Genomic DNA, 288,358 nt, shown 5'->3' on the forward strand with positions numbered 1-288,358 from the left:
AGAGGAATTGAAATGTTGATTGCATATGTTGACTGAATGGGCATAATTTCCACAGGCATACTACAAAATCTTGTGAAAAGCCTTTTAAAAGACTAAAAGCTATGAACAGCGTGAAAGAGTAAGTAGCCTTAAAGAGAGGGCAACTTCATATCAATGAAAATCTATAGCAATAAGCAGGGCCTTTTATCCAAAGCAGCTTATAGTAATGCAAGAATACAATGCAAGCAATTGAGGGTTAATGGCTTTGCTCAAGGGAACAACAGTGGCAGCTTGGCAGTGATGGGGCTGAACTGGCGACCTTCAGATTACTAGGCCGATACCTTAACTGATAAGCTACCACAGCCCCTAACAACTTCATATTAATTACCATAAGTTTGAAATACAATGTCCAGCAAGCTTATTGTCATGCATACACATACATTTGGCAAAAATAATCAATAGATTTTTTTTAAATAATACAAATTATATTGTTACCGCCCTAAAAACAGTGGAGGCGGTGCAACCACACATAAAAGGTAAATATGAACTAAACACATGTTTTTACTGAACCTAGTAGCATCGACATTGCAAAAATTGCTCTGTGGTTTGACCACCTGTGTAATCCAGACTAACACTCACTCACTTTCTTAACTGCTTATTCAATTAGGGTTGGGGAAGGGGGGGGGACTGGAGCCTATCCCAGCTTTTCAATGGGCGCAAGGCACACAGTAACACCCTGTACGGTGCGCACACACACACACACACACACCCATTCACCTATAGGGCAATTCAGTGTCTCCAGTTAACCTGACTGCGTGTTTTTGGACTGTGGGAGAAAACCGGAGCTCCCGAAGGAAACCCATGCACCGAGCCACCACCATGCCGCCCTCCAGACTAACAATGATTTTAAAGCATTATTTAAACTCAAATTTACAGCATAATAATTTTAAAGATTTTTAAATGTATATTAACTTCATTGAGAAAGAAATAGTGAAATCATGTTAGAGGTAGGCATAGAAGTAACCATTACAATTGTAACAGCAACAACTGCATTCTGTTATTTTAGGTAAATGCCTGCTGTGAGCACGTATTATTCAGTATTCCTCATCATTATTATGTCCAGGAAGACTTAACTGTGATAATGCAAAAATCTGTTTCAAATCAAACATGATTAAACACCCAGCCCATTATAATCAAGTCTAAATTCCTAAACCAGTTCACTTGAATAGTCATCAAAGACTCTTCAACCTCAAGAGAGGAAAGACACTAGGAAAATAAACTTTGATCTGTTGTATGTATTTCCACCATGTACATTTATCATATTTGCCATAAAATAAAGCAGAGTATTACAAGCACGATGTTAAAAGTTAATTTTACTGCCCCTGTGTGCCAGATGTAGGAAGCAAGAGGGTCGGAAGCCATGAGCAGTACGTGAAATCACTGTCAATTTTAAGGCCCTGCACAATAAAGCAAAATCATTTCTCTGCCAGGATCATTAGAGAGGTTATATGAAGTTACAAAGATGGATTAGCATAGTTCAAAGCACCAGTGATTTGTAAGCTGGTGGAAGCAAAATCCCCTTTGTAAAAAAATGATGGCTCTTGAACGGAGCACAGACTGGGAACAGAACAAAAATGACCTGTGGGCTGTCAGGGACAGGTCCTAAAAAACGTTCCTGCAGAACAAAGAGCATGCAACTGCCCGAGCACTGATAAAGCGTCCAGTCTCTGCTTCACGTTATAGTGTAAATCAGAAGCTAAGCGAGCAGCTTGAGGTGATGGATGCCTGGGCCATGCCCACATCCAGACAGGACTCTCATCTGTCACGGTGCAGGAGTGAGGGGGGGGTGACTTTCTCGCACGAGGGTCACATTCTGCCATGACAGACTGGCGCAGCCCAAACTAGATTTACGGCTCAAGCTGTGTTGTTCCTGCATGTATAAATATGCATGACTTGTTGATATTGCAAGGCTGCTCCAATGAAACTGACAAGGAAATGTTGGTTAAAGCAAGTGTATGATGAATATACAGCTAATCCCTATATCACAGCAGGAATCTCTCTACTTCTGCCATTAAAAACACCACACCGACTTCCCGTGCAGGCCAGGAAGGTAAGGGGGTACTCAAAGAGAAGGGGAATAAATATTTTGGTGTGAGGAGATGAAATATTAATCTGGAGGGACTCAGGTGTGACAGCTTGTATGAAGAAAACATCTGCAAGAAAACTAACTAGTGTAACATACAGTTTAGTTAATATACACTGATCAGCCATAACATTAAAACCACCTCCTTGTTTCTACACTTACTGTCCATTTTATCAGCTCCAATTACCATATAGAAGCACTTTGTAGCTATACAATTACTGACTGTAGTCCATCTGTTTCTCTACATACCTTTTTAGCCTGCTTTCACCCTGTTCTTCAATGGTCAGGACCCCCACAAAGCAGGTATTATTTAGGTGGTGGATCATTCTCAGCACTGCAGTGACAATGACATGGTGGTGGTGTGTTAGTGTGTGTTGTGCTGGTATGAGTGCATAAGACACAGCAGCACTGCTGGAGTTTTTAAATACTGTGTCCACTTACTGTCCACTCTATTAGACACTCCTACCTAGTTGGTTTACCTTGTAGATGTAAAGTCAGAGACAATCGCTCATCTATTGCTGCTGTTTGAGTTGGTCATCTTCTAGATCATCAGTGGTCACAGGATGCTGCCCACAGTGCGCTGTTGGCTGGATATTTTTGGTTGGTGGACTATTCTCAGTCCAGCAGTGACAGTGAGGTGTTTAAAAACTCCATCAGCGCTGCAGTGTCTTATCCACTCATACCAGCACAACACACACTAACACACCACCACCACCATGGCAGTGTCACTGCAGTGCTGAGAATGATCCACCACCTAAATAATACCTACTCTGTAGTGGTCCTGGGAGAGTCCTGACCATTGAAGAACAGCATGAAAGGGGGCTAACAAAGCATGCAGAGAAACAGATGGACTACAGTCAGTAATTGTAGAACTACAAAGCGCTTCTATATGGTAAGTGGAGCTAATTAAATGGACAGTGTGTGTAGAAACAAGGAGGTGGTTTTAATGTTATGGCTGATCGGTGTATATCTCTGCTTTGGTATAAAACAAATGTGTGTTTCCTTTCTAAAATATTAGATTATAACAAAATATAACTGCCCTGTGGTAGACTGACAATCGTCATTTTATTATTAGATATTTTTTCTCGATATAGATTTCCAATAATAAATTAATTTGCTTCTATTCCACTTAAATTTTGTATTGTTTAGTGTAGTAATATTATAGAATATAAAAATAATGTTAATGTAAAAAAATTAAATAAAACAGAAAAATACAAAATCGTTCAATTGTTATATGTTTTGGGTTTCCTGGCTGTAAAAGAAGCTTTTTTACTATAGCATGAGCCAAAATCCTATGATAGCTCAGATAAAAGGTAACCCAAATATGGTTGAGTTGAAAGGTTTTACTCAAACTACTACATTGCTGGGCTTAAAACACCCAACATGGGTTTCTGGATCATTATATGGCAATATAATTGGGCGAATGTTCTTTTAATGATGTTTTCTAAAACATTACCTATTTAACTTACCACCCAAACCCACTTACACTAACAGAGAATCCACAAAAGTTCTCCAAATGTGTCATTTACTTTTTTTTTTCCCTTGTTGTTTGGGTGAAGGGGGCTTCAAGCATTGCTTTTGGAGCAAATTATAAACAGAGCATGCAGAAAAAACCTTTTCTCTAATAACCACAATCTGGGCAAAGCAACTGAAAACTGTCTACACACTATCCACTCCACTCAAACCAAACATACAAACATAATTACAATTCCTTTAAATAATAGAAAGAGGAGAGGACAAAAGCTGTCTGTCATAACATTACAACAAATTGACAGCTGTGCTTAAAGTGAGGCCAAGCAATAGATTGCTGGAAGGAGGCAGAAATTCACTGGCCAGGGATCCCAGCTTAATCCAGTCCTCTTCCCTCTCACTCGCCTCTGTTTCTCTCTCTCTCTCTCTCTGGCACTGACCGAACTGTTTGCTGGTGGCAGCCGTTCAACAATGGCTAAAGGAGGGAACACTGTTCGGCCTCCGATGCCACGCTTTTTTAGCCCAGTAAAGGAGGGTGCTGAAATAACAAACAGAGCTGTGTTTGAGTACAAAGAACATGCTGACATTTATTTAGAGGAAACTCCCTTTTAGAAATTGGATGGGCCATTGGAGAAGTGTTTTTAACTTTTTTGCATGAATTCTTACCATAAAGAGGATTTAAAAGAGTATGTGTGAGGTACATGGTGATTCAAACTAGAAAACAAAAATTAATTAGAAAACATTAGAAAAAATAATAACAACAAATGCTGCTATAATCTCTGATTGTGTCAGAATAATATATAAAAAATGTTTTATTGTGCATTATTTGAAAAAAATAAATAAATCTGAGCAGCTTAACTGTTACATTTATGTGACTGTGTTTAGCTCTCCATGTAATTTTTAAACTCACAATGAAAGTAATTTCAAGATATAGTATATATAATATAATATAATATAATATAATATAATATAATGTAATGTAATATAATATAATATAATATAATATAATATAATATAATATAATATAATATAATAACATAATATAATATAATATAATATAACATTAACATTAACATTAACATAATGTAATATAATATAATATAACATGAACATAATATAACAAACAACATACATAAACATAATACAATATAATATTATTTAATAACATAACATCAACATAATATAATATAACATAAACATAATGTAACATAATAACATAACATAACATAACATAATATAATGTAATATAATATAACATAACAAACATAATATAATATAATATATTACATAACATAAACTAATATAACATAACGTAATATAATATCATATCACATAGCATAATATAATATAATATTACATAACATAAACTAATATAACATAACGTAATATAATATCATATCATATAGAATAATATAATATAATATAATATTACATAACATAAACTAATATAACATAACAAACATGATATAATATAATATAACATAACATAACATAATATCATATAATAAAATAACTCAGACATCTTATTTTTATTTTACACCCATGTTGGGTGGTTTACGTCTAGCATTGTAGTATTTTAGCCGCTCTGGTAAAAGCTTTTACATCAGCCCTTTTTGGGTTACTTTTAAACTGTGCTATCATTTGGTATATGAGGATTTTTTAAACTGTGTGGCTGATTCAGTATCCCTGGACCATGCTATAGTAAAAAAGAAACACAAAACATGTTACAATTAAATGATTTTATGTTTTTAACCTGTTCATTTTCATTTAATTTTTTTACATTAACATTATTTCAATGTTGTATAATATAACTACACTACAATAGAAAATTTAAGTGGAATTGAAGCAAGTCATTGACTGTTAAAAAAAACAGAAAACATATTTGGGAGATCTACATCATAAACTTAAGACATTTATCTAATAATGAAATGCTTGAAATGTAATGCAATAATGTAGTTTTTTTTAATCAGACACTGCACTGGTACAGCCAAAGTCCTAGCATCTATTTTTCTTAAATTTTTGGCTGTGTGTTTTCAGGCAGCATGGAGGGATGATCTTGCGGTGCCTCTTTAAGCTCTCAGTGTGGTGGCTGAAAGTGCTGCATCAGTGGATTGATCAGGTTTGACCGTTCGGGTCAGAGGCGGATCTAAAGGTTCTCCGGGTTCAGCCTTGTTAGGCAATAAAAACAGCGGGACCCAAAATCAGCACTAATACCCTCAAACACAGGCTGTCACTGCTTCTGATGTGAAAAAGAAAGCTGGAATCATTAACAAAATGAGCAACCTTGTTTGACCTGATTAAGAAATTCTAACATTATTCATTATTATTTGAGGTTATTGAGATTAATTAAACTCTCCATTTTAATATTAATTAAACTTTTCCATTTTAATATGAAAGTACATTACATAAAGTTTAACTTAATATAAATCTATAAATATTTTAAAATTGTTGAAAAATATTTTAACAATTAGATTTAGATTATTATTTAGATTATTTAGATTATTTAGACAATTTAGATTATTATTATTATTGAAAAAAATGCATTTTCATTGCATTTAATTCAACCTTTGGTTATATAAATTTTTTTTAAATTGTATGTTTGGAAAATACTTAAAAATCATTCTAAATTCAGATTCAGAGGGTCACGCCAAATAAAAAACAATGAGAGGTGATCTACCAGCAGATGCTACCCTTTCTCATTCAAAACACCCAAACAGCATGCTCTAATAGTAAGGTTGTGGGTGGTGATGAGTTTCAACTGAGATTAATGACTTTTACGCTCCTCTGAACTCACACTGACCCCACTGACACCCACAGTTTAGTAACCCTGAACAGACTTTAAATAAGGTTTGCTATTATACAATAATTCCCAACTTACAACTGGATCAATAGTACAATATTTTCCCAGTACAGTTTGTTTGTATGACGCATAGTGCACACATGAGACTTAATATAGGGTATTATCAGAATCCTTTAATTAAATGATTTTACTATTTACATATTAAGAATAAATACACATACATATCAATGTGATACAGAACATAAAGCTGAAATGTATAGTACGTAATTTACACAGATAATTTAATAATTGTAAACATTTTGCCAAGAAATATTCATTATAAAACAAGTATTACAACAAAACTGTTAACAGTAACAAAACAAAACAGTATTAAAATAAAACTGCTATAAACAATAACAAAACAAAATAGTATTAAAATAAAATTGTTATAAACAATAACAAAACAAAACAGTATTGCAATAAAACTGTTATAAACAATAACAAAACAAAACAGTATTGCAATAAAATTGTTATAAACCATAACAAAACAAAACAGTATTGCAATAAAATTGTTATAAACAATAACAAAACAAAACAGTATTGCAAAAATCAACCCATAATCACCATGGTGTTTATTCAGATAGTATAAAAAACAAGGCTATATTAAGTATTTTTAAAGATTATATCAAATAATAATAGAAAATAACTTGCAAACTAAAAGATATATTGCTAATGATATATTGCTATTAAAGATATTTATTACTATAAATTATAATAACTATAGTAACTATATAGTAACTATAGTAACTATTGTCTCTCTTCCTTATTACCCATGAACTTGATAAATATAATCAATACCATAGTAATACTTATAAAACTATTCACGCCATGTGAATGCTTTAATTATTTTATTGTTTATTTATTTGCAATTATAATAACATCATCCTTTACATGAATAACATGGATATTTTGCTTTTGATTTATATTAAAAGCTACAATTAAGAAATAAGATTAAATAAAAACAATGATCTAGTAGACTAGACTAGTCAGGTCCACCACTGTAGGGTTCACCACAACGCATCATTCTGGTTCATATACCTCACTTACAAGTGCACCTCCCAATAGCTGGACTGTTTCGACCATCCATCCCCCTGCCCTGCCCCCCAAAGACATTAGTCAATCAGATCTGTGCAGACAGCTGATCAACCAATAGCAAAGCTGAGATTTGAACCCTGGATCACCAGACATCAGCAGTAATGGTCATACCACTGCACCAGCTGAGCACACTTCTGAACAATATAGTATTCACAACAGACATGTATGCTTTTACCCAAGGGGACCTACAATTGTCTCTGAGTCAAGGGCCTCGTTCAGGGGCCCAACAGTAGCACTTGGCAGTGGTGGGGCTTGAAATACAATCTTCTGATTACTAGTGCAGTACATTAACCATAGCTACGACTGCTCTATATATGGGCAATATTGGCTGATAAACTATAATAGTGAAATCATTTAAATAAAAGGTAATACTATTAATTTTATTTTATGTTAAATAGTTTTTAATCAATACACATGCTGTAAAAAATGTTGAAAAGGTTACAAACACAGCAATGCATATAAGACACTATAAAAAGATCTAAATTTAATAATTCAGTAAGGCTACTATAACTTGAGTATATTTTGTATGTTTACATATAACATCATAATAATTTCTGATAGTAAATCTATAGTTTTAGGAGCTTTGGAGCTCTGGGGATTAGACTTCCCACCTATGATTTGTCTTCTATTTCTAGTACAATCAGCCACGTCTCTATGAATGGCTCGCCGATAATTTGTGTGATTACATTTTACGCTCAGCAGAATCATGTGATGAAGTCAAACAAAAGGACAGACCCCACAATCGGCTTGTTTGATCAGTTAGGGCTTTATGGATGCAATAAAGGCCCACCTCACTAAGCAGTAGCACAGCTGTAGGGCGCCAGACTGGCGAAGGCCTGCTGGGATTAAGATGTGATTGGGTGTGATCAGTTAACAGAATGGGTGATGAGGTCAATGACCTGATCAGCAATTGTCAATGGCCCTGAATACTGAACCTATACCCAGTGAAGTTCAGCACAAAGCTCTGACTCTATCTGCATTGGTCCCTGGGGTGCCATGCCACCGTCTCATCTCACCCAATAATATGAAACTAACGTCTCTCAATTGACACATGCATCTTTATGTTAGACAGCTGTCCTGCCTACCTGGTGTGCTGCTGAATGTGGGAATTAGTGGTGTATCCTCTGCAGGAGCACATCCCTGTGGTAGCTCATCCCAATCTCATTATGACTTTAAGACACGCATAATCACCAAAATCATTTTCACTTCAGAAGCAAATGAAATATTTACTTATTATCTTTTTGAATGCATCAGATTAGCTTGAGTAACAGGGTGAGGTGTGTATTTTGCATTTGAAGCTTATATACATATAAAAAATATTTCAAGGCAGCTAATAAAATCTAAAGTATGCATTATTGCATTCCAAACTGATCATATGTGAAGATGGGTAAAATAACATAATACAACAATAAATGATTTTGGTACTGGATTTTATGCCATACAATTAAAATAGGATTAGAATCATTACACTGCACATCATTTTAACCAGTAGGCTAGTAACCCTATTAAAAATATTAAATAAATATTAAACAAACTGTCCTTTTTTTAGTTTTTAGTATTTTTACAACCCCAATAAAAAAAAAAAAGTTGGGACAGTATAAAAAAATATATGAATTTAAAAATGTGGTTTTTTTTTAGATTTTGTATTCCATTTCATTCCATTACAGTATGAACCCAAAATATGATTTGTCAACTTAATTTAATTTGTTAATATACATTAATTACTGCATTCAGGCCTGCAACACATTCCAAAAAAAGTCAGGGGCAATTGCAAAAGCTATATTGTAAAAAAAAGAAATGTTTGTTTTGTTTAATTTAATTAATTAAATGAATTGTGAGACTTTAAAAGTATTTAGTCATAAAATATATTTTTAAAACATGTATAAAATACTAAATATAAAAGTAAAAAATAAAACAAAATTTTATACTATTACAAAATATGAGAAATATAGACTACTAAATACATTCTAGTAAGACCTAACATACCATTTTAAATGATGTAACTTTTTATTAAATCTGCTGCATATAGTTTTCTTTTATATAATAATAATAACAATAATAATAATAATAATAATAATAATGCATTTGTGTTATAGACAGGATTGATCCATGTTGATATATATTTAATTAAATATTTAATTATAAAATATGTATTTTTAATATTGTAGTATACATATATATGTATATTTAAATATGTATAAAATACTGTGTGTGTTCAAATATGTATAAAATACTACATATAAAAGTAAATAATAAAACTAAATTGTGTACCATTTAAAAAACTATGAAATATAGACTACTAAATACATTCTAGTAAGCCTTAACATTCCATTTTAAAGGATGTAACTTTTTATTAAACCTGCTGCATATAGTTTTCTGTTTTTGTATATACCATACAATTGGTACAATAATAATAATAATAATAATAACTTATTATTCTAACAGGGTTTTAGCATATTTGTGTTCTTGGACTGTTGTCTACTTAAACTAGAGTAGGGTAATGGAAGCACTTCTGTAAGTCGCTCGGGATAAGAGTGTCTGCTAAATGCCGAAAATGTAAATGTAATGTAAATGTAATAATAATAATAATAACAATAATAATGTATTCATGTTATAGAAAGGATTGATCCATGTTGTTATAATCAGTAAAGGTACAAAATCTTTATAATAATATGGGTGTTGTAAGCAATAACATGAAACAATGTAGCACTTTTACAAAAATGCAGTGCAATAAAATTAACAGCTATACAATCTGTCTATAGGGTAGATATATTGTAAATTCCCTCTGCAGTTTCTGGCTCACTGACTGCAGCAGACAGTATTTATGTGAAATATTGATTGCCATATTGTTTCCATCACAGTAAGGAGGGAAATCACTGTGGGTGCATCCTAACCAACTATCCTATATCTCATTGATGGGACTGTAAATCTTACTATGAGTGGCAGTTTCGACCTGTCAGCTTGAGTCGTGCTGCACCCCACCCTGCACTCTGATTCAGAAGTCAGTTGTGTGCATATACATGTGCTGTGTCTGTACTGTAATTAGAGCATGTGGTTTATGTTCCACACATGTGATGCATTTTTACTGGATTCTTCACTCAGGCCTGAAATTTCCTATGAATGATCTGTTTCCCTAACACGTTCATTTCCTGTGTATCTGCTTTCTGCTCTGCACTCAGATGAAGTAGTAAAAAACTCAAACTTATTGCTACGTCTATGAGTGGGTGAGGGGATTTGGTAAGGAAATTGTGGCCTGACCTAAATTTTCACAGGAGGAAGGAATTTAAATGACAGCGCAGAATGGAGAGACTCAGGCCTACGCAATGGAAGAAGTAATGCTAAACACTAGAGCAGCACCGCTGTAAAAAAATACATCTCTCTGTTACACAGTAAATAAACACTGTTTGAAATGAATTCATTCCAAACAGAATAAATGTCATTTTTTTGTGTTAAATCTAGGAAAACACAGTCTAAACTAAATACACTAAAACAAACAAACACACACACATACTGTATACACAGAGACAATTTAATATTGTACAGAAAATGGTTACATTTGGGCTGAATACATTTCAACCTATTTTGAGAAAACAAAACACCTAAGGTGAAAGTTTTTTTTTTCATTTGTACAAAATATTGTAAATATGCATTCATTGTATAATTGTACTAATAAATATGAAAGTAAATCTTGAACCTAAAAATAAAAGATTTTAAAATATAATAAGTTTGACTGACCTATAATAATAAGAAAAATAAATGCTATTATTGTCATTTTTTTTTAGAAGTAGTAGTAGTAACAGTAACAAATTATTGTTATTATTATTATTATTATTATTGTTGTTATTATTATTATTAATAATATTATTATTGTTATTATTATTGTTGTTATTACTGTTATTATTATTATTATTACTGTTATAATTATTATTGTTATTATTTTTTAGAATTACTAGTAGTAACAGTAACAAATTATTGTTATTATTATTGTTATTATTATTATTGTTATTATTATTGTTGTTGTTATTATTATTGTTATTATTATTATTGTTATTATTTTTTAGAAGTAGTAGTAGTAACCGTAACAAATTATTATTATTATCATTATTATTATTACTCCTAATAACAATAATTATAATAATAATTTGTATTATTGTTATTATTGTATTGTTGTTATTATTTTTAGAAGCAGTCTAGTACTCCTAATAATAATAATTATAATAATAATTTGTATTATTGTTATTATTGTATTGTTGTTATAATTTTTAGAAGCAGCAGTAGTAGAAGTAATAATATTTCCTATTATTATGATTGTTATTATTACTGTTGTTATTTTAGGAGTAATAATAACAATAATAATAATAGTAATTTGTAATTATTGTATTGTTGTTATTATTAGTGTTATTATTATTTTAGGAGTACAGGGCAATGTTCACATCCACAAGTTAACAAGATAAAATATAAAAAAGAAACTTTTTTTTATTTGTGTAGATATAAAATAATTATGATGTAATTTAGAGTAATAATATAATATTATTATGATAAAAATTACATTATTTATTGTCATTATTACTATTATTATTTCTCCTAAAAAATTATAAATATTATTACTATTATTATTATATTGTGAATTCTAAACATTGTTCTGTATAAGGCAAACATATGAGTTGGTTTGTGAAGACAATTTTACCGTTTGTTAAGGTTAATGTTGCCCCTCTGAAGCTAATGCTAATCTATTATATTTAAATATATATAATATTTTTTTTAATTTTATATAAAAATGTTTAAAGCGTAGAAGTACTAAGAGGTACTAGAGTATTTTACTTATTAAGTGTATACAGTACACTTGCAGAAAAAAGCAATATAGTTTATTCCAGAAGCAGCAACTATGCTAAGGGTGGGACTGAGTGGGTCTTGCGTGCAGTAGCTTGCATGTTCAGGACAAAAAAAGACAGCATGACATAAAATCCCTTACTTCCCAGCCTTTAAAAATGCACGAGCCACATGCACACAAAACCAAGAGAGGTAGATGTATAAATCATAAACCAAAAAGATTGGACACATCTATTAAATAAGGCAGAATACTGAAACACAGTGACAGAAAAACTTTTTTTGCTACTCACAAGTTCAGACAAGTGGAAAAACATGAAAATACTATTCTTTTAATATTAGTTCCCAAATTATAAATCTTACAATAGATTTACACACAAAATATGTGTATAAATATTTTTAATTTAAGATAGTATTCATTGCCCAATAAAACCCCCAAACATATAACTAATATTTTGTAATGTTTATGTGATTCTTTGCAGTTTAGTTCTTTGAAATAAAGTAAATAGAACATCTGTGGTAAACAATGTTAAAAAACCAAATCTTTTTTAAATATTTACATTTACTGTAATTTACAACTGAATAACATTTTTAAAAATGTGTAATTGTGTCATGTGCAAACATTACATCTGATATAAGCTGATATAGTTTTAAATAAAATTTTAAATTTTTTACAATTTAAAGCAACAAAAATTTTATTCCTACATTTCTATTGCTTAATTAAAATAAAACTAGCAAATTACAATTTAGGTTCTTTTATAAGACCTATAGTCCTTGTGTTAAGAAGAATATGTAACAAAATGTAATCCGTTTTTTAAAGTTATAAACACAGATCTAATGCATTGTAATATACAGTGAGGTAAAACAAGTATTTATCCATGTTTCCTTTTATTATTTAATTTACTTTTAGTGTACATATCAACTTCAAATTTTTTTGTGTCTTTTTACTGTGCACTTTTAAATATAAACAAATGTTTATTTTTTTAAGCATGAACAAAAGTAACTAAATTAATAAGTATTATATTTTCTTTGGGTTTTCAGGTATCAACAGCTTAATTCTCTGGTTCTCAGTCAGCTGCATTGTTATACAGCATTGTTGAACAAAAACCAAGCTATGAAGTTCAAGCAGCTGTATGTTGATCTAAGCAATAAAACAGTGACAAGGCATAGATCAAGTCAACAATATAAAATATGACCTAAAGCTTTAAGTGCTCCCAAAAACTTGTCGGCAGAATAGCAATTGTATCAAACAAAAAAAGAACCGCACATCATCTGACTATTGCCATCCTTCCTGTGAAACATGGTGTTTGAAATATTATGCCAAGGAGGTACTTCTCAGGAACAGGGAAACTGATCAGAACTGAGAGACGGATGAATGCAGCCAAACTCAGGAACATTAATTTCATCTTTCAACAGCCAAAATAACATTAGAGTGGTTTCTGGGCAAGTCTCTAAATGTCCTTGAATGACCCAGTCAAAGCCCAGACCTAAACTACATTGACACTCCAAAGACTTAAACTCCATTGAACATCTGTGAAGAGACCTGGAAATAGCAATTTACAAATGCTCAATATCTAATCTGACAGAGGTTGGATCTGCCATGAATAATGGAATAAACTGCCCAAATCCAGGTTTGGTCAAATACAAAGCATTTACAGATATACTGTATCTAAAAGGACTCGAGTCTGTGTTTGCTGCCTAAAGTCCTCTATGAAATACTGAATAAAGTGTCTGATTAATTTTGTGAATAAGAGTTTCCAGCTTTGATGTTTTTTAACATGTCTCTCACGCTCACTCATTTTCTTAACCGCTTATCCAATTAGGGTCGCGAGGGGATGCTGGAGCCTATCCTAGCTTTTCAATGGGCGAAAGGCACACAGTAACACCCTGGATGGGGCACCAGTCCATCGCAAGGCAGACACATATACACACACATACACACACCAATTCGCCTATAGGGCAATTCAGTGTCTCCAATTAACCTGACTGCATGTTTTTGGACTGTGGGAGGTAACGGAGCTCCCGGAGGAAACCCATGCAGACACAGGGAGAACATGCAAACTCTGCACAGAAAGGACCCAAACCGCCCCGCCTGGGGATCGAACCTGGGACCTTCTTGCTGTAAGGCAACAGTGCTACCCACCGAGCCACTGTGCCGCCCATTGATAAACATTCAAAATCAAATTTACAATTTAATAGTGTGCCAAAAGTCAAGGAGTCTAAATATTTTCTGAATCAAATGTATAAACAAAAAAGTGTTTAGGTGTCCAAACATGCAATAAAACCTTAAAAGAGACATGCAAAGTTGAATTGAAACACTTCTGTGCTGTTTGAGTTATGAAGGTCAGATAAAAATGACTTCTAGACTTTACATACTGGATGATAATTAAAATGTAAAACCAGGTGAATGTAATGCCAGGATAGTGCAGTATTGCTTTTATACCCTGGGAGAAAAATATTACTGCTTAGTCACCAAGTAGCTTAAAACTAAAGAATAAAAAATGATTTAAGCTGGTCTTTTCTGTACAGGTTTTAAATTTTCCTTTTCTGTTTGATCGGTACATGATACAAAATATTTAATAAATACTGTATGATCCATTTGATAATGCAGTGAAACAGTGGGGGGTTACACTTTAAAACACTCTTTACATTTAATGTGTTCACTCAGGTTGTCAACACACCCCACCCTTCTTTCTGTAAACACTAGTTTTGTAACAGCAGACTTCTGAATTACAGTAATCTGTAGCTCTATTGGTTATATACACAGTACAAGCATTTTACTCATAATGCAAGGCTGTAATCACAATATAGATTTGGAGGAGGGGGGACATGTCCAAATGTCTCAAATTGTCTCAACCCTATGTACTGATTGTATTAAATTATAAATAAACATATTCCACTCACTAGCTTTGTGTAATGTTAGGATCCGTCTGTGTTCCAGTCAGTTGTTAATATGGTAGGAATGTTTTAGTATACCTCCCTACAATCCCAGATTCAAATCGGGGCTCCAGTCTTGACATAATGGGTGCATGATTATGACCAAATTAATAAATAATAATTTCATGTCTAAAAGTACATCATTATGTCAAAAATATGTGAACACCTGACACTTAACCATCACTTTCCAAACCATTAAAATCAGTATATGTCAAGCATCTGTCTTTCTTTGCTGCTGTACCAGCCTGAACTCTTCTGGCTTTCCAGAGGAATTTGAAATATGACTGTAAAAATGTGTCTCTTCAGCCACAAAAGCAATAAAATAAGACACTACTGTAAAGTAGTAAGGCCTGACTCATAGTCTTTGTTCTAATTCCTCCCAAATGTGTTTGATTGGGGTTAGGATTGTGCATGTCAGTCAAGTTGATTAAAGCTTAAAGCTCTGTGAGCTATTTTATTATGAAGCGCTGTTTGCTCACACAATATTATTATGATATATAAGTAAAATTATTTAACCTAATAATCTTCTGCAAGGTCATTTAAAGCACTTACCAGTATTTTTTTAAATTAAACTAGTGTGGCCTACTGCTGGAAAATCATTTTTGTCCTTTAAAAGGCAACAAATAAATGCAATCAGGGTGTGGCTCTCCGTGCACAAGGCTGATCCACGTATGGACTCGCCTTGTGCAGGTGAAAAGATGCAGTCGGCTACTGCTTACGTGTCGGAGGGTGCATGTGTCAGTTCGCTCTCCACAATCGGGGCAGAGGTCAGCACCAGTAGATAGGAAGCATAATGCAGTTAGGTAACAATTGGACTCACTAAAAATCGGGAGAAAATGCAAAAAAAAAAAAGGGGGAGAAAAAAAGAAATGAAAATGTACATTTATGAATATTAAGTATATTCTGATGCCAAGGATGTTTGCATCTATTATAATTTACAACAGGGTAGAAAATCTTAAAAGGGACAACACTATCACCACATGTTAGTCCAAATGCATATTTTAAATAGTACACTTAAAGAAATGTGTCACTTTCTTGGAAAATACATATGTAACTTATACAGTGACGTACAGGTACAGTATATCAGTATTTTACATGTTGTAAGTAGCACTTCACAATCAAGCTCTTAAAGTTCACAATTTTTTCACTATTAAACACTTTTATCCATTACAGTCCTGGTTCCTAAAAAGTAGGAGGTGATGAAAAGTTCAGAGAGAAGCATTAGTTACCTTACAGAGCCACAAGCAGCCTAATTCCCTGCTTGAAGCCCTAAAAGAAATAACCAGTCAGAACTGGCCAACAAAGCCTGTGTATTTATACTGGAGGATCATATCGGTATATTCGTTACAGTCTGCCATTTTTTGTCAGTGCACAGCCTGGATCATCACATTAAAAGCCATGAAAAAATGTTTTATATAAACAGTAAGGGATATAGCACAGCCGGGAGAATAGCTCTGTTTAGATGACGCATCCACTCCAGCAGCAGATGTAGGTGGATTTGGCATAAGCTCTAAAGCAGTGGCAGAAATTGATTTGTCCTTATGAAACAACATGTAAACATTTATTTATATAACACATTTGACATGGAGACTTTGATGAGGTCGTGGAGAGGACACTCTGTTGTACATCTACTCAGCAACAAAGTTTAAATTCGCATCTCTGCATTTGAAGTTAAAGAACCTGTTCTTAAGCTGTTTGGAAAACATTACAAACCATTTAGGGCATTTCTTATTGTCTGGCTGTTTTTCCTGTGTGTGCTATAATTACATAATTCAGAATACAGAACTCCATATTGTGTACATTTCTATACATCAGCACCATGTCAGCCTGGAGCTGTTTCTCTCCATAACTAAAAATATGTCATGCTGGTGGAAATTAATGCAGTATAATAATCTCCAAAATCTACAGGACATACTATACATTTGTACAGCAATCACATGTATAAACTATAAGTTTCCACACTTTTTTAACCCTATTTATTAAGAATTTCAAAAACAACCAATGTTTTTGGTTGAGCATGTAGCCACTGATGCACCGCGGCTTTCACATCATCACATGAAAATCTTCTTCCCCTTAAAGCTTCTTTGAGCAGTTCAAAAAGGTTGAAATCAGATAAATCTAAACTATAAGCTCTCTCTCAGTAACTCAGTCATGACCAATTACTACTCCTCCTGTCCTCACCATTTCCACTGAAGATATAAAAGTGCGGAAACTTTTTGAAGATCCCTTGTACATAATAAATAATGCTATGAATTGATTATTGATTATATCCTTTGTATAAATTAAACTGCAATTTACCTTATCAACAGTACATTAAAAATAAATGTAGTCACACTAAAATTAAATATATTACCTCAATCCACTATTTCCTCTGCTGCTCCCGTTAGGGGTCGCCGGCGGATCGTGCTCCGCATTACTGATTTGGCACAGTTTTTATGCCGGATGCCCCTCCTGACACAACCCTCCCTGTTTATCCGGGCTTGGGACTGGCACTACAATGCACTGGTTTATGCACACGGAGGAAACCCACCCAGACACGGGGAGAACATGTAAACTCCGCACAGAAAGGACCCGGACCGCCCCACCTGGGGATCGAACCCAGGACCTTCTTGCTGTGAGGCAACAGTGCTACCCACTTAGCCACCGTGCCGCCCACCTCAATGCACTATAAATCCCAATTATTCTTCAACTATTCCCTGCCTTTTTCTTAGAGCTGTGATCCCAGGCTGAATCTGGTTTAGTTTTCTGCTGGTGCATGATGCCATTACACTTTATCTCTTCCTAGAAATTTAGCCAATGCCGCAGCACATTTCAGTTTGTTTGAGGGAACCGCCCTGGATGAACGAGCTGCTCCAGAGGTGACGTGACCGTGTGTTTCGAAGCAGGCCTCAAATTTAGTTGGTGGGGTTAAGTCTCGCTTGTGCATTACCTTCCATTGCTTAATCTGGTTTTCCTTTTTTCCTAATTTCAGAAAACGTGGTTGTCACAGGCAGTCTGAGAAGCTTGCCATATTTTTGGCAACCAGTTTTCATTTCTGCACTATCCCTGTTTCTGTACACTGTCTCCGGTGCAGGCTGCGAATGTTTTTGTGTGTGAGAGAAAAATTTTAATTTACACTAGAAGTATTAATAGTCTGTGAATGTGATAATACATGAAATAATAAACACCCCTATATACTTTCTACGGTGACCTTGTAGGACAGTGGAAGATTCCACCATTAACCAAGATTTCTTAGCTAGAACATAGGAATTGGTCTAAATCAGCTAAAATCAGGAAAATCAGCTAGAACTGGGTTTTGGACGTCATACAATGCAATTGACGCACTTCTTATCACATACACCATGTACACATCCAGTAACATTCTACTGTAGCAGTATTCTTGGAATATGACTACTGCCAATCATGCCCTAAGCATATGTATGTTTTCTAAGTAGTAATTGTTTATGTATTAATACTAATCATTTCCCTCACGTGTGTTTTATTTCTTACTTTTTACCACTTTTTGTTTGTTGCTTTTTAGCCACAGTATTGTTTGACCTTGGTTAGCATCCTGCAGATTGGTTCATTTTCAATTCTCGCAGGTGTGTGGCTACACTTGGTGCCTCAGTGGTGAAGTGCGACACTCCCCGTTACATATACATTCCAAATCAAACTGAATGTTTGAGAGGGGTTGTGCATCTTTGCTTAAAGTCAAGCTGGAAAAGTTGGCACACCTTTACACACGTATATTAACTTGTTTCTTGTTTAATCATCCAATAAATCCTATTACATTGCTGTGCAGTCCAAACCAAGATTAAGGTAATTCCTACTATTGTCGCATGTGCAGCCATTAGAACACTGGAGAGGCCATACATATTGGATTTTAGCTATCAAGGCCATACATATTGGATTCTAGATATTTTAATTGTCTAATTCTAAAGTAATGCTGGTGATCACGCATCCTTCTACTGCAGTTGCACTGCTCAGTCTGAAGCTAGGCAGCAGAGTAGGCATGAGGAGGTTAAAGGCTTTCCAGTTACTTCAAGCTCACCGGGAAAGAGGCTGGCAGAGGGAGCTTTCATCTCTTTCAGCTAAGTAAGGGGTGGGGAGGCAGGCAGCACTGCCAAGCATGGCTAATCCGAAAAGACAGTTCCTGCTTATTATAGAACTAGTGCAGATAATAAAATCTGAATCAAACTGGCCACTGAAAGCCACTAGAGAGTTTCTTACTGTTTAATTTTTAAAGCTATGGAAGCACTTGACACTAAGGTGGATCAAATATCTCCAGTTTGCGTGCAAATACTTGCTTAAGAAGGCAGTGGTTTTGCTAAGTGATAGAAACCCTCCAGGTATATAGCCCTACAGTGACAACTAATTACACTTTTCCATTTCTTGACCCCCTTTCCATACTGTCACAGTCACCCCATGTGGTCATGATTAGATTTCACAGAGACAAGCGCTATGACAAATTAATGTTTTAGCTGCAGTCAACTGGTACCGATCACGAAACCACCACAACATCAAAACAGACGGGAATACATCTGACATCACTGGGATTTCTGAGCTAAGCACAGCCATATAGCACTTACAGGCTGCGACTGAGGAAAAGCAGGTTTTAGCAATAGAAAGCTGCTTTTTTTAACCAGCTGCCTGCAATCTGTCCTTCCAAATATAAGTCGGATGCACGTTCTTTTCCTTTCCAAGGAGAAGTACGTCTTACCGGAGGAGTGGACAAATTATAAAACATTATGAGGGGCCCACCAGGCAATTAAATCTCAGCAAGTAGACATGCTTCCCCAGTCACATTTGGTTGCCTAAAGACATGATTAATTAGGCTACAGAAGGGTAGCTAGGGTGGTTTAACCCAGATCCATAAACTGCTACATGGATAATTAGGGGGGCAGATACAGACCGGTGTTAATTAGGGATGCTGTCACATTATTGTCACAGCAGTGGTCAAATAGAAAATCTGTTTTATATCAACTGAGGTTTTAAACCAATTTACAAAACATGAATTCTTAAAAAACGTAAGCAGTATTTTGCATTTACAGTAAGAATGGAAACGTGCTACGGTGACTGCTAGGATGTCTATTCGTCCAATTTTAGAGCGGACAAATTGTTTTTTTATCTCCCTGTTCACAGTCAGGCGCAATGCCTGAAAGGACACGTATTTGTTACCGGATGCTTGTAACGATGCTTGTAACGACCATAATTAATATGCTTGTAGTTGGCTTATGAGCATGTAAAAATAAATTACTTGTATTACGTTAATTAAAGTCACCACTTTCCATGAAGAACGTCCAGACCTGAAATGCTAGTTAATAACTAAGCCTTAATAACGCTGTCAACATGCCAAAACGAAAAACAACATACAGCTCTGAGTGGTCTTCTCACCGTTCTGTAATTTTAAAGATGAATTTCATGCTTTTTGTACTAAAGTATCACTCATAGACTCTAAGAGTGTGTTCAAAAACCTAGTGCGCTCTCTACATAGACAGCATTTTACGTCATTCTATGCGTGCTCCCGAGAAGTAGGCTGTTCGAAATCCTAGATGCCTTAATATCCTCTCTAGTAAGGTATCTTAAAATTTCAACAGTATTTTGAGTGGAGAACGAGGGAGCATCTGATGCTTCCTTAGCGATGGCAAAGGAAGGCAATCCCAGCATTCAGTGCGGCACGACATTTCTCACAAAAAAATAACAAATATGGCGGACAACGTGAAGCAAAGAATGGACTTATTTCAAATGGAAATAAATTATCATTAGTTTTTCATTTGTATAAATGTGTACAACTGTATTTATTTGCAAGTTCGGGCTTGTCAGGGACAGTTTCACCATTTTCGGTACACGGAGGGAGGTGTTATTTCACATGCTAGCGCGTTGTGCCACCTCATCCCATTGGTTCGAATGTTTTGGGTAGTGCGTTCAAATAACCTGACTTATAAGTCGATTACTTATTAGAATCCTCTCTCTTTAGATAGCTGCCTATGTGGACAGTAAGACAGCAAGGCAGCTCCCTAGGTTTTCGAACACACCCTATATGTGGTGAGCAGAACATTCATTAACATAGTAATTTTCTAGTTTATTTGGTTGCATTACAATTATATCAATTAAGGTTTTAATTTTGTGTGCTGTTGACAATATTTTGACTACCCCCTGTCATGCCCTCCTTTTTGGGGTTATGAAAGTGGCCACCCTTGTGACTGCACAAATCAAGAGTCAAAAACTGAAGCTCAAAATATGGAACATTACTTACTTACAAAACCAAGCAAAAATACTCTTAAGCAACATATTTTGTTTATTTAACCATTCACACTACATACATGATTTTTACACTGCTTGCTGATCACAACAAGTTCACTCAACCGACTCTTTCCACTGACTCAGTTGATTCTTTTTAACATTCAATCCCACACGGTCCCTAAGCAGTGCCCTTGTATTTTCTACACTAATCACGTGATATCAGCCTTCATTCAGAATACGCTGCAACGTCATCACGTAACAGACTCCTGTGCTTTCTAAAATAACAAGTGCAGCCATGTGTCATATTGTACATTTAATATGGGAATAAATGTGATTTTTATGGACATACAACATGTCTGTGTTGTGTTCACATTCTGTTATATTGTTGTGATGGTATATATATGTGGCGGTCGCCCCTCTATATCACGATACAAACCCGACAACGCCACCCCTTGGTTTAGACCTAGAGCAAAGGGGAGCTCTGACTTAATGAATGCACCGACACAGATTGAAAGTACATACAAAATGTCCTTTATTACAGTTTAGAATTTTACAAGTCACTGTCAGTTTATTACTTTAAAAGAGATAGCTAAAAGTTAATTGTCTACGGGTTGGTCAGGTATCAACGAAGTTGGGGGACTAACCCAAAACACTCGGCTTAACACACGTGCATAAGAGCAAATCAAAGGAATAAAATCTATTTGGGACATCCAAATCACAGACAAGCGTTACACGACAATATTAACCACTCTGTGAACACAGCACACAAATTAATAATGCAGTTTCCCCACACTGTAGCCCTGACCAAGACCGATTATAGTTAAATATTTTAATGTTAAAATACTAATTGGTTGGAGCAGAAACGAAAACAAAAGAAAGAAAAAAAACACTGAGAGAACAGCAGCTAGCACCCAATATACTGCCACCTTCCAGTCCTCTATGTTCCTGGTCCACAACTGATGGATGAGACCGTCCCCCTGGACTCGTCCGTAAACACGCACCCCAACGCAGTGCCGCGTGGCTCACAAAATGTGCCGTCTTCTCGAACACGCTACTCCTAGCTCCCTTAGCTTAGCAGCCAGCCGGTACAAACACTCCATGGACCCCAAAGGCGCCCGCCTAAATGCCTTCCCCGAATCCTTAGGGCGGCTACCCAATTACCTGTTCCGCCCCACAACAATTAGAGCTGCATTACACCTGCTACATATAATAAATAATTTCCCTCTGGATAAATAAAGTATCCATCTATCTATATACGAAATGCAGAAATGAGTGTATATTAACATAGAAAATAGAGTTGACTGGACAAAACATGAATTATCTTCGGTTCATACTATCTGCAATGAACTAAACTCAAAGTAAATGTAAGAAACACTGTTTTATTTACATTTTCTATACTCCCCCAACTTTTTCTGATTTAGGGTTATATATACGTGTATAAATAATCCATACCTCATGCTGCATCTCATGCATCTCATGATCAGCAAATGGTACAAGCAGAATTATGTCGGAGTTCAGTTTTGTGAGTGCTGTTAAACGTTTTATTAATCTTAGCTGAAATAATAATCTGCAAAACACGCGAAAAGATTGATGGGTAAATCACTGTGTGCAAGTGCTCGAATTCACTGTGTAGTCAACTTAACAGGGAACTACAAGGGTTTGTTCAGCTTTACCACAGTATTAAATGTATCACCAGTTCCCTATTTATTTGTTTGTATTGTTTTGTTATTAAAGCTCAGTTTTTATTAGCCTTGTTGCAAAGTATCGCCAACATTCTCTAGCTGCATGTCGAACCTTATCTTATATTATGTTTTTTCGTGTATGACCCTCTTTGTATTTTTTTACTTTGGACATCGCTCGTTTTGTGTATTGTACTGATATATATATTTTCCTCCTTGGCTATGTTTATGACTTTTCTCTTGAATCACCCTTACGCTGCTGTATTTGTGTCTACATTTAGTATTTTTATTAAAAAACTACTTAACTTATTCTGCAAGCGTCTGGTCCATCCATCAGTTCTGTTCTATCAGCTTTTGTCATTTTCCACACTAAACAACATAATTAAATCTTAAGCTTTCTAATGAGACAGAAAATAAATTGGAAGCAAGTTAATCATTTGGAATGTTTTAAAGCCCCCCTATAAAGACAAATTATTCAGAGAATTATAATTTAAAAGTAATTTACACACTTTTCTAGACACTGAGCAGAATAAATCAGTGGTACAAACAGACAATAAATGAATAAAAAGTACTGTATTAATTAGACATTAATTCCTTTCGAAATTTTAATTTCATTAGATTTAACCCTGATGTTCTTTTGGGGATGCCCTGAAACCCCAGAGCCTCTTTAACAGCTCACAAAATATCCTTCGTCCTTTTCTATCAGCTTAATACTTCATAAATGTTCCTTATTTTACCGAAACTGCAAATAAACAATATTTTTTACATTAATATTGTGTTCCAAACATCCCCTAATTTCTAAACTTCTGTTTGGGGTCTCAGGGACCCCAGCTAGAATACATGATTAAAGATTTTCATATGTTTTTAGTTTTTCTTTCTGGTGTTGAGGGTATAGCTGACTCTTACACACTTACAAAACCCTTTACAAAATCCCCCATCTCTCTCTTAGGTTAATTTGGATAATTAATTTGGTTAGTTTTACCCACACAACACATGGGGTCTTTGGGACCCCAAACAACAAGGCAGTAAAGTAATTGTCAACAGAACACAAGGGTTTAGTGAGTTAACATGCTCCATTAAAAGTTGCATTATAAACTTGTGCAAGCCATAGTTAATATTTACTTTGCAAAATTTGGAATTGATTCTTCATAACATCCAAATTATGTAAGTTAATTATTCTTTTATTTGCTTGTAGGCTCAGTTTGAGTGAAAAGTAACCTTCCACTTACCAACTGCTAAAGACAAAACTTTGTAAAAAGTGTAAAACCCATGTTTGTTATGGTAACTTAAGATGTTAGTGATTTTGTCTATTCTTTTACTAGGACTAAATCATCTAAAATCATACTTCCTTATTTAAAAATGCTTATGCATTTAAGTTATTTTATAAGTTGCTCCCTCAGACACATTTAAAGTCACTGACTGCTTTCATTTCACTGGCCAGTGGAATATAAGGAGAGCCTTTAACATGTATGGGGGGTTATGCTATGCTCTTTGTTTTGCTTTACAGCTTGTGCCTGCCCCTAAACCAGACATCGGGAGTGGCTGTTGCAGTGACAAGGAATTTCCTGAGTAAAAATAATCACATGTGATAAGAGGGGAAAATCAATAAGCTGTTAGCATACAGGAGATCTTTTGTGATGTAATGCATTTATTCTAAACTACATATAGCCTATGCTGGGATTTTGAGAATGGACAAATATTTGGTTTGTACAAATGAAAGGTGCAAAGGACAACAGATGGGCAATACAAATGATTCAGATTCAGTTGCTGATGCAGATCCTGTTGAAGTAGATCCAGGTGAGGAAGCTCCCACCACCAGTGACACAAGCTCTGCAAGCACTAGCAGTAAACCCACTACATCAATCAAAAGGTCTAGAAAAAAAGGTTAAGAACCACTGCTCTGAGGCTTTAAAACTTTTCTCAGTAGTGGCTGTAAAACAATGGACCAGGCCGGTGGCACCACCACTCGAGTCTGTGTGGTGCTGAGCTGTCTATCTTGTCCTCCTACCTGAATTGCTTTGCAACTGAAAATAAATTAAGATCAGTGCAGACAAAGAGGAACCCAAGCACATCCCACCTGTCACAGCCCTCTGTGCACACAAATCACTCTCAATCATTCCTCTCACTTACTCGCTTCCTGTTCCTTCCCAGCATCTGCTTAGTCATTAAAACAGTACGCAGTGTTGGAGAGTGAGTGACTTCAGGGCTCACTGCTGATAGTAAATGAAAAAAATAGGCCCTGTTAGGAGAGAATAATTGTGAAACTAATCAAGTCATTAAACAACAAGTCATAAAGAATCAAACACAAAACTATCAGGATTTAGGTGCAATCACACCACTAATCATACAGATGGTACTAATTATAAAGCAGATGAAAAAAACTAAACTGAACAGCTTAATTGTGTCTTGGCGTAATCGTGGTGGAGACCGCAATCTAACACATCAATCCAAAATATCCCATGTGTGTTCAATTTGGTTGAGATCTGGTAACTAGGGAGGCCATAACATATCAGTTACATCATGCTTAGACTCTGCTTAAACTATTGTGTGAATCCATGTGACATGTGGAAGGTAGCACTGTCATTCTGGAAGAGACCACTTCTGTCAGAGTAACTCCATTATTATGTTTAGGTGGTTAGTCAGAATAACTTTGTACTGATTTCCAGCGCCTTCGTCTTTAAGGAACATGTGTACACCAAAGCATATTCACATCTCTGATTTATCTAGTTTTTATTTTCTTTATTTTTATTTTGATCACCAGTCTGTAGTTTTTACATCTGGTAGACAGATATATTTTTGTACAGGGTGTCCCTTAATTCTGGACACATGGGAAATATCACTAACTATAAGTAACAATATGTTTACTAAAATACACACACATACATGTTGCATCACAAACAGTGAAAAACACATTAAAATGTTATTGATTAATATAAATAAAATGTTGTTTAAACATTTATTGGAATTTATTGAAAATGTGCATTTTGCCTCTGTGTCCACACTTTAAGGACACCCTGTATATTTGGTCCGTAAACTTTAAATGTTCAAAATCTGTGTAGCGGCGCCCAGGTGACACAGCTGGATATTCCGCTAGCACACCAGCGTCGAGATTCTGAACTCCTTGGTTCGAAACTCGGCGTTGCCACCAGTCAGCTGGGTGCCATCTAGCGGGCATAATTGGCAGTGTCTGGAGGGGGGGATGACCGGCATATGTGGGCGGGGTCTTTAAACGCTGTGTAAGGACCCTGATTGGCAGATAGAAGCTCCTGTGCAGAGTGCATGGGTGGAAAAGGGTTCTGTTAAGGGCTGCACTCGGGTCAGAGGAGGCGTGAGCAGCAATCCTCCTCAACTGCAAAAAATCGGGGATCCCCAGCAGCAGAAGGGAAATTGAGTACACTAAATTGAATAGAAAAATGGTAGAAAAACTCATAATATATATATTACATTATATATTATTGTATATATTATAAACCTGTGTAGCTAAGACAAAAATAAAGAGAATAGAATTTAGCTGGTCCATGTTTGTGTCTGAGGGTAGCATGGCAGCAAAACCGGCACCAGCGTTCTGGGGACCTGGGTTTAAACCTTGACTTGGTTAATGTCTGTGAGGGGTTTTTCCACCTCCCAAATACATGCAATATGGTAACTGGTTGTTCTAAATTACCCCTAGATAACAGTAAATGAATAGGTGGTGAAGTGTGTGGTGTCCTACATACGGAATGCTGTAGTAGCACACACATAATGCTTTAGCACATACAAAATAATCATGGACTTCCCAGGGATAGACGTCATCTTAATGGCAGCATGTGGCTCTCTAAAATCCAAATATATGCATCTGCATCAATGGTACCTTCACACACATGCACGTCACCTATGTTGTGGGCACTGATGCACCCCCATACAATGCAATATGGTAACTGGCTGTTCTAAATTACCCCTAGATGAGAGTAAATGAATAGGTGGTGAAGTGTATGGTGTCCTGCGATGGATTGCATTCCTGCCTTGCATTCAGCAATTCCGGGCGTCGTCTGACCCACTGCATAACCAGGATAAAGTGGTTATTAAAAATCAAACAATAAATGTCTCTTTGTGGCTGTGTACTTCAGTATAATTATCTGCATTCTCCAGCACTTATTCTTTGAGGTGCATGTGACAGATATTGCTGGGAAATGCTTTCTACTAAGAGGAAAATGCATATTATACGTTTAGATGCCAGACGGTATCTCACAGCAGGGTGCACGCTGCAAACTCTCTCACATCCTGGCAGTGATAATGAGTGTTGCTGCCAGGTGCGACAGCTATCTAAAATATGCACCTTAATGAGTGTCCTTGCCTTCTACCCATCCAAAGCTAGTGCAGACCCGGTTTCACTCCTCTGCAATCCTTCACGTACTTCCGGAGCTCTCATTTCAGAAGATGTGGACTCAATCAGATAGTCTAACAGTAAACTGACATCATTAAGTGGCAGAGGAGTTGCATGCCAGCGCCGCTGTGGAAGAAGAAAATTTGTACTGGTTAATTATAATACTGTAGAATTTTAGCTCATTAAATAAATCATATCACATGTGAAAGACAACAGAGGATGATGCAGCTGCAGGTTCTCATAGCTAAATGATGGCAGGGAAAGAGAGAAGACAAGTGCTTCAGTATGTAAAGATGTCCAACAGTAAGATAATTGCACATCGAAGATAAAAAAATAAGTGTGACTAAAATGTAAAATGTGAAGGAAGCATGCCACCTACAGTACTTAAAATGTGGACTGATCTTCATCCAAATCCAATCTTACACATTTAATCAAAACTCCAGCTACGTTTTAATCACTTGAACCTTTAATCAACTGATTTATGACCAGTTTAATTGCATTTTGTTGATATAAACTAATTTAACTTGCATTTTTTCCCAATTTTGCCCCCCAATCTAGTCGTATCCAATTACCCGATTGCATTACGCTTCCTCTCTACTGATGCTGATCTCCACTGCTGATTGAGGAGAGCGAGACTGACACACACCCCACTCTTTCAGTACATGTGAGATGAGCTTGGACCCAACTTAACAATGTTTCTGTATAGAATTGATGTACAGCTTTCTCTTTGTGTAATAGAGTTTTAGGCTGCATTTCTTGATGCAGTGGTAGACTGTGCTAAGTGACAACAATTTTCTGAAGTACTCCTGAGCCTCACTGAACTAGTACTCACTAAAACTGTCCCTGAAATGTAGGTGTCCCTGACATGTAGGTGGTATTTGGCAATCATAAGACATGTAGAAATGCTTCTTTTTGAAGAGCACCAGTTTCTCTGTAGTGTCACAGATTTCTTTTTTTATGCATTTTCTCCCCCTTTTCTCCCGATTTTTTTAGCACGTCCAATTTATACCCAATTGCGTTATGCTTCCTCTCCACTAGAGCTAACCCCCGCCCCAACTGAGGAGAGCAAGACTGTCACATGTCCCATACCCCAACACGTGCGCAGTAGCAGACTGCATCTTTTTATCTGCACGAGGCGAGTTCATTCATATGCGGATCAGCTTTGTGCACAGAGAGCTTTGTCCACACCCTGATCAAAGCATTATTTCTCAACTCTGTGCAGGCACCATCAACCAGCCAGCAGAGGTCATAATTACATCAGTTATAAGGAGTTCCCTATCCGCTTCCCACCCTGTATGAACAACAGCCAATCGTTGTTCATGTAGCCGCCCAGCCCAGCCAGATGGCAGAGCTGAGATTCGATACAATGTATTCGAAATCCCAGATCTGATGTGCTAGCGTGTTTTACCGCTGCCCCATCTGAGCGGCCCCAAAGTAAGATTTCTAGAGATTTTCTCAGGTCTTTTTACCTTCCTCAGCATTGCACATTTTTAGTTTTGTGTAATCTTTGCAAGATGCCGACTCACAGTAACAACAGTCTTGAATTCCCTCTAACTGTAGACTGTCTGTCTTATTGTGTATTAAAGAAATCTTTATCACAGACATAATCTTTAAAATGCTATAATTAAATAAATATAAGGCATTCACAAACATTTTACTTTTATTCTCAATTTTCAGCAGATAAGGCTTATTTTGTTTTATTATAGTTTAGCACTGCATCTTTTTGCTGTTCATGCTTGTCCATTTCAACATACATGTGATCACATCCACATGTTGGTCTGTTAGGAATTAAAATGATGAATAAATAAAGAAACGTCGATGCAGCTTGGCATGCCTGCAGTTCTACCTTTTACAATATTTGGAAAATTAAATAAGACTCAGAGGTCTTTCTTCCCACTGCTTCCTCCCATATAAACCCACAATTTCGAGATAACTGCAGTGCTTTCATGTCAGTCATGATCCGTATACAGTTCACCATCTCAGGCGGTCTGATAAGTGAATTATCCATCCTCAGATCCAGACCTTGATAACTACACAGGACCAGCACTCCAGGATATCATTTAGCTGAGCTAAACCACAAACTGGTGCATTACCTATCTGATCCCACCATCTCTGCTCTCAAGCACTAATAGCTGCAATAAGAGCGCCGTGCAGTAAGATTAGATTGTTTCAAGACACTATTTGGGGTAAACAAGACATTTCTACAATAATTAGTGATAAAAGGTCGTTTGATCTTAATTTAGGCCATACGTGTTCCATATTAAACTAGAACACAAAACAAGTATACGTTTTTCCTTCAGTAAATATATCAGTTAGTCATGAATTAGAACTTGCTGACACATGTGACACCATCCACCTCACTTTGTAGCTTAATGGTTAAGATATTGGACTAGTGATCAAAAGGTCACTGGTTCAAACCCCACCAAGTTGCCACTGTTTGGCCACTGAACAAAGTCCTTAACCCTCAACTGCTTGCATTGTATTCAGTTGTAAGTCGCTTCAGATAACAGTGTCTGCTAAACGCCATGGGGTGGCACAGTGACTCGGTCGGTATCACCGTCGCCTCACAGCAAGAAGGTCATGGGTTTGATTCCCACTGTTTGGCCACTGAACAAAATCCCTAACCCTCAATTGCTTGCATTGTATTCAGTGATTCCCAGGTCCTTTCTGTGTTTAGACTACATGTTCTTCCTTTGTCTGAGTGGGTTTCCTCCGGGAGCTCCGGTTTCCTCCCACAGTCCAAAGACATGCAATTGAGGTGAATTGGAGATACAAAATTGTCCATGACTGTGTTTCACATTAACCTTGAACTGATGAATCTTGTGTAACTACCTGTTCTGTCATGCATGTAACCAAAGTGTGTACAACATGACAATGATGTTAAAATTCTAATAAAATAAATAAATAAAATGCTGTTAATGTAAACAAGATCAATAAAAATCCTTCTATCTTGTATTTGTCCCTAATTTAGTAAACACGTGTAAAACTGACCATGAGCAGAGTTTTATTTACTGAAGCACAAGCTTAGATTAATGACTTGGTGCATATAGATTTGATCCACTCATCAGAAGCCATTTTAACATACTAGCAAAATTTTGTGTACACAGATGAGCCAAAACACCGGGACCACAACATTGGGTACTAGAACATTACCAGCAGATCCTTCGACTTTGCTACGTTGCCCGATGGATCGTCCTACAGTGCATCTTGGCACCATCTCTTCCACGGGTAATTGATAAACACATGCCACATCCACATGATCTTGGAGAAAGCAGGATCTGGACCAGTCAGTCTTTTTCCATTGCTCTCATGTCCAATGCAATGCCTGCATGCTCATTGTAAGTGCTTACAATAACAGACAGGAGCTGTCAAGGGCAGCTATTATGCAATCACTAAAAAGGAATTAGGATTCCATGCTATAAAGGAAAATTACTTATAACTTTCTACATCACTAATAATCTATGTTGTATGCAAACTGTATATGGGGTAGGCGGAGTGGTGAATTGGTGGGTAGAACTGTCGCCTCACAGCAAGAAGGTCCTGGGTTCGATTCCCAGGTGGAGCATTCTGGGTCCTTTCTGTGTGGAGTTTGCATGTTTTCTCTGTGTCTGTGTTTCCTCCCATAGTCTAAAGCCATGCAGTCAGGTCAGCTGGAGATGCTAAAAGTCCACTAGGTATGAGTGTGTGTAAGTGTGTATGTGTGTTTGCCCTTTGATGTACTGGTGACCTATTCAGTGCCTACCTTTACTCAGTAAATCAGACTCACCGCGACCCTAAATAGGATAAAGTGACATGAATAAATTAATGAATGCATTTGGGGTGCATTTTAGTTAGAAGAAGCTTGTTCAACAGTACACAGAGGAAGTCACACAGAGATAAAAGAGGACTGTATTTTTGTGGCAGTTCATGGCATTTCAAAGAGAGCACTAAAACGTGGGTTCAGTTCCCTGAGGACATCACACTCAGACCACAGAAAGCACATGACTCAGCTTTAGCTCAGCTGAAAACAATCACCACTAAGGTCACATGTAATTTAACTGCACTCCACTTAAACAGGTGACAGACTGGTCCTTAATTGATTCCTCTCTCGCTCTTAAATAATCAAAAGGATATCAGGTAAATGCGACTTGAATAATTAAAGAAATATACAGCTTCTGCTGAGACTCTGCAAGCTAACCTTTTTATTTTATCCACTCTGTCTTTATTTAAAGTGAATCGGATTACAGAAGGAGATGGAAGGAAATGTACACTCGTAGACTGAATTTTTTTTTAAAGATTAGTCTTAGTTTAAACAAACTGCACAGAAAAGAGGTGCTAGTGCTATCTGGTACTTAAAAAGAGCCCAACAGACAGCGATATGGGGTAAAATTAAAGCGTTATTAATTGCATAGGCAAATTAAAAGGACTCCGGAAAGTGACCTTTACTAATGTGAACGAGACCGGAGAAAAATATGTCTTAATCTCTTCAGCGGTACTTAGATAAATGTCAAGTATATCTATCACCTCAATTAAGCATACAGAGAACACTGTCAGAGACTAATTCCTCTCATGACAAGAGGCTGGCACTAAGAGGCTCTCACCTCTTTTCCTGTATATATGAGGAAGATGAACAGTGTGAAAGTAAATACAGCTTTTACTGTGTATTCAGTGCTACCTACTAAGAGCATGTAATTACAAAGCATGACCTAACAGAATAAAAAACTCCAAAAAGTCCAAAGCTTTAAATTCGCATTAATCCTTTAATAATAAAGCAGTCCTCTAACATATTGCAATCTGGGATATAGGGAAATCTGGGATGTTAACTAGTCATGTCAACACTGCAGGCGCTCGAATAGTGCAGCAGTAATATACACTAGCCCACTAGTGCTGGGCTCCAGGGTTTGAATCCCCAGCAGTGTCACTGGTCGGTCAGGTGTCTGTGGTGTGTTACTGGATTGTGCCCAGTGATTTCAGGGAAACTGGACACACTGAAATCCTGACCCAGATAAAGCAGTGGTTAAACAGACAATGAATGAATGAATAAATAATTGGCTTTTTTAAAAATAAAATTGCAATTTCATTTTCAAATCAAATGATTAAATTGATTTTACTAATAATCTTTATACAAGTAAAATATTGATTTTTTTAAATGCATTTTCTCCCCTTTTTCTCCCAACTTTTTTTTAGCGTATCCAATTACCCAATTGCGTTATGCTTTCTCTCCACTGATGCCGATCCCCGTCCCGATTGAGGAAAGCAAGTCTGGCACACGCCCCCTCCGACACGTGTGCAGTAGCCGACTGCATCTTTTCACCTGCACAAAGCAAGTTCATATGTGGATCAGCTTTGTGTACAGAGAACCACACCCTGATCAACGTATTAGTCCTCGATTCTGTTTAGGCACCATCAATCAGCCAGCAGAGGTCGTAATTGCATTGGTTATGAAGTCCCTATCCGGCCCTCACCCTGTATGAACAACAGCCAGTCGTTGTTCGTGTTGGCGCCCTGACCAGCCGGATGGCAGAGCTGAGTTTTGAACTGTTTTGAACCGAGTTCGAAATGTCAGCTCTGGTGTGCTAGCGTGTTTTTATCACTCCACCACCTGAGCACCTAAATCCTAATTTTTTTACAATTAATTATTTTGTTGTCATGTTCAAATTTGTCATGTTCAATTTCTTTTATCCCGTGAAACAGAATAAACAGCTGAAACAGCAGCCATTACAAATAATGCAAATAATACAGTATATTTAATTTAGATTTTATTGGTAAAATTGTAATTACAGATATTTCGACCTAGTAATTTTACTGGTCAAACACACACTGTAAACATCTATTTCTACTAATAATTTAACATTTTAGCAAAATATTTAGAAGAAACCTTGATTTCATGTCATGTCATGTGTGTCATCATAGCTTTGTGATGGTTGGCTGAACAGATGGGTCAGCTTTCTCCAATGACCTCTGTCTCATGTTGCTTGAGGGCGGCATGGTGGCTCAATGGGTAGCACTGTCACCTCACAGCAAGAAGGTCCTGGGTTTGATCCCCAGGTGGGGTGGTCTGGGTCCTTTCTATATGGAGTTTGCATGTTCTCCCCGTGTCTGTGTGGGTTTTCATCCGGGAGCTCCGGTTTCCTTCCAAAGACATGCAGTCAGGTTAATTGGAGATACTAAATTGTCCATGATTGTGTTTGACATTAAACTTGTGAACTGATGAATCTTGTGTAATGAGTAACTACCGTTTCTGTCATTAATGTAACCAAAGTGTAAGACATGACGTTAAAATCATAATAAATCATGTCGCTTGTAGCAGGCTAGCCCCTGATAATGCAATCCACGCCGTAATCTTGTCAATCTGGCTTATTCTTGGTCTTCTTCATCACAAGCCCTGTCACAACCCTGTCTTTAATGTTATCACATGCCCAAAGTAACATAATTTCTGAAACTAAATGTGGTTCAGTAGCTCATTTCTGCTCAGTTGTCATCATCACATTCAAAAATACTTCTGTAACACTTAACAAATTGAAATAAATGAAACTGATGAAACGAATAAAACAGCTTTCAGAGAGTTCATTTATCTACAAGAGGTCTTTCTCCGAGCGTTATAGTGAACATGTGTACCACATGCTTCGTTTCCTTTAGTTAAGTATATGCAGGCTAGGGTAAGTGACCCTGACTGGAACCAATGACGCCACATGTAGTCACTTGTCTAGAGAAAGCTTCGCATGACATGTCATTTGCACATTGCTTCTGAGATCAGTAATATAACTTCAAACTGTGCTGTATTAGAGGGTTTAGTAACTCTGGAAAGTGTCATGGATCTGTCATATTTTAGAACAGCACTGCTTAATTGAAAGAAGAGTGAGGGTTTGTTGGAAAGGAAAAGATCTACTGCCAGGAACTACTTGAGTAATGAGTAAATATGTACACAATAAATCCCAGTTTCATTCAGTCCATTCAGATGTAGTTAGATTTAGTCAGATTATTTGTAATTAGAACCAAAAGGTTCTCAGGCGGGGCAGCAGTGAAATGCACTGGCCCATAGTCACTGGGATCCGGGTTTGAGTCTCAGCAATGCTGTCTGCTATTCAGGCGTCTATACACACATGGTTTGCTATGTCTGGGAAAAAACTAGTGCCTAGCCATGCACTTGTTTTAAAATTTCAAATTTATTTAATAATTTAATTATCATAATTATAACGTCATGTTTTACACACTTTTGGTTGCATTCATGACTGGACAGGTAGTTACTGGTTACACAAGATTTATCAGTTCAAGGTTTTTTTATGCATTTTCCCCCCATTTTCCTCCGATTTAGCACAGTCAATTTGTCTTCCACTGCTGAGGGATACCCGATTGCATCCGAGGAGAGCACGTCGCTGTACATGCCTCTTCCGACACGTGCACAGCCCTCCTCTTCTCACCCCTGCATTCTGCACAGGCGTCTCTTCCATCAATCAGGGTCCTTACACATTGTATAAAGATCCCACCTCACACATAGTCCCCACCCTGCAGATATGATGGCTAGTTAGTATCTGCTGCAGGCACTGCCAGTTGTGCCTGCCAGATGACGCCCAGCCGACCGGTGGCAACGTCGAGTTAAATCTTCAATTTACCTCACTTGCATGTCTTTGAACTGTGAGAGGAAACTGGAGCTCCCAGAGGACGCAGACACGCAGACACAGGGAGAACAGAAAAACTTCACACCGAAAGGACCCAGACTGCTTCACCTGGAAATCGAACCCGGGACCTTCTTGCTGTGAGGCGACAGTACTACCCACCGAACCACCATGCTACCTGAAATATTACATAAAAGTGTCATTTGTGTATCTGTCACACAATAAACCAGCAAGACTGTGCTAAAAAATAACTACATAAAAGAATAAAATAAATAAATACAATTTGCTATCAAATATGCCTTGTATAGGCCGCTCAGGTGGTGCAGCGGTGAAAACACACGCTGGAACCAGAGCTGGGATCTCAAATACATCGTATCGAGTCTCAGCTCTGCCTGACGGCTGGGCTGAGCGGCCACATGAACAACGATTGTCCTGTTGTTCAGATATGGGTGAGATTAAGCCGGATAGGATCTCTCTCTCATAACTAATGCAATTACGACATCTGCTGGCTGATTGATGGCCCCTGCACAGAGATGAGAAAAGAGTGCTATCCGGGTGCGTCTCTCTGTACACAGTGCTGAGCTGCACTGCACTCATCAAAGTGTATGAGACAAGATGCATACGGCATGCTACCCACATGTCGGAGGGGGCGTGGGTTAGCTTTATTCTCCTCAATCAGAGCGGGGATCGGCATTGGTGGAGAGGAAGCATGACGCAATCGGGCAATTGGACACGCTAAAAAGGAAAAAAAAGGGGAGAAAATGCATAAAAACAAAAATAAAAAAAATATATATAAGACAATTGCAAAAGTGAAAAACTTTTTTGATGTAAATAAAGCCAGCCTACTAATCAAATTCTGAATATTGTGGTTTTAAATGTAAAAAAATTAAAAACCAAATATTTTTTCTACTGTGAATGTTACTGTATAGCCCTATTCAAATTATTACCTCCTATGTGACTTTCATCTTAATGACTCTGAGTGAGTCTATAACAAAAGACCCCAGCAAATGACTGCTTGTGCTCATATATTTCTTTATTTTTATCAGCACTTAGAAAACATCAGCCTCAACAGCACTTATGTTCAATGAACCTGATGTTAACTTAACTCCATCAAGGCAGCTTCATAAAATGCCAATCACTGCCTTTAGAGTCTTGATTTTGCATCAAGCCTGAGGCTGATATTTTGATTACACTTAAACTATTAATGTCTTTAGATTTACGGACCCACTGAAAAGGGATGACTTTATTTTACAGAGTGATATATAGCAGCTGTAAATAATCTGTCTCGTAAGCCAGCATTCAAAGCATCCAAAGGTTCCTACAAGAGTAACTTCAGAACAACTGAAAACACAAAGGCTTTATTTATTTATTCATACACTTTGGCCACCTGAAGCTCCCTGTAAATAACTTTTACTTATATGTTTGTATTAATTTTCTGGTATGTAAATTTAATGTTATCTTCATAAATAGTTTAAAGCTACAATAGTGTTAGAACAGAATCCAGAAACCCGACACGTCTGAATGATGGATAGACGTCATTTTAGACGGTTTGCCTTAATTGCAAGCTCATAAAGTTACCTAAACACTGTCAATTACTCAAACTGGCTTGAGAGAGCAAAATGAAGATAAACAACCTCCTCCTGAGGAAAAAAAGTCATGCGAGCAAAGCGCTAATTAAACTGACAGTTAAGGTCACAGTGTAATCTACTCTGATTCATGGCCCATGTGGATTTATTGCTTTACATTTGCATTGATGCATTTGTGCTGACATTTGCAGATGCTTTTGTCTATACTAACTGTAATTGTGATGAAATTTAATTCAAGCAACAAACTTTAGGTTTAGGGCCTTGCTCAGGGGCCCAACACTTGCAGATTCTTTCAAATCAGATTTGGAGCCAACCCAAAAACAATTGAAATACACCCTGGACATTTACACATTGGCTCTGTTTTTATGCAAAGATTTTCCTCAATCCAACTAAATTCTTTCTGATTCTGATCTGATGAAGACTGAGGTGTTTTCGAGGGATGTTCAAAAAGTTTCTGCACTTTTATATCTTCGTTGGAAACGGTGAGGGTGGGAGGAGCAGTAATTGGTCGTGTCTGATAGACTGGGAGAGCTTATAGTCCAGATTTAGCACCATCTGATTTCCACCTTTTTGGACCACTCAAAGAAGCTTTAAGGGGAAGAAGATTTTCATGTGATGATGTGAAAGCAGCAGTGCATTAGAGGCTATGCGCTCAACCAAAAACATTTTTTGCTAATGGCATTAAAAAGTTGGTACGATGCTGAGAAAAATGCATATGAAGGTGACTGTGTTGAAAAGTGATGTGATTTGTTCTTTTAAAAAAAGATATAAACTTTTTGAAGAACCCTTGTACTCCACTCAGTCTGATAAAAATCTCAGTTTGCATTCACGCTACAAGTAATCGGATCCAAAATGGCGCACGTGTTGAGTATCGCTTAGTGTACATGTTACTTTGAGTATGTTACCTGTTTAAGTTTTTTAATGCATTTTCTCCCCCTTTTCTCCTGTCTTCTGCTGCTGGAAGATCCCTGATTACATTCCAGGAGGGTATATTGCTGCTCATGTACCCTCTGATGCGTGCGCAGTCCTAGCGAACCCCTTCTTTTCGCCCATGTTTCTGGACAGGCGCCTCTATCTGCTAACCAGGGTCTATACACAGCGGCACCCAGCAGACACGGTGGCCAATTTGTGTCTGCTGCAGGCACTGCCAATTGTGCCCGCTAGCCGACCGGTGGCAGAGCTGAGATTCAAACTGAGGTGTTCAGAAAGTTCACAGAATAAGGGCGGCGCGGTAGCCAAGTGGGTAGCACTGTCGCCTCACAGCAACAAGGTCCTGGGTTTGATCCCCATGTAATAGCTGTTAACTCTCTCACTAACCTTTTTTTTTAAGTTGCCAATCGACCTGCTGTTTGTTTTGGGAGGTAAGAAGAAAACCAAAGTGTCCAGAGGAAACGATTTAAACAGTGACTAAAAGAAAAAGATCAAACCCAGGTCCCAGCCGCTCAGGTGGCGCAGCGGTAAAAACACACGCTGTTCACCAGAGCGGAGATCTCGAATACATCGTATCGAATCTCAGCTCTGCCTGCCAGCTGAGGCTGAGTGGCCACATGAACAACGATTGGCCTGTTGTTCAGATAGGGGCGGGATTAAGCCGGATGGGGGACTCTCTCTCAGACTAGTGTGATTACGACCTCTGCTGGCTGGTTGGTGGCACCTGCACGGAGATGGGAAAGGAGTGCGGAAGAGGGAGTGGCTCTCCGTACACAGCGCTGTACTGCACTGCACTGCACTCATCAAGTGTAGGTGATAAGATGTTCGATTGCTGTGCACCTGTCGGAGGGGGCGTGGAGGTACCCAAGGTACCCACACCTCTAGCTGACATAAATTATTTTAAATACTAATTAATTTTTTTTTTTCATTTTTATCAACCGCTTTATCCTTGTCAGTGTCTGGTTTTACAGCGCAATACCCTGGCCAATCCATCACCACGCTTCAGCCAGCAGACATGCCCAATCATGTCTGTGTAGACACCCTGGTTTCCTTCCACATCCAAAAACACTGGTGGATTGACTTTTCCTAACAGCCCCTATGCGTGAGCGAGCATAAATGAGTAAACGTCTGGCTATTTTGTCCTAGTGCCTACCCAAACAATCTTTTAAATGAGCCCTTAGCACTCAGGTTTCATACCTCTAATATTAATCAACACTGCAAAAACATCTTCAGTAAATCATTTCTACCCAAAAGCTTCAATTCATCCATAAATTACCTGTGTGTTATTTTAGCCTGACTTCCGAATCAGATGGTACCAATTTTCTTTTCAACACTTGAAGGTAATTGTGTTGTACACCCTTTAGTCTTCGAATCCATTTTATTTTAATGTGTACAGTAAGAAATAATTGCACTTTTGAACCATGAATAATATTAAAGCAATGCTGCCGTTGCCAACTTAAATGTTTTAATTTTAGAACAGTTATTAACAACTATCAAAACAGCTATTATATATTATAAGTACTTAATAGATGTAGGTTAAGTTCTCTTATAACAAGTGCAGGAAAAAGAGGAAACAATATTTAATTAAATAAAAGCACATGTTTATTCTGTAATCATTATTACTATATTTGTCAACTCACAGACCAATTATAATTTAAAAAAATACATTTACATTTGCTAAAGACTTTTCATCAAACAGTTATTGCCTTACACAAAGCAGTGGTAGCTCAGCTGAAGGTACTGCACTTGTAATCAAAAGGTTGCTGGTTTAAGCCCCACCGCTGCTATGTTGCCACTGTTGGGCCCCTAAGCAAGGCCACTTAACCCTCAATTGCTTGAGTTGTATTCAGTCATAATTGTATATCACTTTGGGTAAAAGTTTCTGCTAAATGCTAACTGCTAAACAAGTATCATTTTTCTATAATTAATATAAATGGAGTTATTTTGCTTCTCTCCGGCTTTCTATTCAGACTCTTGTCTTCTTGCTCTAAAGTTTAGGTCTAGGTGCTTCAATTATAACATTGCAGCTTATCTGCTGATTCGACAGTCTGGGGAGGAAAGACCCATCTTCCAAATGGGACTAAAATAGGCCTGAAGAGCAGAACTGTTAGGGGCACAATCAAAACAGTACGAGAGCTGCCAACAGCCAAAAGAACCAAAGAAACTGCAAAAGTGCACTCATACCTCAATAGAAATTACCTGTTTTAACATTGTGTATGCTATCTTATGCATTGAATTGGGCGCTCAAATGGCGCAGCAGGAAAACATAATAGCACACCAGATCTCAAACTCTTTGGTTCAAATCTCAGCTCTGCCACCCGGTGCCTACTCGAACAATGATTGGCTGTTGTTTAAAGGGGGTGCTGAAGAGGATTCCTCATAACTGATGCAATTATGACCTCTGCTGGCTAATTGATGGTGCCTGCACAGAGTCGAGGGATAATGGGATCAGGGTGTGACTCCCTGTACACAAATTGCCTCGAGCAGGTCAGGGTTCTCATCAGTCATAGTGGAAGTCAACATTAGCAGAGAGAAAGTGTCTCTGTGGTGCAATCGGTTAGCACGTTCAGCTGTCAACTGAAAGGATGGTGGTTTGAGCCCAGCCAGAGATTATTTAAATTTTAGCACAGTGGTAGCCTAGTGGGTAGAGCTTTGGGATATGAATCGAAAGGTTGAGAGTTCGAATTCGGGCTTTGCCATGCTGCCACTGTTGGACCCTTGAGCAAGGCCCTTAACCCTCTCAGCTCCGACCCAGCTTCGATACGTGAATAATAATTGTTGTACTGTACACCTGTATATGTATATATGACAAATAATGGAATTCTATTTTATTCTAATGCAATCGGGTAACTGGATACGACTAGATTGGGAGGATAATTGGTGCATTTTGCCTGTAGTGGTTGCATTTACATTTGCTGCATTTAGCAGATGCTTTTATCCAAAGCGACTTAAGCAATTGAAGGTTAAGGGCCTTGCTCAGGGGCCAACAGTGTAAACTTGGCACTGGTGGGGCTCAAAGGAAATGGCCTTTCCCAAACTGTTGCCATATATTCTGAGGCATGTAATTAATTTTACATAATTGATTTGATACATCTGAAAGGAATGGGTGTGTGTGAAATATCTGGAATTCATAATTAGGGCTGGTGTTCCAATGGTATGTGGATTGGTTTAGCCGGATTGCTGCTAGATGTGACTGAGTGAGTGAAATGATGTGTGTGATACCCAGCAATAAATTGTTTCCCTGTCCAGGGTGGAGTCTCACCTTGTGCCTCATGTTTCTGGGTAGGCGCCATACCTGACAAGGGTGAAGTGATGATGATTACTGATGATGAATTAATGTTTTGTGAAGACTCCCAGTGTGTGGTAACTGTGGCTTTTGACTGACATGACTATTCTAAATGACTGTGTTTCTGTGTGAGGAAAAACATTTCAACGGGTAAAAAAAATGTGGATAAAAATGTTTATGGATGTGTTAACATGTATTGGCATTTGTTGCATCTGTTGATGTCTAATGACAAATACAGCAATAATTGAGTCTTTATTAATAATTTATTTATTAATGGTAAGAATTAGATTCACAGATTTGTAGAATACAGTAAAAAGGTGAATGTAGGGACATGGTTCGATTACGACAGATACATTCCTGGGTAGCTGCAGGCTCTACCCAGCCCAGCCAGGCTACACAGCTAGCAGCTGGTGCTGGCTAGGTCAAACCCAGTAGCCATCGATTTCCTTATTATCAAAGACTGATGACAGCAGGCTGCTTTTTACCAACACACAAACAACCAGCGGGAATCTCCAGGGAGACATGGGACATCTGATCAATGAATATATGACCTTCCTCTGTGTTCCGATTTCCTCCAGCACGACGCCCCATTTCCAGGCACGACGATGAGGGAACACCACACTGAAACCACACTGAAACCATTTGCTAACTGCTGGGAAAAGTTTGTAAATGTGGCAGAATCTAGCCGCTTCAAAAGCCACTGAGAAATTCAAGGACTCATGAGAATTATGCCTGAATTTCCTCTCTGAATAGGAGGAAGGACTACAGACAGTTCTGCAATGAATATCCCAGTTGGGAAATTGACTTCACTTCCATTCCTCTGTAAAATTTGAGCTTTCTAATTGGATTAGGTCTTTGATAGAAAGTCAGGCTTCAGGGGGTGAAAGCGTTTTCCCTCTTTGGAGACCCAAATATGCAGTGACCCCTGAAGTGTCACCCTCAAGAGGCCAGTAAAGGTACTGCTGTTGAGTCATTGTTTCCTATGTACTTTCCCAGCCTGGCTCTGGATTACAGATGACATGCAGGTACTAAAACAGCTATGTGTTTGAAGGGTGAAGTGGAAACATAAGGAAAATTACCAAGAAAAGACTTTTTATACTTTATGGCGACTTTAAAAAATCAAATGTAATCAATAAAGTTTTCTCTAATACAGTATCATGACTATCTCATATGTAATGCAATTCTTAATACCAGACCATGGTCATCAGTGTGTTTAAATTTTATACACAGTAAATATTAAATTTTACTCTGTGATGGACTCACCAGATGAGATCGGCTGCGGACCAGCTCTGTGTAAGGAGAGACACACCCTGATTCACACTCTCTTCCTTTCTCTGTGCAGGCGCCATCAATCAGCCAGCAGAGGTCATAGTCGCATCAGTCATGAGAGAGACCCTATCCGGCTTAATACCCCACCTCTATATGAACAACAGGCCAATCGTTGTTGAGGCAGGCAGAGCTGAGCCTCAATATGACGTATTCGAGATCCCAGCTCTGGTGTGCTGGTGTGTGTTTTTACCGCTGCGCCACCTGAGCTGCGTTTTCTAGCTTTTGCCTGGTGAATTGTACCCAACACAACCCTGAATTGGATAAAACTGTGGAAAACAAACAATCAAAGAATGTTTTTGGATGTGGTATTACTCATTAAAACACAAAGTATTATTATTATGTGTTGTTGTGTTGGTGTTAAACCATTTAAAACTAGGCACACTAGAAAAGATGAACAAAATGAACCATGATGCATGGTAGCTACACTGAACCCGCAGGTCATCAGATAGTTAACGCTAGCGTGATTTGTGATCATATGCTTGGTCATGGTAGAGGTATCCTAACAAAAACACAGTCTCAGGTTGTTACACAGCAGGAATGATTTTAAAGTCACCCTTGCTATTAGCAGCCACTAATGGCCTCCAAATGTCTTTGCACTGATGTCATGGCAGGGGGAGGCTCATGGGTAATTGAAATTAATGAGTGTAATCAGTGGCAAACAGCAAAGGAGGCAAGGGCAATTAATATAAACAGGCTACCAGTGGGCTGCAGATTGGTATTAAGATGCAGAGTGACCACACAGAACAGCAGATGTCCTGGAGGAAGGAACAAGTGGACGGCAGCAGAGACAGGCCAGAATCAACACGGCAGCCTGCTGATACGCTCTGAAAACGTCATGGTTTTCTCATCAACAGGCACTCTGAAGCCTCATTAGCATCCTTTTCTTGCATCACATCTACACACTGATAGACTCAGGAGAAAACACACCTGTTTGTCTAATGCAATAAGCTACGGTTGCAAAAAAAGCTGCTTTTAACAATTAACCATCATGCTTTTAACAATTAGCATCATGTTTTAACTCAGTGGCACAGAGTAATTGCTCTGCAGCTTGCTTTACTTGTCTCAAAGGAAGCTCTTGTATTTCCCAAGTTGGTAGATGTCATGCAATCACACAGACTCAGTCAGAAATTGCAAGGAGTAAAAAAAAGAGAGAAAGAGTGAGATGGCTTATTAAGCAATTACTTTTTATTTTGTAGGTTGTACATCAGGTAGTGTTGGTGCCACACAGCTCCAAATTTCCACGTTTTAATACTCACACTAATCTGTCTGTGTGAAGATTGACATGTTCTTTTTTAGCTCCTAAATGTTACGTGGTGTGTAATAAACTCACACCCTATGTTAACTATATATAAGGGCTGGATTTTAAGACTTTAAATATTTTCTTATTTAGAAATGTTGCACAATGACATGATCTGATGAAGCACCATGCCACAACTGGTACAGCGGGTGCCATAGCGTAGAATTGCATAGCCAATCATTTGTATGTAAACAACTAACCCACCAAGAGTGCATCCTGGATCCTAGCGATAATGGGCTAGAGTAAATTACAGCTGTGCCAACCAAGTGCCTTTATACTTTTACTGTTTACTTTTACGTACAAAGTTAAATGACATTTTGTTTAAATGGAGATTTTGCTTAAAGTGGAGATATGCTCAAAGTGGGTAGCACCGTCACCTCACAGCAAGAATGTCCTGGGTTCGATTCCCATGTGAAGCGGTCTTGGTCCTTTATGCTTGGAGTTTGCATATTCTTCTCGTGTCTGTGTAGGTTACCTTCTACAGTCTGACATGCAGTCAGGTTAACTGAAATATTAAAGTCTCCCTAGGTGTGTGTGTGTTTGCCCTGTGATGGACTGGTGACCTGTCCAGAGTGTTTCCTGCCTTTTGCCCAGTAAATCGTTCCCACCGTGACCCTGACCAGGATAGAACGGTGGTAAAACAGACAATAAATGAATGAACTCAAAGTATATCAAATTATAAAAAAGTGGTTGAATATTTGTTCTCCTCCACCTGTATATAAGGCTAGTTCATTAAACATTACTCAAACTGTACAGGACAGATGATAAATGCCGCTCGTCTTTCCAGGCTGTTTATCATCCACATATAATAACTTGCTGCAGGAATGCTTGTCATTTACTGGCAGAACTCGTGTCACAGTAATAAACCACAATTCATTCAATTAAAATATCAAAGCTAAATAGGACAAGTACTTCACTCTGACAGGTTCAAGGTCTTACAGGTCTTAAATCCAGGTTTTTGCTTCGCTTAAGACATTGTCAAAGCTCAAATGAATATGACACTTTACATTTGCCTTGTCATCATAACTTTAGCGAGAAATAATTTAATAGTCAGATGCTTAAAAGCACAAAATCTGATTAGTTTCCAAACAATTGCTTTAAAAGCTTTTGTCTTAGACTTTGATCAATGTTGAATTACATGCTATTCCTAAAGCAACTGCGCCACCGTGTGGCTATTATACGAATTTATTTATTTTATTATACAGTATTATTGAATTACATTATTATTATTTTCAATTCAGTTCACTTGTAAGTCTTTGGACTGTGGGAGGAAACCGGAGCTCCAGGAGGAAACCAACACAGACACGGGGAGAACAAGCAAACTCCACACAGAACACAGGACCCAGACCGCCTCACCTGGGGATCAAACCCAGGACCTAACAGTGCTACCCACTGAGCCACTGTGCTGCCCGATACTATACAAATTAAATTATACTACTACTGAGAGAAAAGCAAATATTCATTCATTCATTGTCTGTTTGACCACCAATTTATCCTAAAAGCAAATGTTACATTTACTAATTTATTTTAGTTGACAACTTATATTCAGCACAAGGATGGAGGCATGGATTCACCCACCACACACACACCCATTTATAGTAAAAATATAATAATAATCAAGAGCGTGGAGGGAAATCAAACAGAAAAGAAAACATGCCAAACTCTACCAAAACTATAACAAGAGGCCAGGATCAAACCAATGTCCTTCGAGTTGCTTCATTAATTCAAAATTAAAACATGCCACTGCTATGCCACTGCTAGTTAAGGCACTTGTATTCTAGCAGTTAAGGTACTGGATGAGTTAGCAGAAGGTTGCTGGTTCAAACCCCACAGCTGCTAAGTTGTCACTGTTAAGCCCTTAAGCAATGCCCTTAACCTTTAATTGCTTAGACTGTAAGTCGCTTTGGATAAAAGAGTCTGCTAAATGCCAAAAATATAAGTATTAAGAATAGTGCTGTTTTGTTTATCTTTAATTTAATTTTATCAATTAAATTCAGTATTTGCTTTTCTCATGGGACATCACACACACACACCCATTCACTCACTCACACCTGGGGGCAATTTCTGTCACACAGACACCGGGAGAACACACCAACATTCACAGTCACTGGACACAAGCATCTAACCAAGGTCCTTTGGGTGCTATTGCAACCCCATAAAGACTTAACAGAATCTTATATCCAAAGGGACTAACAATTGTGACTGTTTGTTTGTTTATTTGGATTTTTAACATCATGTTTTACACCCTTTGGTTACATCCACAACAGAAACGGTATCTTTTGTATCTCCAATTCACCTCACTTGCATATCTTTGGACTGTGGGAGGAAACTGGAGCACCCGGAGTAAACCCACGCAGACACAGGGAGAACATGCAAACTCCACACAGAAAGGACCCGGATCGGTCCACCTGGGGATCAAACCCAGGACCTTCTTGCTGTGAGGCGACAGTGCTACCCACTTAGCCACCGTGCCACCCCAATTGTGACCGAATGCAACCAAGTGAAGGTTAAGGGTCTTGCACATGGGCCCAACAGTCGTGGGGGTTGGGCTTGAACCATTCTGGGCTTGTGACCTTCTGTTTAATTCCTGTGTTCTAACCATTGAGCTACCACTGATACAAAAAATGCTCAGTCATGATCATGGAGAATTTGGTGGAGAAAAATAAACACTAGGCACAAGACAGGCTCTCCAAATGATGCCAGTTCATCTAGGTATAACACATAAACTTACATAATAACATCTAGGGTCAGTTTATAGCAGCTCCTACAGTACATCATTTGCATGTTTTTTGGAATGTGAAAGGAAAGCAGAGTACACAGAAAAATCCCATGTAGCAATAAGAAAATGTCAAGCTTCCCACTGACCAGACCACACCAAGAAGAAATGAGCAAACTAATTAAAACTTTCACTGCAGTTCACCACCCTAACATATTTCAGTGGGGTGATATAATCTTTATTAGAAACACACATCTCCATTAAAGAAAGCCCGAAGTCACAGAGATCCACAGACGCCAGCGAACTGTATTTTTGAACGTGTGCGTCATAACCGGCTAAACCACTTATTAAAAAAGGGTAAGCCAAGTGCCATAAAGACTAAAGGCAGACAGCTTGTTATTTTTCTCTCAGTGAGATGAACAGGAAAAGATCAATGGCTATGGTGAACTCTTATGCCAGAACTTCGGCATTTGCAGGCATTAAAGACTAGCTTTAAAAAGATACTGCGGAATTTACGGTCTTTAAAACCACCGCCAAGAATAATTTCCCCAAATGTCACATTTTTTCCACTGACTGCTGAAGATCCCATTACTCTTCCTTCAGCAGACCAAGTTCACACGTTTCACTATAGGGTAAGCAGCTCTTTCTTTTTCGTTAACCAGATCAAGCAAGTATTTCTGTAAGGATAATTTATCAGTACATTTTCTTAAATACAGAAATTTGGCTCCATGTACGATGATGAGTGGCAACACAGTGGGTAGCACTGTCACCTCACAGCAAAAAGGTCCTGGGTTCTATCCCCAGGTGGACAGGTCCGTTTCCCTTCTGTGTGGAGTTTGCGTGTTCTCCCCGTGTCTAAGTGGGTTTCCTCCGGGTGCTCCGGTTTCCTCACACAGTCCAAAGACATGCAAGTGAGGTGAATTGGAGATACTAAATTGTCTATGACTGTGTTTGATATAACCTTGTGAACTGATGAACCCTGTGTAATGAATAACTACCGTTCCTGTCATGAATGTAACCAAAGTGTAAAACATGACGTTAAAATCCTAATAAACAAACAAATGCTGATGAGTCAAAACATTAGGACCACTCACCTAATATGCTGTCAAAACAGCTCTGACCTTATTGATGTAGAAAGTTTTTGGGCAGCACGGTGGGAAGCATTGTCACCTCACAGCAAGAGGTTCCTGGGTTTGATTCCCAGGTGGAGTTTGCATGTTCTCCCCGTATCTGTGAGGGTTTCCTTTCACAGTCCAAAGACATTCAAGTGCGGTGAATTGAAGACTGACTGCGAACATTGTCCATGACTGTGTTTGACATTAAAAAAAGTTAAACTGATGAACCTTGTGTAACCAGTAATTAGATGTTCTGTCATAAATGTAACCAAAGTGGGTAAAACATGATGTTTAAATAAATGTAGGTTTTTTTTTTCACTTTCCCTGTGCAAGAATCTCATGCTGGATGTAGCACATGCATCCTCCTACATGGCTCATTACAGGACCTCAACCACATAGTAGTTGCAGATGCAGTGGAAAATAGGTGAATCCCTGTCTGGCCTTTCTGTGTCTGTTGATCGAGTTCCTTCCTTTTAGCTCAAACCATTATCTTCTGAGCTCTTTGTGGTTCACACCACTCTTCAAGAACATTCAAGTAGACCAGTGGTTTCTGACAGAAACAATACTCACTCATGTTTTACCTTTCATGCAAACATGAAATTAAGCTTTGTATGTATAATTTCATGAACTGCACTTCAACCAAATGATTTGTTGATTAGACATTAGGTATTCCTAAGAAAGTGGCCAGTGAGTGTCTATTTTCATTAAGTTCTAAATTTAAATACATTGTACATTAGTGATATCACCCTTGAGTTTTTCAAGTGTGCCTTATCAAGATGTGTTGAGTTTATTCAGAATATATTACTGTTTAATGTCTTGTAATAGAAAACATTACATTATTCAGCCATCAAAGTATTCTGCTAACAATGAATGTATGTACAGCCAGAAACCACTGGTCTACTTGGATGTTCTCACACAATGGTGTGAACCAAAAATAGTTTAGAAGATAATAGTTAGACTGACAGGAAGGAACTCGACAACATTCTGGTCCAGTCACTTGTAATCTCACGGTTGGTCTACTGCAACTCCCTCCTGGCAGGTGCTCCCATGTCTACTACTAAACCCTTGCAGCTCATTCAAAATGCAGCTGCTCACCTGGTTTTTAACCAACCTAAACACTGCCACATCACCACACTGCTGCGTTCTCTTCCCTGGCTTCCTGTAGCTGCACGCATTCAGTTTACAACACTGATTCTCGCCTACAAAGCCAAAAATGGACCAGCCCCAAGCTACCTTCGTGGTCTAATCAAACCCCGCTCTGTACCACGCAACCTCCGAGCCATCTGTTTCTCTGCATGCTTTGTTCGCCCCCTTTCATGCTGTTCTTCAATGATCAGGACTCTCCCAGGACCACTACAGAGCAGGTATTATTTGGGTGGTGGGTCATTCTCAGCACTGCAGTGACACTGACATGGTGGTGGTGTGTTAGTGTGTGTTGTGCTGGTATAAGTGGATAAGACACAGCAATGCTGATGGAGTTTTTAAACACCTCACAGTCACTGCTGGACTGAGAACAGTCCACCAACCAAAAACATCCAGCCAACAGCGCCCCGTGGGCAGCATCCAGTGACTACTGATGAAGGCCTAAAAGATGATCAACTCAAACAGAAGCAATAGATGAGCGATCGTCTTTGACTTTACATTTACAATGTGGACCAACTAGGTAGGAGTGTCTAATAGAGTGGACAGTGAGGTGTTTAAAAACTCCAGCAGCGCTGCTGTGTCTGATCCACTCATACCAGCACCACACACACTAACACACCACCACCATGTCATCGTCACTGCAGTGCTAAGAATGATCCACCACCTAAATAATACCTGCTCTGTAGTGGTCCTGACTAGGGATGTCCCGATCCGATCTCAAAGATCGGAATCGGGGCCGATCAAGGCATTTTTAACTGATCGGAAATCGGCTTTACTAATGCCGATCATAACCCGATCTTTTGTTTTACGTCAGCATGTCCGCTGTGTGGAAATACCTAAAATTGGAAAGTGAAACGAGTCCAACAGCGAAGTGTAATGTCTGCAATGCGAGCGTTTCACGAGGCGGTAGGAGCAGAGCTGCGTTCATTACTGTAGAATTTTACTGTTTATATGGTGTGTGAGTCGAGGATCACTCCGGGTACAAAACAATAACTTTTAATCCGAGTATGAAAACTTCAGGACCATAACATACAGCTTTTACGAGTTTACGTGTTACAAGACTGAACGACATCTCAGTATCAAGCACTCTGATTGGCTTAGTTATGTAACCGAGCGTCGTAGTGATGCACTTGCTTAATAACGAAATAAATACACGGTATATTCACAAATTGTCGGGAGCAGAACACTTTATTAACTTCTTCTGTTACTGTACTGAATCGCGGACAGCTAGAGCCGAGCACGCGATACCATGCACTATGGAAGCCCCAAAGGGTCAAAACACACTCACTTTGCGTAGAAACGTCCATCAAACCATTGTCACAATACAAGCACTTTAAGAACTGGCTTTCCTTCATGACAAAAGAGTGACTTTCCATTTTATTTTGGTATTCAGGTTTTACTGTAATGCTGTTAAGTAACTTATTTGTTTTTTTATATTCAAGTTAAGCTGCTACACCACTTCTGAGTGGAGATTTTTGTTCATTTTTAGTGTATCACTGCATTAACCAAAATTATGTTCTTTGAATATAAAGTTCAAAGTGAAACTGTAATTATCTCACTTCATTTTTACTACAATGCTGCACTAGGTTTGTTTACTTTTATTTTGTAAAAGAACATTAAGCAATAGCTTGGATGCAGGCAATTTTTTTCCTACAGCACTGCAGAGCTATTCAGTTGTTAAACATATACATTGGATTAATTTGAATAACTGTAATGTACTTGAAGTGTGCACTGTGTGAACAGTATTATCTAGACAATATCTAGAAAATACAAGTATCGGTTTGAGAATCGGTATCGGATCGGGATCAAAATTAAAGATCGGGATCAAAAAAACGTGATCGGGACATCCCTAGTCCTGACCATTGAAGAACAGGGTGAAAAGAGGCTACAAAAAAGCATGCAGAGTAACAGATAATTGTAATTGTAGAACTACAAAGTGCTTCTATATGGTAAGTGGAGCTGATAAAATGAACAGTAAGTGTACAGATACAAGGAGGTGGTTTTAATGTTATGGCTGATCAGTGTAATAATTCATTTCAATTTAATGTTTAACCATTGCTTTACCTTGGTCGGGGTCGTGGCACATCCAGCATCACTTGGTGCAACCAAGATATCACACACATAACACACACAAGATATCAATCAATTTTTTAAGCCTTTCAACTAGGAGGCTTTTAGTATTAAAAACAAACGTGGATTAAGTTTATAATTTATCTGTTTAATTCGTCTGCAAACAGAATTAAGCAATTAAACATATACTGATTCAATAATTTTTTATGTACATTCAACCAAAGAATTAAATTTAAATGTACAGAAATCAGTCACCATTTTTCATTAAAAGAAATAAAACACAGACTGTATTGTGAGTCCTATAACTGCCAAAATTAGGTCTAGCTTCATTAATGTCACAGACTACCCCCATTTAAGGCTTAGATGTTTTGACATTAGGGATTCTAATTTTCAAATAGGTTGTAGGTGTGAGCATGTTTTCCAGAACTTCTGAAATTTTTATATCTTATTATTTCTCTTAGCTTCTGATGAACAGTTCAGAAAAATATACACTGTATATCCACAGTGAAGTGTGCATAATAATAACAATAAAACAAATATCTGCCATGGTAACGTAACATGCACAATGCATCACGCACCATGTAAAGTGCTTCTTTCCATCTTAAAGACGTCCATATAAAATATTTTGGTGATAATAATACTATGTGAACAGCTGAAGCAGCTCGTTTGAATCATACGTCACGGCCGGTTTCATTTCCTTCCCAAGCTGTCCCTTGATTCTCAAATGAACCAACTGAATCTTCCATCGGTTATTTTCAAGTGGATCACGAATCAGTCCGAATACTTGCTCGAAAATTCCAAGGCAAGTGCTTGTCCGATGAATAGTTCCAGCAACTGCCACCAGGACCAACCCATGAGGTGAGGTTAAGCACTTTAGTCCTTCTTGCTCTAGATTCGGACAAAAGAGTAACTGCTCTTGTCCGACGAGAGCGAACAGCCGCTGGCTCATCAGTTCAGCGCCGAGGAATTCCTCTCTCTGGTGATTCCCGGTATGAGAGACGAGTAGCAGTTTGGCATCATTCCAGAAGTGCTGTGGTCCCCAGTCCTGCACTGGCTGACCTGCCAGTGGGTTCTGAGAGTTCCAGAGCTGAAAGAACCACTGGCAAAACTGCTTACCCAAAGCTGTCAGGTCTGCAAGCCCATTGGCTTGGGTGACCGATGCCTGTGATTGGGAATCCTATAAGGTAAAGCACACACATGATCATTTCCTTGTCCACAGCACACAGTTAAATAGGTACAATTCCATCATCAGCAAGGACTGATTTAGGCTTTAGTCTGCTAAAAAAATATGTCCAGCTTTTATCTGGGTCCAGCTTGCCCTTTCAACTAATCCCAGAGTGGCTAAATTGAGTCCAGGATCTGTGCTAGCCATTTAGCTTCCTTTACTCCAAACCAGTAAACCAATTATCTAGAAAGTCTTTACATACTGAATCATAACACTTTCCTGTCACATAACTAGGGGGTAGTTCAGTTTGTATGCATTCAAACATCTGCCAAACTTAAGATTTGTTTTTTGAAGAGCTAGACAGTGAAATATGATTACATACTGGAGTCTATTTTACTTTAACTGCTCTTGAGTCCAAGAGTGCATTGCTTTATGCTTTTCTAATCATTGAACAGGCTAAGAAATCCAAGCTCTGGGCAGTTCTTGAGCTAATGAGTCCAAAGGTTTAAAATATCTTCAACTTGTATATTTCAACATTTCAAGTGACTGAGCTTTTAATAGGACCCATTCTAAAGCAACCATTTGTCTATGGACACTACTTACTTTTATGCATGAATCTTTTTGCAATGGTTGTACCTTTGAATCCACTAAATAGTGGGGTGCTTCAGCATTTAACCAGCATGTGCCATCTCAACATAGCTTTCATTTGATATATTAGCAGAAAGCAAACAACTATAAGCTGTGTTTGCCAGCCTAAAACTCAAGGTAGCATCAGGTAATACATTCTACATGGAAGCTTTGACAAATCTCAGAGAATGATTAAAACTGACAACTACTATTATTACAATTTGTGAGTTACTATGAACCCACAAATGACAATTTAGCCATACTAAGGATAGCTAGGGACATTTCTCTGCCATTGGCAGTACAAAAAGTGCTAACCAAATGGGAAATTCAGGCAAACTTATACACAATGTATTTGACTTAGAACGTTTTATGATAGAAACAATGAATTCTGTACAGTTGTGCTCTGTCTAGCCTGCTATGTGTGTTATGCGTCTACCTACATTGCCAGATGACCATAATTCAAGAGTCCTCTTCACTAGCTGATGTTTCTCACTGTTTGGAGGGACAGTCACACCCTCTGTAGAAAGATACTTAAAAATAACATCGCGGTGCACCTTTTTCCTTTTGAGGAGCTCTTCAGCACTCTGAGAGTAGGCTATAATGGCTTCAATGGCCTCTGTTGACAGAACAGAATACAATGACTAACAATAAAATTAAAGTGTGCTTCACCCAATACTTATTATGGTTAACAAAAACACATTTTAATAAACTGAAACATAATAAAATATTAGTATTGATACTAATATTATTAATATTATTGGTATTGATTGGTATTGATTCTGGGATTGTCTGAAGGAGGGCATCATCATACAAGACATATATTTATAGAGAACAGTGTCTTCCAAACAGTGGACTATTTGCACAATACTTAAGTGGTATATGCATAAAATCACTGAAAATAACATATTGAACGTACATAACCATGTACACTGAGGTTGGGTAAGGGTAAGCTTTAAATTAACAGTTGAAGCTCTCTTGTTAATATTTCCAATCAACTATTAGCTGTTGGTAATTTTTCTTTCTTTCTTTATTTATTTATTAGGATCTTAACGTCATGTTTTACACTTTGGTTACATTCATGACAGAAACGGTAGTTACTGGTCATGGACAAAGTTGTATCTCCAATTTACCTCACTGTATGTCTTTGGACTGTGGGAGAAAACCAGAGCTCCCTGAGGAAACCCAGGGAAAACATGCAAACTTCACACAGAAAGGAACTGGACTGCCCCATCTGGGATCGAACTCAGGACCTTGTCGCTGTGAGGTGACAGTGCTACCCACCAAGCCACCATGCTGCCCCAGTGGTTGGTAATGAATTTAATTTAAACGACAGCATTAACTGAACAATGACGTCTTTGTTTCAATGACTGATTAAGTGAACCCTTCCAATATAGACACAACACTTGTTTGTTTGTTTAATTCTTAATGCCATGTCAGCTGCAATGGCTATTATCATGGCTAACTAATAGATTATGTAAACGTCAAGGTGGTGGGTTAAGAGTGTTTGTGTGACTGTGAGGGTCTAACTTATATGGTGTTTGTTACTGCAAGAGATTCCAAGAATTTAAGCAGTTTTTGGGGGGGGGTACTGATGTGAAGATTTCTTTGTAGCTATTTGTACTGTAGAATTGAGACTAGGGCTGAAACGATTTTTTCGCATCGAGGCATCGTTTAATCCATACATTTATATACAGCTCACGGTGTTTCGAACTTTTGCACAACACGTTCACGCTGTGGTCAGGTGACGTGAAGAAGCCAAGGGCTGCATCTGAAATCTCACACTTAAACATTACTTAACAGGACTTAATCCGGGTACATTTCACGTACAGTTCAATGAATACTAGGTTTTTTGGACATGCTCACCGCTCCGCTCTAGAAGTTGCACAAATTAGAGGCAATGTTTATGTATTATTATTTATGCCTTAGTTTTAGGTTTCCTGTATACATTTTAAAAGTATTTGATTTATTTTTGATGTATTTGTTTTTGCATATCAATATGTTCTCTTTAAACTGTCCTGTACATAAGGAATAAAAATGTGCAGTTTGTTTTAAGAGACGCGTCTTATTTAATCTTATACGTATTTATTTTTGCTCTTTATTAAAGCAAAAGTATTTCTTATCTGATTACTCAATTAATCGCTGGAATAATCGATAGAATACTCGATTAAAAAATTAATCGATAGTTGCAGCCCTAATTGAGACACAACACTTAAAAAAAATTAATTAAAGGGGTTTTTTTTATTGTTACTTGCCTATAATTTATTATGTTGCATTAAAGACTGTATATACTTAAACAACATGTAACTTGACATGTTTGACCAATTACATTAATTAATTTACAGCCTTACAAGTGGGTTACATTTAATCAAACTCCACAGTTTACTAAACACGAACCCTGGGCCTAAGTTTTTGGGAGGATCGGAGATGCTGGGGTACATGTAAACTCAAAACCAACAGTCAAAAAGTACATACCAAACTCAGGGTGCAAATGTAAAAACACATTTAAATACCCTTATGAAGAGTTATGAAGGGTAAGTAAATACTACCCAAGAGATTGGTGCCCCAACCAGGGTAAATTTTTTTAGGGAACCACCATGACCCAGATGAAGTTTATATTTAAAAAAATAAATGAATAAAGTGTTTTCTACTTAAATGCTTCATTAATCCACTGTTTTACATTTGTTTACACATTACACTTGGACACTATGGACACGTCACAAACCTCAGGGCAACTTATAGTGTGAATATTGAACGTTTTACGTGTTCTACGTTCACTTAAGAGTATTGGAATTAGTTTTGTAATGCAATTAACGTTTTTAATTCTTAAGAAAACCAAGTTTAAAAAAATTCATGGTAATTTGGGCATAAAGAACCTAAATTTTGACTCTGGCAACATGCATTTACACATTTAACTTTTATATTAATACTAAAACTGCTATCTATACTTCTTAATAAAATGTAACAATATGACTTAAGTAGCTCAAACTAAATAAACAAAAATTGTAATATTATTGTTAAAAAATACGTAAAAATCCAGACCACCACACCCCTCCTACCTAAACTATAACACCATTAGTTAGCTGAGTTAGCAAGGTGGCTAGCTGTATAGTCAGTAAAGTTAACGATTTTTTTAAGCTCACCTTTGGAGCTCTCTACAGCGATTAATCGATTAGTCACTGTATCGTTCAGTGCTAGCAGATCATCCACTGGGAGCAGATTTAAGAGTTTTCTACAGCCTTCCTGCTCGCTGCCTGATACAACAGACATGTTAGCAGAAATTATATCAACCAGCCTTAGACAGCAACACACTCAGCTTCCTCGTGCAGACACAGTTGCACGTTATCGCCATCTTGCGGTTGACCATCATACAGCACCACAGTCTTCACAACAAAAGCTCTGCTCTCAGCTAGCTTCCTGTAACAGCAGAGAGAGTTTGTCCAAGAACACAAACCTGTTAAAACCAAAGTGTGTATTTTTTTGTTTTTTGCAAGAAATGAATTAGTATTAGTGAGTGTTAGTAAGTAAGTACAAGTCAGCTTAAGTGTTTAGTAAGGAGGTGGGTTTTTAATCGTTTTTGAAAGACAGCAAGAGACTCAGAAGTTCGGACTAACAGGGGAAGCTCGTTCCACCACTTGGGTGCCAGAACAGAGAATAGCCTTGATGCTTGTCTTCCTCGAGTCCTGGGTGGAGGATCAAGTCGAGCGAGACTAGTGGCTCGGAACAGGGATGGACTGGCCATCGGGAGTTTTCCCGGTGGGTCGCTCTGTATGTGGGTCGCTGAGGGGGTGAAAAATAAATTCTGTTTTAAATATTCCTGAATAATAATCCTGAAGTGTGCATTGGCCCACCACAGTATCCTCACTGCATGTCCATTGGCCAATCACAGAAATGTCCCTTCCCCAGGATAAACCATAATCACAACCACCACCAGTTCAAAAAATACATAGTAAATGAGTGCAAGATGGAGAAATGGTCGAAAAAGCGTAAAGGAGGTGCAGAAAAAGCCTGTAATAAAAAAAAGAAAAAGCTGCAAGCAGATGCAGAAAAGTGCAGGAAACTGGACAACCTGTTTGGCAGTGAGGAACTACAGCATAGCCAAAGAGCAGAAAAGGTGTAGTTAGTGTTCAGTGCCTCTGCTTCGTTAGTAACGCCGTTTAAGAGACTGTGGGCCCATCTCAAATGTTGCCTATGCCCTACTTAGGGTACTTCCTAACAGTACAAAACATTTCTTTTAATAGTCACTGAATGATTAATAAGTAGTTATCTAAGCTACTGCTGGATATCAGGGGCTTTAAACCAGCCGTTTTAAGGACTATCTTTGTGAAAGTTCTATTATTACATAGTGCACTACATAGGACGGTGGATATCATTTGAGATGGTACCATTAGTCTTTGCTCCTCAGAAAAAGTAAACACTATCTTGTCCTCTATAATACAGAAAGGAAAAGGCAGTTGTTCAGGAATTTTTTTAGAGTGATCATGTGCATAGCTCACATGGTTCATTTCCCTTGTCAACATATTAAAGTATTTACACATGCGATTTATTTCTTTGCTCATCGGAGCAATGCGCTAATTTGGAACAAACGTGAATCACGTGTGAATAAAAGTGCCAAAAAAAGCATATTTAACAGTGTTAAAGGTTTAAAGTAGGGCTGTCGAAGTTAACGCGATAATAACGCATTAACGCAATCTCAATTTAACGCGATTAAAAAAAATAGTGCAGTTAACGCAAATTCTATTTGGCCTGCGAGTCATCCGTAGTTCATGTTGAGACTTACCAGCGTTTTTCATTTGCGGTTTGTTATCATAATGTAACCGAGCGTGTAGTGATGCACTTGCTTAATAAAGAAATAAATACACCGTATATTCACAAGTTGTCGGGAGCAGAAAACTTTTATTACTTTTTCTGTTACGGTACCGGACAGCTGGAGTCATCGCGTTAGCCAAGCATGCTAGTCCATGAACTATGGAAGCCCCAAGGGGTCAAAACACACTCACTTCGTGTAAAAACGTCCATCAAATGTCACGATACAACCACAGAAAAGTCTGTTACAATAACTACACCTTATCCCACCTAAAGCACCACTGATCTACAATATTTGGAGAAATTCTAACCTACAATCTGACATTTATACGAAGTCAGGGGTCTCTGCTGGATAGTATTTCTGCCTAGTATGTGAGTGAATTACAGTTTTCTCTTGTCCCAGCAGTTTTTAACATCAGTACATTTAGCATAAAATGTGTTCACCATTTTAACTGTAACATTTCACTTAAAAATCCTTGTTTTCTTCTTTTTTTTAAAAAAATGCGATTAATCGCGATTAACTATATGAAATTCTGAGATTAATCGCGATTAAAAATTTTAATCGATTGACAGCCCTAGTTTAAAGACCTTTAATTTTTTTGTGATTTAATTCACCATTAACCATTTAAGAAACTGTACATTTTAAGAAATATTGTAGAATTTGTATTATATATATACGTATATATATATATATATATATATATATATATATATATATATATATATATATATAGTTATTTTTTATTGTTTTAATTTTTATTATAGTTGTTTTAATTTTTATTCTTTTTATTATAGTGAAGTGGAAGTGGGATGGGGGGGGGGGGGGGGGGGGGATATGTGTGGCACGATGTGCTTGTAATGGGCTGGTCAAGAAAAAATGGATTTTGTTCCCAGTCCAGCCTGGCTCGGAGGTTGCGTGGTACAGAGCCGGGTTTTATTAGACCACGAAGGTAGCTTGGGGCTGGTCCATTTTTGGCTTTGTAGGCGAGCATCAATGTGTTAAGCCGAATGCGTGCAGCTACAGGAAGCCAGGGAAGAGAACGCAGCAATGGGGTGATGTGGCAGTGTTTAGGTTGGTTAAAAACCAGACGGGCAGCTGCATTTTGAATGAGCTGCAAGGGTTTAGTAGTGGACAAGAGAGCACCTGCCAGGAGGGAGTTGCAGTAGTCCAACCATGAGATATCACCACATTTGGATTGAAAAAAAAATCATAATTAGTAATTCCATTAAATTTTGGGAAAGAAAGCATTTTCTAAAACGCACACACAAACACATAGAAATTAGGAAAATACCTAAAAGATCATTCATTATCAGTTAAGAATAACAGAAACCACATTGCGGCTAGAAGAGTGGGTTTCACACAGAACCAGTTTCCTCAAGACCTGGGTTTGATCCCTGTTCTGGTTACTGTTTTGAGGTGTTTACTTAAGTCTAGGTTGGTTTAGATTCTTTTTACCCTTCACCATAATTGTATATTTAAATTCTCCTCACCAAACTGTAAATAAATAGGTGTGTATTTCCACCTTGCACCCAGTGTTTCTGGGTGGCATCTAGCAAAGGTATTCGTGTTAAAACTCACAGGCTAATGTTAACTAAATGTTAGAAAATTTAAGTGTGGTTTATGTACAAATATATCTTCAAAAGATTAAGATTCTAAGTCTTATACAAGTAAACATGAAAAAATACAGATTAAAAGTTACAGTAATTCTGTAAAACATTCTACTCATATTCTACGCATTCTAGCTCTTTTAGAGAGTAAAATTATTTAAAGTGACATTTTGATGTTTTCAATGTATTTTACTACTGTATTTATTTGTGTTTTTAAACATAAAATACTAGTGGTGTGCGATACTGCAAAATTTGGTATCGATCAGATACCAAGTAAATACAGACCAGTATCGTCGATCATTTTACTTTCATGTAAGGTAGAGCAGTTTGGCATGATTATTGAATAGGTCATTTATTACTATAATGAACTAAGTCTGCTGTTTTTGTTCAGAACCAATTCTATAATAACAAAACATAATCATCCCTTTCGTTGCACTTTTCTGAAATTATCCTCACACAGCTCCTCTCTCTCTCAGCCATTCTCTCTCTCAGTGCTACATGTATTCAGTCTCTCAGTGCCCTTATGCCTAGTTCACACTATACGATTTTTGCCCTGATTTTTGCTCGGTGACTGGTCGGCGCTAGATTTGCCGGCTTGGGAGCAACTCGGCGTTTGCTCGGCGATCAAAACTCGGCACTCAATCGCTATGTGTGACCTACCCAACAACTCGATCGCTCGGCGACCGAATCGAGATTTCTAGCATGTCAGATATCTGATATGAGCACAACTGGCAGTGATTGCTATGTCGAACAGCCAATGAGAACGTAAGATACGGTGTGAGGGGAAACGCAGGAGAGGAGTGTAAACAGGTGGGACAGTGGGATAATATAGTTTATATCAGAATACACCAGCACACACACACACGTTTTACAGTATTTCTGACTTGATCGTTCTCTACAAAACATAACACCAACGTTGCATTGCAAAAATATTAATTAACCTCCAACTTACTATAGAACAATCCATACTGTTCGTGTTGCCAAATCCACTCAGATTCATTAATTTTCCTCCTTGATTTTACGCTGCACATCAGCGCACAAACACTTTGATCACTCGCTACTTGTTGACGTGCATTTTTGTGGTATCATTAAAATCCCTCGTCACTTCCCACGTGTGTTTTTGTTTAAAAAAAAATCACCGATCAGTCGTGTAGTGTGAAATATACATCGACTGAAAGACTCCCGAGTGCAAAAGATTCAGTCGTGTACAGAGGCGATTTAACCTGCCTGTGGGCCCAGGGGCTACGGCTGGTTGTGGGCCCCCACGTGTATATACAGTGTATCACAAAAGTGAATACACCCCTCACATTTCTGCAAATATTTCATTATATCTTTTTATGGGACAACACTATAGACATGAAACTTGGATATAACTTAGAGTAGTCAGTGTACAACTTGTATAGCAGTATAGATTTACTGTCTTCTGAAAATAACTCAACACACAGCCATTAATGTCTAAATAGCTGGCAACATAAGTGAGTACACCCCACAGTGAACATGTCCAAATTGTGCCCAAATGTGTCGTTGTCCCTCCCTGGTGTCATGTGTCAAGGTCCCAGGTGTAAATGGGGAGCAGGGCTGTTAAATTTGGTGTTTTGGGTACAATTCTCTCATACTGGCCACTGGATATTCAACATGGCACCTCATGGCATAGAACTCTCTGAGGATGTGAGAAATAGAATTGTTGCTCTCCACAAAGATGGCCTGGGCTATAAGAAGATTGCTAACACCTTGAAACTGAGCTACAGCACGGTGGCCAAGGTCATACAGCGGTTTTCCAGGACAGGTTCCACTCGGAACAGGCTTCGCCAGGGTCGACCAAAGAAGTTGAGTCCACGTGTTCGGCGTCATATCCAGAGGTTGGCTTTAAAAAATAGACACATGAGTGCTGCCAGCATTGCTGCAGAGGTTGAAGACGTGGGAGGTCAGCCTGTCAGTGCTCAGACCATACGCCGCACACTGCATCAACTCGGTCTGCATGGTCGTCATCCCAGAAGGAAGCTGACGCACAAGAAAGCCAGCAAACAGTTTGCTGAAGACAAGCAGTCCAAGAACATGGATTACTGGAATGCCCTGTGGTCTGACGAGACCAAGATAAACTTGTTTGGCTCAGATGGTGTCCAGCATGTGTGGTGGCGCCCTGGTGAGAAGTACCAAGACAACTGTATCTTGCCTACAGTCAAGCATGGTGGTGGTAGCATCATGGTCTTGGGCTGCATGAGTGTTGCTGGCACTGGGGAGCTGCAGTTCATTGAGGGAAACATGAATTCCAACATGTACTGTGACATTCTGAAACAGAGCATGATCCCCTCCCTTCGAAAACTGGGCCTCATGGCAGTTTTCCAACAGGATAACGACCCCAAACACAACCTCCAAGATGACAACTGCCTTGCTGAGGAAGCTGAAGGTAAAGGTGATGGACTAAACCCAATTGAGCACCTGTGGCGCATCCTCAAGTGGAAGGTGGAGGAGTTCAAGGTGTCTAACATCCACCAGCTCCGTGATGTCATCATGGAGGAGTGGAAGAGGATTCCAGTAGCAACCTGTGCAGCTCTGGTGAATTCCATGCCCAGGAGGGTTAAGGCAGTGCTGGATAATAATGGTGGTCACACAAAATATTGACACTTTGGGCACAATTTGGACATGTTCACTGTGGGGTGTACTCACTTATGTTGCCAGCTATTTAGACATTAATGGCTGTGTGTTGAGTTATTTTCAGAAGACAGTAAATCTACACGGCTATACAAGCTGTACACTGACTACTCTAAGTTATATCTAAGTTTCATGTCTATAGTGTTGTCCCATGAAAAGATATAATGAAATTTTTGCAGAAATGTGAGGGGTGTACTCACTTTTGTGATACACTGTATATATATACAGTGTATCACAAAAGTGAGTACACCCCTCACATTTCTGCAGATATTTAAGTATATCTTTTCATGGGACAACACTGACAAAATGACACTTTGACACAATGAAAAGTAGTCTGTGTGCAGCTTATATAACAGTGTAAATTTATTCTTCCCTCAAAATAACTCAATATACAGCCATTAATGTCTGTTTGAGTAGCGCAGTGGGCAGAGCGTATCACGCATATTTTTTAAATCCGGCTTAGGGCGAAACAAAAGTATCTCAAGCAGGGCTGGTGCAATGGGGGTGCCCCATTTTCTCACTGCCCCTCCAAGCAACACAGTCCAGAACCGGGGCCGCATGTCAGTGTGAAGATGGATTGTGTAAAAATGTTTGCACTATTGAAATTTTTTTTTACATGATGTTCTTTATGCATGTTGTTTTACCTAAAATATGGTTCTGATTTATTATTATGAAGGATTAAAATAATAAATGTTAAACAGCCTAAATAAAACATTTTGATAGTGTTCCTATGACGGTGTAAGAGCCGTTATATTTTTTATAGGTGCAACTCTAACCACCTACCCCCACCCCCCCTTGCTCCCGTTCAGGTAAACACCCTCCATCCCACCTCCCACCCTATGCCTTCCGCCAACCCAGGGTGTTCCTTATTTCTAGTTCTAAAAGTTGGCAACCCTAGTATCGATACTATCGATATTTGGATCAATCTGTCCACCCCTATAAAATACACTGAATTGTTTAACCAAGTGTAGTTATTTTTATTTAATACTATTGCCCTTGGATTGTGTCCTGGGGCAGATTTTTATTGTTTTACAGTATAAGCATATACACAACAGTGCAAGGAAAATATTTTCTTTACATATTTGCAAATGTTTGAAAGCCCTGATTAAAATGCATGGTCAGCTATCATATTGCTTCCCTGAAGCCAGGAGGGTAAATAGCCTAACTCAAAGACTCAAAAGTGGCTGCTAGACAGAGCTTTGAATTTGCATGATTTGAACCCTCAACCATACAAATAAGAACTCAGAGCCTTCAATGACTGAGCTTCCACTACCACATTGTCATCAATATTGTTATATTGTTAATCTGATTTGGTCACTGAGCTACTTTTTATGGATCAGTTTGGGAAGATATATGAATCCCTCTTTACACTACTGTCTATATAGAATCGTATAGCTGTAATGTATAGCAAGTCTACAAATCCTGCTCTTCCTAATGAAGTCATATCGACAAAGCTTGTATTAATCCACATAAACAAATAACATTTAAAGAAAACTACTGTAAGGATATTAAATAAAAGTAGACACGTTTAAAGTGCTTAATGAAATATGTACCTATTTAAAACGTTTACTATTAACATATACATACCCGAAGAGTATTTAAATCATATTGGGGTAGGATGGTAAGTCACTGTGTGGCACAAGTTTAGGAATTTTTATTTTGTTTCAGGTTGTGGGGTAATGACTGTGTTTTTTTTGTAATTTCTAAAAGAGGACATGAGAGGGAGATGTTGTATTGTAGTCAGTGTTGTCACTTACTATCCAGGCTATGAGAAAAGCCAAATGAATACAGTGTTCTTACAGTGTTTTGTATAATATTTTTTAATAAGTGAAAATATTAAACACCAGCAGGGTGACAAACTTAAATATGCTTTTTCTATTTTAGCAAACATAATTTTTTATATTATATTATTTATTTGCTGAACGTAGGCCATAAAAGTAAAAAAAAAAATCACATGGTACATTAATTGTTTTTCTTCTAAAGTGCAAAATTTAGCAAATAAAAAGTTTTTGTTCATAAGAATGTGCAAAGATATGTTCTGTGTAGAGGATGTGTTGACTTCTTTTCACTTAGAAAACACACAAAACAAAGACTTTGATCAAGGGTGTTCACATTTTTGCGTAAAATCGTAGTCAGTGGATATTTTCAGCAATAGGTGTAATAGTTGCATTGATTTAGTTAATTACTAGCATTACTTAATCACAGCTCAGAGCAGTATTAAATGGGTATTTTATTTAGTTTACTTTACCACTGAAATCAAGCAAAACACGTGAATTATTGGTATATTATAAGTAAACAACAAAGATGTAAATAACAACTTCATAGATATACCCTTTAAATAGTATATATATATATAGTACAGTGTATCACAAAAGTGAGTACACCCCTCACATTTCTGCAAATATTTTATTATATCTTTTCATGGGACAACACTATAGACATGAAACTTGGATATAACTTAGAGTAGTCAGTGTACAGCTTGTATAGCAGTGTAGATTTACTGTCTTCTGAAAATAACTCAACACACAGCCATTAATGTCTAAATAGCTGGCAACATAAGTGAGTACACCCCACAGTGAACATGTCCAAATTGTGCCCAAAGTGTCAATATTTTGTGTGACCACCATTATTATCCAGCACTGCCTTAACCCTCCTGGGCATGGAATTCACCAGAGCTGCACAGGTTGCTACTGGAATCCTCTTCCACTCCTCCATGATGACATCACGGAGCTGGTGGATGTTAGACACCTTGAACTCCTCCACCTTCCACTTGAGGATGCGCCACAGGTGCTCAATTGGGTTTAGTCCATCACCTTTACCTTCAGCTTCCTCAGCAAGGCAGTTGTCATCTTGGAGGTTGTGTTTGGGGTCGTTATCCTGTTGGAAAACTGCCATGAGGCCCAGTTTTCGAAGGGAGGGGATCATGCTCTGTTTCAGAATGTCACAGTACATGTTGGAATTCATGTTTCCCTCAATGAACTGCAGCTCCCCAGTGCCAGCAACACTCATGCAGCCCAAGACCATGATGCTACCACCACCATGCTTGACTGTAGGCAAGATACAGTTGTCTTGGTACTTCTCACCAGGGCGCCGCCACACATGCTGGACACCATCTGAGCCAAACAAGTTTATCTTGGTCTCGTCAGACCACAGGGCATTCCAGTAATCCATGTTCTTGGACTGCTTGTTTTCAGCAAACTGTTTGCTGGCTTTCTTGTGCGTCAGCTTCCTTCTGGGATGACGACCTTGCAGACCGAGTTGATGCAGTGTGCGGCGTATGGTCTGAGCACTGACAGGCTGACCTCCCACGTCTTCAACCTCTGCAGCAATGCTGGCAGCACTCATGTGTCTATTTTTTAAAGCCAACCTCTGGATATGACGCCGAACACGTGGGCTCAACTTCTTCGGTCGACCCTGGCGAAGCCTGTTCCGAGTGGAACCTGTCCTGGAAAACCGCTGTATGACCTTGGCCACCATGCTGTAGCTCAGTTTCAGGGTGTTAGCAATCTTCTTATAGCCCAGGCCATCTTTGTGGAGAGCAACAATTCTATTTCTCACATCCTCAGAGAGTTCTTTGCCATGAGGTGCCATGTTAAATATCCAGTGGCCAGTATGAGAGAATTGTACCCAAAACACCAAATTTAACAGCCCTGCTCCCCATTTACACCTGGGACCTTGACACATGACACCAGGGAGGGACAACGACACATTTGGGCACAATTTGGACATGTTCACTGTGGGGTGTACTCACTTATGTTGCCAGCTATTTAGACATTAATGGCTGTGTGTTGAGTTATTTTCAGAAGACAGTAAATCTACACTGCTATACAAGCTGTACACTGACTACTCTAAGTTATATCCAAGTTTCATGTCTATAGTGTTGTCCCATGAAAAGATATAATGAAATATTTGCAGAAATGTGAGGGGTGTACTCACTTTTGTGATACACTGTATATAGTATATATATCAGTGGCGGCTGCTGGTCTTTCAAAGAGGGGAAGCTCATTGTCGGCTTACATCATAAAATTTGTCAATTTATTTATATATAAATGTATAAATTCTCCCCTTTGTTCCTTTTCAAGAAAATGGCCTGAAATGGGTTGCAGTTTGTCTTCTGACTTCACTCGCAAAATCCGCGATGGGACTGAAGCTCCCAGCGATAGCTGTCAATCAAAACAGGATTCAGCCTTTTGACTGATCCTTCAATCATCTTGCAGAAGCTCAGCGTCCAGACCCGCCCACAGCTCCATTCACCCCCAGAGACGCTCAGCGTCTGGGGGCGGGACAAAATCGTGGCATTTATCCAATGACCGGCGAGTTTCGAAGCGATGAAAAAAAAACCTCCCATGCAGCCCCATAGAAGTGAAGAGACGTTCAGCTTCTGCGGGCAAATGCATTGACGCTCCGGGAATGTATGAGTTAAGTTAACAAAATCGAGTCGATTTGTGATAAGTAGCTGATTCTGAACGAACTCGTCTTCGAGATGAACGTGTTCTAACGCAGACCTTGCAGTCTTAGAGAAATCGCCACTGATATATATATATATATATATATATATATATAATTATTATTATTATTAATAAAACATCGATTTATGCACACACTCTTGAAAGGTGTGCTGGTACCCATGTGTGAAGTATTCTCACTATTACAAATAAGTAGATACAGATACTTAAGAACACAACAAAAAGCATTGCAGACTTCTTTGCTAAATGTCTAGAATCTTAAAATACCATGTAAGAGGAGATAACACAATCTGCTGCTGCAGTTCATCCTTTGACCACTAGAGTTATTTCAAGGATATTTAAAGGTGAGAACAAGGGGTTGTTTCATAGTATATACAGTATTAGACTGACAGTTCATTACCTCTAGTGAGGCATCATTATCATAATTAATCATTAATGTAAAACACCAGCGTGACTACAGCTCCTTCTTGTGGAGAAGTTGTTTTGCATCTGAAAATATTGCATTCCCAATGAACAGAACTAGTGGTCACAAAATTGTTAGTATCACTAACATTAGCAACATTGTTTGTGAAAGTTAGTTGTTAGAAAGTTGAAATATGGAACTTTTATAGCATAAAAATGTTGTTGCCTTAAATAATTCAACACTTATTTTGCAATGTTTAATCTGCTTCTTCAGCAGGACATATAGTAACAACCATAACACTAATTGTTGGTTTTGTGACCGATGCACTTTAATACTATTTGTCAGACTAAAAAATACCTATATAATTACTTTTTGAAATTTTGAAGTAACCTTTTACAACAAACTTGTCACCAGTCATTGCAATTCTTAACAATACCTATTTCTAGTTAACTCTAATGTGATTTGTTAACTTGTTAACTTGCCTTATGTTATCTAATAGCATTACATTTTTTAAAATATGCTTATACAATTATTAGTCCTAATACTAATTTTATGCTGTTTTATTGCTTCTAAAATCCAAAAGACTAGATTGTTCTTTGCACCAACAGACAAAATGACATTTAAAACAAAAATATCCAGGATGTTTTTTAGACAAACTGACACAAAGTTGCTTTTAACTTTCTGAGAAACTTCGACATGTTAACTGTGTTTAAATAAATATGGGATTGAGTAACTGACAAGGTCCATGAGGTGATATATACAAAATGTATACAAAACGGACACAAAATAGCACAGGGACACCAGTGAGTGCTAATTGTAAAGTAAAGTTTGCGAGTTATAAGCCTGGCGAATCAGGTATGCATTAAAAAGAAAGCTGCATACAGACACGATTCGTGCTTATGAATCGACTCTCTCGGTTAATCCCGTTCATTCAAAGAGTCGTTCATACTGAGTGACCCATCACTAGCTTGGGGGAAGGAGGCTGTTTGATTCAGAGCCACTCCCGCTTTTCTCCATTCACACACTCACTCACTGATTCACTCACTCACACACACTCACTCACACACACACACACACACACACACACACACATACATACATACATACATACACAACCTCACCGGGAGCTGCTGCCGCTGCCGAAACCTGACGCGTCCCGACTTTTTAAAAGGGACCAAACAAAGAGTGACAAAGCACTGTTTCAGCTTTATTATAAGGACGACTGGAATTAACATTCCTCTCCCAAAGTGGACTGAAAAGGGAATTTTATTCTGAACACGAGGTAAGTTTCCGTTCTCATTGAAAGTTTTGAGATCCTCTGTCCCAGGTGCAGGATAAAACTTGTTTTAAACTTTCTATTCCAGTTCTTATACTTAAAATTCAGTGCAGCCTAATAAAAAACTAAAAAACAGTAGGTTTATAATAAGTGCAACTGTGTATTCATTGACGCTGCATGTAGTGGAATTGGTTTGTAATCCTTTAAAATAGGTTTCAGGGAAGAATGAGTTGTATGAAATCTGTCATGTTTGCACCCTATTTGTTCTGCATTTTCCTTTATTTCTGCACTTTGTGTGGAGTTTTGGATACTGGTTGGGTTGCAGGAGTGTGAAACAGGCTGAAGACAAAGAGTTCAGTTCCAATCCTGTTTCCTCTGAAGTCTACTAACCAGAGTACATGGTCGAGAAGTTCTGCCCACTCATACAGCTTTAAGTCAGAAGTTCTTTTCTTTTCTGCTTCTTACTGGCAATCTCAGAATTGTGAGAATTGTGCAAGTAATGTTTTATGTCTGGTCCAAAACATTGAGAATTAAATAAAATGTGTAACTACTTCACCCATAAAGCATGCAGCCCTAACTGCTTCAGTGTGTTTGGTGGGTGGAAATCATGTGGTAATACCTCAGTAGTTCCACGCAATGTTTGTGGGTTACTTGTGTGTTTTTTGTCAAGTTTTCTCATGGTATGTTACAAGGTCGTAATCACAATAAACTGTATATTGGAAAGGAAATGTCCCCCAGTATTCATATGTAATCTATAATATATATAAAATATGATGTGCATCCCCCTTTTCCAAATCCTGGTCGACCATACCCCCCCACCCCTAAATGTTCAACTCATGGCTATACGTTTTGTTGTATTCCTGTGCTCATGCTGTTGTAATTCTGGCATTTTGTTCTAAAGGTTAGTCATGTATTATTTTAAAGAGGTTTGCAGAACACAATAGTAAACATATTACCAGATATCCAACTGATCATCTCATGAAAATGTCCCGACTCCATTTTCCCATGAAAAAAATATGCCCATTTCAACAAGCAAATTTAGCAAAACTTGACAATAAGTGAATTGCAACTGTGATCTGGACCATGGCATGTAACATCATTATCAAAACAGTGCTGTTGTCATGAAAACAGATTCCGAAAGCATGTTAAATACACTTCAGTCCAGCATTTGAGGCCAGTATCAAGTATCAATTTTGATACACATACTAATTATTTTATTGTGGCCACACAATATGTAATGCAGTGTCAGTATAAGGTACATGACCATCCTGGATGCATTTTAGAACAGTACAAATTCTGTTCCAAATCAAATAACATCATAAAAGAATAAAAACCATACCCTGATGACATTCAAATATATAATTTATTACCTTTGATACACAGAGTTATATCTGGATTTATGAATCTTTAGGCAAAGCTGTTTACTATGTGTTGTACGACAATATATAAAAAATCCATGAGGTACTTTTGGTTACTGTTGTTGGAGATATTTTTTATTGTACCTTTTTTGGTTTATTTCACTGAAGTCTTCTTTTTGGCATGTTTTTTCCACATTAACTTTTTCTTGGCATAAGTGTTTGATATCACTAATATAATACGATTTCAGATAGCATGGCTTGTTTTGCTCTTGATATTTCACTATTGTTTGGTGTGGTTTAATGGGGATGTACTGCTGTTTTTAATATCCAGTCTGTAGAAGATGGTGTGATCTGTTCTCATCCCATCATACCTCATTTATGGCATTTAGCAGACACTTTTTATCTAAAGCGACTTCCTGTTATGACCGAATAACAAGCGAGCCAGCAATTGAGGGTTAAAGTCCTTGCTGAGGGGCCTAACAGTGGTAACTTGGCGATGAGGATTGATAAGGATTGAACTGATTACTAGTCCAGTACCTTAACCACTGAGCTATTACTGATCTGAATAGTTTTCATTCTTTAAGCTTCATTAAACCCTTAATTCAGACTGGGGTCTTGTATAGTCAAGAGCCTAAATAGAAACACTAGTTTAGAATTTGTGTCCTGGACAGAACGCCAGTTCATCACAGGGCATTACACACTATTATATTTAGACCTTGTATTGCGGTCCACCTAACCGGCTTAACCTTGTCAAGCTTGTCACGGAAAGTGACCCAGACTACCTGCTTTTAACTGATAACCGAAAAAGAAATCATTGTTTGACTAATTCTGTCAGTTACATTTGAATTGAATTTGAATCCATTTCCATAAGCTGGTGCTTGATTAGAACTGCAGGCTGAGCTAGTGAAAGTTCAGACTGCTGATAAGAGACTGCTAGGTGACTTGTGATGTTTTTTATATTTCTTTTAAATGAGAGGCATGTGTTGGTTATCAGTTAGTTGCCAGCTAATGACACATGGTTATCAGTTAAAGGAAATAGGCAAATATGCAAAAGGAATGTTGGTTGGCTGCATTTGCTTGGCATTGGGTAAATTCAATTTAATGAATGCACAAGTTGACTCGAGCATCAGAAATGGGGGATTAATGTGGTCTACTTATATCATAGGGTTGCATGGAGAGATGCATGTGGCAAGTTGTGTTTCCTAAACAGCTTAAAGTGGTGGCAGTTGGAGGCCAGTGGTATTAGCTCTGCAGGGGGTCTGTGTTATTATTAATTGGCCAAACATGCGCTGGCTGAGTGTCTAAGGAGTGCTGTAAACATGGGCCTAATGCCAGGCAGGAGGACTGAAGCAGATTAAGAGCTCAACTTTCCATGCCAACTCACCTAAAATGTTGCTATGCAAATGAATAACAGTAGAGATTTGAAGGGACAAGGGTTTCAGTTTTCTTTGCCCAATTTACTCCATACCATTTTGCAAAAGTACAAAAATGTCATAGTCAGTCTGAAGCGTGTTATAAAGTAATCCACAGATCCAGTCCCAAGTATTAGAATTAAATCAACATTGGCCTAAAACACTGGACTGATATTGAATTGACTTTGCGGTCTGATGCACTGACTGACACATTATGCTGTGAACATGTGTTAGGGTGACCAGCATGACAAAGAGCATCCAGGTGAACACAGGCCACAAGCTCTTTTCAAAGCACACTTTTAACTGTTTACTAACCTGAGTTGCATAGACTGTCTTGCCATTATTGCATCTGCTAATGCTTTGAGCTGAAATTGAATAAAAAATAGTAAAATTAATGGAAAAAGTACTTGTTAATGTACAGCCAAAGTGGTTTACACCAGACTAGAGCCTCTAATGGCAAGAAACCAGCAACGATCAAACACCTATCACAGGTTGTAATTAGATAAAGAATATGTTTGAGCATGTGTTCATTTAATGTGTCAATTTACACCCTCATGAACACAAACACATAAAGTACTTTTTAATAATCACCCTACTCACAAGTGCAACAAGTTTATAAATATTATCTATAGTTTCTGTAAAATGAAAGTCAGTGCAGTCCAATACATCAAAGAATAAACACTAAGTTTACTGCATGCATGAGCATACAGACACATTTTATACAGTATTGTTCATACCTTTCCAGTACCTGTCAACAAAATACAGTGGGAGGATGCTTTTATTTGGCTTTTTTCTTTAATTAAGTGTTTATCATTTCAAATCATATAATCAACGTAACAATTTCAGTGAGAATTTCAATCATTTTCATCAACTGCTTTATCTTGGTTAGTGAAATGTCAGGTCCAGTTCCACCGGGAAACACAGGGCACAAGGCAGGAATGTGCTGGACTGGGTGGCAGTCCTTCACAGGGCTTCAGCTACCCCAACCCTCAGACACAGCCAATCTTGAATTCATAGACACCCACATAGATTTAAACCCAGGTTAGTGTAATAGACTGCTGTGCTTCCTAATGCCAAGTTCACACTACACGATTTTTGGCCAGATTTCGCTCGGCGACTGGTCGGCGCTAGATTTGCCGGCTCGGGAGCAACTCGGCGTTCGCTCGGCGATCAAAACTCGGCACTCAGTCGCTATGTGTGAACTACTCAACAACTCGATCCGACCGGCTCGCCGAGTGCTAGCATGTCAGATATCTGATCTCAGTTGCACGTCTGGCAATGAGTGCTCTGTCGAACAGCCAATGAGAACGCAAGATACAGTGTGAGGGGAAACGCAGGAGAGGAGTGTAAACAGGTGGGACAGGGGGATAATATAGTTTATATCAGAATACACCGGCACACACACACACGTTTTACAGTATTTCTGACTTGATCGTTCTCTACAAAACACCAACGTTGCATTGCAAAAATATTAATTAACCTCCAACTTACTATAGAACAATCCATACTGTTCGTGTTGCCAAATCAACTTAGATTCATTTATTTTTCCTCCTTGATTTTACGCTGCACATCAGTGCACAAACACTTTGATCACTTGCTACTTGTTGACGTGCATTTTTGGATATGGTATCATTAAACCCCTCGTCACTTCTCGCGTTTGTTTTTGTGACAAAACGTAGTTTGGGAGACCAGAGAAGCTCGCCTGTGATTCCAGTTGGTGATAGGTCGTGTAGTGTGAAACCCCCTATCACCGATCAGTCGTGTAGTGTGAAATATACACCGACTGAAAGACTCCCGAGTGCAAAAGATTCAGTCGTGTAGTGTGAACTGTACAGCGACCCGACAAATCAGAAAGTCGTGTAGTGTGAAGTGACTGTGAAGTTGAATCTTTTAATAAATGTACATGGATTTCAGACTTTCTTGATATTTGGTTTGGCTGTTTATAATATATATTATGATAAGTGATTAGTGGCTGCAAGTGTAATAATTTAAACAAACTAAGTAGATCAATTTCATCTACTCAGTTGTTTGAGTGTTTTTTGTTTCAATGGTAATGATAAGACTTTTTCTCCAAAGGATTTGATCTGATAAATTTTACAAACAGACTTACTTGCTTTCCAGAATGTTTTCAGAAATGTTAATAAATTTTTGAAAGATTCAGTTTACACTTATTTTTGTTATATGATTTGTGATGAAAGACGTTTTATTAAATATAAAAATAATAATGTAGCGCTCAGATGGCACGGCAGTTAATTACGCTAACCCAATACTGCTGGGATCCAGGGTTCGAATCCCCACTGAGCATCTACACACAGACATTGTTTGGCTATGTCACTGGTTGGAGGGAGGCTGTGATGGATTGGCGTCCTGTCTGGGGTGTGTTAATGCATGGCACCCAGTGATTCTGGGGAAACAACCAAAAATCAGTAGTAAAACATGAAAATAACATGAAAAACAGAATAATAAAAATGCAAAATAGAGGCATGTTTACAAGCAGTCTGTGGCATATTGGTGGTCATTGATGCTTCTGGCAACAATTTTTCATAAAGTTTTCTAAAAATGATATTTTCATGCTTAGTAGCAATTCTGTATTCAGATTATTCAGGGTGGTGGTTCACTACCCAATGAAATCACTGATCTGCCTCAAGCAAATGCTTCTCAGAGTCTCTCTTCCTTTGCTCTGGTAGAGATTCTCAGATTCTCTCTTTCTTTGCTTGAGGCAGATCAGTGACGAGTATTTCAAAAGGGTTTATGGGCTTTGATTGATGGATGCACTGCGATCCGCAGTCAGGCGCTTAAAAAAAACAACGGGAAAGTCTCTAAGCGTTTATCATGGCACTGAAAAATGCTCATGTAGCAGAGTTTCAGGTCACTGAGCAGGTTTACCAGTTTGTATAAACAGTAAAGTTCTAGCTCCACTGTTCCATTTGAAGCTTGTTCACATTTGCCAGCAAGTCGGGATGCAGTCTGGTGGCCACTTTATTTTGGGGTTTGCTTTTAATTATGGCTCTATTATTATTGGTCTCTATAATCTTATTTTTGTTTTTTGCATATAGTACATAATAACCGATAACCGACAGTCAGCCGATAAGTGACAAGCCTAGATTGTCACATCACAATAGAATACACATCACTGAGCTTTATATCAACAAGTCAAACATGCTTTAATTTATTTTTTTTTTATAGATTTTCTCCCTTTTTCTCCTGATTTTTAGCATGTCCAATTTTTACCCAATTGAGATATGCTTCCTCTTTACTTGTGCTGACCCCTGCCCCGATTGAGGAGAGCGAACTGCCACATGCGAAGTAGCGGACTGCGTTTTTTCACCTGCACAAGACGAGTTTATATGCGGATCAGCCTTGTGCACGGAGAGCCACACCCTGATCAATGCATTATTCCTCGACTCGGTTCAGACGTCATCAATCAGCCAGGAAAGGTCGTAATTGCATCAGTTATGAGGTCCCTATCCGGCTTCCTCCCTGGATGAACAACAGCCAAACAATGTTCATATAGTAGCCCAGCCCATCCGGATGGCAGAGCTGAGATTCGATACGATGTATTCAAAATCCCAGCTCTGCTGTACTATCGTATATTACCGCTGCTCCACCTGTGAATAAACAGCATAATGTAGTAACATGGCAATGACGTAGCTTTAAAATGTAGATTTTGACCAAAGTCAGTAGTGAACAGTTCATTAAAGCACTAACTAAACATGATTATCATAATTTAGAAACAGTTAACAGTTGTGGCATTAAAGCAGAGTTTTTTAAATACTGAGACATGATGCCGAATATCCACATCATTTTGTAATAAAAACATGATGCACAGATCCACATGTTCGTGCAGTTAGACTCCACGCTGACGCAAACAGCTTCAGTTCGTGACTGTAATGCAAAAAAGTTTTGTCATTCATTACTCAGTCATGTAAATGCATACATGTAAATGTAATGTAAATGCAAACGGTGCACATTTGGAGTTTCAGATTAGAAACTCCAGATGCCGCTGTACAGAGGCTGGCGCATGGTCACTGAGGGAGGGTGGGAAAGGCTGTGTTTCAAATCTGCATTTTTACTCTGTACAGATTGTAATTGCTCTTTCAGTTGGAATTAAGTGCCAGCTGTTGGGAAGGAACTTGAATGACATTTGATGCCGGCAGCATTAATCGAACGATGACTTTCGTCGGTTATCAGTTAGCTGGTTAATCATTGACATTCCTGTACATAAAGTTACAGATATTACAGCTGTTATTCAGTCAACATGACGAGGTTAAATATTTTGCCATTCTAAACTTTTATGATGCACGTCTTGATTGTTTGAATAACAATTAAATGGATAAAATATACATTTAAAGCAGCCAACACAAAGAACAATGGGGTTCAGAATGTGCGAGCAGTGTAAGCTCAAGCCTATTTTACTGCAACTGAAGAGCCAAGAGGGGAAGAAAGAAATGTACACCGTGTGTAATTACATTTTTTGGAATCTTTTGAAATGGCACTCCGGTGGCGTGGCAGTAAATTCTGGAACGTATCCTAGTGGTGAGCGTTTCCATTGCTGATGAGATATGACCCTTATAAAGACTAATGCGATTGGCTGTGGTTACATTTCTGTTTTTTAAACAGTACAAGTGTAGTTATTCATTTTCCAGTAACTGATGTAAATAATTTTCCTTTTCATTAAAGCATTATTCTGGGTTGCAGCTGACCTAGTTTCGGGAAATATTGAGCGCAAGGCAGGTATAACATGGACAGGGTGCTAATCCATAGCAGAGCTTTGGCCATCTCCAAGTCAATTTAATTTATAGAGATGAAAATTGTGGCCTTTGTTGGATGTCTTACAGAACACACCAATGCTTTTTTGCTTAAGGTTGAGAAAGTACTCTGGAAGATTACATGTTGCCCAGCTCCAGAAATTCTAAAATATATATTGTGCTTAAGAGAAATTTGTGACATGGCTTTTTTTGCTAAAGCTCAAATGAGATATGAAAGGTAATGTTATATTTAATCCACTGGCACAGCTTTGAAAGACTGGGTGTTTTTAGGGCAAATGGGTGTAAAAATATCCTGCTTAATCCAGCGTGACGTCAGTACCGGTCATACACAAATATGAAGACCAATTGTATTCAATACACCACATCTAAATCCAGTTAAATCATGTCTGACTTACTGTATATATTTTTATTTGCTTCATAATATTCTTGTAATGTATGTCCAGTAAAATTTTGTGTGACCAGTGTGTGTTGCTTTGTAAAAACTCCAACTTTTCATGGGTTAACTGGGAAAAATTTCCATACATTTCCTTTCATTTCATTTTTATCAAGCAATAATCACAAGGCAGGAATACACTGGGCAGGGTGCCAATCATATCTATGTAGCCACTTGGCCAGCAAGTCTCAGTGTTGGTGAGCTAGTTTAAAAGACCCCTGCATCACTGGAGCACCTTTTCTTGCTTGACTAGTAAATTCTAACCTTCTTTAATGAAGACAGGCCAAAGTTCGGAAGCAAGTATATACAGGGGTTGGACAATGAAACTGAAAAACCTGGTTTTAGACCACAATAATTTATAAGTATGGTGTAGGGCCTCCTTTTGCGGCCAATACAGCGTCAATTCGTCTTGGAAATGACATATACAAGTCCTGCACAGTGGTCAGAGGGATTTTAAGCCATTCTTCTTGCAGGATAGTGGCCAGGTCACTACGTGATGCTGGTGGAGGAAAACGTTTCCTGACTCGCTTCTCCAAAACACCCCAAAGTGGCTCAATAATATTTAGATCTGGTGACTGTGCAGGCCATGGGAGATGTTCAACTTCACTTTCATGTTCATCAAACCAATCTTTCACCAGTCTTGCTGTGTGTATTGGTGCATTGTCATCCTGATACACGGCACCGCCTTCAGGATACAATGTTTGAACCATTGGATGCACATGGTCCTCCAGAATGGTTCGGTAGTCCTTGGCAGTGACGCGCCCATCTAGCACAAGTATTGGGCCAAGGGAATGCCATGATATGGCAGCCCAAACCATCACTGATCCACCCCCATGCTTCACTCTGGGCATGCAACAGTCTGGGTGGTACGCTTCTTTGGGGCTTCTCCACACCGTAACTCTCCCGGATGTGGGGAAAACAGTAAAGGTGAACTCATCAGAGAACAATACATGTTTCACATTGTCCACAGCCCAAGATTTGCGCTCCTTGCACCATTGAAACCGACGTTTGGCATTGGCACGAGTGACCAAAGGTTTGGCTATAGCAGCCCGGCCGTGTATATTGACCCTGTGGAGCTCCCGACGGACAGTTCTGGTGGAAACAGGAGAGTTGAGGTGCACATTTAATTCTGCCGTGATTTGGGCAGCCGTGGTTTTATGTTTTTTGGATACAATCCGGGTTAGCACCCGAACATCCCTTTCAGACAGCTTCCTCTTGCGTCCACAGTTAATCCTGTTGGATGTGGTTTGTCCTTCTTGGTGGTATGCTGACATTACCCTGGATACCGTGGCTCTTGATACATCACAAAGACTTGCTGTCTTGGTCACAGATGCGCCAGCAAGACGTGCACCAACAATTTGTCCTCTTTTGAACTCTGGTATGTCACCCATAATGTTGTGTGCATTGCAATATTTTGAGCAAAACTGTGCTCTTACCCTGCTAATTGAACCTTCACACTCTGCTCTTACTGGTGCAATGTGCAATTAATGAAACCTCCCACACTAAAATGACAGGTGTTTCAGTTTCATTGTCCAACCCCTGTAGGTTTGATGTAGGTTTTTAATGTGGCAAGAAAGGATTTATAAAAGAAATATAATTACTGTTTTAGGTTATAGTTAAATGACTTATATAAGATCAGATATGTTGGAGGCCTTTTATTTAGCAGGCATGATTTCTATTGTTAATTTAGTTTTAGTATTTATCTATCAAAATAAACTAAATGTCCATCCTAATTGGCGGCACGGTGGCTAAGTGGGTAGCACTGTCGCCTCACAGCAAGAAGGTCCGGGTGGGTTTCTTCCGGGTGTTCCAGTTTCCTCCCACAGTCCAAAGACATGCAAGTGAACTGAATTGGAGATACAAAATTGTCCAAGACTGTGTTCGATATATAACCTTGAGAAGTGATGAACATTGTGCAATAACTACAGTTCCTGTCATGAATGTAACCAAAGTGTGGAACATGATGATAAAATCCTAATAAACAACATTTTCATCAACCACTTTATTCTGGTCAGCTTCATGGCTGATTCTATTTCACTTAACTCGTAACTCGTCGTGGTGTTGAATCAGTACATCCCTATAATGCCAGGCAGGGTCATTCTTCTGTTCAACCACTCTTTATGAACAGATTTTTATTGCCAGTCTTCATGCCTAAGCCTCTAAAACATTTACCTCAGGGATTGTCAGCAGAATCTGGGCTACTAGGTTACTGGAACAATATTCGTTTTACTAATTTCTCCATTAATGTTCCTCCTGATTTATGTAGTAAGTTCTGTGTCACAGTGTTAAAATTATACAAATGTGCCAGTGGTAAATGCAGATTTTTAACAGTGTCCGACTGAGTATGTAAAATTTTGGACAAGGATCAGTCAGGCTAATAAAACAAAGACTTTTGCGAGCCTGTGGCTGTGGAATGCTATTCATCAGGCAGTCTATTGGTTTCCTATCTTTGTTAAAAAGGCATTCCGGCATTTCCACAAGAGGTGATTGTTAAGGCATCGTTCAGTCAGTGAGTTTTTACTTAAAGTAGTGGATTGTATAATATATAATTTTGGCTTTTGTATCTCTCAGGTCTTTTAAGGTGATGCTGTTCTAGATTGAGATTTATGCTTTCCTCTTAATGTTGGACCCCAGTTTAAGGGTCATGGCCTTCAATGCTTTCATCACCAATGCAAAACTTTGGGTTAACCTCTGTAATCTCCTAAGTGCCTTCTTCCTTTCATGACATTTCTTCATCTTTTCGTCTGGTTGTGTTTACCATTTATCAAATGTGTACTCTCGTTATTCAGTAAGATTTATGCGATGACAGACAACACTTACCAATGACCTCTTGGACCAAGGTTCATCTTGCCTGAATGCCAAATGTGGATGTGTGTGTTGAACTGGAAGCCCAATGACTGATCCTGTGCTTAGTGGTTGCCATTGGACACATCTGATTATAATAAAACATTCTACGTTGTGTAAGAGTAATTATACTTACTGATTATTCATGGTAGGTTGAGCATGTTGCCAATAGAAGCTGTGGTGTCTGGAACATTCGATCCTATCTGATAATTGTTCATACTTCCAGATTTGTTTCCACAAGGCCCTGTACAGCCTGGTTTATGCTTTGTCAGAGATACTCAAAACTGTGACTGTCATGGTCTCAGGAAAATAAAAGGTTTTTATCTTGCTAAGGGGGTGTGATAGTGAGCATTTGGTTGTACAAAGGTTTTGCAGTTTTCTGTGTGAGATAAAATTGCAGCATCTTGGTGCATTGCAATATTAAATATCTGGTGTTGAGGCTGAGCCGTAATCATACTTTTTAATCGTATTTTTTGAAGATTTGCATGAGTAATTGTCTGATTAGCCAAAAGTTCACACCGTTTTATAAAAAATTTTGATAATATTAGGTTGAATTCGGAATATTACTATCACAACTTAGAAGTAGTAGTTGTAGTAGACAATATTTTTAGTTTAGTTCTGGGTTAATCTTACTTGCTGTGATTAATTAACATTTGTCTGATGTTCTGTTGTGATTTAATAATCCTCCTGTAATAAAGTATTGCATGAAAATAAGTCATTCTGGATGTTCAGAAACGATCTTACATGAAGCTTCTATATATAAAGTTCTATTACTTTTTTGTATTGTGACAACAGCTTAGCTAGTAAATCCACATTCAATCTTTAATGGGTGGTGTTTTTTATATTTACAGGGGAGGAATTATGTCCAAAATGGAGGTAAAGACATCACTCCTCGACAACATGATAGGAGTGGGTGACATGGTCCTGCTTGAGCCCCTGTCGGAGGAAACCTTCATCGAGAACCTACGAAAGCGCTTTGAGCACAATGAGATCTATGTAAGTTCTATGTATTGCTTAACTCTGGTCTAAATAGTTAATGATAGACTGTATTTAGCAATTTATGGACACATTTAAGCCAAGCCTGATTTATTACTTACATTGCACTTAAAATACTGTCCTGTCTTTTACTGTTTAGCATATAATTAATATGCTCTTGCCTTGTTTTACATTAGTGACTCTAAAGTTCAGCTCTGCTTTAGATCACCTTGTAAGCATACTTCATTTAGACAGGTCAAACTTAGATTATAATTCTTTTATTGTTATTCAATTTTTTATAAATTTACTTTAATAAAACGTAGCATTTTAAGCGGTGGTTCTTAACCCAGTCGTGTATCACTTAGCCTTTAACTACAATAAACATTTTGCTGACTAAAGTTGGTGGCTGTTTTTTACCACAACTGTGGCCTTGTTAAAAAGTTTAAGAAGAACTTATTAGAAGCATGTTGTCAGTATGCATGTAATTTCAGCTGTACATTATTAATTACATAATATAAATTAAGTGTATTTTTGTTTTTATTTTTTACTGTAATATCATCATTACTTCTCATTTACACTCTTTCTTTTTTTTTTTAAATACTCATCTAAAATTCTCTAAAATAGCCAGGTTGACCTGTAGTTGTTGTTATTTGTTTTGAGTTAAAGGGCTATGTTTATATTGTTTAAATATAATTTTAGTAGTACGGCAATGTTGGTCCAACAGCTGTTTTTTTAAATACTTGGACTTTAGTTGCCAGTAGTGAAAATTGCAAACTATTAAAGTATATATAAAAAAACAGATCATTGGCCACTTGCAAGAACTTAAACAATGAACTCCTCAGTCATGTACCAGCATTGTACCTGGTACAAAAAGCCTGAAAACAGGCTCCTACATAGAAGCAGGAGTGACTCTCCTACCGGTAGAGATCTATGACCAGGGAACCTGGCGTGTTTGCACCAAAATGTCCAGAACTTACAACGGACTTTATCACAGACTGGACTGAACAATGAAGAACTCCAATTATTTTTTGCTAGTTACAACTAAGTTCAATTTAATTTTGTGTGTGTATGATTTGTGTAAATCCTATTTATTTAAAGTATTATCCAGGCCACCCAAAGAGGATGGGTTCCTGCTGAGTCTGGTTCCTCTCAAAGTTTCTTTCTGTAATTTTAAGGGAGTTTTTGTCGCCCTCGACTTGCTCAATAGGGGTTTTTCGTCTGTTGGTCCTGGATTCTGTAAAGTTGCTTTGAGACAATGTCCATTGTAAAAACGCTATATAAATAAATTTGACTTGACACCCCTTGATCTGATAGGGTTAAAGGCCTTGCTCACGAAGTCAACAGTGGCTGCATGGCAGAGCCAGGATTCAAACCCACAATCTTCCAAATTGATAGCTCAAAGCTCTACCCACTCAACTATTGTCCTCTCAACTGTTTGAAGCCACTAACTTTTGAGTAAAAGTCTTTTGACTCTTTTTCTTTTTTCTTGTCTGCATGTTTACCCACAAGACTTAATCATTTTGGGAAATCAAATGGAAAAGCTATCTCATAGTTATTTTATCTGTGTGTTGTATCCTTGCTCATTTCCTGTCCTTATTCGCTGTTAAGACCATTAAAAGCTTAGTATTTTGCAATTCAGGGTCCATTTTTTAAGTCCAGGAGTGTACATGACGTTCAGCATGGTTTGTTAAAAAAGTCCTCAGTCCTCTGGATGCATTAAGTTCAGAATGCAATGACATTCAGAAAGCTTATTAATCAATTTACTTATTTTATATAGTTTAAGCTTCAATAATAAGATGCACTTTTAGAATCAGCTAAATTTCAAGGCTTATCTGATCATTTATCTTTCTGGACTGGGACTGTACATTAATTACCATCTTCAGTAGGTGATAGTTTGTAGCAGGTAGGAGAACTTGAACTTATTTCTCAGAGACCTTGGGTTTATCTTGAACAGACTTTAGTCAAGTACTTAGGTTCAAGATAAAAGCTGTTGATAGCCATTATGCAACGAATAATTTCCAAAACACTTAACCTGAGAAAATGTTTTAAAGCACTGCCCTCTTTCATTTTCAATGTCTGCTCATACCTCCTTGTGGTTTTAATATGTAACTAGTCCTGTGCACTAGTATTAGCTCAGTGTAGGGCTCTTTTTAATTTTGTTTTCTTAATCTGTTATCTTAATAACAATACATTTTGGGTTTGTGTTCCTCTTTCTGTGACATTGTGAGCATTAAAACTCTCAGATGTATAATAATGTTCTTGATCAGTATTAAAAGATAAAGGACTATGGCTAGCTTTGATTCTTTTTTATGTATGTATTGCAATAATTTCAGTGTGAAAACGTTTGTAAACCTGTTGAAACTAATGGATTTTCTGAATTAAATAATCATGGATCTTGGCTGTATTTTGGCTTTTGTTCAGGCGGTCAAATACATACTTGTGTATTTCAGTCTTGGATCACTTGTATTAAATGACCTCTCCATGATAAAGTCAAATGTTCAAATTAATAAGATTCGACATGTAATTTGTAGAATGTTCCTGTTTTATAGAAGCGCACACAGTTTAATTCTGATAATTTGCTCCTGTTTAGCAAAATCTGTCAATGTGAAACACAATGTAAAGCCATCATTATGTTACCTGTTTCTATTCAACAATGGATTGTGGCTTGTGTTGCTGTAGCAGAGGTCTGATTATTCGAGTGAATTATGCAACACCTATTGTGATAGAAAGTAATTGTGGCTTACAGTTTCCAGATATGATACTTTGATGACCTTTGCTTTTGAAATGGAAATATAGCCCAACTAATTATCAAAAGAACTATAGCTTTTTTATAGTGCAAATATAATAAGTGTAAAATATAATATAATATAAAATATAATAAGTATAATAAGTTTTACACATACTTTTTGTCATGTTGTGGGTTTGTGGAACATATATGGAGATTTCTGAGTTCAGCTGTTTTTCTGCACAGCTATTACAGCAAATGAGCAATAATAATAATGTACTTTAGAGTAACATGATACAGCCATGTCACAATTATTCAATCCAGACATAATATTATATTGCTGATCTGCTAGTCCGTATGACCTAATGTTGGGTTACAGCATTATTGGGAACTTGATAACAACCCTTGATTTGCTTCATATATGATGTGTTATGTTAACACCACTCAGAGATTTAAGTGTTCAAGGTGTGTTGCAACCATGCTGAAAGGTAATGAGCTCATGAGCTGTCACAAAAGCTGATAGAGAGATCATTAGAGATGATATATAGATCAATTCACTGCTCCAAAAGGGCAATGGGTATAACAAGATTTCCAAGAACTTGAACATTACTAGAGACGCCTTTGGAGTATTGTTCAGAAGTTTTAAACTGATGACATGGAGATGGGTCAGTTTTTATTTGGGGGTGGTTTTCTGCTGCAAAAATGGCAATCCTGACAATGTGACTTGGATACACAGAAATACCAAGGTATTTTGAGGGGGAATGTTATGCTTTGTGGTGAAATAGAACCTTGGTGATAATTTGACTTTCCAGCAAGTCAATGACCCAAAGTGCACTTCAGAGTCAACCAAAGCTTTCTTAAAGAATGAATTCTGGAATATCTCAGAGTGGTCTGCTTGGTCAGTTGGAGCATGAAAACCATCAAACCTAAATGAACTGGAAGCCTTTGCAGGAGACCAATAAGTGAAGATTGTATAGGAGAGGTTCCACCAAGTACTGAGGCTGGGGGTTAAATATAAGTGCACATGGACATTTATCAAGATAACTTAGTGGTTGTAATTTAAATTAATGTTTACTGAGACTTGTATATTTTCATCAAATTATATACTCATTAATTATATGCTTATCACTATAATACACTGATCAGCCATAACATTAAAACCACCTCTTCGTTTCTACACTCACTGTCCATTTTATCAGCTCCACTTACCATATAGAGACACTTAGATGGACTACAGTCAATAATTGTAGAACTTTAATTTCTCTACATACCTTTTTAGCACCCTGTTCTTCAATGGTCAGGACCCCCACAGGACCACCACAGAGCAGGTATTATTTAGGTGGTGGATCATTCTCAGCACTACATGGTGGTGGTGTGTTAGTGTGTGTTGTGCTGGTATTAGTGAATCAGACACAGCAGCTCTGCTGGAGTTTTTAAATACCGTGTCCACTCAATGTCCACTCTATTAGACACTCCTACCTAGTTGGTCCATCTTGTAGATGTAAAGTCAGAGTTGGTCATCTTCTAGACCTTCATCAGTGGTCACAGGACGCTGCCCACGGGGCGCTGTTGGCTGCATATTGGTGATTGGTGGACTATTCTCAGTCCAGCAGTGACAGTGAGGTGTTTACAAACTCCATCAGCATTGCTGTGTCTGATCCACTCATACCAGCACAACACACACTAACACACCTCCACCATGTCAGTGTCACTTCAGTGCTGAGAATGATCCACCACCTAGATAATACCTGCTCTGTAGTGGTCCTGGGAGAGTCCTGACCATTGAAGAACAGCATGAATGGGGGGGTGGTTTAATGTTATGGCTTATCAGTGTATGTTTTAAATATTTCTGATTACAACTGTCTATATATACAAGTATAAAAAAGTATATACAAGTATATATATTTATACTTCCATTTTCTGGCGAAGTTTGTTGAAGGTCTTTTCTTGTTCCAGCAGGACGTTTTGAATAAGGATGTCCAACATTGAATGTGTTTCCTTTATCCCTTTATCTATACTGTCACACTTTTTTTGCAGACATACATTGGTAGTGTGGTGATCTCTGTGAACCCCTACAAGTCCCTTCCCATCTTCACAGCAGAAAAGGTGGAAGAGTACCGCAACAGGAACTTTTATGAGCTCAGCCCACACATGTAAGTGTAGCTACACATTTGTATTTTTGTTGAGTGTTGCAATCCAGAAAGTATTTTCTTGGTTTACCTTTGGTTATAAGTTACATATTAATCACCATCAAAGGTTTTCCCATTCATACTAAAAACCTAATTCTGTGTTATGTTCTTTTAATGCTACAGTGAAATTAGCCATATCTCAAATGGTTTCTACACACTACCTAGTGTACTGTGTTTCTATGCACTACCTAGTGCATTGTGTAGCCAAGATGAAATGATTTAGAGCTGGCAGCTGGCATAACTCACAAGTAACCTATGAGTTTCTGATTTTACAGCTTATTTTAATTTTTTACATCTTAGTGTTTGACTTGCTTGATGCGTAAACTCATTTTCTTTTCATGCTAGTTTGCACTGTTTATTTACTGTTTTATTGTTTTATTGTTTTAAAATATTTTTTGACTACATTTTTTAATTTAAATAGCACTGTAAGAAATGGCTCCAAATGTATATTTACATAAGCCCCTCCTTGTGACCCCTGAGGCCAGGTTTGGTCATAGGTGGGGGGAGGAACAGCCCCTTCTGCCACACTCTGGCTAATGGCCATCTGTCTCCGAGTGTCAACGTAAAAACAAAACAGCCTGAATTGTACAATTAGCCTCTGCTTTCCAGAGAAATCAGCAGACACATGCTACCCCTGTGAAAGAGCTATGGCCCAAAGCCAAGAATGTCCCACCCTATAAAACCCAGCAGGATTTCTGCCTTCACCTTCATCTTCATCTCAGCTTCAGACCAACTTCCTTTTTTCCAGTTCTAACAGAACAGACACAGCTGTTGGTTGGGGCTGAGGCTTTTAGTTTTGTTTAACTTATACTTTTGTATGAGGTGTCTGTAGTTTATCTAACCTTAAATAAACATGCTATGTATTAAGAGGAGCTTTCAGCATTTTCCCCCTTTAGACAAAAGTCATAGTCGATGCTTGATCCATTCGTGGTCCTTTGCCAGGTCCAGATCTGATCCAAGACAGCTGCTGTAGGCATTATGCTTGGGAAGCGGATCTCTTACATATGGTCCTGGAGATCCAAAAAATCTAAAAATCGTGCATGTTCAGTACTTCTTGGATTGGTTTATGCTTCATTAGAAGTGCTGTTTAGAGGCAATACATTTGTGAAGGTCTGTAATGTAGGATGCTGGCTCCTCTCTAAGCAGTCCAGTTACATTGTCTTAACACCAAAGGCTCTCTCGGCAAGAAAAGAAAGTTTGAATACATTATAAATGTAAAAAAGTTTTTTTCTTGTCTATACAAGGTAAATTATTAAAAAGGAAACAGTCCTACCATCTTTCTGCTGCAAAATCTAGTCAGCGTAACTGCTTCTTCTACTACTAGTGTAATTATTTGGCTTTCTTATCAGTATGATTACCCCAGAGGGGAACCCTCAGGGCCCCAGCTACACCCTCAGAGCAGGCCTAAGATATGCTAAAAATAATTAATTGTAATTTTAACTACTTATAATTTGACAATCAAGATTTAAACAAATACAAATCTATGCAAATCAATCCTTCATACATGCTTATTCAATTTATGTTTAAATGTGAACAGTTTGATTAATGAAGCCGCTTTGGCTCCTTATTAGAATTTAGCCATCTCTGCTACATTTGCTGGAACGAATGTTGTGCTGAGATTGGTGGTCAAGCTATACATTTGCAGAGGGCCAAGCAATAGGAATTCAATGACATTCCCACCCATTCCCTCTGAATGGGTGGGCTTTGTTATTGCTAGCTTAATGACAAGTTCCACCTGCTGTGGGGACACAGGCACTTGGAGCTTGTGTCATAAAGCTGTAGCATAAGATGCTGCTCTGGGCTTCATTGCATCTCACAGGCTTGTGGAATTTGTGTAGTTCCTAGAGGGGAATATGGGTAATGTGTACTGGGGTCTGTTAGTTTGGGTATTGTACTTGTGGGAAGAAAAAGTGCTGCACTGGGCTTGTTGTGGGCTCGTGTATTGGTACTGTGCCATCTGTGAAAGTTGGTCCCTCTGCTATGCTCAATAAAGCTCTTGTTCTGAGATTTCAGATCGTGACTCTGTCCAATCTATCTAACTCCTACATTACATTGCGATTGTATTTAAGGTGGAATTGCATTTTGCTTAAGAAATGTGCTGTTTGCAATTCTAAGCCTGGGGATGAAGGGCTGAGGTTTAAGCGTCACACGTTTCTGTCATGAATGTAACTTATAAATTAAGATTCACAGTTTACTACTGGATAAGGTGTCCAAGCAAAGCAGAGGATTCTAAAATTTTTGGAGAGTTACTTTTCAATCAGCATAATTTCTTCATTTTCTTATTTTAAGGGTTATGAAAGCGTAAAACATTCCAAATCCAATTTTTTTTACGTGATCTTATAGCATGTAGGTTTTTTCCATCGTTACTCTGCTTGCTGACACACACATGGATCAGTATTTATAGTAAACACTCCATAATGTGGGTATAATCAGCAACCAAAACACATAAACAAGAACACCATGTATGCCTGAGCTAGTTAACACATTCTCATGTTCACAGATAATACTTGTAGTCACTCATGATAATTGTGTCATGCAGAAGCACTCAAGTCTTTAGACCAGGTCTTAAAGTCTTTTCTAGACGTCAGGATCATCTGGATCAATGGAGTTGGTAATCAGTAGCATGATTATACCAGCCTAAGCTGGCTGAGCTAGTAATCTTATTAGCAAAATCACTTAAACCTGAATATACTATTAACATTTGGTCATTTATACACAGAGTAAATACGGATGAACTCAGGTGACCCCTGATTGTGTGGCATTCTGCTTTCAACTGTGTTGCAGGATACTTTATATTATTTATATACTATTAAACCATTCAGTCTGACATGCTGTACGTGTTATAATTGGAAAATGGTAAATATACATATTTATTTTACATTTTCTAATGGATTTAGAACATTTTTACATGTTGTGTAGTACACAACTTACCAACGTACCAATAAGATGGTCAACATGGTCAACTGTCCCCACCATTAAGTTTCTGCTCCTGCTTCTGGTGCTGGTACAGATCTCAGGGGCTTGTGGTCATGTGACAAATACAGTAATGCATCCATACATTTTAAATGTCCGTACCCACTGTATATTGGTTGACTTAAAACACATGTTTATAGTGAGGAACGTGGTAAATGCCTTACAACACTTATTGACGGTGTACAGTAGCCAGGTTTCACAAAGGGCATCAGTGGATGGATGAGAATATGTAAAGTGTAAAGGCGAGGTACATGAATGTGAGATTTAGAAGAAGAATGTATATATATATATACACATTTACATTGACATTTTCAGCATTTAGCAGACGCTTTTTATCCAAAGCGACTTACACAATGAGCAATTGAGGGTTAAGGGCCTTGCTCAGGGACCCAACAGTGGCAACTTTGTGGTGGCGGGGCTTGAACCGGCAACCTTCTGTTTACTAGTCCAGTACCTTAACCACTGAGCTATCACTGGCCCTATACACATGTACATGAAATTCTTTTTCTGTGTATCCCAGCCATTGTGTGGCATCCTTGAAGCTGAGAGGGTTTAAGGGTCTTGCTTAAAAGCATAGCTGGGAGTCAAACCAACAATCTTTTGATAGATTGCCCAAAGCTCTTCCTATTTCGCTACCCTTGTTCCTAGGTAAAGTAACCAAGGATGTGTCATTAATGACGCATCTTATTTTGAAGTATGTTTGTGTTTATCCAAAAGACTTTCTCTCAACTCTACAACGTGACATACCCATGGATGTTGTCAGGGTTTACGCTGAACAACCTACCAGTCCTTGGTTCGAAATCTATTTATTTTTGGTGAAAATGCACCGAACAGTTCGAAATCGCAAACTAAACCTGAACTTGTTCCACACTGGTGGAGAAAAGTTATCTAAGATTATACCTTTTTGAGAATTCATTAAGTGCTTTGCTGCATAGAGTTGTTTATTTTATTCCAATTATTTAATCACTCATGCTCATAGTACAGATAACATGGAATAAACATTGACCTGGCAGAGCAAAATCGCTCTACATGCCAATATAATATAACAGAATGACTTCAGACTTTTTGATTAAGTATGCAAGTTTTTTTTTGCAAATCTATGGGTTATATTTACATCGATATACGTACATTTCAACTAGATATAAGTTTTATCCTGCCCACTAAATTTTTTTGCAAAAAGCAATAGCTAAATGTTGTTCTTAATCCTCATTTAGAGCCACCATCAATATGGTGCATGGTTTAAGAACAACCCTGCTATGAGCTTTAAATTCAGACTTTGGGAGGTCAACCAGTCTGTGTCAAATAGGGATTAGATACGGACTGTTCACAAAAAAGCAATCTGTTCTACAGTTTTGTGTAGTGAAAATTGCAGGTTAATGATGGGTTAGTGTTATGTTCAGACACCTTGGAACCCTCCAACTGTTGTGCAGCTGTTGCATGAAAGGTTTTTGTATTGACCAAATGCGGCAGGTGTAATGACCTGAAGTGTGAAAGCACAGACGCTGTGGAGATTGTGACCACCTTGGTGATCACACCTATGGTTTTTACACTCACCCATGTATTAATGGATGAGGAAATGCTCTCACCATTCAGTCCAAACTGTCAAAAGCTTTTGCAGATCATGATGCAAAGTTAGACTCTTAGACTATAAATGTCTTTTGATCGTTGACCAAAATTCTAGGTTAATAATCCATGCTGAATTGTGCTTATTATTGTTCATATCAACACCATTTCTGTTCCCTTCATAAACTATTACTTTTCTCTTTGCATTTTCAGTCTATTAAGTATGCTTCATAGGCAAATGTACTGTATATGGAAACCTATATATTACATCCACTATTCTGAAAACTCTTTCCAATACGACAACAAGCTGCCTGAATTAGTCAGTAAGTGAGTTTACATGCCTAAAGGTCATTTTCTAGCAGTAATCTGATTACCTAAATGGTTAGGTTGACCAAGCACTTTGATTATTTGAATTTAATTAAGACTGCACTCAGATTATTAAGTAATTTATCAAGTAATTAGTAATTTGATCAAGATACCCAGAGTTCTTTCCAATAATCAGTTGAAATCACGCATGCAGCCTGATAACTGACTTGCTATTGAATTTGATTCTGCACATGTGGCTTAAGAGAAGGTTCTGCCAAAATAGTCTAGAAGGGCAAGAGGTAAACCCACACACGCAGCGTGTTGATGAGCTGGTATTTGCATTTTAATGTTGTCTAAATCCACACAATCAGCACATTCATAAAGCATCATGCAAACCTGGACCATCACCACACTTTTGCATCATGGTGTGTAAATGTGACAGTACAACAGTGCTGCAGATTAACAGTCGTGTTCCTGTTTGTGGTGTGTCTTTATTCTCTGTGACATGTTCAGTCCACAGTTATTTCATTTAAAAAGGCACATGTGGGGCGGCACTGTCGGCTCACAGCAAGAAGGTCCTTATTTTGTGTTTTGCTCATTCTAATATTCTGAGCAAGGAAACACTAAGGAGCTGAGCTGACTGAGTTTTCTGCTGGCTGTGTATGTTGAGGTAATTCCAGCAGCAGGGTGTGACTGAGCTTGCTTACTTTCTCACATATTGGTTAAGCTGGCAGCTTATAGATGGGGGCGGCCAACAAAAAGTCTCAGTCTGAGGTGGTTTAGCCTATAGTGAGAACACTGCTGTAATTACTGCAGTGCAAACCAAATGACCGAGAGGGAAGATCAGAATAAGGAAGTGCTCACAATTTTACATTTTAAGTTGGCTAAAAATAGTTGTCTTTTTAATATATATATACAGTGTATCACAAAAGTGAGTACACCCCTCACATTTCTGCAAATATTTCATTATATCTTTTCATGGGACAACACTATAGACATGAAACTTGGATATAACTTAGAGTAGTCAGTGTACAGCTTGTATAGCAGTGTAGATTTACTGTCTTCTGAAAATAACTCAACACACAGCCATTAATGTCTAAATAGCTGGCAACATAAGTGAGTACACCCCACAGTGAACGTGTCCAAATTGTGCCCAAATGTGTCGTTGTCCCTCCCTGGTGTCTCCCTGGTGTCGTGTCAAGGTCCCAGGTGTAAATGGGGAGCAGGGCTGTTACATTTGGTGTTTTGGGTACAATTCTCTCATACTGGCCACTGGATATTCAACATGGCACCTCATGGCAAAGAACTCTCTGAGGATGTGAGAAATAGAATTGTTGCTCTCCACAAAGATGGCCTGGGCTATAAGAAGATTGCTAACACCCTGAAACTGAGCTACAGCATGGTGGCCAAGGTCATACAGCGGTTTTCCAGGACAGGTTCCACTCGGAAGAGGCTTCGCCAGGGTCGACCAAAGAAGTTGAGTCCACGTGTTCGGCGTCATATCCAGAGGTTGGCTTTAAAAAATAGACACATGAGTGCTGCCAGCATTGCTGGAGAGGTTGAAGACGTGGGAGGTCAGCCTGTCAGTGCTCAGACCATACACCGCACACTGCATCAACTCGGTCTGCATGGTCGTCATCCCAAAAGGAAGCTGACGCACAAGAAAGCCAGCAAACAGTTTGCTGAAGACAAGCAGTCCAAGAACATGGATTACTGGAATGCCCTGTGGTCTGACGAGACCAAGATAAACTTGTTTGGCTCAGATGGTGTCCAGCATGTGTGGCGGCGCCCTGGTGAGAAGTACCAAGACAACTGTATCTTGCCTACAGTCAAGCATGGTGGTGGTAGCATCATGGTCTTGGGCTGCATGAGTGTTGCTGGCACTGGGGAGCTGCAGTTCATTGAGGGAAACATGAATTCCAACATGTACTGTGACATTCTGAAACAGAGCATGATCCCCTCCCTTCGAAAACTGGGCCTCATGGCAGTTTTCCAACAGGATAACGACCCCAAACACAACCTCCAAGATGACAACTGCCTTGCTGAGGAAGCTGAAGGTAAAGGTGATGGACTAAACACAATTGAGCACCTGTGGCGCATCCTCAAGTGGAAGGTGGAGGAGTTCAAGGTGTCTAACATCCACCAGCTCCGTGATGTCATCATGGAGGAGTGGAAGAGGATTCCAGTAGCAACCTGTGCAGCTCTGGTGAATTCCATGCCCAGGAGGGTTAAGGCAGTGCTGGATAATAATGGTGGTCACACAAAATATTGACACTTTGGGCACAATTTGGACATGTTCACTGTGGGGTGTACTCACTTATGTTGCCAGCCATTTAGACATTAATGGCTGTGTGTTGAGTTATTTTCAGAAGACAGTAAATCTACACTGCTATACAAGTTGTACACTGACTACTCTAAGTTATATCCAAGTTTCATGTCTATAGTGTTGTCCCATGAAAAGATATAATGAAATATTTGCAGAAATGTGAGGGGTGTACTCACTTTTGTGATACACTGTATATATATATATATATATATATATATATATATATATATATATATATATATATATATCATCAACTTCCTTGTTTAGATGTTTATTTAGATGTTTACAGTTAAACATTCAGAATGTAGAATTTAAGTTCATTACTAGCGCTGATTAAACATGCAAATGAAGAATAGAAATGCAGTCAGTATATTAAAGCTTATCATTTTGTAATACATTTATTCATAATACAGTTTTACATTAATACTGAAACATGATGCAAAATATCCACATCATTTTTGTAAATTACTTCACAAGTCTAATCCACCCAGATCCACAAGTGTGGAGTTTAACGTTCAGACAGACTCCATGCTGTTACTAAACAGCTTCCATTTTTTAAATTAATGTCGTAGTTTGATATATCATTGTTTATGATTCAAATAATACAGTAAACATTTCCCCTTATTTTCCTACTCTAGGTAAGGTAGACAGTAGTCCAAGAATATAAATCTGCTAAAACCTTGTTAGAAATCCTGTTTTTTTTAAATAAGATGCTGTACAATGTAAGTGCATCTTAAACCAGTATTAAAAAAGTTTTTGTGTTTGACTTAGAAATGTAGCGCTCTTTACTGTTGTACCCAGAAGTAACTCTTAATTCGTCGAGAAAGGCAACACTCTCTAGCACCAGTCCTAACTCAAATGAAGGGTCAGCATTCAGAAATGAATTTATATTCCATTTAACAGCATTAATCAAGCTAGAACTTCTTTATCTATTATCGGTTAACTGATTATTTTTAGGGATTAGGGCCCTACTAAATTCACAGGGAAATGTGCTTGATTTCACTAATTTTTTAAGAAAAGTGCCACATTTCACAGCAGTCATTAAATAACACTCATAAATTAAACAATAAAATAAATGGAAGCTACAATACACAGCACAGCCTAACTTAATGTTTAAATGTAAACCTAGAACATCCAGCGATGGCAACTTAGTTACCCGAGTCATGTTTTTAGCTGATTTACATTTTAACATCTTGGACATTTTGACAGACCGATTGCTGTAGGATTGCTAGGACCGCCTCATAGAGCAAATTAACCAGTAAACATAAGGCACTTGAACTCTATGTGAATGAAAAACGTTAAATCACTAAACACACACCTTAAAGTTTGACTTTCACAGCAAATTGTATATTACACTGAAACAGCTCATTTTACGGTTTGTGACACAATTTTCACGGCTGTGAATTATGTAGGGCCTTACTTATGATTAATTGACGATGCTGTTAACTACCGTTTAGGTGGAAAAAATATGACACTAGTTTTTAGAATGACTGACAATTGGTATTTTTCATACATTTTAAAAACTGTCCTAGTCCTGGAAACCAAACACCATCTAGCTGGAGTAGATCATTTTACACTGGCACATTGATTTTTGGATACTGATCTTTTGCTTTATACAAACACAATGGCATAACCAACCATTCTTATACATAATGCCATTATTAAAACAAACAACATTATATACAAACAATTCTATCATCTGTCTTCAAGGGTCTTGCCTCCTGCCATGGAGTCGTTGGAATACCTGTGTCCTGATAATTAATGTAGAAGAAATGTTGACGTTGAGATTGTTGACATTGAGATTGTCTGAATAAAACGTGCTCCCTGTTTTAAGTATCTTTAGAGCCTCTTGCATAATAACTAAACTGACACTGTCTGACAGACTCACTATGAACCTGAGCTTTGCTCTTAATGCTCCTATGCAATCATGAAGCTCTTTTCCCGTCCCACTGGGGCCTTGCAGCATCTTGAGACCCTGCACACACCTGCTACCCAACAAAGCCAGGCCTACTGAGAATAGAGTAAAACTGCAGCTGGCCTTCTGGCCTATTAGGACCAATTGTCTGATGACACAATTGTGCAAACTGGCCAGTATCTCTACATCCATGATGTTATTTTGTCCCTCAATTAGACCCTTTTAGTGCTCATAGTATTTTTTGTCAATAGACATCGAGAAGGTTTAAATATCATAATAAATCTGAATAAGAGAAAGATACATTTGCATGGCACTGTCTCTATTTAGGTACCTATTTATCTGGTAAATGCTTTACTGTGCTGGTTATGCTGTAATTGTAAGCTCTTTGCATGACATGCCTAGATTTGGCTTACTACAGACTGGCAGGTCTCAGGGGGAGTATTGTGTTACAGTTTTTGTAATGAGGTAATGGGACCTGGGTGCACTCTCATCCCTTCTATTTACTACACAGATTTTGAGAATCACTGGGGCGTTGTTGGGAACACACCCTGCTGCCAGATCAGCCAGGACCACAAAAAGGGAGTGTAAGAGGGGGTTGGGGATGTCAAGTTCTGAAACTCAAAGCTTGACATTATTCTTTTTTTGCATCTCTTGGGGGCTAACATTGTAGGCTTGAACATTGTAAACTATAGTTCCTTTATAGTTCCTTGCAAACTAGTACTCTTCAGCTTATTGTGTAAACAACCAGATGACTCTACTGGGATTATTAGAATTATGAGATGTGTTGGTGTTGCAGTGTTCATCTAGCATTAGATCTAAGTCAGGACCTAAAGATTTAGCACAACACTAACTGCCTCCAATCAGGAAATGTATCCCCTTTGAGCCATAGTGAGCTTAGCTGGCTGGCTGCACACAGTGGGCGTATATCCTTCTGTTTGAGGGAAATTTAGCCCCAAACACCTGGGTGTCTTTGTTGTGCCTTCTTTTCTCTGCATGTGTCCCACTTTTAGCCTTGACCATGAAAGAAAGTCCTCATTTAGCTGAAAATGCATGTGATTAATGTGCAGTTCACAGGCCACACAAGCTCACTGTATATAACTGCCAAATGAATAACCAATTTAGATTAGAAAGGGTATATTTGAATTGATCCATGAGCTTATTTTATAATATTAAGATCATTATTTGTGATTTTTCTTATTCATTCAATGCAGATTTGTTAGGGTTAGGGTCATAATGGTTCAAGTCAAATTTATTTGTATAGCGCTTTATACAATAGACATTGTCTCAAAGCAGCTCAACAAATTCCAGGACCAAAAACCTCTGATGAGCAAGCCAAGGGCAACAGTGGCGAGAAACAAAATTCCTTACATTTACAAGGAAGAAACCTTGAGAGGCACCAGACTCAACAGGGACCCTCATCCTCTTTAGATGATCTAGAGAATAAGTGGGTTCATTAGAATGTGATGAAATAGACTAATATGTATTATTAATATTATTTCTAACAAAGGTCAAATGAAAACATTAAAAATTGATCATCTTTCAGTTCAGTCTGTGGTATAATAAAGTCTGAAGAGTTTCTGGGCATTGTGAGTACAGTCACTGCTGATTTCCAGAGGCAGCCTAGAACCTACATCCTTCCGCCTCAGGTCGTTCAAGGGGTTTACGTGAGAGACGTCTGGGAGTAAATTGCTAATGTTTTTGCATAAGGTCTGGAGCGTATGCTAAAAACTTTGTGAACTTTGTGCAATAAATTAGTGCTACTTTTTCATCTATTAATCAATGGTTTGGGTGAAACCTTTCAGTGGAAGTAGGTTTTCTAATCAATGTTTAATTAAATGACTTTTTTGGTCCACAAAGTAGTTATGTGACACATTTTGCCAATCACAAAGCCTGGAAGTGATTTATTTTTTTTACTTTATTAGGATTTTAATGTCATGTTTTACACACATTGGTTACATTCATGACAGGAATGTTAATTACTGTTCACACAAGATTCATCTGGTCAAGTTTTAATGTGAAACACAGTCATGGACAATCTCCAATTCACCTCACTTGCATGTCTTTGGACTGTGGGAGGAAACCGGAGCTCCCGGAGGAAACCCATGCAGACACGGGGAGAACATGCAAACTACACACAGAAAGGATCCTAATCAAATCCAAGACCTTCGTGCTGTGAGGACAACAAGTGTGAAGACTTCAGATTGGACAGGACTCAAGTGAGGCTTTTACACAAGCCTTAAATCCACCTTGTTCTACAGTATATTTACAGTAAAGCAATGTCTGATAGAGACCAAGTCCTCGGGCTGTATTTCATTGGTGGTGATGTTTGCTGGCAATATTTCAACCTTCACTCATCTGATGGTGGAAAAAAATGATAAACCTCTCTCGATGCTTTAATAAATGTGTGTTTATGTACACAGCAAAATGGGATCTTTATTATTTTTCCAGTTATCTGGTCATTTACGTGGATATTGAAACATAAATGGCAAACGTAATCGCAGTGTAGGTCGTATTTGATTCAGGAAGGCTTTACAGCAGTCGGGAACAAGCTGCTCTTGTGGGCTGTACACATGCATTATAGTAATAATAGGCTTTTAGTACTAAAGCGTGGGCCACAAGGTTGAGAAGAACCTGACTTACTAGGTTTAAAGGTCTAGGATGAAATGAAAGAGCAGTACTGCAAGTCTCAATATAAAAAGAGAACATAAAAAGATTCACTTTTTCTAAGACACATTTTATATGCTAGTGAACTTTTGCCTTTGATGGTTAACCAGGGCAGTTGAAGCAATAAGGAAATACAGAGTTTTCCATCCCGTAGTTTGTTTACACAATTGGTGTCATTGTTTGCTTTCCCAGAATCTCTTGATGCAGCCGGGTTTTATAGCCTCGCTTCTCTTTTTAAATAGCCGATTATCTAGCCTCATAACCATTTCTGCTTCTATTCCATCTATTCCATTATAAATTCTCTCATATTATCACATAGAAAGCATTCCCAACAATGTTGGCATCTCCTGCATCACACTTACAGGTTTCATTTGCTAAAAACAAAGAAAAAGTCATAGCAGTTGAGGTTTCCTGGGAAACTGTTGAGTGGGTGTGTTATCAACACTCAGTTCTGTGAGCAGTTTAAACAGACAGAAGAGAGAGGTGATCTCTGGACCCTGTGCGTTGGCAGATAGTAATTCTGGCCAGCTCTGTAGTGGAGGAGGCACCACTATTTACTAAAATATGGCCACCCACCTCTCAGTGCTGCTGCAAAATAAATGCACTTTCAACAACTGCTGTCCCCGTAGCAACCGCTGACTGGCTTTCCCTTCAGCTAAACACGCATCTGGTCTCCATATGGGTTGCATGTTTCTCAGGAAGCATTTAGGGAAGGGCTAGCATGGAAAAGTGGGTTTTTTTCAGTCACTTGAGAAATTTAGCTTATGCTAGCTAGCTGTAGAAAATCTAAATAACCTCTCATTCCCATGTCATTGTGATGGCAGCATTAATTAATTATTAATAATTCATTAGTGATTGAGTATGGTAGGTAGATCAAGTCATAGTGACTGGATCAGTAAGTACAAGGTTTCTGTTTGCCTTGTTGGGACGTTTTTTAAAATGCAATAAAAACAAGAAGCTGTGAATTTTTTTTTTTTTTTTTTTTTTTTTTTTTTTAATTAAATTCATATTTAACTGACAACTGAAAGAATTCTAATGTTTTCACTCTTCAAATGTAATGTATTTCATATATGTTAATAAAAGTAAAATTTGATGCCTGCAACACACTGAGAGGCATGTTTACCACTGCGTGATATTCCACTAGCACACCAGCGCCGAGATTCTAAACTCCTCGGCGCGAAACTCGGCGTTGCCACCGGTTGGCTGGGGCACCATCTAGCGGGCATAATTGGCAGTGCCTGCAGCAGACACAGTCTTTAAACACTGTGTAAGGACCCTGATTAGCAGACAGAGAGGCGCCTGTGCAGAATGCATGGGTGAAAAAGGGTTCTGCTAAGGGCTGTGCGTGGGTCGGAGGAGGCGTGAGCAGCAATATACCCCCCAGCAGTGGAAGACAAATTAACTACACTAAAATGGGAGAAAATTCATGAATAAAATAGAAAGAAAAATCTCCTTTATTTTTAATTACACTTTTAATTAACTATTGCAGCTTTGGAATTATTGACCATTCTTGCTTAATACAAAACTTTGTTGCTCAACATTTTATGGTTCTCGTGGAGTGATTTTTCTCTTGATGATGCACCATATATTTTCAAAAGAAGACAAATCTGGACTGCAGGCAGGCCAGTCAAGCACAGACGCGCTCTTTGTCTACAAAGCCGCACTGTTGAAGCACATGTGGAATAACAAGGTTTTGTCTGACCAACATTCATCAACCTTAAGACAAATAACAAATCTTAGATTCTGGCTTGATGACAGTAGTGCACTAGGTAGGTCAATTGGGGGAAAACCATTATTATTACCAGCTAACTATTTAGTCTTGTCTCTTACTGATTATTTTCAAATGCAGTCCTGGTTGAAAAATTGTCAGGCACAAAACAACTGGTTCATTATTAAACTGTTTCTGAGCAAATTTGGTTAGTTTACCTACTTTTTAGCCATGTGTAGCTAGACGACACTATTATTGCTGCTATTGGGTGTGTCCTTGTCACTGTGCATGCTCCTGAGACACACATTTTTGCACACTTAATTTTACAAGCATTTGTGTTTTTATTAGTCACATTGTCTCCATAGCCCTTGTTTATTTTACATTTTCATGTATTAAATGGACTTTTACACATGCAGCATAAGGAATTGTTTTACTGACGCCCGTGTTGGGATTTATGATTGCGGGTTCACATGCTACAAGCTACAGTATTGTCTGTCTTGAACTTGACCTTAGTTTGTGTTTGTCTTTATTGCTTACATTCCTCTCCGTTCAGCTCGCTTGGTTTCCCAGGCTTTCGGCACTGACTTAACCTTTTAAATACTTCAGGATGGCATTGCCATTCAGACTGTTATAAGCGATAAATCAACCACTTCAGAAAGATTACACTTAATCAGCAGTGCAACCTGATTTTCTAGTTTACCTCCAGATCCCAGTGTGTTACAGTGGTTGTGACTGGTGTTTGTAATATATTTACTTTGGGCTATCAACTGAAAGGCTGAGAGTTTGAATCCCAGCTCTGCCATGCAGCCACTGTTTGGTCCTTGAGCAAGGCCCTTAACCCTCTCTGCTCCAGGGTAAATTGGCTGACCCTGCGCTTTGACCCCAGATTCCAAACAAGCTGGGAGATGCGAAGAAAGAATTTCATTGTACTGTACACGTGTATATGTATATATGACAAATAAAGATGTTCTACATTTCAGCCCAGCACATCCAGGAGTTTTTGTCATACTAAGTGCCCCTTAAATTGTGTTGGGTTTTTTTGCCTGGAAGCTACTGTGATTGCCCCTCTCCCAGCTTGGCGACCTTTTTCTTCTCCCCAACTTCCTGCCTGGGAAAGGGGGGGGCGGGGGTTGGATAAACATGTTTGGACGGGTATTTTGGCCTTTTTGTAGCCACTCAGCATGAGCTACAATGGCTTCAACTGTAGTCCGGCAAACAGCCTGCCACATTCCATACGCAGTGCATCCAGTAAAGGTTATATTTGGGTGCTGCCACCCTCAGAGACATGTCAAGTAATGTGTTACGCTGAGGGATCTCTTAGTGTCAAGTGTGTGTGTGTACAAACATGCAGCAGCAGCCTTGAAATACATCATAAGTACACAATTGCTCAGGTTTAGAACACAAACAAGCTCTGCAATGCTAATAAACTTATTAAAAATTTGTAAAGAAACATTTTTGAATACTAACCATTTTCCAATTTTATATTTTGGCTACTCTCTCTTTTTTTTTCTTTTTTTTATGCATTTTTTCTCCTTTTCTCTCGATTTTATTTAAAAAATTTTTAGCATGGCCAATTTGTACCCAATTGTGTTATGCTTCCTTTCTACTGGTGCTGACCCCCACCCCGATTGAGGAGAGCAAACCGACACACACCCCCTCCGACACTTGTGCATTAGTCGACTGCATCTTTTCACCTGCACAAGGCGAGTTCATATGCGGATCAGCTTTGTGTACGGAGAGCCGCACCCTGATCAACGTATTATCCCTCAACTCTGTGCAGACGCCATCAATCAGCCAGCAGAGTTTGTAATTATCACAGTTATGAGGTCCCTATCTGGCTTTTCCCTCCCTGTATGAACAACAAGCCAATCATTGTTCATATAGCTGCCCAGCCAGATGGCAGAGCTGAGTTTCAAACCGTCAAGTATGAAATGTCAGCGCTGGTGTGCTTGCGTGTTTTACTGCTGCGCCACCTGAGCGACCTACTCTCATTTTTTAGTGGTCGCTACAACAGATCATTCTGGTCTGTATACCTCATTTGGCACAGTTTCACACCAGATGCACTTCCTGACCCAACCCTTCTTGTTTTTATCCAGGCTTGAGACCTTCACCAAGAGCGCACTGACTAAGAGCACCTCCCAATTGCTTGGCTGTTCGGCCATCCCCACACCCCCAAACATAACCAATCATGGGTGCTCGGGTGGCACAGCGGTAAAACACACTAGCACAACATCTAGAACTCATGAGTTCGAATATCAGCTTTGCTACCAGCAGGCCGGGCACCTTTACGGACAATGACTGGCTTGTCCAATGTGTGTGATTGCTTGAGGTGATTCCACATAACTGCTGTCTGTCTGATTGGTGTGTGACTCTACGTGCGCAATACAGATCTCCATATGAACCCATATCATGCAGGTGAAAAGAAGTGGTCAGCTACTGCACACGTGTTGGAGAGGGCGTGTGTTAGTCACGGTTTTCCACGGTCAGGAGTGGAGGTCAGCAGCATTGCAGAAAGCTAATTGGATATGATCAGGTAATTGGATGTGACTAAACTGGGATGAAATTTGAAGGAAACACATTTAAAAAAAAGACATAGCCATATGTAGACACCCGACTGGCTGATAGCACTGCTAAGGTTTGAACCCCAGATTTCAGCGGTAGTGGGCTGGCATGTTTTATCACTGCACCACCCAAGCGCTCTTCAATATGTTCCTTACATCTCTTCCATGACCACAGACACTCATGTTTACAGACTGGTGCTTCACACCAGACAGAGTAGGCTGACCTGCCCACTTCATTGAGGAAACCACACCTTGGTGTTACTTTACTACAACTATTATTGCAAACAGCACCGTTATTTACCTCCCAACCAATCACTACTCACATCCACATCTTTCATCTGGATGCTGCGTGTGGTCAGGGATTGTTTACTCACACAGTAATGTCGAGTGTTTGATTGCGCAACTGATTCAGGGTTTGCTGACCAGCCCCTCATGACCAGATCACCCAGCCTGCATCTCAATTCCTCCTCCGGTCAGGAAAGCTGACTCAGAGCAGACTGGGGAAACTAAAGCGTGCTAAAAACAGCCTGGCTCTTACCCCCACTGTGCTCTTCCTTATTGTGTGTGTGAGTGATGGATGTAGAGATACGTTTGCCGGAGGTAGGGGCTTTCCTGAGACACAGCTCTCACATTGGCAATTGGGATACCCGCAAATATTCGTAGACACTAAATGTAAGCATGTCCTTCATAGGCATTGGTTTTCACAATGGTGAACCATCAGTGGGTAGCACTGTCGCCTCACAGCAAGAGGGTCCTGGGTTTGATTCCCAGGTGGAGCCGTCCGGGTCCTTTCTATGTGGAGATTGCATGTTCTCCCAGTGTCCATGTGGGTTTCCTCCAGGTCATCCAGTTTCCTCACACAATCCAAAGACATGCAGTCAGGTTAATTGGTGATACAAAATTGTTCATGACTGTGACTTTGGCATTAAAACTTGAACTGATGTGTCATAAATGATGGTTCACATGCTCTTCATAAATAAAAAGGCTTTTATACTTGGGTTAAAGGTTTGCAGGTGTATTTCTGTTTGTCAGGTTGTTTTCTATACTGGTTAGGGTCATGGTTGGTCCAGCTTCCCCAGAATCACTGGGCGAAACACGCCATACAGGACACCCATTCATCACGTCTCCTCGGCCATATCCTAACTCCCCTAAACCCGTTGACTTAACCCTAGGGTATATAAATCAGACCCATTAAACTCAGCCACTGTACACAGTTTGATTGGATTTGCTTCATGATTCAGTGGGAAACAGCTGAGGTGTTTACCACCACTAGACTGGATGCACCTGCGTATTTAATGCCTGTGTATTCTCAGCCCATTGTCTGCTCCAACCGAATTCGTGCTGCCCACGCCACCTGGGTCATGACAGCAGGAAAGCCTTCGTTTCCCCTGCAACTTGTTCAGCACAAGATACGGAAATCCTGCAATGTACGGTGGCCTGGGCTTTGTCTGGTTTTCTGTTCTTTTCAGTTTAAGTGTGGTCATTGTTTTAACCATATATTGTAACATGTATTCTGAATTACATGTAGTTGACCTTGTTGCATGTCGCTAACTCTAGGGCAGGACCTGCTGGTTGGTGGAGGCTTATTTTCTTCAGTCCCAGCCAGCAAAGACAAAGGCCACACAAACCAGTGTTGGCCAGTATCTACACTAAACAACCAAAAGTATTTGGACACTTGACCATGAGCTTGTTGGACATGCCATTTAAAAAAAGACAAATGGTATTTAAATAGAGTGACTTTTATGCCATCTTTTCAGCTATTACTTCCAAGAATGTTTCTTCCAATTCTTTGAATTATGTCTCTGGAAATGTTTGTAATTATAGAGTTGTTAATAATAAACATAACAACTATCATGCCATAAATGACACAACCGTGTGTAAAGTGGCATAAAACTCAAATAAATAGAATCTCAGCTCTGCCATCCGGCTGAGTTGGAACAACGATTGGCTGTTGTTCACACAGGGTGGGGAAAGCCGGACCAGGGTTTCTCATAACTGATGCAGATACGACCTCTGCTGGCTGACTGATGGTGCCTGCACAAAGTCGAGGAATAATGCGTTGACCAGGGTGTGACTCTCCGTACACAAAGCTGATCCGCATATGAACTTGCCTCGTGCAGGTGAAAAGATGTAGTTGGTACTGCACGTGTCGGAGGGGGCGTGTGCCGGCTGCGGCGCTCCTCAGTCAGCAGTGGAGGGTAGTATCGGTAGAGGGGAAGTGTAATGCAATCAGAGTAATTTTATATGACTAGATTAGGGAGAAAATTGGAGTTTTTGGAGCAATTTTTGTAGCTGAAATTTAGATGGGGTGTCCCAATACTTTTGTATATACATGTAGTGTATATTAGATCTACAGCCCCCTGGAACCCTTCCACACATGACGTTCTCCTCCAAAAATAGGAGGCAAATGTAGAAGAGATGTGGTGCAGCCTCCCCTTTAAAAATTACTTATTTAAATAGACATTTTCAAATGTGTATCATTTTATTAAAGCACTTTGATCCTCCTCCCATCTGCCTCCTTACTTTCTGTCTTAGGGTTACGAAGGGCAAAAATACACTTTTTTTAAATGTATCCCATGTGGCTTTTGGGCTCAACCCTGCCACAAGGAAGCTGAAATTACAGGTCAGTTTCATGTATGATGGTTCTGGTGGGTGTGCCAGGCACCTCCTCATATCCTTTGCTCAGAAAACTACTTTAGGCATTGGTCAGAGGATGAGGCCTCAGGCCTCGGTCTCACTGCCTGCCTGCTTTGATGGTCCCATATTTGCTTGTATGACTGACTTAGCTACGTATCAATGAAAAGAAATCCCCAAATTTCCAGCGTGTGCAGTGCATCCCCTTCCCTTTGTATTCTTGTACTCTTGTACAGGTGACCAGATTCCTCACTGAAACCCTCTCATTAACCTTGCTGCCATTCGCAGACTCTTTTCTTATGCAAATTCAATCCTTTCATATTCATGAGACGCCTGTCATCGCTAATGAGATCCTCAGAAGTCTTGCTGAGAGAACCTGATACTCAGTGCTGCTTATGGGGCAAATTTCCAACTACAGAAAACCCCTACTCACCCCTCCTGACCTGGTTTTCAATGTATGGTTGGGGTAATTGCGATTATATACACTGATCAGCCATAACATTAAAACCACCTCCTTGTTTCTACACTTTGGAAGCACTTTGTAGTTCTACAATTATTGACTGTAGTCCATCTGTTTCTCTACATATCTTTTTAACCTGCTTTCACCCTGTTCTTTAATGGTCAGGACCACTACAGAGTAGGTATTATTTAGGTGGTGGATGATTCTCAGCACTGCAGTGACACTGACATGGTGGTGGTGTGTTAGTGTGTGTTGTGCTGGTATGAGTAGATCAGACACATCAATGCTGCTGGAGTTTTTAAATACCGTGTCCACTCACTGTCCACTCTATTAGACACTCCTACCTAGTTGGTTCACCTTGTAGATGTGCAATTGTAGTCGATCACACATCTATTGCTGCTGTTTGAGTTGGTCATCTTCTAGACCTTCATCAGTGGTCACAGGTTGGTATATTTTTGGTTGGTGGACTATTCTCAGTCCAGCAGTGAGGTGTTTAAAAACTCCAGCAGCGCTGCTGTGTGTTATCCACTCATAACAGCACAACACACACTAGTACACCACCACCATGTCAGTGTCACTGCAGTGCTGAGAATGATACACCACCCAAATAATACCTGCTCTGTAGTGGTCCTAGAAAGTCCTGACCATTGAAGAACAGCATGAAAGGGGGCTAACAAAGCATGCAGAGAAATAGATGGACTACAGTCAGTAATTGTAGAACTACAAAGTGCTTCTATATGGTCAGTGGAGCTGATAAAATGGACAATGTGTGTCGAAACAAGAAGATGGTTTTAATGTTATGGCTGATCGGTGTGTATATATGGGCTTTCCTATATTTTTAATCACTCATGTTAATCATAAACGCTGCACACAAATACAAACCACAGACGTGTTGTCTAGACCCTGCACATTTCTATCATGATGTAATGTTTTAAACCCCCCCCCCCCCCCCCCACACACACGTACATACACACACTTTTTTTCTCTCATACTTTGCATGTCTTTCCATATATCCCAGGCCTTATAGTTCTAATGAAACCAGTTTAGGTTTCCTTTAGTGAAACACAAAGGCATGTCTGTTCCTCTGGTGCTGTTAACTTGGTTCACTGAGAGACTCCAATTACATAAGCAAATGTGCTGCTTTAGTTTACCCTGTAGTCCATCTATTTCTCTAAATACCTTTTTAGCCTGCTTTCACCCTGTTCTTCAATGGTCAGGACCACCACAGAGCAGGTATTATTTAGGTGGTGGATCATTCTCAGCACTGCAGTGACAATGACATGGCACAGCAGTGCTGCTAGAGTTTTTAAATACCGTGTTCACTCACCGTCCACTCAGACACTCCTACCTAGTTGGTCCACCTTGTAGATGTAAACTCAGAGACGATCGCTCATCTATTTCGTTTGAGTTGGTCATCTTCTAGACCTTCATCAGTGGTCACAGGAAGTTGCCTACGGGGTGCCGTTGGCTGGATATTTTTGGTTGGTGGACTATTCTCAGTCCAGCAGTGACAGTGAGGTGTTTAAAAACTCCAGCAGCGCTGCTGTGTCTTATCCACTCATACCAGCACAACACACACTAACACACCACCACCATGTCAGTGTCACTGCAGTGCTGAGAATGATCCACCACCCAAATAATACCTGCTCTGTGGTGGTCCTGTGGGGGTCCTGACCATTGAAGAACAGCATGAAAGGGGGCTAACAAAGCATGCAGAGAAACAGATGGACTACAGTCAGTAATTGTAGAACTACAAAGTGCTTCTATTTGCACTACATGCACACATGTTGGAGGGGGCGTCTTTTAGTCATGGCTCTCCTCAGTCAGAGTGGAGGTCAACATCAGTAGAGAAGAACGTAATGCAAATTTGATACGACTAGATTGGGATGGAAATTGGGGGGGGGGGGGGGAACACTTATTGACTGAATGTAATAAATACAAAACAATAAATACCAACAAACTCTAGCAATACCAAAGACTATGACAAAAAATTTTAACCAAGCCAAAATGAAAACAATCCTTAATTTCCGCTGTCTTAATTTCATGCCACACATCAACAAGCTTGCCACTGTTGGGCCCTTGAGCAAGACCCTTAACCCTTAATTGCTTGCAATGTATGCTGTCTCAATTGTACGTCGCTTTGGATAAAGGCGTCTGCCAAATGCTCGAATTGTAAATGTAATTGTCTGAAATTCTAAACTGAGATGCATAGCTAATGACGTCTAACGATTACAGCCACAAAGATTAATGATGGGGTTTCTGCGTGTTTCTTTTTACCCGCTTTATTATGTCGTTTGAACGTTACTCTTACTGGCAGAATCTCGCCCTGCACACACGCACCTCGAAATTCCCTGTAGACTCCAGACTTAAGCGTTTCTGACGATTGAAGGGGTGCTTTAAATGTTTTACAGAAGGGGAAACTACATGCAACATTTCCCTCACAATCAGAGCTATTATTAGTGGTGGTTCTGGAACATTCCTGGGTAATGATTAAAGAAAAGTACAGACGTAGGGAAAACCGGGAGAGCTAAGCGAGCTAGCTGCCTGGCGGGCTAGATTAAAAGGTTGTGGCTTGATGAGGGCTAAATAAAACTGGATGGTCAGACTATCTGTACCTTGTACTCTGATTATAAGGGCGCAGATTAGCATAACCCGAGTGCTGTCTGCTCTTTCTCTGGACTGTTTGTACAGTGACAGACCAACAAAATTAATCACAATCATCTCATAGTTGCAGACGTCTGAGCGTATAGGGCCATACGACCCACTTTGCTAATGTGAACATGTGCTGGAATTTATATTCAATACGCCCTTGTGAATGTAAATGTGCTCTACATGAGGAAAACATTATTTTGTCAATAATCTGGTCGATGGCTGTGCAAGCACTGAAGTAATCTGATAACGGTGAAGCTTAAGCTGCGTTTACGTAAGTCGGTCTTTAAAATTATGTTTTTAAAGGGTGCTCGGGTGGCGCTGCGGTAAAACACGCCACCCACTGCTGACAGCTGAGAGAAAACCTACAGCAAAGCTAAATGCAACCTCTCTTGATGTCAAACCTTGGTCGACCGCCACACAGATCCACCTTCTATCCAGGAGCGTAATGTTCTGGTGTTTCACTGACGTGGTCTGCGCAAGCACTTTTTTACTACCTAAGCATGCATTTCCTCTCCACTGTTCTTGTGGATCGGTAAAGAAGATGCAGAAAATGCAAGCCTTAGCAGTCTATCCTCCATCAGCCATCAGTCTTCAGCTGTAACTCCTAGGCTGTATGATAAAATGATGTTGATATAATTAAACCAGAGCTCAGCAATGACTACATCTGTTGTATATCTGTTTAAAACAAATACACTGTGCTAATACCAATTATATTACCAATATCTAGCAGTTATGGCGCATTCACAGGAGAAGTGGCAAAACCAAGAGCCTCAGCGGAAATCGATGCTTTGCTGAGCGATTGGCTTATTTTCCTCACTGTTTCACTTTTAAACTTGTGTTATAGCTCTGGGTGCTGAGAAACTGTGAGAATCAGCTTTTCCCAGAGATTCTAAAACGCTTAGCAATTAAAAAGCTTTTAGTGGTTTAATGTATTAAAAGAATGACACAGTGACACTAAACTTCTCTTAATTATTACTGGTCATAAGTTCTCTCCACTAATTAAATTCCTTACATTTACATTTTTAGCATACGCCTTTTTCCAAAGCAACTTGCAATTGAGACTGCATACATTGCAAGCGATTGAGGGTTAAGGGCCTTGCTTAAGGGCCCAACAGTGGCGACCTGGCAGATGTGGGTCTTGAACCAGTGACCGTCTAGTTATTAGTATGGTACCTTAACTGCTGAGCTACCACTGCCCGTTAAGCTTTATTCATACTGCCTGAGTCACGTTTATTGCATCATGTCAAACATTTCGTCTCATTGGAGGCACTTTAAAAAGGTCAGCAGCAAACTGGGTCAAAGTTTAATCCAGTGAACTTTGTGCACCGCGACAAGCCCAAAACTCCATAGGAAACAACGGTTCAGCCAGAGCAAAAACGGTTTTGCCGCTTCTCATGTGAATTCACGCTTACACTGAAGCTTAAAGTACATCATCACTCTCAAGTTCTGGATTATCAACCAGGAGTGCATGCTTTGTATTTCTGTTCAACCACTATCTAAACTGGTTTGAAGTCTAAATGTCTTCTGTCTTGGTTTCTTTTCTAGATATGCCCTGGCAGATGAGGCATACCGGTCTCTTCGGGATCAAGATAAAGACCAGTGCATCCTGATTACAGGAGAAAGTGGTGCAGGAAAGACTGGTGAGACATGTGATTTACTTTGATCCACAAGTTGTTAGGATGATATACTAGAAGCTGGGGTCATAGCACAGGGTCAGTCATTGTATGGCGCCCCTGGAGCAGGAGGTTTAAAAGCCTTGCTCAAGGGCCCAACAGTGGCTGCATAGCATGGCCTGGATTCGAACTGACAATCTACTGACTGATAGCACAAAGCTCTACCCACTAAGCTACCACTGTCCCTATTATAATAGGACAAGCTAGTCCACTGACACAGAGATCCAGGGGTTTGAATCTCAACATGTTATCATTGGGGCCATTGGGCATCTACACATACATGATCTGCAATGTCTAGGGAGTATTGGGATTGGGGGTATTGGGATTGGATGGAAAAACTTTTTCTCAGCCCTGATAAAATAAGTAGGGTATAAATTGTGCCAATTAAGGTGTGTGGACCAGAATTATCCACTGTGGCGACCTTTACAAAATATACACACTCACTGGAGCCTATCCAAGCTTTTCAATGGGCGCAAGGCACGCAGTAACACCCTGGACGGGCGCCAGTCCATCGCAGGGCAGACACACACACACATTCACCTATAGGGCAATTCAGTGTCTCCAATTAACCTGACTGCATGTTTTCACCGTGCCGCCCTAAAAAATATACAGAGTAACTGAAAGAAAAAAGTATATATATATATATATATATGTGTGTGTGTGATCAAATGTTTTATGTGCACTGCTGTGTATTAGATATGATGGTGTAACATTTATAAATAAATACATAAAAGGCACCAGATTTGGTCTCAAACTCAGAGTTCTACATGCCTGTCCTGCATTTATGCCTTACCATAGAGGATATAAACTCATGGGTGGGACTGACTCATCCACAAATCATTCCCAAAACTGTTTCCTTTTTTACTTCACAGTTTCCATGTTGGCGGGAACGTAGAGCTGACAAAGTGTCACACGCATGTTTGTACTGCCAAACTCACTTAACAGCTCTACTAATACAGACTGGATGTAAAAACACTCACAGTTAAATTGTGGATTGTTAAAGTATTGCCTTTAAAATTTGTCTCGATACACTGGAATTTGTTTTCAGTTTTTTCTTAGCCCAAGAACTCCTTATTTATGAGGGTTTGATAATAATGAATAGTAATTGTTTTGTTTCCCACAATTTGTGATCTGTAACCCCTAGATGAAGTGTGGATCCAAACAGAAAGATCAAATTCTGCATCCATATTGTCTTCATATTTGCCCTTTGTCTGACATTAACACATGGAGAACATCTCATGCTCCTCTTAAAACCAAACCAGAGCTGATACGCTTCTGTTTATAGAGCTAAGCGAAGATAGCCAGGCCGAAATACAGATTCGGTTTGCTCTTCTTCAGATGTAGCATGTGTTTTGGATTGCACTGCGATGATCTCAGCTGCCATGTGACGTAGCAATCTGCCAGGTTTGAAATGTGGACGAGGTTAAACCGAGGGCTTCCGTCAGTGTAAACACGCTTCACTTTAGCCCATCGCTGTAGTGCTGGCTCAGCTATCTACTCGGGCTTGTTGGAGAGCTGCGCGGCATGATGTCAGTGTACACACTCGACGACATTGACACTGCTGTTTTTTTAAACCGCATGGACTTCTAAATAGCTTCCAAATCAGCCATAAACTCTAATTCCTTCTTTATTATTTTTATAGTATTAATAGTACTGAATACCTTTCATTTATAGGCATTTGGTTTTCTTATGGATTCATGAGCACACAGGTCCCTTCTGTTTTCTGCTTTACAGGGTAACAAGTACAGTGGTACTTTGAAACTCAACATCAATTGGTTCTGGGACTGGTGTTGAGTTTCAAAGTATTTTTTCTCATAAGGATGTTTGGGAAACCTGATAATGCATTCCATGGTCCCATGGAACTGCATATACTGTACAGTATTTTAGGCTTATGTAAAATAATGTGTTTTTTTTTTTTAACACTTATACACTGAAAATAACACAAATATAATATAAAAACACTGAAATAAAAAGCTGATTCTTACAATTTCTCAGAACCCCGAGCTGTAACACAAGTTTAAAAGTTAAACAGTGAGGAAAATCCAGCTAAACACAGATACATTTGGATGCTTTCAGAGTGAATCTGATGGTTATTCCACACAAATGCAGATTCGCCTCATATGCAAACTTTGATGACGTATTACCGGATTGCTTAAGCCGAGCGCTGAACAAAGCGACTGTTCATTGTTAATTAGAAATTAAATAAATACATTTTTAAAAAACAAACTGAACACGTTGAGTTTAGGGTTACAAATTTCTCAACGAAGGGCGTTGAGTTTCAAAGATTTTGAGTTTAGGGGACGTTGAGTTACAAGGTACCACTGTACATTTAACATTTTATTTGCTTTTTTTCTATCTATTGCAGCTTAACCAAAGTTCACTCCACTTTTCCATCATCAGTAATCCTTAATCCTATGCTGATTTAAATATCGGTATCTCTGTGCCAAGCAGTTTGTGGTTTCGATGTAAAATCCAGTTACTCTAGCAATCAAGGAAATTGTGAGAAAAGAAACTTGTGTTGGTCAGGGGTTCTTAAGCTGTGGGGTGCGACCCCTTACTAAATCACCAAAAATGGGAAGGGTTGCAAGATGATTTTCTGTCTGAATGTGTTTAACAGTTTTTAATAATGTATTAACATTTTAATGTATTACTTTTAAAACTACTCAGCAAGCTAGAGATGCAGCATTACTAGTGTTTCCTTACCATTCCTCCAAAGTGAATAAATGGACTGGATGCTCTGTCTAACTCATTTTAACCACTTTGTTAAAAAAGAGGACGGATTTACAAGTGGGTCTGTTTTTACCCAAGCATCCCCTGGTGTGGACCTGCATAAAACCCATTAGAATAAGAAACAACCTTCCACAAAGCAGCAACACAGTCAAAAAGAATGTACAGTGGGACCTCGATTTAACAGACTTCCATTTAACGGATTTCGGATTTAACAGACAAAATCTGGAAAACTGAATGTCTACATGGGTTTCCTCCGGGAGCTCCGGTTTCCTCCCACAGTCCAAAGACATGCAGTGAGGTGAATTGAAGATGCAAAATTGTCCATGACTGTGTTTGACTTGTGTTTAAACTTGTGAACTGATGAACCTTGTGTAGGGAGTGACTACTGTTTCTGTCATGGATGTAACCAAGGTGTGTAAAGCATGTCATTAAAATCCTAATAATAATTAAATAAATACTGTTTATCATATGTGCACGTTCAGCACTTTTGTGGGCCCCTGGATAAAACTTCGCTGTTTCAGACAATTGCATTTTACGAACCAGTGCTTCCCCTTTTAGACCGGTAAATCAAGGTTCCACTGCATAAGATATAGGGTGTGTTCAAAAAAACCTAGTGAGCTGCCCTGCTGTCTTAATGCCTACACAGGCAGCTGCCTAAGTAGAGAGAATTCTAATAAGTCATTGACTTATAAGTCAGATTATTGGACCGTGCTACTTGGACAGCAATTCCATCAGTTTTCGCTAACTAAGCTAACACAGTTAGCCTCATGCCATTCAAACCAATGGGATGGGGTGGCACAACGTGCTAGCATGTCAACTATCTCTGTGTGCCGAAAATGGTTACATTTGCTGACAAGCCCGAATTTGCAAATAAAAACACTTGTGCAAGTTTATACAAATTAAAGATCAATAATAATTTATTTACGTTTGAAAATAACTCGTTTCTCCGCACCGTCCGCCATATTTTTTATTTTTCTATGAGAAAAGTTGTGCCACACTGAATGCTGGGATTGCCTTCACCGTTAAGGCAGCATTGGATGCTCACTCATTCTTGAGTCAAAATAGTGTTGAAATTTTAAGATACCTTACTAGTGAGCATATTAAGGCATCTAGGATTTTGAACAGCCTTCTTCTCGGGAGCACGCATAGGATGACGTAAAATGCTGTCTATGTAGAGAGTGCGCTAGGTTTTCGAACACACCCATAGCTTCATGTACCAGGTCAGAAATGAAATTGTGCAGCCATGGCGTGTGCCTTGCTGTGATAATCTAGCAAATTAGATTTAAAAAACCAGTTAAAATGAAGAGCCGTTTGGAACAAGACGTCCCGTTCTAGTAAACTTGTACAGACCTTTCAACGAAAGGAAACTAAACTTCCTGCTCAAAAAATGCAAAAGTGTGTGGGTGCACTCGTTTTCTTCCTCTCCTTCCTTTTTCCCTTCAGTCTCTACACAGATTGGCTGTTTTGATGTGTTTATTATATTTTATGTTTTTCATTGCACATGTTATTAATTTGCTGCGTATTAGCTTCTGCTTTGCGTTCTATGGCATGGTTAATGCTTGAGGAAGGTTAGCCATGACAGTATGCTGTCAAATCAGTCTTTTTGGGGGGAAAAAAGGGTGGGGAGGGAAGGGTTGATAGACAAGTTTTTAAAGCCACTGATGGAGGTGATGGAGATCACAGGGTGGGATGGGAACGCTGCACTAAAAGAATAATGTAAGGGGGATTTTGGGGTGCGGCCTTGCCTCGTTTGGTGGAGTGCGACCCCTGACCTGTCTGTACTGTGGACTGTTTATTTCAGAGGCCAGCAAGCTGGTGATGTCATATGTGGCTGCTGTGTGTGGGAAGGGCCAGGAGGTGAACAAAGTGAAGGAGCAGCTGTTGCAGTCAAATCCAGTGCTAGAGGGTAAGTGTTAAGGTCTTTCTGCCTCCACCCTTGTCTGCAAAAAGCCCCCTTTTCTTTAAATTATGGCTTTGGCGCATTCCCAACTATAAACGATTCAAACATTAACAAATTTACTATCCAGCTTTGGGAACGGCATTAGACTGTGAATTTTGTGTAGGGCAATTAAAAACATTCACAGTATCATCTGGAGGTCACAGGTTTAAGCCCCAGGAGCTGATTAACCCTGGATTGGTTGGGAAGGAATGCCATTGCAATTTGTTTGAGCTTGTGTTCATGAGGGCAGTTGGTGCCAACTTCAAGGATGTTCCACTGAACCACACTGAGAGCGGCTAGGCTAGAGTTTCTGCAAGGGCTTAATCCCACCTATTCAGAAAGTAAAAAGAAGACAATGTGATGTCATCTGTCTATAACGTGAAGCTGAGGCATAACTGGGTTATGCAGTAGAACAACGATCTAAAATGTAGAAAGGTTCACAGTTACAAAGGTGACATGGATGTTGGGGCGGCACGGTGGCTAAGTGGGTAGCACTGTCACCTCACAGCAAGAAGATCCTGGGTTCGATCCCCAGGCGGGCCGGTCCGTGTCCTTTCTGTGTGGAGTTTGCATGTTCTCCCTGTGTCCGCATGGGTTTCCTCCGGGTGCTCCGGTTTCCTCCCACAGTCCAAAGACATGAACTGGAGATACAAAATTGTCCATGACTGTGTTTGAACTGATGAATCTTGTGTAATGAGTAACTACCGTTCCTGTCATGAATGTAACCAAAAGTGTAAAACATGACGTTAAAATCCTAGTAAACAAACATGGATGTTGTCTCCTTAATTCATTGTTTAATTAGTAGGCACCAAGTTTACATTTCTACATACCTAGCTCTAGACAAGTCTAAAACAGAAGCTGCTAATACATCCCCGTCCCTCATCGTATTTTCCTCTCCTTCAGCTGTCTGCCTTTCACTCTTAACGGAGCACAAAGCAACCTCTCGCCATTCTCAGACAGGCAGCTGTGTTTTAACACGGGGCCGCACACAGGAAATGCCCGTGAGCGATGAAGTGCCCAGCCGAGTTCCACATCTGTGAGAGTTTAGCTGCTGGCTGTAATGATCTCCACTCCTGAGGCTCGGCAGACTTCCTGTACAGCCAGGACTGAAATGGTGGGCTCGAAAGAGTCCAGAAAGATTTGTTTCCAATTTCCATCTAATGATTCTTGCTTTGATTTTTTTTTTCCCTCTGCCCCATGACTCTAATAAATTGAGTTCTTGATGCTACAATGAGTTGAATTCAAGGGTAGAATAACTCTACGAGCCAGAGACAGTTAAAGAGTGAACCCGGCTACACTTGTAATTTATTTTGTGTGTGTGTTTTCCACTTTGCAGCTTTCGGAAATGCCAAAACAGTGAGGAATGACAACTCATCTCGATTTGTGAGTATCTGTCTGTCTTCCTGGAGAGAGTTACGTGACCACAGAGTGTGTTTGAATAAGATAAAGTTAACACAGACCTTTGAACTGTGCCGAATAACATAAGTGCGGTTATCTTTCACCTTGTGCCTTTTTTATTTGCCCAGTCCAAATTTTATGTCTGGGAAAAAAAGTCCATTCATATATCTTTGGGGGCTTTTGTGTTTGTTCTGCTCCCTGTTGACCAACATTGTCCATGCTTGGACCTGATGTTCTTGACATAGCCACGGAGCATTAACCTTCCTTGCAACTTCATCCAGATAAGTAAGTGTGCATCTGCCAAGAACCCGGACTTGGAAAATATGTCTAACGGCACTCCTCAGTTTTGGAGCGATGCACAGAACAGGCTGCACTGATAAAGATTACCATCAAGGCGAAGCTGTGTGTGTATGTATGTGTGTGTGTGTGCATGTGAAATGGAGCTGTTAGATAAAAACTAAAGCTGCGTGCATGTGTTTGACCTCTAATCCCTTTGCTTTTGGACTGTCTTTATAGTGCAAACATACACAGAGACTCTGTGCACACTGACCAGTCAAACTAAAGAGCAATGACCAGCGTGTACGGTCCATAAAAGTTACTCCTGAATACTCTATGTCATGGACTTTAGCCATTACTAACTAAATACTTCCAAATTCCAAGTGAATACTGAAAGGCAGATTATTGAGACACTCTAGTTAGACAGTAATTATGTTATTGTCTGTCCCCGCCCACAATCATAGTTTAAGCCTACAGTGCCTACAGAGTTAGCCATGGACCATTCAAACCAATTGGCTGAGGTGACACAACTCGCTAACATCTCCCTCCGTAAACCAAAAACGGTTTAAATGTCACTGACAAACCCAAAAATGCAAATAAATCTCACACATGCACATTTATAACAATTAAAAATGCTCGAGAATTACCTGCATTTGGAAAAAAATAAAATAATAAAAGATTAAATGCATGCAGTGTGAAAAACAGCTATTAAAACAAGTATTGGGTGCTCAGGTGGCGCAGCAGTAAAACACGCTAGCATACAAGAGGTGACATTTCGAACTTATCAGTTCAAAACTCAGCTCTACCATCCAGCTGGGCTGGGTGGCTACATGAACAACAATTGGCTGTTGTTCATACAGGGTGGGAGCCGGAGCCGAGACCTCATATCCAATGCAATTACGACCTCTGCTGGCTGATTGATGCCTGCACAGAGTGGACAGGGTGTGGCTGTCCGTACACAAGGCTGTTCCGCATATTAACTCGTCTCGTGCGGGTGAAAAGATGCAGTCGCCTACTGCACACGTGTCGGAGGAGGCGTGTCAGTCTTGCTCTCCTCAATCAGGAGTGGAGGTCAGCATCGGTAGAGAGGAAGCGTAATGCAATCGGGTAACTGGATACGACTAAATTGGCAGGAAAACTCAGAGGGAGTGTGTGTCAGGCCAATTTACACCCTCCTTGGATGCCGTTGAGGTCCCCAGCATAAAAAACTGTGCTTTTCTGTGTATTAAATTGTATTAAATTAGTGTTTCTCTACCACCTCTGTCTTTAAGTTAATATTGGTAGGTCATAGTTCTTAAATGTATTGGGATGAAGCATTCAGATTTAAAAAGGGGGGCATTTAATTCCAGCTCTGACAGGACATGGCCCTGTTTGGTAGGACCGATGCGGGACTGTTCTCACGCTCGCTGCATGTTTCTAAGGGAGTGGGGGGCTGCAGGCAGTTTCAAATTCTTTCATGATGTCATCTCATGATTTCCAGCCTTCTGCAGTTATTCCCTACTCACTGTGTGTTCTTTACCATGAATTACCAGCCCTGCTCGCCACTACTGATCTTAAAATGCTTTTTCACTTCAAACGATAATAAACTATCTTCTTTAGCACAATGCTGAAAACTAAATGGTCGCTTCACTTCGCTGCCGAGTCGTTTTATTGGACTTGGCTGGGGTTGAAAAGACAGTATCTTTGAAAAGCTGTTGGCTTGGAAAGAACAGGAGAAACAGTTTCAGACAGGAACCTTACTGTTCCTTTTTTATAATTTTGAACTGAAATTGAGACCAGATTCTTTTACAATTATTCATTTAGACTTTCCTCTATGGTAGTTAAGCCAATTCATAAAGTCAATTGGCAGCTATATGTACATTTGGTATAGAGAATTTGATTGAGGCTAAGCAGGAGGAAAAAAGCTTTTTATTACACTTGCTATAACTCCACAGTGGAGACGTGTGGCTCTTTATAATCAGCTTGTATCTAAAGGCCATAATACACAGTCATCACCGGAATAAGAAATTTTGGTCCTTATATGTTATTTTGACTGTAGAAGGAGAATCAAGCTTGTTTTTTAAAAAGCTATTTTTTTATTTTATGTTATTTTATGGCTTTGACATGCATATTGCTATTGTTATTATTATTAATAATAATATTATTATTGTTGTTGTTTTTATTATTATTATTAATATAATTATTAATTATTATTATTATTATTATTATTTTAATTATATTATTTTTTATTGTTATTATTAATATTATTGATAGATAACTACATGGCAATTATGTTCTTTTTGTTGTTGTTGTTCACAGGGGAAGTATATGGACATCGAGTTTGACTTTAAAGGTGATCCGTTGGGTGGTGTCATCAGCAACTGTGAGTATAATTCCAGGATGGGTTCAGGGTAGCACTATCGGCTCCTTTCAGTATGAAGTTTGCATGTTCTTTTATCTTTAGAAGCTCTGGTTTACTCCCAAAGTCCAAAGACATGCAGTCTTGGAGCTGTTACTTGGAGTTGCTAAAATTGCCCTGTGATGAACTAGTGACCAGTTCATGGTGTTTTCTATCTTTGGCCCATGAATCAGATCCACTGTAGCCCTGAATAGAATAAAGCAGTGTTAAAAAGACAATAAATTAATCTTTTTAAGAAGCTCTTCTTACTCCACAATCTTAGATTTAACTATGTGATGTGTTTAGGAAACTGTAGTAAAGCTCTGTCCTGTTGTTAACCACTTTAAGGACGTCCTCCTACCTATGCTAGGTTGGATTACGCAGTTTGCGACACTCATACAAATACAGGGTGTGCTTAAAAGAGCGCCATTTCTTCCCTTCTTGCTTTGTCAGGCACTTACATTCCCAGATCATCTGCTACGGTTACAGTATCCACACTACCTAGTTTATCTGATCTGAATGCTGCACTTTTGTGCACTACTGTGTGTTAAGCGACTGTAAATTCCTTGTTACTATCCACTGAAAAGGCCAAACAGAAAAGGCAGATTTAGTGCCTGTAGCCCAGTTGTTTCTTTATAAAGTGGTACAAATGTGATTAGCTACAAACATAGTTGGATATTTAGATCCTGTTTGGCTTTGTTCAACAGACACCACTGATGGAATCGGCTCATTTGCTCATATGTAATAGACGTGTTGTGGTAAATATTGCGTTATGGTAGCACTGTTCATGTAAGGTTGGCAAAAGTGCAAGTTTTTTTTTAGTAAAAGTTTATGGGCATTGTAAACACTCATGTTTGTACTATTTTTTTATGCTATTTTGCTTTATTGAACAGAATTATTGGCGTCTGTTTTCTATTCTGACTCTGAACTCACAGTAAAATTGTATTGTAGGTCACAATGTTGTATTAATAAGTGTATTAAGTGCAGCAGGGTAGCTGGGGTTATAAAGACCTTATTTTTTGCCTTCAAATTGGTGCAAGAGCAGCTGATGTTTTAGTTCAATCTACCACAGCCATATTTGACTGATCAAAAGCAGTATTAGTAAATAACTGGGATATGTGTGCTTGTGTATTATGGTGACTTTTTGCCAGTCCACCAAATGGTGTGAGTATGGTGATGGCTGGCTTGCGTACCCTGAAAGAAGCACATAATAGCCTTTACCTTACCAGAGTAATAGCTTTCATGCAGTAAGGCAGACTCGTCTAATGGGGAGTGTTACTGTTGGGTGAATCCTCTGTTGGGTGAAGAGGTATCTATGACAATATCTTGCTGCAAGGCGCCCAGGTGGTGCAACGGGATATTCCGCTAGCCCACCAGCGCTGGGATTCTTAACTCTCCAAGTTTGAATCTCAGTTCTGCTACCAGTTGGCTGGGTGCCCCCTATCAGGCACAATTGGCAGTGCCTGCAGCAGAAAAAATTGGCCACTACTCTGCTGGGTGGGAACAGAATGGAGTAAAAAAGGGGGTGGGGTCTTTGACACTGTGTAAGTCCCTGATTAGTAGCCCAAGGCATCTGTACATAGGTGGAGGAACACCAAAATCAGTGCGTGACTCTCCATGCGTGAGACAGGCCTCACATGCAAATCCACCAAGTATGGGTAAATAAGAATGGAGGTAGCGTGTGTCAGGCCGTGGGAGGACTAACTGGCTACGCTAAACTGGGAGAAAAGGGAGAAAATGCATAAATAAGATAACAGAACAGTCACATGCCCTGACAACACTAGCCCAAATTCTGATTTATCAGAGATACGGAGTGTAGTTGGTGTGTACTGAGGCATGCTTCCCACTCCCCCAGATAGGCCTCTCCTGTGAGATTTCCTCTTCCTGTCCAAACACAATGAACAAAGAGGGGCTCAGATATACTACAGACACCTTAAGTACCCAAATATTTGTTCCTCATAGAAACAGACATCTGCTGTTATCTTCAGGTCTTAGATGCTCTATAGAGGTGGTGAACTGAATATTCAATAAGTAGTCTGTAATTCTCAATCAGTCATTCTAAAGGAGGAAAAGCAGCATTGTTTAAAGCTTTGACATTTTTTTTGTCTTCTATAGATCTTCTGGAAAAGTCCCGTGTTGTGAAGCAGCCAAGAGGAGAGAGGAACTTCCATATTTTTTACCAGTTGTTATCCGGAGCATCAGACGAGACCCTTAGTAAGGGACTATATACACATTAATCTGTTTACATGCTTAAGAGATACAGATGTACACACGGTTTATAATTCCAATGTGTGAGAATGTACAGAACTGCTCCTTTTACTTAAATGATAAACCCTTTAGTTAGCAGCTATTGTCATTGTCTTCTTTATTTGTACTTCACTGGACCGTGGTTATTGTTTGACATGCTTAACAATACAGAGGCTGTAATTTCAAACTGTGACTTTGTAACACTATCTGACCATAGAAGTGCTTGAAGGAAATTTAATATCTAGCTAGAGCACAGCTCTTTGGAAATCATGATTGCCATAGTGACATTTTTGCCAGTTATGGGTCTCAAGGGGTCCTGATTTTCTGTGCATGTATAACACACTCCTTGTTTCTTTTTCCCTTCCCCAACAGAAAAACTAAAGTTGGACAGAGACTTCAGCAAATATAACTATCTCAGCCTTGATTCCGCCACTGTCAATGGGCTTGATGATGCTGCAAACTTCAGGACAGTCAGGGTGAGCTTATACAGTCATGTGTTCTACTAATGGACCTGTAAACCAACCTTGCTAAAGATACCATATTAAAAGTACATACAATATATTTATTTATTTACAAATTTTTTTTATTATTACTGCAGATGGTTTTTAGGATACAAATTAAGTCAAATGTGTTTTTTTATTACCTTCTATTATGTGCAAAGATAAAATGCCAGTTTAAAATATGTAATTGTGAGCCCAGGTGGCACAGTGGGATAATCCACTAGCACACCAGCACTGGGATTCTGAACTCCCGAGTTCGGACCTCAGCTCTGCTACAACCTTAGTGCCTGCAGCAGACAATATTGGCCATTAAAAGTGTGTCGGGTGGGAAAAAGACCGGACTGAAAAGGGGGTGGGGTCTTTTACACTGTGTAGGGACTCTGGTTTGTTGCCTGAGGAGCCTGTACAGAAAATGAAGGAGCACAGAGGCTGATTGATGGCGCCTGCACAGGGATGAGGGATAATGGGATCTGGTCCAAATATGAACTCACCTCGTGCAGGTGAAAAGATGTTAGTCACGGCGCTCCTCAGAGTGGAGGTCAAAATATTTGAAAATTAATTCTGCAGGCGCTTTGGTGGGGCAGCAGTCTAACACAATAGCACACCAATGCCGGTAAATCAACCTGGCCAGGCATCCAGACATCCAATCAAAGACAATTGGCCATGTTTGAGTGAGGGAGGGTCAGACAAGGGTCTCTTTATTCTGTCACTATGATATACAGACCACTATGAATGGTCTGGGCATCTGCTTAAGTGGGGGTGGGAGTCACAAGGAGCTTAGCGTGGCTCTCTGAACACGATACGGCTCCGTGTGGCAATCCGACACTGGCAGGTGATAAGACCTGGCTACAGATTGGACATGTGTCAGAGGGGGCATGTGGTTATCTGGCTCTCTTTGATTAGATCAGGTGTTGTGTAAGCAGTAGCGGATTTACAATGTGGAATTGGAATTGATTATATTGGAATGTTAAGGGGGAAAAATTCAGAAAAAATGTGTCAGTTGTGAACTGAATAGTAACTATGCAAAGTCTACAGTGCTCCTACTTTTACTGTTTATTCTTTTAAAACTATTGTCTATATTACCAAAGTAATACCTGTGTAGTAGCAGACACATAATACACAGTTAAGTTGGGGTGATCCGAGTTGTATATAATGGGTCAATATGAGATAAGCATTCGATTAGATTTACCTTTATCTATGGTTTCTGTGAGATAAACCTGAGTCTTGTTTAGCAGATCACACTATGTTATGCGACAGTGTTCCAACAAAGAGAATAGTTCAAATGCAGGTGTATCATTCCCGTATCTTTCCAGCTCTAAACTGTCTTCACTTTTACTGGCATGAATATTTCCTATTGAATGAGCAAAGAGTATGATGTAATGCCAACCCAGTATGGGCAGAATAAGTAGATTTTCATTTCCAGCTGAGTTGGTTTAAAATAAATACCACGCTGGACAATGTTGCACAGTTCTCCAAAACAATAGCTCTAAGCCCAGCTCTGTCCAGCATTTAGAAAGCCATCACTCAGCTAGTCTTGCTCTCAGAGCCACTCTCTGCACTCTGTAACCTTAAAGAATATTCACTCTATTTGTATTATTTGGACTATATCACATTCTAGAGTGTCAAAACAATCACAGTGTTAGCTATAGTGAGATGTACAGAAAGAGTCATTCAGCAGAAACATTTATTTTTCTAGTGGTTTTACAAGCATGATAGACGCACTGAGAAAAACAGACCATGTTTACCAAAGTATTACTCTGTGATCTTAGGATATTATTCTGACATGACTTAGCCTAGCCGTGTAAGGCAGGATAAGTACTTAAGTGGGTCCTTAGTCTTCCAAATAAGTCAGGTCTTTAGGGTGAAATGCTTTTATCTTTGTGTTCTGTTTAGTGTGCTTGGGGTTTTGGTTTTAGTGGGGAAAAAAAGAATGCTTATTATCAGTGCTTAAACAAACTGTTCGTAATTTGATACGTTTAAAGAAACACATTAGCTGTAGCATATGTGGTTAACTACTTTTGTTTTACCCTTATTATATAAATATCTAATAAAAAAAAACACTAATAACGGTTAGCAGGGATTTATCCCAGTTGAGACACCAGTGGGAGTTTGGTGTTAGACTCTTGATTTACATGATCATTCTTTCAGTCATTTACTTAACAGCAGACTGGCACAACAAAAAGTAATTTGCCCTAATGATTAAAGCACTATTAGCTTGTGATTTCGAACCTTGATGATGCCACAAGCCACACAATGTTGCTTTTTTCTCTTCTGTAGAATGCCATGCAGATTGTGGGATTCATGGAGGATGAGGTACAGTTAGTGTTGGAGCTGGTGGCTGCTGTGCTCAAGTTGGGCAATATAGAGTTCAAGCCTGACTCACGTGTCAATGGCTTCGATGAGAGCCGGGTAAAGGATAAGAATGGTAAGTACTTGGGATACCGATGGGATACTAAAGTTTAAGCAATTATCAATCAGACTTGTATTTGGGCGCTTGGGTGGTGCAGCCGTCTAATATGCTAGCCTGCCCCCACTGAGGGCTTGAGCTCTTGAGTTTGAACCATAGTAGTGTTACTAAACTGGCTGGGCATCCAACAGGGGACCCTGTCTGAGGGAAGGAAGGCTAGATAAGGTTACTCTTCAATATTACTGCAAAATGCAACCTCTGGTAGGGATTTACTTGGGGCATATTGTGACTCTTTATACAGAGTATGACTCACTGTGAAAATCCATGGACCAGTTGACCTTGCATTGCTTATATTCATCTCCTCAGGTATCAAATAAGTCTTGGCTGCCCAACAGTGGGTTGTCTTGTCCCTGCTCAGACCTCTGTCGGTTGCTCATTCATTAGCTCTTTGGGAGATACTTCAACCCAGTCATCTGTCTATAATGATTCGGTCCTTATCAAACTCACTCAGGTTTTTATGCCTGATCATATCTGCTGCCTTCAACACGTGCACTACAAGTGACTGTGACAATGCACAATTGTTACAAAACAGGCATTGCCATGCACATTTTAAGGTGGTGGTCATAATTTTGTGGCTCACTGGTGTATAAGCCATTGACCTTTAAATACTCAAGATGTTATGTCATAAATGTATTTGTTTTTAGCAACGCACATCCCAAATCTTGTGGAAAGCCTTCTTATATGAGAGGAGGCTGTTAAAGCCACAATGCGTTGGCCAACTTCATATTAATTGACATGGTTTTGGAATGGAATGTCTAACAAGCTCATGCTGGGTGTGCACATACTTTTGGTCATATGGTGTATGTTTAGCAAGAACAGCATTTTGGTGAATGCAGTCTCTAGTGTCAAAGTATTTGACAGGTATTCCCGTATGTAATGATTTATTTTTTTTGAAAGGGGTTTGTATTGGTGTACTATTGAATCACACCCATCATTTCCGTGCTCTTTTTATTTCTCTAGATCTGAAGGAAATGTGTGAGCTGCTGGGCATTGAGCAGTCGGTGCTGGAGCGAGCTTTCAGTTTCCGCACCGTGGAGGCTAAGATGGAGAAAGTGTCCACCACACTCAATGTTGCTCAGGTTGGCCATTTCCACCTCTTGTTCCATGTTTTAGTTTCATTCTCTTAACCCTCCCACTCACTATCAGGTTGATCTAGCTTACCTTTGTACAGTGTTAGCACTGTTTAGCGTATCTTTTATGGCACTGATCTTCTTCAGTCAATGGGTCTGTCTCTAGTGAGCTGCCTTGCTGTTTGCTGCCTAATGCCAAGTTCACACTAGACGACTTTCAAGTCTTTCAGGTCGCTGTACAGTTGACATGACACAACCGGATCTCTTGCACTAGGGAGTCTTTTAAGTTGTTGTGTATTTCACACTACACGACTGATCTGCAATAGGGGGTTTCACACTACATGATCTATCACAGGGAGGAATCACAGGCGAGTCTGTCTGATCTCCCAAACTATGTTTTGTTACAAAAACACACACAAGAAGTGTTGAGGTGTTTAATGATACCATGTCCAAAAATGTACGTCAACAATAAGCGAGCGGTCAAAGTTGTTTGGGCACTGATGTGCAGCGTAAAAGCATGGATTGTTTGTACTGTAGTCAGTTGGAGGTTAATAAATACAATAAGATCACAAATACTGTATGTGTGTGCCAATGTATTCTGATAGAAACTATATTATGCCCCTGTCTCAGATTTTTTACATCTTCTCCCCTGGGTTCCCCCTCACCCCGTATCTGCCGTTCTCATTGGCTGTAGTTCAACACCACACTCATTGCCAGCTGCCCGACTGATCCAGATATTTAGCATGCTAGATATTTTTCTCGAGCCACTCAGATAGAGATGTTGAACAGTTCACACGCAGCGACCAGTTGGCAAGCGAAAATCAGGGCAAAAATCATGTAGTGTAAACTAGGCATTAGTAGATAGGATTCTGAACTGTTGAAGGCAGATTATTGAGACACTCTAGTTGGGCAGCGATTGCCTCATTAACTGTCACTGCCCACTGCCACAATTTCAGCCTACTAAGCTAACGGAGTTGGCCATTCAAATCAATGGGCTAAGGCAACACAACCTGCTAGCATGCCAGCTAGCATCTCCGTCCGTGTACCAAAAACTGTTGAATTGTCACTGACAAACCCAAAATTGCAAATATTTTATATAATTTATTGGTATTTTTAAAGGTATTTATTATTCCTTAACTACTTCTCCTTACTTTGATTACGTTTTTGTATTTTATTTTTGCGTTATGTAATATATTTCAAATATTTATTGCAGTCCTACAGCTGAATGTTTCTATAAATAAGCAAATAATTAAAAACATTTTTCTGTGTATTCCAGGCCTATTATGCTCGCGACGCACTTGCCAAAAATTTATACAGCCGAATGTTCAGTTGGCTGGTGAATCGAATCAATGAAAGCATCAAGGTATGATCTCTAATTTTTACACTGATTTACACTTACACTGATTTAAATGGTTTTACTATGTTTTTCTCAATCCTTTATGTTTAGGCTCAAACCAAATCTAGGAAGAAGGTTATGGGGGTGCTGGATATTTATGGCTTTGAGATCTTTGAGGTAAGGTGATCATGGAGGAGTGATCTGTGTGTTGTTGTATTAGACTTGGGTTACTGTGTTTAATCTGCTATTTCTATTCAGGATTGTTGGGGTATGGTGGAGGAAGTAACAACAACTCTTGTTTGGTTAATTAACTACTGTGTAGGAGACAAGCCAAACACTAGAACATGCAACCTCTAGATTCAGCACTTACAGTAGAGAGGAAAAATTTGTGAACCTTTCAAACTTTGGCATAATAATAACCTGACCTGACCTGTAGCAGTTGATTGGACCAAATGTGAAGGCAAACTTTAGTGGCAGGTTATGCCAACTTATCTTAAGCCAAAGATAATAATATCTTATGCCAAATTATCTTGTTCTTATAAAGTTCTTATTCTTAAGACCTCCACTCCCTTTTTTAGTTATTTGGCAGATCATAGATATTTCTGCAGGTCTTTCAGTTTTGCCTTTATATTCTTTTTCATCTCTTATAGCATTAAATATGGTGCTGTTGGTGTCACCTTAGCAAGATATACAATACTATGCTCTCATGCACTAGTTCCTTCAGATTTTGTACAATTGTTTAAATGTCACGAATGTACTTTTACTACATATTGGTTTGTCCTTAGCCATGTCAACACTGTGCTGTGCCACAAAGTGATAGTAACATTCACCTGTTTGTTTTTGTCTTTATTTGTCTTATTTTATTTCTTTACTCTTTGACTGTCTTCCTCTCTCTTTAATGTCGTTGTATGGTGTTGTTTTGGGCAACAGGAAGGAGTAAGTAGTCCTCTAAGGTCATGCTGTCGCAGTGTGCATGCTTTAATTCTAGTTTCTTTAATCCTAGTTTAATTTAGCATTTTCTCAGCATTGCTAGGCCACAGAGTTCACACCACTGTCAGGCCATGTGTGGTTAATGTACCCGACATAAGTGCATCAGTTATAATAGGCAGCGCCCCATTTTGGCCCAAAGAATGACTCATGATTGTGTTGGGGCTATTTTACACCTTAATGGCTGGAGTTAAAATCTACAAACCAAATCCAAAGGGACTCCAGTTGCACTTGTCTTTGCAGTGGATTTGGTCTGTCGTACATGGCTAACACGGACGTCTTTCAGCTGAAGAGACAAAACACCCTCCCTGGTGTTTATCCTTATCTTTTAAGGCTCCTGCAGGAGGTTTTGCAACTGAATTCCTTAAGTGATGCAAACAGAAAAGAAAACCGTGCTTATATTGTCAGCGTCAGGACCTGAGGAACTCTAGCCCCATTGGTGCTATAGCCTCTTTATCTCTCTATCAACAACAAGGAGAGTTGTTGACATTGTTGGGAGGGGGGTACATTCCTTCTGTTCATACTGGTTAATCTCGAGCATCAGTGGGCTTGTTTGTAGAGAAATGGGTACCCTAGTGTGTTGGTCTTTCCAACTTGCTGTGTAAAACAAGGGCAGTTGCAGCCTAGCAGTTAAGGTACTGGACTAGTAATGAGAAGGCCGCTGGTTTAAACCCCACCATTGCCAGGTTGCCACTGTTGGGTCCTTGAGCAAGGCCCTTAACCCTCAATTGCTTAGACTGTATACTGTATGTCACTTTGGATAAAGCGTCTGCTAAACACTGAAAATATAAATGTAAATTAGGTGTCCTTACATGTCAAAGGAAGCACATGTTAACCGTCACCCTTCTGATTTGGTAATTGTAGTGTATACAATTTGAAATAACTACTGTACATTGTAGACCAACCAAGGAATTCTAAGCTGATCTTCTAACATGATACAAATTAAGCTTTATCTAACAAAACCATCATTATAAACCTTTAACATGAAGTGCTGCTGATCATTACTCATGACAGAACTGTACTGATGCATTTTACTGGTTACAGATTATTAAAACATGCTTGATTGGATACATTTGTTTTAACAAAATATTGTGGGGGGTTTTATATTAGGGGTCAAAATATACATTTTCTTTCAGCTACTGGGACAGTTCCCTACCAATATTGGCAAAAGACCACAGTTCAATGCTCTGTAACTTATCTGGACTTATCAAGGTATGGACTTAGCTGGCACAGTCACAAAGTCACCAGCTATAGTCAATCAGAATCACTTTAGAGTAAAATAACATTTAATAGAATTTTCTACAAAACTAAATATATAATCTATGCTGTGTGTATATACTTGTCCAAGCGCTCGGGTGGTGCAGTGGCAAAACACACTAGCTCATCTCCAACCCCAAATCTCAGTAGTGCTGTCGGGCAGTCTAGCATGTAGACCTGCAGAGGTTTGGGGGCGGGGTGGTGGTTTCCAACTGCGGAGCAATGGTGGTGCCCCCAAAATACGGGAGCAGATGAAAGAAAAAAGGTATATAATTGACTGCATTTTTGTAATAAAATAATAAATCTTACAGTAAACATGGTTTAATTGTTCATGAAAATAAATCATGAAACATTTGATTAGACCCTCTAAAACAAGCTGCTTGAAGGAGTGCTGTGCTTGGTAGCCAGCTGTATCAGTTACAGTTTGCAGTGCTTTGTGTTTTGGCTGCTGTGGATCTAAAATACTTCTGTAAACATGCAGTTCAAATGTCAGGCCTTATACTGAGTGTGGTTTATCTCACAGGACAACAGTTTTGAGCAGTTCATCATCAATTACTGCAATGAGAAGCTTCAGCAGATCTTCATTGAGCTCACCCTGCGTGAGGAACAGGAGGAGTATGTTCGTGAGGTGAGATACTGGTTCTTCTACTACTAAATACATGTTTAAAGACAAATTTCTTTTTACTATATTAATAACTAGTTGTATTTTGGAGAAGGCGTCTCATTAGCCTGTGAGAATGGAATGTACCTTAGAAACAGGTTTCTAAAAATGTTTGCTTTATCATTAGATTTAAGCTCTCTTGCTTGCAAAAGCATCTGCTCTTCCATCCGAGTGTTGCTTAACTCCTGCTCTGTGAGTGTGAGGATGGAAGTGATTTCTCACTGCACTATGGGTAAACACACTTGTCCCTGAGGGTTTTAGGGTCTGTGTTTGCTTTCCGATCTCGAAGTATGTGCCCTAACGCAGCCATGACCTCCACAATGTGATATTCCACTCCCTGGCCCAATGCCAGGCCAGTACATGGGAAAATACCACTGTGCTGAACACTGGGGAGGAGCACAGTGATCTGGGGAGAAATCCACCCAGTCCGCAATGTACATTTTCCTCTTTGTACCACCTACCCCATACTCTCTCACTTAACCTTTTCCTCCTGAAGCTTTTCACATCGTCTAATTGGCCTACAGCGATTTTCCAGCTCATTACATTTGCTGTGGACCATGTTGTGAGTAGTACTTGTTATTCAGCCCTGGCAGATGGAGCTCATAAACTGTTTGGTGGAATTGATGAAAACATATTTGCTATTTCTCTTGCCGTGGCTTTTGGACTGTAGTTTATTATCCAGTCTTAAAACCCACTATTTAAAGTGATGGGCTTGTGTGTAAACACCTCAGTTGAAATGTGATTTACCAAATAAAAATCTATTACAGTTGCAGTTAAAATGTGGGTTGTTTTTTATGCAAGGAAAAATGCATTACTGAGTAAGAGTAATGAAAGTTTTGGAACTATTTAACTAACTGAAAAGACATTTGGATATAGTATTAAAGTCAACTGTTTGAACACTGTGCCAATCTGGGCTTAACAATACATGTATGTAAAATACAGTATATGCAGGCTGTAACTTCTTTCTTACATTTTTTATTATTTTATGTATATATGTATAATTTGTATGAATCTTAATCATTCAAATTATTCAGGCCATTGTCACCATCGACTTCCTTAACAGGGGTTTTTGGTCTGTCAGTCCTAGATTCTGTAAAGTTGCTTTGGAACATCTGTTGTAAAAAGTGCTATACAAATAAATTAGATTTTACTTGACTTCTCTGGCAGGGCTATTAGAATGTAGTCTATAATTTATTGTTCTTATTATTATTGTGTTATCTCTAAGTTTATTGTGTGGAAAGACTATTCTAACAGCACTTTCTGGAGTTTGTTTGTACCTTATGTAAGTGTAATGTAATGGTCTTATTATGGCATCACTAAATATAATTAAAAATACATTTGGCCATACATTCTTATGCAGCATGTTTTGACACAGGAGAGATTATCTATTTTGTTGATTTTGTGAAGTAAAAGTACTGTTAACTGGCTAAAGTTAACATTTGGGACAGTGATAGCCTAGTGAGTAGCGATCAGTTAAAAGGTTGAAAGTTCGAATCCCCAGCTCTGCCATGCAGCCACTGTTGAGCAAGGCCCTTAACCCTCTCTGCTCCAGGGGCGCCGTACACGTATATGAGAAATTCTATACAAGCAAAATAAAACATATTATAGCCAGCGATTTTTCCAGGTCCAAAGCACTAATAAGTCCAATGTGGCCCTATACGTGTGTTCCTGAATAAGCATATGACACAGAAGCACTATGCCAAATTGTATGTCAATCGGACGTCTTGGTTTGTGTAACATTATTTTGAATGTTACAGTGCCACCTAGCATTTATATTTAACTACTGTATATTTGCCATAATCTGTGAACCTCCTATGTTATGTGCTTGAGAGTCAGTGCAATGCTGAGTTGAGTTAGAGCAGTATATTTGAGCTTTATGCTTGCCTTGCTCCACCCATGGTTTTAATTGGCATCTGGCGATGACGATATACAGAATTCCAGCATTTTCTGATAAAGTTCAGGTTCTCAGGGTTATTTTGATACCAGATCTGTGTATGTGTGGTGAAAATCCAGAGACTAGTTTGTGCTCAAAAATTTGTATGATTTTGAATATAATGCAAATTAGGCTTTGAATCTGAGTGGGCAGAGCTATATGTTTTTTGAGGCTTTTTTTTGATGGGGAACAAAGAATTTTATCTTTACGCCACACAGAGTAGAAGATATTCACCTCGAAGACTGAGGCTACGCATAGCACCATCATCAGGCCAATGGGGCTGAGTTTGAGCGCTTGAGTAGTGGGAGGAACTACCTGTTGACCAAGTCTCATATCTGTACAACTTACAGTTTATCTGAGGGGAAAATCCTAACAAAAAATATAGGGTTCCTTCATCTTCAGTGCTTAGACCCCTGAATATGGCAAATGCAAATTTGTCACATGGCAAACCTAAATATCATATTTAAGTTTGCTTTGTATACAGAACGTATTGACTCATTTTCACTTTTATTAACAAATATTAACAAAACATGGAATTAACCCGGTCCAGAGTTTTGCATAAGACTTTAAATTCAAATTATCTGACTTTTCTCATGTAAAAGTAACTCTGAACAGGGTAAATGTCTAAAAATGCTAATGTTTGGAAAATGTGACCCAGTAATTCACAGCTTTATACCTAAATAGCTTCACAAGGAAGTATAAGTAAAAAAGAATGAATTATGCTTAAATGAAAAGTCTGACATATATTTGATATGTAATTAAACAAAATCATGATTAATAATCTGTCACTAATGATCAGTTTTGTCCAACAGTTGCAGTAGGGTTGTAAAAATACAAAGACGCAAACACACAACCTCTTTACCTTTGTTTCTTTTTTATTACAGGGCATTGAATGGACCAACATTGACTATTTTAACAATGCCATAATCTGTGACCTGATTGAAAATGTAAGTGCGGTAAAATTATCTTTATTTAACAATATGTCTGATACACACTATGATCATGTGTTTCACTTCAGCTTATTTTTCTTTAATCCATTTATATCTTAGAACAAGAACGGGATCCTGGCCATGCTCGATGAGGAGTGTCTGAGGCCGGGCACAGTGACAGACGAGACCTTCTTGGACAAGCTGAACACCGTTTGCGCTGAACATCAGCACTTTGAGAGCCGCCTAAGCAAAAACTCAAAGTTCCTCACTGACCACAGTTTGCCTCACAACTGCTTCCGGATCCAGCATTACGCTGGCAAGGTTTGACCGTGCACACACACACACACATACATCAATGATACATTAGTCTATGCAAAGTAATTTATTTGCCTCACAGAAACCTGACGAACACTCATCATAATAAAACACAAAAATTCCCCAAATACACAAAAGAGACAGCAGCTACATGTACCTGGAACCATAAAAGAAATTCTCACCCAAACAGTTCTAACTTATCCTGGAGCCATAAATATAGATAGACCCAAAATATTAATACAGAGAACGAGTAACATACTGAACTATAACACCTGTCCTGTAATAAATGACACATATACAGGGGTTGGACAATGAAACTGAAACACCTGGTTTTAGACCACAATAATGTATTAGTATGGTGTAGGGCCTCCTTTTGCAGCCAATACAGCGTCAATTCGTCTTGGAAATGACACATACAAGTCCTGCACAGTGGTCAGAGGGATTTTAAGCCATTCTTCTTGCGATAGTGGCCAGGTCACTACGTGATGCTGGTGGAGGAAAACGTTTCCTGACTCGCTTCTCCAAAACACCCCAAAGTGGCTCAATAATATTTAGATCTGGTGACTGTGCAGGCCATGGGAGATGTTCAACTTCACTTTCATGTTCATCAAACCAATCTTTCACCAGTCTTGCTGTGTGTATTGGTGGATTGTCATCCTGATACACGGCACCGCCTTCAGGATACAATGTTTGAACCATTGGATGCACATGGTCCTCCAGAATGGTCCGGTAGTCCTTGGCAGTGACGCGCCCATCTAGCACAAGTATTGGGCCAAGGGAATGCCATGATATGGCAGCCCAAACCATCACTGATCCACCCCCATGCTTCACTCTGGGCATGCAACAGTCTGGGTGGTATGCTTCTTTGGGACTTCTCCACACCGTAACTCTCCCGGATGTGGGGAAAACAGTAAAGGTGGACTCATCAGAGAACATTACATGCTTCACATTGTCCACAGCCCAAGATTTGCGCTCCTTGCACCATTGAAACCGACGTTTGGCATTGGCACGAGTGACCAAAGGTTTGGCTATAGCAGCCCGGCCGTGTATATTGACCCTGTGGAGCTCCCGACGGACAGTTCTGGTGGAAACAGGAGAGTTGAGGTGCACATTTAATTCTGCCGTGATTTGGGCAGCCGTGGTTTTATGTTTTTTGGATACAATCCGGGTTAGCACCCGAACATCCCTTTCAGACAGCTTCCTCTTGCGTCCACAGTTAATCCTGTTGGATGTGGTTTGTCCTTCTTGGTGGTATGCTGACATTACCCTGGATACCGTGGCTCTTGATACATCACAAAGACTTGCTGTCTTGGTCACAGATGCGCCAGCAAGACGTGCACCAACAATTTGTCCTCTTTTGAACTCTGGTATGTCACCCATAATGTTGTGTGCATTGCAATATTTTGAGCAAAACTGTGCTCTTACCCTGCTAATTGAACCTTCACACTCTGCTCTTACTGGTGCAATGTGCAATTAATGAAGATTGGCCACCAGACTGGTCCAATTTAGCCATGAAACCTTCCACACTAAAATGACAGGTGTTTCAGTTTCATTGTCCAACCCCTGTATGTGTCAAACATGTGGCTAAACTGAATACATCCATAAATAAATTTGCCTCAGGAATTATTGATATTTTACTGGGGTGGCTCGGTGGGTAGCACTGCCGCCTCACGGCAAGAAGGTCCTGGGTTTGATCCCTAGGTGAAGTGGTCTGGGTCCTTTCTGTGTGGATCTTGCATGTTCTCCCTGTGTCTGCGTGGGTTTCCTCCTGGAGCACCTGTTTTTCTCCCACAGTCCAAAGATACCCTTGAGGTACAAAAATGTTCATGACTATGTATGACATTAAAGACTTGAACTGATGAATCATGTGTAACAAGTAATTACTTGTCCTATCATGAATGTAACCAAAGTGTGTAAAACATGGCATTCCTAATAAATAAATAAATGTTCATATTTTACTGAATGTATAATGTGAATGTGTGTATAACCCCTAACTGCAATGCAACGCCATTTATGAGCATTCTGCACTGAATAAGCTCAAGTTTTTGAAACGGAAGTTCCACCAAATTCAGTGTTTCCACCATTTGGTGTAATTTAAGTGTAGATAGGTGCAGTCCAGTAAAGTGAAAAACGCAAGTCGGGATCTGTGTGCTTAAACTAGCTAAATATGGTGAGCCACGTCCATGCAATAAAACATGTTACTATAAAATGTATTTTTGGCACACTGTTGACAATTTTAGAAATATTTTCTTGGTTAGACTAAACCAATAACTATTTTAAGGGGAAAAACACTGTCATTTGTAACTCCCTGTGCAGGTGCTGTATCGGGTAGAGGGCTTTGTAGACAAAAACAATGACCTGCTCTACAGAGACCTGTCTCAGGCTATGTACAAGGCCAACCACAGCCTGATGAAATTACTGTTCCCAGAGGGCAACCCTGCCAAGGTTAACTTAAAGAGGCCTCCTACAGCTGGATTCCAGTTCAAAGCTTCAGTGGGCTCACTTATGAAGGATCTACTGACCAAGAATCCTAACTACATCAGGTGAGTCTTTATCACTCCCAAATAGAAAGGGCTTTACCTCAAACAATGCTTTACATAATAAGCATTTTAAAAAACAGCTGGGTTCACTTTTATCCTGGCAAATAAAAATATTACTTTAGAAAAACAGTGTTTTTATTTTCACCAACCTCTTTATCTTAGTCAGGGCCATGACAGGTCATATTCTATCAGGAAACACTGGACAGGTCACCAATCCATTGCAGGGCTTCAGCCAACCCACTTTGCCTGGCTGGCCAATAGCACCATTGAGATTCAAACCCAGATCTCAGCAATGGTGGGCCAGTGTAATAGACTGCTGCACCACCCAAGTGCCATATAATTTATTATCAATAAAAATCTAATCCATTTTTATTGGTTTAAGCCTCATTCACCTGGGTGGCTCACTGTCGCCTCACGACAAGAAGGTCCTGGGTTCGATTCCCAGGTAGAGCGGTCTGAGTCCTTTCTGTGTGGAGTTTGCATGTTCTCCCAGTGTCTGCGTGGGTTTCCTCTGGGAGCTCTGGTTTCCTCCCACAGTCCAAAGACATGATAGTGAGGTGAATTGGAGATACAAAATTGTCCATAAATGAATCTTGTGTAACCGGTAACTAGCTGTTCTGTCATTAATGTAACCCAAGTGTGTAAAAAATGATGTTAAAATAAATAAAATAAAGCCTTATTCACCAAAACTAAACCACAACGTCCCCCACTCTAGAGCAGAATAAGTGATAAGTAACCATGGTTACTGAGCAGGGTAGATGCTGAACCACTTTTTTGATCATGATAAACCAGAGTAACTCCTAAAGTTAGCCTGCCAACCCAAATCCTGCCTTATTTAATACCATTGTATACCTAATGACTATATTGACTGAAATTGACTTATTTTTGGTATCTTGAATTCCATACATAAATAAAGAAACATACTGTAATATCTTTTGTCATGTGTGTGTTTCCAGATGCATCAAACCAAATGATAAGAAGGCAGCTCAGATCTTCACCGATTCACTGGTCTGCCATCAGGTGCGCTATCTGGGCCTGATGGAGAATGTACGCGTTAGACGGGCAGGATATGCCTTCCGTCAGGCTTACGAGCCCTGCCTCGAGCGCTACAAGATGCTCTGCAAGCAAACCTGGCCCCACTGGAAAGGCCCTGCAAGGTCAGCCAATTACAAATCACGTCTGTTTAAAGTAGTGGATTCACCAGTAGCTAACAGGTGCACAAAATCATGTATACAGGAATGTAACGTCCATAGATGATCACTGCTGTGTAGTAGCTACTATAGAGCTCAATAACTGTTAACATGATCACATGATCAACATTCTTCAGCCCTACTAGAGCTCTCCTTGTCAACTATCAGTGCTGTTATTGCCAAGTAGATGGGGAGCAACAATAGCTCAGTTCGGAAGTTGTAGGCAGTTGTAGCCTAGCGGTTAAGGTAGTGGACTAGTAATCGAAAGGTCACTGGTTCAAGCCCCACCACTTTCAGATTGCCACTGTTGGGCCCTTGAGCAAGGCCACTAACCGTCAATTGCTTAGACAATATACTGTCACATTACTGTAAGTCGCTTTGGATAAAAGCGTCTGCTAAATGCAGAAAATGTAAATGTCATGTGTGGGGCCACACAAGCTCTTTGTCAACAGCATCTAGAAGCAGAAATATGATTGGGTTTACATCAATAAGCAACTGCACACTAAGATCACCATGTGCAATGCCAAGAGTCAGCTAAAATGGAATAAAGCACACTAGCAATTGACACTGGAGCACATTATTTAGCAGTCTGAATGAAAAGTAATGGTCTGGTCTATTTTTATTACTTTTTTAAAATAACCATCCCCCGGTGCATGAAGCAAAGTCCATAAGGAAATAATTTTGCAATTTTGATGGGGAAGAACTTGACTGACCTCGCTCTTATTTATTCCCTTTATCTTTGCAATGAACTACAATTTTGACTGCACGCCAGGCCATACTGCCCAACATCAATGCCTGGCCTCGACAATTCTCTCGTGGCTGAATTAAAGTCAATTTTTACAATCATGTTTGGAAATCTAGTGAAAAACTTCCCCAAGCAGAAAAGGAGGGCAGATTTAAAATAAATGCCCAATTCTTTGGCGTCTTTGGTGGTTCTCTGTAAGCTAAAAAAACTTGTATAGATGCTAGATTTTCCCGATTTCCTGATCTACAGTGAAATGTGCCTGTAGCTATGCTAAGATTTTCAATATGGTGACGTCTTGCATTCCTCATTGCTATAGATGGCCTTAGATGGCTTTAGTGGATGGGTGTGGACCTCACCCAGAGTAAAGACTTTTTATGACCAGGTCTGGCAGATGTTAGCCATGTTGCCCACATTGCTAACAGCAGCTTAAAGCATTTTATTGCATAGGTTAAAACACAGGATTAATCAAAACATGCCAAGTCTTGTCTTCGTTCAGGGAAAACTTCCTCAGTATGCTACATGTAGACAGTTATGTCAACATGTCTGACTTGTTTTGCTGCTTATCTCGGGAAACTTTTCTCCAGCCCTTATCCTAAGAGCGCCGTAGACGCCAGCTGTATCCAGACATGTTGAGACAGACTTGATTGACCTCACTATTTCGTCATTGGATGACTCAGGGTTCATTGAAAATTGTGATAACTTTTTAAATCCTATCGCAGTTTGGAATTGGTTAAGCAGTTTAGTGTATACCATCACATTTGTTTTGTGTCGTGTGCTGATTCAATGCAGTCTTTCACAATGCTGCATTCTTTTTTTGCTTAGTCATTGTAAGCTTTGTGTTGTCTGGATCTGGTTAACATCTTGACTTATTTGCTTGGTAACAGCATGCTTGTTTCTGTAAATGCAGGGGAGGTGTGGAGGTCCTCCTGAAGGAATTGGAGGTACCAGAAGAGGAATTTGCCTATGGGCGCTCCAAAATCTTTATTCGGAATCCCAGAACTGTGAGTAGTAACAGGCTCTCTAAATTCTTAATACTGAAGCTGTTATCGTTAAGAAGACATCAAGAAATGTAACACATAAACTGTGTCATCAACCAGTAACAGAACTGGAAAGCCATACCTTTAAAAATGTGCAGACATACACCGATCAGCCATAACATTAAAACCACCTCCTTGTTTCAGCACACATTGTCTATTTTATCAGCTCCACTTACCATATAGAAGCACTTTGTAGTTCTACAGTTACTGACTGTAGTCCATCTGTTTCTCTACATACTTTTTTAGCCTGCTTTCACCCTGTTCTTCAATGGTCAGGACCCCCACAGGACCACTACAGAGTAGGTATTATTTGGGTGGTGGATGATTCTCAGCACTGCAGTGACAATGACATGGTGGTGGTGTGTTAGTGTGTATTGTGCTGGTATGAGTGAACAAGACACAGCAGCACTGATGGAGTTTTTAAACACCTCACTGTCACAGCAGCAATAGATGAGCGATCATCTCTGACTTTACATCTATGTACAAGGTCGACCAACTAGGTAGGAGTGTCTAATAGAGTAGACAATGGGTGGACATGGGTGGATCCACTCATACCAGCACAACACATACTAACACACCACCACCATGTCAGTGTCACTGCTGTGCTGAGAATGACCCACCACCCAAATAATACCTACTCTGTGTTGGTCCTGTGAGAGTCCTGACCATTGAATAACAGCATGAAAGGGGCCTAACAAAGCATGCAGAGAAACAGGTGGACTACAGTCTGTATAACTACAAAGTGCTTTTATATGGTAAGTGGAGCTGATAACATGGACAGTGTATGTAGAAACAAGGAGGTGGTTTTAATGTTATGGCTGATCGGTGTATATAAGGCTGATTTAGGACCTAAGTAAACTCACTTTGTAGCGTTTCTAACAGCTTTCCAAGCAGTTATCTCTTTTCTGACATGCTCTGATATTATTTTAACCATCCTCCCTAAAATAAAGAGGAAAGAATAAAAAAAAAAAAAACTGAACACATGGTTTCATTTAAACATTCCTCTGTTTGGCTGTATGGAACAACTAATGCCGGAAACGCCACTCTTCTACCACTTACCTTACAGATTTCAGCAATTAACATTGTTTATCCTATCTATACACGTACTACTTATGTAATCTTCAGCTGTCCAAAAAAACAATCCTCTAATAGCATGGATTCATACTCTGGTCTTGGCCCTGAGCTTTCTCATGTTATTAAAAAGCAGTTTTATTTAGCTGTTTGCTGGGCATGACTGCCTGGGGTAAAGTGGACTTGGCAGCTATTGTGAATATTGGTATAAGCATGTGGGAAATTGGTTCCCATTTGTCCCAGATTTATGATGTTGGTTTGTTGAGTGTCACCAGTAATATATTACATTAGTTACTAGGTAAAAGAGGCATATTTAGTTCTTAATAGTGTTCCTAGTGTTCCCATGACGCTTTTTCCTTATCTTAAAGACATCCTTTGTTTTCTTTGAGCCCATCCCTTGTTTTATATGGACCAGGAAAGATGCCCCTTCTTACTTATTGTGTAATGTTGCCATGGTAGTGGTGATGCATTTTCAAATTTCCAGCTAGATTTTAAGAATTACAATTGTATTTGTAAAAAGCAGTGGGTTCAAATTCATGTAGACTTTCCGTTCAGTCCAAAGTGGTAAAAGCTAAAAGCTTGCCACTCATTATAATGTGGTAAAGGCCAAGTCTAATAGGTATGTCCATCTGGAGAGGGGTATAACCAGAATTATACATATGCATTACACTTTGTTTAGGTGACATTAATACTTTGCATTAATCGTATCCTCTAACAGATTTAAATACTATATGTTTTGATTTTATGTGAATTAACCTTGTAAAAATCATATGCTTTTTATTTTATATATGCTGGGGGTTGTTTTTTGTATTCAGACTCCAGTCATCTCTCTTCAATCTGAATGTTTTTAGACTGGTTTTGTGTTCATACTGAGCTTTTGATTTTCTCACAGCTCTTTTTCCTGGAGGAAAGGAGAAGGCAGTGTCTGGAGGACTTGGCCACCCTCATCCAGAAGATCTACCGCGGCTGGAAGTGCCGGACCCAGTTCCTGCTGCTGAAGAAGAGCCAGGTGGTTGTGGCTGCATGGTACCGCAGATATGCAGTAAGTTATGCTTCTTTTGTCTAGGTTATCAATAGGGCTGGCACCGATCCGATACTCTGTATGGGTATCTGTTTGATATTGGCTCAAATCACTGGATCGGATATCGGAAGGAAAAAAAATTTATCCGATACTGTTGCTTAATGTAAGTAACACTTAATAACAATGTAAGTAACACTTAATAACACTTAATGTAAATAACACTTAATGTTAGTAACACTTAATGTAAATAAGGCCATTGTTTGTGTGTAAAGCAAATAACACACGAAGATACAGTACGTTCCAACGTTATTGCCAGCTCACTCGGCAACTACTGTAACAAGATGCATCTTAATGACATCATTAACATGTGCCACTGATCTACAACTCATCTGCAGCAGCCATTCAGAAATTAAAACACACTGATCTACTTAAACTTTTAGCATTTAAAAAAAACATCTACTACTACCACATCTAAAACACTGTTTAAACACAATAAAAACAGCTTTATAAATGATAAATCGCTCACCTGAGATAAAGAAAACCTATCTTGTCCCGGCTTGGAGATCTCTCACATTCTCAACGTTTAATCCATTAGTGTTATGAAATAAAACGTTTCCCGTTTAGCCACAGATGTCCTCTTCAAAATCCAGTGGGTTTTAATCATCTGAAAACATGACAAAACTTTAACGGAAAATCCACATCTTCCAATTGTAGTAGACACTTTGGACGACACGCTGTAAAGCGATATGTGTCACATATTTTAAATGTTTGTACGGTGCTGTTAAACAAGCCAAAAATGCTGCTTAATGTTCTGTGTAAAATAAAAACAGCAGTTTTGCATCAGTGTGATGTTGTAGGTTCTGTATTTATTCCTTTAGAATATTTGTTTCACAGTCTGAGCATTGTTATTTAGATAGCTAGTTTAACCATAGTGCATTGAGACATGTATTATTACTGCTTAGTTGTTTGAGAGGAGAAATGACGATATCGGATTGGTATCGGTATCGGCAGATACTCAATTTGTGGTATCGGTATCAGACATAAAAAAGTGGTATCGAGCCAGCCCTAGTTATCAATAAATTCATTCTTTTTTTTATGAATGTCACTTCAGTGGCACTTGGCTTAAATTTTTTTGTTTTGTTTTCATTGTAGCAACAAAATAAATACCAGAAGATTAAGAGTTCCTCCATAGTGGTTCAGTCGTTCATTAGAGGATGGAAGGTAAGAGCAGAACTAGGCTCAGTTTGTTTTTGGCATTATGCTTGAACATTTTGCCATGACTTATATTTTTCTCATTAATTTTAGGCCCGTAAGTTGCTGCGTGAACTAAAATACCAAAAGAGATGCAAAGAGGCGGTGACCACCATTGCAGCCTATTGGCATGGAACACAGGTACTTACCCTCATTGCAAAATCATTTATTACAACCAGGCCACAAACGGGTCCATTTTATTTCAATTTTCTCCGCTGATGTTTGCCAAGGCTAGAGTGAGTTAGTTTGGAGAGCAGCACTACTGCTTTTTCCTCTCTTCTTAAACTTCCTTTTGCCTGTTTCAGTGCTGCATTTGTCTATCGGTCTGTATCTCTGTCTTCTCGCTGTCTGCTTCATTCTGATCTTTATCCCCCTGTGTCTGCTGCTTTCTGGACTCGTTGGCTAACCTGCGCAGGCTCGCTGGAAACTGTGGCGTCTAAAGGAGGCGGCTCGGAATAAACACGCTGTGGTTGTCATTTGGGCAGTGTGGCAGGGAATGAAGGTATTTAATCAGCCTGCCACTGTGTTTCTCCTCGCTAGTTAGCATCCTGACTGCTCATCCCATGTGTTGTCTGGTCATCCATTCATTTCCTGTAGCTGTGTGTGGATCTTTCTTTCTTTCTTTGGCATGATTATACAGTGTAAACTGAAATGGTGGACAATGCAACCTTTCTGATATATATACTGGAGGTGTCTTGCTCATAGTATAAAACAATTAAAAATAACATGTACATTCGGTGTTTACAATACGATGCAAGACAGTATAGTTAAACGAGTAACTGTTTCTTCCGATTAGCTGCCTCAGTTTAGCTCAGATGCAGTTAAAATCAGCTAGGCATGATTAAAAGTTTTGACTAATCAAACAAGTCAACACATTTTTACATCTTGAACTTAAAATAGTATTTTCTTTTTATTTATAGAAATTGAAGTAGCATGTCTAACAACAATCTCATACTCTCGTGTTTAAAGCCCTGTATAACTGCAGTAATTTACCCTGTATAGAACCACAGTATAATATGTATAATATCTGGGATTTTTTTAGAATTCTATTAGACTTACATTATGACCTGCATGAGCTAAAGTTTTTCAGTCAAAACCTTGAACAGATATCAGATTGTACTTACCAAAAAGACTCATTATTCAAATACATTTAATAATGATTAGGTACAAAATGAATGTTTTTATACTCTTATAAATATACAGTATAAGTAGGCAGGTAGAATTTAAGACAGGTAGTGAGGATGATGTCCATTTTTATAAACAAACAAAGAAGAAAATACTATTACCATCATATCTATCCTTTTCACTAACAGTAGTGGATTCCTGTTTGCAGAATACTTGTTTAAAAAATGAAAAATCCAAACTTTACTTTTTGACATATATCTGAAAGCAAAACTGACCAAAAATCGACCAGAAATAACTGGCTGCTGTTTGTTTACTAGCCAAAAATACAATGTGATCAAACATGTTCAGGTATTTATGTTTATGTTTAATACTGGTCATCTTTGTGACAAATATTTACTTACTACATACTGTTTTACAGATGTCCTTTTAAATTTAAATCAATACTTTGTATGTAACTCAATGCATCTTTTTCACCCCCTCCTAATACCTGTTCTCTGCCAAGTGTTCAGTGCGTAAGACTGAACAGTCTGAGTCCACATTGCTATAGTCAAAATAAAATGCTTAGGGACAAGTGTCTACATTCTTAGTTACTTGTTTTTCTTTGCTAGATAAGCATCTGGAAACATTTGATGCTTGACTATCTTGAGTTGCAGTATCATGCACGTGTATGGACGTGTATTCCCAGCAGACATTCAGATTTTATAATCTGAGAAAAATCTAACTAAATGTCTCTGCAGGTTCCTGCTTAGAAACCCCCTCTTTATATTGTTCACACGATGACATCATCTCTAAACTGATACTTATTTTAAACGTTTTAAATAATTTAATTATAAAAATACAGTTTAGATTGTTTTTATTCACACTCAAGAATGTACATCATTACTGTCATAATTCATAAGTTATGAATGAATATGCAATTTGGAAACAGCCCCATGTTCTGCTTATATAAAACAGCCCCATGTCCTCTCTTTATATAAAAGAAGGCTAAAAAGCATTAGCTAATGTTGTCCTGGGTAGAAACGAGTGACATGTCATGATTAACCTTATTTGTGCATAAAATACTATCATCAGCTTAAATATTTGCGGTCAGAAAATTAAGGAGCATTTGTGATAGACTTAGTCACAGGTCATAGTAAGTGAAAAATTTAATATGTTATATTATTCTAACGCATTTAATAAATAGTATTAAATGTAGGCAAATGTGACAGAATACATGAATCAGAATTCTAATAACCATGATTTTTGTTAGGCGTCATCGCACACAGCCAATAAAGAACTAATTGTTATTGGTCATTGGTACAAAGTAGTTTGTAAGATTATATTCTCATCTTTTTATTTAATAGTGACAAAAGAAGAAAGAAAATAAAACTAATCATGAATTCAGGAAGGTTTCAATGCTTACTTCTGTCTGATGGACTGCTTTAAAAAATCTTTCTCCTCTCAGCTTCTTAACTGTGTTTCTAACGTCTGTTCTTAATGTTTTCTTATTTTCCAACCAAAATTCCTAAATCATCATCTAAACAAGGCTCGGAGAGAACTGCGGCACTTAAAGCATGAGGCTCGGAGTAAACGCGCCGTGTCCATCATTTGGGCCGGCTGGCAAGGAACCAAGGTATTAATAAAGTGTGAGGCTTTTATTTATCCTTTCACCCAAGTTGAGAGGAACAAAAACCTCACAATGTCCTGAACCCTATCCCATCCCATCCTATCCCATCTCATTCCATGCATGCTAAGACAATGTTCCGCCATAGCTTTAAGTAACATGACCGTAAGATGGCTCACAGTGGGAGGACCCAGTATCCTACAGCTTTGGCTGCTGTTGAATTAAAACTCATCCAGCTTTAACTTCTTGGCATATTGACCGGTTCCAGTGCAGCAGACGGACATTTAGACCAAATTGGCCCATGTACAGACTTGTGTCCCTGCTTGAGTTGTGTGTATGAGGTATAAGAGATACATTATTTTAGCTTAATTGTCATTTTATTCCATTACAACCTTCGTCTGCATGATACATCAACATCATTTTGCTTTTACATTTCAGCCAACTTTGCTTTGTGTTGTTAAATGTCTTTATTTGTGTAATTTGTATCTTAAACCTCTGTGTATTACTTTGCTATCCATTTATTTAATGTATTTAATTTCCTTATGTAATTCAGTGGATAACTCCAGTTATCTAAATGCATTCAAGTCAACAGCAGGTTAAGGAACATCACCTTTTTGTCAGAACTGCTAATCGGAAACACAGTGTAGCTTTGTGTGATGTGTGCCCACCAGTTTGCTCTCACTCTGGGCTGGTAATTTGCCTCCTCTTCACTCTATTCTACAGTTTTCAACAGCTTTGCTTTCTTCTGCATTCCTCTTCCCTCTCCCTCCTTCTCTCACAGGCACGCAGAGAGCTTAAACGGCTGAAGGAGGAGGCCAGGCGTAAGCACGCTGTCGCCGTCATTTGGGCCTACTGGTTGGGACTCAAGGTACTTGCCAACTAGTGCACTGGCCCTGTCCCATCCTGAACTGCACTGTTAAAGGGGGGGTGGTCATATACACACACTAACAATCAACCTCGAGGTGTCACAATTTAAAATTAAACATTGACTTCAACAAATATTTAGACCCCACTGACTTTTTACACACTCACTGTCCATTTTATCAGCTCCACTTACCATATAGAAGCACTTGGTAGTTCTACAATTACTGACTGTAGTCCATCTGTTTCTCTTCAATAGTCAGGACTCTCCCAGGACCACTACAGAGTAGGTATTATTTGGGTGGTCGCTCATTCTCAGCACTGCACTAACAGTGACACTGACATGGTGGTGGTGTGTTAGTGTGTGTTGTGCTGGTATGAGTGGATAAGACACAGCAGCACTGCTGGAGTTTTTAAACACCTCACTCTGTCTGCTGGACTGAGAATAGTCCACCAACCAAAAATCCAGCCAACAGCGCCCTGTGGGCAGCATCCTGTGACCACTGATGAAGGTCTAGAAGATGATCAACTAAAACAGCAGCAATAGATGAGCGATCGTCTCTGACTTTACATCTACAAGGATGTGGACCAACTAGGTAGGAGTGTCTAATAGAATGGACAGTGAGTGGACACAGTATTTAAAAACTCCATCAGCACTGCTGTGTCTGATCCACTCATAACAGAAACAGATGGACTACATTCAGTAATTGTTGAACTACAAGGTGCTCCTATATGGTAAGTAGAGCTGATAAAATGGACAGTAAGTGTAGAAACAAGGTGGTTTTAATGTTATGGCTGATCGGTGTAAATACCTATTATAATTTTACCCATCAGTCTACATTGAATTACCCACAATTGTGAATTGTGTTTTTTAAGCTTTTCAAAGGTTAAATAAAAATCTAATTGTATTGTAAATGGCTGAGCTGTATAAGATAAGCAACCCCTAACTCCTAACATTAATGCAGTTCTCCCCATAATCAGTTTATTAACCTGATTCCTACTGCTAATACCATCTTGGAACCTTAATATTGGTCATATTATAACATTACTATTGGCATCAGTGTTCAATAACATCCTTTAGGCTTAGATCTGACCTTCATTAATGATAAAAAGTGCAGGTTTTGGATGTAAGTGCACCATCAGCTGCCTTTCACAGAACAGATTGAAATCTGCTCCTGTAATCCAGAGCTTTAGATAAAACGAATCTGGATAACCCAAAAATAGGGTTTAAATAATTTTTTTTGCCTTCTATTTTAGCTGAAAGTACAAAAACTATGGCCTTTCCTGACACTGCAGAGGTTGCTTGGAGATTTTCCCTGTCTGTCTGTCCATCTCCCTTCTCAGTCTTTGCATGTAACTAACACACTATGTTGCTTTGTAGCATTTATGTGTTGGTCCAGAGTTCTGATGAATGCTGTTTGCATTGTGTGTGTGTTGTGTGTGTGACTGGATTGTTCTGCTTTAGCATCACTGTCAGTCTTTCAGGTGGCAACACTGTTGGATGCATTACTGAATGAGGAGACCACTGTCTGTCTTATTATAATTTTTTTAACATATTGTACTTTTTACTATCTTATCGTTGGTGAATTAGTTGACTTTTTTATGTGTTGATGCTAAATATGTCATCGTTTTTCCCCTGCTTTGTGTTGTAAATGTACTTTCATGTTCTTTTTTTAAATTACTGTCTATCTTTAATGTCCTTTACAGTTACAGGTCCTGTACAGAAACATTTTCAACTAACCATGCAAGCATTCTTAAATAATCATAGCATAATCATTATCATATGCTGGTATCAATATAAATGTAGTATAGATTTGTTAGAAAGTGGTCATGGTGTTTCAAATATGTTTTACAGCTTCATGAGCTAGACCAATAGTCTCGATCCCTGGTAGTCTTAGCTGCCTTTCAAGTCTTAGAAGCACCTTCTTAAAGTGAAACATGCCACACATTCCTGTCCATCAAACATCTGTTACAAATCCAATGTCCCAGATACGACCACACCCAACAAATACCTCATTTAAACATTTAAACAAAATGCCCAGAGTGGTTTGTTACAAACACAGGCCTGAAACCACATATCTAAAAGTTAAGGACAGCTTCAAAAAACCTTAACCAGATATATCAGGACCAAAAGAATAACGTATCCTGTCATGAATATAACCTCCAGTGTAACCATGGCATTAAAAATCAAAAAAGTTTTGCTCTGTTAAATTCAAACTAAAAACCAATATCCATTGTCTTATTAAAACAGTGTAGTGTTTACATAATACCATAGAAAAAAGAAACCATATTTACCCGTTTTAATATTACATATTAAAGCAGCTCCCCTGCTGCTTTTTATAAAGCTCCTAGGTCATGTACACTGACTAGGCAAAACATTATGACCACTGACAGGTAAAGTGAATAACACTGATTATTTCTTCATCATTGCACGTGTTAGTGGGTGAGATATATTAGGCATCAAGTGAACATTTTATAAGTTGATGTGTTAGAAGCAGGAAAAATGAGGATTTGAGCGAGTTTGACAAGGGCCAAATTGTGATGGCTAGACGACTGGGTCAGAGCATCTCCAAAACTGCAGCTCTTGTGGTGTGTTCCCGGTCTGCAGTGCTCAGTATCTATCAGAAGTGGTCCAAGGAAGGAACAATCATAAACCGGTGACATGGTCATGGACGACCAAGGCTCATTGATAGACATGGGGAGTGAAGGCTGGCACGTGTGGTCCGATCCAACAGATGAGCTACTGTAGCTCAGACTGCTGAAGAAGTTAATGCTGGTTCTGATAGAAAGGTGTCAGACTCCATGCCTCGACGTTTCAGGGCTGTTTTGGCAGCAAAAGAGGGACCAACACAATATTAGGAAGGTGGTCATAATGTTATGCCTTATCAATGTATGTCCTGACTTTCCCAAAAGAAAGGCGATTGTGGCCTTGAAGGGCAATTTGGTTATAGTTTTTTGGAGCTGTATTTGTTAAGAACCTGAATACTTTTTGGGCATTTTGTTTAAATGTTTAAATTACGTATTTGTTGGGTGTGTTCGTATCTGGGGCATTCGATTTGTAACAGATGTTTGATGGACAGGATTTTGCTCTGTTAAATTCAAACTAAAAACCAATATCCATTGTCTTATTGAAACAGTGTAGTGTTTACATAATACCATAGAAAAAAAAACATAGTCATTTTAATATTACATATTAAAGCAGCTCCCTTTTTTTAAGCTTCTCGGTCATGTATGTCCTGACCTTCCCATGAAGGGCAATTGTGGCCTTTTGTGGAATTGATTATGCCCATGATAGGCAATTTGATGGGAGTCCTTTTGGATATGTGGTTTCAGTCCTGTATTTGTTAAGAACCTGAACACTTTTTGGGCATTTTGTTTAAATGTTTAAATGAAGTATTTGTTGGGTACATTCTTACCTGGGGCATTCGATTTGTAACAAATGTTTGATAGACAGGATTTTGCTCTGTTAAAGTCAAACTAAAAACCAATATCCATTGTCTTATTGAAACAGTGTAGTGTTTACATAATACCATAGAAAAAAGTAACCATATTTAGTCATTGTAATATTATATATTAAATCAGCTCCCCTGCTTTAGGTCCTAGGTCATATCCTGACTTTCCAATGAAGGGAAATTGTGGCCTTTTGTGGAATTAATTAAAATAATTTGTCATTTAAAGACCAACGTCTTTATTGGTGGAGAGCACAGAAAAAGAACTGGTCTAGATCTGATCTGATCTGGATGTAAATAATATTAAATTCTATGGAACACTGTGGCCTTTATGATACAAGGTTCATGTTGTCATGACTACAAATAATAGACCGGCCCTACTACTGTTTTAGGTGCGTAGGGAATACAGAAAGTTCTTCAGAGCAAATGCTGGCAAGAAGATCTATGACTTCACTATCCAGAGAATTGTAAGTAATGATTGATTGTGGGAAGTTAACATGTTTTTATAGAATAAATGCTTTGCGTATGTTTTGTGTTTAAACATATGAATCTGTATTGTATATAGATGCAGAAGTATTTTCTTGGCTTGAAAAACACATTGCCTTCAATGTCACCAATTGATAAGAGCTGGCCAGCAAGGTCTTACCTTTTCTTGGAGGGCACACATGAGGAGCTCAGGAGGACCTTCCATCTATGGAGGGTCAGATCTCTATCTTTTTTTTCTCTTTGAAATTTAAAGGTGCTTAGAGTAGAAACTACAGCAAGCAAGAGCATGTGTTATATAAGTCTATAACAGGACTAGAACATGACTAACAGAAGATGAAACACGTTTATAGTATGGGCAGACAGGTTTTCAGTAGCAGCAGTATTCAGATGCAACATATTAATAATGTTAGTATTTTTTGCTGTAAAGTCATAGTTGGCAATTAGGCTTACAACTTCAACATGTCTGTGTAAAATAATTACTAATTTTTATATTGGCTATATTTTGACACTTTGCTCTTGGCAAACTGACTTTAATCCCCCAGACCTATAATGGACCCGCTGATAGACTTATTTTTAAAATCCTCTATAGATTTCCATTAGGATTCAATAACATTTTACATTTACATTTTACATTTTCGGCATTTAGCAGACGCTCTTATCCAGAGCGACTTACAGAAGTGCTTCCATAGTAGACATTACCTTACTATAGTAGACTAAGTGGACATGCATTTATGTTTATATTTATGCATATATTTTTTTTATTGGGACTGGTGCTATTATTTCTAAATGTCTCTTGCTGAATTCTTAAATACAGTGCAAGAAATACAGGAGCCAGTTTACAGATGAGAAGAAATCCACCTATGAAGAGAAACTGGAAGCAAGTGAGCTCTTCAAAGACAAGAAGGCTCTATACCCCAGCAGGTATAAACCAGCATTGTTCCTGTATACAAATGTTATATAATTATTTAACCCTGAGCTTCAAGATCATTTGTCTTTGTTTCCAAGTGTGGGGCAGCCTTTTAAAGGAGATTACCTGGAAATAACCAAAAACCCGAAGTACCAGAAGCTGAACAGCATGATCGATGAGAAGCTACTTCTGGCAGATGTGGTCAATAAAATCAACAGAGCCAATAGCAAGGTGAGCATTACATTAAACTGGCTGCTTATATTGTCTTGTTGACTTCCACTGTTATTCACTTGCTGAATTATATTAGTAAAATAAAACATACACTATCATCTTTTAAACAGGCTAAACTTTTTACAATACACGAATTTAGCAAATAAACAGCGGTTGTGCACTATATTGTATAAAAGTTTGCCTGTAGAGAATGTGTTGCTCCATTTTTATGTAGAAAAAAAACAACATGAAATTCAACCAGGTGTCTAAAATGACCTCACAAAAATGCTCTTTTTAATAAATAGGCAGAATTTCCCAACAACACTTGCCAACAAAATCCTTTGGAAGTCTTTCGGCAGTGAGTGAAAGCAGTTGTAGTCACAAAGAGGGTGCCAACTAAGTATTAATACTCATGGCTTTGGACTGAAATGTCCAACAAGCTAACAGTCATGTATCCACATACTTAGCATATAGCACAGGCCATATAGCATATGAACATATAAGGCTGATGTGTAGTGCTTCAAACATCAGGCTGAATAATCATTCACTACTTCTTATGTTTTTAGGGATCTTCCAGAATCTTCCTCCTCACAAAGAAGAACTTTGTGCTGGCTGATCAGAAGACAGGACAACTGAAGGCCAGCGTACCACTGCCTGATCTGACCAGTGTATCTGTTAGCACTCAGAATGACGGCTTCTTTGCTCTCAAACTCAAAGAGGCAAGGCTTATGACTGTTCTCTTTGAAGTTTATAACCCCTTTAAAATGACAAGGGTTCTCTTTAAACACATTTCTTCACAATTCAAACTAAAAAAAAATATGTGTACCTTAACCATGCAGAGCCACTTAAGTAAATTTTGTGCTATCTCTGTCTTCAGGGCTCTGCATCAGCAGCCAAGGGTGACTTCTTGCTGAGCAGTGATCGATTAATAGAGATCATTACCAAACTTCATCGCACTGGAGCTGCGGAACCGATCCATATTGACATTTCAGATGAGTAGGTGTTTCACACTGTGACACTTTTTGATAAAGCGTAATAAAGCAAATCAGTACAACAATGTAGTCATTCTACCTTTATTTCTTTTAGATTCCTTGTGCAGTTCAAACAGGACAAAGTGTGCATCAAATTCATCCAAGGAGGACCCAAAAACGGCAATAATGTCGCCTGCAAGCGTAAAAACAACCGACTTCTAGAGGTGTCTGTTCCATCCCCATAGTGATCAGCCATCTTCACTCCCTAGTGGGGTCTCATTTTTATGACTCTTTACCATCAAACCTAAACTTAATTCCAGTTCCTGAATGACAGTTATTGTGCAATTATTGTGTTTTTGTCATTGTTATATCTTGTTTTTTGTAAACAGAATCAGTGCATTAGTAAGACTCCGAAATACTACATTTAACAGTATTTGGGTACCTAGGAATGACGTCATATTTACCATTAGTTGGGAATAGGAGGGATCCATGCATTCCTCCCAGTATTTAAGTGCATTACAATTGCAGTTCAGTCAAGGCATTAATAGTAACAGATGTAATTTTTTAAGGGTTTTTGTATTTGATGTGGTTGATCTCTTGATGCACCATGTTCTCGTCGTGTGGCTTTTGGGCTTGGAGTGTGTGAAATGTTCAGTACAAATATGGCAAGAGAGTCTAGACTGTAGCTGAAACTAGAAAGTAAAATTGCACTTTTCACAAGGGTAAAAAAGACAAAGTTTGTATGAATGTCTTTTTCTTAGCCCCCCCCCCCCTTTACACATTGGGATTCTGACAATGCACAGTTTCTTTTAACTTAATCAAAACAAGCTCTCTAATGTTTGCCAAAAATGTGATTCCATGCTAGCTTTTCATTTACGGAGACCTTATTTTATAATGTGTTATCTTTATTATTTTCTAAGCTGAATAACTTATCTCTACAAGCTAAAAGTAAATGCCAAAAGGTTTTGTTTTGCTTTTGAAAGATTACTTGTCAAGATTGTACCTTGTCACAACAGAAAGTCATTTTGGTCTTTATTTACTTTTAAAAGTGTGGATATGGCTATTGTACAAACATGCAATACACCTGTAGTCCCCGTGTAGGCTTAAAAAGTATGCATACATCCCTTCTTTATCTTTTAGAGGCTTTGATTCTTCATGTTGTAATAAAAAAAAATTGTGGAACTGAATATGCACAGCAGGACCTTTCAGGAATACTATTATGTTATAAAAGTCACATCTACTATTTGAAGTGTGTATAAAATTTGCATGTAATTTTATTCAGCAACCAGATTCAATTCCCAAATGTGTGCACTGGTCTATTATACTAGCCACCACTGCTGAGATCCGGGTTAGAATCTCAACTATGCTATCGGTTGGCCTGGCGTCTACACAGACATAATTGGCTGTGTCCGGGAAAGGAAGGGGGTGGCTAAAGTCGATGGATTTAAGTCCTGTTCAGGGTATTCCTTCCTTGCACCCAGTGTTTCCCAATGAAAGTGGACCCTGACCCTGACAGATAATGGGTTAATAAAAATAAAGTAAATACAGTTTCTTTGTAATTGCCAAAGTTTGTGAAAGCAAACATACCAACGATGTGCCTAAACTGAAGTGAATCATGTCTGCTATCTCCACATACTGTTTGCTTCTTATCATCATAGGCTTCTTTAGCCAACTTCGCATATGTTCAACAAGGAGACGGTTACCTTAGCTCATTAACCCTATGTAAAATATTTTATTGCCTGGTCCTGTTGTAAAACTGCTGCCCTCACATGCACTTTGGAATGTAAAAGCACATCCCAGCTGTAGTGTGTGTAAGGTTTCTGCAGAAAAGTCTGGTCATTTTATTATTCAACCATTCCACTTCATGCCCCATTAAACTACAGGGGGTCCAAAACTTCTGAGCATGGATTTTCACCCTTTTAAAGCATTACATAACAAATAGATTCAAACAGTGTGGTTAAATTGTATAGTAATTCACAAGTGAAGAACAGTGGGAAACGATTCAGACTATTCTTAGCACAACTGATCTCAAGCTCCAGATTTTCAGCACAGAAAGGACTGTATGTAAACAGGGTGAGTGTCTGATCATTTCCAGTTATTCACCCCATTTGTTCACAACAGGGTCTGCTTCCAAAAAAGCATGGTGGAAGATGTTCAGGAAAGCTGTTTTTATGGGTAAAATCTTAATAATAATGCTTGTATTTAATTTATATTCTCACCATTGGAGTGTGGGCTTTTCTACTGGTCCACACTGGTTATAGGTACATGTGTGGTTTTTCTGTGGTTATTAAAATGTTATTTAAAAGCACTACACATTTAAATGACAACACAGCACCATTTCCACACATCACATGCATTTGTGTGTTCAGCACCAAAGCATACAGATTACACAGTGTACTATAGTTTTGGGTAAACCTTTAGTCAGTGGTATACAAAACTGGGTGCTTTCAATATATATTTAATATCATATATATTTTTTGCTTTATTATTTTAGTAAATGTTTTGTATTGTTGAATTCCTAAAGGTCTTGCCAGATGTTTTGAAGACAGCCCCTGGGAATAGATTTAATATTTGCTTCTACAGTTGATTAAAATATTGTTTTAGATTTTGTAATTACGCAATAAAAATGTTTAAATAATTAAGTTTTTTTTTTCTTTTTGAATACAGCATTAATCTAAAATGCAATTTATTATGGTTAATCCTCACTTCTTGTTTGTAGTCTTATGAAAAGAGAATTGCATGCATGCTTAATGCCTGGATGTAATTTAGTGTTGAGAGCACACAGATTTGGTTCATTAATAAGAAAGCGTAGATCACCTAAATAATCTGGAAGCCAATTTAATTCTTAATCTAACTTCTGTCTATACAAACTCTTGTACTACTATATTTATAGTATTTCTGTAAACTGAAGCAATATGTTTCATACTAGCCCTGTTTATCCAAAAGAAAGAAGGGCTAGCGGCAAGGCAGCTTGGAGCAGATGTTTTCCATCACATCTGGAGAGCAGTCCAGATTCTGCGGCTTTAGGATGTTGCTGGTGGCACATCCCTGAGGAACCTGCTTTGACAGATTGTGCATGTTTTATGTAAAAATAGCACCCAATCACAGCACTTCCCTTAAAAAGTTCCCACCAGTCTGGGGTCTGGGAACAGAAGAGGGGCAGAAACTCCTGCAGAGTTCCCTTAAGGGGAGTGACGAGTGAGAGGGAGGGAGGTAGACCCAGCTGCATGCAAACATACAGCTGATATAAAACTAAAAGGTTAAAAACAAATAACTTAATAATAAGGATAAGCAAAGAGATTGGTAAGACAAGGGTTGGACATACAAGTTATTCAAAAACACCGGGACTGGCAAATAAGAGTCCACAATTGGTAACAGATGAGGGTATCATGATTGGGTATAAAAGAAGGATCAACACTATGTGCCAAACATCATGAGTAAATCTTCAGTTCAAAAAAAACATTTCTCAATACAGAGACTAAATTATTTATGTTTTACCATCTACCATAAATAACACAATGAAAATATTCAGGGAATCCAAAAATCTTAAGTCTTGTGTAGTGCAAAGCTGGAAACTATAAACGTTGAATGTGCGTGACCTTCGAGCCCTCAAGAGAGCGCTGCATGGAAAATGATCATGCTACTGGGATAAATATAACCCTATGAGTTCAGTACTTTGGAAAACCGTTGTTACACAACACAACATTCTAAGCAGTAATGCCGTTTTGTTCACTGAATGGCTTAAAACACGGTAGAAAAGTGTGCTGTGATCAGACTGGTCCACATTTCAGCTTGTTTTCAGGAAAAACAGACATTCCATGCCATCCAGGCCCATCCAGACTCTTATCAGCAAAAGGTACAAATGCCAACAACTGTCATGGTATAGGAGCGCATTAGTGCCAACACTGAGCAGCTTAAGTCTTGTTTCAAGCAGGAATAGTGAGGAATTCCACTTGCAAACCTGCAACAGGTAGTGCCCAAATGATGTAATTAACATAAAATGGTTTGAGACACAGTTTTTGCAAGCCTAATTTTTTTGTTTAAATTAATAAGCACAGTGCTTATAATCAATCATCACACCCCCTGCCAAAATCCTCCTGTCATGTTATATCTAAAATGAATCTATAAGCTATATTTTATGCATTATATCTATACACTATAACTATATAACATCAAAATTTAAAAATCTAACTTTAAAAATTCTGATTAAAAGTAGTGGCCAAAGAATTTTCAAGGAAAGCTGGGAAATTACAAACACTTAGGCATTGGGATCAGAACATCTTCACAAGCCTTTGAATCTGACCTCGGAATCTAAAGGATCTGGAGAGAATTTGTATAAACGGTCTCAGATTCCTGTTCTCCAACCTCATCAGACATTGTACAAGACGACTCTGGGCTGTTCTTTTAGCAAAGAAAGCTCTACAAAGTTTTGAATAATGAGTGCTGATAATTGTGGCACACAGGAAAATCATAAATTATTTCAGTCATTAAAATAAAAGATGTGAAGGATAAGCAGTAATTGTTTTAACACCCATTTTGTTGATTTTTAAGTGTAGCAATTTTGTGGACAACAAACAAAAATAAGTAAGTAGTTAAGTAGTTGTTAACCCTCACTGTGTAACACCACAGACAAATGACCAAAATCATATGATAATTGTTCATTGGTGCTATTTTAGAATGCTTTGTATAAAAATACAAGACATCAGGTACTTCAGAAGCATGCCACATTTGCACCTAGTTTGACCATATTAAGACATCAGACATTCTTCCAGTATTACTGGTTACAAATGGTATATCACCATGAGTTAGTGCTATGCTGCCACCTAGAGGGTAAATTAGTTATTTATTGATTTGTCATGACCAATAGTCAGGGAATTTGTTTGTTTATTAGGATTTTAACGTCATGTTTTACACTTTGGTTACATTAATGACAGAACAAGTAGTTACTCATTACCCAAGATTCATCAGTTCACAAGGTTATATCAACCACAGTCTTTGACAATTTAATGTTTATATATACTGTATATATACAGGGGTTGGACAAAATAACTGAAACACCTGTCATTTTAGTGTGGGAGGTTTCATGGCTAAATTGGACCAGTCTGGTGGCCAATCTTTATTAATTGCACATTGCACCAGTAAGAGCAGAGTGTGAAGGTTCAATTAGCAGGGTAAGAGCACAGTTTTGCTCAAAATATTGCAATGCACACAACATTATGGGTGACATACCAGAGTTCAAAAGAGGACAAATTGTTGGTGCACGTCTTGCTGGCGCATCTGTGACCAAGACAGCAAGTCTTTGTGATGTATCAAGAGCCACGGTATCCAGGGTAATGTCAGCATACCACCAAGAAGGACAAACCACATCCAACAGGATTAACTGTAGGCGCAAGAGGAAGCTGTCTGAAAGGGATGTTCGGGTGCTAACCCGGATTGTATCCAAAAAACATAAAACCACGGCTGCCCAAATCACGGCAGAATTAAATGTGCACCTCAACTCTCCTGTTTCCACCAGAACTGTCCGTCGGGAGCTCCACAGGGTCAATATACACGGCCGGGCTGCTATAGCCAAACCTTTGGTCACTCGTGCCAATGCCAAACGTCGGTTTCAATGGTGCAAGGAGCGCAAATCTTGGGCTGTGGACAATGTGAAACATGTATTGTTCTCTGATGAGTCCACCTTTACTGTTTTCCCCACATCCGGGAGAGTTACGGTGTGGAGAAGCCCCAAAGAAGCGTACCACCCAGACTGTTGCATGCCCAGAGTGAAGCATGGGGGTGGATCAGTGATGGTTTGGGCTGCCATATCATGGCATTCCCTTGGCCCAATACTTGTGCTAGATGGGCGCGTCACTGCCAAGGACTACCGAACCATTCTGGAGGACCATGTGCATCCAATGGCGGTGCCGTGTATCAGGATGACAATGCACCAATACACACAGCAAGACTGGTGAAAGATTGGTTTGATGAACATGAAAGTGAAGTTGAACATCTCCCATGGCCTGCACAGTCACCAGATCTAAATATTATTGAGCCACTTTGGGGTGTTTTGGAGAAGCGAGTCAGGAAACGTTTTCTTCCACCAGCATCACGTAGTGACCTGGCCACTATCCTGCAAGAAGAATGGCTTAAAATCCCTCTGACCACTGTGCAGGACTTGTATATGTCATTTCCAAGACGAATTGACGCTGTATTGGCCGCAAAAGGAGGCCCTACACCATACTAATAAATTATTGTGGTCTAAAACCAGGTGTTTCAGTTATTTTGTCCAACCCCTGTATATATACAGTATATGTATACTGTATATACCAAGACTTTTTAATTTTGACTAGTAAATGAAGAAAGCTTCACTCCAAACTAGGGTACGATGCACTACTTGGTTTGACCACGGGAAGCCGCCACTGTGCAGCATTTTGCAGAGCTTCGAGTAATGAACCCTTTTCAGAACCGGTTTGCAGGAAAGCTTCATTGCTTCAGAACGCTTCGTTTTGCCATCACTAAACAGATCCATCCACTGTGGCGCGTCGGTGCCGTTACAACACTAAACAGACGTGACTGACAAAATCCCAAGGAAGGAATGGCAACACTGGTTCTTTTATAGCAGAGCCTGAATCAGGGGCGGTTCTCAGGCGGTTATCGGTCGCGGTTGACATCTGATTGGCTCCCGGAGTGCCTCTGTAACGTCACTTGTTGCTTGGCTGGATGTTGACAGGTTTGTGAACGGCACATTTATTTGATGTCACCGCGCGACCAATTTCACACGCACTTTTGTTTGTTGCCCACACACACACACACACACACACACACACAGCGCGAAGTGTCACCAGGCCTACAGTAGTTTTCTTTTACCAGCCACACAAGCTTCATGGTAAGTTAAGATGAAACACACTACTGTACTTACCGTTTGAATGAACACTTACCTGCTGTGGCTGAACTTCACAAAGCCACATTACTAATTAGCTAAGTATGAATTCATATCCATGGAAAACATGTCCACATTATTACACTACTATACTGTATTTGGACATAAATGGCCAGTTAAGTTGCTTTATTGTTTGTTTGTTTATTAGGATTTTAACGTCACGTTTTACACTTTGGTTCCATTCATGACAGAACAGTAGTTACTCATTACACAAGGTCAAACAGTCATGGATAATTTAGTGTCTCCAATTCACCTTGCATGTCTGTGGGGGGAAACCGGAGCAGCCGGAGTAGACCCACGCAGACACTGGGAGAACATACAAACTCCACACAGAAAGGACCGCCCCGGACCGCCCACCTGGGGATCGAACCCAGGACCTCCTTGCTGTGAGGCAACAGTGCTAACCACTTAGCCACCGTGCCGCCCGTTATTGTTTATTGTACATTTGACTTGAAGTTAAAGAGGCTTAAAGGCTAACAGGGACCTTTTATTAAACAAATAAATAAAATAAATGAATAATTCTGTTTTTGTGTCACTTTTTACATGTTGGATGGCGAGGCAGCAGTTCACTCTTCCTGTGCCTGTGGCTCAAAAAACCCAAACTAATATTTTGGAGTGGCCTAGTCAGTCCTCATTTAAACTCTTGAACTTAAACATAATTGTGATGATGAGACAGAGCCTTTAACTGGCAGTTTATTTCTTAAAATCCCTCAGTGGTGACTGGAATGAAAGCAGTTCTGGAGAAGTCAACCAAAATTTATCCACAGCAATGTAAAAGACCGGTCTCTAGTTACCAAAAGTGTTTGGTTGCAGTTGCTGTTGAAAGTGGCAAGACCAGTTATTAAATTAGAGGGCAATTACTTTTTTTCACATGGGTAATTTAGATGTTGCTTCTACTTTTTTCTTTTATAAATTAAATAAGCATTTTGAAACTGTTTAGTGTTTTGTTATGTTCTTCACGTCTTATAATAAACCATTTAGTTTGAGCAGCTGTAAAAAAAAAAAAAGTGTTTCACAGCACTGTATGTTTCACTAACGTGCTCATAAAAACTGTGTGAGTGGTTTAATGAATGTGTGCTTGGTGCCTTGCAATATATTGGCGTTTTCTTTAATGTGTAATTATGTTTGTTGCTGGCACTGGACCTGCCACAGACCTGGCCAGGATAAAGCAGTTGGTGAACATGAAAAAATAACTGTTGGTAATGCCACCACTTTCATTAGACATGATTCTTCGCTTGATGGGAAATGGATGTTTTACCACTACATCAACTGATATAGGTGGCACAGTGGTACAGCAGGTAGAGTGAATACTGTTGTAAGATTTGTACAAAACATGGCAAAAAACATGAACTTGCTGCTCTAAAAAGGATCTGTTTTAAAGTGAGTAAATAAATGGGTGAGTGTGTGTCCTGAGATGAACTGATGTCCCCTTGTTTAAATGTCTATATGAAATTAAATCAGATTAGTCAGGTGTGCATTTTAAAGGTTTAGCACTATGTAACCATGTTGTATAACCAGTTTGCATAGTAAGTTCAGAATGAAAACACGTTCAGGGATCAGTGCAGCTACTGTGGCAGTGCTGTATTTGCTTATGATGAAAACACAAGCATAACAACTGAAAGTACTGTTAACTAACAGGTTAAAGTCCATCAGTGTTATCCCCCTCTTCCCGGCCTTAAAAAGCTGTTTTCAGTCCAATAAGTCTTCAAAGAGAAGTTACTTGTCTTTCATAATGACACAGTACCTGGAGGTGCACATAAGCAACAGGCATTAACAATGTATTGTCTATAGCATGTTAGGACAAGAAATAAGAGTGAATACTGAAGAATATAGAATATTGATTTAAAACATTATACAACAAGCAGGTGAGTACAGGGCAAAACAAAAACACCCTGGACAGGGGTACCTACCTATCCATTGCCACAATCATTATTTGAGGTCTAAGTCACTACAAATACAGGTGGTGAGTTTTTTTTGTAAAATGTATTAAGCGGTCACAGCCAAAGTAAAAAGCTTTATTAATAGCAATTGATTATGTACAAATGTAGTCATTTATATTGTTTACATTCATACAAATGTACATACAGTCAAGCTCAAAAACAAACAAAGCTTTTAAAGACAGACAGTAATATAATTCACAGTAATTCATTTATAGTAATTAACAGTCATGTAAAATCACACCAATATGCATAGCATTACTCTAACGTTAGAATTTGCTTTAAATTAAGTATTTGTTTAGTATCAGTTAAGAGATGCAGCAAACAACAAAAGAAAATGAATGATGTATTTTAAAGTATTTGGATATTTTGTTAATACTGCCATGGGACAATTATTCAACCCTTACATAAAATTGCTGATCTTAAAACCTACTACTTCTGGAACTCAATAACCACATTTAATCTGATTCAGCTGTGATGTGTTACGTAACACCTCCCAAACATTCAGATGTTCGACCATGGTGAAACCTAAGCAGCTGTCACAAAAGCTGAGAGAGAAGATCATTTCATTGCACCAAAAGGGTAATCGGAATAAAAATATTTTTAAAATCTTAAACATTCCTAGGAACATTGTTAGGAGAATTGTCTTTCCAACCTGCCTAGTTGTAAAAGATTTTATCCAAAGACCTACACAAATCTTATCAAGATATTGAAGAACAGGATGACCCAGTGAAAGCTGGGACAAATGTCAGTGGCAGCCATAAGAAAATCACTTAACAACCAAGGACCTCTTGGCCAGACTCCACAACACATGGCATGCTAGTTCAAGAATCACAATAACGGCCTTCTGCAATACAGAATTGATTTGGATAGGCCTGCAGAGTTCTTGGCCACATAGATCAGAGGTGTGTCTGGGAGGAGAAAGGTGAGGCTTAGGAATACTAGCATTGCTCTTAAGCATGGATGTGGGGGTGATTTTCTGCTGAGCTTGTTAGCACTTGTTAGCACTGTTCCACAAAGTACTAAGACTGGAGGTTGAATAATGGTGCACATGGGAATTTATCAAGAGAACAAGATGTTTTATATTTAAACGTAATGATTTCAACTCATGTTCTCAAAGCTGCTTGTATTAATAAACCTTCTTGCTCTGCTGTGCTGACCACAAGCAAAGGAAGTCATAGGACTCTGCATGACATTGACTGACTTAGCTGGCCACATGATATTTGGACGAGTCCCAAGAGAGAAGTCTTAGCCCATTTACCACAGTTGTTATTGCAAGCCTACACACACTACATATCCCAATAAGCTATAATAAATAATACATATCCTCCTGTACTTTTAAACCATTTGGTCTACTTAATAGAGTAAACATGGTTGGTTAGTAGTTTATTTAAACATGATACGAAAGCATAATGAACTAAACATCTGGAAATGGACATTTTAGTTTTTGAATGGTGGTTTGTTTAGTGATTACTCATTTAATACAAATTCAAGAAAGCTCTTTTGTGGCGCTATAACTGTGAGTTAATAATTTATTAGTGAAAGATGTTCGGAATGTGACCTGTTATTTACTGTGAGATGTTTGAAAAATGTTAAGGGTTTTTAAGAAAGAAAGAAAAAAGAATCACAACTTGCTGTACATTTTTTTTAATTGAAAATTACAGGTCTGTGGTTAGTACTCTTGTTCACTACACTAACATTTAAGTGCCAAACAGTTTTTGAATTCAATATTGTATGTGATAATGTAACAATTTAAAAATTAGCATTTAAGCAGTTAAAAAAAAACACACACACACACACACACAAATACATACATTCATGAGAATATGTGCAACCCCAAATCACAAAGTATGGACAATGCAAAAAAAATAAAAAACGTTTCTTACATTTACTTTGACTTTATTGCAGACAGTATGAACCAGTAGTAGACAGTAGTTTTGCGGGGTCTGTTTAATTTTGTTTGATTTAATTTTGTTTTATATAATGACACAATACCATAAAACAATTAATGGAATCTGGAGGAATTTCAGTGCAAAAAGTGCAAGTCTGATGCCTAGTTCACATTACCGTTTTTTTGCTGATTTTCGCTCGCGGACAATATTTGTGACCTTATAGTCCATGCCAAACCAAATATTTATTTACTTTTAACTCTCACTGCAGAACAGACAATCCCTGCTGGACATGTGGTGAAATTCACTCCCTTCACCCAGACTCCTTGCTTTTTTGCTGTATATCAGCACACAAACTACTTGGATCGCTCACTTCTTGCTTACATTTATTTTGGAAGGAAATAACTTCCTTAACAAACACCTGTGCTCTCTGTTCTCTTAGACGGCACTGCATCAATAGCTGATATAACCACATGGGCAGGGCATTTCTTTAGCAAACCGTTGTCAAGCACAACAATACTGAGTTACATTCACAAACAGCACTTAAAACTTTGCTGTGCAAAAAAAGAAGCCTTATATTAACCAGGTCCAGAGACGTCAAGTTCTCAGGACTCAGAGGCATCTGGGATGGACTATCACACAGTAAAGAGGTGTACTGTGGTCAGACGAATCAGTATTTCAAATCTTTTTTCTAAGAATGGATGCTGTGTGCTCCGGACCAAGGACAAAAAGGACAATTCAATCATCAGCAACAAGTACAAAAGCCAGGGTAAGTCATGGTATGGGGTTGTGTCAAAGCAGCATTAATGCAAAAAAGAAAATTTTAGAGATATGCTGCCTCCAAGAAGTCATCTATTTCAGGGACGTCCATGCATTTTTCATGCTGTACCCATTACAAAGGCTTGGCTGTCCGCAGTCCTGACCTGTCCCCAACAGAGAACGTGTGGAGAATTTTGAAATGAAAAATTTAACAACTCTGTAGTGTTGCTCACCTAAGACGTGTTTGCAGGAAGAATGGGACAAAATAACACCTGAAACACTTGCCTGGTCATCTGCCAAATGTCTTTTAGGTGTAACACTACAAAATGGGAAATGCTCTACCATCCCAATTTTTTGCAGGAATGCATGTATATCAACAATTGAAAATATGCTGAGCAGACAAATCATGAAATATCTTGAATTCATATGGTCTGCAATGAAATAAAATTGTACATTTAGGGTTGTAACAATCAAAAATGAGCATTTCAGCAGTTTAAAAACATACACACATGCATATATACTATTGAATAAATACATTAAAGCTCATTTTAGCAATAATATACATAACTCACTTAAAGGCGCTCGACTGGCATCATGATAGATTACACTAGCCCACTACTGCCTGGTGTATATGGTTGATTCCCAGGTAGTGCTATTAGCCAGTTGGGCATCTACATACAGACATGACTAGCCATGTTTGGAATGAATGGACGACGCCATGCAAAATAAACTGGCGTCTTGTTCAGATGTTTTAATGTATTGCGCCTAGTGAATCCCAAAAAAAACAGACCTACTGCCAGGTTTCTTGACCAGGTTAAAGCTGTGGTAAAACTTAAAGACAATCCATTTAAAAGCTAACCTATGCTAAAAACCTATGTACAGTGCAATTCTTAAAGACATTCCGTTCATTTTAGATATAGTGAAGTTAGTATCTTGTCAGAAATTTAGGCAGTGGACTAGTAATCAAAAGTTTGCCGGTTCAAGCCCCACCACTGGCAACCACGTTTCCACTGTTGGACCAATATAATATCAATTTGGTTTTGTGATAAGTGTTGGGTTTCACTCTGTGTTTTGCACATGCATACATTATCTATGTTAGTTTTTGTCTTCTTTTATGGCTGTTTGTTCATATTCTAACTGTAAAGTGTATTTTTCTTGTGTTCCATCTTTAATTTGGTGAATCTTCCACTTGTAGTTAATCCTTTAATTGCTGATCCGATTTGAATCCACTTTCATTTCTTCTATTTTCGGTGTCCTGCACAGACAGCGCTTGATCAGTAATCACTCAATGGTTTTGAGTTTTATCTTGATTACTGTTGTTATGGTCTTGATTAGTCCCGTTGCCTGTGCGTAGTAAAACGTTAAGTAAGTAAATGTAGTAGTTAAACAGCATGACTAAAGCAGGGAGATCGGTTACAAAATGTATCGTTTATTAAAAACAAAATGTTTAGATTACCTGACAACATGCCACTCGCTTCAGTTTCAGACACTAAGAAATTATGAGAAATTAGTCATAAGCCATTGAAGGAATGCGTGCATAGTTAGTAAGATTAACAAAAGCTGCTGTAGAAGTCAGACTGTTACACTTGTAAAGGACATGTACTGTACGTTCAGCCAGTTTTGGGATTTTATTATTTTTGGAACTGACTTTTTCCTTTTCATAACAAGCCCTTATAAGTTTTTATAAAATATTTTTGAAATTTCTCAACATGTAATACCATATACAGTATACATACACAGTGATTTACATGATTTATTTCATGGTCTATTCAGCTATAATGTCACTACTTTGTGTGACTAACAAAGTAAAGAGCTGCTAAGTTTTCTGTGCCTATAAAAACAGGCCTAATTTGATTAAGCCACACATTAAGTACAGGCAACAGTGGTCTATTTACTAAGGCTGAGAAGAAAACCCAAATGCTACAGGGAAGCTACAGGGCTGTTCAGGAAAAGGCCAGATCAGCATTTTCCAGAAAAGTTAAACCAGACCATCTGGCACAATTTGGTCACTTATTCGCTTATGCTAATAAAAAAGTGGCCAGTGTGTGGATGTCTCTTACAAGGTAACTGCTGATGTGTATTTGATTTAAATAAGTGTGACGAGCAAAGTGTATAACTTACTCGGAACATCTCTGGAGCGGCCTTTTTGTAGGAAAGATTGCACTTGTTCTAATTGCACACAAAGAAAAGAAGAGTTATGCAGAATACAGTGTGTGATATTAACTTGAGGATGTGAGTAGATATGATGCTGCAAAAGTCGTTCCAATATATAAAACTGCTGTAATTAAACTGGTCATTACTAAACCAAAGTAGAAAAATCTACACATAAAAACACTATTATATATATTATATATACACTGTGTTCCAAATTATTATGCAAAAAGTGTTTAGGAGTGATAAGGTAAGAATTTTTTTGTTTGTCAGTTAAACTCATTGATGGTGATGTGTGTCAGGGCTCTTTATATCACTGAAAGCAATTGCAGACACCTGTGCTAATTAGTTTGGCAGGTGTGTCCAATTAAAGGCAAGACTACTTAAGAAGGCTGTCCCACATTATTAAGCAGCCTACATTTTCAGCCAAAATGGGAAAGAAAAAGGATGTGTCGGCTGCTGAGAAGCAACAAATTGTGGAGTGTTTAGGTCAAGGCATGTCTACAATCAACATTGCCAAGACACTTCATCGTGATCATCGCACAATCAAGAAGTATGTAGCTGATTCAGAGCACACACGTGTGCGTGCTGATAAGGGAAAATTGAGGACTCTTTCCAACAGGCCATTACGTCAGGTTAAAAGAGCAGCTGCAAAAATGCCTTGTCATAGCAGCAGACAAGTTTTTGAAACTGCTGGTGCCTCCAACGTCCCCCGAACAACAAGATGCAGGGTCCTTCAGAGGTTTGCAGCTGTGCGTAAGCCATCCTGTCGACCTCCTCTATCCACTGCACACAAGCAGAAACGGCTCCAGTGGGCCAAACAATACATGAAGACTGACTTCAAAACTGTTTTGTTCACCGATGAGTGCCGTGCAACGCTCGATGGTCCAGATGGATGGAGTGGAGGATGGCTGGTTGATGGACACCCCATGCAAACAAGGCTACGGCGCCAACAAGGAGGAGGTGGAGTAATGTTTTGGGCTGGAATCATGGGGAGAGAGATTGTCGGCCCCTTTAGGATCCCTGAAGGGGTAAAGATGACCTCCATAATGTATGTGGAGTTTCTCAAACAGCACTTCCTGCCATGGTTCAAGAAGAAGAACCGTGCATTCCGCAGCAAGATCATTTTCATGCATGATAATGCACCGTCTCATGCTGCAAAGAACACATCTGCATCTCTGGCTGCTATGGGCATAAAAGGGGACAAACTTATGGAGTGGCCTTCATGCTCCCCTGACCTCAACCCCATTGAGAACCTCTGGAGCATCATCAAAAGGAGTGTCTATGATGGCGGGAGGCAGTTCACATCTAAGCAACAGCTCTGGGAGGGTATTCTGTCCTCATGCAAAACAATTGAAGCAGATACCATCCAAAACCTGACAAATTCAATGGACGAGAGAGTTCAGAAGCTCCTTTCGAACAAGGGGTCCTATGTGCAAATGTAACATCACCTAGAATAAAGTTTTGACTTGAAAACTGTTTGATTTCAGTTTGTAATAACCTACTAATGCTTATAATTTCACAAATGACCATTTTTTTGTTCTTTATAAAAATGAAAAGGTTGAAAACTCTGCTGTGCATAATAATTTGGAACATGCATTTTGAGTGCATTTTGAGTGTTTTATTTTTTTTTTAAATATACTGTTATCATTGGCAGTTTGTTCAAAAACCTTTCAATTGTACTCTAATAGTTGATGACTGGAAAATTACAATGACTGCAATTCATATAGGTAATTTTGGAAAATCTGAGAAAATATTATTTGCATAATAATTTGAAACACAGTGTATATATATAATACACCAATTAGCCATTACATTAAAACCACCTCATTGTTTCTACACTCACTGTCCATTTAGTACTGACTGTAGTCCATCTATTTCTCTACATACCCTTTTAATCTGCTTTCACCCTGTTCTTTAATGGTCAGGACCCCCACAGGACCACCACAGAGGAGGTATTATTTGGGTGGTGGATTATTCTCAGCACTGCAGTGACACTGACAAAGTGGTGGTGTGTTAGTGTGTGTTGTGCTGGTATGAGTGAATAAGACACAGCAGTGCTGATAGAGTTTTTAAACACCTCACTGTCGGACTGAGAATAGTCCACCAACCAAAAACATCCAGCCAACAGTGCCCCGTGGGCAGCGTCCTTTGACCACTGATGAAGGTCTAGAAGATGACCAACTCAAACAGCAGCAATAGATGAGCGATCGTCTCTGACTTTACATCTACAAGGTGGACCAACTAGTTGGAGTGTCTAATAGAGTGGACACGGTATTTAAAAACTCCAGCAGCACTGCTGTGTCTGATCCACTCATACCAGCACAACACACACTAACACACCACCACCATGTCATTGTCACTGCAGCCCTGAGAATGATCCACCATCTAAATAATAGATATAAATAATCTAAAAACACTACCCTAACCAATGTGCTACCACTGGCCTTAAAATGACTTCTGATTCTTATATCTCATAGTTTTGTTTTGAACCACCATTATGGTGTCAAATATCTATTTCCTGAAGCAAAAGTGCAAGAACTTCCATTTAACAATAGACTAAAAATACGTGTTTTTCCCTTCTAAATTGTTCTGTGTTGAATAAAGAAAGCTAATGTCAGAGTACTATATCAGCCAACTAAAGCTGAAAATCTTTAATAAAATGTAATGTCATTCCATGTATTGTTTTTAAATTATTAGTAAAAGTCTCTCCAAGTCATGTTGTTAATAGGTTTAAAGAAGAAACTCTTGAACATTTAGTGTTCTTATATGCGGTGTGAACACAGCCAAGGTAAAATGTGTATAAATGAAAATATTGACATTTCATGAGACATTTGAAAATTCTCATCTTGTGCACCTGGAGCAAGTAAGTAAATAAATGTAATCCACCCATAGAATATTTGTCATGCACCAATACAACAAGCCACACCAAGATGCTGCGTTTCCTTATAACACAGGAACAACATTGTAAACATTTTTTACATTTGCAGTGGAATTTATAGAATACATCTGTAATAGTCTGATACTAGTTCCTTAATCTATTAAATATTTTCTCTAACACTTCAAGTTAAATGTGGCTACACCAACAAAGTACATTCATTTAGATTGTTTTGCCAACATGTTTTCTAAACAAGCTTTTTTGGAGCATGATGGTTAAGTGAGTGATGGTTAAATGTGCCAAAATGTTCAATTGCAAATTTCAATAGAGACTAAGGTCCACCCTAGTGCATCAAATCAAAACTAATTCTTTTAAGAAATGAGGAGCATGCAAGTTATTTGATTGTGGATTAGAAGTTAGTGAAAATGGCATAATATTATTACATTGTTATTAGGGCTGTCGAAGTTAACGCGATAATAACGCATTAACGCAATCTCAATTTAACGCGATTAAGATAAATAGTGCCATTAACGCAAATTCTAGTTCATGTTGAGACTTGACTGGTAGAACTAACGTTTTAATGTCGGACATGTCACCGTTTTTCATTTGCGGTTTGTTAACAAAATGTAAAAGAGCGTCGTAGCATCTGCACTTGCATAATAAATAAATAAATACTCGCTATATTCACAAGTTGTCGGGAGCAGAACACTTTATTAACTTATTCTGTTACGGTAAAGAATACCGGACAGCTGAGTCAAGCACGTTGTCCATGAACTATGGAAGCCCCAAAGGGTCAAAACACACTCACTTCGTGTAGAAACGTCCATCAAACCATTGGATAGTATTACTGCCTAGTATGTGAGTGAATAAAACTCCCTTACAGTTTTCTCTTGTCCCAGCAGTTTTTAACATAAGTACATTTAGCATAAAATGTGTTCACCATTTTAATTGTAACATTTCACTTAAAAATCCTTGTTTTCTATAACATTTACACAGATTTTTTTTTAATGCGATTAATCGCGATTAACTATATGAAATTCTGAGATTAATCGCGATTAAAAATTTTAATCGTTTGACAGCCCTAATTGTTATATCTATAAATTAAGGAAATTTGAGTTGGGTTGATGTTATTATCATGGGGGGGGGGGGGGGGGGGGGGGGTTTGTGACCTTGTTTGTTAAGCTCACAGCAAGCACAAGGCAAAAACACCTCAGGATTAAGTGTGGTAAACACAATTTAGATATTTAAAACTGAAAACCACTATACCTCTGCAGAACAAACAGGCAACAAGGAAGCCAGCAATCAAAAGAAGGATGATCACGAGGAAAACAATTCCAACAATTGGACCAGTTCCGAGTCCAGGTTTAGACTGAGGTTCTTTAAAATAAGCAGACAATGGTTATACTGTGTTAAATGTAGTTTCATTAATAACTTATATAACAGCAAGTTTTCATAAAATAAGAGGTTTATCCTGTATATTTGAAAGTAAAAGAGATTTGCCATTTTTGCAGCCTGTCGTTATTAAGAAAAGCATTACCTTTACAGGTCTTGAGACTGAACTCTGTAGAATTATTGCTCACAGGATTTGTTGCGATGCAGTAATACACCGAGTCCTCCGATTTCCCTTCAGGGATATCAATCCTCTCACCCACTTTATCCCCTTCGTTTGTTTGCCATTTAAATTTTGCCTGTACTTGAGGGTCCACTGAACACACGAGTGCTTTTACAACTGTGTCATTTAGCACACACTTTATTTCCGGTTTTGGAACAGGATCTGAAAATATATTTTTATACATGATTTTATTACACAGTAATTATTACAAGACAGCTTTAAACACCAAGATTTACAGCTAAAAGCTTATGACACCAATCAAAAAAGCAACTAGCTAGTAATTTTGTATTCATTAAGAGATAATCTTACACAAAGTTTCAGAAATTTACGTTTTGTTAAATAAAATGCATTAGCTAATTTTCTAAATTAAATTAGGAATAACTCATTTAAATAGGAGTATATTTGGGTATTCAACAATATACAGTGCATAATATCATTAAATGATACAGAGAATCTAAAGAAATGTCTGGGCCCAAAGGCTAAAAATCACTACTGAATGGCTATGACCTTTAAATTCTCAGATGATATATAAAACTCCCATGCTAATATGACTGATGTCACAGGGTGGGTTTGGGAGTATTAAATAACAACAAAAACCAATAAACAGCTCAACACTGCGTTTACAAGACTATGTACAGTGGAAGCTACGTGTCAACATCCTGATTACTGCATGTTACAAAGCACAAAATACAGCAACTCAGGCCCAATATGTTGAGAATACTCGGAAAATGGCAAAAAAGTTTTCTTTGTGTTATAAAAAGGGTAAAGGAATGAGGTTTCAATATTAACTGTAATTAGGTTGCACAACATTAAGTTGAAGATAAAATAATAATGTCATTTTTGTACTTTCAATTTACTACAGGTTAAAAACAAATTTACAAATTACTGCCCTCTGGTTTAGGTATTTTATCACAGAGTATTTGTAATCAATTAATTCTAATGTAATTATTTATAAAAGTCTCCAAAAATTCCATCTATTTTTACCATTAAGGTTGCCATGCTGATAGTATCAAGCCTTCCAGCTTCCAGCCTCTTGACAATTTGTATGTTGTTTTCTACATAAAAGTACAGCAAATTACCTAAAATTTAAAATGAGATGTTGGTGCTTTGGGGAATTTTTTTTGCCAGATTTTAGCATGACACTTGCGCTGATGTGCTTTCAATCAGCACATGCTGGAAATGATTTTTTTAGCCAATAACATGGATGAAGACTCTATTATTGCCTAGATAAAGTAGAGAAGTTGTTTAAATGTAAAAAGAACTGCAAGAACTGTTTCTTATAACATGCTCACTCTTACTGCTCAGTTTAACCAGATATAACATGTTTACATTGATGTCCTGTAGTGAATTTGGGAAAGAGAAAACAATTCATGTTGGTGCCATGCAATGATGAGACTGCACTGGACGAAGAATAATTTCACCTGGCATGCTGGATGTACTACAGGAAGTGTTACAATCTTTACACGATCTTTTGTGGCTAGTAAAAAGCTGATTATCTTAGTCTTATATTACATACTATGTTTTTATAAACCAGGATGTACAGTGTATCACAAAAGTGAGTACACCCCTCACATTTCTGCAAATATTTCATTATATCTTTTCATGGGACAACACTATAGACATGAAACTTGGATATAACTTAGAGTAGTCAGTGTACAGCTTGTATAGCAGCGTAGATTTACTGTCTTCTGAAAATAACTCAACACACAGCCATTAATGTCTAAATAGCTGGCAACATAAGTGAGTACACCCCACAGTGAACATGTCCAAATTGTGCCCAAATGTGTCGTTGTCCCTCCCTGGTGTCATGTGTCAAGGTCCCAGGTGTAAATGGGGAGCAGGGCTGTTAAATTTGGTGTTTTGGGTACAATTCTCTCATACTGGCCACTGGATATTCAACATGGCACCTCATGGCAAAGAACTCTCTGAGGATGTAAGAAATAGAATTGTTGCTCTCCACAAAGATGGCCTGGGCTATAAGAAGATTGCTAACACCCTGAAACTGAGCTACAGCATGGTGGCCAAGGTCATACAGCGGTTTTCCAGGACAGGTTCCACTCGGAACAGGCTTCGCCAGGGTCGACCAAAGAAGTTGAGTCCACGTGTTCGGCGTCATATCCAGAGGTTGGCTTTAAAAAATAGACACATGAGTGCTGCCAGCATTGCTGCAGAGGTTGAAGACGTGGGAGGTCAGCCTGTCAGTGCTCAGACCATACGCCGCACACTGCATCAACTCAGTCTGCATGGTCGTCATCCCAGAAGGAAGCTGACGCACAAGAAAGCCCGCAAACAGTTTGCTGAAGACAAGCAGTCCAAGAACATGGATTACTGGAATGCCCTGTGGTCTGACGAGACCAAGATAAACTTGTTTGGCTCAGATGGTGTCCAGCATGTGTGGCGGCGCCCTGGTGAGAAGTACCAAGACAACTGTATCTTGCCTACAGTCAAGCATGGTGGTGGTAGCATCATGGTCTTGGGCTGCATGAGTGTTGCTGGCACTGGGGAGCTGCAGTTCATTGAGGGAAACATGAATTCCAACATGTACTGTGACATTCTGAAACAGAGCATGATCCCCTCACTTCGAAAACTGGGCCTCATGGCAGTTTTCCAACAGGATAACGACCCCAAACACAACCTCCAAGATGACAACTGCCTTGCTGAGGAAGCTGAAGGTAAAGGTGATGGACTAAACCCAATTGAGCACCTGTGGCGCATCCTCAAGTGGAAGGTGGAGGAGTTCAAGGTGTCTAACATCCACCAGCTCCGTGATGTCATCATGGAGGAGTGGAAGAGGATTCCAGTAGCAACCTGTGCAGCTCTGGTGAATTCCATGCCCAGGAGGGTTAAGGCAGTGCTGGATAATAATGGTGGTCACACAAAATATTGACACTTTGGGCACAATTTGGACATGTTCACTGTGGGGTGTACTCACTTATGTTGCCAGCTATTTAGACATTAATGGCTGTGTGTTGAGTTATTTTCAGAAGACAGTAAATCTACACTGCTATACAAGTTGTACACTGACTACTCTAAGTTATATCCAAGTTTCATGTCTATAGTGTTGTCCCATGAAAAGATATAATAAAATATTTGCAGAAATGTGAGGGGTGTACTCACTTTTGTGATACACTGTATAATAATAATAATAATAATAAAGAAAAAACCTAAAAGTAACAATTGCAAAACTTGAGCCAAAAACAACTTCCTATTGTCTACAAGGAACACCACTTTTTGTGTTATTGGGAACTTATTATTAATCTTCACAATGCACTGCTTTAAGACAAACAAATCAGCAGTCCATGCATCATGCTCTTAATTTTTTTTAACTGATCCCAACAAAACAAAAAAAACTACTGATACTATTTTTAGACTTGACCTGTGATTTTAAGTTTTCTCCCCACTAAGAAATGACAACTGTCTTTTATGAATGTAATTAAATACCTGGAAGAATTTCAGAAACAGTGTGAAAATATCTTACAGGGTCTCTCCTGGTGCTAAATAATCTCTCATATTGAATTATTGTATACAGCTTTTACCAAAGCTACACATTTTCTGCTCATGTTCCAATTTGCTGCATCCTAAAACACACTTACCAAACACTTCGACTTTATAATGGTAATACGTTAGCGCTCCCTTCATCTGGATTTCACATGTATAGAAACCACTGTCTTCTTTCTTCACCTGTAGAATTGTAAGCGCTGCAGTTTTAGGGTCAAGTGTTGCTCGATTTACAAGTCGTGGAAACCAAAAAGTATTATTTGGTTTTGTAATCGCAGGATCCCAGTCAAGCACTTTTACCACATTATCTACAGTTTTACTGTATTTCCATACAATAGTTTCAGGTTCTGCTACTCCTGGATTGAAAGTGCGCGATTTCCCAGTTTCACAGTCCACAGGAGTGTTACAAAACACACCACACCCTAGAGAAACACAAAATGAGAAGCATTTTATTGTTATTATATAGCAAATGTGTTAATTAAATAAACAATGTAATAAATCAAGTCCAAAAAAAATTGGGACTATAGGTAAAAAGCAAAAAACACAAACATAAAGATATTGAAATACATGCAAAAAGTTAAAATAAATTACGACCAGGAATGCTGTTTTTTTTAACATCTTACACAGGACATGCTGCCATAATTAGGCTCAGCTGTTTACAAAACAAGAATGGGTTGAAGAACAGAATGGCTTTGTAGTATGAGGAGTAGATGCTAGATTGTCCTGCCTAAAGTCCAGACCAGTCTTGCTTTTAAAACATGTGAAGCGTTATCAAGCACAATATACAACAACTGAGACCCTGGACTGTACAGCCGAAGTGTAATATCAGTAAAGAATTGGGGGAGGGGGATCCTCATTTGCAACTAAACTGTTAATGTCTTTAGTTGCTAAATAATTACAAAAAGTTGTTAAAGGTAATGTAACAATAAACCACTAAGGTTATTATTACTGTTTTTGAATCATACAGTTTGTTTGTTTGTTTATTACTATTTTAACGTCATGTTTTACACTTTGGTTACATTCATGACAGGAACGTTACATTACACAAGGTTCATCAGTTCACAAGGTTATATCAAACACAGACTTGGACAATTTAGTATCTCCAATTTACCTCACTTGCATGTCTTTGGACTGTGGGTGGAAACCGGAGCACCTGGAGGAAACCCACTTGGACACAGGAAGAACATACAAACTCCACACAGAAAGGACCCGGACCGCCCCACCTGGGGATCGAACACAGGACCTTCTTGCTGTGAGGCAACAGTGCTACCCACTTAGCCACCATGCCGCCCGAATCATACAGTAAGAGTCAAAGGTTTACATGCAATTGTATGGGACATGTACATCCTAGCAGTTCTGGTATTTGAATGTTTCCGTAGAGAAAAATACATGCTTTAAAAAAAAAAAAGTGGTTTATTTATAAATTTAAATAGGTTATAATCACAGAAACAAAGTTTTAGGTCCAGGATCATCTGTACAAGTAATTGTCTGTAAGTACATGAACCAGTGGTTTCTTTGCCAATGGGAAAGAAAGGGCAAGTGGGTCACAAGGGCAGAAATCCACATCGTCAACGGATTTTAAGTACATTTTTGTACATTGTAGCTGTGATCTAAGAAAAAATAAAGAAATCTGCCATGATTCAGGTAGTGCTGAAAAACGGGGTCATCATTCTTATTCAAGCAAGCTTTACATAGACATAGAATTAGAGGCTGCCATGCAAAACAGGCACCTGCATTGAAATCGGCACCATAAGGTTTTAATAAAAATTGTTGCTGGACAATTTTATTTATTTATTTAAGTTTTAACGCCATGTTTAACACATTGGTGTCATTTAATGGCAGTAATAGGTATTATGTACAGGGGTTGGACAAAATAACTGAAACACCTGTCATTTTAGTGTGGGAGGTTTCATGGCTAAATTGGACCAGTCTGGTGGCCAATCTTCATTAATTGCACATTGCACCAGTAAGAGCAGAGTGTGAAGGTTCAATTAGCAGGGTAAGAGCACAGTTTTGCTCAAAATATTGCAATGCACACAACATTATGGGTGACATACCAGAGTTCAAAAGAGGACAAATTGTTGGTGCACGTCTTGCTGGCGCATCTGTGACCAAGACAGCAAGTCTTTGTGATGTATCAAGAGCCACGGTATCCAGGGTAATGTCAGCATACCACCAAGAAGGACAAACCACATCCAACAGGATTAACTGTGGACGCAAGAGGAAGCTGTCTGAAAGGGATGTTCGGGTGCTAACCCGGATTGTATCCAAAAAACATAAAACCACGGCTGCCCAAATCACGGCAGAATTAAATGTGCACCTCAACTCTCCTGTTTCCACCAGAACTGTCCGTCGGGAGCTCCACAGGGTCAATATACATGGCCGGGCTGCTATAGCCAAACCTTTGGTCACTCGTGCCAATGCCAAACGTCGGTTTCAATGGTGCAAGGAGTGCAAATCTTGGGCTGTGGACAATGTGAAACATGTATTGTTCTCTGATGAGTCCACCTTTACTGTTTTCCCCACATCCGGGAGAGTTACGGTGTGGAGAAGCCCCAAAGAAGCGTACCACCCAGACTGTTGCATGCCCAGAGTGAAGCATGGGGTGGATCAGTGATGGTTTGGGCTGCCATATCATGGCATTCCCTTGGCCCAATACTTGTGCTAGATGGGCGCGTCACTGCCAAGGACTACCAAACCATTCTGGAGGACCATGTGCATCCAATGGCGGTGCCGTGTATCAGGATGACAATGCACCAATACACACAGCAAGACTGGTGAAAGATTGGTTTGATGAACATGAAAGTGAAGTTGAACATCTCCCATGGCCTGCACAGTTACCAGATCTAAATATTATTGAGCCACTTTGGGGTGTTTTGGAGAAGCGAGTCAGGAAACGTTTTCCTCCACCAACATCACGTAGTGACCTGGCCACTATCCTGCAAGAAGAATGGCTTAAAATCCCTCTGACCACTGTGCAGGACTTGTATATGTCATTTCCAAGACGAATTGACGCTGTATTGGCCGCAAAAGGAGGCCCTACACCATACTAATAAATGATTGTGGTCTAAAACCAGGTGTTTCAGTTATTTTGTCCAACCCCTGTATGTGTCTTCATATTTTGGTCCATATTATATGTTCATTTTTATTTTTATGGTTGCAAGGTAGGTTAAAAGTCTTCTTGTGTTGTCTTGTGTGAGAGTCTCTTTGATAGTTTCTGGCACGTGTGTTTGTTCTCTTTCTGTATGTATTTTGGGCATTCTATCAAGATGTGTTTTATTGATATAGGTGTTTGGCAGGTTTCACAAGTTGTGGGGTTTTCTCCTTTTATCAGGTGTTGGTGGGTTATTCTGGAGTGGCCGATTCGGCACCTCATGTATATGACCTGGTCTATGCGTCGTCCCTGGTGAATTCTTGGCTTGGCATTAATGTTTGGGTGTATTTCATATAGTTTATTGGTGAGCTGGGTATTCCATTTATTTTGCCATTTTCTTTTGATGTAGAGATTTATTGATGCTTTTAAGTCGGTGTTGCTGGACAAAGAAAAGCCTTTTAATGAAGTGTTTAGTTGTTGGATAAAATTAGAGATGGGACGATCGATCGGCTATGAATCGGTATCGGCCGATTTTTAATCAAAATATGCTATCGGCGATCGGCGATATTTCCTAAAAGTAGCCGATCCGATCGTGTGATATATAAAGATCACGTTAAGTTAACAGCTCAGTGGATTGATCCAGACTTTGAGCTACGACGCGCCAACCATCACATCACCATTCATCAACCATCGTACAGAAACCACAGTGAAAGCTCTTCATGACCTAAAATAACATCATTAACGTTGTGCATCATACATACGATGTAATTTTGCTGATTGTAATATTTACTTTAAAAAGATAATTCAACCCGGTCACATCTGAGTGGATTCTATCAGCACGTTATATAAACTCCTGGTTCACTTTGGTAAATCGTAAGCGGTTCTTACTTGTGATGTAGATGAGAACAGAAAACGTTACAGAGCCAATCAGAGGCAAAAGTTTATTCATTACCAAATTCGTTAGTTCAGGATCATCTGCTGAACTTTTAGCTCCTTAGACGGAACGAGTCTGACTCGGTTACAGATCTGTGGTAATAACAGTTTAATTAAGCTTTTTAATGAAGCTTTTTAATGTAAGAGAGTCACACAGAATGTTCTGTAGTAGCTGGTGTTTATTTAAAACCACGACATTTAATTAATAACAGTAAACACGGAGAGATAACTGAGAAGAGAAACTTACGCTTCGCGAAAAATGACTCGTGAATCAATGAATCACTTATAGCGATACAGTGAACAAAGCGTCTCTTCTAAAGGCGCACACACACACACACACACACACACACACACACACACACACACACACACACACACACACACACGCGCGCGCTGCTCCGGTTTATCTTCACTGTGAGGCTCTTTTTAAGTTGATTTATTTTATTTACTGCTAAACCCCCCCCGATCACCGATTATTAGAAGTACACTATATAAAAAATTTTACTTAAAATATGTTTACAGTCTTAAACATAAAAAATTTGCGCACACACACGTCAGTGTTCCATATTTTGTCTTCTACAGGGAACATGATGAAAAAACAAAAAGTCATGTATAAACATAATTTAATCATTTGATGATTTATTTTTTCAATATTTTCATTTCAATTGCAAATAAATATGCAACCCCAATTGCAAAACCTTAAAACACTAGAAAATGAATACTTGTAAACAGATCTGTAAATTCTTTCACAGGTATTAAATCAGTACAAATACATAATATAAATCCATACATGTATATTTGCATCTTTACCACTGTTACAGTACATTTCCTTTTGACATCATTCTGTAATCTTTGTGAACTGAGGGCACCATTTGTAAAGTGGAATTTTTCCCCATTGTTGCTTAATAAAATATGTGGACAGCTCAGAAGTCTGTGGTCTTTATTGTCATATACTGTGCTTCATAATGTAAGGCGAATAAGATGAATAATTGTAGTTTTGCAGTAGCAATGAGAAACTCTATTTAACCTTCCCTACCAAAGACACGGCCAATCGTTCCATATGTGGGGAAACACCTGTGGTCCAAATCATTGTGTTCCGACAAAGGTTTATAAAGTACTGTGTTTTTATTTTTCTGATGAACTACACAGTAAGCTTAAATTTAAAATGTAAGCGATGTAAGCATGGAGATCAAATATACTTTTAAAAAAATGGGTAGTGACTTAATACCTCAAGTTCAACATTTTATTTTCAACTATACAATATATATTGCTGGTTAACTACAAACTCTATGTCCAGAAGAGTTGGGAGTTTTATAAAATACAGTGAACACAAGAATATAGGATTTGTTAATTCTTTGTAATTTTCATGTAATTAAATAACTTTCAATTCATGCATACATTTCAATAAATAGAGATTATTCATGCATACATTTCGATAAAGAGATTATTCATGCATACATTTCGATAAAGAGATTATTCATGCATACATTTCGATAAAGAGATTATTCATGCATACATTTCGATAAAGAGATTATTCATGCGTACATTTCGATAAAGAGATTATTCATGCATACATTTCGATATATATATACACCGATCAGGCATAACATTATGACCACCTCCTTGTTTCTACACTCACTGTCCATTTTATCAGCTTCACTTACCATATAGGAGCACTTTGTAGTTCTACAATTACTGACTGTAATCCATCTGTTTAGCCTGCTTTCACCCTGTTCTTCAATGGTCAGGACCCCCACAGGACCACCACAGAGTAGGTATTATTTAGGTGGTGGATCATTCTCAGCACTGCAGTGACACTGACATGGTGGTGGTGTGTTAGTGTGTGTTGTGCTGGTATGAGTGGATCAGACACAGCAGCGCTGCTGGAGTTTTTTAACACCTCACTGTCACTGCTGGACTGAGAATAGTCCACCAACCAAAAATATCCAGCCAACAGCGCCCCATAGGCAACATCCTGTGATCACTAATGAAGGTCTATAAGATGACCAACTCAGACAGCAGCAATAGATGAGCGATCGTCTCTGACTTTACATCTACAAGGTGGACCAACTAGCTAGGAGTGTCTAATAGAGTGGACAGTGAGTGGACACGGTAACTAACACACTACAACCATGTCATTGTCACGGCAGTGCTGAAAATGATCCACCACCTAAATAAAACCTACTCTGTAGTGGTCCTGTGGGGGTCCTGACCATTGAAGAACAGGGTGAAGGCAGGCTAAAAAAGTGGGTTGATAACTAGATGGACTACAGTCAGTAATTGTAGAACTATAAAGTGCTATTATATGGTAAGTGGAGCTGATAAAATGGACAGTGAGGGTAGAAACAATATATCATTATTATATCATTGGTGTATATTGCTGGTTAACTACAAACCCTATGTCCAGAAGAGTTGGGACCTTAAAAATTAAGTTTTGGTTCACCAAATTAATCGTATTTTGATGATATATATATTAGCTATATAATCTCCTTTAATGGATTATTGTTAGAAGAAAGTTGGGTTTGAGCAAGCAGTGGCGCACACTCAGTATAAAAGCGTCGACATAAACCATATAAGTGAACCACATAAGCGAACGTTGTTCTTCTAAAATATGTTTAATATAAAAGTCCAAAATGAAGTGAATCTTTACATATGACGTTTTAACGTTTTTTTATTCAAAATTGAATATAAACGCTAAAAGCGGATTAGCATGGTCCACACCCAAAAGCTAGTTCTGCTAAACTTGTTTACTCGACCAAATCGGAAACGTGTCTCACTGTAACTATAATATCGTTCCTCTAACCCAACATAACATTAATATTATTAACTGTAAATATGTTACATGTCAGATATTTAACTTACCTCCATTGAAAATAATAAAGGCCGCTAAGCGTACCACAGCTCTGCTCGCCATCTTAACACACAACCAACTTTCGGTTTCGCAGGAAGGGCGTAACAGCCATCATACGTCATCAGAGCTCTGTTATTGTTCACACTCACCATGATAAACATTTTATTTTTATATTTTATTATTATTTTATCATTTTTTAGTCAAATAAATTTGCAGTTGTGCTTTGTAAAAAAACAACACGAGACATTACAATGTATGCTACGTTCAACATGTCAAACTAAAAGACTAAACAGTGACTTTTTAGCAGGATTGGTAAAGTTTGTTTATTAGGATTTTAACGTCATGTTTTACATTTTGGTTACATTTATGACAGGAACGGTAGTTAATACACAAGGTTCATCAGTTCACACAATGTTATATCAAACACAGTCATAAGCAATTTAGTATCTCTAATTCACCTCACTTGCATGTCTTTGGACTGTGGGAGGAAACCTGAGCACCCGGAGGAAACCCACGTGGACATGGGGAGAACATGCAAACTCCACACAGAATGAACCCGGACCGCCCCACCTGGAGATCGAACCCATGTCAGGTAACGACCCAGTAAAAGCAACACGCAGGCAGTAGGGGTGGGCAATATGGCCTTCAAATAATATCACGATGTTTTGGGATATTTTTGCAATAACGATATTCACTCGCAATATATAAGAACACTTTTTTTTTTAAAGTCTATTTTAAAAACACTTTTGTTTTGCAGACAGTCAGGAAATCTAAGGTACAAATGTTACTAAATGTACATTAAATTAAGCATCACTTTCAGTAGGGCTGGGCGATATGGCTAAAAAAACTCATATCTCCATATGCTTTTGAGAAGTGGTGATATACGATATAATGTAAATTTAAATTGCAGGTCACTACCCATATTTTACCTTATATAGTTTATAAGTTATATTAAAAACACAAAATATTGTAGTTCTGATAAATTCTGACTCATTACAGTTTTTTTTGTATTATTACAGGCTGTATTTGTATTCATATTGACAACATTTATATTAAACAAACCAGCAGAATCTCACAATCACATTTATCCTGTCCGTTTTACATCAAATAAATGAGCATCGAAAAAAGCTTGAAATTCCGCCCAGAATCTAAATTCAAAGCTCTGATTGGTTCATACATCTGAATCTCTTGAATCGGAGTTGTTTTGCCCACAGAGTCAGCAACACGAATGAATCTTTACCATAGATAAGAGCACAGTTTTCTGATTCGATTCCAATGAACAATTCACCTGAAAAGAGTCGTTTTTGAGTCATTGACTCAGTGATTCAGTTTCCATGCTCATATGTGAAGGAAAGCGTTCCGCTTAGCGCTTTTGTGTTTTAAACGTTCTCAGATGGTGACGTGTGGTAATTTGTGTTTTCTGTGTTCGTTCACTGACACAGTTTTTGTTCTCACATCATTCTCGGACTCACGCAGAGACTGACACTCCTCGTACTCATGCCGGTGCTTTTGCTTTAGGTGCTGAAATAAAGTTGATGTGTTGCCACCTTTTGTCCACCTTTTTGCACGTTTTGTCCGACCTTCTGTATCTGAAAAACTTCCACACTAGTGATGTAACTCGGCTTTTAGGGACTAGTTCGTCCTCGGTGCAAACTCTGGTACTACTCTCTGTCCATTATTTCACTGTTACACGCTTGAGAGTGAGTGACGCATGTTTGCTAACAATATCGCGATATGGCAAAAAACATATCGAATTTACAACTATACCGGTATTATCGTGAACGATATTATATCGCCCATCCCTAGCGGGCAGCATGCCGTATGCATCTTATCACCTACACTTTGACAAGTGCAGTGCAGCTCAGCACTGTGTACGGAGAGACACACCCTGAGAGCACTCTTTTCTCATCTCTGTGCAGGCACAATCAATCAGCCAGCAGAGGTCGTAATTGCACCAGTCATGGGAGAGAGACCCAGTTCGACTTAGTCCTGCACATATCTGAACCAATCGTTGTTTATGTGGCCACTCAGCCTTACGATGTATTCGAAATCCCAGCTCTGGTTCAGGCATGTGTTTTCACCTCTGCGTCACCTGAGCAGCCAAATACTAGTTTGTTTGTTTTTTATTATGTGCATTGTTAAGCTGAGAAAAAAAGGTGGCCCAGGGTGAACTGTAAAATTAGCCAACATAAAGAACTAAAAGTACCTGCTGGTAATGTCCTGGTATCTGACAATACAGAACTCTTCCAGATGTCTTGTGAAGTCTGTGTTTTGGAGGTTCAGAGCTGTTTTGACAGCTTATTGGGCAGGTAATTCCAATATTTTGGCTCATTGATGAATATGAGAAGTTTTAATAATATAGATGGGGAAAACAATAAAAAAACCTAGATCAAAACTATTGCAAATCAATAAGCTGCACTAAAAAAGCAAATTTAAACAGGCAGTATAATCTTTGGGCATTTTAAGTAATTAAGTAGCTGTTGCTTGCCCTGATAAATAAAATCATGACCATACTATTAACTAAACAATAGATTTAGGGCTTCTTATGACTTTCATTTACTTAAAAATCACAGTGAGCATAGTGCCACCCAAAAACACTGGCACCTCAGGCAGCAATTTATTTCAGGGCAACACACACTCACAGATTTACTTTTTTATGACATTGTGCTGCCAGGTTAATGAGCAAATGTGACAAATGTGGAAATGTTTTTTGCTGATACAAGCAAGAAAAGAGCATTCATGTCTTTGCTGTCTAGGCTACTTGATAATTTGCTTAAACTGACTCTAAGAATAATTTGATATCATGAAATCATGAAATCATTTGAGCTGGTCTCATCAGTATGCTGGGTCAGTAATTAGGCCAGTAAACTGCTTGTATGGGCAAGTCCTGCAGGTGTGCCATGTTTGTTTTCACTAATTCAGGGCAGGGCTGTACATAATGGGATAATGGGAAGAACTGCTGTGTTTAGATTGACCTGTTATCTAGGACTATACTGCATACTGCACCAATCTATACTGTAAAATATTTACTGTACTGATATAAGTATGCAGTATGAAAGAAGTATTTATATGACTAAATATTTTATGTAAATCAAGTAAAAATATGTAAACATAGTTTTTATTGAATTACAGTGGACAACTTTCCTTTCTGACATTTTAGCAGCACAGCAATACCACAGGCATTATTTATAACATAGATCCCAGGTACTACAGCTTCTTCCTAAAAACAAACAGTGGTCTGGCTGTGCTACATTTTACCTTCAAGTGGGTAAGGACAAAAACATATTTTTGTAATGTGCTGTCATCACAGTGCATGTTCATTGCTATTTTGTAAATACTGTGAATGTCCGGTTAGAAAATGGCAAATGACTGGCTTACACTATGTTATTATTTATAAATATTGTTAATATTTTATTTTATTTCAAGTTCACTGGCTCGGTGGGTAGCACTGTCGTCTCCTGTCGTGGATCCTGGGTTTGATCCCCAGGCAGGGTAGGCATCCGTCCAAATACTGGATGTATGGACACCCTACAGTACTACGGACAGGCAGATGAAAACCGGTCCATCCGTCCAAATACTGGATGTATGGACACCCTACAGTACATACACTATATAAACAAAAGTATTAGGACACATTTTCTAATTATTGAATTCATGTGTTTCAGCACAACAGTGCACAACAACTACTATAGGGTGACCATTCGTCCTCTTTTCTCAGACACGTCCTCTGCTTTGGACCTAAAAAATGCATCCGGCCAGGACTTCTCAATCAATGACTGTGTCATTGTCAAATAAAGGTGTGAGAGAGTTTGTCAGGTAATGACCCAGTAAAACAGAAAATTATTTAATAGCTAATAAATAGCTAAATAGGTATTTATTTAATAAATAAATAGCTGTTTGTTTATTAAAGTTTAATAACATAATTGCATAATTGCAAAGTCATTAATGCATTTGTGAAATATTTAAACCCTACTTTATCCACATTGCCATGGTGCCATAAAATTACGTTACCAATTACTGACTGTAGTCCATCTGTTTCTCTGCATGCTTTTTTTTGGCCTGCTTTCACCCTGTTCTTCAATGGTCAGGACTCTCCCATGACCACCACGGAGCAGGTATTATTTAGGTGGTGAATCATTTTCAGCACTGCAGTGACAATGACATGGTGGTGGTGTGTTAGTGTGTGTTGTGCTGGTATGAGTGGATCAGACACAGCAATGCTGATGGAGTTTTTTTAAATACCGTGTCCACTCACTGTCCACTCTATTAGACACTCCTACCTAGTTGGTCCACCTTGTAGATGTAAAGTCAGGGACGATCACTCATCTATTGCTGATGTTTGAGTTGGTCATCTTCTAGACCTTCATCACTGGTCATAGGACGCTGCCCACGGAACGCTGTTGGCTGGATGTTTTTGGTTGGTGGACTATTCTCAGTCCAGCAGTAACAGTGCGGTGTTTAAAAACTCCAGCAGCGCTGCTGTGTCTAAACCATTCATACCAGCACAACATACACTAACACACCACCACCATGTCAGTGTCACTGCAGTGCTGAGAATGATCTACCACCTAAATAATACCTGCTCTGTAGTGGTCCTGTGGTGGTCCTGACCATTGAAGAACAGTGTGAAAGCAGGCTTTAAAAAAAGTATGTAGAGAAACAGATGGACTACAGTCAATAATTGTAGAACTAACTAAGTGCTCCTATATGGTAAGTGGAGCTGATAAAATGGACAGTGAGTGTAGAAACAAGGAGGTGGTTTTAATGTTATGGTTGATCAGTGTCTGTCCTATAGTGTGTCTCCAGACGTTTTGAGCTATTCCGGGAAGGCTAATTAGCGCCTGTGCTGCGCGTGCGCAGTGGCTGTTGTGTCCTGTTGGGTGCGGTGCGGTTCACCTGCGGCTGAGAACTTCTCCGCTCGGGACTAAACGGATCCAATCACAATCAACTTCCGCTCGCAGTGACCACACCGCTGATTTACTCAGTTTAGCGGGCTGTTCGCGAAGCACCAGCAGAACTTTTACACTCCTGTTAGTGTGTGAGAGGGTTATATTGGGAGCTTGGTGTTAAGTATACTCTGGTAACTAAGGATACTCGGGAGAAGTTTGTGGAACATAAAGGGGCGCGTTGTTCTCTGGATTAAGTGAAAGTGTTGGATCAGGACAGAGCCGCGCTTCTTTACTGCTGATAGACTCACAAAGGCGAGATCTGCTCCCGTGGGAAAACCAGCTCCTCTCAACATGAGAACACTGGACCGAGCTTTTCAGCTCTTTATTTGTCTGGTTGGATTCGGTAAGTTGTCTTGTTTATTATTTGGGTTACATTTATTGTTCAAGTTCTGACCGCAGTCGTGTTTCTTGGCCTGTATTTTATTAAGGCGCTGCTGATCACAACTAGCACATTTGGGTTATGTAGCCAGGACAAGACACACAGAATTGATCAACACAGAATTCTTCATATCAATCTGAAAGCCAGTACTTCAGTTACTAACATGTAAGCTCACAGTTGTTGCTGCTAATGGTGGCAAAACCAGTTATTAAGCTTAAGGGAAAAACTTTTCCCACACAGAACCACATCACTTAAAAATGCATTTTGTGTTTACTTTACTCGATTTGTTTTTGTCCTAGGTGTGACCAAAATGCAATAACAGAAGGAATCAGAAAGTACCAAATAATTTCACTCCACTGTACATACACACAAGCTAATGTTACATTAACAAATCCTGTTACTAAAACCAAAATAGTCAAACTAATTAATAAATAATTCAATTTAGAACTAAACCACCCTAACCACAACTATCTACCTCTAATAAACTAAGGTTTATTAAAGTTTATTATTAAACTTTGTGATTCCTATCTGTGAAAAGTGCTATATAAATGAATTTTACTTACTTACTTACTGAAAGTGTTAATTAAAAAGCTAAATACTTCTTTTGCAAAGCTTCTATTCTTTTTTTTAAGAATAGAAAAGTAAAAAAATGGAAAATAAAAAAAAAAAGGAATTTTTTTTTTTTTTTTTTTTTTTTTTTTTTTTTTTTTATAAATAAAAAAAAATCATCAAAACATAAATTAAGAAAATACAGGTGTTCTTCTGACCAAAAATGCACATGATGAGTAAATGAAATACAGTGGTACCTTGTAACTCAATGTACCCCTAAACTTAGAAACTTTGAAACTCAACGCCCTATGTCAAGAAAAACCCTTAAACTCAACGTGTTCAGTTTTTTTTTTTTTTTTGTCAGAATCAGAATCAGAATCTTTATTATTCACCAAGTACCAGATGTACAAGGAATTTCTTTTGGTGCAGGTGTCAACATACATACAACAAGGTAAATAATAAAAAGGGACACTATAACTAAATGTATAATAAACAATAAACAGTATAGCAGCAGCATGAACAGTACAACATCAGGCAAAGTCTGCAATGAGGATGTACAGTACGGTACACTGACAGACTAAGTAAAAAATAGAAAGGTATATTATATATAAACATAGAATAAAATAAACAATACAGCAGCGATACAAATTTGTGCAATAGAGGTTATTTACAAGTAGGTAAGGTGCATATGTGCATTAACTGTATAAAATGCGGGAAGCTTTTAAAACAATTATTTATTTAATTTCAAATTAACAATGAACATTCGCTTTATTCAGCGCTTGACTCGAGCTGTGCAGTAAAACGTCATCAAAGTGTGCATTTGAGACTAATCTGCATTTGTGTGTAATAACCGTCAGATTCACTCTGAAAGCGTCCACATGTATTTGTGTTTAGCTGGTTTTTCCTCACTGTTTCACTTTTAAACTTATGTTATGGCTCGGGGTTCTAAGAAATTGTAGAAATCAGCTTTTTATTTCAGTGTTTTTCTATGATATTTGTGTTATTTTCAGTGTGTAAGTGTCAAAAACAACCCCATTATTTTACATACGCCTAAAATATATGCAAGTCCACAGGACCATGGAACACATTAACAGGTTTTCCTGTACATCCTTATTGGGGAAAAATACCTTGAAACTCAACGCCAGTCTGAGAACCAATTGACGCCGAGTTTCAAGGTACCATATTGTTAAATACTGACTGTTTTTAAAAGATTCAAATATGTAGCCTGGGCAAGTGGTGCATTGTATCATAGGGTAGTTACTCAAAGAGCTACAAAAATAAATATCTATTTACATGGACACCTTAACCTATATTTAATAAAATATATCTATATGCAGATTTGTATTTTAATGTGAAATAAAATGATCTTAAAACTAGATACTTTATCTTTGTTATCTGCTAATAGTTTTAGCACAAACCGATCTGTTTGTCATGCATTTAGATTTTAATAACAACAATTATCATTCGCAGTATTGCAATGATTGCTGTTTTCTCAAAGTCTTTTTTAAATATTAAAACATTTTGTATCTAAATCTACTTTCATTGTCTGATTAGGAACTTGTACAACTAGTAAAATTAAGGTAATTTATTGGGTGTGATTCAAGTATTTACATAATTGCACGTTACTTAAAAGCTATTAGTCACTGATAATGCCCGAGCTTTAAAACATTCTACAACACCAAATCAGAAAAAGTTGGTACAGTTTGGAAAATTCAAATAAAAAAAAACAACAGTGTTTTTTGTAATTTTGCTTTGACTTGTATTTCATTGTCGGCAATTTGAACCCAAGATATTTCATGTTTTGTCTGGCCAGCTTTTAATTTATTGAATATACATCCATTTTTGCATTTTAGACCAGCAACACATTCCCAAAAAGTTGAAACAATAAAGCATTTAAAATTTTCCCCTTTCTTTACACAACACTTAAAAGATGCTTTGGCACCAAGGATACCAAGTGATGAAGTGTTTCAGGTGTTATTTTGTCCCATTCTTCCTGCAAACATGTCTTAAGGTGTGCAACATTATGGAGCTGTTGCATTTTTGGTTTCAAAATTCTCTATTGGGGACAGGTCAGGACTTCAGGCAGGTTGGTCCAGTACCCGTACCCATACCCTCTTCTTCCACAGCCATACCTTTGTAATGTGTACAACATGTGGTTTTGCATTGTCTTGTTTAAAAATATGTGGATGCCCCTTGTAGGCAGTATATTATGCTCTAAAATCTCAATGTACTTTTCTGCATTAATGTTGCCATCACAGAAGTGTATGTACTATTGCCAAAGGGCACTGACACAAGCCCGTACCATGACAGACCCTGGCTTCTGCACTTGTTGCCCTAAACTGCCATCCCAACTTTTTTTGTAATGCGTTGCAGGTCCAAAATGCTGGAATGGATGTATATTTACAAATGAAATGAAGCTGACCAGAAACAACATGAAATACTGTTTACAAACAAAAAAGCCAATGTTTTTCACTTCCAATTTATTTATTAAAAAAGCTAGAAAGAAACTGGATTAAGACATCATTGTCTGTATCTTGTAGATGGAAATCTCAACTCCCAAGAACCAGTCTGGCAGCGTAAACCCCCTTAAATCAAAAAAAGATCTGGCATTGTTTCCTACTTCTGCAAACTAGCCACATGTGTTTTTTAAAAGCAAGGTAACCAGTATTCATTTGGAAGTGAAATTAGGCTGGTATAATTTGTTATTAATAATACTTTAATAGCTTAATAACAGCTTTTCCGAACTTATTTTACATTGAAATATAAACAAATGTACTAAACAGGACACTTTGAAAATGCACTGAACTAAGGTCCAATTTTACCCGTCCCCTGATCACCCAAGGACTACATGAACTATTTTTTGCGGACCACTGACACAACCTGGCTTTCTCTTTGTCACTTGGCATTCATTTTATGGTGCAACACAACCTCTACCCCATTTCTTAGAATATATGTAGAATACACTAAATATTTTCAACAAGGTGTATGTTTTAAATATATTTATTTGCAAAATAAGTATTTAGCTTTTTATAATACATAAAAACAACAGTTGGGTGGTTTAGTTCTAAATTAAGTTATTTATTAATTAGTTTGACCATTTTGGTTTTGGTAACAGGATTTGAGTAACAAACAAATTGAGTAAACACAAAATGCAATTTTAAGTGATCCAACCCAGTGTGGAAAAAGTTATTTCCCCTGAGCTTAATAACTGGTTTTGCCACCATTAGCAGCAACAACTGTGAGCTTACATGTTTTTGTAACTGAAGTACTGTCTTTCAGATTGATGTGAAGAACTTCTGTCCATTGATCACTGTCTTGTCTTGGCTACATAACCCAAATATGCTTGAGATTCAGATTACCAGTCATTCTCAATTTATTTTTTCTGTGAGATAGAATTCATGCAGCAAGCAAAACACAAATAACAACCCAAATAACATCTGGTCAGTGGGGGTTCTCAGGGCCCCAGTTCAACTAATAAATTGGGTACTTGGGATGAATGTACAAAGCAGAGTTTGCATGTTCTCCCCGTGTCTGTGTGGGTTTTCTCGGGGAGCTCCGGTTTTCTCCCACAGTCCAAAGACATGCAAGTGAGGTGAATTGAAGATACAAAATTGTCCAGAACTGTGTTTGACATTAAACTTAACTACCGTTCCTGTCATGAATGTAACCAAAGTGTGTAAAACATGACGTTAAATCCTAATAAACAAACAAACAAAATGTACTCTTCCACACACAGACACACTATATTATATGAAGCAAACTGAGGGTAGTTGTTGAGCTACCTAGGTTTAATCATGTTGTAACCCAACTTTAGCTCATACAGACTACAAATAAGTGATCATCAATATTATGTATGAGTTGATTCATTGTTAAATGGCAGTATTAACAAAGTACTACATCGTCTATTTGTGACTTTCAACTTGTCCACAGAGCTAGATTGCGCTTTAAGTTATTTAATCTTCCAAAGATTTATATTTTCTGTCACACCTGTAGTTAAAATCATAGTGGAGTATTTGGCCAAAATTTGCAAAATTCATGTAATTTATTTGCAAATTTGCTTTCTAATTGTTTTAATTTGTTAACTTTGTCACCCAAACAAAGACACAGAGAAACAAGGAGATGGGTATGTTTTTTTATTTTTATTTTTTTTTTTTTATATGAATTCAGGCACCTGCTGGTTCACAAATCTAAGCATATACCTGGCTTTCGGTTTTGAAGGTTAAAGCCCTATTGGGTAATTTTTCATTTGTTTTGTGTTAGATAACAGCCTCTTCTGGGTTGAAACTATCTGTAACCACATGCCCATGGCTTCATGTAGAGGCAAGCCTTAACATGCTCACTATATCTGTTTGCTACTGTCCCATTTGACTTTTCCCTCATCTTTCTGGAATGCTCTTAAAGTTAATTTGTTATTAATTTCCTTATGTGGCTGCCATGCTGTCTGCCTTACTGCCTTACTTGGTGTGTGTGTGCTCCGTGTCAAACACTGAACTATACAATGTATCAGATCTAAACATTTGTTCTTGTGGCTTAAGTTTCTTCACCTTGGCACTTAAGTGAGAAGGTTGCCAAGTAGGACTGTTTACAGTGAACATTTCCATAAATGGACTTGATTTCTGTATTTGGTAGTAACATTTTCAGTGTTTATTTGCTGAATAGGAGGGAATAGGTGTAGTAGTGTTTTTAATGCTACTTACTACTCATGAGTTTGATTATTTTAAAAGCAAAAATCACAGTTTGTTAAGTATTGCATATTTGCAGTACATCTAGGTTACATTTTCTCTTATTTTCCTTTATTCATTTTTAGTTTTCTGTTCTCCTTGCAACAGCCCCATGCTAGCTATGGAGGACCACAGACTAGCACCAAACCCACGTGTGAATGTCACCTACTTTCACACCAACCACAGTGAATTCCCATTGAGTTTTGTACCGCATATAGAAAGTCACACCCTGCATGATTTGTGCAGGGCCTCAACCTCCCCTGTTTCAGACACCAGTGATTGTGTATGTTAAGCATCCAGCCAGGCCAATCGCACTGCTGAGATTTTAACTCTGGGGCTGGTGGGTTAGCATGTTAGACTGCTACATCACACACACACACACCTAGATTGCTAGCCTGACGGAAGCTTAGTTATGATGCAAGTTCCTTACTATCCGTTAGCTTTTACCTCATGGAGGACAAATCTAATTATTTATTTACATATTTATTTAGTAGGATTTTAACATCATGTTTTACACACACTGGTTTCATGCATGAAAGAACAGGTAGTTACTCGTTACACAAGATTCATCAGTTCAAGCAAACTCCACACAGCAGGGACTCAGACTGCTCCATAAACTGCTCCATCGAACCCAGGACCATCTTGCTCTGAGGCAACAGTGCTACCCACTGAGCCACCATGTCGTGTCATTTTTGTCACTCAGAAACGTAACTATGGTTACAATTTAGTGTTAACTATTCTGTTTCCTAAACTTGGTCTCCCAAACTGCACAGTATTATTATTATTATTATTATTATTATTATTTGATTTTTCCAGTCATTGGGAAATAATGTAAAACATGCCTCACTGACTGATCAGGAATCTCACAATTTAGGTCAGCAATGCAAACTACATGAGGTCATAGAGTGGAAGGGTAGGCACCACCCTAAAATAGGTCTGTGACTAGGGCTGTCGCGCTAACCGCAATTTTGAAATATCGCGGTATAGACCAGCCAACCGCAGGGCATGCTGGACAACCGCAACACCGCGATATTCAAGTTTTTTCTTTCTTTCTTCTCCTTTTTTTTATTGTTGCAGGTCCATCTTGTTTTATACGCTTACATTCGTGCGTAATAAATGTTAAATAAATTTATAATGAAAATGAGATAGGAGCGACATTTTCCCGCAACCTGTTCTCATGCGTTGCTGCTGAGTGTCAGGCTTTGTGTTTTAAAATGTAAACAATCGCAACAGGAATTATAGGCAAGTTTATTAATGATTAAATTGAGTTCACACTCAATAAATACTTGTAATTTAGACTATATTCAAACAGCCTCGGCGTACTAAAACACTTAATGACGGTTAATATGGTATTGCAGCCTGCAGATTCTCTCTTGCTGGCTTGCTGGAATGATTTAAATGCATTTTTTCATTGAATAAAAATGTATTGAAACGAATAATAACTTGAAATGTAGTATATATTGTTATGTTAATTATACCTACTAAATAGATGGTTAATAGTGGCACGATAACCAGGCTAGACTTTCTCTGATCTCTAAAGTCGCATGCAGGTTCAGTACATCTACAGTGTATTAATGCAACGAGCACCATCAGAGAGAGTTTTAGTACCGAGGGGAACATCGCTACCCCACTCAGATCCTCTCTAAAACACATCAGGTGAACATGTTGGTTCTTCTAGCGCGCATGATAACGCAGGTTTAAACTCTTACAGACTTTATTCTTTATTCTATTTTTTTTACCATATTTTGATTAGATGTGCATTTAAAATATTTAGCCTAAACACTTTTTTTTTGTTTTACAGTGTATATCTAACCTAGGCTAGAAGCTTATTTAAACCTTTTTTTAATAGAGAAAAGACGCGCATCCCTGCTCTGTTCTGTATTTAACAATAGCCTAAACACGCATTTCATTGGTCTTAAAGCCGTCTCATCTTTGTCATTATAAAGCAATAATATACCGAATCATAGCCTAACAATAAAGCTTGTTTAAATAGCTCTAAAATCCAGATAAATTAAGTAATTTTCAAAAACAACAAAAAAATGGCGATATAACCACAAATTTAAAACCAAAATTACATTAAATGCACTTGGTAATAATGTAATTTATATCTATCTGTGCTTCACAAGATTCTTGGCACACAAGGGTGTTACAGTACTTGAGCATTACGTTCCAGCATTTTTGTTAGCACTTTTTCACCTGCATGTTGGTGCCATAATTCTTTTACAGTGCCAAATCGGGCGGCACGGTGGCTAAGTGGGTAGCACTGTCGCAAGAAGGTCCTGGGTTTGATCCCCAGGTGGGGCGGTCTGGGTCCTTTCTGTGTGGAGTTTGCATGTTCTCCGTGTCTACGTGGGTTTACTCCGGGTGTCCCAGTTTCCTCACACAGTCCAAAGACATGCAAGTGAGGTGAATTGGAGATACTAAATTGTCCATGACTGTGTTCGATATAACCTTGAGAAGTGATGATGAGATATGAACTTGTAAATCTTGTGTAACGAGTAGCTACCGTTCCTGTCATAAATGTAACCAAAGTGTAAAACATGACGTTAAAATCCTAATAAACAAACAAAGAATGCAAAATCACAGGTTCTTGGCCTGAAAAGTTGGTGCTGTTTTGGCCCCATATTCTTGCTGGTCTAGAACCATCAAACCTTTGACACAAGGGGCTGATATGCACAAATGGGGAAGTACTAGCCATAGAAATTGAGCACTAAGCAAATTGGTATGCGCTTTATCTCTGCCACTATGAAGTGGTGTTATCTGTTTTTGGTCTATAGATTATAGTTCCCACTAGAGATGGAAGAAAAACTTATTGTCAGGGTGTCAAAACTCCCACAAATAATGCTGAAAATAGGGATGCTAATTATCAGCAGATTAACTGACATTGCTTAATGCTGCCTGGTAAATTAGTAACTGAGAATGGAGCCGAGACCACGGATATTACACGTCAGCCTAAATTCACACTACACGACTCAAAGTTGTCAAAGTATGCCAACGAATTCTGATAGAAACTACGAGTGATCTTTAAATAGTTTTTTGCACTTTTATATTTTTGTGAGGATGGGAGGAGTAGTGATTAGTCATGTCTGAGAGACTGAGAAAGCTTATAGTCCAGATGTAGCGCCATCTGATTTCCACCTTTCTCAGGGCTCTAGACTAACGTTTTGCACTGGTTGCACTGGTGCACCTAACTTTTTTTCTTAGGTGCACCAGCACAAAAGTTAGGTGCACCCAAATTTTCGACCGCATCGCATTTAACACCGCAGTTTTACAGGTTCACTTTTTTTTTTTTTTTTTTTGTTTTTTTTTTTTAAATCACTGTCCATACAGGCAATATTGACTTGGAAATGACTAACAATATGGTCAACATGGCCTCGTCTGATGATCTGTTTGCTGCTGCCTGACAATGAAGGGCAGTGGGGAGAGGGGGACACTTGGGCAGTGCATTTATCGTGGCATGTAATGTGTTTTATAGATGCATTGGGCTTTTTCAGCCTTTCAATTCGAAATGTATTAGAACCAGTCACAAATATACTATTGCCGGCCACTGTCTTCTTTACAGTTAATTATAGTATTACAGACTAATTATAGCACACTTATAAAAATTATAAAAATAATAGAGTAAATGTGTATGTATGTGTGTATATCTATTTATATGTGTGTGTATATTTAAAATTATATGTATATGTTTGTGTGTGTGTTAGAGTGTAATCTTAAATGCAGTGCATTATATTATCGGCTTTACTGGATCTTTTACACAGATTCCCAAAATCGCTTGCGGTGCACTCACTGCGTATTTTGACTACATGTATTGTAATATATTTTGGTCTTTTAGTTATTTTTATATTTTACTTAACGAAAATATTGTCGTGTTTTTACTTTCACTATCGCGGCACTTTACCGCTAGCATTAGCCCCTTGCTACTGTAGAGGGTCGGCTCACCTAGCCGCTGTCCGGTGGGGATGCTGCGGGTCTTTTGCTGTGCGGTGGTGGAGGTGTGGGAATAAAGGCACACGGCAGGGTCGAGTCACTTTAACTGTTTAGTCAGGACTTAAGTGAGCGTTACAACACTTTACACCGCCGAGCTCCAGAACCCGAACTTCCATTCTGGAACATCCGGCGAGTCTCATATACAAAACTAAACTTACGGCAGAACGTCCGAACGCACGTGTATGAACCTGGTGCTGCATTCTGATTGGCTGAGATGAATGTCGCTCACATATCACCGCTACAATATTGTCCCGCCCTTCACTATCTCTGATTGGTTTAGACCATGTTATTGGCCTAATGTGTGTCTGTTGTTTTTTTTTTCCCTCGGACGCCTGGTCGCACCGGTGCGACCTGAGATTTTTTTTAGTCGCACCATTGAGAAATTAGGTCGCATGTGCGACCAAATTGGTCGCACTCTAGAGCCCTGTTTCTGGACGCACAAATAAGCTTTAAGGGGAAGAAGATTTTCATGCGATGATGATGTGAAAGCAGCGGTGCATCAGTGGCTACATGCTCAACCCAAAACATTTTTTGCTGATGGCATTATAAAGTTGGTACGATGCTGGGAAAAATGCATCAGAAGGTAACGTAGAAAAATGATGTCATTGTTTTTGAAATTCTTAATAGATAGAGTGCGGAAACTTTTTGAAGAACCCTCATATATTTTGCTCGAGCCGTGCTTGTTGACGTTTATACCACTCCTCCCCCAGGTTTCCCCTCACTCCGTATTTTGCTTTTCATTGGCTGTAGCTCGACACCGCACTCATTGCCTGTCATAACCTGGTCACAACACTATTCACACAACGGGATTTGGAGTTGCTGACAGGTACAGATGTTTAGCATGCTAAAGCGATCGGCGAGCCTTGATTTGCCTCCCGAGCTGGCGCATCTGTTTGAGAGCTACAAAACCTGTTGACAAGTGGAAAATCAGGGCTAAAATTATGTAGTGTGAACTAGGAATTAGCCATTGTTATATGCACTGAAATTGCACTTGTGTGTCAGTGCACAACACCTGTTATGCCAAATGCTGCAGCCTTACTGTCGGTTGCATCCCGTTTTGTAGACACGTTGTTTATTATGTTCCTGGGAGGCACGGTGGTTAAGTGGTTAGCACTGTTGCCTCACAGCAAAAAGGTCCTGGGTTCGATCCCCAGGTGTGGCGGTCTGGGTCCTTTCTGTGTGAAGTTTTCATGTTCTCCCCGTGTCTGCTTGGGTTTCCTCCGGGTGCTCCGGTTTCCTCCCACAGTCAAAAGACATGCAGTCAGGTGAACTGGAGACACTAAATTGTCCAAGACTGTGTTTGATATAACCTTGTAAACTGATGAACCTTGTGTAATAAGTAACTCAAAATCAAACAGAGACTAATCTATCAGTGTGCTGCCACTGGTCTAATGGTAAATATACGTAAAGGCAGGACTCTGCTGGCCAAATGATAATTATAATATTCTCAGCAATGTCTTTAACCTATAAATCTTTTATTACTAATAATAACAATTTAAAATTGACTACTGTTTATAGACCTACTTGGATTGAAATGTATGTCATTGTATGCTAAAATTTGCCCTGGTTGTGTCATTCTTTTGTTGATGTAATTGTTCTGCATTACTGCCCACTTACTGGTTATTAATAATAATTAAAATGTTGTAAATTGTTGATTTAATAAATGCACAATAGTTTAAAAACATTTTACTGATTAAAATGTGTTACAATGAAGCCAAGTAACAGGTGATTTGGTTAACAATGTATTTTTTTTTCTTCTGCCTTTCCAGCTGTACTATGTCAAAGCAGGGTGGTGAAAGTGCCCGTCGGTCCTCTGTTAAGTGTTGAGGGGCAGTCCGTGTCTATCCGCTGCAACGTCTCGGAATATCAGGGACCCCTGGAGCAGGATTTCGAATGGAGTCTGCTAGTAAACGGCAAAGACGAAGTCAGGCTCATTTCCACATTTGATCCTTCGTTTCCAGACAAGTCAGTGTTGGACCGGGTCAACAGCGGTGACATAAGTGTCGGTAGATTGGGAGATGCTGAGGCACAGCTTGTTATTAAGAAGGTTAGAGCCACGGATAGCACCATCTATCGCTGCACCACTCCCAGCACCGATACTATTATCACTGGGAACACCTATGCAGATGTGGAACTTAAAGGTGGGTTTATTTTATTCCTGTTTAAATGAGTAAAATGGGTCTCCTGAATGGAAAAAGAGGTCGCTGATGATTGAGTAGGGACCAACGTTTCAGCTCCTTCCAAGTCTCTAATACACTTAACTCAATTATGTTGAAGGGGTGTCAACAAACATTTGGTCATGTATGTAGGCTAAAGACAAGATCCAGTCAGTATTTCAACCTGTTTCCTTATAGTTGAGGTCTGTCTGGCTCTTTTCTGTATCATGAAATGGTAACTTTGACATGGGTTAACAGAACACATGTCATGACTGAGATGTTTATTTCTGTTTAAAAGTCTATAATGGGTCTGCTGGTACCATTCAGGCCAATTCTATGAGTATCATGCTCAGCAGCATGTCTCAGATCTTACTGGGTCTTACTGTCCATTGATTAAGGTCTAGAGGAGGAGTATTCCATGTTCTCCAAAGTGTACTGATAAGTGGGTTGCCAGTAAATACAGTGGTTTAGAAGCCTGGGCAATGTTGCTGCCCCTGATACACTGGTAGGAAAGGTCCTAAGGTACTAAGACTGGTCCACAACTCAATATCTGCATAGTCGTAGTACCCTGGTGGTCTTTTTTTACTGGCTGACAGGTGAAATAAGGCTATCACAAGGCAACAAATTGGCTATTTCATTAATGTATGCATACAGTGGATTAAGAAAGTATTCAGACCCCTTGATAATTATTTACATTACATTTACATTTGTGCCATTTAGCAGACCATTTTATCCAAAGCGGGGCGGCACGGTGGCTAAGTGGGTAGCACTGTCGGCTCCCGGATTTGATCCCTAGGTGGGGCGGTCCAGGTCCTTTCTGTGTGGAGTTTGCATCTTCTTCCCTGTGCCTGCGTGGGTTTCCTCCGGGTGGTCTGGTTTCCTCCCATAGTCCAAAGACATTAAAGTGAGGTGAATTGGAGATACAAAATAGTCCAAGACTCTCCAAGAAAGTGTAAAACATGACGTTTAAATCCCAACAAACAAACGAGCATTATCCAAAGTGACTTTAAATTTGAGCACTTGAGAGTTAAGGACCTTGCTCAGTTGCCCAACTGTGGCAATCTGGCAGTAGTGGGGCTTGAACCGGCATTTGATTACTTGTCTAGTACCTTAACCACTGAGCTACCACTTCCCATGTATACATGCATTTACGTGACTTGAGTGATTAAATCATTAAACGTGTTTAAATTATTATATATAAATACACTATTATTGTGCACTAAATCACCCATAATTCATATAGTTCATTGCCATGAACTATTTTAAATGGGTCAGCATTGTGGCAGGCCTGGTTTTACCGGGAAAACTCTGGGCACGAGGCAGGAACACCCTGGTTGGTGCACCAGTCCTCAAAGAGCTTCAGAAATTCCCCCAGACATAGACAGTCATGTCTGTGATGCTTGGTCAGCCGAGAGCACTGCTGATGTAGAAACCATGGCATGTTCATTGTGGCCTGGGATGGGAAAGACTTGGTGATTCATTGTTTCATTGAATCCTGTTACTCATCTTCTAAGTTAGTCAGGGAATTACCAGAGACTATTAAAAGAAAAACCTGTAACATTTTGTCTTCCTCTTTAGCAAACCGATACCTACTTTTAATTTATAGTTCTAAATAAATGGCAGGTATTTCATGTTCTAATAGACTTTTAACCCGTTTCTTGCACATGTAACCAAGTTTTTAATGTCTTGTGTGCAGTGATTGGAGACACTCTGAAAGTGAATGCAGCCATTCCGAAGCCAGCAGTCTCTGAGGGAAAGTCTGTGGAACTGAACTGCAACGTTACCCGGGCCTACACAGCACACACCGTCCTCTCCGTCACCTGGTCCGTTAAAAAAGCAGGCAGCTCTTTGGAAGAGATCTTGACGTTCGGACCTGACAGTGAGCTGAAGGTCGGGCAGGGTTCTGCTCAGCGTTACGCAGACGGTGAACTTCTATTAAAACTCAGTGGTGACTCTTATGGATTGACTCTGAAGGGGGTGAGACCACAGGATCAGGGTACATATGTGTGCACAGCAAGAGAGTGGGCAAGGCAGCCTGGAGGAGGAAAAGGCTGGCAGAAGATTCTAGATCGAAGTGTAGAAATGGGGAATCTTGCAGTCACACCCATAGGTGAGTAACAACCTTTTTTTTTTTTCTCGAGACATGCCAAAGGGAAAAAGTCATATTAAGGGTGTGTGTTGGAGCTGAGTCACTGTCATGACATGAAGACTTTGCAAAATCTTAATGAGAAATAATACATCACAGCTGCTAGTAACCTCTGTATATTGAACTGTGCTGTGTCTATTGCTACTAGTTTTTATCTAGTCGTTCTACATTTTGTTGGTTATTATAACAAGAAATTACTAGAAAATTACTAGGGATCTAACAAGAAAGTATCTAGGTGTATTATGTACATACTCAAAAAATAAACGACATCACTTAAGTAAGGACTCATAGGCAGCAGCCAGGGCCTCTCCTTAAATCCCACATGTAATTACAAAGCACACCAAACTATGTAGGAATGCTATATGACCTTTTCAATGCATGTTATTCAAAACACCCCTGCAGTCATTTCCAACCTGTTCCGGCTCATCAATGGCAGACAGACAGAATATCCTTCCTAAATATGCTGCCTATAGGGCTGCCGCGATTGGTCGACCTAGTTGATTACGTCGACGTCAATATTTTAAGTCTATAAAACTATACTTATAAATAATCCTTTTTAATTTCTACATCGTTTCCATTCATATAACCATTCATATGATTTCCCTCAGCATGCATGATCTAAGTCGTATTTGGTCCAGTCACTGGTTGGCGGCATTAAGCGCAGTCTTTAAAAAATGCCATCTGCAGCAGTCAGAGGCCGATCGTAGAGGGCTTTCAAAGAAAAGCTAAACGTTTTCCAAGACCCGAATCATCAAAAGTTTGGGAATACTTAAAACTGGCACAAAACAAAAAGGTGGTTTGTACACTGTGCAAAACTTTGATGGTACCACAGCAGTGCTAGCGCAATGTTGCATGTCTATATTGTTTTAACTTCTTAATTGCGGAGATCCTAGAATACAGTATTTCTTAGTGAGTTCAGTTAGGGCGCATTTTTACTTCTATATTGTTTTATTAAGCTTCTTAATCGCGGCGATCTTGGAATACAGTATTTCTTAGTGAGTTCAGTTAGGGTGCATTCACACGCACGCGCACTTGCTCCGTTGGGCTCGCGTTTTTTGTGGTTGCCGCAGCAAAAAGCTTCTTATGTAAATGCACGTAACGCTTTCCACTGTGTTTACATCGCTTAGAATGTGAAGTAAGTTTTAAGTGAATGTGTAGGTTCGAATCTGGGGTTATTCTGTCGTTACTGTATGTTGGACTTAATGAGGCGTGCCCACCTTTAACTATTTTATTTCTGCTATAAGTGTAAAGCACATGACTTTACCCTGTTTACATTTAGTTTTGTGCCGTATTATTATGCCGTACAGTTTGTTATTAAAATAAAAGAAGCATAAATGAGATTCTAAATTAAATTTTTGGAAGAAAAATTAATCGTTAGATGAATCGATTAATGGATAAAAATAGTCTATAGATAAATCGATAGAAAAATAGTCGTTAGTGGCAGTCCTACAGAGTGTATGAAATAAGGGGCACAATATGAGGCGGTCCTAGCAATCATATGGCAATTAAGTTAGTGTAACAGACTTTTCTGTGGTGTAGTGTGCTGACGACGTTTTATGTATATGTTTACATATTGGGTGCATTTTGTCCCTTTTGAGGTTTCCACAATCAATAGAAAAGTATGCTTCTCTACACATGTGATCATCTTTCTGTAGTCTGTGCTGCACCCCAAAAGAACAAGCCAGTGAAGTATTTTGCTCCCGATAGTTTGTCTTTGTACCATTTATTTCACTAAAGACGTTCGGTGACACTAGCAATCGGTTAGTCAAAATATCCATGATGTCAAAGTGTAAAGCAGCTTAAAACATTACTTGGGTAAATGAGTTTAGAAAAACTCCCAACCAATTCTGTAGATGTTGGGAAGAAGGGTGCAAAAACAGATGAGAATTTTCGTCTTTCAACTATTAAGGTAGGCTGTGCTGTGAATTATAGCTTCCATTTATTTGACATACATCAATTGATGTATGTTATTTAATGTCTGCCGTGAAATGTCCATAAAATTTGTGATTTTTAAAAAACAAGGTTTTAGTAGGGTCCTATTAATAAGAGAAGCCTTAAGCTTATTTATTTATGCAGCCTTGAGCTTTTTATAGTAATAATTCTCTTCTCTCTGCCATGTTTTAGCCCAGTCTCTGGTGGTGTCTGTGGAGAAGAAAACTACACTCAGCGTGGACGAAACGCTAAACCTGACCTGCTCAGTAGCCGCTAATGACCTGTCTTCTCTGGGCTTGGAGGTCACATGGCTGGTCGGGGCACCGAGTGGCTCCGGTAACCCACGAGTTCTTCTCCGAGTGGGGCGCGATGGCCAGCTTCTGGAGGGTTCTGAGCAAGCAGGCATGAGCAGGGTTCAGCCGGGTACATTCAGGCTTCTTTTGCAGAAGGTTCAGCCCTCAGACTCCGGCCTGTACTCGTGCCTGATCAAGGCCTGGCTGCCAAAAGGGAGTGGGGGATGGTATGACGCTGCAAACAAAGCCTCTGACCCGGTGGAAGTTCTGATTAAACAGCTGGGTAAGAAAACTTTCCGTGGTGCTTTTGCTATGTAATATTTATACCGCTCTCTCTAGGTACTTTTCTCTTTAGGTTTTTCCCGCTTTGTATCAAATTCCGAGTAAACAGTAAGAACCACTGAACCAGTAAGGCCTGCTCAGACAAGCCTGATTCATAATTCTAAGCCTGTGTTAATCATTACCCCCTTGGCCTTCTAGAACAACAAAAGCAATCTATGTGGGCGGTTAAATAAGAAGTTTGTATCTACTTTGCTTATTCCTTTTTTTTTTTTTACTTTTACCATGTAACGAGAACTTTGCATGTAACCTTTTTGCGTAGACCGTCACCTACCAATCGACATGAAATACATCCTGATTGAATACCCAAAATACAACAGTGAAAGACAAAAACTACATTTGCCCACCAATACATTAAAAGAAATCTTCACCCGAGATAATTCAGAAATAATCCTCAATTTACTTAATAATATAAAACTCTGTAGTCCATCTGTTGCTCTGCATGCTTTTTTTAACCTGCTTTCACCCTGTTCTTCAATGGTCAGGACCCCCACAGGACCACCACAGAGCAGGTATTATTTAGGTGGTGGATGATTCTCAGCACTGCAGTGACAATGACATGGTGGTGGTGTGTTAGTGTGTGTTGTGCTGGTATGAGTGACACAGGGAAAGGGGGCTAACAAAGCATGCAGAGAAACAGATGGACTACAGTCAGTAATTGTAGAACTACAAAGTGCTTCTATATGGTAAGTGGAGCTGATAAAATGGACAGTGAGTGTAGAAACAAGGAGGTGGTTTTAATGTTATGGCTGATCAGTGTGTATATATATATATGTATATATATATATATATATATATATACAGTGTATCACGAAAGTGAGTACACCCCTCACATTTCTGCAAATATTTCATTATATCTTTTCATGGAACAACACTATAGACATGAAACTTGGATTTAACTTAGAGTAGTCAGTGTACATCTTGTATAGCAGTGTAGATTTACTGTTTTCTGAAAATAACTCAACACACAGCCAATAATGTCTAAATAGCTGGCAACATAAGTGAGTACACCCCACAGTGAACATGTCCAAATTGTGCCCAAATGTGTCGTTGTCCCTCCCTGGTGTCATGTGTCAAGGTCCCAGGTGTAAATGGGGAGCGGGGCTGTTAAATTTGGTGTTTTGGGTACAATTCTCTCATACTGGCCACTGGATATTCAACATGGCACCTCATGGCAAAGAACTCTCTGAGGATGTGAGAAATAGAATTGTTGCTCTCCACAAAGATGGCCTGGGCTATAAGAAGATTGCTAACACCCTGAAACTGAGCTACAGCATGGTGGCCAAGGTCATACAGCGGTTTTCCAGGACAGGTTCCACTCGGAACAGGCTTCGCCAGGGTCGACCAAAGAAGTTGAGTCCACGTGTTCGGCGTCATATCCAGAGGTTGGCTTTAAAAAATAGATACATGAGTGCTGCCAGCATTGCTGCAGAGGTTGAAGACGTGGGAGGTCAGCCTGTCAGTGCTCAGACCATACGCCGCACACTGCATCAACTCGGTCTGCATGGTCGTCATCCCAGAAGGAAGCTGACGCACAAGAAAGCCCGCAAACAGTTTGCTGAAGACAAGCAGTCCAACAACATGGATTACTGGAATGCCCTGTGGTCTGACGAGACCAAGATAAACTTGTTTGGCTCAGATGGTGTCCAGCATGTGTGGCGGCGCCCTGGTGAGAAGTACCAAGACAACTGTATCTTGCCTACAGTTAAGCATGGTGGTGGTAGCATCATGGTCTTGGGCTGCATGAGTGTTGCTGGCACTGGGGAGCTGCAGTTCATTGAGGGAAACATGAATTCCAACATGTACTGTGACATTCTGAAACAGAGCATGATCCCCTCCCTTCGAAAACTGGGCCTCATGGCAGTTTTCCAACAGGATAACGACCCCAAACACAACCTCCAAGATGACAACTGCCTTGCTGAGGAAGCTGAAGGTAAAGGTGATGGACTAAACCCAATTGAGCACCTGTGGCGCATCCTCAAGTGGAAGGTGGAGGAGTTTAAGGTGTCTAACATCCACCAGCTCCGTGATGTCATCACGGAGGAGTGGAAGAGGATTCCAGTAGCAACCTGTGCAGCTCTGGTGAATTCCATGCCCAGGAGAGTTAAGGCAGTGATAATAATGGTGGTCACACAAAATATTGACACTTTAGGCACAATTTGGACATGTTCACTGTGGGGTGTACTCACTTATGTTGCCAGCTATTTAGACATTAATGGCTGTGTGTTGAGTTATTTTCAGAAGACAGTAAATCTACACTGCTATACAAGTTGTACACTGACTACTCTTAGTTATATCCAAGTTTCATGTCTATAGTGTTGTCCCATGAAAAGATATAATGAAATATTTGCAGAAATGTGAGGGGTGTACTCACTTTCGTGATACACTGTATATATATATACAGTGTGTATATATATATATATATATATATATATATATATATATATATATATATATATACAGTGTATCACAAAAGTGAGTACACCCCTCACATTTCTGCAGATATTTAAGTATATCTTTTCATGGGACAACACTGACAAAATGACACTTTGACACAATGAAAAGTAGTCTGTGTGCAGCTTATATAACAGTGTTAATTTATTCTCCCCTCAAAAAAACTCAATATACAGCCATTAATGTCTAAACCACCGGCAACAAAAGTGAGTACACCCCTAAGAGACTACACCCCTAAATGTCCAAATTGAGCACTGCTTGTCATTTTCCCTCCAAAATGTCATGTGATTTGTTAGTGTTACTAGGTCTCAGGTGTGCATAGGGAGCAGGTGTGTTCAATTTAGTAGTGCAGCTCTCACACTCTCTCATACTGGTCACTGAAAGTTCCAACATGGCACCTCATGGCAAAGAACTCTCTGAGGATCTTAAAAGACGAATTGTTGCGCTACATGAAGATGGCCAAGGCTACAAGAAGATTGCCAACACCCTGAAACTGAGCTGCAGCACAGTGGCCAAGATCATCCAGCGTTTTAAAAGAGCAGGGTCCACTCAGAACAGACCTCGCGTTGGTCGTCCAAAGAAGCTGAGTGCACGTGCTCAGCGTCACATCCAACTGCTGTCTTTGAAAGATAGGCGCAGGAGTGCCGTCAGCATTGCTGCAGAGATTGAAAAGGTGGGGGGTCAGCCTGTCAGTGCTCAGACCATACGCCGCACACTACATCAAATTGGTCTGCATGGCTGTCACCCCAGAAGGAAGCCTCTTCTAAAGTCTCTACACAAGAAAGCCTGCAAACAGTTTGCTGAAGACATGTCAACAAAGGACATGGATTACTGGAACCATGTCCTATGGTCTGATGAGACCAAGATGAATTTGTTTGGTTCAGATGGTCTCAAGCATGTGTGGCGGCAATCAGGTGAGGAGTACAAATATAAGTGTGTCATGCCTACAGTCAAGCATGGTGGTGGGAATGCCATGGTCTGGGGCTGCATGAGTGCAGCAGGTGTTGGGGAGTTACATTTCATTGAGGGACACATGAACTCCAATATGTACTGTGAAATACTGAAGCAGAGCATGATCCCCTCCCTCCGGAAACTAGGTCGCAGGGCAGTGTTCCAGCATGATAATGACCCCAAACACACCTCTAAGATGACCACTGCTTTATTGAAGAGGCTGAGGGTAAAGGTGATGGACTGGCCAAGCATGTCTCCAGACCTAAACCCAATAGAACATCTTTGGGGCATCCTCAAGCGGAAGGTGGAGGAGTGCAAAGTCTCGAATATCCGCCAGCTCCGTGATGTCGTCATGGAGGAGTGGAAAAGCATTCCAGTGGCAACCTGTGAAGCTCTGGTAAACTCCATGCCCAGGAGAGTTAAGGCAGTTCTGGGAAATAATGGTGGCCACACAAAATATTGACACTTCAGGAACTTTCACTAAGGGGTGTACTCACTTTTGTTGCCGGTGGTTTAGACATTAATGGCTGTATATTGAGTTATTTTGAGGGAAGAATAAATTTACACTGTTATATAAGCTGCACACAGACTACTTTTCATTGTGTCAAAGTGTCATTTTGTCAGTGTTGTCCCATGAAAAGATATACTTAAATATCTGCAGAAATGTGAGGGGTGTACTCACTTTTGTGATACACTGTATATATATATATATATATATATATATATATATATATATATATATATATATATATATATATATATATATAAAATACAAAACAATTTAAACTAGCATAAAACACATATTCAATTAAAATTAGATATGACCACATGTTGTGTATGTACAAACAAAATCACCATGTAATGATAGCGACAGCAAGTACCTTACATTTTCACATGTTTTACTGTTTACACACTGGGTCAGTAACTGTCAGATGCTGTATCATTTTGTACATCTTAATTTTAGCCTAACACACACTTCACCAGAGAACTCTCGGGATGGAGCATTTGTCCTCATTCATGTCCGTCCTTGTGTACTCCACCCTGTAGCTGTGATCTCCTAACACTGTCCTATTACACACACACACACACCGTCTGTAGTTTTGGGCTTACACTATGCTATTGGCGTTCATATCAAAAATAAACCCAAGTGTACTTTTACATTGCAAAATGTGAGTAGTTATTCAGGATGTTTGTCACTTTATCAAATTGGCCACAGGCTTTTTGGCTCATTCTTAAATTCAAACACTGTTCATAATTTTTTTACCTGAATTTGCATAGGCAAATCGTAATGCGTTTTAATCTGACAGAGAATAAAGTATCAGCGGTTTCATGCTTATGAACTCTTCTCACACAATAAAGCAAGAAAAATATTTGACAGTTGTAATAAACAAGTCAATGTGTCTTCCGCTGCTGGGGGATCTGAAGCCCTTAACGGAATGCTTTTCCACCCATGCATTCTGCACAGGCGCCTCTATCTGCCAATCAGGGTCCTTATACTGTATATGAAAACATATATATAAAACAAGACCGATAAAACTAGCATAATACACAGATTCCCGCTGTGAATATCATACATGTGACATGGCCTTCTAAAAACAAATGAAATGGTGATCTTATCACAGCAATTTGCTGTGCATTTTACAATTCCACTTTGACAAGTTGCGCTGTAGATCTCCAGTTCTACATGGGCAGTGGGCAATTCCTGCTTAAAGACAGCAGAATAAATAAACCTTAGGAGATGACCTTCTGGGGTATTGGAGGTTTTTGTGAAATAATTTATCCTTTCTTATATCTTTATTTTGAGTTATCTTTAATCAGTAAAGAAAATAACTATGAGCTGTATAATATGGCTGTGCCCTCTTCTAAAGATATCCACTCTTGTCCAGGGCGGCTGTTATTTGTATCACACACTAGAGATTTAAAGCATCTGAGTGCCTATGATTAACTGTAAGCCTAATCAGGTGGTCACCAGTGACATAGGGTTTTAATTCCACCCTCATCCAAACAAACATGAGTACTGGATCCTGTTTAATACACTGCCAGTGGCTTAATTTCCTAGTTCATTACCAGCTTTAATGACCAACTGTACCTGTACAGGACACTGACTAAAGGGAGTTGTCCATCCCCAAAATAATAAATACCATCATGGCAAGTTATATGTATTGTTCCAGCATGTTTGTGTGTCATGGAGGCAACTGATCAGCTGTTGGACCTGCTGTTTGGAAACAGGAATCTCATCCATCAGTCTGCAAGCCAGAATGCAGAGTTTATCTTTACACAGCAGTGACTGAGGTCAAAATAAACACTTTACTAAGGTTAAACCTTTTCAATTATTGGGTTTGTGTAAAACAGAAATGTTTTGACATCTACTAATTGAAAATAACTCATCCTTGACCAGGTCTTTATGTTACACTTACCTAAGCTGCTCTTTATTTCTTCGTTGTGCTTAGCATGAAGTGATATAAAGCACTTCCAGTTTTAATGTGTTTTGGAACTATTGTGAACATGTTTGTTGGTAGTTAGGGATGCACATACTGTCTTTAAACACAAGTTCCTGTTACTGTGTGTGTGGAAGGAAGTGCTTTGTATAATCAAGGCCTTTATTGTATTGGTTCCCCTTTTTTAATTTTAACTTTGAAATGCTGTGGGCTTAACCTGTAGTTATTTGCTAGCATTAGAGGGGCGGCATGGTGGCGCAGTGGGTAGCACGGTCACCTCACAGCAAGAAGGTCCTGGGTTCGATCTCTAGGTGGAGCGGTCTGGGTCCTATCTGTGTGGAGTTTGCATGTTCTTTCCGTGTCTGCGTGCGTTTCCTCCGGGTGCTCTGGTTTTCTCCCACAGTCCAAAGACATGCAGATGAGGTGTATTGGAGATACAAAATTATCCATGACTGTGTTTGACATTGAACTGGTTAACTGATGAACCTTGTGTAATGAGCAACTACCTGTCCTGTCATGAATGTAAACACAATGTGTAAAACATGATGTTAAACTCCTAATAATTAATTAATTAATAAATAAATTGGGGAGCAGAGAAGTTAGAACACTTATTGATCGGTCAGTCATATGTCTATAACATTTTAGCAGAAGATTCTCATAAATATTTGTGTTTATCTTTTTGTTGATTTTATACCACTGAACCCCATGCATAACCTATACCAATTTAAGAAGTGCACATAAGAAAAAATATTTTTACTATATTGGCCATGAACCAACACGGTTATCTTCGTAAACATGACATGTAACTGAAATACAAGGATGTGAAACAGTGTGTAATGTTCTATATTTAAAAAAGCAGAATGTGACTGTTTAAACAGTTTAACAATCAATTACTTGTCATTATAGCTAAATAAATAAGTCACTTCCAATCACTGATATTAAAATCTGATGTTAATTAATGTATGACAATATTGGATTGTAGGACCTGATAATTAATTGCAATTACCTCAAATAATTAAGTGTGAAGTAAGTGTTTTTCCCCCCCAATATTAATAAATCAATCAATAAATTCCTAATAGGACGCCCAGGTGGCGCGGTGGGATATTATGCTAGCACACCAGCGCCGAGATTTGAACTCCTCGGTTCGAAACTCGGCATTGCCATCGGTCGGCTGGGCACCATCTAGCGGGCATAATTGGCAGTGCCTGCAGCAGACATGGTTCTTCTAGGGCAGGATGACTGGACTATGTGGGTGGGGTCTTCAAACGCTGTGTAAGGACCTTAATTGGCAGACAGAGAGACGCCTGTGTAGAGTGCATAGGTGAAAAAGGGTTCCGTTAAGGGCTGCCTGCGGGTCGGAGGAGGCGTGAGCAGCAATATACCCACCTCGACTGCAATCAGAGATCCCTCAGCAACAGAAGACAAATTGACTACATTAAATTATGAGAAAATGCATAAATAAAATAGAAAACAAATCCTAATAGGCAGAAATGTTTCATCTAGAGGGGAAGGGAGAAAAAAACAATCAAATCTGTTTCTTCAAGGTTTTTTTTTCCATTGACCACACCAAAAATGTAAAATTTTTAATCCTAATAACTGAAACTGTAGTAAATTTCCTCACAAACTTTAAGTTGGCGAAGTTCTAACATAACCAAAGAACTCCTAACTTGTCATGCCATGTATGTAACTTCTAAGTGGCATTAATAACATAATTATATTCTTCTACCACACAACTGGGTATTGTGTATCTCAGATGTGTAACAAGTCTATGAAGTCATAGTGTGTGGGTTCACATACTTGACACATTCATGCATGTATGATGTATGAACACACATGCTTATAAATGATTAGAAGTCTCTTGTTAGACTATTAAGCATAAACAAATGGCATTAACCATCGTTTATACAGCAATTGCAAAACAATGGCTAATGCAAGACTGGTAGCTCAGAACATGAACTTAAGTTAATACAGATTAATGCTTCTCCATAATAAATGTCTTCTCTCTGCCTGACCCATCACAGAACCAGAGTTTAAGGTGAGTCTCACCGCTCCCGTGACCCCCCAGTTCACGGCCGATCCCACCGAACTGCTCTGTGAAGCGACCGATCTCCTCAACCTGCAAGATGGACGCCTGGGCGTGACCTGGTCCTACACCAAAAACACACCAGGAGATGCCTCTCAGAGCGCAACCATTATCGCCTCTTTAAACGAGCGGGGTGTGCTGGTACCGGGAGGTGTGTATCAGCAGAGGCTGGAGAAAGGTGATATAGCCGTGAGCCGCAGTGGCCCTGACACCTTCAAAATAAGACTGCTTCACACTCAGGATGAGGACATGGGCTTTTACACTTGCATAATCGCCGCTTGGACTCATGGTCGCCAGGACCAATGGAACAAGGCTAAAGAGGTCGCGTCCACTCCTGTCGCAGTACAGTGGACGACTAAGAGTAAGTGCCAGATTCTGTTTTCTTTTTTGGGGACTTGGGAAGATAAACTTTTATATATAATTTTTTTTATTGGTTGGTTTCTGGAGTAAGTAGCCTGAACTGAATAATATGATAGTTTTAGCTATATTTATTACCTCTTGATAAATGATATGATTATTTTTGGTCAATAAGTTGTCAGTAGTCACATGTTTTATCTGAAATGTTGTGCCAGTTACTAGGGATGTAACGATACACTCTAACCACGATGCGATGTGATTCACAATACTGGGTTCACGATACGATTTTTTCCTGACTTTTTTAAACAAAATTAAATTAAAGACAAAGTTTCCTTTTATTATTTCTCTTTAAAAAAAATAAAATACTGTATTTGTGCTTAAATTTAATTTATCTAAATAATGAATGTTCTTTTATTTCTGAGGTAGGTACAAACTACTCAAAACAATGCTGCTTATTTTCTTTTTGTGTAAAAAAAAAAAAAAAAAAATAAATAAATCCCACATTAACTAAATAAACAAATAATACAAATAAGGAAAGTCTCTTCACATAAATAAATTTGGCTGGAAAATTCCGAACCTGGCAACCTTGTAGTACCATCAACCAGGCGAGGTGAATAGCGCCAGTGCCCTCTTCTGTTTAAAGTGAATATCAATCCATCTGTCTCTCTACGTACTTTTTTAACCTGTTTTCACCCTGTTCTTCAATGGTCAGGACCTCCACTTGACCACCACAGAGATGGTATTATTTAGGTGGTGGATCATTCAGTGTGTGTTGTGCTGTTATGAGTGGATCAGGCACAGCAGCGCTGCTGGAGTCTTTAAATACCGTGTCCACTCACTGTCCACTCTATTAGACACTCCTACCTAGTTGGTCCACCTTGTAGATGTAAAGTCAGAGACGATCGCTCATCTATTGCTGCTGTTTGAGTTGGTCATCTTCTAGACCTTCATCAGTGGTCACGTCTTGTGACCACTGCCCATGGGGCGCTGTTGGCTGAATATTTTTGGTTGGTGGATTATTTTCAGTCCAGCAGTGACAGTGAGGTGTTTAAAAACTCCATCAGTGCTGCTGTGTCTGATACACTCATACCAGCACAACACACACTAACACACCACCACCATGTCAGTGTCACTACAGTGCTGAGATCATCCACAACCCAAATAATACCTGCTCTGTAGTGGTCCTGTGGGGGTCCTGACCATTGAAGAACAGGGTGACAGCAGGCTAAAAAAGTATGTAGAGACACAGATGGACTACAGTCAGTAATTGTAGAACTACAAAGTGCTTCTATGTGGTAAGTGGAGCTGATAAATGGACATAATGTTATGCCTGATCAGTGTACAGCTTGAGTATGTTTCAGAATACTGACCACACCAATGGTTGTGCACAAGATTTTGATGTAGCTAAATGTGGTTTGGAATGCAGCCAGACAAATGTTCTGGATCATGTTAAATACTTGAGACAATTTGCCACTGAGCTTCTATTAAAATTAAGGTTTTTATAGTAGATTTAGACTGTTAATGACGGTTTATCTTAATATAAAACACTCGTGCTGTCCTGACATTTGGTTTGTTGCCTGTTCTTTTTCTGCAGCTCCAGTGGTCAGCGTGGTCGCTCATCGAGTAAGAGAGGCTTCTACGGGCGGCTCCACGTTTGAGATGAGCTGCCAGGTGACCGGTCAGAACCTGCAAAACCCCGGCTACTCTGTGCTCATCCGTTGTGTGAATTCACAAGGTGGGAAGGCACGTAAAATCATATCCCTGAATGCTGATTCCGTGCTGCAACTGGAGGAAGGAATGGTGCACAGTCGTGCTGATAGTGTGGCTCTAGAGAAGACGGGTCAGCTAGAGTACCGCTTTCGCCTGTGTAATGCTCAGGACTCTGACCGGGGTTCATACTACTGCGACGTGACTGCGTGGACTCGTGATCCCAGAAACGAATGGAACAAAGCTGTCAGCGCAGAATCCAATAAAATAGAGATTGCCTTTGCTGACACAGGTATTACTCACATTTAAGCAAGTCATGATGTTTCTCTAAGTGTTATTGAGCTGTTCTGGTAGCTGTAGCTGGTAACACTACATACACTATAGCCAAAACTATGTGGATACATAACCATTAACATAACCATACATCAGAGATGTTCACAAGTCACAAAATACGAGTCCAAGTCGGGTCATGAGTCTTTAGACTAGAGTCCGAGTTAGGTCACAAGTCTTTAGACTAGAGTCCGAGTCAAGTCACAAGTCTTTAGGCTGGAGTCACAAGTCTTTAGGCTAGAGTCAAGTCACAAGTCACTTTAATATACTCAAAACATATATTGGATATGTAGCGTAGAAATAAACAAATAATATGTAAGTTCAGATAAACAACAATAGATTAGCAACTGTATTTTGTCGTTTTACTTAGTGCCTTTATTTTCCTAGTCATTGTGCAAATGAATGTAATTTCCGTAACAAGCAGGTACCAGTTAAAAGCTTAAACTGATACGTTTTGTTTTCATTGCAAAACAAAAGCGCGCGATAAATCACGGCACAGCGGCCAAAATCCAAAACACAGCAAAACAAATCATAACCACTGCTTACCTTAGCTTATGTTCTTCCAGATGCTATTAAATTTATAACCGTGTGTCCCATTAGGAATGTAATCCATTATTTTGTAAATGTGTACTTTTTCTAATTGGTTCAGAAAGCGGTCTTTCAACCATTAGCGCCAATTCTGTAGGAGCGTTCCATTCACCCCAGTTGTTCCTGTGAAGTGCACTACGTAGGGTATTCCACCATTTTAAGTGAGATTCCAATCCAAAGGTAACGAAAATTTTCAAATAAAGTGAACTTCAAACTGTGTAGGGAGTAGGGAGCGACGCTTCGTCACTACGCTGGAAGCTGGCTGTAACATTTACCCATTGTGTGCGTTGCGGGTTAAGACAGCCGGTTTTGGAATGCCATACATTGCATTCCAAAACCATGAGCATAAATATTGTTCTGGCCCCTTCTTGTTGATGTTTTGGCCTACTCTGTTCTGGGAAGGCTTTCATCAGCATTTTACATTGTGTCTGTAGGAATTAATGTCCATGAAAATAAGTGCATCGTTGAGGTCAGACATTGATTCTGGACTAAAAGGTTTGGCCTGTAATTGATGTTCTGATTTCTTTCCAGGGGGTTCAGTAACATCAAGGGCAGGACTTTATGAAAGCCACTAAGTTCCTTCACACCAAACAGTTAAACTATGTCTTTATTAACTTTGCTTTGTGTACAGGGGGACAGGAACAGTAGAGCAGTTAAGCCATTCTTAAACTCTTGACACACATTTGGAAGCATAAAATACATTTAGGAGGGGTGTCCACATACTTCTGGCCATGTAGTGTATATTTATTTTTTCTATTTATTTATGCATTTTCTCTCGATTTGCATAGTCAATTTGTCTTCCACTGCTGTGGATCCCTGATTGTGGTTGTAGCCTAGTGGTTAAGGTACTGGACTAGTAATCGAAAGGTCGCTGGTTCAAGCCCAACCTGTGCCAGGTTGCCACTGTTGGACCCTTGAGCAAGGTCCTTAACCCTCAATTGCTTAGACAGTATACTGTCACAGCTTAGACAAGTCGCTTTGGATAAAGGCGTCTGCTAAATGCCGAAAATGTAAATGTAAATGATTGCATTCGAGGAGACGCGTACGCAGTCCTAGCGGACCCCTTCTTTATGCCTGTGCTTCTGCATAGGCGCCTCTATCCACTAACTAGGGTCCTTGTGCAGCGTTTGACGTCCCCACTCTTGTCCGGTCATTTTTCCACCCAGCAGACAAGGTGTCCAATTTGTGTCTGCTGCAGGCACTGCCAATTGTGCCCGCTAGATGGCGCAGAGCCAAGATTTTTTACTTTTTTCAGTTTAGTGACAATGCTAAAACTGTAAAGACTGGGTGGCTGGGGGTGATCAAATCGTTTGAAACTTACACGAAGGCGGGCAGCACGGTGGCTTAGTGGGTAGCACTGTCGCCTCACAGCAAGAAAGTCCTGGGTTCGAAAAATTTATTTAAACCTATTATTAAAACTATTTAACTATTTGTGTAACACTCAGTTCTATGTATTCATGTCTTGCAGTTCTATACTTCGGGCACCTTAAAGAGTCTGAAAAATGTTCTGCTTCAAAAATCCACTTGTAAAATCTTCTCACCCCGCTCTCTTTGTTTTCACAGCACCTGTATTTAACATATCTCTTAAGGCAGACAGCCTAAACGTTTTGCATGGGGACACAGCCAAAATAGAGTGCGTCATGTCTGTTCCTTCAAATATAGGCAAGTATTTTTGTGTTTGTTTTTGTAGGATACACTATAAATTCCCATTTGTCTGTATTAACAAGGAGAGGATAAGCCATGCCAAAATAAGAACCTTGGCCATTTGTGCATAATAAATACAGAGCTGTTTAGATGCTTTCTGTTTAGCACTAAAATGAAGAAGATATAGATGGAGGAGCAGAGTAATAAAGACATTGTTTTTATCACAGCTTTTGTACACCGATCAGCCGTAACATTTAAAACAACCTACTTGTTTCTACACTCACTGTCCATTTTATCAGCTCTACTTACCATATAGAAGCACTTTGTAGTTCTACAATTACTGACTGTAGTCCATCTGTTTTTCTACATACTTTTTAGCCTGCTTTCACCCTGTTCTTCAATGATCAGGACACCCACAGGACCACCACAGAGCAGGTATTATTTGGGTGGTGGATCATTCTCAGCACTGCAGTGACACCGACATGGTGGTGGTGTGTTAGTGTGTGTTGTGCTGGTATTAGTGACTCAAACACAGCAGCACTGCTGGAGTTTTAAAATACCATGTCCACTTACTGTTAGACACTCCTACCTAGTTGGTCCACCTTCTAGATGTAAAGTCAGAGACGATCGCTCATCTATTGCTGCTGTTTGAGTTGGTCATCTTTTAGACCTTCATCAGTGGACACAGGACGCTGCCCACTGGGTGCTGTTGGCTGGATGTTTTTGGTTGGTGGACTATTCTCAGTCCAGCAAGGACACTGAGGTGTTTAAAAACTCCAGCAGCGCTGCTGTATCTGATCCCATACCAGCACAACACACACTAACACACCACCACCATGTCAGAGTCACTGCAGTGCTGAGAATGACCTACCACTTAAATAATACCCGCTCTGTATTGGTCCTGGGAGAGTCCTGACCATTGAAGAACATCATGAAAGGGGGCTAACAAAGCATGCAGAGAAACAGATGGACTACAGTCAGTAATTGTAGAACTACAAAGTGCTTCTATATGGTAAGTGAAGCCGATAAAATGGACAATGAGTGTAGAAACAAGGAGGTGGTTTTAATGTTATCGCTAGTTGGTGTTGGACAATAAGTTGATGGAAATGAGAGAATATTCCTTCACCACTTTGGTCTTAATTTGTGGCTTTGGGGAGAAACAGGCCCAGTAGCACAAGTCTACACCACCCTTCTTAACTTTTGTCATTTAAAAAAAGTGAATGCTCTCTGTGCCTCAATGTGGTGAATTTAACAAATCTGAGTCTCTAACTCATCACATTTACTAATTTAATTTAGAAAAAAAAAATATGATCTTTCTAAGACTTGCAATTCTATCACTAATGTGCAGTGCAAATGTCACATTCTTCTTTTCATGTACACTCTATGTATAACTGACACACTTGTTACATAGTTAATATGGGTCTAGTTGCTATTCATAGTTTAATAAAGGGGGCCATTGTACTGCCTGAGGCGCTAAAATTATCTACGGTTCGTAGAAAGCGCCCGCTATTCTCTTCTGCAAGTGCTTCGCTGCTGCTCCCCACTCTGCTCTCACTCATGTTCTATTAGTAGTGCTGTATACTGTAATGAACACAAGCGACTCGCCACTCTGTAAAAAGCAAATGACACAATAATGTGAAACATGTCCTGTCCACTAGTCATCTGGTCATGGTCAGCGTGGCATATTTGGCTGTGGAACCCTTACAGGAAATAATCTCATTTGTAGTTAAGACTAGATGAATGCTAGATCATTCTCTTTTGTTTGGACTTTGCCCCTAAAGTGTGAAGAATGAAGTCCCTGTTGTAACTGTTATAAAAATAGATTCATTACAATGTTTCTAGAAATCAAACATCCATTTAGTGGTTATAAGGAGCGATCCATTTTACTTAAATGACCTGGTGTGTGGTATCTGGAATCCTGAGGCCTGAGACTACTGTTACATGATAAATGTTTTGATAAGAGTCGATATGCACCCAACCCTGTGCTGCAAAACTGTCATCAGAATGAGCTCACTGAGTGGCAAGCTTGAAAAAATCACAGTATTGACAGTTTATTTGCATTCAATTGCATATAAAATGGCTTCGCTGTGATCATCAGTTGAAGACATAAAAAGATTGCTGAGAATCATTCACCACCCAAATAATACCCACTCTGTAGTGCTCTTGTGGGGTCATGATAATTGAAGAACAGGGTAAAAGCAGGCTAAAAAACGTATGATAAAATGGACATTGAGTGTAGAAACAAGGAGGTGGTCATAATGTTATGCCTGATTGGTGTGTATTTGTTAGCTTATGTAATAGTAACCAGCTGTGTCAAAATATTTTAACTAACTGCTAACAAGTTTTCAAAAACCTTATTAATTTAAATATCTAATTTCTTATTCAAATCTTTGTAGCCTAAAGTGCAATCCATCAGGCATTTATGATTAACCATTACAATAATATAGAAGCCTTTACATCTTCCTTTCTTACTGGACAGTGTTAACCTTGGATGTGCAATAGGAATGTTCATGGATATACAGTATGTTATATGGTATATATGTTAATGGAAAAGTCTTTGCTAATGCTTCTATTTAAACAGCTGAGTGATCTAGTAGTGGTGAATATACACAGAGGTGTGGTAGCTCAGAGCCTTGCTTATGTTTGTTGGCAGTTTAGTGTTACGCCTTGGCCTTTGTGAGGATTCCACACATATCATTGTGAGAGCAAGCAAGGACCTGCCACTATCCTGCCCAACTCTGTCAGGGTTTCAGTCACGGGACTCTTCTAGAGTTTGTCACTTCCTTGTGAAGCAGAAATGTATTGAATCACTTAAACCCAACCTGAAAAGAGGTTTTATATTTGTTCTCGCCTCCTTCCTGTACAGTAGCTCACTTACTTTGTGATTAATCGAGAGATTGAGTTCTACTTTTTTGTTCTAAGATTTTTTTCCCGTCTGCTTTAGGTGATGTGGCGTATGATGTTAGCTGGTTCCAGAGCCCATCGACGGTGATGGAGAACAGTGTGCCCCTGATCAGTGTGGACCATTGGGGAGTGGTAAAGAAAAGTGGCGGAAATGAGAGCGCACACTTTAGTCTAGAACGTCTAGACAAAGGCACATTTGTGCTCACTGTTCACCATATTCAGGACAGAGACATGGGCGAGTACTACTGCAAAGCCAAGCTCTGGTACCTCTCGACTGCCACTAAACTTTGGAATGAGGGGCAGGAACACACTTCTAACCCGGTCTTTCTGTCCATCAAGCTAGAATGTAAGAATGGTTTGTTTTAAGTAATATTTCTGTATGAATATTAACTCGTAAAGTAATATTACTGGAGGATATCTAAACTAGTTATGACGTCAACTTTTTATTGTGGCGTTTTATGAACAAAGAGAATGTGACTAAATACAGACCTTACTGTAAGTAGACAACTCTCATAATTCCGCTTCAAATGATTGCTTTGATCTTTATAATAGCAGCTTATCGTAGGTTGTTTGTGTTAAACTTCATAGAATTTAGTTTCAGAGCATTGAGGTAGACTGTAACTTTTCAATGCTAAGAACACAATAGCTAGATTAAAGAAGCCAGAAGTGTTACTCCTTTGACAAGTTCTTTAGAATGTGGGTAGGACATAACAAAGTAATGACATAGTGGTGTGTGTTGTTCTGGTATGAATGTATCAGATACAGCAATGTTGTTGGGATTTTTAAATACTGTTTAATCTTGCATCTTGCAAAGACTAGATGTGTTTTTAAATGTGCAGTGGATACTGATTACAGAATGCTGTTGGCATTATTAGCTAGACCAGTGGTCCCCAAACACCAGGCCACGGACCGGTCATTTATTACTGGGCCGCACAGAAAGAATAAATTATTAGAGATCGCTAAAGAACAATAAAATTTCTAACATTCTTCGGGTGTTATTGTCCCCAATCACCACTAGGTGAAAGCAGTGCCTTGTTGCAGCGAAAAAAGCTCGGGATTCATGCTAATTTTTCATTTTATAGTTATTCTATTTTAAATCCTCCCGCCCCCGCCGGTCCGAGAATGGATATCTTATATGAAACCGGTCCATGGTGCAAAAAAGGTTGGGGACTGCTAAGTTAGACCACTTTTCTTGTCCCAGAATCAAACCTGATACCAGTACAACACACACTACCATACTATTACTACGTCAGTGTCAATGCGGTGCTGTGAATGATTCACCACCAAAATAACAGCTGGACTATGGGGGGTCCCTTTTGATTGACTAATGGGAAAATATGGGGTGACTATACAGTGCAACATATGGGCTACAGTAGTTTATTTGTATGATTTGGTGTAGCTTATAAAATAATCCATGAATGTAAATTCCAGGTAGGTTTATCTAGTAAAATGCTCTGTATATTATTTAATAGAATAATTAAAGCTGAAATATGTCAGAATATTTCCAAACACAGGAACTCACAAGCATGACAGATTCATGATCAGAAGTAAAATGTGGAACTAAAAGGTGATTGTGTAGAATAAGAGTTCAGTAAGTGTCTGAAATGCCTTGCTGCTTGTTTTCCTGCTATCAAAGGCATTGATTAATGCAGTGCATTTCAAGCTTTAGTAATTATACCATAAATCTATTAATGGAAATAATGACTGGCCACATTTTAAAAGTGCAAAATTCTTGTGAGCAGTGGGCAGGATGAATACTTTTTCAATGTTGATGGTTAAGGTTCCCCCACTGCTTCTCACACAATGAAGCTTCATTATTATGGTCAGCCATAAACTAGAAGACGTTTTGCATTCACAGACCATAAAATAAAAATGTTTGATGAAATGCCCAAAGAGGGCGGCACGGTGACTTAGTGGGTAGCACTGACGCCTCACAGCAAGAAGGTCCTGGGTTTGATCCTCAGGCAGGACGGTCCAGGTCCTTTCTGTGTGGAGTTTGCATGTTCTCCCCGTGTCTGCATGGGTTTTCTTCTTCGGGAGCTCCGGTTTCCTCCCACAGTCCAAAAACATGCAAGTGAGGTGAATTGGAGATACAAAGTTGTCCATGACTGTGTTTGACCTTAAAGTTGTGCACCGATGAATCTTGTCTTCAAGTAACCACTGTTATGAACGAGTTTCTGTCATGAGTGTAACCAACGTGTGTAAAACATGATGTTAAAATCCTAATAAATAAATAAATAAGAAATTCCCAAAAGGTGCTCAGGTTCCTTACAAACACAGGACTGAAACCACATATCTAAAATCTTAAGGATAACTCTAACCAAATATATCAGGACCAAAAGAATAACATATCCTGCTATGAATATAACCTCAGTGTAACCATGGTGTTAAAACCCAAACAAACAATAGGATTCAATATGTACATTAGTAAGAATGAATCAGTGCACACTTTTGTTAAGATTTGCTAAACATAACAGGCATAAGTCCATAAATTGGTTAAAGCCTGCTGACGTGTTTTCAATCCATAGTTTTGGTATGTAGAGATCTGCTTACTTATTGTATTAATGAATTCCAGTGTCAAAAGAAAAGAAACGTTTTTTTTCTTGTGACTTGTGTAACATATTTATTGTTCTGTTTTTTTGTGCCTCTTCAGTGTGGAACTCTATAAAGACCCCGTTGCTGTATGGCCTGGGTGCAGCCCTGATTGTTGGCATCCTGTCAGTTCTTATTGGATATCTCACGTCCCACTTCTGCATATCCAGAAGCCCCATGCACACCCCACGCAATAAGCTCATAGACCTGGAGATGGACTGAAGCACCTGAGGGACTGGAAACCAGTCCTCTAACATCTGTGACCAGATTTGAAAGTATCGCCCTTTTAAACTAGCATGACTGCTAATGTCATACCAGTCGTATTGAGCCACGAGTGTGAATGCACTGTTTTAAGTGAGAAACAGACTTGACTACTTGATCGTGTGCACTCAGGAGGACAAGGAGGACTACTCACCTTAATGTTTGGCACACTTGCCCTACCTCAGAAATAACTTGCTGGTGGTCCAGTGCACATTACATACTTTACCCAAATGTTTGTTTGCATTTTAGGGAGCAGGTTATTATTTCTGTAGGAAGAACGGCAATGAAAAAGCGACGGGAGCATAAAAGCCTTGGAAAAAAAAAACAGAAACTGCAAGTGCCAGCTTTACTTCTGCCATTCCACCAATTCCACTCCTGATTCTTTTGCCATAGATCGCCTAATTCTATCTAGAACTAACTCACTTTGTTCACATACAGTGTTGATGTTGGATACATGCCTTTGTTGTAGAGCCTCACCATATCAGTTACTAGAGTGGGTACTTGGAAAAGGGCCTACTCACACTCCCAGCATTCCAGCTGGTCTCTAAACCCCCTGATAAATCATATCCCATGATAAGTTCACAAGTACTCCACATGGGCACACACGCTTGCACAGTTACACACTTTTAAATGCATTAACATTTCACCACACAGTGGAAAAGGTACACTATTATTGTTCTTAAACTGCACTCAATGTTTTTTTTTATTATTAAAGTAGGTATTTCTTGCTTTAGTGTTATTATAATTATTATTATTTTACTAAAATCATTCTTTAAATGTAGCAGTGATTAGCCTGCAGTCTGTGTTGTGCACCTGAGAGTGAGCTGTATTGAGATGTTTTATATTATAAGCATTGCTTTGGTAAGTAAGAGTGGACCCAGAAATGGACCTGTGATCTGTTTTTTTTTATTTTATTATTCTTTTAAACAACACATGCATTTTACTGCTGCATGGTGTGACTTCTTATTTTTCCCCTGCCCCACCCCTGTCCTTTTTTAACTACTGCTTTTTTAAATGTTTTGTAAATGCAAATATATTCTACTCAGTTGAGTGAAATATTGTTTTGTTTCCATTTTTATAGTTTAGTTTTTAGCTCTTTTTTAAAGGTTATTATCACGGTTGGCTTGATCTAAGTGTGTATGAAAAGCCTAAATTATTAATGCAGAATTTAAACAAATAAATCACTAATTATTTTTCTATTGGATTTCTGCTCTAATTCTATATAGTGTTAAAGTTCTTGTCTGTACAATTGCGGTATATACACCGATTAGCATTTAAACATTTAAACCACCTCCTTGTTTCTACACTCGCTTATCAGCTCCATGTACCATATAGAAGCACTTTGTAGTTCTACAATTATTGACTGTAGTCCATCTATTTCTCTACGTACTTTTTTAAGCCTGCTTTCACCCTGTTCTTTAATGGTCAGGTATTATTTAGGTGGTGGATCATTCTCAGCACTGCAGTGACACTGACATGTTGGTGGTGTGTTAGTGTGTGTTGTGCTGGTATGAGTGGATCAGACACAGCAGCGTTGCTGGAGTTTTTAAATACCGTGTCCACTCACTGTCCACTCTATTAGACGCTCCTACCTAGTTGATCCACCTCGTAGATGTAAAGTCAGAGACGATCGCTCGTCTTTTGCTGCTGTTTGAGTTGGTCATCTTCTAGACCTTCATCAGTGGTCACAAGACGCTGCCCACGGGGCGCTATTGGCTGGATATTTTTGGTTGGTGGACTATTCTCAGTCAAGCACTGACAGTGAGGTGTTTTAAAAACTCCAGCAGCGCTGCTGTGTCTTATCCACTCATACCAGCACAACACACACTAACACACCACCACCATGTCAGTGTCACTGCAGTGCTGAGAATGATCCACCACCCAAATAATACCTGCTCGGTAGTGGTTTTGGGACAGTCATGACCATTGAAGAACAGCATTGAAGGGGGGCTAACAAAGCATGCAGACAAATGGATGGACTACATTTAGTAATTGTAGAACTACAAAGCGAAGCTAATAAAATGGACAATGTGTGTAGAAACAAGGAGGTGGTTTTAATATTATGGCTAATCAGTGTATATTTACTTACTAATCTAAAGTGTTACCTAACAGTTTGCCAGTTTGGATGGAGCGGCATGGTGGCAAGGTGGGTAGCACTGTTGCCTCACAGCAAAAAGGTTCTGGGTTTGAATCCCAGTTGGAGTGCACCTTGCTTTCGTGGGTTTCCTTGGGGAGCTCCAGTTTCTTTCCACAATCCAAAGACTTGTAAGTTAGGTGAACTGGAAATACAAAATTGGCCCTGATTGCGTTTGACACTGATGAATCATGTGTAACCTGTAAATACCCGTCCTGACAGGAATGTAATCAGTAAAAGTGTAGAACATGATCTTAAAATCCTAATACACAAACCAGCTTTGCTGTGATTTACAGTGTACTTCAAACGGTGTCTCTGCACACCACTCTGACACTAAGAAGTTGTTTATGCTCGATTTAGGCCTTATGGCAACTTCTTATGAATGTATACACATTAATGTGGTACTAGCAACAATTTCATCAAGCTACGAATGTTAATAATTGAACAGTTAACCGATTACATACAAATAAATCATTGTGTGGTAAACACAGTTGGTTAAAAAATTTAGGTGTATTCCACCAGCCGACAGTTAAATGAAAGTGAGACTGATGCCCAGGATCAGTGGTGATTTAAAATGCACCCTTACACGCCCTTAAAGCTCATGCGCAGTGTTACCGTGAGCTCTGCTGTTCTAACCGAAGCAGGAAAACTTGATGCATTGGTGCATTATTTTATTTAAATAATAAACTACTATGCACGTAAACCATAATCTGGGATACTGACTATTTTAAACTGCACATCTGGATCTGTGTGTAATGTTTGTTTACAAAATAATTAAGGTCCCAGGAAAAAAGTAAAATTGTATCATCTTATTATAACTACAGAACATTAATATGCTGAGTGCATTTCTTTCATGGTAAGAATGTTTAGTTAGCACTTGTAATTGTTTTCCACTGATACTGTTTAAATTCTACATTCAAAATGATGAACTATTGTAGTTCTACTTGTGTTGTTGCCTGTGTTACTGCCACTTTCTCTACCTCACACTGCTCCTGTGGGGACCTGGCACCCCCTTGCTGCCATGAGGTGTAACTCCTGTCTACTGAGGAAGGGATCTTGTGCTTGAGGAGCATGGTCTGCTGTGGCTACCACTGTACCAGAACAGTACTTTGGCTCCTACTTTACATAAACAGTTGGTTTGAGAGGACGGTTCCAATTACTGGGCTGGTCAAGACTTGCCGTGTTGTATCACCAGAAAGATCCTCTGAAGATGTCATATCAGGGAAAGTTGCACAATACTGTAATCCCATATCTTACTGGAGTGTATACACTGGAGTTACATGGCTTTGTGCATCGTCTTGTTGGGATTTAGGGTGGGTGGAACAGGCTAAGAGTGGTAAATCCTAAACATACATCCATGGATTTCAAACTCAACCTGAAACAGAAAAGGTTGGATTGTGATACAGACCAGGAACTTGCTGAGATTTATCATCGTGGAATCTTTAACAACCGCTATGCCTCTTCTTTTGCCATCCAAAAAAATGTACTAAGAATACTGGTACTGTCAACAAAGCAAAGAGGCTCAGATCCAGGCAAATACTGAGAGTGCTTATAATTATACACAGACAATCTCTTAAGCATTTGCACAGACTTTTCTACATCTGTCCCTAAACAGCTGTACAGAGGTCATTCTCACCAGAAAGCTACAAGATACTGTATGAATACATCTGAAATAACCCTGGAACTAGCATTGGGTGGCACAGTGGCTAAGTGAGTAGCACTGATGCCTTTCAGCAAGAAGATCCTGGTTTGATCCCCAGGTGGGGCAGTCTGGGTCCTTTCTGTGTGGAGTTTGCATGTGTCTGTGTGGGTTTCCTCCGGGTCATTCATGCACATGGATATTTATCAGGAGAACAAGATGTTTTTCATTTAAACCCAAAATGATGTCTATTTGTGCCGGGAATCTTCTTTCTCTGTTTACCGAGACGTCTTGTTGTATTATTTCACTTAATTCTATACACAACACCATAATATTACACAGAAAATTCTGATACGACATAAATTAATACAACAAATGGTGGAATGTTTCAAATACTAAGAAATTAGAATAAGGATTTATAATTCAGGTTAGAATTTTTTGTACTGATTCTTTCACTAGATGTTAGGCTAAATATATGTGTGACATTGACAAAAAGGCAAAAAAATTTTAACTTTTGGCCCCCACTATGTATTAAAGGTAAAAAAAAAAACTTTCCCTTCAGAGTGCAACCCTAGATACATTTTAGTACTTCTATTTTTGAGAGTGACATTACACTTGTGCTAAATAATTCTGCATAAACAACCCCAAATCAGAAAAAGTTGGGACAGCATGGAAAATGCAAATAATAAAAAATACAGAGTTTCTTACATTTACTTTGACTTTAATTTAATTGCAGACAGGATGAACCCGAGATATTTCATGTTTTGTCTGGTCAACTTCATTTTATTTATTAATAAACATCCATTCCTGCATTTCAGGCCTGCAACACATTCCAAAAAAAGTTAGCACAGTAAAGCATTTACCATTTTGTAATGTTGCCATTCCCATTCACCACACTTAAAAGACGTTTTGGCACAGAGGAGACCAAGCAATTTAGAAGCAAAAACAGAGAATATTAATTAATTATTTAATTATATAATTAATAGCCAAGATACAGAGCACCACTGGCTCTTTTAAGGATACCATGCCGGAGAACCTAATTCAAAACATATCAGTCCCTTTCTGTTGGAGTGAGTACATAAACTGATTCTTTTCTCACCGAAGTAATTAAAGCCACAGCGCTAAGTTTCAAATCATTATAATGTTTATTAAACTAATAAAACATAACAAATACAATGACAGTTAATAAGTAAATGGCATAACTAAGTGATAATGATAGAAGTATAATTGAATGGTAGGTGGAAACCAAAGATTTTAGAGCCTGATTAATGCGTATGCAGTCGATTAATAGCGAAAACTAATAAAAATTGTAGCGAAATCAACCATTCACCGTGAGCACCTGAAAACGTGTTCCTGCTGAAGGAGGACTGCAGAGACGGCTCTGGTGCTGAATCACCCCCAATGTTGGTTTCTTTTCAGGCCCTGACCTATGGAGAAATGACTTTGTCTGCCAGCAGAACTTTTCCCAGGCACCGCGGCACAGCAAAAGTTGGTTCAAAGGTGTTCAGATCAGACTGAAGGGCTTACTTTTTCTTATATGGATTATATGTCCAGATGTGGATCACGGGTCCACGCGTTTCTTGCAATTCAATGAATAGTTGAACTCTCTACATGTGGCTGAATAAGAACAATTTACATTCAAACCAAACTTGCGAAGCACGAACAATGAACTGGGTGGGTTTGACTCCTGGATCCTTCTAAGTGAGCTGCCTTCTGAGTTGACTACATGCTAACACATGCTCCCTTCGTTCTCACATGGTAAAAGCTCCTCTTAGTTAACTACAAACTGCTTTCTTTGTTAACCACTGCTTTTTTTGTCTAACTTTTCCTCTTCTAACTTCTTTTTTACCAATGCTGCGCTACCTTTTCAAATGAACTGAAGGGGGCTAGGACACAGGAATTAACAGCCAATGAGTTTGAACTTCCCTTAAGATCACGTGATGCACAGGTTTCCGCCCACCATGCAGTTTAACCGATTGAGGCCTGTAGGTGGTCTTCAAACCTTAGTTTTGACGAAAACACCAAGTTGGCTCACAAAGTTATTCAAAAACAACTTTTAATATCACAATAACAGAACAAAATCTAAAATCATGCATGGATTAAACAAGTCTAACATACAGAAATCATTATATATGTGTAATTTAAGCATGCAATATAGATGTTCCTTTATCCTGATATACCCCAACGGTGTGGCTTGATACTTAACACCATATTTTTAGTTAAAGACAGAAAAACTTATATAACTTACATATGTGTTTATAATGGTGTTAAGATAACACAGGAGGAGTAAGCAAAATGGGTCTGCATTGTGACCTGTTTAGAGACATAATGGAAAGTCTTCCAAGGGTAAAAGTTGTAAATGTTGGGAAGAAATGTTGTAATTGTGGCTCAGCATGTTAGCCAGCTGGGGGGAAAAGCTTTTAGGGCTCCCTTTGGAGTTGTCAAACTTTTTGAGGATAAGCAGACTCTTGATGTGGGGTCTTAGGGAATAACAGGAAAATAAAGAGGAAAGTTAATTTAGCAATAATCCTTTTTAGCAAGTTCACACTACAGCTGTTCAGAAAAAGTTAAACCAGACCACCTGACACAATTTGGTCACTTATTCACTTATGCTAATAATAAAGTGGCCAGTGTGTGGATGTCTCTTACAAGGTAACTGCTGATGTGTATTTGATTTAATATGTGTAACAAGCAAAGTGTATAACTTACTCGGAACATCTCTGCAGCGGCCTTTTTGTAGGACAGATTGCACTCATTCTAATTGCACAAAAAGAAAGGAAAAGTTACGGAGCGTACAGTGTGTGATATTAACTTAAGGATGTGGGTAGATATGATACTGCAAAAGGCATTCCAATACATGAAACTGCTGTAATTAAACAACTGGTCATTACTAACAATAATAAACAATAAATAAATGGAAAATCTAAGCATAAAAACACTACTGCAAAGACAATATATATATATATATATATATATATATATATATATATATATATATATATATATATATATATATATATATATATATATATATTAGGGCTGTCAAACGATTAAAAATTTTAATCGCGATTAATCTCAGAATTTCATATAGTTAATCGCGATTAATCGCATTAAATAAAATCTGTGTAAATGTTATAGAAAACAAGGTTTTTTAAGTGAAATGTGAAAAGTGGACGTTTCTACACGAAGTGAGTGTGTTTTGACCCTTTTGGGGCTTCCATAGTTCATGGACTAGCGTGCTTGACTCCGGTATTCAGTGCCGTAACAGATTAAGTTAATAAAGTGTTTTGCTCCTGACAACTTGTGAATATACCGTGTATTTATTTATTTATTATGCAAGTGCATCCCTACGACGCTCAGTTATATTATTTTAACAAACCGCAAATGAACAACGGTGGCAAGTCCGACATTAAAACGTTGGTTCTACCAGTCAAGTCTCAACATGAACTAGAATTTGCGTTAACGGCACTATTTTTTTTAATCACGTTAAATTGAGATCGCGTTAATGCGTTATTATCGCGTTAACTTCGACAGCCCTAATATATATATATATATATATATATATATATATATATATTATTACTACTATTACTCTTATTGTACCATTGTACCATTACAGATTAAATGAATCATACATTAAGATTATGTAAACAATTAACAAATGTAACTAATTTATTGTCATTTAAATAGTTGGGACGGCACAGTGGTTTCATATGCAGTGTGAACACAGCCATGATAAAAAAAAAGTTCCTTAATCTATTAAAATAATTTCTTTAACACTTCAAGTTAAATGTGGCTACACCAACAAAGTACTTTCAGTTAGATTGTTTTGCCAAAATGTTTTCTAAATAAACTTTTTGGAGCATTTTAAAAACGTTTGTCTGAGTGATCTGAGTGATGCAAAAATGTTCAATTGCAAACTTTAAAAGAGAAATTGTTATATCTATATATTAAATAAAAATAAGAGTAGGGTTGATGTTAATATCATGGAGGAGTTGTGACCTTGTTTGTTAAGCTCACAGTCAAAAACTACACTGCAGGATTAAATGTGGTAAACACAATTTAGATATTTAAAACTGAAAACCACTATACCTCTCTAGAACAAACAGGCAACAAGGAAGCCAGCAATCAAAAGAAGGAGGATCAAGAAAAGTATTTCAACAATTGGACCAACAACTGGACCAACAACTGGACCAAGTCTATGTTCAGACTGAGATTCTTTAAGCAGACAATGGTTATACTGTGTTAAATGTAGTTTCATTAATAACTTATATAACAGCATTAAACATACTTGTATCACTAAGTTTCCATAAAAGAAGAGCTTTATCCTGTTTATTTGACACTAAAAGAGAAACAGCCTGTCGTTATTAAGAAAAGCATTACCTTTACACGTCTTCAGAGTGAAATCTGTTGACTCATTGCTCAGTCCTCTGAGTGTCCTTCAGGGATATCAATTCTCTCACTCCCTCTTTTCCCTTCATTTGGTATTTGCCATTCAATTGTTGCCTGTACTTGAGGGTCCACTGAACACAAAAGTGCTGTTACAACTGGGCCATTTAGCACACACTTAACTTTTGGCTTTGGAACAGGATCTGAAAGTATATTATTATACATTATTTTATTACACAGTAATAACAGCTTTAAACACCAGATTTACAGCTAAAACTTTCTATGTACTCATGACACCAGTCAAAAAAAGCAAAGAGTAATTTTGTATTCATTAAGAGATAATCTTACACAAAGTTTCAGAAATTCATGTTTTGTTAAAGAAAATGCATTAGCAAATTTTGTAAATTAAATTAGAAATAACTCGTTTAAATAGGAATAAATTTGGAAAAATATATATTTGGGTATTTAACAATATACAGTGCATAATATCATCAAATGATACAGAGAATCTGAAGAAATGTCTGGGCCCAAAGGCTGAAAATCACTACTGAATGGCTATGACCTTTAAATTCTTAGATGATATATAAAACTCCCATGCTAATATGATTGATGTCACAAGGTGGGTTTGGGAGTATTAAATAACAACAAAAACCAATAAACAGCTCAACACTGCATTTACAAATGCAAGTTAAGACTATGTACAGTGGAAGCTACATCCTGATTAGTGCACGTTATGAAGCACAGAATACAGCAACTCAGGCCCAATATGTTGATATTCATACTAGAAAAATAGCAAAATGTTTTCTTAGCCCCCATTTAAGTGTTAAATAAGGTAAAGGAATGATGTTTCAATATTATTTGTAGTTAGGTTGCACAACATTAAGTTGAAGATAAAATAATGTCATTTTTGTACTTTCAATTGACTACAAATGTACAAATCACTGCCCTCTGGTTTAGGTATTTTTCATTCTAGATCAACTAGTTTTGGAACATAGTTTTCTTAAAACACAGGTTTTTTTTATATATATTCTAAAATCTTTCTGCACTTTCAAATAAAGTATTTGTAATCAGATAATTCTTAATTGATTATGTATAAGTCTCCAACAATTCCAGTACCGAAAATTGCCTAAAATTTAACATGAGATGTCGGTGCTCTGGGAATTTTTTTTTGCCAGATTTCAGCATGGCACGTGTGCTGATGTGCTTTCAATCAGTTTTCTAGCCAATAACATGGATGAAAACTGTTGCTGTGTTTCATACAGGCCTAGATAAAGCAGAGAAGTTGTTTAACTGTAAAAAAAACATTATACACAGCAGGAACAGTTTAATCAGAGATTACATGTTTACATTGATAACATGTTTACACACAATCTTGTGTCCAGTAAAATACTGACTATCATAGTCTTCTATATTATGTTTTTATGAAACCAGGATGTACAATAATAAGAATAAAAATAATAAAGAACAAACCTAAAAGTGACAACTGCAAAACAATTTCCTATTGTTTACAAGGAGCACTTATTATTGTGTTATTGGGCACTTATTATTAACCTTCACAATGCACTGCTTTATGGTAGTAGAAACACATGAGAAGTTGATGCATCACACTCTTAAAAGTTTTTTTTTAACTGATCCAAAAAAAAAAAAAAAAATACTGATACTATTTTTAGACTTGACCTGTGATTTTAAGTTTTCTCCCCACTAAGAAATGACTGAACTGTCATTTATGAATGTAATTAAATACCTGGAAGAATTTCAAAAACAGTGTGAAAATATCTTACAGGGTCTCTTCTGGTGCTAAATAATCTCTCCTATATTGAATTATTGTATACAGCTTTTACCAAAGCTACACATTTTCTGCTCATGTTCCAATTTTCTGCATCCTAAAACACACTTACCAAACACTTCGACTTTATAATGGTAATACGTTAGCGCTCCCTTCATCTGGATTTCACATGTATAGAAACCACTGTCTTCTTTCTTCACCTGTAGAATTGTAAGCGCTGCAGTTTTAGGGTCAAGTGTTGCTCGATTTACAAGTCGTGGAAACCAAAAAGTATTATTTGGTTTTGTAATCTGAGGATCCCAGTCAAGCACTTTTATCACATTATCTACAGTTTTACTGTATTTCCATTCAATAGTTTCAGGTTTTGTTACTCCTGGATTGAAAGTGCACGATTTCCCAGTTTCACAGTCCACAGGAGTGTTACAAAACACACCACACCCTAGAGAAACACAAAATGAGAAGCATTTTATTTTTATTATGTAGCAAATGTGTTAATTAAATAAACAATGTATTAAATCAAGTCCAAAAAAATTGGGACTATAGGTAAAAAGCAAAAAGCACAAACATAAAGATATTTAAATACATGCAAAAGGTTAAGATAAATTACGACCAGGAATGCTGTTTTTTTTTACATCTTACACAGGACATGCTGCCATAATTAGGCTCAGCTGTTTACAAAACAAGAATGGGTTGAAGAACAGAATGGCTTTGTAGTATGAGGAGTAGATGCTAGATTGTCCTGCCTACAGTCCAGACCAGTCTTGCTTTTAAAACATGTGAAGCGTTATCAAGCACAATATACAACAACTGAGACCCTGGACTGTACAGCCGAAGTGTAATATCAGTAAAGAATTGGGGGAGGGGAATAATTTGCAACTAAACTGTTAATGTCGTTAGTTGCTAAATGATTACAAAAAGTTGTTAAAGGTAATGTAACAATAAACCCCTAAGGTTATTATTACTGTTTTTGAATCATACAGTTTGTTTGTTTGTTTATTACTATTTTAACGTCATGTTTTACACTTTGGTTACATTCATGACAGGAACGTTACATTACACAAGGTTCATCAGTTCACAAGGTTATATTAAACACAGACTTGGACAATTTAGTATCTCCAATTTACCTCACTTGCATGTCTTTTGACTGTGGGAGGAAACCGGAGCACCCGGAGGAAACCCATGTGGACACAGGAAGAACATACAAACTCCACACAGAAAGGACCCGGACCGCCCCACCTGGGGATCGAACACAGGACCTTCTTGCTGTGAGGCAACAGTGCTACTCACTTAGCCACCATGCCGCCCGAATCATACAGTAAGAGTCAAAGTTTTACATGCAATTGTATGGGACATGTACATCCTAGCAGTTCTGGTATTTGAATGTATCTGTAGAGAAAAAGACATGCTTTAAAAAAATACAAAAAATTTTGATTTATTTATACATTTAAATGGGTTTTCTAATAACATGACAATCTGTTAGTGAAAACTATACATTCAACTCATGCCTGGTGTAGAAAGGTCTGTCTTTTTTTTTGTTTTTTGTAAGGTCTAGTTCCTCATAAGTAATTATGCTTGCCTACAACTAGTGACGCTCAGTTGTCCATATAAATAGCACTAGTTTGACTATCTAAACCACTATCAGTGAGAGTCTTCAAAGCTCTGTACAAATCACAGAAATGAAGTTTTGAAAAGGAAGATCAGGCTACAGAGAAGCTTTTTTCCACACTACATTGTTCTCATGAACAATTGAACACTACAGAACTGTTAATCTTTGGATGCTTGCTCATCTACAAATGACCTATTTAACTTATATAATGACTCGCAACCCTGCTTACACTGGTCTTTCACATTCATTTTATTTCTTTTTTATATATAGTATATATCTATAGTTTTTATATGGCACAGAACTCTGCACTTTTATCCCATAATGTGAATTACACATGCTAATTGTTTACAGGTATGAATGTGTAAAGTGTGTGTTAGAGAGAGAGTCAGGCACGTGCACAGACATTTTTGGGGGCAGGTGCTCAAGCCAAAAAAAAGGGCACCCATCTCCAAAATTATTAATAATAAAAAAAATAAATAAAAAAAAACACACAGTAGGATATTTAACTTATATATTTATTTTTGTTAACACAATCAATACACATCTAATCATATAACTCAAATTATCAAATTGCATAAATAAATGAAAAACAGGCAAAAACAAGGCCATATTGTGCGTGCTTTTTAATAACCAAACAATATATAAAATAATCATAAAAAATATTAACTTAAAACTGATCAAAACTCTGCTCTGAATAAATGAAATAAAAATAAAGCATTCAATATACTCTATAACATTTTCCTATTTATTCATCATTTTTTGTATGCTGTTCTATATCATAGAGCATTATATTTAGCCTTCTACATATATTAGTTTGTAATGTTAATTACCTAGCAAAATTATTCCTCATTTGTAAACCTCAACGGTTGAAGTATAAATGCTTGCATGAAAATAACTCCTTGACTAAAGGTGATCTTTCCTACACAGCGTTTTGGCCAGGATGCTGTAATTATAAAATATTGTATGTTTGTATCTATTTTCAACACTTTACTGTGAGAGCTACTTGACATTCTCCTGCAAAATGTTTGTGCTCATGCTTTTTTTTTCTTCAGGCTTTCACATCAAAATCAGTAAGATTTTAAATGAAACAAAACTAGTGAACTTGTCTAACTTGTAAAACAGTAAAACTGCTGCAGTTTGTCCCCCTCCCCCCTTATTAAACATGACAAACGTCAGTAAACAGCTGGACAAGGCTTTGAAATCACGTTTATAATGACTCATGAGTACAAAGCGTTATGCATGGATGCTATTTGTACTTGGCCAATAAAGTCTGATTCTGAATTAGCACATTTGTAGCATTTTGATTAAAATAAGAATTTTTTTTTCTTTTACAAATGATCACTTCTGTACCATTTTTTTAAAGAAATCATGAAAAGTCACATCTTCAAATCATGACCCGTTTGTACTGACCACTTTCTTTGCAACATTTTTTGAACAATCATGAACAAAAAAAAAACGATTGAAAGAAGCTGCGATGTTCTGTGATGTACATGGAAGTTTTTGTAACACGTACTGAAGTGTCTCTCCACATTCCTCCCAATCATTGTGAAAATATGAAGTTTTCTTTCGCTTTTCTTGTGTGTTTTTTTCATCGGTTTTAGAACCCGCATCTCACTCCGCATCGTAGCTGCGCTCGCTCGTCTCAGCGTTATGCGCACAATATAAAACTCCGCAAGATAAACGCAATATTGCTGCGTTAAAGAAGCGCAAATTACCACAGTGACGCAAGTTTAAAGTGGCACCAACATAGCCCAAAAAAACATAGTTTAGATTAAAAATGTTATTCTCGATTACTTTATGTTGGCTAATACACACACACACACACACACACACACACACACACACACACACACACGCACACACACACACACACACACACACACACACACACACACACAAGCCATACAGCTCAGGTAGATAGTCGCCTGATATACTCTTTTAATGTGGTAAAGATAAAAAGTTCCAGTTTGTTATAATCGGTTTATTAGTAATTAGGGGTGTAACGATACACTCTACCCACGATGCGATACAATTCACGATTTTTAAATAAAATTGAAGACAAATTATGACGTTTCCTTTTATTACTTCTATTTAAAATAAAATACTGTATTTGTGCTTATATTTAATTCATCTAAATAATAAATGTCCTTTTATTTATTAGATAGTTGCAAACTATGCAAAATAAATGCTACACATTTCCCTTATTCTGTAATAAAATATACAGCGCCAGCGCCCTCTGCTGTTTAAAGTGAGTATCGATTCATCTTAAATGATTAACGATTCAAATCGCGTTTCCCTGAGCACCGTTACATCCCTGTTAGTAATAATACGTGACTGCGCACACTCAGTATAAAAGCGCAGAATTAGACCGTGTAAGTTTGCAAAGTTGTTCTTCTGAAATATGTTTAATATAAAAGTCCACAATGAAGTGAATATCCATATATGGCGTTTTAATGTTATTTTATATTCAAAATTGAATACAAACGCTCAGAGCGGATTAGCACAGTCCACACCCACAAGCGAGTTCTGCTAAACTTGTTTACTCGACCAACAAATCAGAAACGTGTCTCACCGTAACTATAATATCATAACATTAATATTATTAACTGTAAATATGTTACATGTCGGATATTTAACTTACCTCCATTGAAAACAATGAAGGACGCTAAGAAGACAACAGCTCTGCTCGCCATTTTAGTACAAAAACTAACTTTCGGTTTCTGAGAAAGGGCGTAACAGCCATCATACGTCATCACAGCTCTACTATTGTTCCCACTGTAATGATGTAAGATACCTGGACACACTGCCAACATGGGAAAACTCCTTCACTTTACTTACCTGGGTGAGTCCATCCTCTGTACAAGGGGAGGGGTGAAGAACCTGTAAAAGAACATAAATGTTAGATAAGCGTACGCTGTAAATATTGGAAATGTTGTTAATAATAATAATACATTTTATTTATATAGCGCTTTTCAAGATACTCAAAGACGCTTTACATAAGACAAATAATCAAAACAAATACGTACATACACCATACAAATCAAATCATAGTACAAAATCAAAATAGTACATCAACATCAAGAATAATTAAGATAAAAACAAAGAGAGCAGCATAAGACAGTTCATTAAAAATTAGCTAAATTATGAGAGAGAACAACAAATATAGAACAATTTCTTAAAATTAGACAGAAACAGGACAGATTTACATGCAATCAGGAAACTGAAAACTTTACAAGTTTTAGGATCTAGGACTTCACATTTCTGTCGTGATCTAAGTATAAAAACTATTAAAAAGAATAGCAAAAATAAAAGCATTTATTTCGTGTTGTTACAAGTTAAATGCCATATTGAATAGATGAGTTTTGAGAAGTGACTTGAATTTGGACAGGTCAGGACAATCTCGTAGGTGTTTGGGGAGAGCATTCCATAAAGATGGAGCAGCTATGGAAAAGGCCCTGTCACCCCAGGTCCGGTGCTTGGTCCTAGAGGGTATGGACAGTAGGTTAGCCTCAGAAGAGCGAAGGCTACGGGAGGGAATGTGCTGATGGAGCAGGTCGGTGAGGTAGGATGGGGCCTGATTATGGAGAGCTTTGTGAGTGAATAGAAGAATTTTGAATTGAATGCGTTGAGCAACGGGAAGCCAATGAAGTTTTTGTAGAACAGGTGTAATATGATCACGGGAGCGAGTATGAGTAAGGAGGCGAGCAGCTGAATTCTGGATATACTGAAGTTTTTTTAGGATTTTGTTAGATGTACCATAAAGGATGCTATTGCAATAATCAATTCTGGATGTAATAAAAGCATGAATCAAGGTTTCGGCGGCAGAAAAGGAGAGTGATGGACGTAGACGTGCTATGTTTTTTAGATGAAAGAAAGCAGTTTTGGTGATGTGATTTACATGGCGGTCAAAAGAGAGGTTGCTATCAAAAATTACACCAAGATTTCGGATGTTAGAAGACGGAGACAAAGTGTCATTATCAATGGTAATTTGAAAATTTTTTGTGGTTTTTGCCAGGGTTGTAGGACCTACGATGATCATATCTGATTTTTCACAGTTTAATTTGAGGAAATTAGCTTTCATCCACAATTTCATTTCAGTGATGCAATTTGTCAGAGTGGAGTGAAGTTCAGTATTAATGGATTTGGAGGAGATGTAAAGCTGAATATCATCAGCATAGCAGTGGAAATGTAAACCATGCCGACGTATGATGTCACCAAGGGGGAGCATATAAAGAATAAACAAAAGGGGACCTAACACTGAGCCTTGGGGAACGCCTTGGGACAGTGGAGCAATGGCAGAACTACAATTGTTGATATTAACAAACTGTTGTCTGTTTACGAGATATGACCTTAACCACAAAAGGGCAGTACCAGTGATGTTGACAGAGGATTCAAGGCGGGACAGAAGAATGGAGTGATTAATGGTGTCAAAAGCTGCAGTAAGATCAAGGAGGACGAGAATATTAATTTGTCCAGAGTCTGAGGAAAGAAGAAGGTCATTTGTGACTTTGAGGAGGGCTGACTCAGTGCTGTGCTGGGGGCGGAAACCAGACTGAAATGATTCAAATAGATTATTGGAATTTAGGTGATCTTTGAGCTGTGAGGCAACAACACGTTCCAGTATTTTCGACAGAAATGGAAGATTGGAAATGGGCCGAAAGTTACTCATAATGTTAGAGTCAAGTCCAGGTTTTTTAAGTATGGGAGTAACAGCAGCCAATTTGAGTGATTGAGGGACTGAGCCAGAACTAAGAGAGGAATTGATTATCTCTGTGATAAGTGATGAGATAACTGGAAAACAACCCTTAACAAGTTTTGATGGAGCAGGATCCAAAACACAAGTGGAGCTTCGCATCCCTGTTAAGATCTCAGATAGGTCCAAATGAGACACAGGTGAGAACTGAGACAGAGGCTGGGTAATAAATTGAGGTGAGATAGGCGGAGAAACAGAGATGACAGGGGAAACTGTCAGAAAATTGTGGATATTCTCAACTTTTGTTTGAAAAAATGAGAGGTAAGAGTTACACTTGTCAACTGTAAAGGACTTGGTAGTATTGTCAACTGGTTTGAGAAGTTTATTTATTGTGGAAAAGAGAGTCTTAGGATTTGTTGATCCAGCATGTATGAGTTCGGAATAGTAAGTGGATCGGGCTGCCGTAAGAGCGTCTTTGTAATGTTGAAGATAATCAGAATAAATCTGATAATGTACTGTTAGACCGGTTTTCTTATAAAGTCTTTCAAGCTGGCGTTTACGGGATTTCATTTGGTGAAGCTCAATTGTGTACCATGGTGCAGAATGACTAAATGAAACAAATTTGGTTCTCAAAGGAGCCAGCTCATCAAGACATGAGGCGAGTATGTCATTATAGTAATCGACAAGGTCAGATGAATTACTAGACAGTACAGGACAGACAAGACATCTTTTTAACAAGAGAATCTGAGAAAGCAGAGGGAGAGATATATTGAAGATTCCTGAAGGATATTTTACGTTTAGCTCTAGTGATGGGCCTAGTGACCTCAATGTCCATGATGATTGTCAAATGATCAGAGACAGTAAGGTCATGGCTGGACGGCTGATGAACTAGGACACCAGTAGAGCAGACAAGGTCAAGAGTATGACCTTTTTTATGAGTTGGAAAATGTATATGTTGTGTGAAATTAAAACACTGTAACAATTCCAAAAATTCCCTGGCAAATTTACAGTTGTTGTCATCAATATGGATGTTAAAATCACCCATAAGCAGTACAGAGGATGAGAGGGCACTAAGCTGGGTTAAAAAATCTGAAAAGTCAGAGAGAAAGGAAGCGTTTGGCTTTGGCGGACGATAAACTACAGCAGTGACCAGAGGAGTAGGCCCTGACAACTTGAAAGCCAGGTGTTCAAAAGAAAGAGCAGCAGGAAAAGACAAAGTGGTTATTTTAATATCATCCCTATAGACTGCAGCAACACCACCACCTCGCCCTTCCATACGAGGTTCATCAATATACGAGTATCCCATTGGCGTGGTCTGATTTAACGTAAAATAATCCAAGGGTTTATGCCAAGTTTCAGTGAGACAGAAAAAGTCTAGTTCACTGTCAGATATAAATTCACTGAGTACAGTACTTTTTGTGTTGAGTGAACGAACATTAAGCAATGCCATTTTCAAGTGGTATTGTTGTGTAGTTGGCTGTGAGGAACGAGGAAGAGAACGGAGATTTGCTAAGTCCACTCCGCGTTTCCCATCCCACTCCGTGGACAGTGTTGTCATGGAGACTACACCGCTACTGGTGTGCAAGGCAGCAGCGCTCTGATGACGTGTTTGCGGAGCGACAGTGCGCACGGCTGACCAGAAGGATGGAATAGCGTTACCGTTTCGAAGATAAACAAGCTTTCTCCGGGAGCCCCTGTGAATATAACGAGGCCGGCGAAGGAGTCCAAGCTGTTTGATGACTGAAATACACGATGGAGTAGTGCAGTTGTTGAACTTCCTCAGCTGGTCAACGGAATAGTTCAACATCGTGCCGATCCCAGGAAAACTCATCCACCGTTCACCACCGGCCGCAGACGCGATGTACAGTAGAAAGAACAAAAAGTATCAAAAGCACAAATAAAAGTATCAAAAGTAACATAAAAGAAATAGATCCACAAGGTGTGTAAAAAGATGAAAACGAAAAACGATAAAAATACAATAAAATACGGTAAAATACGGTAACGGTAGCGGCAGCCAAATGCGCCAGCGTCCACCATCACCATGGCAACTCGTTAACTGAATGGTTTTCATTATTGTTTGTAACTCATAACATTTCGCCATATTAGTTGCTTTGTGAAATCGATATTTATTTTTGATATATTTTGTCTTTACCGGTAAGGGGTATGGTATGACCTAGGGGAGGAGGTACCTGTTTAAAAGGGGGTTCTTCCCTGGAAAGGGCTGAACGCTTTGCTAGGCCTGTGATAATATTTCAGATAATGAGACTTAGGTGAAATTTTTTGTTTACTATTTTTTACTATTGTTGTGGCCAAAAAGTGCTTTTGACCATTCGCCCGACATTACCCATAAAAAGTGTCCTTTCCTACTTGTTTTGTGGTAGTCCGGGAAGACGCTTTATCACACTCACCATGCTAAAATTTATGACTAAATATGATTTTCCTATTCCTTTTCCTATTTCCTATTCCTTGGCCTGGTCCAGCTTGTGAATAATTATTTGAGTTTCATGAAACCTGAGGGTAATGTTAAGTCACAGTCATCACTGCTTTTAAATGGAATAAGCATATATAGTAAAAAGTGTGATAATAGACACATTCGTTATATACTTCAGAATCAAAACAAAACTGTTGCTCGTGGGAAATTTTTTTGGACAACTCATGTAGAGGATATAAATTGGAGAGCCTGGTTGTTGTCGCAATAGCTTTGTATACCTTATAAAGCTAAGGGTGTTCATTTCAAAATTAACTCAGTTGTTTCCAAATTTGTTAATATTGGGAGCTCTTGTACTTTTGTAATGATGCTGAAGAGACCGTTATTCATTTATTCTTTCAATGCAAAGTAAATTCTGGTCTGATTTAAAAGATCATTTGTTTAAAACAACTAAAGCTATGCATTGTTGGAAGCTTAAAGATATAATATGCTACTATAATAACGATTTCAATATTTACCAAATATCAAAAATAAATAAATCTCATATTTTCTATTTGTAGGGGTACCATCTCTGTAGAAACGTAATAACACAATTTGCATTTCCAAGGACAAATTCATTTTAAGTTTTTCATTCAAAAACTGAAGCATCTCATACCAAAACATAGATACAATGGGACATTCAAAAAAAGATGCTCAATAGTTTCTCTGTCTCTATTACAGAAAGAACAAATATAATCTATATCCAGTCTGAATCTTTCCAAATTAACCTTAGCAGAATAAATCTTATGTATAATCTTAAAAAAGACTTCTTTAGTTTTATTCGTAATACAATATAGTTTAAGTACACTCTTCCCATATTAATTTAGGAAACATTGAGATCAATAAAGATTTAGAAGGAGGAGTATAATAATAATTAAATAAGGATCGGACCATTTTATTGCTACATTTATCATTAATAATATCAATGTCACCCAGAAACAAATGTTTGTTTATTGTGTTTATGTCTATATAATGATTTGTGCTGTAGTTTTTAAATAAAGACAAACTCTTGTCAGATATTGATCCTAAAACCATTAAGTATTCTTTATCTGAGATTTGGCAGTTAAACTTGAGACGAAGCTCATTAATACTTAAAAAGTTATTATCTGTATTCAACAGCTGACAAACTAGTAGAATATTAGCTTGAAACCAGTTCTTAAAAAAGAAAGATTTATTCTGATGAGTGATCTTATTCCAAATGAAAAAGTTGTGTGGAGAACTGGCAGATGTTTACTTTACAACTCTATAGAACCACTAGATGGCACAGTTGGCTGCCATAATCTTAATCAGTTCCTCATATTTTGAACGTGCTCAAAAACTACACCCTACCTGACTTGTGTGTTTGCTTAACTACTATTCAATGAGATGCCTTTATCTCTAGACTTAAAATGTAAAACTGTCGTTGAGGTTGTGAAGTGCTTCCACCAAAGTCAGGTAATCCCACTCAGTGACTTTTCTTTACTACCTGTTCTGGGGAACACTCGGAATTAAGAGGAGAACAGCCGTAACTCTCTGCCTGCCAGTCAGTCATAGAGTCACAGCTGTACATCAGGAAAACGCCTTTTAAAAAGAAGAAGTAGTTCGACACTAAAGCTGGCATTACTCTGCCATGAATGAGGAAGAACATTTTAATGAATTAGTTAAATTCTGTTTAGCTGCACATTCTTGAACACAAAATATTTTGCACCACAATTTACCAAAACTGAATCCACGTTTCGTTCCCTGATAGACACATTAGGTGTGAATGGATGGAGATAATCGTGTAGTTATCTTTTACAGCTCCTAATTTAACATGACGTTATCTAGAATTGTACGTTTATTTAAAATTATGCTTAGAAGTTATTATTCTTAAATGTTATTGTAAAATTGTGATTTTACATGCTTGCGAAACGAGTTTTGTTTTAGTTTTGTTATCGCCTATATCGTGATGCTAATTTTGTAAGCTTATGCTATCGATGCGCCTTTCACTAGTTAGCATAAATAAAGCCTGTGCTAACGTAACTAATACTTATGCTAATGTAATAAATGCCTTTGCTTTAGCTTTATAATATGTTCGGAAGGTTGTACGGTAATAAAATGTCAGCCCAAACATGTAGCTACAAGTTATCATTACCTTGTCTGCTGCGTGACTGACTTTTTAAAAAATATGTATTTTAATATGTCTATTAATTCATGTGAATTAAAACTGGCTCTGACTGAAAGCCGTTCAAGCTTTTGGAAAGACATTGGAGCATTATGGGAAATGTAGAGCAGGTAGTTCATTCATGGTATGTCCTGTAGTTCTGCTCAGCAATACAGGATGAAACCAAAACTTGGTTGTTTTCTTTGGTTTTTAATGTTTGTAATTTTAATTGGGCACAGCAACATTGTGCTGGGGCATGAGCTTCAGTGAATTAAGTCTGATGAAACCCAAAATAAATAGTGTCTGATTTAGTTTATTTGTCCAAATCAGTGAGGAGTGCCCTGCTCTTACAGAAGAAAGTTAATATTTATGACAAATAATAACATTGCAATAAGCAATAACTAAACCCAAATCTATCATCTAAATGTCTCTTGATCTACTGGAATCATGTATTAGCGCTGTGTGAAAGCTGCAGACTCTACACCAGACCGGTTGGTTTGCACAAGTCTTTAAATGTGCAATCAAGTGCAAGCCAACAGGAAACCACTTGTTTTTCTCATTTCCGCTTACCTTTTTCTTTTACTTACAGCTATGTCATGAGAACATTCTGAACAAATCTGTGTTCAATGGAGCTAAACTGACCGTGTGCAGTTGAGAATGGGTCAGCTTCAACATCAGCTGTGTCGACTGCTTTTGCTGACATGTGTTGGAGTACTCCTGCAGACAGGTAAGATCATTTCTAAAACACTAAACATAGCTTTGGTGAAGTATGTTTAAATTTGTGGCATTTAGTTTTTAATTTTAAATTTTTATTGAAAGCTATTTACACTTGTGACGAAATACAATCCAATAACTGGGGGCCGTGGTGGGACTTGAATTTTAACTTTTCAGTTTACTAAACATTATTGCTTGGGTCAATTTAATGTTTTTGGAAAAATGTGAGAAAACCCTTTATACTTCTTCTTAGTCAGCACTGGCTTTACCTAGCAACCAATAATACTATTTGGGGACCTTATGTTACGCAAGTGAAGCCTACAGGTACTTAAATGTTTGCCTTGAATCTTTTGAGACCTTCTGGATTAGTCGATGATTGCACTTCTGTACATATTGTCTAATATTGTTTGGTAGAGTTCTAGTAGTGCTTATTAAGACCTTTTAACCTGCTGGATAGGTTGTATGTAACTGTTCTCTTTTAGGAGGGTAATTAATCAGTAATTAAGTCTGGGGTGTCTAGTCTGATTAAACTTGATTATCACTTAAACTTGATTAACTGAGTAAATAAGGTGTGATAACTTTTTATAGGGCCAGTTGGAGTTGGATATATATTTTTTTTATTCAGTAAATGAACTGCCTTTTTAAAAATGATACCTTGCATTTTTGTCTTTGTTTTATATTAGGTTTTATTTAAAGATCTGCAATCATTACATGTAACAAATATGCAAAACTGAAGAAATCACCTAAGTAAATACACAGTGGGATTACAGTGCAATTTTTGTACTTTTGCGTTTAAGAAGTCATTCTATGACACATCCCAGTAATCCCAGAAGAGGAAGTTTTTATTTTGGAATCTACATGCAAAAGTTATGTCTAGTATATATTACAAATCAAGGGTAGCGAGTATTCATTGAGGAAACATTTTATAAAAGTGTCTATAATATCTCATAACCAGGGGGTTGAATATAGCAACATGGTGTAGCAGGTTCTGTGGGTAATATAAGGTAATATAATTTGTGTCCTTCCCACAAGAGTTTTCTCTGGATACTTTGGTTTAATCCCATTTCCCAAAACATGCACAAAATGCACTGGCTCTTAAATTGCCCCTAAGATATGAGTGATAGATGGCCATGTGGTAGATTGGTCTAGGATGTATTTTTGCATTTTATGTGTAAATATGTGTTGCACATATACATAAACTGCAATTCACCAGTATAGATCTGCAACAATGGGTGTTTAAGCATAAGTTTCATTAAAAAAAGTCATGAAACAATCTTCCTTTTCTCTACAGATATTTGTGTGGGTGAGCACCTGGTGCACATTCAGGAAGGTCCACTGTACCGTGTGAAGGGATTTCCATTGTCCATCTCTTGTAATGTTAGCGGCCTGATTGGTTTTACGTCTCAGGAGTTTACATTTTCTGTCTACAAAGCGACGAATCCAACAACTGAAATCAATATTATCAGCTCTAATAAACCAGATTATTCTTATGCAGTGTATTCAAAGAGAGTTAGAGAAGGAAGCATTGTGATTGAAAAGCTGTCAGGGATATCAGTTCTTTTTCACATTAAATCGCTGGAGGATGATGATGCTGGAACATATGAATGCTATACCCCAAACCAGTATTCGACCTATTTGGGAACCTACAGCGCACAAACAACATTGAACGGTAAATTGTTTCTTGTTTCTTTATCTTATCCAAGTAACAAAGTCCTAAATAATTTGAAACTTACATATTTACTTAATGTTTACACATGTTGATGTTGATTATTTCATTTTAATGCCTACCAAAGTGTGATTGATTTCTTTATTGCCGTTGTGTCCAACAGTAATACAGGACACTCTGAAGGCGTCCTTCTCTGGGCCTGCATCTCATACTCTTACAGAGGGTGAATCTCTTCAGCTAGAATGCCAAGTCTCTTCTCAGACCTTCCAACACACTCACCTTTCTGTCAGCTGGTATTTGGATGGCACTACTGGGACTCAACTCCTCATCGCTTTGGATCGGGATCTAACTTTGAGGCCAGGGACAGAGTTTGAAAATCGTTATCGTGCTGGGCTCGTCACTCTAGAGAAGATAGAAGACACTACATACAGACTCAGGATGAGTCAGTTGCAGCAGTCAGACAGTGGATTGATCTACTGCCAGGCTGCAGAGTGGATACAAGACCCAGATCGCTCCTGGATTCCGATTAGCTACAAGAACACCACAGGCTCCAGTGTAGAGGTCAAGGCTCAAGGTACCATAGACATTTATGTACATTTTTTAGCATAATAACTTGTTATTGTGCTTGCTGTCTTATTTTGTTCACCACATTAATGGGATTAACCCAGCTCAAAGCAACTAGATTTAAAAGGGGGCTTTAGAGTTAATTATTTATTATTATATTCGTTTATATTTATTTATTATATTCAGGGAAGACTATAAAAATGATAGTCATGTCTAGCTATAAAAGGGTGCCACCTGTTGCTTTATCATGTGTATTAGTTAGTGACTGGGATATAATTGTACAATAAATAAGAATCACTAGTTGTACTGGCATGGATCCAGAGTTAAAAAGGTAGGGCTGTGGCAGCTCAGCAGTTACTGTACTGAACTATTGGTCTGGGTAAAGCCCTACCATTGCCAAGTTGCCACTGTTGGGCACCTAAGCAAGGCACTTAATTCTAAATTACTTGCATTATATTCAATCACAATGTATCAATGGATTAAAGTGTCTGCACAATATCATAAATGTAATTGCCACAAACTATCTGGTATCTAATAGTTGGTAGAACTGTGCAGTTAGTGAGTCCCAGACTTTCCAAAGGTTTAATAAACACACAAGTCAATTCCTGATTAGCATGTAGAAAAGTGATATATTGTTGTCACAAGTGGCATAAATGTAAATCTGGGAATAAACTCTTAGTGCTTGTGTTACCGGTATTCCTGGACAGAGAGCTAGGGTCAAAACAGGGTCAGTTTCTCTAATCTTGCTGCCAAAAGTTATGTTTGACCACTATGTTGGGGTAGTTTCTATTAGGAAGCTAAAGGTGTATTTTAAGACCAAACAATTTTACACCAAAGTAGTAACTGCATTTCTTTAATGATAATGTGTCTGTTTTTTGTGTCAGAAATTGCTCCCAAAATGGGTGATTTTATCACTCAAATCAAGCCTCTGAATGTGGAGCTTCAGGAAGGAGACATGATGCAGATCCACTGTAGCATTGAGACTAAGGATCTTCCACAACATTTTTTTTCTTTGGCATGGCTGAAAGACAAAGCAGAAGTGGCCCAAATTGGTCCAACAGGTGCACTGACCGTAGCTAACAACTACATGCAAAGAGAGAAAGAGGGTGAGATGAGGGCTGTGAAGAAAAGTGATAAAGCCTATGTTCTCACCATCCAGTCAGTGCGGTCTGAAGACCAGGGTGTGTATCAGTGCAAAGCTTCACAAGAGGAGAGGACAGAAATGGGAACATTCAACAGAGGACAAAGCCAGTTATCACCTGAGGAGAAGGTCCAGATCAGAGTCAAAGGTCAGGAAAAATACTATTACATCAATTAAAACAGTTTATGAAGTATTTTATTATATTATATAAATTGATAAAATTCTATCAACAAATATGTTAAAACCCCCATTTAACCACTTCTAGTGCATTAAATCGACATTCACAGATAGCAGAATGTGTTGTTCTGCGGAACTTAATGAATTGTCACTGTTGCAGTTTTATAGCTAGTCAGTTCATCATTTCCGCCCACAATTCTAAGATTTACCACATTCATAGTCAAGCACTTAAAGGACCGGTGTAAAACTCCCTGGCATTGAATTCTGAAGCGATATATAAATCTGAGTTTGGCAAATGCCAGAACACAACCTGTCTGTAGTTAAATGGATAATGAGCAACTTTAATGATACAACATATACTAACATTCTAGACCAGTGATTCTCAACTGTTTTTTCCTTAAACATCCCCCCTGTGGGGCGCCCAGGTGGCGCAGCGGGATATTCCGCTAGCACACCAGCACCGAGTTTCTGAACTCCTCGGTTAGAAACTCGGTGTTGCCACCGGTCGGCTGGCCACCATCTGGCGGGTATCATTGGCAGTGCCTGCAGCAGATACTAATTGGCTACCATATCTGCAGGGTGGGGGCCGGACTATGTGTGGGTGGGTGGGACTTCATACGCTGTGTAAGGACCCTAATTGGCGGAAGAGACGCCTGTGCAGAATGCATGGGCGAGAAGAGGAGGGCTGTGCATGTGTCAGAAGAGGCACGTACAGTGATGTGCTCTCCTTGGATGCAATCTGGTATCTCTCAGCAGCGGAAGACAAAAAATAGAGTACGCTAAATCGGGAGAAAAATGGGGAGAAAATGCATAATAATAATATTTAAAAAAAAACCATCCCTCCTGTGTTCAGAAAGAAATTCTGGGACCCCCTTAACATGGGTTATGATGTTGTTGTTATTGTGCTTTTAGCATGGGTGACAAAAGGTATTGTGATCTGCATCAACAACTGAATTGGAATCACTTTCGTGGCGCGCAAATCAAATGTGTCCATTCTCAAAGACCCAGTGTAGTCTATAGGGAGTTTAAAATAAGTCTATGTGACATCACAAGAAATCTCCCATATTCCAACAGCCTATTAATTTTACTGTCCCATCACGTGTAACTCTTCTCAATTAAATCCAACAGAATCTCCCCTCTAGGCTCACTAAGTCCCCCTGGTAAAGAACCGCTGTTCTAGACCCTTTATGATTTTAGCAGTATGATGCCTCTGCAATCCATTTTTAATGGACCTTACAAAGAATTGACTGGCTTCCACAGAGATATAACCTCAACAACCCTAACGCAATCCAACTCTGAAATGAAATGAAAGACTGAGACCCTGAACCTACTAATGTTGTGTCTGAAAGAAAGGCCCGTGTTTGAAATATAGTGGAGCTTTAATAGGCTGTTATAGCTACAGAAGGCTGATCAAATCCATATTAGTTGCCATGGTTTCAGAATAAGATGTCTAGCAATCTCACATGGATGTGATGTTCTGGTGTCCACATGTATTTGGCTGTGTAATATATCACAATTAATAATGCCTAGAACTGTAAATATACCAACCAACATGTAATTATTTTGTATTTTGATGAATAAGAGAGTGGTTTGGCCGTGTTGATGGAGAAGCAGCTGGGTCAAGTGACTGAAGGAGAAACTTTCCAGATCAGCTGCAATGTGTCCGGAGCCAATGGTCTGCTGTCTGTATCATGGCAACACAAAAAAACTACCAGCACCTCTTTCAGCGATGTCATCACACTGAGTCAGGTGGGGTTGATGGGAGCTGCAGGGGCCCAGTACCAGGGCAGAGACATTCGTACATTTCGCCCCACTGCCTCCACTTTTATTTTGGAAATAAGTGCAGCGGTCGTGTCTGACAGTGGTGAATATATGTGCACTGTGACTGATTGGGATAAACAGAGTATTGGCAAGAAAGTCAGTCTTTCACAAAGAGGCCAACTATCTGTGAGATCTATTGGTAAGCCTGTTCGTTGGTTAATATGTTAAGCTTAATTTGTTTTTATAATTATGTAAGAAAAGGTTTCCTAGAGTTTTTATGAAAATGTTTAACTGTTTAATTAGTGTTATGCTAATGTGACATTAAAAAATATTAAATAGATCAAAGAGAACAAATAATGAATTTATAAAACTATAATTAATTCATTGTCTGTTTTACCCCTGCTTTGTGGGCAGGATTGCAGGGGTCCGATTTACAGGACGAAAGGCAGGAAACACCCCAGACAGGTCGCCAGTCCATTACAGGGAGGACACACCCACACGTTTTAGTAGCTCAAATTGGGCTGACTAAATGTCTTTGGACTGTGGGAGGAAACCGGAGCACCCGGAGGAAACCCACGCAGACATAGAGGGAATATGCAAGCTCCACACAGAAAGGACCCTGGCCACCCGAATTAAACCCTTTCTCACTGTGAGGTGACATTTCAATCTATTGCACACTGTTTGTTGAGGTTCAATATTTTTTAGACTGAATTATTTAGACCCAATTTATAAAAATGGTTTAAAACAAAGGCAGTTTAAAGCATTAAGAGATAAGTCATAACTATGCTGGGTTGAATACAAAAGTAGCAAAATGTTGTCAATAATTAAAAGTCCTGTAGTGAAGCTGATGTTGTTTTTAAGATTTTAAGTTTTATCTACCTTTTTTTTACCTTCATTTTTACCAGTTGTAGAATTCCTTGTCGGAGCCAAAAACAAAATTGCTGAATGATGAAAACATTGGTGAATTTTGCTCAATATTTTTTTGAAACCTAAAACTGGTCCTGGCATCATATAAGTATTACCATGAATAATAGAATTTGTGTATGCACGATTTACTGTCGGATTTGACAATACACAACTTATGCCTAGTTCACACTACACAGTTTTTGCCCTGATTGTGTGTGAACTGCTCAACAACTCGACTGAAGATAAATATCTAGCATTCTAGATATCTGGATATGAGTCGGCCGACTGGCAACGAGTGCAGTGTCGAACAGCCAATGTGAATGCGAGATATGGGGTGAGGGGAAACGCATGGGAGGAGTGTAAAAACATGGGACAGGGGCACACACTCAAGTTTTACAGTATTTCTGACCCTATTGTTCTCTACAAAACGTAACACCAACGTTGCATTGCAAAAATATGTATTAACCTCCAACTCACTATAACACAATCCCTGCTGGCCACGTAGCCCATTTATTTTTTCTCTTTGCTTTTATGCTGCACATCAGCGCACAAACTTTGATCGCTCGCTACTTGTTGACGTGCATTTTTGAAAGTGGTATCATTAAACCCCTCGTCACTTCTCGCGTTTGTTTTCATGACAAAACGTAGTTTGGGAGACCAGAGAAGCTCGCCTGTGATTACATTTGGTGATAGATCGTGTAGTGTGAAACCCCCTATCGCCGATCAGTCGTGTAGTGTGAAAGCCACACCGACTTGAAAGACTCCCGATTACAAACGATCCAGTCATGTAGTGTGAACTGTACAGGGACCTGACGACTTGGAAAGTCGTGTAGTGTAAACTTGGCTTTAATAGCCTATTATCATAAGCCAAGGCGACTAAATCAGTTTTAAGCTTTTAAAAATTATGTAATTATCTAACACCTAACAGTACCTTTATCTTTGCTAAAAAAATGCCATGTTGTCAGTTATGCTTTAATCCTTGACTTTTTTTTTTTTACCTTTTTAGATTCTCTTGTGAATGTGGTCCTGAGAAGTCGTGACACGAACATAACAGAGAATTCAGTAATAAAACTGTTTTGCAGTGTAAATGCACCTAAAGTTCCTTTAACTGTGACATGGAAGTTCCAACCGCTCAATTCAACTGCTAAAAAAGACATTTTATCTATGCGCCACACTGGAGACATATCATATGGAAAAGAGCAACAGGACTATCAGCTAGAAACTACGGTGAGCAAAAAAGGCACAAATTATGTTCTCAAGGTGTTGAGGGCTAGCAGGTTGGACCAGGGGCAATATTATTGCCAGGCCGACGCATATACACTGAACGTTCAGAAAGCCACTAAACTTTCCAATCCAGTGGCCGTCATCGTACACAAGCCTGGTATGAAATCAAATTAATTAATCAAAATATTTTTTTGCCACACAGCAAAAGAGCTTGCACTAAAAAAATCCTAATTTATTTCTGTACCTCTTTTCCTATTTATTCAGTCAGCAAATTGTCTCTCTCAACCACCGCAAAGTCTCATTTGAAAGTAACAGCCAACACGAATGCAAAACTTGACTGCATCATCGCCTCACCAGTCTCTAACAGCTCCCAGTTTAAGGTAACCTGGATGTATGGTACCCAGACTTTGCTGAGAATGGAGCCGGAAGGAATGGTCGTCCTGGGTCCTGAAAATTCACAAGAAGAAAGAATTCACCTTAGAAGGACTGATGGACTGAACTTCCAACTGATGATTCAACAGGTGAAGTCTACAGACGGTGGCACCTACCAATGTACAGTACAGGAGTGGATTCAAGATCCTGACGGCATTTTGTATGATCTAAACACAAAGTCTATCACTATGGAACTACAAATCATTGAAAATGGTATGTAATCCAGTTATGATAACTGTGACACCATGTTTTTGCAATGTATAAAGTATGCATGAAATAATACCTGTATATTAATGTGTTCACATTTTATTACCACCTTTTCAGCTAGTGATTTTCGCATGAAAAAGGCTAATGTTCAGCTGGATGTCACAGAAGGAAAACAGCTGGATTTGGTCTGCTCACTGGAACCTGGTCCTTTGGATCCCACATTTCGTTACTCTCTGACCTGGTTCTTTGAACAACATGAAAATCAGTCCAAGTTCAATCTTTTGTCCTACAGCCATGATGGGCGTCTGCAGTTTCTTAGTCAGGATTTAGAACTTCAACCTAGACTTAAATTCTCTAGACCTACAGTCGACGCCTTTCATCTGTCCATCCTGAATTCCATGCAATCTGACAGCGGACGCTACTATTGCCAGGTAGATCGGTATACGGCGGATTGCAAGGGCAAATTGGAAAGCAGAGGAAGTGACATCTCAGGTTTTACCAATGTCAATGTACACTTGATAGGTATGTTTTTTTTTATTTAATACAAGTATTACAACTATACGTAAATGTAAATATTATAAATGTCGGTATTATAAGCAAGACTTCCATCTTTTCTTTTTCAGAGAGTAAATTACAGATCCGTAAATTGAGTGGCATGGTGAATGTTAGTGATAATAATGCTGGCTTCACGGTGGAGTGCGATATCGTCTCTCACTCCAGTAATAAATCTGTATTTGAAGTGAGTTGGTTAAAGAGGCAGAAAGATGAGCGACCCGTGCCTATTTTCACTGTGAATCAGACTGGTACTCTACACAGTCCAATATCTAGTAGACCTCTGTTGTATAACCGGCCCAGTACCAACCTCTTTAAACTCACTGTGCCTGACGTTGATCCATCTGATAATGGTCTGTACCAGTGTCAGGTTGTGGAACGGCTTCTCACAGCCAGTAACAAGTGGAGAGTGGTGGCTAGAAACACATCAGGAGAACTTTCTATCTACGTCCATGCTGAAGGTAATCCAAACAAAAGACACACTAACATTTTGGTATAATCTATAGTTTTTTATGAGATCTGTTTATCATGCAATGTCTTCTTTCTTGTTTTAGATGGTAAAGCTGGACCCTCTTCTGTAGTTATACTGGGCAGCCTTAGTTTCCTGATTGTTTTGTTACTTGTGGTCATCATAATGCTGACGGTAAAAGTTTTTAAAACAAAGTCTGTTAAAAAAAAAGGAAATGACATGTTGTGGGCTGAGAACAACCCTCTTAAACAACTTCCTGAGAAAGCAGATGACAGTTCTTAGTAAGTACCAGCCTGATTCTTGAAAACCTTAAATTTAGTTTTAACAGTGAGCAACTCTTTTGCTGATTCTATCTGTATATCCTATATAGACAGTCTAAGACAGATGTCCTAGCCTATATATACATTATATTTTTATTGATGCATTAACAAAAAAAACTCACTGTTAAAGTACCATTAACAACCAATTATAATTAAAAATATAATATTATATAATCTGAAAATTACAAAACATGATGTTTACATATACTACACCTTTTTGTCCTGGGCAGGGTTGCAGTGGGTCCGGTTCATTCAGGAATTCAATCCATCCCAGCCAATCATGTCTGTGTTGTTTTGTTTGTTTATTAGTATTTTAACGTCATGTTTTACACTTTGGTTACATTCATGACAGGAACGGTAGTTATTCATTACACAAGGTTCATCAGTTCACAAGTTTATATCAAGCACAGTCTTGGACAATTTAGTATCTTCAATTCACCTCACTTGCATGTCTTTGGACTGTGGGAGGAAACCGGAGCACCCGGAGTAAACCCACACAGACACGGGGAGAACATGCAAACTCTACACAGAAAGGACCCGGACCGCCCCACCTGGGGTTCGAACCCAGGACCTTCTTGCTGTGAGGCGACAGTGCTACCCACTAAGGTAGTTCAGAAACAGTTAAACCATTTTATTTAACAAAGTATTTGTTAAATAACTAAACTTTTTGAAAGCACATTTATTTTAAGTTGTATCTTGGTTCTATTAGCTATCTGTCATAGTATGGGGTGCGTCAGTGCCCACGGCATGGTTGACTTTTATATGCCTGAATGGAGGCATATATTAGGATTTTAAAGAAACATATACTGCCATCAGGGTGGCCTCATTCCTTGGGAAGTCTTTGGTTATTTAAGCTAGACAATTCCAAGCTTCATTCAACAGTGTGCCTTCATAGTGCATGTGCTTGACTGGCCTGCCTGCCATCCAGATTTGTCCCCTGTTTAAAATGTATGGTGCATCATAAAGAAAAGAATTAAACAAACTCTGTGGGGGCTAAAGCATGGATTCAAGTTAAAGCAAATTGTGTAGGTTGTTTGTAGAATACATAAAAAAATAAAAAATCTATATCCCCAATAAATGCATTTTTTATTTTAGGTATTAGGTGGGTATTCAGGTTTTCGTCCACCTTCTGAAAACATACCAGAAGTGAATTGGCTGATCTAAACTGCCACTAAATGAACAAGTAAGTAAATGAAAGGCTGATGGCATGTTCCCACATAGGGCCCTGTTTTTTCATGTGGTGCAAATGAATGAATGAAAGTCAGAACATAATGTTACACAAGCGTTATCCTGTCAATTTGAGAATGGTAAAATGTCTTGTGTGTTTACTTGCAAATTGCAAAGGTATTTCAGTACAAGCCCACCCAATCAACTTCTCATAAATATTTACACTTATGATGTATTTGTGGACGTTGTAGTGATGGTTTGTAGATTTATTATATCTGCCTGTGCAGTGTTTCCTTGGCTACTGTTTGCCACATCACCAAAAAGCATAATGGATACACCCCATGTTTTACAGTAATGCTTTTCCATGAACTACCACCATTTTTTGAAACACCTTTTAAATTTATAGCAGCCTATGAATCTACAGACTTGTTTCCAACACGCGTTAGATTTATTAGATTTATTTTCTCAGTGTGATCATAGTCAATCTCCCTATCCTTTTTGTGCCTGTGAGTCAAGTGAAAAGAAACGTCATTTGTAAAGAGGCTTCTGGACGGGTGTACATTATTTTATTTTTATATTTTAAAGTCATTTAGTGTAAATGAAGTGACTTGGTATTTGCAGAATGAATGTCATTTATTGTGTTAACTTATTTTTTACTTTTTTAAATTCACCCAAATGTCATTAGGCTAAGTTAAAAACCTCTGTGTTTCTTAGTCACTGTAGGGAGGAAGTTAAGATTATCTGTAATTTGTGCAATGCTTGCAGTTTGAGACAAGTGCTTTTGTAACTTTGTATTTTCTGTTCACGCAATGCAAGTGCCTAGACTGAGTTCCTAGACTGAGAGCTTTTGTTTCTTTGTGCATCCTCTGTAAGGTCGTGCATGAGCAATTTGTACAAATTTGCCTCCTCTTAATTTTGTAAAAGAAAATAAAATAAGGACGAGTAACTGGATACAAATTAGTACTGTTGTTGTTTCTGCTGTTGCTGATATTCACATTTGCTGGGGCACCCCAATTCTGAGTCAGAATTGTCTCTAACACACCTTAAATTTAAATTATTTGACATGAAAAATAACAAAATGTTACTTTAGTTCTATCTGGCGTACACAACACTCTGCTGTATGAAGATTCTGGGTTATGACATAGATGAAATGTACTGATTGAGGAAATCCATCGTTGTAAAATATTCACTGTCAACCACAAAAAAAAATCCCCATACAAACCACCGGTCTAGCATTTACACTCGCTCTCTCACACTCTCGATTGTGTACTTGCTCTTAATTCAATTCAATTTAATATTATATTAAATATATATATATATATATATTTATATATTTATATATATTTATGGTGGTGGTGTGGTAGTGTGTGTTGTGCTGGTATGAGTGGATCAGACACAGAGTTTTTAAATACTGTGTCCACTCACTGTCTACTCTATTACACACAGCTACCTATTTGGTCCACCTTGTAGATGTAAAGTCAGAGATGATCGCTCATCTATCTGCTGCTGTTTGAGTTGGTCATCTTCTAGACCTTCATCAGAGGTCACATGACGCTGCCCACAGGGCGCTGTTGACTGGATGTTTTTGGTTGGTGGACTATTCTCAGTCCAGCAGCGACAGTGATGTGTTCAAAAACTCCATCAGCAATGCTGTGTCTGATCCACTCATACCAGCACAACACACACTAACACACCACCACCATGTCAGTGTCACTGCAGTGCTGAGAATGATCCACCACCCAAATAATACCTGCTCTGTAGTGTTTTTGGGAGAGTCCTGACCATTGAAGAACAGCACTGAAGGGGGCTAACAAAGTATGCAGAGAAACAGATGGACTACAGTAATTGTAGAACTACAAAAGTGCTTCTATATGGTAAGTGGAGCTGACAAAATGGACAGTGTGTAGAAACAAGAAGGTGGTTTTAATGTTATGGCTGATTGGTGTATATACAGTATATATCCATCAGGACTCTATGCTGCCATAGTGCTGCTCTTCTGTTCTCCCAAGACGATAATTAGTTTCTGTGTTGGTGAGAGTGTATATAAACATTCGGATAAACGGATAAATGTTCCAAAATAGTTTAAAATTTGATTTTCTGTCTTTGACTGTACCTTGGGGACAGAGGCTCAGTCTCTGTAGGGTTGTTGTACTGCGCACACACACTCTTCCCTCTGTAGTAAGCCAGGATTTCTTATAGTGGCCCTGTCTTGATGGCCAGCTTGTGTACACTGAGTCTGTATTATGTCAGTGTGGTTCTGTGTTTTATATTAGTCTCTGTAATCAGGTGCTATACACAATACACATCTGCATTAGAGCCAAAGAACACAGAATTTTACTGGCTAATGGAGTTTTCTTTGTCTGTGTGTATGTTTGGTGTGGGTCTGTGATCTCTCTTTTGCTGTCTCACTGTCTTGCTCTTTCTTTCTGCTTAAAAGCAAAGCAGATGAAGTATTAATGGATGTTGGGAAGCTCTAGTGGCAGAGACTTTGATGAAACACTGCAGGCTTTTAGGGGAGGATATTTTACAAACGTCCAGTACCTAAAATGACTGGGGACTGTGGCATGGGGCAACAGCAACAAACATACATGTTGCTCATGTTTCAGAGGTGGTAAAAGGGTGATCCTTCTGCCAAAAAGTAGAGACTGTGGAACAATCCTCTGTGTTTGAGGAATGTGCTTTGCTAAACCCCATGTTTGAACTTTTACATGAACTGCTTAAAACTGGGGGTACATTTTACTATTGATGTGTTCTTTTTGTGACGTTGTTACGATTTTATAACTGGTATGAACTGTTTTACTGGTATACTGTTTGTTGAAATTTCTCTTTGTTCAAGCCAAGTTGGCAATTTGGCTTAAAAGATGATGAAAGGAGATCTTACTGACACTAAATCAATGTTTATACATCAACATTTTTCATGTCTGAGGGTAAAATCTAAATATTTTAGGCTGGTAAATGACCTAATAATCTTTGAAGATGTTTGAAAATTGATGAAGCACTGAATTCTGATGATTAAAGGCAATTCTGATGAAATTTCCTTTCAAGAAACTAGGACTGGTTTGGGGTAGATGGTGTTTGAAGGTTTAATATTTATTGCCCTGTGAATATTTTTTAAACTGATGCCATAATGCATCTCATCCTTACTCTTTTCACTTTCTCACGTATACACACACTTCCTCTGACAATTTCTGTCTCAGTCTGTCACACGCGCGCACACACACACGTACACACACGCAGATAATAACTTTACATGACCTTGTAACTGTTAGCAAGCATTAATTGACTACAATGTGAAACAATGACATTTATCTTACTTTGTGATTTACTTACAGCAGGATAAAGGAAGAACCAAAACCACAATGCTAATCTCACCTTTTTGATAAGTGCTTGATGCAGTAAACAGGCTCATGTGTGTATGTACACCGATATGCCATAACATTAAAACCACCTCTTTGTTTCTACACTCACTGTCCATTTTATCAGCTCCACTTACCATATAGAAGCACTTTGTAGTTCTACAATTACTGACTGTAGTACATCTGTTTCTCTACATACCTTGTTGCTGCTCTTGGCTGAATATTTTGGTTGGTGGACTATTCTCAGTCCAGCAGTGACAGTGAGGTGTTTATAAACTCCAGCAGCGCTCATACCAGCACAACACACACTAACACACCACCACCATGTCAGTGCCACTGCAGTGCTGAGAATGATCTACCACCCAAATAATACTTGCTCTGTAGTGGTCCTGGGAGAGTCCTGACCATTGAAGAACAGCATGAAAGGGGGATAACAAAGCATGCAGAGAAACAGATGGACTACAGTCAGTAAATGTAGAACTACAATGTGCTTCTATATGGTAAGTGGAGCTGATAACATGGACAGTGAGTGTAAAAACAAGGAGGTGGTTTTAATGTTATGTCTAATAGTTGTATGTAACCATGTGACAAGAACTCTGATGTAAAGCATTTGTATTTAATCACTAGTAAAAACTTAATTTTGTTCATGTAGTATGTATAATTTCAACATGGAAGAGCACATGAAGCATATCAAAATTGCAAATAAGGTTCATAACAGGCCTACACTATTGTAGCATTTATTATTTTACTCTTCTGTGTGTAAAAACTCAGCATTGCAAAAGATGTATTTTGAGGGTACCACTCCAGCATCATCAAATATGGTTTTGCAGTGTATTTAATACCAAACATAATACCAACTATAACAGAAAGCATAAATATAAATTACAGTAGGTAACAGATTTAGACTGGCGACTGAATTACTACAGATTTGTTTATTCAGAGAAGGTAAGGGCCATGTGTTTAGAGACAATGCGGTCTGCCTTTACGTTGAATTTTTTTTTTGTAACACAGCGTCATCTAGTGGTTAAAGTAATTATTGCTTCTGGCTGATCATGTCTATCACAAAGTTTAACTTTGAAACGTGTTTTTCTACAAACTATTAAAATCTATTATAAATCTGATGGTATTTATTATTTATTTATTAGGATTTTAACGTCATGTTTTACACTTTGGTTACATTCATAACAGAAATGGTAGTTACTCGTTACACAAGATTCATCAGTTCACAAGTTTGATGTCAAACACAGTCATGGACAATGTAGTATATCCAATTCACCTCTCTGGCATGTCTTTGGATTGTGGGAGGAAACTGGAGCTCCCTGAGGAAACCCACGCAGACACAGGGAGAACATGCAAACTCCACACAGAAAGGAGCGAACCCTGGACCTTCTTGCTGTGAGGCGACAGTGCTACCCACTGAGCCACCGTGCCGCCCTGATGGCATTGATTGTTTCTTTTTTTATTACTGTAGATCATCCTGTTTTATGTCATAGTTTAGAACAAGCTATTTTGTTTGTTTATTCGGATTTTAACGTCAAATTTTACACTTTGCTTACATTCATGACAGAAGGGCGGCACGGTGGCTAAATGTGTAGCACTGTCACCTCACAGCAAGAAGGTCCTGGGTTCGATCCCCAGGCGGGGCAGTCTGGGTCCTTTCTGTGTGGAGTTTGCATGTTCTCCCCGTGTCTGCGTGGGTTTCCTCTGGGAGCTCCGGTTTCCTGTTACAGTCCAAAGATATGCAAGTGAGGTAAATTGGAGATACTAAATTGTCCATGACTGTGTTTGATATAACCTTGAGAACTGAAGAACCTTGTGTAATGAGTAACTACCGTTCCTGTCATGATTGTAACCAAAGTGTAAAATATGACGTTAAAATCCTCATAAACAAACAAACAAATCATGACAGAAACGGTAGTTACTCGTTACACAAGATTCATCAGTTCATCAAGGTCATATCAAACACAGTCTTGGACAATTTTGTATCTCCAGTTCACCTCACTGCATGTCTTTGGACTGTGGGAGGAAACCGGAGCACCCGGAAGAAACCCACACGGACACGGGGAGAACATGCAAACTTCACACAGAAAGGACCCAGACTGCCCCACCTGGGGATCGAACCCAGGACCTTAATGCTGTGAGGCGACAGTGCTACCCACTTAGCCACCGTGCCGCCCGAACAAGCTATTTCAAAATGAAGTTTTCCTAACCATTTAGATTTTGTTTACGAATTAAACATGGCAGTTGTGTTTTTATTCTATTGTTAGCTACCATTAATTTTCATGCTTGTAAAGGATTTTAATGACTCTTGTGCTTTTTCTGTAATTAAATGAGTGGATGACATATTTCTACCAAAAGGGTCAACAATGTTCGTTGTCTGTTTTAACACTGCCTAATCCTGGTCAGGGTTGTGGCGAGTCTGATTTTATTGTGTAAAAGGCAGAACGTGGACAGGTCACCAGTCTATCACAGGGCAGACACACACACACACACACACACACACACACACAATTACAGCAGTTTCTAATAGCACCAAATGACTGGAAGAAACTGGAGCACCTGGAGAAAACCCACACCTAAACCACACTGACAGGGAGAACATGCAAACTCCACACAGAAAGGACCATGGCTGTCTGGCCGGAAAAACAAACCTTCTTGCTGTGAGAAGGCCGCCCTATAAACAAATATGTTTTTAAGACAAAAGAAATTGAAAGGGAATAGTATTTATTAAAGGCTTTTATTAGTTAAATAAAGATTCAAGAGAATAAACAAATCATTGATTCTTTTTATTGCATTTTAGAAAATGTGCCAACTTTTCTGAAAACAGTGTTTGTACTATATCACAGTGCTAAAGCAAAATAATACCGTTAATTTAGAATTCAAAATCAGTAAATCAGGGTTTTAGTGTTCTCATCAAACACTAAAGAAAATAGACTCTCTATAAGCTGCAGAAAGAAAAGCATTTACCTCTGTGAAACAAAATATGTGTATATAAATATACTGGATAGAAAAGAATACATAAGTAAGTAGTTTAAGAGGATCTTGACTGCTAATAATCATATTGGTGGGTTGTTTTTGACACTTAAGACAACATTAGTATTAACGACTTATGTCAGAAAACTTAAAGTGCACTGGACAGAAGTGAATATCATCCATGATACATATTTATCCACATGATGCAGCCAATAATTAGGGTCAGCACTGTCGCCTTACAGCAAGAAAGTCCTGAGTTCGATCCCCAGGTGGAGCAACCTGGGTGGAGATCTCATGTGCATGTTCTCCTCGTGTCTGCGTGGGTTTCCTCTGAGAGCTCCGGTTTCCTCCCACAGCCCAAAGACATGCAAGTGAGGTGAATTGGAGATACAAAATTGTCCATGACTGTGTTTGACATTAAATACTCGAACTAATAAATCTTGTTTAACGAGTAAGATACAGATTCTCTATCTATCTATCTATCTATCTATCTATCTATCTATCTATCTATCTATCTATCTATCTATCTATCTATCTATCTATCTATCTATCTATCTATCTATCTATCTATCTATCTATCTATCTATCTATCTATCTATCTATCTATCTATCTATCTATCTATCTAATTACCTGTCCTGTAATGACGTAACCAAAGTGTGTAAACATGACGTTAAAATCCTAATAAATAAATAAAAATTAGGCTCAGAATAAGGTACAATTAATTGTGAAACTTTAATGAACTCCAGTCTTAAACTTGTAACAGCATAGATTTGATCTAGTAATATAATTTAATAAATCTGCATTTATGGTCTGCCAGTATTCGCCAAGCTTGTTGTGTTGCTTTAAATCCTAACTCAAGAATTAATGCTGCAATTGCCTCTATGTATAGTGGACATTTTTCAGCCTACTTTTACGAGCGAGCTGCGAAAGTGGGTGGCATCTAAAGGGAACACGGAGTGTGTGAATTCTGTGTGCCTTGCTGCTTGGCACGTTACACTGCTATCTGACAAGTGCTTCTTGAAAGTGTCAAAGATAGCAGAGAGCGTGATGGGAGAGATGGCCTGGCGTATGTGTACGAGGTGCAAAGGGCTGTATCTTAGGTGTGTGGTCCATGGTAGAAGAAAGTGTAGGGTACTAAAAGTCTTTCTCAGATGGAATATAGGAGAATGGCAGGTTTCTTCCTCTCAGGTGGAGGCTATATTTTGACAGATGCACAGCAGGAGAAGGCACCTACACATGGTGTGAACCTCATTATTTCTGTGTGTACATGAGGAACAGTTTTTACACTTCTCACTTCTCTGGTGGAGAATTCTGTTATATCAGTGTTGGCTCATGTGTGTGTTTTCTTTTGAAGCTTTGTCTGTAACCTTTGATTAATGGTTATCACTGTTCTAGCACATCTTCAAACAGCTGTGTGTAGAGCTTAGAATCCACTCTGTAACTAACATCAGTATAACAATCGATTATTATTATCAGCATCAAGAACATTAATGAAATTAAATGAAATTTCACAGCTAGCAATGTTTCTAGTGACCCTACCAACACCTTAACAAATGTTTTTTGTCTAACAATGTGACTAGTTACACTAAAGAGATGTTTTACAATGTGTTGCATTCCTTTGTGCCATTTTTAACTGTGTAAATATAGTGCAGGGGTAATGAAAATAGCTTCAGTAAGACAGATTTTTAGGTTTTGTTTTTTAGAACATACATCTGTTTGTAGTGCCTTATTGAGTGTGTTTTTTGGCAACTAGCCAAGATTCTAGCTTTTCCCTAAAAGTGCTTTTTGCTCTAGACAAGCTTGTTGCCCCACAACCATGTCAGTAGAAAAGCTCCTGTAAAACCAGTGCGTGTTGGAATTGCTCTTCATATAGTGGACTAATATTTTAACTGGCTATTCAACTTGATGCTTATGGATTCAAGCGTAATTGCATGTAAGGGTGGAGCGGTGGCTTGGTAGGTAGCACTGTCGTCTCACAGCGAGAAGAGCCTGGGTTCGAGTCGCAAGTGGAGCAGTCCGGGTCCTTCCTGTGTGGATTTTGCATGTTTACCCCAGAGCTTCGGTTTCCTCCCACAGTCCAAAAACAAAATTGCCCCAAAGGTATTTGACGTTGAACTTGAACTGATGAATCATGTGTAACCTGTAATTACCTGTCCTGTCATAAAAGTGTAAAACACGACATTAAAATCCTAATAAATACGTGGACTACTTACTGGACCTATTATTTATTATCCTTTATTATCATTTGCACCTGCACTTTACATAAAACTTTCTACCTCACACATATCTGCATAATTATACACCTATGTATAGTTACTTATTTTACACATTATTATTATACATATCTAGTATTAGTATACCCATTCCTATGCTTATGCATATTATCATCATTGTTATTATTATTACTATTATTATGTATGAATTAAGATGTTTATAGACCTAATACCATATGTGTAAATAGCTAAAGTTTGAATTATTGTACTAACCATAGATATGTTTAGATGTGTTTTTTGCACAATGCTCTTATTTGCACTTCTGGTAGATGCTAACTGCATTGCCTTGTAACTGCACTGAGCAATGACAATAAAGTTGAATCTATCTCTTAATCAAGTGTATAGTGATGAAATATACAGTATAAACTTAGAATCGAATAGAATGCCTTTATTTGTCCTGCATGCATATACAAGTGTACAGGACAATGAAATTCTTTCTTTGCATATCCAAGCTTGTTTGGAAGCTGGGGTCAGAGCCCCTGTAGCTGAGAGGGTTAAGGGTCTTGCTCAAGGGCCCAACAGTGGCTGCATGGCAGAGCTGGGATTAAAACTCTCAACCTTTCAGTTGATCGCCCAAAGCCCTACCCACTAGGGTACCACTGTCTAGCCTAAACCTTTTGATTCTTAGATTAAGTTCTTGTAAGATATATATGGTTACATTACAAACTTTGTAGAACAGCTTGTGGGTCGCTTTTAATGTGAAATAGGTTAAACTCGTGATGTTGCTGTCGTTTCACATGAAACATTGCTGTTCCTTTTATTTGACATTTGTTTTTAAGATCTGTCATTGTGGAGTTAGTGTTGTCTTACATAGTAGTGTTTAGTGGAAAACAACATTACCACCATGCATTCAGAAAACTGCTACTTTCATAAATACCATTACAGGTATGTGATCAAAACAGACTCATATACTTAACCATGTAGCACAGTACTGTGCAATGAATCAGTGCAGTTGAAGTACATTCTTTGAGCACTGTTTATGTATGTGTATGTACAGTAGAATGTACATTTATTTCACAAATAACAATGTTATCTACATTTTATTAAATGTTTTATGTTAGGAGGTATTCAAGTCCCTGATATATGTTACATAAGATCAACAGAGACAGAAAGTGTTGACAGATGGCTTGCTCTTTCAGCATGTGAATGTCTTCTCATATCCAGTGAACACAATTCATCTTCTGCACCTGTGCCTTGTGTTCTGGAGGTATAATTTCACAAAAGAATTTTAAGTACATCTCGGACAATTAAATGTTTCATTTAACAGATTAGCTGTGCTGTGTGCTTTGTATGTGCTGATGTTTGCTCAGAGTAACTAAAGAATCACAGTCTCATTAAAAATAATCTCTTAGGTGAAGGCTATAAGGCTGACAAATCACCTCAGCTTTTCTCCTTTTCACTTCACCCACTCCTTTTCAACACGCTCACACTACCATTATGCAATACGCTAACACGTTTTCCAATAACTAAACACCCATACAAAGCAATCAGCATAGCTAACACCAATTTAAGTCAAAGAAGTGGGTGAAGAAAAGGTAGCTAACCCCTGTTTTCACATTTTAGAGGTAATAAAAATGATCTCATTTAAATCTCACACTCTGCTACACATTATAGAGTGCAAGCAGCAGCGCAGACATGCAAACTTGCTGTTTCAGTCCGGCCTAAACACAGCCTACAATTCTATATATATATATATTTATTTATTTATTTTTTTTTTTCTTTATGCATTTTTCTCCCCTTTTCAGCGCGTCCAATTGCCCAACTGCATCATGCTTCCTCTTCACCAATGCCGATCCCCGCTCTGATTAAAGAGAACAAAGCAAACCCACGCCCCATCCGACATGTGGGCAGCATGCTGTATGTGTCTTGTCACCTACACTTTGACGAGTGCAATGCGTATCAGCACTGTGTACGGGGAGACACACCCTATCTGAACAACAGGCTAATTTATTGTATTCGAGATCTCAGCTCTGGTTCCAGCATGTGTTTTTACTGCTGCACCACTTGAGCGGCACTGTATTTTTATTTTTAACAGCATCAGACAAATATAATATAACTAGACAGTCACTTCTTTAAATCATTTCCCATAATATTAAAGTCAACAAAAATAATTTTAAATGTACGAGTTAGCAGACCGAGGCTCCTGTGCAGAAGTGGATGAGTCTCATGTGCGAATTCACCGAGGCACGGGTGAAAAAATACGGGTTAAGGACAAATATACCCTTCTCGAACACAATCAGGGTCCCCAGCAGCGGAAGACTAACTGGCTATGCTAAATCGGGGCAAAAAGGAAAGAAAATGCATAAATAAATAGAAAAACAATTATATTAGATAACTAAGCTTGATTACATCTTTTTTTACAATTAAAACAGAATACTATAGAGCACTGGTAGCTGAATAGTTAGGGTTACTAATCTAGTAATAAGAAGTTGCCAGGTTGCCACTGATTCCACAGCCCACAACCGCTTGGATTATATTCAATCGTAATTGATAGTTCCTTTGTATAAAAGCGCCTGCTGAAATCTATGAGAAAAATACTGTTAATGACTGTTAATTAAAAACTGTTAACTCTTAATTAAAAACACCACAGATGCCAAACAGTGACAAAAGTAACTCTGATGATGTACTAATTATAACAGTACAAAGTAATAGTGATAGATCTCATCCAGCTAAAATGTCTAAATTTGCTTTTTTAATTGACCAGATTATAATTGTGTATCTAATTTGGTGAATGTGCGAGAAGATAACCTAATATAATTACTTACCCAATTATTTATTTAAAAAAAGCCACACGTTACTTTTTAATGGATGCTGTTAACTTTTCACTCTAAACTGACTTTGCTGCAGAAGAATATATCACAGGTTATGCTGCCTTGGCTATGTTACTTATCGCTGTATAATGCAATATTCTATGTTCCACTCTAAAATAAACAAACCCACAGTAACACCAGCACACCAGAACTTATTAATGATGCATAGTACTGTTTGTTCTTTTCTGTATTGTATCATTTAAGTTGTTTTGTAGTTGATATATAAATACATAATAAATATTATTTTATGTATGTATGTATGTATGTAGAAAAAGAGATGGACTACAGTCAGTAATTGTAGAACTACAAAGTGCTCCTATATGGTAAGTGTAGCTGATAAAATGGACAGTGAGTGTAGAAACCAGGAGGTGGTTTTTAATGTTATGGCTGATCAGTGTATATGTATGTACAAACCCAGTTCCAAAAAGTTGGGACAGTAAAAAAATATAAATTAAAACAGATGGCACAGTGATTTAATGCCCATGTCCACCACTAAAAAGCTGTTAGTTAGATTACCCTTAAGTTAACCCTTCTTAATTGCATCTCATAACACACAACTTGGACACAAAGTTGTCCAAGTAACTGAAGAGGTCACTTGGATGAGTGACGTGATGTATCTAAACACCATACTTTGTGTCCAGATGAACTGATTCAGCTTTGTGGATTTGTGTACCAGAATTACGAGCATACATCAAGACATAACTTTGACGCATTGTCGGAATGTGTATGTTATGTGTATGTATTGTATGTGTTAATACAGATCTGAAAAGACCCTTTAGTTTTAGAAAGATCTTTAATTTTTCATTTTTACCTCATTACTTAATTTTAGTCACTTCTGCAATATTTGTTACTCCTCTGTACCTATGTCTCCTTAATTTCACTTAACTGCTCACTGCTGGTTGCACTTCTGGTTAGATGCTATTGCATTTTGTTGGCTTTGTACTTGTAATCTGCACAATGACTAAATTGAATCTAATCTAATTATTAACACTCCCTCTGTTTTATATTTTATTTTTTAAAACCTGATTTCCTTTTCCACCTTACCTCCATGGAGTACAATATTCAAAACATCATCTATTGTTAAAATGCAAACTCATAACTTATGTCACTTAATAATTGCGTTTTCCATGTACTGTATGTCCAATTAATAGAAAATGTATACCATAGCATTGTTAATGGGAAAGAAATAAGGCTTTGTTTTCTATTGTACATGTAAACAGAGGCACTAGCATGTATTTTCTCATTGTTTGTGTTTTATTGTTATGAAAGAATGAAAAGCATTTTTCTGCTAGCCCTTCAAGTTAAATATTTGCTCTTCAGTGGTTTTTATTCGTCCATGGGATAAATATCACTGTTCTCTTAGCAGGGTAGAGAGTAATAATAAATTAATATGTTTTAGAGAGAAGCTTTTTCAGTCTGTCACTTACCACGGATAACAACACCTCCCACCGTTGAAGTGGAGTGAGTGGGGTGAATGTAATTGAATCAGACTTTGGTATTAATAAATAAATATGTACCTTCGTCTGTAGGGAAGAATAAACCAGACATAATAGAAGAATAGAATAAATGGCTGAGGGGATTTATAATTTGTTTGCTTATTTATAATCTATGGTGTATTGAAAAAGCAAATGAATACTCATATGGAGAGATACTTAGTAAAAATAATATATATATATATATATATATATATATATATATATATATATACACACACAATAAAATATTGTTTATTACATATATTTAGTATTGTTTAGTATTGTATCAATCTATTTGTATACAGTATTTGCCTGTCCTGTTTTTGACTCGTTCAGTGGAACGCCTATAATTATGTGCTACCTTTGCCTAATTTATTTCTGCTAGCGGTTATTAATGTATGGTTTTAGTTTTAATTCCTTTAAAACTTTAAAGTTTAAGTGTATGTAATGCCATTTTTATGTGACTTCTTTTTTATTCTATTTCAGAACTATGCAAAACCTTGGAAGATATTCCTCATAGAGGGTTAGTTATTATTAGTATTATTATTTACTACAAAATGTTTTGTATACTGGCTAATATAAAATTAAATTTAAATGTAATTTAATTAAAATCCTAATAAATAAATGTGAGATATATTTCTGAGATACAGATCAATGGATCTATTGAGATGTGCTACCTATAGTGTATAATAATATATAGACCTATCGAGATGTGCTACCACTACTTTTAATTATATATAGACCTATGGACATGTGCTATTGCTTATGCAAATTAGGCAATGACGTCATCTAGCGACTTCTAGTGACTTTTAGGACAGCCAATAGTTCTTTCCTTACTAAGGAGTTGGCAACACTGGCAAGAAGAGTGATAGTGATACTGAGCACAGATGCTAAGAGCAATAACCTGTATTTCAATTCATCTCATTGTGCTAGATGGGGTATTTAGCACAACCTATTTTACTGTCAGGGTTTATTTATAGAGGTCAGATTAGTTTATACCTAATTTATGCACCTGTTAGTTTTTTGGGTGTCTATTGTCATGATATTGCCATAATGGTACATAATGAAGCCATATTAACATTATAATGACACTAGGTATTAGCATATTATTTAAGTATAATTCACATGTCATTCATAATTTAAGATGCAGCAAAGCTCTGAGAACTTAATGTGAGCAGATTCTGCTGCAGTGGGGTCAGCAGATTTAAGTCAGAATTATGATGAAACATTGCTAAAATAGTTAGAAAACAGTGGTGTGTTTTGATTTAAAGTGCTTGGCTTAGTTCATCTCGGCTCATTTCATACCCCACATTTTTTGCAAAAGTACAAACAGGTCAAAATGAAGTATCTTCCAGCTTGCAGAAAATGCTAGCAGTCAATTTAAATTTGGGAATGTAGAGAACGTAAATTGTGCTTTAAATGGAAAATGCTGCTGTTGGCGGTTGCAGCTATGAGGTGTCTACTGTGGTTACATTTTGACCCATTCTCCTTGGAAAACTGTCTTTGTTATGAAGGTCCCTATAAAAACCTGCAATGTTAAAGCATTTCTGTGTAGTCAGGGGATTAATTTAGGATTTATAAGTGAGTGGGTTCACCTATTCTTCCTAAATAGCCTGGTATTTTAAACTGTGTCTTTCTTCTCTGTGTGTGACTTCTCTTGTTATGCGTTTAGTGACAGATCAGAAGTGTAAAGCTAAAAATGAAGCTGAAAAGCAGAATCTTTTCAGGGGAAAGCAATCTGTTTGCATTTATTTATTTATTTCTGTTCTTTCTTTCTTGTCTGCCTGTGGTAAAATGTGACAAAGAAAATTGACTAAGAAAAGGCCAACATTCTTTACGATTGTCTATGCTACCCAACTAACTGCTACACCAGAACATCAGAAAAGCAGATTGACAGAGCCCTGCAAAATTCTTCATCTAAAAAAAACATCCAGATTTAAATTCATAATTTATGTCTAATGAGATTAAACTATTAAACTAATGTCTGGTACATTGCTGCATTTGTTTCCTACATTTGTTTCACTGCAGTATAATGCTGTAAATCTTCCTTCTTATCACATCTCAGCTGTGCTCCATTAGATTCAGATTTAAAGGCTATTAAAGTTCTCTAAACTCATTTTAATGTATCAGGAACTAGTCTGAGATTAATGTGCAGTGTGTATTGTGTATATATATATATACAGTGTATCACAAAAGTGAGTACACCCCTCACATTTCTGCAAATATTTGATTATATCTTTTCATGGGACAACACTACAGACATGAAACTTGGATATAACTTAGAGTAGTCAGTGTACAGCTTGTATAGCAGTGTAGATTTACTGTCTTCTGAAAATAACTCAACACACAGCCATTAATGTCTAAATAGCTGGCAACATAAGTGAGTACACCCCACAGTGAACATGTCCAAATTGTGCCCAAATGTGTCGTTGTCCCTCCCTGGTGTCATGTGTCAAGGTCCCAGGTGTAAATGGGGAGCAGGGCTGTTAAATTTGGTGTTTTGGGTACAATTCTCTCATACTGGCCACTGGATATTCAACATGGCACCTCATGGCAAAGAACTCTCTGAGGATGTGAGAAATAGAATTGTTGCTCTCCACAAAGATGGCCTGGGCTATAAGAAGATTGCTAACACCCTGAAACTGAGCTACAGCATGGTGGCCAAGGTCATACAGCGGTTTTCCAGGACAGGTTCCACTCGGAACAGGCTTCGCCAGGGTCGACCAAAGAAGTTGAGTCCACGTGTTCGACGTCATATCCAGAGGTTGGCTTTAAAAAATAGACACATGAGTGCTGCCAGCATTGCTGCAGAGGTTGAAGACGTGGGAGGTCAGCCTGTCAGTGCTCAGACCATACGCCGCACACTGCATCAACTCGGTCTGCATGGTCATCATCCCAGAAGGAAGCTGATGCACAAGAAAGCCCGCAAACAGTTTGCTGAAGACAAGCAGTCCAAGAACATGGATTACTGGAATGCCCTGTGGTCTGACGAGACCAAGATAAACTTGTTTGGCTCAGATGGTGTCCAGCATGTGTGGCGGCGCCCTGGTGAGAAGTACCAAGACAACTGTATCTTGCCTACAGTCAAGCATGGTGGTGGTAGCATCATGGTCTTGGGCTGCATGAGTGTTACTGGCACTGGGGAGCTGCAGTTCATTGAGGGAAACATGAATTCCAACATGTACTGTGACATTCTGAAACAGAGCATGATCCCCTCCCTTTGAAAACTGGGCCTCATGGCAGTTTTCCAACAGGATAACGACCCCAAACACAACCTCCAAGATGACAACTGCCTTGCTGAGGAAGCTGAAGGTAAAGGTGATGGACTAAACCCAATTGAGCACCTGTGGCGCATCCTCAAGTGGAAGGTGGAGGAGTTCAAGGTGTCTAACATCCACCAGCTCCGTGATGTCATCATGGAGGAGTGGAAGAGGATTCCAGTAGCAACCTGTGCAGCTCTGGTGAATTCCATGCCCAGGAGGGTTAAGGCAGTGCTGGATAATAATGGTGGTCACACAAAATATTGACACTTTGGGCACAATTTGGACATGTTCACTGTGGGGTGTACTCACTTATGTTGCCAGCCATTTAGACATTAATGGCTGTGTGTTGAGTTATTTTCAGAAGACAGTAAATCTACACTGCTATACAAGTTGTACACTGACTACTCTAAGTTATATCCAAGTTTTATTTCTATAGTGTTGTCCCATGAAAAGATATAATAAAATATTTGCAGAAATGTGAGGGGTGTACTCACTTTTGTGATACACTGTATATATATATATACTGTATATATATATATATATATATATATATATATATATATATATATATATATACAGTATATACTGTATATATATATATACTGTATATATATATATATACTGTATATACAGTGTATCACAAAAGTGAGTACACTCCTCACATTTCTGCAGATATTTAAGTATATCTTTTCATGGGACAACACAGACAAAATGACACTTTGACACAATGAAAAGTAGTCTGTGTGCAGCTTATATAACAGTGTAAATGTATTCTTCCCTCAAAATAACTCAATATACAGCCATTAATGTCTAAACCACCGGCAACAAAAGTGAGTACACCCCTTAGTGAAAGTTCCTGAAGTGTCAATATTTTGTGTGGCCACCATTATTTCCCAGAACTGCCTTAACTCTCCTGGGCATGGAGTTTACCAGAGCTTCACAGGTTGCCACTGGAATGCTTTTCCACTCCTCCATGACGACATCACGGAGCTGGCGGATATTCGAGACTTTGCGCTCCTCCACCTTCCGCTTGAGGATGCCCCAAAGATGTTCTATTGGGTTTAGGTCTGGAGACATGCTTGGCCAGTCCATCACCTTTACCCTCAGCCTCTTCAATAAAGCAGTGGTCGTCTTAGAGGTGTGTTTGGGGTCATTATCATGCTGGAACACTGCCCTGCGACCCAGTTTCCGGAGGGAGGGGATCATGCTCTGCTTCAGTATTTCACAGTACAAATTGGAGTTCATGTGTCCCTCAATGAAATGTAACTCCCCAACACCTGCTGCACTCATGCAGCCCCAGACCATGGCATTCCCACCACCATGCTTGACTGTAGGCATGACACACTTATCTTTGTACTCCTCACCTGATTGCCGCCACACATGCTTGAGACCATCTGAACCAAACAAATTAATCTTGGTCTCATCAGACCATAGGACATGGTTCCAGTAATTCATGTCCTTTGTTGACATGTCTTCAGCAAACTGTTTGCGGGCTTCAGTCTTCAGAAGAGGCTTCCTTCTGGGGTGACAGCCATGCAGACCAATTTGATGTAGTGTGCGGCGTATGGTCTGAGCACTGACAGGCTGACCCCCCACCTTTTCAATCTCTGCAGCAATGCTGACAGCACTCCTGCGCCTATCTTTCAAAGACAGCAGTTGGATGTGACGCTGAGCACGTGCACTCAGCTTCTTTGGACGACCAACGCGAGGTCTGTTCTGAGTGGACCCTGCTCTTTTAAAACGCTGGATGATCTTGGCCACTGTGCTGCAGCTCAGTTTCAGGGTGTTGGCAATCTTCTTGTAGCCTTGGCCATCTTCATGTAGCGCAACAATTCGTCTTTTAAGATCCTCAGAGAGTTCTTTGCTATGAGGTGCCATGTTGGAACTTTCAGTGACCAGTATGAGAGAGTGTGAGAGCTGTACTACTAAATTGAACACACCTGCTCCCTATGCACACCTGAGACCTAGTAACACTAACAAATCACATGACATTTTGGAGGGAAAATGACAATCAGTGCTCAATTTGGACATTTAGGGGTGTAGTCTCTTAGGGGTGTACTCACTTTTGTTGCCGGTGGTTTAGACATTAATGGCTGTATATTGAGTTATTTTGAGGGAAGAATAAATTTACACTGTTATATAAGCTGCACACAGACTACTTTTCATTGTGTCAAAGTGTCATTTTGTCAGTGTTGTCCCATGAAAAGATATACTTAAATATCTGCAGAAATGTGAGGGGTGTACTCACTTTTGTGATACACTGTATATATATACAATGATGAGCCAAAACATTAGGGCCCTGCCTAATATGCTGTCAAAACAGCTCTGACCCACTGAAGCATAGACTTCACAAGATGTCTATAGTTCTGGGGTATCTGGTACTAGGACATTATCAGCTGGTCCTTCAACGTCTGTTCATTGTGATATAGTGAGATTTATAGTGTTTAGTTTTCATGTCATCAGATCAGAGAGTATTTTTTTCCCATGTTGCCTTGTGATTTTCACATTGTGTTTAGCAAAATAAAATTGGGCTGGCATATGCCATACTCAATACTGGCTTCCATCTTGCCATTAAGGAACTTTTAGACAGATTGCGAATTATATAGTGACACTTTGGTGGAGAGGGAGTCAAAATATCCCATATTCATGCCAGGAAGAATACTATTTCAGACACTCCTTAAGTGGACCATACCATTTCTTATCTCGTCTGCCTGCCGTTACACTTATAGTTGGTCACGTCTATATTAATAATAATAATAATAATGTCTATATTAAGGTTGCAGTTTTCCAAACCAGAGAAGGTGCTGTATGCTAATGTAAGTAGTAGGGCTGGCACGGTATCGGTCCGATATTGGCCCAAATCACTGGATCGGATATCGGAAGGAAATAAATGTGTAATCTGATCCGATACTGTTGATTATAATGTAAATAACACTTAATGTAAATGAGGCCATTGTTTGTGTTTAAAGCAAATAACACATGAAGCTACGTTCCAACAGAGTGTTTATTGCCACTCACGCTTGATGACATCATTAACATGTGCCACTGATCTACAACTCATCTGCAACAGCCATTCAGAAATGAAAACACACTGATCTACTTAAACTTTTAGCATTTTAAAAAATCATCTACTACTACCACATCTAAAACACTGTTTAAACACAATAAAAATCACTTTATAAATGATAAATCGCTCACCTGAGATAAAGAAAACCTATCTTGTCCCGGCTTGGAGATCTCTCACATTCTCAACGTTTAATCCATTAGTGTTATAAAATAAAACAAACTACAGCTTGAACGTAAGTGAAACCAAAAATGCTGCTAAATGTTCTGTGTAAAAGTTAAAATAAAAACAGCAGTTTTGCATAAGTGTGATGTTGTAGGTTCTGTATTTATTCCTTTAAAATATTTACTTCACAGTCTGAGCATTGTTATTTAGATAGCTAGTTTAACCGTGGTGCATTGCGACATGTACTATTACTGCTTAGTTGTTTTAGAGGCGAAATTACGGTATCGGATTGGTATAGGTATCGGCAGTTACTCAATTTGCAGTATCGTATCAGTATCGGACATAAAAAAGTGGTATCTAGATTGTTTAACACACTGAGTTTCTGAATTAGATTCTGTCAATTGCATATTGATGAAAGTTTCACCTGAAGTTACAGTTTAGCTAACAAATGTCCAAGTATTAATTAGGAGGGTTAGACCCTCTGCCAACCCCCATAATTCGAACCATGCCTTTGAAGCTTTGGAGTTTCTAAGATTGGGTTCAATCTTATCTCCCTGACCTAAGCCCTTTTTGCCTGAATGCCCAGGCAATCTGGGAAGATTAAAGGTTGTGCGAATCTTCTACCATTTCAAAATTATTGAGGCCACAGTGGCCCTGAGAACACTCAATGTCTGAGAAATTCTTTAATATCCTTGCCCTGATCTGGATTTTATGGCTTGGTTCATAACAATGCAGCGGAAATTGGCTTCTTATAGACCCAGGTGCTTTTTCAAATTGTTTCCAATTAAAAATGCAACACATGAACACAAACAAAGGGACCAAATATTTTTTTTGTAAGATAATTATTTTGTCATTATGGGTGATTTAGTGTAAAAGAATAATTGAAAAAAAATCGAATTGCTGTTTTAATCGTTAGTGTAGAATAATGATTAAAATAGCAAAAATATACATTTAAAATACACAGGGGTCTGAATACTTAATTAATTCAGGTAGCGAATATACACTGATCAGCCATAACATTAAAACCACCTCCTTATTTCTACACTCACTGTCCATTTTATTAGCTCCACTTACCATATAGAAGGTATTAAAAGATGACTGCTAATTCAACAAACAGCTCTATAAGGTACATTTTGTACATTTGCTAAATTGGTCAAGCTTAAAATGTTGTTTGCTTTGTCTCATTTACACAGATTTTCTGTTCATGCTTCTTATGTTAACTTTCAAACTTTGCTTTCAGGAGATGGGCAGAAATCCCATAACTCTAACTCTTTATATAGACAGTGGCTTTGGTTTATCCGTGAATTCCTAAATTACATTGTGTTCACTGAGTAAATCATATCCTCAACAAGAGGATAACATTTCTGACATGTAGCACTCCATCATGTACACTAAAATTTATGACTAATTCTGATATTCCTCCTTTCTCTGCAGCCAATAAAACCAGAACCAGAACCAAAGCTAAAGAAAATCTCCTGATGCAAAGCCGACTGGCAGGTAATTACATTAAAAGAGAGTGAGGGAAAGAGATTGATTTTGGTAGAAGGGGCTCAGCGAGAAGCCTTTCTCTGTGTAGAAGCTGCCATGGCAGCCCAATCTCCAAAGAGACAGTACGTTCTTAGTGGCATGAAATCACAGCTGCTTCTCCTCCCTCTTTTCCAGGGTGATGATCCCTCAGCTTTTCACTTACCCACTGCCTGTCTTTTTTTTCTTTCTCTACCTTTGCTACCTTGTTTGTTTTGGCGTTTGGCATTTTTTTATTTTTTCCCTCCAACCTGTCTACTAGTTAGAAAATGCCCCGGATGTCGCATATCGGATGCTGATTGGTGGACCAATAATGTGGAATGGCTTTATCTGTCCATATGTCCAACAAAATCTTTCTTCGCATATCCCTGTTTGTTTGGAAGCTGAGGTCAGATAGCAGGGACAGACATTGCACAGCACCTCTGGAGCAGAGAGGGTTAAAGGCCTTACTCTAGGGCCCAACAGTGGCAGCATGGCAAAGCCGGGATTCAAACTCTCAACCTTTCAATTGATAGCCCAAAGCCCTACCCATTAGGCTACCACTGTTAAAAAAATAAAGACAATATCCTAAGAGAATAATGACAGTATCCTGAGAGAAGGCGTAAAACACTGATGTCCACAGCGATTGGTGTCTGTCTGCCCCATTGCCCCATGTGTTCTGATTCTTTCGTTCTTTGTTTTGGAAATCTTGTTTATATACATGCATGCATCTATTGTGCTTACATAGACGTGCAAGTCAGTCAACCATGAGCAATGATGCACCCACATACATGACAGTTACTGGCATTTGCAGCTTTCGCTAAGACATCTTTATCCCATAGCTCTCAATGTCACAAATGTGAACTTATCTGACGACACAACGTTTCCTCTGTCTTTCATTTCTTCTGAAATGAACAGCTTTCTCATTAAGTACCATGATTTCAGGTTGCATTTCTTGATGCAGTGGTAGACTGTGTTGAGTAACAGCAATTTTCTGAAGTTGTTCCAAGCCCATGTGGCTCACAGCAGCATGTTGGTTTTCTCACACAATTTCGTCCAGGGTCACACACATTCAGTAGTGGTTTATGTTCTTGTTCTACACAAAACTCCTAGATTCCCTGAATCTGTTTTATGTTATTATGTAAGTTAGATGGTGAAAGACCTCAATTATTAGCAATCTTGCATTAAGAACTGTTTTTAAACTTATTGACAATTTTCTCATAAAGTTTGGAACACAGTGATGAGTCTTGACCCATCATTGCTTGTTTATTTGGATTTTAATGTCATGTTTTACACTTATCAGACTCAGAATCTCCAATTCACCTCACTTGCATGTCTTTGGACTGTGGGAGAAAACCGGAGCTCCCGGAGGAAACCCACGCAGACACGGGGAGAACATGCAAACTCCACACGGAAAGGACCCGGACCGCTCCACCTGGGGAGCGAACCCAGGACCTTCTTGCTGTGAGGCGACAGTGCTACCCACTGAGCCACTGCATCATTGCTTGCACAGACTGATCCTTTGGTGGATCCTCCTTGCATACCCAATCATGATTCCCTGACCTGTAACAAATTCACCTGCTTATTGTGCTAGCAACTTTTCACTCTTATTTAGCCTCTGTCCATACTTTTTAGAGGGTGTTAAAGGCATCAAATTTTAAATGTGATTATATTTACAAACTACAATGAAGTATCTTTTCTTTCTACCTTTGTCAGATAAATAAAGAATCAAGAGAATTAACAAATCACAGATTTTTCTTTTTACTGCATTTTGCAGTTTTGAATATATATTACACCCCTGCTGTTTTTTTATATTACTCATTGTCAAATGTATTCTGTAAAGTGACATATTAAGTATACATGGTTTGTCAAGTCGTGATGCTGTCTTTATTCTGTTTTGTTTTACATTACTCATTGTCAAATTCATTCTATAAAGTGACATATAAAATAAAGTAAATATTAAAGGAAATACTGTTTGTCAAATCGTGATGCTGTCACTTGTAACTTGAAAACATTATTAATATAAGCAAAGAAATAAAATCTAGCTGTCTGGGGTAGTTTTGTATTTGTGTTACAATTCTCTTCACATCTTTAAGATAAAGGTAAATTACTCTAATTTAAGAAATAAAAAGGGTTGTAACATAAATTGGGGGCCCGTCCTCTGGAACACATAATTAGAGACCTTTGTCTTATGTTTTTGAAGTCAGCTTTTAGAGTGACTTTGCCTTTTGAAGTCAGTACTCTAGAGCGTTGGTTTATTGGGTTTGGCTGGTTTTTATTGTCGGTAAGTAGCACTGTCAGCTCACAGCAAGAAGATCCTGGATTTGATTCCCAGGTAGAGAGGCCTGGGTCCTTTCTGTGTGTAGTTTGGATGTTCTCCCTGTGTCTGTGTGAGTTTCATCCTGGATCCATGTGCAAAGACATGCAGTCAGGTTAATTGAAGATACTCCCCCCCTAGGTTGCCCTAGGTATGAGTGTGTGTGTGTGTGTGTGTGTGTGTGTGTGTGTGTGTGTGTGTGTGTGTGTGAATGCTTGTATGTATGAATGTCCTGTGATGGACTGGCGACTTGTTCAAGGTGTTTTCTACCACCCTTTGAACTGTACCCACTGCGACCCTAAATAGGGTAAAAGTGTTGGTAACACAGACAATGAATCAATGAATGGTGTGCAAACAGTTAAAAAACACAAAGTAGGGGCGCCCAGGTGACGCAGCTGGATATTCCACTTGCACACCAGCACAAAGTTTCTGAACTCCTCGGTTCGAAACTTGGTGTTGCCACCGGTCGGCTGGCCGCCATCTGGCGGGCATAATTGACAGTGCCTGCAGCAGATACTAACTGGCCACCGTATCTGCAGGGTGGGGGCTGGACTATGTGTGGGTGGGTGGGTCTTCATATGCTGCATAAGGACCCTGATTGGCGGAAGAGACGCCTGTGCAGAATGCAGGGGCGAGAAGAGGCTTGTACAGTGACGTGCTCTCCTCGGATGCAATCTGGTATCTCTCAGCAGCAGAAGACAAAATTGAGTGTGCTAAATCGAGAGAAAAATGGAGTAGGAGTTTGTTATTACTACTTCTTTGGAACAGTTGGATCAGTGAAGGAAAGCTGATTTGTTGCTTTATGCTGATTTTCATCATATCGATTTGGATCTGTATGCTACAAAGGTGGAAATTTGGTCTGCTTTGATTTAGGCCTTGGCACATAAGAAAATATGGTCTGTGCCACCAGTCTCTACTTGGACAGGCTGCAAAAGGGGCAGCATTGGCAGCCAGGACAGAGGTCAAGGCCACAGCTGCGTCCCCAGGCATAGATCTTGTAAACCATAAAGGAACTGTGTCTGATCTGACAGCAACATATTTGGCAACGTAAATAACTTCCTTAACGGCAGGTTTAAATTCCAGACGTGTATCACTGCATTAAATTCAGAAAAAATAATTCTAATATTTTATAATATCTTCTTTTCTCTGCATCCAATAAAACCAGAACCAAAGCTAAAGCAAATCTCCTGATGCAAAGCAGACTGGCAGGTAATTTTATTAAAAAAGAGCGAAGGGAAAGAGATTGATTTTGGTAGAAGGGGCTCCGGAGAGGTCTTTCTCTGAAGAAGATCCCTTGGCAGCTTGCTCTGTAAGTCTCTATCTCCAAAGAGACAGCACACTCTTAGCGGCACAAAATCAAAGCTGCTTCTCCTCCCTCTCTTTCAGGGCGATGATCCCTCAGCTTTTCAGCTTTACCCTTACCCACTGCCTGACTTTCTCCCCCCACTGCTGCCTCTTCATCTCACCTTTACTCACTTTCTGATATAAATTCCCTGTCACTTAGCTGTGGTATATTTCCAGAGGCATCAAAGTCATTTTCTGACACTTGACACTCCAGTATCACGCTTCTAACACAAATCATTATCACCTCTCTCTCACCCTTCTCACCCTTTCTCACATGTATTAATTTCAACAGGCATAAAAATAAAGTTTTTGTTACAATTTTGTTAGGTCTTAAAATACCGTCCCATCTTTTAATAGTTTTAGTTAGTCATCACTCTATTTTCTTCTAATTATCTTTAAATATGCAGTTTTTATACACCTGAACACATACTGAGTGTAGAATTTTAATATCCAAAAATATCCAAAAAGCCAACAGCCCCTCTATCCTGATTCGTCACTGAAGCTAATGATCCACAGCTGCTCCTTGTTTCAGAGGTAACGCTCAGAGCATTTAAGGGAGCAGCTGTAGCTCCTTCAGGAGCTTAACTTTGTTCATGTGTTTAGGATTAGCATTAGCATTTAGGTTAGTTCATGTGTGTTTAGTTTAGCAGTTAGTTTAGCAGTTAGCATAGTTTGTATAGTAGTGTCATTTTGTACCTTTTCTTTTGTTATTATTAAACACATTGTTGAGCCGCATCTCTGCATGTGTGTCCGCCCCTCTCTTGTTTCGTCTAGCCCATCATTACTGAAATCTTAGACTGAAAATTTTGAAAATACATACACCATCTAATAAAGTTTTTAATTCATAATTAGCATTCAAAATATAAATTTGTTTATGGGTGACATGAATTTTTTTTTTTTCTGTCTAAGTCCATTATTTATTTATCTTCAGTAATTGTGTCTTTTTCAGGCTTGGGCTCAGGGTTTCACTAGCTCACTTATTTAGTTACTCATACTTGGGGCAATTTCATTTTATTAGTCCACCTAGTGTAAAGGTTTACCCTGAACAGTTGCCTCAAATTTGGAAGCATTTATTATATTTAATTTATTGTATACACCAATTAGCAATGGGTATGACTGAAACATCTGAATTGAATTATTAGGAGGGGGTCTCAATACTTTTGGCTATATAATGTACTAGAAGGTAAACAGGACTCACATGGTCATCTTAAAGTTGTGTGCAGCTTGTTGGTCAAAGAATTTAGATTTACAAAGATCCCATCAGGCATGTGCTGTTTTGATGTTGCTTTCAGAGGCAGTTTGGAAATTGGTAGTGAGAATGCTAAATTGCTTTAGGACATTACAATCACATTCTGTGTAATTTCGTCCTGCTGGTTCATGGCTAAGCCTAGTCTAGTTCACTTTAAAATAACAGGCATGACTAATATAGCTCTAACTGGGCCAAAATGTACTTAAACTTAGATGTTTAGGAAGCTTGCTTGTTATATCCTTATTGTTCTTGATTTTATTCCTAAGAGTTGAAAGTAAGAGTGACTAATCATAAGTGTGAAGGTTTTTTTAATTCACGGTCCCAAAGTCTCAAATGTAAAACTGAGTCTTGGGCAGAGTGCTGCCCTGGTATATAATGCCATTTTTGTTTACACTTTTTAGGTAAAACAAAAATAGTTTGTAGTCTGTAACTAAACTTTGGTGTTCCATAAGTGCTGTTCCAAGCGCTTAATTCCTGCAAAATTTTGCATTATTTTGAGTCTGGGCCAAATACTAGACCAACCAGAAATCTCTCAGTGCTCCTGATGACTTTTTAGAAGGTCTCTACGGTAAATACTTTTTATGTATGTACATAGATTGAACCCATGTTCAGAATTAAAGATTCATGGCTAAGCCATTGCACCTAGTCTAGTTCACTTTAAAATAACAGGCCGGACTAATAAAGCTCTAACTGAGCCAAAATTTGACTTAGATGTTCAAGAAGTTTGCTTGTTATATCCTTATATTCATAAGAGTGGAAAGTAAAAGTGAATTTTCCCCCAATTTTTTCCCCTAATCTAGTCGTATCCAATTACCCTGATTGTGTTAGGCTTTACCTCTACCGATACAACCCTCCACTGCTGACTGAGGAGCTTTGCAACTGACACAAGCCCCCTCCGACACGTGAGCAGTACTGACTGCATCTTTTCACCTGCAAGAGGTGAGTTCATGCGGATCAGCCTTGTGCACAGAGAGCCACACCCTGATCAGCATTATTCCCCAACTCTGCACAGGCACCATCAGTCAGCCAGCAGAGGTTGGAATTGCACCAGTTATGAGGAACCCTGGTCTGGCTCATCCCACCCTGAACAACAGCCAATCAACAATCATGTGGCCGCCCAGCCGAGCCGGATGGCAGAGCTGAGATTCGATACGATGTATTCGAAATCCCAGCTCTGCTGCACCACCTGAGTGGCCAGAATTAAAGATTTTGAAAAAAATATCTCCTATAGAATTGTAGTAATATTATTACATTCAGAGTAGACCTATTTTATTATTCCTCTATTTGCTTTCTCATATTTGACCCATTTTGGCACTGATGTGTGGGAGTAAATGTGCATGTGTTTGTAGGTGTATGTGTATGAGGTTGCATCAACAGGGCTAGCTGTGGGGAAGTCACGTGTGTAATTCAGAGGTGCTAAAAAAACAGAGGTCAAATATTATCGCACTTGCTACCTCAGTTAAACCGGGGACTTTTTTTATTCACTGTCTGCCCTGTGTGTATGCAGGGTCAACTGGCATGCTGAATAAAGCAATAACTTACACTGCTAAGAATTGGCCCCATTAGACCAGTACCAAATGCACTATTTAGTGTATATATGGCACTGCGCCTTCATCTTTTGGGTGCTACTCGTTTTTATTATGCAAGCTAACCAAATTTTAGCTGGGCTGGGAGCTTATAAAAAGGAAATTTTATTGAAAGAAATCTTCAGCAGGCACCCTCCGTGACAGTTTCATAAAGGAAATATTGATGGTCATAAGTAAATCAGATTGTTGTTTGATTTCTTACACAGATTTTGGATGGTATAAGAATATAATTATAATAAAACTTTTTGGGCTGTGTTTTAATATGCATTACACAATCTTGTATTGTTATGTTTTTATAAATATATATTCAAGATTTTATTTAAACTGATTTAAACATAGTTTAACTTTTTGTAGTGCTCTAATGGCCTCCATTATTATGTGTTTTATTTCTGACTTTGGCAAAATACCACTGTTCCTTGTAGTTTCAATGGGTGCAGTTAATCTAGCCCTATTTATATGGACACAGATATTAGGACACCATACCATTATGACATTTTAGAACTTTCTACATCACTTATTTAAATTTAATTAGGTTCTCTTTCCATTTCAGGATTCTGTTGGTTCAGAAATACAGAAATACAATCTGAATAGACTGCTCACTGTTTAACATTTCTGGACATGATGTCAGTAAATCATTTTAGTTTCCTATCCATCCAATTAGAACAGCAGACGTATAGCAGTTAGATAAATAAATGATGAGACACATATAGTGAAACACTTTGGGACTCTCCAGCACTGCAAGTCATGTAGTATTCAGAGTGAAAGAAATACAAATGTCAAATGCTCAGAGTATATGACATATAACGCTGTATATATACACTGATCAGCCATAACAGTAAAACCACCTCCTTGTTTCTAGGTTTACTGTCTATTTTATCAGCTCCACTTACCATATAGAAGCACTTTGTAAATCTACAATTACTGACTGTAGTACATCTGTTTCTTTACATAGCTTTTTAACCTGCTTTCACCCTGTTCTTCAATGGTCAGGACCTCCACAGAGCAGGTGTTATTTAGGTGGTGGATCATTCTCAGCACTGCAGTGACAATGACATGGTGGTGGTCTGTTAGTGTGTGTTGTGCTGGTATGAGTGAATCAGACACAGCAGCGCTGCTGGAGTTTTTAAATACCGTGTCCACTCACTGTCCACTCTATTAGACACTCCTACCTATTGGTCTACCTTGTAGAGGAAAAGTCAGAGACGATCGCTCATCTGTTGCTGCTGTTTGAGTTGGTCATCTTCTAGACCTTCATCAGTGGTCACAGGACGCTGCCCACAGTGCGCTGTTGGCTGGATATATTTTTGGTTGGTGGACTATTCTCAGTCCAGAAGTGGCAGTGAGGTGTTTAAAAACTCCATCAGCGCTGCTGTGTCTTATCCACTCATACCAGCACAACATACACTAACACACCACCACCATGTCAGTGTCACTGCAGTGCTGAGAATCATCCACCACCTAAATAATACCTGCTCTGTAGTGGTCCTGACCATTGAAGAACAGGGTGAAAGGGGGCTAACAGAGCATGCAGAGAAACAGATAGACTACAGTCAGTAATTGTAGAACTACAAAGTGCTTCCATATGGTAAGTGGAGCTGATAAAATGGACAGTGAGTGTCGAAACATTGAGGTGGTTTCAATGTTATGGCTGATCAGTGTAGTGAATGCAGCCATGTGGTTTCAGTATTGATATTGTAAAAGTTGCAATGGACTATGGGTAACTTTGCAAACTAAGCTGAGAGTTATAAAAGGATTACTTTCTTTTGTATATTATCTAATTCCCAATTGTGCTTATATAACAATACATCACTTCATTCTCCTACAAAAGAAGCATTATCTGCAACTGCACCTGATGCCCCTTTCTAAGTCAAAACTTTTATCTTGACATGAGCTCACATATAAAAATGCTAAATCATTCCAAGATTTTCAGGTGGATTTTGTCAAAACAGAAATGCCACAGCTGATGGGGGAGGGAGTAATCAGATACAGCCATTGGGTCTTAATACTTTCTAAATCCAAGTTTAAATGTACTGTATGTACACTATGTGGCCAAACGTTTGAGGACACCTTTCTGATTGTTGAGTTTAGGTATTTTAGCCACACCCATTGCTAATGACTGTGCCCCTAGCTGAACAAGAGTGAGCTCCATGAAGACATGGTTTGACAACTTCACAGCCTTGACCTTAACAATACTAAACACCTTTGGGATGCCTTGAAATGTCAATTGCAAGCCAGGCCTCCTTATCAGAAATGAGTGACTAATATCACAAATGCTTTTATATATATATATATATTGTTGTTTGTTTATGCATTCTCTCCCTTTTTTCTCCCGACTTTAGCACGTCCAACTGCCCGATTGCGTCATGGTTCCTCTCCACTAATACCGACCCCGACTCTAATTGATGAAAACGAAGCACATGCGGATCAGCACTGTGTACAGAGAGATACACCCTGATCAGCGCACTCTTTCCTCTCCTCTGTGTAGGCGCCATCAATCAGCCAGCAGAGTCCCTATCCGGCTTAATATCCCACCCCTATATGAACAACAGGCTAATCGTTGTTCATGTGGCTGCCCCTCTTTCTTCCAATTTAGCATAGTCAATTCATCTATGGTGCTGCAGGCACTGCCAATTGTGCCCGCTGGAAGGCAACACAGCCGACCGGTAGCAGAGCCGAGGTTCGAACCAGGGTGTCATCAGACAGTCATCGGTTTATCCTTTATTTACATACAGTACATTCAACATTTTATGGAGTATCACTAAATGTTTTAAATCGGTCATGGTTTAAATATTTGTTTGACTCTCATAATAAGCTGAATGTAAAACATACTAAATAGCTGTTTAGCTTCATCTATTCATCAGCTCCTGATCCCTGAAACCGGCACTTTGGTTCATGCAATATGACGTTGTCTGTGCAAACACAGTATTATGCACCATAGTGACAGGTACCATGACTGATTCAATACCCGGACGGCTTCATTAAAATCAATTAGACTCTACCAGTGATTTGCTACATAGCCAGCCACATTCTCATTGCCAATTAGTTCCCCTCAGTTACCATGCGTTTTCAATATAAATCTTCCATTTGGCACTTTGCAATTAGATGAAAAACTAATAGACTGAGATTTTCTGACAGATGTATGTGATTTACACAGACTGACTCTGTAAACTGATTCATTTGGGCTTATGGTTATTGTAGGACATTGACAGCCTGGTGTGGTTTAATAGGACTGTGTGCATGCATTTTTGTTTTAAATCAGCAATCCAAAGGTTTTTGTAAAGCAGGCACACACACACAGACACAGGAGGAACATTTCAAACAGCACACAGACAGTAATCCACTCAGACATAAACATTAGACCTTAGTGCTGTATTACTAACAATAGTGCAATACCACCACCCCATTCAAGTTATTTATTAACAGACTTCATTTACACTGTATACTAACATACTATATGTAATTTTTTTAAAGCAGCTCTTTTAGCTTTTACATGCAGCATTCTTGTCTGGTCAGCTATCTTGGTTTGAGTATGAAGGGGGTGGATTGGCGGGTCTGACCCTCCTAATTGGTACTTAAAACCTCCCAAAAAGAAGTAAAAACAACAGATTGGAGTGCCCAGGTGGCGCAGTGGGATATTCCGCTAGCACACCAGCGCCAAGATTCTGAACTCCTCGGTTTGAAACTCGGTGTTGCCAACGATTGGCTGTGCACCATCTAGCGGGCATAATTGGCAGTGCCTGCAGCAGGCACGTTTCTGCTAGGGCAGGATGACCGGACTATGTGGGTGGGGTTTGCAAACGCTGCGTAAGGACCCTGAATAGCACATAGAGAGGCGCCTGTGCAGAGTGCATGGGTGAAAAAGGGTTCCACTAATGGCTGCGCGCGGGTCAGAGGAGGCATGAGCAGCTATTTACCCACCTTGACTGCAATCAGGGATCCCCCAGCAGCGAAAGACAAATTGACTACAATAAATTAGAAGAAAATGGGAGAAAATGCATAAATAAAGTAGAAAAAACAGACTGTGTGGTTGGGGGCAAAACTTATAAGTAAGCATAAGTAGTTGACAATCAAATCCAAAAACTCAAAAAGCAATAAAGTGTATTAAACAAGCTAGATAGTTATCTACTTAATAATTTACTTAATAAAAATAATAATAATAATTATATATATATATTGTTGACCCCTCAATTGTTACTGGTATGGGCAGTAAGTATAAGTTAGTGGCATTAACACAGTGCTGGATCGAAAAAAAATGGCAGAATGGGCAAATGCCTGGTTACCATAGGTCTGGAAGTCCTAAAAACATAAAAATCACTCTTTATCCATCAATCCATGTAACAATACTCCACAGTTATAAGTATCTAAAAATGACTGTGGTCGGTGTTGACCTAAGCTGTTCATCATTTTCGTGTGGCTTGATAGGTGCAGAGAGAGGGCATCTGCTGCCCATGTTGCTGTATTCATTCACATCATGGTGACATTGGGTTAAGCTGAGGCTCTGACTCACTGTAACACGCTATCACTGAGCTGTGAACAGTGAGTGTGTGTGACTGGTAGATGAAAAAGCAATAAGTAGTTAGCTGGTCTGTGTCTCATGCTGTAAAATCCTGTGTTCCCGGGATCAATACAGAGACCAGAAGCATGCTACTACAGTGTTCAGGTTTGTAATCATCTTATGTGACATGATTAAACGCCTTTAGCATTTTTTACCTAGAACAAATCCTATTATTTGTTTATTATCCATATGTTTTAGCAGCAGAATGGGACTAAATAACACCTGAAACACTTTATCGCTTGGTATTCTTGGTGCCAAAATACCTTTAAGTGTTGTAAAAAGAAATAGCAACATTATATAGTGGTAAATGCTGGGCGGCACAGTGGCTAAGTGGGTAGCACTGTCGCCTCACAGCAAGAAGGTCCTGGGTTCGATCCCCAGGTGGGGCGGTCCGGGTCCTTTCTGTGTGGAGTTCTGTGTGCATGTTCTCCCCGTGTCTGCGTGGGTTTCCTCCAGGTGCTCCAGTTTCCTCCCACAGTCCAAAAACATGCAGCCAGGCTAATTGGAAACACTGAGTTGTCCTATACCTAGCCGCTAGGATGCATAAACCAGTGCATTGTAGTGCTGGTTCCAAGCCCGGATAAATAGGGAGGGTTGTGTCAGGAAGAGCATCTGGTGTAAAAACTGTGCCAAATCAATAATGCGGATCACGATCCGCCAGCGACCCCTAACGGCAGCAGCCGAGGAAATAGATAGATAGATATAGTGGTAAATGCTCTACCCTCCCAACTTTTTTGGAATGTGTTTCAGGCCTGAAATGCAGGAATGCATGTACAGTGTATCACAAAAGTGAGTACACCCCTCACATTTCTGCAAATATTTCATTATATCTTTTCATGGGACAACACTATAGACATGAAACTTGGATATAACTTAGAGTAGTCAGTGTACAACTTGTATAGCAGTGTAGATTTACTGTCTTCTGAAAATAACTCAACACACAGCCATTAATGTCTAAATACCTGGCAACATAAGTGAGTACACCCCACAGTGAACATGTCCAAATTGTGCCCAAATGTGTCGTTGCCCCTCCCTGGTGTCATGTGTCAAGGTCCCAGGTGTAAATGGGGGGCAGGGCTGTTAAATTTGGTGTTTTGGGTACAATTCTCTCATACTGGCCACTGGATATTCAACATGGCACCTCATGGCAAAGAACTCTCTGAGGATGTGAGAAATAGAATTGTTGCTCTCCACAAAGATGGCCTGGGCTATAAGAAGATTGCTAACACCCTGAAACTGAGCTACAGCATGGTGGCCAAGGTCATACAGCGGTTTTCCAGGACAGGTTCCACTCGGAACAGGCTTTGCCAGGGTCGACCAAAGAAGTTGAGTCCACGTGTTCGGCGTCATATCCAGAGGTTGGCTTTAAAAAATAGACACATGAGTGCTGCCAGCATTGCTGCAGAGGTTGAAGACGTGGGAGGTCAGCCTGTCAGTGCTCAGACCATACGCCGCACACTGCATCAACTCGGTCTGCATGGTCGTCACCCCAGAAGGAAGCTGACGCACAAGAAAGCCCGCAAACAGTTTGCTGAAGACAAGCAGTCCAAGAACATGGATTACTGGAATGCCCTGTGGTCTGACGAGACCAAGATAAACTTGTTTGGCTCAGATGGTGTCCAGCATGTGTGGCGGCGCCCTGGTGAGAAGTACCAAGACAACTGTATCTTGCCTACAGTCAAGCATGGTGGTGGTAGCATCATGGTCTTGGGCTGCATGAGTGTTGCTGGCACTGGGGAGCTGCAGTTCATTGAGGGAAACATGAATTCCAACATGTACTGTGACATTCTGAAACAGAGCATGATCCCCTCCCTTCGAAAACTGGGCCTCATGGCAGTTTTCCAAAAGGATTACGACCCCAAACACAACCTCCAAGATGACAACTGCCTTGCTGAGGAAGCTGAAGGTAAAGGTGATGGACTAAACCCAATTGAGCACCTGTGGCACATCCTCAAGTGGAAGGTGGAGGAGTTCAAGGTGTCTAACATCCACCAGCTCCGTGATGTCATCATGGAGGAGTGGAAGAGGATTCCAGTAGCAACCTGTGCAGCTCTGGTGAATTCCATGCCCAGGAGGGTTAAGGCAGTGCTGGATAATAATGGTGGTCACACAAAATATTGACACTTTGGGCACAATTTGGACATGTTCACTGTGGGGTGTACTCACTTATGTTGCCAGCCATTTAGACATTAATGGCTGTGTGTTGAGTTATTTTCAGAAGACAGTAAATCTACACTGCTATACAAGTTGTACACTGACTACTCTAACTTATATCCAAGTTTTATTTCTATAGTGTTGTCCCATGAAAAGATATAATAAAATATTTGCAGAAATGTGAGGGGTGTACTCACTTTTGTGATACACTGTATATTACCAAGTTAAATGAAGTTAACAGATAAAAATGGCATAAAACAGAGGTAAAAAAGTAGTAATTAATGATAATGATAACATCAGGTCTTGTTGCAGGGACCCCCAAAATGGTTCAGTGCGCCAAATCAATGGAACATTTCTTACACAAACCTTTCAAAAATGTTAAAGCAAACATTGCATTACACCCTTCTAGCAAGTTATCCTTCCTTAAAATAATAAAAACAAGCTTTATCTCTTTTCTTCCTCAAAAACGTCACTCTTCCTCTTTGCGCTTGATAACTCACACAGTCATTGTTTTAGGATTTCTAGTTCCTCTTCCTCTTCCTCTTCTTTATACGAGCATAACTGGAGATAAGATACAGTAAACGAAGTTCACTTGTGAGCACCATCACATTGCAGTGTTCTCAGCTGTCATAGCTCTGAGCTATGTTAATTTATTATTTAACTTCAATTGTTCCAGTGTGCTGGACACTGTGTGCTTTGTTTCAGGCAAAAGCTCATTTCTCTGTTTCTTGTAGACTGTAGATAGAAGATTATGTACCTATCATATACTCTACATTCCCAAAAGTTTGTAGTTATGTAATCTGCTTAACTAAACATTAAGAAGCATGTATAATTATATGGGATATATGTAAACTACACTGATCAGCCATAACATTAAAACCACCTCCTTGTTTCTACACTTACTGTCCATTTTATCAGCTCCACTTACCATATAAAAGCACTTTGTAGTTCTACAATTACTGACTGTAGTCCATCTGTTTCTCTGCCTGCTTTGTTAGCCCCCTTTCATGTTGTTCTTCAATGGTCAGGACTCTCCCAGGACCACTACAGAGTAGGTATTATTTGGGTGGTGGATCATTCTCAGCACTGCAGTGACACTGACATGGTGGTGCTGTGTCAATGTGTGTTGTGCTGGTATGATTGGATCAAACACAGCAGCGCTGCTGGAGTTTTTAAACACCTCACTGTCCCTGCTGGACTGAGAATAGTCCACCAACCAAAAATATCCAGCCAACAGCACCCAGTGGGCAGCGTCCTGTGACCACTGATGAAGGTCTAGAAGATGACCAACTCAAACAGCAGCAATAGATGAGCGATCGTCTCTGACTACATCTACAAGGTGGACCAACTAGGTAGGAGTGTCTAACAGAGTGGACAGTGAGTGGACACGGTTTTTAAAAACTCCAGCAGCGCTGCTGTGTCTTATCCACTCATACCAGCACAACACACACTAACACACCACCACCATGTCAGTGTCACTGCAGTGCTCTGAATGATCCACCACCCAAGTAATACCTACTCTAACAAAGAGCATGCAGAGAACAAAGCAGGCTAACAAAGCATGCTAAAAAAGCATGCAGAGAAACAGATGGACTACATTCAATAATTGTAGAACTACAAAGTACTTCTATATGGTAAGTGGAGCTGATAAAATGGACAATAGAAACAAGGAGGTGGATTTAATGTTATGGCTGATTGGTGTATATTTTATGTACCATAATTATACATGTGCACCATTCCAAAAAGCTATTTGACTTTTATTAGAACTGATTGACTTTTTCCTAACAAGTCAATTCATAAGACTTCTGCCATGCTAAAGCTGCCAAGGTCCTCATTATTGTAAAGTGTCAGTATCTAGAAGCAACAACAGATTGAAACAGAGTGAAATGTGTCTTACAATGCCTGTTTTCGGTTTCATCATGTAATGAGTTCTAAACTGCTGCTGGAAGCAATACTGGCACTAGTATTATTTGTCGGAAGCTTCATGGATTAGGTATAATCTCTATATGCAATGCCAAATATTGTCTGAAATGATGACTTGCTAAAATAAAAGTCTAATAGACTAATCTGGAGAATGTTGAAACCATAACCAGCTGACCTTCTCTCCTTATATAGCCAACATGACAAGATCGTGCCGGTTCCTCCTGTACAACATCAGGAAGATTCTACCATTTCTTTCCAGGGAAGCTACCCAGATTCTGGTCCAATCACTTGTAATCTCACGGTTGGACTACTGCAACTCCCTCCTGGCAGGAGCTCCCATGTCCACTATTAAACCCTTGCAGTTCATTCAAAATGCAGCTGCCCGTCTGGTTTTTAACCAGCCCAAACACTGCCACATCACCCCACTGCTGCGTTCTCTTCACTGGTTCCTGTAGCTGCCCGCATTCAGTTTAAAACACTGATGCTCGCCTACAAAGCCAAAAATGGACCAGCCCCAAGCTACCTTTGTGGTCTAATCAAACCCCGCTCTGTACCACGCAACCTCCGAGCCACTAGTCTCGCTCAACTTGAGCCTCCACCCAGGACTAAACGAAGACAAGCATCAAGGCTCTTCTCTGTTCTAGCATCCAAGTGGTGGAATGAACTTCCTCTGTCTGTCCGAACATCTGAGTCTCTTGCTGTCTTTAAAAAACGATTAAAAACCCACCTTTTTACTAAACACTTAGGCTGACTTGTACTTATTTACTAACATTTTTCTTCCATTTCCAAAAAACAAAAAACAAAAACAACACTTTGGTTCTAACAGGTTTCAGCAGATTTGTGTTCTTTGACTGTTGTTTACTAAAACTTGAGAAATGAAATGTTTACTATGGAAGCACTTCTGTAAGTCGCTCTGGATAAGAGCGTCTGCTAAATGCAGAAAATGTAAATGTAAATGTTTGAAGGCAAACATAATGTTTTATAACTTTTTATCAAACTAATGATACATCAAATGAACAAAAAAAAAAGATGTATTTTTTATTGTTAGGATAATAGAATAGTAGGACATTTTGTTTTGACATCACCTACATAATTTTGCTGGTCTTAAAACCTACTGCTATTCTAGATAAACTCAAGTTGAGTAACAACATGATTAAACCACTGGAAACTTAGTAACGACCATTAATCTGCTTCAGCTGGAATGTGTTATATAAACACAACACAGAGATTCAAGTATTTAAGGTGTGTTGCAACCACAGTGAAAACTAAGGAACTGTTACCAAAGCTGATGGAGAAGATAATTTCATTTCACCAGAAGGGCAACGGGTAAAAAGGTTTCTAAGACCTTGAACATTCCTAGAGACATCATTGAGAGAACTGTCTAGAACAGGCCAGTCAAGCACAGAATAGGTCCTGACATTGTCTTGCTGAAATAACCCTAGACTTTCTGGAAAAAAGATGATGCCTTTATGGCAGCATATTTCTCTTAGAAATGTGAATATAAGCCTCTGAGTCAATGGCACCTTCACATAGATGCAAGTCACCCTCATACCTTGACATATTTGCACCTTTATTTAATAAGTCTAGATCAGGGGTGTTAAACTCATTTTCACTGAGGGCCACATCAGCATTATGGTGGCCCTCAAAGGGCCGATTGTAACATATCCTGCTGTGATTGCAGTCTGCCTTTTAAGTCTTGGACAATTTGTTGTTTTTCTTGGAGGCAAAATTCTGTGTTTGGTGTCCAAATGGCAAATTTATACTGTATATTTATAATATATCTACATTTATATTGTACTCCTTTACCACAGACACGGCCTCATAACACAAGAGACATACCAGTTTCTTTTCTTGAAGCACAAACTTGTTTTCACTTTCCAATCTTTCATTAAATTTCTTCATTATGCTTCAGTTTTCTCTTCTTGTACATTTTGGGATTATTTGTAATTATTTCTCAACATCACTTGTTGGAAAACTGCCTTAGTTAAACGCTGATGGGAAACAGTCATCTAGTGGCGGGATGTGGTCACAAAATCGGCATGCATTGTGGGAGATGCAGTTTATGTACGATTTTACAGTGTTTTTTTTTATTCCTGCTTTGACTGAGGAGAACGAAGCTAACCCACGCCCCCTCCGACACGTGGGCAGCATGCCATATGCATTTTTTCACCTGCACTTCGACGAGTGCAGTGCAGCTCAGCGTTGTGTACGGAGAGGACACACCCTGAGAGCACGCTTTTCTCATCTCTGTGCAGGTGCCATCAATCAGCCAGCAGAGGTCGTAATTGCACCAGTCATGGGAGAGAGACCCCATCCGGCTTAGTCCCGCCCATATCTGAATAACAGGCCAATCGTTGTTCATGTGGCCGCTCAGCCTTAGACGGTGGGCAGAGCTGAGAATCGATACAATGTATTCGAGATCCCAGCTCTGGTTCCAGCGTGTGTTTTTACCGCTGCGCCACCTGAGCGGCCTACAGTGTATTTTAAGACAATCATACGTCTTTTAAGCTCTCGCAGGCCAAATAAAATGATTGAGTTTGACACATTTTATGTTTGGCAAGAAAAGGACCATCACTGAGTCATTTCACCACAGCTCATGTTTCCATGTACAACTTTTTGTGTATCTGTGTTTTAGGTTGCATTTCTTCATGCAGTAGCGAACTGTGCTGGGTAACAATGGTTTTCTGAGATACTCCCAAACCCATGCAGCTATATTTATCACAGTAACATGGCGATTTCTCATGCAATGTCATCTAGGAGCCCAAAAGTCAGGCACTTACAATAATAATTTCCGACTTCCGAACGGACAATTCTCTTACAAAGTTGACATACAGTGGTGAGCCTTTACCTTTAACTGTGAAAGTATGTGGTACCTGTGAAAGTGTGAGTCCACCTGTTTCCATTATGATCTGGGTCTATAAGGGCCTACCAGGCGAAAGGACCTTGGTCAGGGAGGTAATAAAGAACCCAACACTCACTTTAATAAAGCCACAAAAGTCCTGTACAAACAAAAAACAAGACAAACAACCATCTCTACAAAACTCTGTAAATCAGGCCTTCATGGCAGAGTGGCAAGACAGAAGACATTGCTGAGTAAAAAGCATACAACAGCAGGTAAAGCACATGAAAAAGAAGATTATCTTCTTTATAAAGTAGATATCTTCTACAGTGTATCACAAAAGTGAGTACACCCCTCACATTTCTGCAAATATTTGATTATATCTTTTCATGGGACAACACTATAGAAATAAAACTTGGATATAACTTAGGGTAA

General features: G+C 38.7%; 6 protein-coding genes and 1 long non-coding RNA gene across 13 annotated transcripts; 4 read left to right on the top strand and 3 right to left on the bottom strand.

Annotated features, from left to right (window-relative positions):
• Positions 1–50,773: 50,773 nt before the first annotated feature.
• On the bottom strand, positions 50,774–55,686 carry c12h3orf38 (chromosome 12 C3orf38 homolog). The gene is made up of 3 exons (XM_063006398.1): positions 55,554–55,686; positions 52,854–53,029; positions 50,774–51,798 (listed from the first exon to the last, which is right to left on the bottom strand). The coding sequence occupies exons 1-3, from the start codon at positions 55,678–55,680 to the stop codon at positions 51,262–51,264; spliced, it is 840 nt and encodes a 279-aa protein (XP_062862468.1). The 5' UTR covers positions 55,681–55,686; the 3' UTR covers positions 50,774–51,261.
• An 11,690-nt stretch (positions 55,687–67,376) lies between these two features.
• myo1b (myosin IB) lies at positions 67,377–151,292 on the top strand. 4 transcript variants are annotated; one of them, XM_063006566.1, is made up of 31 exons: positions 67,377–67,627; positions 79,289–79,433; positions 84,175–84,290; positions 107,634–107,728; positions 112,293–112,397; positions 113,767–113,813; positions 116,403–116,466; positions 118,597–118,695; positions 119,101–119,204; positions 121,506–121,653; positions 122,656–122,774; positions 124,042–124,128; positions 124,213–124,278; positions 126,869–126,973; positions 129,824–129,886; positions 129,989–130,189; positions 132,500–132,726; positions 133,680–133,880; positions 135,566–135,659; positions 137,659–137,808; positions 138,940–139,008; positions 139,093–139,179; positions 141,689–141,775; positions 142,548–142,634; positions 146,469–146,543; positions 146,642–146,776; positions 147,377–147,483; positions 147,568–147,700; positions 148,246–148,398; positions 148,557–148,675; positions 148,766–151,292. In XM_063006566.1, exons 2-31 carry the CDS (start codon positions 79,299–79,301, stop codon positions 148,893–148,895), a joined length of 3,408 nt encoding a protein of 1,135 aa, XP_062862636.1. In that variant the 5' UTR covers positions 67,377–67,627; positions 79,289–79,298; the 3' UTR covers positions 148,896–151,292. The 4 variants fall into 4 exon arrangements, with proteins under 4 accessions (XP_062862636.1, XP_062862633.1, XP_062862634.1 ...); XM_063006563.1 differs by lacking the exon at positions 141,689–141,775; XM_063006564.1 differs by lacking the exons at positions 141,689–141,775; positions 142,548–142,634.
• A 4,119-nt stretch (positions 151,293–155,411) lies between these two features.
• LOC134324632 (uncharacterized) lies at positions 155,412–156,092 on the top strand. The gene is made up of 2 exons (XR_010014205.1): positions 155,412–155,518; positions 155,721–156,092. It is a non-coding gene; the product is annotated as an uncharacterized LOC134324632 (long non-coding RNA).
• A 1,036-nt stretch (positions 156,093–157,128) lies between these two features.
• LOC134324378 (signaling lymphocytic activation molecule-like) lies at positions 157,129–177,239 on the bottom strand. Of its 3 annotated transcripts, XM_063006204.1 has the most exons (7): positions 177,186–177,239; positions 170,392–170,718; positions 166,724–166,960; positions 166,453–166,563; positions 162,279–162,326; positions 161,614–161,646; positions 159,141–161,501 (listed from the first exon to the last, which is right to left on the bottom strand). In XM_063006204.1, the coding sequence occupies exons 1-7, from the start codon at positions 177,235–177,237 to the stop codon at positions 161,443–161,445; spliced, it is 867 nt and encodes a 288-aa protein (XP_062862274.1). In that variant the 5' UTR covers positions 177,238–177,239; the 3' UTR covers positions 159,141–161,442. The 3 variants fall into 3 exon arrangements, with proteins under 3 accessions (XP_062862275.1, XP_062862274.1, XP_062862276.1); XM_063006205.1 differs by lacking the exons at positions 159,141–161,501; positions 161,614–161,646 and adding an exon at positions 157,129–157,316; XM_063006206.1 differs by lacking the exon at positions 161,614–161,646 and having other exon boundaries at positions 159,141–161,412.
• Positions 177,240–182,279: 5,040 nt separating this feature from the next.
• On the top strand, positions 182,280–218,134 carry LOC134324153 (prostaglandin F2 receptor negative regulator-like). Its single transcript, XM_063005831.1, has 9 exons — positions 182,280–182,466; positions 193,532–193,903; positions 195,615–196,028; positions 198,189–198,572; positions 206,493–206,915; positions 208,506–208,910; positions 211,100–211,198; positions 214,125–214,430; positions 216,738–218,134. Exons 1-9 carry the CDS (start codon positions 182,415–182,417, stop codon positions 216,896–216,898), a joined length of 2,616 nt encoding a protein of 871 aa, XP_062861901.1. The 5' UTR covers positions 182,280–182,414; the 3' UTR covers positions 216,899–218,134.
• Positions 218,135–219,866: 1,732 nt separating this feature from the next.
• LOC134324589 (uncharacterized) lies at positions 219,867–235,141 on the bottom strand. Of its 2 annotated transcripts, none has more exons than XR_010014193.1 (6): positions 231,133–231,215; positions 226,998–227,324; positions 225,094–225,302; positions 223,420–223,467; positions 221,419–223,190; positions 219,867–220,446 (listed from the first exon to the last, which is right to left on the bottom strand). XR_010014193.1 is itself a non-coding variant. In XM_063006485.1 (6 exons), the coding sequence occupies exons 1-4, from the start codon at positions 235,013–235,015 to the stop codon at positions 225,133–225,135; spliced, it is 711 nt and encodes a 236-aa protein (XP_062862555.1). In that variant the 5' UTR covers positions 235,016–235,141; the 3' UTR covers positions 221,837–223,190; positions 223,420–223,467; positions 225,094–225,132. The 2 variants fall into 2 exon arrangements, 1 of the variants encoding a protein (XP_062862555.1); XM_063006485.1 differs by lacking the exons at positions 219,867–220,446; positions 231,133–231,215 and adding exons at positions 231,330–231,371; positions 234,844–235,141 and having other exon boundaries at positions 221,837–223,190.
• A 3,286-nt stretch (positions 235,142–238,427) lies between these two features.
• LOC134324752 (immunoglobulin superfamily member 2) lies at positions 238,428–247,868 on the top strand. Its single transcript, XM_063006688.1, has 10 exons — positions 238,428–238,500; positions 239,779–240,156; positions 240,317–240,727; positions 241,602–242,006; positions 243,618–243,995; positions 245,709–246,083; positions 246,191–246,571; positions 246,683–247,087; positions 247,189–247,578; positions 247,672–247,868. Exons 1-10 carry the CDS (start codon positions 238,431–238,433, stop codon positions 247,866–247,868), a joined length of 3,390 nt encoding a protein of 1,129 aa, XP_062862758.1. The 5' UTR covers positions 238,428–238,430.
• Positions 247,869–288,358: the final 40,490 nt, after the last annotated feature.

Source organism: Trichomycterus rosablanca, chromosome 12 (assembly GCF_030014385.1).
Source record: "Trichomycterus rosablanca isolate fTriRos1 chromosome 12, fTriRos1.hap1, whole genome shotgun sequence".
NCBI classification, from domain to species: domain Eukaryota; kingdom Metazoa; phylum Chordata; class Actinopteri; order Siluriformes; family Trichomycteridae; genus Trichomycterus; species Trichomycterus rosablanca.

Excerpts from the sequence above, each read along its gene's own strand:
- LOC134324153 (XM_063005831.1), top strand. The coding sequence starts at position 182,415 with ATGAGAACACTGGACCGAGCTTTTCAGCTCTTTATTTGTCTGGTTGGA. Across the intron at positions 193,904-195,614 it reads TGCAGATGTGGAACTTAAAG|TGATTGGAGACACTCTGAAA; the intron begins GTGGGTTTATTT and ends TCTTGTGTGCAG. Across the intron at positions 206,916-208,505 it reads AGTACAGTGGACGACTAAGA|CTCCAGTGGTCAGCGTGGTC; the intron begins GTAAGTGCCAGA and ends CTTTTTCTGCAG.
- myo1b (XM_063006566.1), top strand. The coding sequence starts at position 79,299 with ATGTCCAAAATGGAGGTAAAGACATCACTCCTCGACAACATGATAGGA. Across the intron at positions 135,660-137,658 it reads TTATTCGGAATCCCAGAACT|CTCTTTTTCCTGGAGGAAAG; the intron begins GTGAGTAGTAAC and ends ATTTTCTCACAG. Across the intron at positions 148,399-148,556 it reads TTGCTCTCAAACTCAAAGAG|GGCTCTGCATCAGCAGCCAA; the intron begins GCAAGGCTTATG and ends CTCTGTCTTCAG.
- LOC134324589 (XM_063006485.1), bottom strand. The coding sequence starts at position 235,015 with ATGAGTTTTCCTGGGATCGGCACGATGTTGAACTATTCCGTTGACCAG. Across the intron at positions 231,372-234,843 it reads GCTTGTTTATCTTCGAAACG|GTTCTTCACCCCTCCCCTTG; the intron begins GTAACGCTATTC and ends GTTCTTTTACAG. Across the intron at positions 227,325-231,329 it reads CAGAGGATGGACTCACCCAG|GGTGTGGTGTGTTTTGTAAC; the intron begins GTAAGTAAAGTG and ends GTGTTTCTCTAG.
- LOC134324752 (XM_063006688.1), top strand. The coding sequence starts at position 238,431 with ATGGGTCAGCTTCAACATCAGCTGTGTCGACTGCTTTTGCTGACATGT. Across the intron at positions 243,996-245,708 it reads ACTATCTGTGAGATCTATTG|ATTCTCTTGTGAATGTGGTC; the intron begins GTAAGCCTGTTC and ends TTACCTTTTTAG. Across the intron at positions 246,084-246,190 it reads CGTCATCGTACACAAGCCTG|TCAGCAAATTGTCTCTCTCA; the intron begins GTATGAAATCAA and ends CTATTTATTCAG.
- LOC134324378 (XM_063006204.1), bottom strand. The coding sequence starts at position 177,237 with ATGGCGAGCAGAGCTGTGGTACGCTTAGCGGCCTTTATTATTTTCAAT. Across the intron at positions 166,564-166,723 it reads CAGTCTCAAGACCTGTAAAG|AACCTCAGTCTAAACCTGGA; the intron begins GTAATGCTTTTC and ends CTTATTTTAAAG. Across the intron at positions 162,327-166,452 it reads TGCCTGTTTGTTCTGCAGAG|AACAAGTGCAATCTTTCCTA; the intron begins GTATAGTGGTTT and ends GTGTGCAATTAG.
- c12h3orf38 (XM_063006398.1), bottom strand. The coding sequence starts at position 55,680 with ATGTCTGTTGTATCAGGCAGCGAGCAGGAAGGCTGTAGAAAACTCTTA. Across the intron at positions 53,030-55,553 it reads CGCTGTAGAGAGCTCCAAAG|AGGCCATTGAAGCCATTATA; the intron begins GTGAGCTTAAAA and ends TTCTGTCAACAG. Across the intron at positions 51,799-52,853 it reads AATTATGGTCATCTGGCAAT|GATTCCCAATCACAGGCATC; the intron begins GTAGGTAGACGC and ends TTTACCTTATAG.